The sequence below is a fragment of the Chlorocebus sabaeus genome, chromosome 5 (genome assembly GCF_047675955.1).
Source record: "Chlorocebus sabaeus isolate Y175 chromosome 5, mChlSab1.0.hap1, whole genome shotgun sequence".
NCBI classification, from domain to species: domain Eukaryota; kingdom Metazoa; phylum Chordata; class Mammalia; order Primates; family Cercopithecidae; genus Chlorocebus; species Chlorocebus sabaeus.
In genome coordinates, this window is record NC_132908.1 from 2,001,818 (window position 1) to 2,269,860 (window position 268,043).

Here is a 268,043-nt window from a genome sequence, read left to right on the forward strand (position 1 = left end):
CTGGCCACTGCACTCCAGCCTGGGTGACAGAGCAAGACTCCGTCTCAAAAAAAAAAAAAAAAAGACAGAAATGGGTTTGAAACCCCAATTTTGCCACTTGAAAAAAGCTGCCGGGCACAGTGGCTCAAGCCTGTAATCCCAGCACTTTGGGAGGCTGGGGTGGGTGGATCACCTAAGGTCAGGAGTTCGAGACCAGCCTGACCCACATGGAAAAACCCCATCTCTACTGAAAATACAAAAAATTGGCCGGGTGTGGTGGCGCATACCTGTAATCCCAGCTACTCTGGAGGCTGAGGCAGGAGAATTGCTTGAACCCAGGACGGGGAGGTTGTGGTAAGTTGAGATTGCGCCACTGCACTCCAGCCTGAGCAACAAGAGGGAAACTCTGTCTCAAAAACAAAACAAAACAAGAAAACAGAAAAAAACACAAAAATTAACCGGGCGTGGTGACGTGCATCTGTAGTTGCAGCCACTTGGGAGGTTGAGGCACGAGAAACGCTTGATCCCGGGAGGCAGAGATTGCAGTGAGCAGAGATTACGCCCCTGCACTCCAACCTGGGCAACAGAGTGAGACTCGATCTGAAAAAAAAAACAGAAAAAAAATACTGGGAAAAGTTATTGTAAGGATGTAAGAAGTTCGACATATCTTGGAACATTTAGGAAAAATAGCAAATGTATATAGAAAGACAAGCAAAGAAAATAAGACAGCTATCAATGAGAAAGGAAATGTAAATAATACACTATTTGGTTCAGTAGAAAATATTTACATAGTTTTTGCTAATTCTATATAAATATTAATCTTTCAGGTTTTTTCCGTCTTGCTCTGTCATCCAAGCTGGAGTTCAGTGCTATGATCATGGCTCACTGCAATCTTGAACTCCTGGGCTCAAGGGATCCTCCTGCCTTAGCCTCCCATGTAGCTAGAATTACAGGAGTGTGCCACTATGCCTCTAATTTTTAACATTTTTTGGTAGAGCTAGGGTTTTGCCATGTTGCCCAGGCTGGCCTCGAACTCCTGGCCTCAGGCAATCCTCCCACCTTGGCCTCCCAAAGTGCTGAGATTACAGGTACAAGCCACCCACGCCTGACTGATTAATGCTTTCACCAAACTTTGCGATGAAGTCATATTAGGAGGATGCAGAGAGGAGAAATAAGGGGATTGGGTTTCAAGAGAGCCAAAGCTTCATTTCATTTGATGGGAAGCTATTTGATGTTGCCTGAGATGGCTAAATCAAGAAACAGTTTATAATGTAAGTCAGCAATCTTCAATGGAGGGGAGGGCATTTTTTGTCTCCAGGAGGGGTTTGCAAGTGTCTGGAGCCATGTTTGGTTGTCACAGCAGGGCGTGTCTGGCATCTAATGGTGTATTAATTTCCCAAGACTGCCATAAAAAATGGCCACGGGAGGCCAGGCGCGGTGGCTCACACCTGTAATCCCAGCACTTTGGAGGCCGAGGCTGGTGGATCACCTAAGGTCGGAAGTTCGAGACCATCCTAACCAGCCTGACCAACATGGAGAAACCCCATCTCCACTAAAAATACAAAATGAGCCGGGCGTGGTGGTGCATGTCTGTAATCCCAGCTACTCGGGAGGCTGAGGCAGGAGAATCACTTGAACCCGGGAGGCGGAAGTTGCGATGAGCTGAGATCGCGTCATTGCACTCCAGCCTGGGCAACAAAGAGGGAAACTCTGTCTCAAAAAAAAAAAAAAAAAAGGCCATGGACCAGGTGCAGTGGCTCATGCCTGTAATCCCAGCATTTTGGGAGGCCAAGACAGGTGGATCACGAGGTCAGGAGATTCAGACCATCCTGGCTAACACAGTGAAACCCCGTCTCTACTAAAAATACAGAAATAAATTAGCCAGGAGTGGTGTCGGGCTCCTGTAATCCTAGCTAGTCGGGAAGCTGAGGCAGGAGAATGGCGTGAACCCGGGAAGTGGAGCTCGCAGTGAGCCAAGATTGAGCCACTGCACTCCAGCCTGGGCAACAGAGTGACACTCCGTCTCAAAAAAGAAAAAAAAGGGCCACAAATTTGGCTTAAAACACACAAATAATATTATCTTTAGTTCTGGAGTCCAGATTCTAACATGGGTCACACTGAGCTAAAATCAGGTGTCGGGATCACTGTATTCCTGTCTGAAGTTTCCAGAGGAGAATCTGCCTCCTTGCCTTTTCCAGCTGTTAGAGGCTTCCTGAACCCCTTGACTCATGGCCACTTTCTATCTTCCAGACTTGACTCTGGGATAGGCCAGTGGTCCAACACTCTGATCTCTACTTACATCTTTTCTTTTTCTTTTTTTTTTTTCTTTTTTTGAGATGGAGTCTCGCTGTGTCACCCAGGCTGGAGTGCAGTGGCCAGATCTCAGCTCACTGCAAGCTCCGCCTCCCGGGTTTACGCCATTCTCCTGCCTCAGCCTCCGAGTAGCTGGGACTACAGGCGCCCGCCACCACGCCCGGCTAGTTTTTTGTATTTTTTTTTTTAGTAGAGACGGGGTTTCACCATGTTAGCCAGGATGGTCTCGATCTCCTGACCTCGTGATCCACCCGCCTCGGCCTCCCAAAGTGCTGGGATTGCAGGCTTGAGCCACCGCGCCCGGCCTCTTTTTCTTTTCTTTTCTCTTTGTTTTTTTTTTGAGATGGAGTCTCTGTCACCCAGGCTGAAGTGCAGTGGCGCAATCTCGGCTCACTGCAACCTCCACTTCCCAGGTTCAAGCGATTCTCCTGCCCCAGCCTCCGGAGTAGCTGGGACTATGGGCACCTGCCACCATGCCCGGTCGGTTCTCCTGCCCCAGCCTCCGGAGTAGCTGGGACTGCCACCATGGCAGTAGCGGGCGCCTGCCACCATGCCCGGATAATTTTTGTATTTTATTTTATTTTATTTTATTTGTTTTTGAGACAGAGTCTTGCTCTGTCACCCAGGCTGAAGTGCAATGGGACAATCTCAGGTCACTGCAACCTCTGCCTCCTGGGTTCAAGCGATTCAACCTCAACCTCCGGAGTAGCTGGGATTACAGGCATGCACTACCACACTTGGCTAATTTTGCATTTTGGGACAGGGTTTCTCCATGTTGATCAGGCCGGTCTCAAATTCCCGACCTCGGGTGATCCACCCACCTCAGCGTCCCTAACTGCTGGGATTACAGGCGTGAGCCATTGTGTCTGACCCATTTTTGTATTTTTAGCAGCCATGGGGTTTCACCAGATTGGCTAGGCTGGTCTCAAACTCTTGATGTCAGGTGATCAGCCTGCCTCAGCCTCTGAAAGTGCTAGGATTACAAGCATGAGCCACTGTGCCCAACCAAATTTTTGGAATTTTTTAGCAGAGACAGGGTTTCACCATTTTGGCCAGGCTAATCTTGCACTCCTGAGCTCAGGGGATCCACCCGCCTCAGCTTCTCAAAGTTCCGGGACTACAGGTCTACTTCCATCTTCATCCCAATTCCCTCACTGACTTCACCTCCCTCTTCCACCCTTGAGAGCCCTTGCAATTACAGTGGGCCTATCTGGATAAGCCAGGCTAATCTGCTTCTATTTTTTTGTTTTGTTTTGCTTGTTTGTTTTTGAGACGGAGTCTCACTCTTTCGCCCAGGCTGGAATGCAGTGGCGCGATCTCGGCTCAGTGCAAGCTCCGCCTCCCGGGTTCATGCCATTCTCCTGCCTCAGCCTCCCGAGTAGCTGGGACTACAGGCACCTGCCATACGCCCGGCTAATTTTTTGTGTGTTTTTAGTAGAGATGGGGTTTCACTGTGTTAGCCAGGATAGTCTTGATCTCCTAATCTTGTGATCTGCCCACCTCAGCCTCCCAAAGTGCTGGGATTACAGGCGTGAGCCACCGCGCCCTTTTTCTTTTTTTAGATGGAGTTTCACTCTTGTTGTCCAGGCTGGAGGGCAATGGCCCAGTCTCAGCTCACCGCAACCTCCGCCTCCCGGGTTCAGGCAATTCTCCTGCCTCAGCCTCCCGAGTGGCTGGGATTACAGGCATGTGCCACCGTGCCCAGCTAATTTTGTAATTTTAGTAGAGACAGGGTTTCTCCATGTTGGTCAGGGTGAACTTCCGACCTCAGGTGATCCACCTGTCTCGGCCTCCCAAAGTGCTGGGATTACAGGTGTGAGCCACTGCGCCTGGCTGCTAATCTGCTTCTATTAAAGCCAGCTGGCCTGGCGCGGTGGCTCACGCCTGAAATCTCAGCACTTTGGGAGGCCAAGGCGGGAAGATCACCTGAGGTCAGGAGTTCGCGACCAGCCTGACCAACATGATAAAACCTCGTCTGTATTACAGATACAAAAATTAGGTCGGGCACTGTGGGTCAGACCCATAATCCCAGCACTTTGGGAGGCTGAGGCAGGCAGATCACTTGAGGTCAGGAGTTTGAGACCAGTCTGGCCAACATGGTGAAACCTCATCTCTACTAATCGTACAAAAATTAGCCGGGCATGGTGGTGGGTGCCTATCATTACAGCTACTTGGGAGCCTGAGGCAGGAGAATCGCTTGAACCTAGAAGGCAAAGGTTGTAGTAAGTCGAGATTGCGCCACTGCACTCCAGCCTGTGTGATAGAGCAAGACTCTGTTTCTAAAAAAAAAAAAAAAGCCAACTAATTAGCAGCCTTAATTTTATATTCCCAGGTGCGGTGGTGCGCACATGTAGTCTCAGCTACTCGGGAGGCCAAGGCAGGAGGATTGAGTCCAGGAGTTCTGAGGATATAGCGGCCTATGTCAACCAGGTGTCTGCACTGTTTGGCCTCGATACGGTGACCTCCTGGGAGCAGGGGACCACCAGGTTGCCTTAGGAGGGGGGAACTGGGCCAGTTTGGAAAGAGAGTAGGTCAAAACTCCTGTGCTGATTAGTAGTGGGATCATGCCTGCGAATAGCCAGTACACATCAGCCTGGGCAACATAGTGAGACACTGCCTCTAAGAAAACATTTTATCTACAGCCTAATTCCCTCCTACTATGTGGCATAAATATTCACAGGTTGCAGGGATTGGGGGTGAACATCTTTGGGGGGCTATTATTCTGCGTACATAAAGTGGTGAAGGCCACAGATGTTGCTAAACATTGTCAGTGCACAGGATTCCAAAGGTCAGTAGTGCTACAGCTAAGAGTTTTTCTGTTTCTGGCCGGGCGCGGTGGTTCTTGTCTGTAATCCCAGCACTGTGGGAGGCCGAGGTGGGCAGATCACCTGAGGTCAGGAGTTCGGGACCCACCTGGCTGACATGGTGAAACCCTGTCTCTACTACAAATACAAAAATTAGCCAAGCGTGTTGGCAGGCACCTGTAATCCCAGCTATCTGGGAGGCTGAGCCAGGAGAATCGCTTGAGCCCAGGAGGCGGAGGTTTCAGTGAGCAGAGACCGCACCATTGTACTCCAGCCTGGGTGACAGAGCGAGACTCTGTCTCAAAAACAAAACAAACAGGCCGGGCGCGGTGGCTCAAGCCTGTAATCCCAGCACTTTGGGGGGCGGAGATGGGTGGATCACGAGGTCATGAGATCGAGACCATCCTGGCTAACATGGTGAAACCCCGTCTCTACTAAATATTACAAAAAAAACTAGCCAGGCGAGGTGGCGGTTGCCTGTAGTCCCAGCTACTCGGGAGGCTGAGGCAGGAGAATGGCGTGAACCCGGGAGGCGGAGCTTGCAGTGAGCCGAGATCTGGCCACTGCACTCCAGCCTGGGCGACAGAGCAAGACTCCGTCTCAAAAAAAAAAAAAAAAACAAAAAAAACAAAACAAAACAAAAATGGCAGTTACGCTTATGATTCAAACATCTGGAGATAATTACTAGAAGAAACAGCTAAAAGAGTTGGAAGCAGCTGTCTCTGGAGAGCAGGACCAGTGTGTGAAGGGTGGGCAGGGATAGCTTTGTTCTCTTATAGCAAGCAGCCTTTGATTTATAACGTATGTTGCCTTGACAACATTAATTATTTTATTTTATTTATTATTTATTTTTGTTTTTGAGAGGGAGTCTTACTCTGTCGCCCAGGCTGGAGTGTAATGGCGCAATGTTGGCTCACTGCAAGCTCCGCCTCCCGGGATCACGCCATTCTCCTGGGTCAGCCTCCTGAGTAGTTGGGACTACAGGCATCCACCACCACACCCAGCTAATTTTTTTGTATTTTTAGTAGAGACGGGGTTTCACCGTGTTGGCCAGGATGGTCTCGATCTCCCGACCTCGTGATCCGCCCACCTCAGCCTCCCAAAGTGCTGGGATTACAGGCGTGAGCCACTGTGTCTGGCCTTATTTTATTTATTTATTTTTTATTGTTTATTGTTTTGAGACGGAGTCTTGCTCTGTGGCCCAGGCTAGAGTGTAGTGGCACCATCTCGGCTCACTGCAGCCTCTGCCTCCCAGGTTCAAGTGATTCTTCTGCCTCAGCCTCCCAAGTAGTTGGCATTACAGGCACGCACCACCATGGCTAGGTAATTTTCATATTTTTAGTAGAGATGGGGTTTCACCATGTTGGCCAGGCTGGTCTTGAATTCTTAACCTTGTGATCCGCCTGGCTCAGCCTCCCAAAGTGCTGGGATTATAGGCACGAGCCACCGGGCCCAGCCCTAATTATTATTATAATTATTTTCTTTTTCTTTTTTTTTGAGACGGAGTCTCACTCTGTCGCCCAGGCTGGAGTGCAGTGGCATGATCTCGGCTCACTGCAAGCTCCGCCTCCCAGGTTCACGCCATTCTCCTGCCTCAGCCTCCCAAGTAGCTGGGACTACAGGCGCCTGCCACTACGCCCGGGCTAATTTTTTTTTGCATTTTTAGCAGAAATGGGTTTCACCGTGCCAGCCAGGATGGTCTCGATCTCCTGACCTCGTGATCCGCCCACCTCGGCCTCCCAAAGTGCTGGGATTACAGGAGTGAGCCACTGGGCCTGGCCAATTATTTAATGTATTTATTTATTTTTTTTTTTCTGAGATGGAGTCTCGCTCTGCCGCTGGAATGCAGTGGCGCGATCTCGGCTCACTGAAACCTACGCCTTCTACGTTCAAGCAATTCTTGTGCCTCAGCCTCACGAGTAGCTGGGATTACAGGCGTGCGCCACAACAGCCAGCTAATTTTTCTGTATTTTTAGTAAAGATGGAGTTTCACCATATTGACCAGGCTGGTCTTGAACTCCTGACTTTAAGTGATCCGCCCACCTCAGCCTCACAAACTGTTGGGATTATAGGCATGAGCCACTGAGCCTGAGCTATGTATTTACTTTTTGAGACAGGGTCTGTCGCCCAGGCTGGAGTGCAGTGGTGCTATCACGACTCACTGCAGTCTTTTTTTTTTTTTTTTTGAGATGGAGTCTCGCTGTGTCGCCCAGGCTGGAGTGCAGTGGCTGGATCTCAGCTCACTGCAAGCTCTGCCTCTTGGGTTTATGCCATTCTCCTGCCTCAGCCTCCCGAGTAGCTGGGACTACAGGCGCCCGCCACCTCGCCTGGCTAGTTTTTTATATTTTTTTAGTAGAGACGGGGTTTCACTGTGTTAGCCAGGATGGTCTCGATCTCCTGACCTCGTGATCCGCCCGTCTCGGCCTCCCAAAGTGCTGGGATTACAGGCTTGAGCCACCGCGCCCGGCCAACTCACTGCAGTCTTACAAACTCCAGGCCTCAAGGGATCTTTCTGCCTCGGACTTCAGGCGTGCACCACCACACCCAGCTAATATATCTATCTTGTCGTCGTTTGTTCTGGTAGAGATGGGGTTTCACCATATTGCCCAGACCGGTCTCTTAACTCCGCCTTGACCTCCCAAAGTGTTGGGATTGCAGGCGTGAGCCACCATGCCACGCCCTGGCCAATAATTTTAAAGATAACAAAACAGATTTGCTCATTAATCTCCTCCTTACCAGGGCTTTCCTGTTCGGGGCCAGGCTTTGTGCCTGCGGCAGGCATGGTCCGGGCCTTAAGCGTCTTATGGATTTCCAGGCAGGACACTGGTATCAAGGAACTGAGAGGTGAGTCTCAGGAAGCAGGGCCGGCTCTCATCACCTCCTCCCCAAGGAGAGCTGTGGCTTTAGATCTCTGGAGGCGGAGAGAAGGAAGCCTTCGTCACCAGGCCCCCTCCCCTGGGCACCAGGATGGGCAGGACGCAGAGGACCTCCTCCTGCCGCCTGGAAAGGGAGCCCACAGGCACCTTTAAGGTTCTATGTTTTGCTCCTCTAACCCAGCCCTGGGCTCCCCCGCCGTGTGTTCTGCATACCCCACCCAACAGACACCTCCCCGTGCCTCTGTTCCCAGTGGCCTTTCCCTGCGTCCGGCGACTCTCACTCCCGTGGGCCACAGCAATAAACAAGGCAGAGGAGCCACTACTTACTTTTGTTTGTTTTGTTTTTGTTTTGTTTTTTGAGACAGTCTAGCTCTGTCGCCCAGGTTGGAGTGCAGTGGTGCAATTTTGGCTCGCTGCAACTTCTGCCTCCTGGGTTCACGTGATTCTCCCGCCTCAGCCTCCTAAGTAGCTGGGACTATGGCGCCTGCCACCACACCTGGCTAATTTTTCTATTTTTAGTAAAACAGGGTTTCACTGTGTTAGCCAGGCTGGTCTCAAACTCCTGACCTCAGGATCCACCTGCCTTGGCCTCCCAAAGTGCTGGGATTACAAGTGTGAGCCACCACGCCCAGCCGGTTTGGTTTTTTTTGTTTTGTTCATTTTTGAGAAGGAGCCTTCCTCTGTTGCCCAGGCTGAGGTGCAATGGCTCCATCTCTGCTCACTGCGGCCTCTGCCTCCTGGGTTCAAGCGATTCTCCTATCTCAGCCTCTAGAGTAGCTGAGACTACAGGCGCCGGCCACCATGCCCAGCTAATTTTTGTATTTTTAGTAGAGATGGGGTTTCATCATGTTGGCCAGGCTGGTCTTGAACTCCTGACCTCAGGTGATCTGCCCGCCTTGGCCTCCCAAAGTGCTGCGATTATAGGTGTGAGGCACTGCAGCTCCCACTCCTGGCATTGAAGCTCAGAAAATGGCAGCACGTGGAACCTACTGTGCTGCAAGGAGTTTTTTTCATTGTACACCATTGCAGTTTTGAGATTTACTATGCTGTTACAGCTCTACTTCTACTTCTGTTTTCTTTTTCTTTACTTTTCTTTTTTTCTTGAGAAGGAGTTTCACTCTTGTTGCCCAGGCTGGAGTGCAGTGGTGCGATCTCGGCTCACAGCAACCCCTGCCTCCCAGGTTCAAGCAATTCTCCTGCCTCAGCCTCCCTAGTAGCTGGGATTACAGGCATGTGCCACTATGCCCGACTAATTTTGTTTTTAATAGAGACGGGGTTTCTCCATGTTGGTCAGGCTGGTCTCGAACTCCTGATCTCAGGTGATCCACCCGCCTCAGCCTCTCAAAGTGCTGGGATTACAGACGTGAGCCACCGTGCCCAGCCTCTACTTCTATTTTCTGTCACAGGGACTTCCATCCCAGCACAGACCTTCATTGATCAATTTCTGCAGTTTCCCCCTGCAGAAGCTCCCTGGGCCACCTCCAGGGGGCATCCTGGACCCTCCCCAGACTGGCTGAAGTCCCCCCAGGGGTCCAGAGACGCCCACGTCCTCTTAGCCAGGAGTGGGTGGCAGCGCCAAGGGACCCTGATGGGGCCTGGCTCTGGCCCATGTCGTGCTGCACTACCCGCCCACCACACACTCCAGGCAGCTCTCAAGGACAAGGGGCCCCAGGGGAGTGCGGCGGGGACAGCTTTTTGCAGAGCCTCTGGTCCCGGGGGTCCTCCAGTCGGCACAGACAGCTCCATCTGCATCCCCCATTCTGTCCCTGTCACGGTGTTTTCCTGACAGGCTGGGGGTGGTCAGCCTCTGGCGCAGCAAGGATAGATCCTAGCCACAGCGCTTATTGAGTGCCTACTGGGTACCAGGCACGGTTCAGCTCCCAGACCCACCACTGGATTACCAATGCCGAGGAGATGATGAAGTGGCCACTGTTTTCACCCCCAGTTTACAGATGAGGAAACTGAGGCAGGAGAGGCCGAGGCCCCTATCCTCTTCCCCTCAGCTGCGACTGTGAAGCAGGGCTGGTGTCTCACCACTTCAGTGTGGCCTTTGTGGGGAGGGCTGCTGCTTTCAAACCTCCTCGGACTCACCAGATCCACTGGGGACCCTCACGCCTCAGGAGCAGGAGTCGGGCTCTGTCCCAGACCTTCTGTTTTGTTTGTTTGTTTTTTGAGATGGAGTCTTGCTCTGTTGCCCAGGCTGGAGTATAGTGGTCCCATCTTGGCTCACTGCAACCTCTGCCTCCCGAGTTCAAGTGATTCTCCTCCCTCAGCCTCCCAAAGTGCTGGGATTACAGGCATGAGCCACTGCACCCGGCAAGTTTTGTATTTTTAATGGAGATGGGGTTTCTCCATCTCCATTAGACCAGCCATGTTGGACCGGCTGGCCTTGAACTCCTGGCCTCAAGCAATCCACCTGCCTTGGTCTCCCAAAGTGCTGGGATTACAAGCATGAGCTAACGTGCCCAGCCTGCCCCCAGCCCTTCTGTGCCTCTCTGGATGGGGGTACCCTGTTCCCCCAAGCTGAGGCTCTTGGGCTCAGGGGCTAGGATATATCTAACCTCCACCATTTACCCAACATGATCTGGGGCAGGTCAGTTCTCCCTGGGCCTCAGTTCGCTAGTTAGTGAGTGGAGTCAATAATAATTTCACTCATGGCATTATCTGGAGGTCAAGATGAGATAGTTTATCATGACCCAAAACGAGATCCCTGATGTCTGGGACCCGGGGCTGCCCCATGACTGGCATGATTGCTGGGGGAGGGCTGGATTCACCCTTCCTGGGAGGTCAGGAAAGAGTGTGTCAGGCTCTGCCCTCTGGGAGGGGGCTGTTAAGCCCAGGTGGGCACAGAAGTATATTCTGAGGGATTGTTTGGCCCTGTGCCTTTTTTTCTTTTTTTTTTTTTTGATAGAGTTTCGTCTGGTTTCCCAGACTGGAGTTCTATGGTGCAATCTCGGCTCACTGCAACCTCCGCCTCCTGGGTTCAAGCAATTCTCCTGCCTTAGCCTCTCAAGTAGCTGGGATTACAGGTGCCTGCCGCCACACCCAGCTAATTTTTTTAATTTTTCGTAGAGATGGGGTTTCACCATGTTGGCAAGGCTGGTCTTGAATTCCTGACCTCAGGTGATCCGCCCACCTCGGCTTCCCAAATTGCTGGGAATACAGGCGTGAGCTACCGCGCCCAGCCAAGGACCTGGGCCATTTAAGTGGAGTCCTGAAGGATGAGTAGGTGTTAGCCAGGCTGAGAAGGAGGGAATGATGCTGTAGGCACAGACGCACAGAGGCAGGCAAAGTCACAGGCTGTTGGTTTAGACAAAAATTGAGACTCGCTGGATAAAGTGATCTTAGGGGACCATCACCAGAGAGGAGACACTGGAGGTCTGCAAGGCCTTGTCCTGCCCCTCCAGGGCTACAGGTTCAAGGAGGGGCTGACTCTTTCTCCTGGAGGCCTCGCAGAACCACAGACCCCAAGGATGGCTTGGTGTGGCCAATGTGAGGCTTCTAAGCCTCTGTCTAGCTCTGCGGGGAGACAGGTTGGTGGGGAGAAGCTGGGGGTGGCAGTGGACAGGACAGAGTGTGGGGACAGCTTTGGGAGCCATGCTAGGCAAGGACAAGGGACAACTCTTGTGGGGAGTCACCCAGGGGGGTCTTCAATGGTGCTGAAAGCCCCTGACAGCCCTCCTGCGATAGCCACTGTAGCTCTGCCTGTACCTGGGCCTTCGCTCTGTTGTTGTCCCACCTGCAGGAGTCTGCCTAAAGGGGCATCCCTCAGCCCTACTCCCTCATCAGTGTTCCCAGTACCCTCTCCCTGGCACTTCCACTCCTGGGGGGAGGAGGCTGAGCAGGGAGAGAATGGAACGTGTTCCCCCAGAGGAGCACAGTTCCAGCCAGCGGCCCACTCAGTGAGATGCTCAGGTACCCACGTCCCCCGCCAGCTGCCAGGGTTCCCTCTCCTTCCTCCGTCCCTCCTCCCATCTGGGAAGCCCAGCAGTACTGCGGGGGCGGAACAAGGCGGGGCCACGAACGGTTATAGCTGGGCTCGCAAGGGGACCCACGGCTTGCCTCCAGCCTCCTGCGCTTTGGTACCTGGCGTCCCGACTCCACTGCGCGCCCAAACCCAGCTGAGCCGGTTCGTCGCCCGCCCCGCCGGGCGGCCGTCGACGCGAGCACCCTGGCGCGGGGCCCTGGGAAGCGGGGGGCTCCCGCGAGCCGGCCGCGGCTGGCACTGTCGCTGCTCCTGTTCCTGTTGCCGCTGCCCGCCGGAGCGTGGTACAAGCAAGTGGCGAGTCCCCGCTACCACACGGTGGGCCGCGCCGCTGGCCTGCTCATGGGGCTGCGCCGCTCACCCTATATGTGGCGCCGCGCGCTGCGCGCGGCCGCCGGCCCCCTGACCGGGGACAACCTCTCCCCCGGACCCGCCGCCCGCGAGGCTCCTCTCCTGCTGCCCTCGTGGGTTCAGGAGCTGTGGGAGACGCGACGCAGGAGCTCCGAGGCAGGGATCCCTGTCCGTGCGCCCCGGAGCCCGCGCGCCCCGGAGCCTGCGCTCAAACCGGTGTCCCTGGACTTCAGCGGAGCCGGCCAGGTACGTGAGAGGGGAGGAGGCCTGGACCGCCGCGGGCAAAGGGGTCTCAGGAGGTCTGAGCCGCAGCACGGAGCCGCGTGTTCAGGGGGCACCCTCGGGCCCTTCCATCCCCCGCTCCGCGCCCAGAAAAGTTTTCCCTGGGCAGGCTCGACCCTGGCACCCGGGGGTGGCGGTGGAGGGCCACAGCCTCCTCCCCACGGCCTTGCTCTGCTCTCGCTAGCGACTTCCGAGAGACGTCTCCCGCCCCGCCGTGGTCCCCGCAGCAAACCGCCTTGGCCGGCCCCGCCTGGTCCCCAGACCGTCCTGACAGCGTTCCCCCGCCTGCGGCGCCTCCGCGTCTGACCCAGGAGGAGTCGCCGCAGCTTCCAGGAGCCGCTCACTGCCCCGGCCTGCCGTCCGGTCAATAAAATCCGCCTGACTCCTGCGCCCCCGCGAGCGACCCCTTCGTCTGCCTGTGTACTTTGCCGTCTAGCTCAGGGCGCAGACAGGCGCGCCCACGCCCTGGCAAATGTCACGGGCCCCTCCCTCGCCGACCAGGGGAAGCGCCGGGCACTCAGCATTCATTTCAAACCTGGATCTCCTGGCACCCCCTTTCTCCCTTAGCCAAAGTCTTCCGCAGAGGATTAAGAACCCCTGGTCCCCTTCTTCTGGGTCATGCCCCTGGAGGAGGGGCCCCTCCACCTGAGCCCCACCTTGCTTCTTGCTTTTTTCTTTTCTTTTTTTTTTTTTTTGAGACGGAGTCTCCCTTTGTCGCCCAGGCTGGAGTGCAGTGGCGCGATTTTGGCTTACTGCAACCTCCACCTCCACGGGTTCAAGTGATTCTCCCGCCTCAGCCTCCTGAGTACCTGGGACTACAGGCACCCACCATGATGCCCAGCTAAGTTTTGTATTTTTGTAGAGACGGGGTTTCACCATGTTGGCTGGACTGGTCTTGAACTCCTGACCTCAGGTGATCCGCCCACCTTGGCCTCCCAAATTGCTGGGATTATGGGCATGAGCCACCGTGCCCAGCTGCTCCTCTACCTTTTATCCCTCTCTGCATGCCCTTCTGGTCACTGGCTCCAGCCCCCCCACATACATGTGCCCTGCCATCTTGAATACCGAGGACCTCCGTCCACCAGGCCCCCTCCAGTTCCCTTCCCAAGGGTCTGGGCCCCTCCTCCCTCACTCTCCCTTTTCAACCCTCTCTAATCTGCCCTGGGACTGCAACAACTGTCCTGGACCCCAAACCACCAAGGTCACATGCCCTGATGCAGCCCACCCTTGGAACCCTCCCGTAGCCATGTGGCAGGGTCCCCCCTTGGGGCCACCCAGGAAGGATTGGGGGAGGGGTGGTCCTGGGCCTGGCTTTAGGATGCCCCTGTGGAACCAGCCCCCCACCCCTGCTCCTGGAAGCCCCACCTCCCCTCGCTGGTAGGTCTTTTCCATCTCCAAGGTGTGTCCTTCTCCCAAATGTAGGTGCTCTTTTTATCTCCACTCCTTCAATTCTTTTTCTTTTTTTTTCCGAGACAGAGTCTCCAGCCCATGCTGAAGAGGCACTATCTCGGCTCACTGCAACCTCCACCTCTCTGCCTCCCCGGCTCAGATGATTCTCAGCCTCCCCAGTAGCTGGGATTGCAGGTGCCTACTACCAAGCCCAGCTAATTTTTGTATTTTTTTTTTTTTTTTTTTTTTTTGAGACGGAGTCTCGCTCTGTCGCCCAGGCTGGAGTGCGGTGGCGCAATCTCCACTCACTGCAAGCTCCGCCTCCCGGGTTCACGCCATTCTCCTGCCTCAGCCTCCCGTGTGGCTGGGACTACAGACGCCCGCCACCGCGCCTGGCTAATTTTTGTATTTTTAGTAGAGATGGGGTTTCACCGTGTTAGCCAGGATGGTCTCGATCTCCTGACCTCGTGATCCACCCATCTCGGCCTCCCAAAGTGCTGGGATTACAGGCGTGAGCCACCGCGCCCGGCCAAATTTTTGTATTTTTTAAAATAGAGATGGAATTTCGCCATGTTGGCCAGGCTGGTCTTGAACTCCTGACCTCAGGGAATCCGCCCACCTTGTCCTCCTAAAGTGCTGAGATGACAGGCATGAACCAGGGCACCTGGCCCACCAGCCAATTGTTTTGTTTTTTGTTTTTCGTAATTTTTGTGTTTTTTTTTGAGACAGAGTTTCCCTCTTGCTGCCCAGGCTGGAGTGCAATGGTGCGATCTTGGCTTGCTGCAACCTCTGCCTCCTGGGTTCAAGTCATTCTCCTGCCTCAGCCTGTAGCTGGGATTACAGGCATGCGCCTCCACGCCCGCCTAATTTTGTATTTTCAGTAGAGGCAGTATTTCTTCATGTTGGTCAAGTTGGCCTCGAACTCCCGATCTCAGGTGATCCTCCCGCCTCGGTCCCCCAAAGTGCTGGAATTACAGGCGTGAGCCTCACCAGCCAATTCTTTTTTTTTTTTTTTTGAGGCGAAGTCTTGCTCTGTCACCCAGGCTGGAGTGCAGTGGCACTATCTCGGCTCACTGCAAGCTCCGCCTCCTGGGTTCACGCCATTCTCCTGCCTCAGCCTCCCGAGTAGCTGGGACTACAGGCGCCTGCCACCACGCCCGGCTAATTTTTTTGTATTTTTAGTAGAGATGGGGTTTCACCGTGTTAGCCAGGATGGTCTCGATCTCCTGACCTCGTGATCCGCCCATCTCGGCCTCCCAAAGTGCTGGGATTACAGGCTTGAGCCACCGCGCCCGGCCTCACCAGCCAATTCTTACATGGAGCCCTTCGTTCCATCTAGCCCTCCCTCCGGCTCTGTGCTGGGTGAAGAGGTGGTCACACACCTCACAGGACAACTCATTCTCCCTGCGAACTCATTCCTTCCCAGTCCTGCCGCTGTTCCTCACTGAACCTGACCTCTAAGAACATGGATGTCCTGACCTTGTCACCCCCACACCACGCCTCAAGGGCTCCCCACTGCCTATGGGATGATACCCATGCCGTGTCTGCTCTCACTGCCCCTCCCACTGCCTCCTCCCTTTTCCCACCCGCCTGCTCCAGACTGCAGATTCCAGGACAGCCCGGGACCTCCCTCCCGGAAGGAGGACTCCAGGGCCCAAGGCTGGGTTAAATGTTCTTCCTGGAGCTGCTTCAGCTCTGGCCTCCCCTTGCAAATGCCAAGGTGCTCAAAGCCCAGTTTTTGCGGGGGCGGGGGGAGGTTTCAGTAATGTTCCCTGGTGCTTGCCTGGTCCAAGATGGGGAGGCAGAGCCGATGAGGGGCTTCTCTGCCTCCCCAGATCCACACCCTTATTCCCCTGCAGCGCAACCAGCCCTAGGGCGCCAGCCTCACCCCAGTCCCCACCCCACAGGACTGGATCGAGTGGACAGCTCCTCGGACGATGCAGTGCCACCAGTTCTGACCAGGTGGCGCTGCGCGGCTACCGTTCTGGGCGGTAGCCTCCGCCCCGCGCCTCCAGCAATGGGCGGGCCGCAGTGGGCGGGACCACAGCGGGTGGGCGGGGCCGCCCCGTCGGCGGCAGCGGTTTCCTGCCCCTCCCTCCCTCTTCGGTCGTCGCAGTCCCCACCTCCCCTCTCCTCCTCTCTGGGTCTCTTTTGGTCACCTCCTTCTGTCGCGCTGGCCCCGCCTGCTCCAGTTTCGGAATCTAAAGAGAGGCACGGTGCAGCCTGAGGGAAGAGGCCCTAGGCGCGGTCTGGTTATGCTTGCAGGACCATTAATGTCCATCAGAAAGCAGCGCCTGCCTGAGCAGCTCTGGACCATTACCGGGCGTCGGAATAGTGGTCCCACCCCCAGACAGCGCTCCAGGCCACGGCCACATCCCAGAGCCTCTGTCCAGGCCCAGGCTCGGGCTCCCTGAGATCGCTGGGACCTTGCTGGAGGGATGGGGGTTCAAGGCCTGGAGGAAAGGTCCTGCAGAAACAGGAGTGCAGGGGCGCCCCCACCCCGGTGGACCCCCCACGGACAGCCCAGGGGAACAGCTGAGACCTCTCTCTCTGCTGGATAGGACTCATGCCTGGGTAGCATGCTGGCAGGCGTGGGGAAAGGGGGTTGGGTGGAGAGTGGGGAATCCCCCAAGCCTCTGATTGCCCCTGACTTGACTTTCTTCCCTCCTGCTGCTACCCTGGGAACCCACATCACCCCATCTGCACTCCACAGAAGCAGCAAAATAAAGTCCACCCTCCTCTCCATGCCGACCCTACTGCCTCCTGCCCACCTCCCTAGCCCTTTCTTTGAGACACCAAGCACTTGGCGGCCCCTGAACACCTTTGCCCAGGCGCTTCCCTTCGCCTTCCTCTGCCTCCAGCACAGCACCCGTAGGGGCCAAGGTCAGCCTTGGACCAGGGCTGAGAGCTTCCGGGGGCTGGCTGGAGAAGAGGCGTGGGAGGGTTTGGCCCTGAGAGCTGCTGGGTCACCCTTCCTTGCCTGTTCCTCCAGGCCCCTGGACTCACTGTCCCCTCTGACTCTGCACCTCCTCTGAAATTGTGACCTCCGGTTCCTCTCTGGCTGCCTCATTCCTCCTGCTCCCCGCTTTGCCAGGCCCACTTCCTTTGTTGCCTGATCCTTTGCTACTCTGTTACCCTCCTCAGCCCTTTTTGGCTTTGGGGACTCCTTTGTTACTTTGTAGCGGTAGAGTGTCGTGTGATACTTCCTTGGTTCCTGGCCCCAGTTGTGACCTCATGTCCCTGGTGGCCCTTCCCTCCGCCATGCTGTTCTCCATCCCATCTTTTATTTATTTATTTTTAAATTTTTATTAATTTTTTTTTTTTTTTGAGATGGTGTCTTGCTCTGTCACCCAGGCTGGAGTGCAATGATGCAGTCTCAGCTCACTGCAACCTCCACCTCCTGGGTTCAAGCGATTCTCCTGCCTCACCCTCCCCAGTAGCTGGGATTACAGGTGTCTGCCACCATGCCTGGCTAATTTTTTTTTGGTATTTTTAGTAGAGATGGGGTTTTGCCACATTGGCCAGGCTGGTCTCAAACTCCTGACCTCAGGTGATCCACCCGCCTCGGCCTCCCAAAGTGTTGGGATTACAGGCGTGAGACACTGCTCCTGGCCCCCCATCCCATCTTCAGTCACTGGGAGGAGGAATTGGCTGAGTCCTGGGCCAGGGAAGGCTAGTGTATGCCCAAGGCTGATCAGGGATCTGCCCCACCCAGGGGGGTAAGCTCTGCAAGCCCCCTTACCCAGGGGACCTGGGGCTGCTGGTGCCTCCCATCCAGCCACCTCCCTCAACTCTAGTGTGGCCACGAAGCTACAGCCTGCCAGGTTGTGGGAGGCCCTGGTTGGTGTGGGATGACCTCCTGAGCCCAAACAGGTGTGGTGTGTGGGGTGCGTGGTGGTGGGTCACACTGTCCTTCACAGACTCCACGGGTGGCAGCACCAGGCTGTGTCCGGGGAGGCCAGCCACAGGTCAGACAGGCAGCCTCTGGACATGCAGACAGACAGATGGAGGTGGCCGGCCAGGCGGGAGCCTGAGGCAGCCTCAGCCAGGAATTGCAGGGGTGGGGGTGGCAAGCAGCCATGGCGCCTCAGCCTAAGTGGCTTTTAGGGGCAGCTGCCGGGATATGGGCACCCAGGGGGCCATGGCCCAGGAGACTGCCCAGAGGCGGGCCCTGTGCTTGGGTGGGGGCAGGGGAGCCCAGGCCAAGGCCCCAGAGAGAGGATAGGGAGAGGAGGACTGCGCCAAGCCTGCTTCTACTGCTCACATGGGGAATTGCCTGGGCTGGCTGTGCCTGACCCCTGGGAACCAGGTATGTGCAGGGGGCCTGGCTGGGCTGGGGAGGAGGGCAGACTGGGGCTGTGCCTGGACTCAGCTGTCTTCCTATATTGGAGACAGAGGAAGAGCTGGGTGGTGAATAGCATGGACTCCGAATCTCACATCCCTGGGCCCGAAGGGAGCTGAGGAAGCTTCGTGGGTCTCTTCCCTCTCCAGGCCTGTTTGCAGGTCTGTGAAGTGACCAGGACCCTAGGGTTGTTCCAAGTAAAATGCGCTCAGGCATAAATGATTTCACTGTGGTGGTGACTGTCCTGTTGGGGAAGGAGGGACACTCGTGCTTCAGGTAGAGGCTCAGGGACGTTGACGGCTGTCGGCAGGGGAGGGGAGGCCTGCTGCCTGCCTGTGGACACTGTGGAGCAGCGCCTGTGCAACACTGGCCACCACCCAGAGCTTAGAGCCCAAAGAAGTCAGTGGAGGCCCATGTCAGGAGGTGGACCGTCGAGACTCATCCTTTCCTTACCCTGCAGAGTCACAGTCCGGGCCTGGGATGGGCTGGGACACAAGTAGCGGGGCCGGCCCGGCCAAGGGAAGAATGGCGGGAATGGACGCGGTGCAGATAGCCCAAACACGGAGGGTAGGCCAGGGAGTCTCAAGCTACTGGCCCCCAGGATGCAGGGAGGGACTGCTGCGTGTCACTTTTAAACCTCTTTTTGCCTCCTGGGCCCTCCTGAGACTGCCCTGGGCCAGGGCAGTTCTGGCTGCGGGAGGGATCCAGATCAGGCACAGTGGAGAGGAGATAGGCAAGGGGGTCTGGGAGGGCTTCCCTGGGAGGGTGGGGAGGGCTGTGGCCCTTGTTGTTACCCTTTGGCCCCTTTGTGGGGGTTTCTTGGCCTGGAGACCCTTTGTCCAACCCGTCGCCCACCTCAAGACCTGCCTCGATGCTGCGCATACAGTAGGTATCCAATAAATGTTCCTGGGATAGAAGGCAAAGGCGCTGGCACCAAGGCGGCTGCCCAGAGCAGGAGCGAGACAGAGGGGTCCCGGTGGCTGGGGGCTCCCCTAGCCCTGCCGCCTTCCCCCATCCCCACTCGGGATGACCGGCCGCGGAGGCCGGGATGGCTGCGACCGGAGGTGGGGGCGGCCGGGCGGCGGGGGCGGGGGCGGGGAAGGGGCGGGCGCGGGGGCGGTGCCGCAGCCCGAGCTGGAGCCCGAGCCGGAGCCCGAGGCGACGGGAGCCGAACGGGAGCCGCCGAAGCCACCGCCGGGTGCCCAGCGCCGCCGCCGCCCCCGAGCTGCCCCGCGCCCCTGCCCGCGGGCGGCTGGTGGGCAGCGGGCGCCATGGCCGCTCCGGAGCCACTGCGGCCGCGCCTGTGCCGCCTGGTGCGCGGAGAGCAGGGCTACGGCTTCCACCTGCACGGCGAGAAGGGCCGCCGCGGGCAGTTCATCCGGCGCGTGGAACCCGGTTCCCCCGCCGAGGCCGCCGCGCTGCGCGCTGGGGACCGCCTGGTCGAGGTCAACGGCGTCAACGTGGAGGGCGAGACGCACCACCAGGTGGGGGCCCGCGCTCGCCCCCGGCCCGCCGCCCCCTCCCTGAGCGCGTCCCTCTGGGGCGGGCGGGGGTCGCACGGGGGCCTGAGGGGGCTTCCGCGGAGAGGACGCGGACATTGCCAGGAGGCAGCGGCCGGGCGCCTTCCGAGTCCCCGCGCAGGAAGCTCAGCCCTGCACAGGGGTGGGGGGGCATCCTGGCAGGGAGGGGCCCGCACTGCGGCTCCTGGCCGTTGGCCTCGCTCTTTGGTAGCGTTTTGGCCTCAGTGTGCCATGAAGGAGGGTGTTGGGCAGCCTGGGGCCCCTCCTGAAAGGTGGAGACCTGGGTGCTTTTGCGTAGGTGTGTACACGTGTGCGTGTGAACACAGCTGGGCGTGTGTGTGCAGGTCCCTCTGGGGTCAGCCAAGTGTGCATGCGCCTGCCTGTGTGTACCCGGGAGGGGTTGCAGTAAGGGCATCAGTGTGTCTGCAGTTGTGTGTGTGCTGGAGTGTGTGTGAGTATACAGGTCTGCGTGTGTGTGTGTGTGTGTGTGTGTGTACAGGTCTGGACTCCTGAGCATGTGAGAGCTGAGCTCTGTGTGTGCACACCTGGTTAGTGTACTCATCACTGTGTGTCTGCAGGCTGGTGAGTCTGTGTGTCTGTACTCTAGTGTGTCCCAGCCAGTATGTCTGGGACCGGGTTGAGTTGGCCATTGGTGGCAACCACGTTCCTTAGCTCCAGAGGCACTACCCCTCCTCAGAGGCTGCTTAGCCCGGCTGGGGTTACTTGCCGAAGCCTCCTGCCTCCTGCCTAAGGAGAACAGAGCCTTTTCTCTGTGGGTTCTGACCCCTGAGGTATGTCTGTCTCCCACAGGCCAGGGGCTTCCTCCATACCCTGGTGGGGGTCCAGTGTCCACACACCCCTTGTCCTCCAGGTCCCCTGTCTCTCACAGCACTGGTGAATCCATAACCTGTCTACATGGCTGGTCCTGGAACCTCAAGATTAGCAGTTGGTTCAGCTGGGCCTGGAGTTGGTCTCCTGTTCACCCGGTGCCTTGTCTGTCCCGCCGTGGGCCAGCCCCAAGCTTTCCACCCAGAGTGTCTGCTGTGTAAGGTTGTTTGCTGAAGAAGGTGGGGATCAGGCCAGTGACCTGGACCTGAGGGATTGAGGGTAGGGCTGGCAGGGCTGGGGCCTGGCTGCTGTTTGATAGTCGTTGCCGCCCTTGCCCAGGGAACACCTGCTTATCCAAGGCCCTGGGGTGCTGGTCTCTGAGGACTGGACACACAGACCATGGTGGACTCTCCCCTCTGCCGCAGGCGGGCAAGAGGTGCAGTTACTGCCCCATTTGACAGTTGAGGAAACTGATGCCAGAGATTTAGGGTGACTTTTTTGGGATACATAGTCAAGAGGCAGCTGGGCACTGGGTTCCTCTTGTCTCACTCTGGGTCATGGGGAGAGAGGAGGGCCAGGGGACAGACGGGCCTGGCTCAGTCCCTCCTATCTGTTCACCACCCCTGCTGAGCCCGGCGGCTGGTGGCGGCTGGTGGGGAGCCCAGGCCACAGGTGGGAGTAGGGCTGCCGTTTTCCTGCCCGCTTCCCAATGGGCACTGCTTTCTCTCTGCGGGTGCACGCTGGCCCCCTGCATGGTCCAGACACTTCACAGGCACCTGCACCCACACGCCAACGGCCACCATGCCATAGCTGTTCACTGCCCCTCCCCCTTGCTGGCTGTACCTGAATGTTGCTTCCCTGGCTGTGTGTGTGTACCCAAGCCAGGAGTCCAGCCATTCCCCTTCTCACAGGTCCAGCGGGAATGGGCCCATGGTCATGGCCTGGAGGTAGACATAAGGCGTGGGGTCAGGGGTTTAGTCTCCCATGGCAGAGAATGACAGGAATGGGCACGGACACACCCAAAGTGGGGCCCAGGGAGACACCCCTCTCCTTCAAACCTGGACGCAGACACAGACTTTGAAACAGAGGGATGTAGGCCGGGCGCGGTGGCTCAAGCCTGTAATCCCAGCACTTTGGGAGGCCGAGACGGGCGGATCACAAGGTCAGGAGATCAAGACCATCCTGGCTAACCCGGTGAAACCCCGTCTCTACTAAAAAATACAAAAATCTAGCCGGGCGAGGTGGCGGGCGCCTGTAGTCCCAGCTACTCGGGAGTCTCGAGGCAGGAGAAAGGCGTGAACCCGGGAGGCGGAGCTTGTAGTGAGCTGAGATCCGGCCACTGCACTCCAGCCTGGGCGAGAGAGCGAAACTCCGCCTCAAAAAAAAAAAAAAAAAAAAAGAAACAGAGGGATGCACATGCACACACTAACAGGCAGACTGAAAACCTGAAGCTCCACTGTGCACCATCTTTGTTACTTCCAGACAGGACTTACCCAGCTGCCCCACCCTGCAGCCCCTTCCCAACCCTGCTGGAGAGGACCCTGGGCTAAGGGCAAGGCTCTGGGAGGACCCTGAAGCCCTTGCAGCCTGGACCTCAGTGTCCGGAGCCTGGGTGCAGAGGGAGGGAGCCGCTGGAGTCTGGGGGTGGGGGGCGGGGCCGGCAGGCCTCTCAGTGCGGCCAGCCGCCCATGCAGACCAGCCGCCCGCCTGCACGCCCGGGCCAGCCCAGAGTGGTGCCATTGCCCATGTGCTGCCCGGAATGTGGGCCACTGATCCGCTCCTGTCACCCATTCGCCCCAGGTGGTGCAGAGGATCAAGGCTGTGGAGGGGCAGACCCGGCTGCTGGTAGTGGACCAGGAGACAGATGAGGAGCTCCGCCGGCGGCAGCTGACCTGCACCGAGGAGATGGCCCAGCGAGGGCTCCCGCCCGCCCATGACCCCTGGGAGCCGAAGCCAGACTGGGCACACATGGGTGGCTGCAGCTCCGACACTGGCAAGAAGGTATGGCAGGCTCGGCCCGCAGGGACCACCCTCGCCTCTCCCAGAGGCTCTCTCGGCTCTCGGCGACCGTCTTTGCCTCTGATCGCCTCCAGAAGTCTTGGTCTCTTCTGCCTTTTGGGTCCTCTTTTCTGCCCCAGGGATCATCCTGTTGGCTGCTGGGGGCCACTCTTTCTACCCTCACCCTGTGTTTTAAACTGGGTAGGGTCAGGGCAGCCTAGCCTGTTCCTCTGCTCCAGGACACTCCAGAGCCCCTTGCCCTATCGAGGGGTCACTCTCACAAGCTGCCGCCTCCCCAGCCCCCAGCCTCATGGCTGAGGAGCCCTGGGAATAGACATTCTAGGTCTGCGTGTGCCCAGCTCCGTGCCTGTGTTGGGTGGCTCTGTCCTCGTCTCTCTCCAAGGAGCCTGTGTGCTGGGAAGGCCTGGGAGAGGGCTGGCCGCCTCTGCAGGTTGGGGAAGCCTAGGAGGCCACTCTGCCAGGCCTGGCATGGGTGGGGCTGGGAGCATGGGAGTGGAGTTGGGGGGTCCAGGCGGCTCCAAGGTGAGCCCACTCCTCCCCTAGATACAAGGGAGGGCCCTGGGACCCTGTCTGCTGTTCCTTCTGGGCTACTGCTGGGTAGCACTTCCTCCTTCCCCTGCCCCTGCTCCCAGCCAGGAGACCCAGAAAAGTACAGGGGCCGCCTGCTCCACCTCCTGCTAGGTGGCCGCTGGGAGGGGCCACCTGGCAGGCCTTGGGGGCCAGGAGGAACAGCCTGAAACTGTCTGTCCTGTCTTCCTGGAGGCCCTGATGGCATTGTCTCCATGCTCTTCTACCTTTCTTTTTTTTTCATTTTCAAAGACATCCCTGGCCGGGCACGGTGACTCACACCTGTAATCCCAGCACTTTGGGAGGTCGAGGTGGGCGGATCACCTGAGGTCAGGAGTTTTGAGACCAGCTTGACTAATGTGGTGAAACCCGTCTCTACTAAAACTACAAAAATCAGCTGGGCTTGGTGGCGGGTGCCTGTAGTCCCAGCTACTTGGGAGGCTGAGGCAGGAGAATGGCTTGAACCCGGCAGGCAGCAGTTTCAGTGAGCCGAGATCCTGCCATTGCACTCCAGCCTAGGGGACACAGTGAGACTGTCTCAAAAAAAAAAAAAAAAAAGAAAAGAAATAAATCCCTTCAGGGGATTTGAGTCCAGGGGTTGGCCAGACCCCACTCTGAGAACCGTGCCTGAGGCAGGGGTGTGGGATCGGGAGTTTCTGAGGGTGCAGGGGATCTATACATTCACTTTCTCCCTTTTCCAAATATCACTCCTGGAGCTGGCTGCACCTGGGAGCTGAGCCCGGCAGGGGGATGTCTTGGCAGGGAGACGGCATTCCCTGTGGGGAGGGGGCACAGGCCTGGCCATCCTGTGGGACCCGTTTTCTTCCTGGGGCTTGAGGGCAGGCCATGGCCGTGGTCAGGGCCAAGGTGCCCAGCCCAGGGCTGGTTGGGGGGCTGGCCTTGCAGGGGAGCGGGCTGGTCCCAGGCCCCTATCTCCGAGTTGAGGGTTGGGGCCTCCCTCTTTCCCAGGCACCCTCCCTCCCCCAGGAGGAAGCTCCCCCTCTACCTCAGGCGTTTGTCCATTGATTTGAACACAAATGCATGGTTCACCTTCCTGTGGAAAAATCTGGCCCTCGGACTTTATCTGGAGGGTGTGGTGGCCGAGGCACCTTGCCTTGGGTGGGACCTTCCCCCGTCTGCTATTTCAGGCTCTGGGGGCTGCAGGAAGCCCTAGGAGGAGCTTCCTTTGGGTATATTTTTAGAGGAACAAAGGGTGGCCTGAGTGGCAGGTCCCTTTGTGCATGAGTCTGGCTGGGGACAGGGGCTCCAGGAGGTCAGGGGACACCCAAGGAACAGGGTCTCTCCTTCTCTCTTCTGGCATCGAGAACTGAGGTTTCTTTTTCTTTTTTTTCTCGGCTCACTACAACCTCTGCCGTCTGGGTTCAAGCGATTCTCTTGCCTCACCCTGCCCAGTAGCTGGGATTACAGGCACACGCCACCACATCCTACTAATTCTTGTGTTTTTAGTAGAGCTGGGGTTTCACCGTGTTGCTCAGGCTGGTCTCGAACTCCTGATTTCAGGTGATCTGCCCTCCTCTGCCTCCCAAAGTTCTGGGATTACAGGCGTGAGCCACTGTACCCGGCCCCTGAGATCTGAGGTTTCATTTCTTTCTTTCTTTCTTTTCTTTTTTCTTTTTTTTTTTTGAGATGGAGTTTCACTCTGTCACCCAGGCTGGAGTGCTGTGGTGTGGTCTTGGCTCACTGCAATCTCCTTCTCCTGGATTCAAGCAATTCTTGTGCCTCATCCTCCCGAGTAGCTGGTAGTACAGGCGTATACCACCATACCTGGCTAATTTTTGTGTTTTTAGTAGAGACAGGGTTTTGCCATGTTGGCCAGGCTGGTCTGGAACTCTTGGGCTCAAGTGATCTGCCTGCCTCAGCCTCCCAAAGTGCTGGGGTGACAGGCGTGAGCCACCGCACCCGGCTCGAGCCCTGAGGTTTGTTCACCTGAGCTCCCAGCATGGACAGGAAGAATTGGGGCTCACCTGACCTCGCAGAGCAGGTTCAGATCCTGCCCTGCTCAGCCTGGGTTCAGGGTATGCCTGAGATGCTCAGGGAGCCCAGGAGGGCAAAGCTTACTTTGTGGGGATGGCTCCAGTGGGGGCGGTGGTGGCAGAGAGGCAGAGCGCTGGGAGGGTATGTAGCTTGGCTATGGTGCAGGATGGAGAGGGCCCAACTCTGGGTGCCCCCTGGGAGCTAAGGGTGGTTCTCAGTGTCCCCTGTCCTGGCTGGGGATGGGGGAGGTGGGCAGGGGAGGACACTGATGTGGTTGGCCACTCCTTTTGGGGGTCATGAAGGCCTAGTTAGTGATGACTCAGCCCTGGGCCACACCAGGCTGGGGGTGGCCGCAGCTGCAGTGCAGCTGATCCTAGTAGTGACGACAGGGGACGGCCCCCAAACAGAGATGGGTGGCCAGCGGTGCCAGGCCCTAGAGGTGGTGGCAGACCCTGAGCCCTCTGCCCCCTGCCCCTAGCCCAGTCTCCACCTCCATCTGGAGGGCCTTGGGGGCTAAGAGCAGGTGAGGGGTGACAGATCTGCGGGAGGCGGCTGTGTGGTTAGGGCGCGGTGCCTGTGGGGGCTTCCGGGCTCCTATGGCTCTTGTTCCTCTGGAACCTCAGCAGGACTGTCCTGTGTTCTGGGGCCGGGACTCCTCCCTGTCCCCGCAGCCCTGGGTCCTGGGGCAGGGCAGGGCCTTCCAGCAGCTTCCTTCCTTCCTTTCTTGGGACGGAAACCTAGCTGGGTGGGGGGCGCCACACTGGAGCCTTCGCAGGGGAGTGGGCTCAGTCATCACCCTTCTCCCCAGAGTGACTCAGCCCCCGCGTCCCCACCCATCCCCGGGGAGCCGGGGCCGCAGAGGGAGGTAGATAAGTGGGGTGGCAGCCTGGGTCAGCCAGAGAGTTCAGGCCACCCCGGCCGGACGCCTGCCACTCACTGCCGCTGTACCGCTGCCATGGCGCGCTCCGGGAGTGCCACACCACCTGCCCGGGCTCCAGGAGCCCCTCCACGGAGCCCACCCCAGGGGCTGGTACAGGTCAGGTGGGGTGGGAGGAAGGGAGGGCTAGGAGGAACCAGCAGCCGCTCGGCCTCCCGGGGTGGGAGGAAGGGACTCCGGGAACTTGATGTAAGCAGGCTGGTCCCTGAGCAACAATGAAGGCCTTTCTCTGCCAGGGCTGGTGCGTCACCATCTGGGGGGGCGCCCAGTGTACCCCCATGCTAGCCTCTTTGTCCGGACACAGGCATGGCTGGGGGACCAGGGATGGTCCAGCTCTGTGCTGGCCACTGGCGGGGAGGGAGCCTGGAGCCCGTGGGAGCCAGAGGGCCTGGCAGGAGGCGGCAGGAAGTGTGTGCTGAGCCAGGGCAGGGAGGAGGAATGTGAGCTATGAACCCCGCCCGAACTCCTCAGCTCTCTGGGTCCCCGTGCTCCGCCCCATGTGCTGCCAGCAGCCCACCCTGGCCCCTCCATTGCAGCCCTTCCACCACCTGAGGGTTTAGTGCTGTGCCTGGCGCCTCCATGACCCTGCTGACAATGAGGGGTTTAGGCTTTGATGATAGGCAGAACTTCTTGCCGTGTAGAGTGAAAGACGGCTGCTTCTGGACAGAGGCAGAGGGGTGGCCAGAATGACCCTGAGAACACTGAGGGGCCCTTGGCCTGGCCTCAGGGCCCCAGACACCCAGCTGATCCTGCTTCCTGTCTGGTGCCCTGAGAAACCCTGCCCTGTAGGCCGCTGTGCAGGCGTGGGAAGGGCTGCCGGGCCAGCACTGTGGGGCTGGCCGCATGTATGGGTGGCTATGCATGTTTGCAGGTGTGTTTGGACGTCTTGTGTCTGTGACCGTGTGACGTGTCTGTACCGCCTGGGCCCATGTCACACTCCCACCTCCCCCCTGAACTGGGCTCCTGTCCCCACGCCTTCCCTCAGTCCCAGGCCAGCCTCAGCACTGTGCTCTGACTGCATCCCTGAGGGGCACCTCGGTGGGCAGGTGTCAGGGTCAGCCTCAGAGCCCCGTGCCTGTGCCACCAGGTGTGTCTGGGGGAGGGGTGGGTCTGTGTGGTGGGCCCTGGAGATTTTGGGGGTCTTGCACCCTCCAATTCAGCCCACGTGGCCCAGCTGAGCCCCTGCGGGGCCAAGGAGCCACAGCCTTGTCCCTGGAGTTTCTGGTGTGATAGGGCCTGGGTTGTGGCCATGCAGAGAGGGTTCAGAGGGTGGGCAGGAGGCTCCTGACGAGGCATCTGGCAGGCTGGACAGGAGAAGGGTGTTCCAGACCAAGGGCAGGTCCCGAGCCCAGGGGACAGGGCACTAGCCCTGTGGAGAAGGACCCCCTTTCTCCCTTGGCAGGGCGGCCCCCGCCACTGACATGGCTGTTTCCGGTCCATTGGGGTTTGGAGTGAGCTTGAAGGTGGGTGGCTGGAGGGGTCGGGGGTGTCTAAGGCCTGGAGACCTGCCCTCCTGAGGTCTGAGTACCCCTCTTGCCATGCTGCCCCAACCCTGGCCTGGCCTGTGGTCCCTGAGGGACACACAGGGAGGTAGGAGGTGAGGGAGGGGCCCTGGCAGCCCCTCACCCCGCTTGCATGCTCTCCCCGGCACACGCCCTCAAGCCTGGCACTCCCTGGAAACCTGAGCTGACCCCGCCTGCTCTGGCCACCGCCATGTTTAACTGAGCACGGGCAGCCACTGGCCACCGCCGCGGCACCCTGGCCAGGCCCCTGGCTGGGGGGTGGTCACTGGGCCTGGCCCTGCCTGCATGGTCCCCTGGGCCAGACCCCCACTGCAGAATGCCAGAGGTAACATGGGGCAGGGCCTGGGATGGTAGCGGGGGGGTCCTTCTGGGCCCCAGGAGGCCCTCTGTGCCCTGTCCACTCTAAGCTCCTGCCCCAGCCTCTGCTTGCTGGGCCCGCGGGGGTGGTGCGGCTCGTTTTCCCGGAATGTGAAAGCAAACAGAGCCGCCACCGCAGCCAGCCTCACGGAGGCCTCTGGAGAGAAAACAAAACTGCTGGCCTAGGAGCGCCTGCCCCACTCTCTGGAGGAGAACCCGGGGCAGGGGGACGCACGGGCAGGGCCCTCAGGGACAACTGCCCCAGGAGGCCGACAGTGACAGTTCTTCCCACCTGGTGCTCTCTCCCATCCCGCCTGTGTACCGCGCTGGCCTCCAGCCCAGGGAATTATCCCAGCAACCCAGGAAGGCGGCTGGGCCCATCTGGGAGGCTTCTGGGTTTGAAAACTGGCTTTGCCCAAGTTCCCACAACTAAATCTCTGTCACAGGCAGCCTGGGTTCCCGGAGTGTTTGCCACTGAGACCTGGGCCTGCCCGTGGGTGGCATGGTACCGAGTCTGGGCAGCGGCGGCATCACCAGGGAGTGGCCTCTGGGGGTGGGAGGCTGGAGCCAGGGACTGACCCTGTCCCTCGGACCTGCAGGATGTCAGTGGGCCCCTGAGGGAGCTGCGCCCTCGGCTCTGCCACCTGCGAAAGGGACCTCAGGGCTACGGGTTCAACCTGCATAGTGATAAGTCCCGGCCCGGCCAGTACATCCGCTCGGTGGACCTGGGCTCACCTGCCGCCCGCTCTGGCCTCCGCGCCCAGGACCGGCTTATTGAGGTACCAGGGCTGCAGGGTGCTGGGGGCCTCATGCCTGTCCACACTGGGGCCCTGGGTCCTTGCAGGGAGGAGGGAGACACTGGGAACCTGAGCTGGTGCGCCTCCTGCTGCCTCGGCGGGCGGTGGCTGTGATGAATATTTGATGCCACACCTGGCCACGCGGCATTGGGGGCTGTCTGGGCCCACGGCGGGGCTGATGCGTGCTGGTGGCGGCAGGTGAACGGGCAGAATGTGGAGGGGCTGCGCCACGCTGAGGTGGTGGCCAGCATCAAGGCACGGGAGGATGAGGCCCGGCTGCTGGTGGTGGACCCCGAGACAGATGAGCACTTCAAGCGGCTTCGGGTCACACCCACCGAGGAGCACGTGGAAGGTGGGCCACGGCCCGGGGCACAGGGTGGGTGCGGTGTGGTGGCCGAGCAGCCACTGACACGCTGTCCCCACAGGTCCTCTGCCATCACCCGTGACCAACGGAACCAGCCCTGTCCAGGTGAGAAGGTGGGGTGCCCACGAGACACAAGGTGCTTCTGGGGGTACCCAGGCCCGACAGAGGCCCCCTTCTCCCTGGAGATCCCTTTTCTCGAGGTGTGGTAGTGACACCCGATTCTGGCCGTCACCTCCCTTTAATGCGCCTGTGGTTTTCGTCCTGGGTCAGTGCCACACACAAGCCACATGGGGCGCCTGGGGTGGGGGCTGCTGCCTTCCGTCCCCTCCTGAGCACCACCTGGTAGGGAGTTGCCCTCCAGTCTCTGCCTCCTCAGGGAGCTGGTGGTAGCCTCACCCCAGGCGTTGCTCACGCCAGCCATTCCTGCACCCAAACCCCCTCTGCACCATGAGCCGGCCAGGCCACCTGCCTGTCACTGCCGGGCGCCCAGTGCCTGCCTCACCGCATCTGGAGTCCACCAGATGCCCGGGGCCCCCTGCCGAGTGGAGGAGCACACACTGGTGGGGCGTGTGCATCTGTGCACATGTGTGCTTGTGCGGGTGTTGTGTCTGTCTGTGAAGCCACAACCTGCCCTTGGTTTCCCAGCTCAATGGTGGCTCTGCGTGCTCGTCCCGAAGTGACCTTCCTGGTTCTGACAAGGACACTGAGGTATGGATGTCCTCCTCCACTCCTGAGCTCACACATGGGGCTGCCAGAGGCCTTGGGGTGGGCGTCTGTGGAGATGTCAGCCCTGGCAGTGGGGTCTCTGCTCAGGAAGCCCTCATGAGCCCCTACCCCAGCCCCAACCCCAGCAGGCAACCTCTGTTGGTTGTTCCCTGGGAGGGGCCCCCGTCTGGGGTGTGGGACTAGGGCTCACTCCAGACACCCCACGCACCGTGCTCACCCCAGGATGGCAGTGCCTGGAAGCGAGACCCCTTCCAGGAGAGCGGCCTCCACCTGAGCCCCACGGCGGCCGAGGCCAAGGAGAAGGCTCGAGCCACGCGAGTCAACAAGCGCGCGCCGCAGATGGACTGGAACAGGAAGCGCGAAATCTTCAGCAACTTCTGAGCCCCTTCCTGCCTGTCTCGGGGCCCTGGGACCCCTCCTGCACGGACCTTGGGCCTCAGCCTGCCCCGAGCTCCCCAAGCCTCAGTGGATTGGAGGGTGGTCCTGCCACTGCCCAGAAATCAGCCCCAGCCCCCGTGAGCCCCCATCCTGCCCCTGCCTGCCAGGTACTGGGGGCCTGTGGCAGCAAGATGGGGGGAGAGAGACCCCGAGATGTGAGAGAGAGGCAGAGACAGAGACACAGAGAGAGAGAGAGAGCGCGAGCGAGAGAGAGAGACAGAGCGGGGGCAGCACGGGGTGAGGGCCTTTGCTGCTCTGCCGGGGCCTGCTGACTGAAAGGAATTTGTGTTTTTGCTTTTTTCCAAAAAGATCTCCAGCTCCACACATGTTTCCACTTAATACCAGAGCCCCCCACCCCCCTGACTTCCCCTCTCCCTTGGGACGCGCTCTAAATAATTGCAATAAAACAAACCTTTCTCTGCAAACCATTTCCTCCCTGCCCCCTCCCCTCAGCAGCAGCTGTCCTGAGTGGGAGTCCCTGGGACTTCCCAGTGGCTGAGCTGGGGCCCCCAGCCTATTTGTGGGGACCTCAGGTAAAGCCAGGGAGGCCTGATGTGGCCGTAGGAGCTGCCCCTCCCCACCCGCCCTGGTGTGGGGGGTCCCTAGGCCAGGCCCTGCTCCCCACCCAGCTACCCTGTGCGCCTGTGCCCTGCTGGGCGTCTGAAGTGCAGGGCCTGGGTTCTCTGAGGGGCCTGAGGATGGAGGCCCCATGTCCCCGAGGAGGGTGGCCTCTGGACAGGCCCCTCCTTCCGCATGGCAGCTCCCAGGCCTGGGGAACACAGGTGTGTGAAAGCGGCACCCAGGAAGGACTCCTGGCCTCTGGCTCAGCCCTGCCTGGCGGGCTCCCCCGTGGACACCCTGTTGACTTTGCTCTTCCCTCCCAGGCCCCGCACCCCTGAGCCGACCCCTGATCAACCGGCACCGCTGTTGCCTCGTTAAGCCATAGTGCATGCGCGCGCTCAGAATAAACAGGCCCTGCCTGGGGCCCACACGCCTCTGTCTCTTCTGAGCCTCCTCCCCGCGGGGTGAGGGGAGTGGAGGGATGAGGCTGTTCCAGGGAGCCCCCTGCCCGAGTCTCAGCAGCTGGAAACTGGGTCTCATTCCTGAGCCCCTGCCCTGCGTCCATCTGCTCCCATCCCCGCTCCCTCTCCCCCACCAGACCCCATGGCACCCCCTGCTGTGTGGCACATTCTGGGCCCAGGACCATCTCTCTATTCGGCAGACTCAGCCTCCCACCTTCATCTTCCCTGTGAAGCCATCTGGCTCCACACAACACCCACACGGGCCACCCTTTGCCCAATTCACCCTGCGACCTCTAGCAGTCACAGGTCAAGCCTTGTAGGCTATGGCACCCTGCCTGGGTCCCCAATGTCCCTTTCAAGGCCAGGTAGCGCTGTAACGGGGGGTGGGACTGGGCAGAGGCTGGGCTTTGAGGTCACTGAAGTTCAGGAGCTGGTGGTGTCCAGGCTGCGAAGCTGGGGGCCGGCGATGGCTAGCATGAGGGGCCAGGGTCCTCAGCCAGCTGCCTAGGGCTGCTTCCCCAGTGGACTTCCAGCAGCCGGCTGCAGCTGGCTCTTCACTTCCTCCCTCCCAGGTTCACGCACACCCCCTCCTCCTCCCTGAGTACTGAGCAAAGACTGTCACGTCCCCAGCCGGCCTCCCAGGCAGCCCTGCTCCACACACGCGAGCATGGGTGTGCACGCACACACACTTGTATGTGATTCCCATGTGCCCTGCCCCCTCAGAGACAGACATCAGCCAGATCCCATCTGCAAACAGCCCAAAGCTTTATTCGACAGGCGTGGCTTCCTGAAGCGTAAAGCCACTTCACAGACCGTGGCCACAGCAGCACCGAGGCGGGAGCTGCTCAGCCATCAGAGACCCTGGGCGGCCGGGCACAGGGCTTGGTTGAGGCAGGCCTGGCAGCGAGGGCGCACAGGCAGACAGGTCTGCTGGCCGAAGCCCACCAGGAGTCCATTGATCTCGTGCCACAGCTCCCTGTGGGGGTGGGGTCTGGGTCAGTGCGGACGGAGGGCAGGGTGAGCTTTTCTCCGCCAGGAAGCCCCCCACACACTCATACCTGGGCAGCCACTCCTCCAGGGCGGCACGGGTCTCCTCTGGGGACTTGGTTGCTGTCTTGGTCCACCTCAGCCGGTTGGCGATTCTGTGCACGTGCGTGTCCACTGCTGCGGAGAGGCAAGTGGGGTGAATGGGCACACTCCACCCGCCCAGCCCGTGCACTCCCTGCCCAGAGGCAAGTCTGCCACCGCCCCCGTGGTCCTCCAGTTAGAGACTGGAACCGCAAAGCCCTGGCTGCAAGCCTACATCTGACCATCTTGGCTGCCCCTGAGGTGCTGGGGCAGGGGCTGAGCCCTCTGGTGGGGTGCAGGCCTCCCTCCCATCACCTGAGCCAGCCTGGGCAGGGAGGGAGGGCTGTGTTCTGGGCTGACCCATTCCCACCAACCCTGGTGCCAGATGGGTGTGTGGGTGGTGGGGTCTCTGCTCCGGGCAGGGCTTGGGGGTGGATGACTCAGCTCTGCTTCGAGCTCTATTTCCCACAATAACAGCGACAGCTCACTTGGACAAGCATTTGCTAGGGGCCAGACCCTACCGGAGAGACTGGCCAGTTCAGTAAATCCTCACAAGGTCCTACAGACACCCGAGGACCCTGTGAGGCCTGGCAGGATCCCGACTCCGAAGCACCTCTCAGCCCTCAGCCTCCCAAGGAACGAGGCCCTGGCCCAGGAGGGCTCATCCAGGCTTCCCTATCTGTCTCCTGTGGCCTGAGGCCCCTCCTGGCATAAGTACTGGCTCTGGGCACCAGGCTGAGTGGCAACAGCTCTGCCCAGCAGGCCGGCATGAGGTCACAGCACCTGCCACTGCAGCGGTCAGGAACAGAGCGGGAGCATGGCCCGGCTGGCCACAGCTGCTGTCCACCGGGGATCTGGCTCCTGCTCCCCTCAGCTGGTCACCCCAGGTGCCTGCTCATCGGGCTCCCTTCTCCCACCCGGTGGCCCCTGCCAGCTGCGGCCCCAGCCCCAGCCCTGCCTCCTCCTTCAGTGTTTGCCAAAGAGAAAGCCAAATCCTGCACCAGCTCCTTCGCTGCCGCCTGCAAAAAGGTGTCTGAGGGTGTAGGGAGACCACAAGGCCTGAGAGGCCACATCCTTGGGGCTCTGAGCCTCAGTTTCCTCCTCTGTAACACGGAAGTGGCCATGCTTCTTAGGATACCCAAGGCTGAGTCAGGACACGTCACAAGGTATGGGCCTCCTGCCCACCTGGACAGTGAATGAGGAGGACTGCTTCACCCACTTTGTGGCCAGAGCTTAGAGAAGCCAGGTGCCTGGCCCAGAGTCACTCAGTCGGGAGGCGCAGAGCTGGGACTGCAGCCAGCAATCTATGACTGTGACTTTTTTTTTTCTTTTCAGACGGAGTCTTGCTCTGTTGCCCAGACTGGATACAGACAGTGGTGCGATCTTGGCTCACCGCAACTTTCGTCTCTGGGTTTTAACCAATTCTCCTGTATTAGCCTCCCGAGGAGCTGGAATTACAGGCTCCTGCCACCACGCCCGGCTAATCTTTTTTTTTTTTTTTTTTTTTGAGATGGAGTCTCGCTCTGTCGCCCAGGCTGGAGTGCAGTGGCGTCATCTTGGTTTACTGCAAGCTCTGCCTCCCGGGTTCACGCCATTCTCCTGCTTCAGCCTCCCAAGCAGCTGGGACTACAGGTGCCCACCACCAAGCCTGGCTAATTTATTGTATTTTTAGTAAAGATGGGGTTTCGCCGTGGTCTCGATCTCCTGACCTCGTGATCTGCCTGCCTCAGCCTCCCAAAGCGCTGGGATTACAGGCTTCAGCCCTCGTACCCAGCCAGCTCTGACATTTTAACTGAGAAGTGTTTCTCTTTCTGGGAACCCCCAGGAGGCAGCCCTGGGGTGTCCTTGCAGGTGGTCAGGCCCACAGACACCTGGAGAGGGAGGTATTCCTGCATGCCTGTCTCTTGTGCCTGCTACTCCCAAAGCCCATTCCCTGCCTGGCTGCGGGCAGGGACCTTCCCCCACAGCCCTGTCCAACCATGATGCAGCACCCCAGGGACACGGGCAGCTGAGGACAGCTGCCCAGATAAGCTCAAGTGTCCGTTGAGAGGCTGGCAGGTGGTGGTGCTGGGAGCTTCCGTGGGGAGGAGGCCCTGCCCCGGCGCACCTGGCCTGGCTCTGGCTCTCTGGGGCTGCTGCAGCCCTTCAGCCTCACCGGGTGGCCCCCTGCTCAGAACCGAGGCCCTCAGCTCCTCATGGCCCTCTTGCCCACCAGAAAGTGCTGGAAGGCCCCCCCAGCACAGGCCCCTGCAAGAGTCCCACAGGGGCCTGGGATGGGGGCACACAGAGGGCAGGGCCAAGCCCTGGTTTCTGGACTGGCTGGGCCCAGCTGCGTGTGGCCTTAGGAGCCCCAAATCCTCTGGGCAAAGCCGAGGATGAGGCAACCCCACCCCAAACCCAAGGGTCTATCTTTACCCAACTGCCAAGAAGCCTCTGGTGCCAGGAAGAGACACCAGGACATGGGAAAAGGATTTAAGGAGGGCCCTCCCCACAGTGCCTCCCTCCCCACCCTCTCCTTTCTCTCTCTCAACTATCCTCACTTCTCCCTGCAGCGCCTCCCTCCCCACCCTCCCCCCATCCCCCCCAGCACCTCCCTCCCCACCCCACCTGCTGAGGGGACACTCTTCCCCCTCCCTCCTCAGCCCTCATCTCCCCGCTCTGCCCTCATCTCATTCCAGAACTTACTGCTCTTGGCCCTGTCTCTTGAATCATGGTTTTGCAGATGCTGTTCCTTCTGCTGGGAACACACTTCCTCCTCTTGGCCTGGCTCACCCCACCTTGCCCTGCAGCTCTCAACTGAAGGATGACCTTAGGGGCCTTCCCAGGGGCCCTGGGCCCAGGCCAGGCCCAGCAGGGTGTTTCCACCCCACGAATGGGGAATTCCCTGCTCCACATCTCTCCCAAATTCAGCACAGATGGAGTCTAGCTCCGGGGCCTCTCTCAGAGCTCTGCACAGAGCAGGCGCCCAGCCCATGCGAGCTCCTGCCCCAGCGCCTGTCTCTGAGTGAGGCTGGCCTGGCTCAGCCCTGGGAGCACCTTTCTGACCCTATGGGCTGGGTGGAGGATCAGGATGCTGGAAGTGGAGTCACAGGTCAAAAGGATGTGGGGAATCCCAGAGCAGCCAGTGGGCCGGAGCCAGCCCTGTCCTCCTGGGGGTGCGCACCACTCACCAATGCCTGACACAGTGCCCCAGGCCACAGCCATAGCCAGGTGTGCCATCTTGGGCCCAACGCCCGGCAGTGCCACCAGCTCAGCCACGGAGGCTGGGATGTCCCCGCCATAGCGCTGCTGCAGGATGGTGCTGGTCTGCTTGATGTATTTCACCTTGCTCTGAAAGACAGGGGTGGGTTCAGCCTTGGAGGCAGGGGCATAGCCCGACTGGGGAGGACACAGCCCCCAGGAGACCCACAGGTGGCCAGAGCTAACTGCACCTGCTGAGGACATGTGCAAGCTCAGCCCCTGCCCTCCAGGAGGCAGGACCAAGTGGAGGGCAGCAGGGAGGCCCAAGGCAGGCCTGACCCCCTCCTCCCACCCGTGTGGGCCAATGACACGTGTGTAGGGTCTGTCTTGGGTTCCCCTGCCTGTCATTCCCTGCCAGCACCCCGGCCAGTCCAAGCAGGCCAGCCGCTCCCAGGAGTGGGGCTTCGCTGCACCTGCGCCTTCAGGAAGGAGGGCTGGAGCTGGGGCTTCCCCACCAGCTGCTAGGCCTGCCGGGTGGTTCCCATCCTGTGCCTGAGTGGAGAGGGCTATTTAAAACCCATCTGAGAAACTGTGGCCCACACGGGTGCCAAGGGGAAGCGGCCCCACCCACTAAGCTGCTTTCAACAGATCCACCCACCACCATCCAGTGCTCGGCAGGGTTGGGGAGCAGGCCTCCTGGAGGGTGAGGGGCTCTGGACAGGAGGGGTGATACCCCAGGGGAGGCTAGCAGTAAACAAAGGGAAAGGCGGGTGGGCAGGCGGTCTTGGCGGTGAGGAAGGGTGGGCAGGTGGTGAGGTAGGGAGGCAGAGGAAGGAAAGGAGGATGCGAACAGGAAGGCCAAGGAGCTGCTGGGACTGGGCATCAGGCTCCAGGACCCCATGGCCTGGGATGGGGGCTCCAGGGGGACCCCCAAGCCTGAGATGGTTGACCCTCACCTCCTGCACCGCCGCCACCCCCCTCAGCCTTCCAAGGTCTCTCTCAGGCCACCCGGCCCCGGGTTACCACAGGCAGGGCTCACCCTCCAGAAACCGACGGGGTAGATGAGCTTGCCCAGCGTGGCATCATCTGTCTGCAGGATGCTGTCCACCGTCAGGCCCTGCGCCCGCAGTCGCTGCATGGCGCCCGCCGTCACCTGGTCTTTGGTCTGGCTGGAGAGCATCAGTGACAGCAGCACCTGGTACCTGCGCACCTGCTTGTGCCGTGACAGGGACCAGGGTGATGGCAGGTCCTGGGTGATTCCCTGGGGCAGGCTCCCCTCATGCCCTCTACGTACCCTCATTTGTTACCCTGGGCCACATATGGGGCATCGGCCTCCCCCTATGGGGTAGGGAGGTCTGGTTTGGGTGTGTTTGGTCATCTACACCCCCACGACAAAAATAGTACCTGACTCACTGGAGCAATGTGAAGCTTAAATGAATTGTCTCAGGGCTTAGAATCGTATGTGGCTGGGCGCGGTGGCTTGCGCCCGTCATCCCAGCACTTTGGGAGGCCAAGGCAGGTGGATCACCTGAGGTCAGGAATTTGAGACCAGCCTGACCAACATGGTGAAACCCTGTCTCTACTAAAAATACAAAAATTAGCTGGGTGTGGTGGTGGGCACTTGTAATCCCAGCTACTCGGGAGTCTGAGGCAGGAGAATCGCTTCAACCCAGGAGGCGGAGGTTGCGGTGAGCTGAGATTTCGCCACTGCACTCCAGCCTGGGCAACAAGAGCAAAACTTGGTCTCAAAAAACCCCCAAAACAATCATATCTGGCCCATCACTACTGAACAGCCATTGGCCACTACTATTGATTGCTTTGTGAATGATCACACTACCCATTAAAAACAATTTTTTTTTTTTTTGAGATGGAGTATTACTCTTTCACCCAAGCAGGAGTAAAGTGGTGTGATCTTGGCTCACTGCAACTTCCAACTCCTGGGTTCAAGTGATTCTCCTGCCTCAGCCTCCCAAGTAGCTGGGATTATAGGCACCTGCCACCATACCCGGCTAATTTTTGTATTTTTAGTAGAGACGGGGTTTTGCCATGTTGGCCAGGCTGGTCTCAAACTCCTGACCTCAGGTGATCCACCTGCCTCGGCCTCCCGAAGTGCTGGGATTCCAGGCATGAATCACTATGCTTGGCCCATACTACCCACTTTACAGACAAGCAAACTGAGGCTCAGAGAGGCCTGTATCCAAGTCACCTGGTAGTAGAACAGGGATTAGAACTCAGCTTGGTCTAAGGTTCCAGGCCCTGGGACCGTGAAGTAAAAGGAACTCTTCCTCCCTGATATCACGCAAAGCCCAGGTCACGCCTGCATTGGGCAGAAGTTCTAGCATGAGGCCCTAAGCCACCGGTGTCCTGACCTGCTGAGTGGCTACAGTGATGCAGGCAACACTGCCCAGTGCTCTGGGGCACCGGGTGTACATCCTCCCAAGGTGCTGTCTGCAGGGGAAGGTGCCAGCCAAGAGCCACCGGGTAGAGAGAAAACAAGTATCTTGCTAACAGCGGGGGTCACCTGGGCAGATGGGGCCCCTGCCTACCTTTGGGGGTGCACTGGAGTCATAGCAGTGCTCGACCCCCAGATGGTCCACAGGTGCATCCTTTTTGCTTCTCATGGCACGGATGTTGACCAGCTGTTGCTGCCAGTCCTGGGGCTCCCAGACTGGCACTTTGAGGGACTTAGCCTTCTCACCTTTCTCACTGTCCAAGCCCTCATAGGCCACACACAGTCTCTGTGCTTTCCGCCGATGCTTCACGGGGCTGTGGCTTTTCCTTGCTTCTGCAAAAAGCACCAGCCAGTCCCTCTGGTGGGGCCACAGGTGAAGGGAGGGTAGGGGTGCCGTCCCGCCTGCTAGCTTACCCCTCCCTCATTCATGCCCCAACTGTCCATTATCTAATACACTTGGGGTGCTCTGCCCTCTGCAGTCTGGGATATGTGGGCTCTCCTTATGCCAGCGACCCTGACAAGGTCCATGTTAGCTCATGAGGACTCTAGCAACAGCCTCTACCACAGGGCCCCCAATACATCCTCTATACTGCACCAGAGACAATCTGTTAACACCCACATCGGGTTGTGTCACTCCCTTTTAAAAATTCCTGGCCGGCCGGGCGCGGTGGACCAAGCTTGTAATCCCAGCACTTTGGGAGGCCGAGGTGGGTGGATCACTTGAGGTCAGGAGTTCGAGACCAGCCTGGCAAATATGGCGAAACCCCATCTCTACTAAAAATACAAAAGTTAGCCGGCTGCGGTGGCGGAGGCCTATAGTCTCAGCTACTTGGGAGGCTGAGGCAGGAGAACTGTTTGAACCTGGGAGGCGGAGGTTGTGGTGAGCTGAGATCACGCCACTGCACTCCAGCCTGGGTGACAAAGTGAGACTCTGTCTCCAAACAAACAAACAAAACCTCCTAATTGACTTCCGTTTGCTGTCATAATAAACTCTGAACTCTATCCTGGCATCAAAGCTCCTGCCACCCTGGCTGGCATCACCGCCTAACTGCTCCCAGCTGTACCAGTTCCTCCTGCCATCATCTGGACTATCCCTGGGGTCCCTGGGTGCCTATCGGAATCCCCCTCTGGCCAATTCTGCGGAAGTCCCCGTGGGACTAGCGCAGGGGCCCTGTCGTGTCCCTCACTGCTCACTGCAGTGCTTGGTCCTCAGCAGGTCCTCAACGGCTGCAGGATAAATATGACTGCCATGCCCTTTCCTGTTTTCCCTAAGAGGCACCCTCGAGCTGAGGGAGCAGGCTTCTGGCTGGGTGTGTTCTTGGCACCCAGCCTCTCTGAGGGAAGCAAGTTCATTGCAGGAGGGCAGGGATGGGACCCACAGAGCCTGGAGTGGAGAGTCCTGGGCAGGCTGGTGGGAAGGGAAAAGTTTTCTTTTTTTTTTTTTTTTATTTTGAGACGGAGTCTGGCTCTGTCGCCCAGGCTGGAGTGCAGTGGCGCAATCTCGGCTCACTGTAACCTCCGCCTCCCGGGTTCACGCCATCCTCCTGCCTCAGTCTCCCGTGTAGCTGGGACTACAGGCGCCTGCCACCACATCCGCCTAATTTTTTCTTTTTTCTTTTTTTTGAGTCGGAGTCTCGCTTTGTCACCCAGGCTCGAGTGCAGTGGCCGGATCTCAGCTCACTGCAAGCTCCGCCTCCCGGGTTCACGCCATTCTCCTGCCTCAGCCTCCCACGTAGCTGGGACTACAGGCGCCCGCCACCTCGCCCGGCTAGTTTTTTGTATTTTTAGTAGAGACGGCGTTTCACCATGTTAGCCAGGATGGTCTCGATCTCCTGACCTCGTGATCCGCCCGTCTCGGCCTCCCAAAGTGCTGGGATTACAGGCTTGAGCCACTGCGCCCGGCCCCGCCTAATTTTTTCTAGTTTTTTTTTTTTTTTTTTTTCTGTAGAGACGGGGTTTCACCATGTTAGCCAGGATGGTCTCGATTTCCTGACCTCGTGATCCGCCTGCCTCGGCCTCCCAAAGTGCTGGGATTACAGGCGTGAGCCACCGCGCCCGGCCGGGAAGCGTTTTCTTGCTCGGGGCGAAAGTGGGCAGCGGAGCAGAGCGTCCGAAACCCAGCCACTGCGGACCGCAACCTTTGGGAAAAGGGCGCAAGGTCGGAACGCAGGGCAGCACGTGGGAACCGTTCGCAGCCCTTGCAGCCCCTGCCCGCGCAGCTGCAGGAGGCGGCGGCCCGGGACTCCAGCCTGCAGCCCCTACCCCGCTTCCTCCCATGCTCCGGTCAGGGCGCGGCGCTACCTGCTGCAGCTTCTCCCTTCCGGGGAGGCGCGGGCTCCTCCCCACACCCCCGCGGCCCAGCCCCGGGTCCCAGGCTCCGGTTCCGCGTCAGCATCCTGGCGCTCAAGGCGTTCATGCCGGACTCCTGCGGACTACATATCCCGGCGGCCCAGGCGGCCCCGTCACGTGACGCAAGGATCTCCGGCCTTTCCGCTAGAGGGCTGCCCAGAACTACAACTCCCAGCAAGCCCCGCGGCGGCCCTCCGCGCGGCACCGCTGCGGGTCGCGCTTCCGGCAGCGTCCAGGGGCCGGGGGGTGCGCCTTTCTCCGCGTCGGGGCGGCCCGGCGCGCGGTGGCGCGGCGAGGGGTGAGTGGCCTGGGCCGCAGTGTGCCCCAGTCCCCACGGGGCAGCAGGGTAGCGGCTTAGAGAGGCGGACCCCGCAGTGTCCGGGTCCCGGGCCCTCACCCGCGCCCGCTGCAACCCGACTCCGGAGCTCCGAGCATCCCTTAGTTTTAAGTCATGGCGGGTGCGAGCGGGTCTCTGCTGCAGTCGGCTCCATGACAGCTGCTGCTCCACATGGGGAGAGGAGAGACGGCAAACATCCGGGCTCCCAGGACTTCGCGGCGGCCATCCTAACCTGTGCACTGAGTCGGGCGGGGCGGGCGGCAGCGTCTGAGCAGAGAGCTCCCTAGACCTGGCCTGGTGTCTCCCTGGCTTTCCTAGGTGCCTGTTTGCGACCTGGTCAGCTGGGCTGTAGTTGAGTTATCCCAGGGATTGTGGGAGGAAAGGTTATGCCCACCAGAGGCCCAGGGTCCTGACGGCTGGAGGTCCGCAGTGGGGAAGGTGGGCAGAGCTGTTGCTCAGATGTCCCCGTGCCTGTTTCGTTTGCACAGAGGGGTTTTCTGGTGCGTCCTGGCCCACCATGGCCAAACCAACAAGCAAAGATTCAGGCTTGAAGGAGAAGTTTAGGATTCTGTTTGGACTGGGAACACCGAGGCCAAATCCCAGGTCTGCAGAGGGCAAACAGACGGAATTTATCATCACCGCGGAAATCCTGAGAGTGAGTGAGCTGCCTGTGTCTGCTGGGCTAGAGGGAAGTGTAGGGAAGGTTGGGTTTTGTCTTGCACCAGGTTCTGTGGTGCTGCACCTGCACCAGGTTCTGAGATAGGTTGCTGGCGACTGTTTGCACAGGAAAGCTGTCTCCAGTACTTGGAGGCTGACATGTCCTTCCTCAAGAGACTTGGAAAGTCAGGATCTTGGTGACCTGGTTCAGGCACACGAGTGATTATTCAGATATTGACGAAAGAAAGCCCCATTTTATAGATGAGGTCTGAGAGTCATCATCTCCACCGGTAAGGATATGGCCAGGTGTTAAATGATAACATGTGAGTTCCTGGGAGAAGTGGGTTCTTTATTTTATTTTTTTTGAGACTGAGTCTCACTCTGTTGCCTAGGCTGGAATGCAGTGGCATGATCTCTGTTCGCTGCAGCCTCCGCCTCCAGGGTTCAAGCGATTCTCCTAATGCAGCCTCCTGAGTAGTTGGGACTACAGGCACCTGCCACCAGGCCTGGCTGAATTTTTTTTTCTTTTCTTTTTTTTTGAGATGAATTGTTGCTCTGTTGCCCCGGCTGGAGTGTAATGGCACAATCTCTGCTCGCTGGTACTCCGCCTCCCAGTTTCAAGTGATTCTCCTGCCTCAGCCTCCCGAATAGCTGGGACTACAGACACATGCCATCACACCCATCTAATTTTTGTATTTTTAGTAGAGACGGAGTTTCACCATCTTGACCAGGCTGGTCTCGAACTCCCAACCTCAGGTGATCTGCCCGCCTCGACCTCCCAAAGTGTTGGGATTACAGGCGTGAGCCGTTGCACCTGGGCTAGGTCTTTATCTTTTATGTGTGCTTGTGTCTTTGTCACATATGCTAGGCATTGTGTTTTGCCCATGAGTAAATGCTGAATTTTTGCACTTTAAAGTTTTCTACTTAGAAACAACTAAAACTTTCATCAACTAATGAATAAAATATAGTCCATCTGGGCCGGGCGCAGTGGCTCGTGCCTGCCATCCCAGCACTTTGGGAGGCTGAGGCAGGTGGATCAACTGAGGTCAGGAGTTTGAGACCAGCCTGGCCAACATGGTGAAACCCTGTCTCTACTAAAAATACCAAAAGTTAGCCTGACGTAGTGGCAGGCACCTGTAATTCCAGCTACTCAGGAGGCTGAGACAGGAGAATTGCTTGAACCTGGGAGTTGGAGATTGCAGTGAGCTGTGATTGCACCACTGCACTCCAGCCTGGGGAAGAAGAGCGAAACTCCGTCCGAAAAAAAAATTTTACAGTTTAAAATTGTATTTCATGTTATGTTTTATCTCAATACAACATTTGCAGTTGTGAAAAAATAATTACACATTCTTAGCTCCTCGGGATGGAGCAGTAAATCCCGTTGGTAAATCTTTTTTTTTTTTTTGAGACCGATTTTCGCTCTTGTCACCCAGGCTGGAGTGCAGTGGCGCGATCTCAGCTCACTGCAACCTCCGCCTCCCAGGTTCAAGGGATTCTCCTGCCTCAGCCTCCTGAGTAGCTGGGATTACAGGTGCCCACCACCACGCCTGGCTAATTTTTTTTTTTTTCTTTTTTTTGAAACGGAGTCTCGCTCTGTTGCCCAGGGTGGAGTGCAGTGGCCAGATCTCAGCTCACTGCAAGCTCCGCCTCCCGGGTTTACGCCGTTCTCCTGCCTCAGCCTCCCGAGTAGCTGGGACTACAGGCGCCTGCCACCTCGCCCGGCTAGTTTTTTGTATTTTTTGGTAGAGACGGGGTTTCACTGCGTTAGCCAGGATGGTCTTGATCTCCTGACCTCGTGATCTACCTGTCTCGGCCTCCCAAAGTGCTGGGATTACAGGCTTGAGCCACCGTGCCTGGCCAATTTTTTGTATTTTTACTAGAGACAGGATTTCATCATGTTGGCCAGGCTGGTCTCAAACTCCTGACCTCAGGTGATACACCCGCCTCGGCCTCCCAAACTTCAGGGATTACAGGCGTGAGGCAGCGCGCCTGGTCAGGTGAATCTTGATTTCAGAAAGATCTGTTTTAATCTCTAGTCTGGAAAATGCAGCGGGAGCCTTTAGGTGGTTTGTGACTTGCAGTTTAGGAAACCGTGGCCTGACCGCTGGCCCCTGTTTCTTCTTTCATTTCTCTCCAGGAGCTGAGTGTGGAATGCGGCCTCAGCAATCGCATCCGGATGATAGGGCAGATTTGTGAAGTCGCAAAAACCAAGAAATTTGAAGAGGTAGGTTTATCCAGTTCAACTACTAGAGAGAGGCACGTAGACTGTTCAGAGCCTGAGTTTGCTTTTTTTAGGAGTATGGTTGACAGCTAACTGCTGATGATCTGGTTTGGACTTTTTTTTTTTTTTTGAGATGGAGTCTCGCTCTTTCGCCCAGGCTGTCACAATCTCGGCTCATTGCAACCTCCGCCTCCTGGGTTCAAGCGATTCTCCTGCCTCAGCCTCCCAAGTAGCTGGGATTACAGGCATGCGCCACCACGCCCAGCTAAATTTTGTATTTTTAGTAGAGATGGGGTTTTACCATGTTGGCCAGGCTGGTCTCGAACACCTGACCTCATGAACCATCTGCCTCGTCCTCCCAGAGTGTTGGGATTACAGGCGTGAGCCACCGCGCCCGGCCGATTTGCACTGTTTTAGGGAAATTTAGCTTTCGTAATAGTGATGGGGAAGCTACTGGGAATGCCCTGAATACAACCTTGAGGGACCAATCAAGTGTGGAAGTGAGGAGCGAAGGGATTGGGCTTTTCTAGCAACACTAGAAAGAGGGTGTGGGGGCTCATACCTCTAATCCCAGCACTTTCGGAGGCCGAGGCGGTGGATCACGAGGTCAGGAGTTTGAGACCAGCCTGGCCAACCTGGTGAAACCCCGTCTGTACTAAAAAATAAGCCAGGCGTGGTGATGCATGCCTGTAATCCCAGCTACTTGGGAGGCTGAGGCAGGAGAATTGCTTGAACCCGGGAGGTGGAGGTTGCAGTGAACTGAGATCGCACCACTGCACTCCAGCCTGAGCAACAGAGCGAGACTCTGTCTCAAAAAAAAAAAAAAAAAAAAAAAAAAGGCTGGGCACGGTGGCTCACACCTGTAATCCCAGCACTCTGGGAGGCCGAGGCGGATGGTTCACGAGGTCAGGAGTTTGAGACCAGCCTGGCCCACGTGGCGAAACCCCATTTCTACTAGAAGTACAAAAATTAGTTGGGTGTGGTGGTGCATGCCTGTAATCCCAGCTACTCAGGAGGCTGAGGCAGGAGAATCACTTGAACCTGGAAGGTGGAGGTTACAGTGAGCCAAGATCGCCCCACTGCACTCCTCCATCCTGGGCAACAGAGCAAGACTCTGTCTCAAAAAAAAAAAAAAAAGAGTTTATAGTGGCTGATAGAAATGCATGCTCACTCGCCCTCTCTTGTTATAAGTTCAGGCCAAGAAAAATCAAGAAAGGGTTCGTTCCACAGAGAACAATCCTAGGCACGCTGGTCTTGGTGCCACTTTGGGAGGGTGACTGGTCGGTGGTATTGGTCGACGTCATGGACATAGAAGTTTGTATTTTGGGCGAACATTGCCGTACTTTCCTGATGACCTGTGGACGGGACGGGAAGTGGCCATTTTGGGAGTGCAGGTTGGTGGTGGAGCCCCTGAGGGCTCTGCCCTCGCCTTGCCCAGCATTTGTGTGTGGGAAAGTAGTGAGAAGACCTGGACCTCTCATGCTGAGATCTGCTAAGAGGGGAGTGATTGCTACCTCTGCAGCAGCTCATCTGAAACATGCTGGCCGCGCGTTAGCAAGGATAAGTGTAAAGAATAGATGTCCTTGGCCAGGCGCAGTAGCTCACACCTGTAATCCCAGCATTTTGGGAGGCCAAGGTGGATGGATCACCTGAGGTCAGGAGTTCGAGACCAGCCTGGTCAATATGGCAAAACCCCGTTTCTAGTAAAGATACAAAAATTAGCTGGGCATGGTATCGGGCACCTGTAATCGCAGCTACTCGGGAGGCTGAGGGAGGAGAATCGCTTAAACTCAGGAGGCAGAGGTTGTGGTGAGCTGAGATTGTGCCATTGCACTGCAGGCTGGGCAACAGAGCAAGACTTCATCTCAAAAAACAACAAAAAAGGAATAAGCGTCCTGCGTCCTGTTCTGAGAGTTGTTTGTGTGGGCCCAGGGCAGCCTGTGAGTAGATGAATAGGCCTCCGAGGCTGGGATGGTCCCGGGGCCTGTGTCCGCGCATCTTTGCAGCTGAGGTTGCAACTGCAGGAGTATTGTCAATAGACAAAGGAGGTGAGAGTGCCAGTTGTCTTGAATTGATTGGGATGTTGGTCAGATGATGTCTAAAAGAACCCGGCCATTTTGTTATTTGGTTAGAGACAAGGTCTCACTGTGTCACCCAGGCTGGGGTGCAGTGGCACAGTCATGGCTAACTGCAGCCTCAACCTGCCAGGCTCATGCGATCCTCCTACTTTAGCCGCTCAGGTAGCTGGGAGTACAGGCGTGCAGCACCACGCCTGGCAAAGTTTTATATTTTTTGTCATGACAGGGTCTCACTGTGTCGCGCAGGCTGGTCTGAAACTCCTGGCTGATGCGACCCTCTCCCCTCTACCCCCCGAAGTGCTGAGATTACAGGCGTGAGCCACTGCACTTGGCCAGAACATGGCCATTTTCGTTGCCCTCCTTAGAGGAGTAAGGCCAGGAGTGAGCCCGTGGTCTGAAAGCCGTGGCTGGTGGTGAATGTGGAGAAGGGAAGGTGGTGAGAGCCATGGCTGGTGGTTAATGTGGAGAAGGGAAGGTGGTGAGAGCCGTGGCTGGTGGTGAATGTGGAGAAGGGAAGGTCGTGAGAGCCGTGGCTGGTGGTTAATGTGGAGAAGGGAAGGTGGTGAGAGCCGTGGCTGGTGGTTAATGTGGAGAAGGGAAGGTGGTGAGAGCCGTCGCTGGTGGTGAATGTGGAGAAGGGAAGGTGGTGAGAGCCAGCCCAAACCCCTGCCGAGAGACTGATTCTGGCAGCTTTAGGGAGCAGGGGTGAGCACCCCACAGGCTGGGTGGCAGTTAGAGGAGGCAGATTTCAGCAGGCCACACAGCACTCTTTCTCAGCAGGTCAGGCAGGCAGCAGAGGCTGGGCGGGGCGTGGGGTCGAGGACCCCATGCTGGCGTGTTCGCTAGAGGAAAGCCACAAGCAGGGATTCTGGGTCAGCTGCAGGCCTCGGGCTCAGTGTGCGCCTGTGGTTCTGAGACTGTCCCATGACTTCCTGTCAGCGTTCCGGCAGCTCTAGTGGGACTCCCTGCTGGTCCAGGTGAGGCCAGGATCGCTGCCCTGGCCTGCTGCTCTCCTCTCAGCCCCAGTCTGTCACCTGGTGGGGGTTAAAGGGACCTGCTGGGGTTTGAGGCAGCTCTGAGCCATTCCTCATACCAAGCCTGTGGTCATCTCAGGCTGCAGGAGACACAGGAGATACGAGCTTTAGAGGTGGGGCTCTAAGTCACAAGCCCCCGTTGTTCCACCCTGTCCTTTGCTCACGGCACTGTTCCAGTTGCCGGGGCCAGGGTCTTGGAGAGCACATCCTCACCGCTGTCCCCTCTGCTGGTGACAGCACGCAGTGGAAGCACTCTGGAAGGCGGTCGCGGATCTGTTGCAGCCAGAACGGCCGCTGGAGGCCCGGCACGCGGTGCTGGCTCTGCTGAAGGCCATCATTCAGGGGCAGGTAAGGCCCGGGGTGACACTGGGTGACGTCCGGCCACCCACTGACTGTCCTGTCCCTGCTGGGCCGTGTTTGGACTCCTGCCTCAGTGAGTGGCTGGGCACAGGGTCTAGGGGCCGACGGGCTCTGGAGCTGGACGGCCTGTGGTGTCTCCTGTTGTCATGAGGTCTGTGTGACGGTGGACGCACTGCCTCCTCGCCTGTAAACAGATGGTCGTTGCACCTTCCTCTTATGGGATGTTCTGGGGATCATATGAGGCAGTTCTCGCAGAGTGCGGAGACCGTACCTGGCAGCTGGTGTGGGGCTGCATGTTGTTTTGCCCTTGCACCCTTTCGGGGCTGCTCCGCTGCTCACTGCATTCCAGCTGTCCTGGTCTTGGCTGACCCTGAACACCCAGGCCTCTTGGTGTTCCTGCCTCCCCTGGTTGGCCACTTCCACTCCTTGATGTCCCAGCTGCTCAGAAGGGCCGTCCACTCTCACAGGCTCTCTGGGGCTTCCCCCACTTAGGCTTTGTCCTCAGTCTGTGAGCACAAGGCTGTCTGCCCTGGACCGAGTGCAGGGGTTGGGCAGGAGCTATGTCATCTCCTGCTCTGTGCCACCTGCTGTGCCAGGTCCCAACACACAGCAGTTGCTTCCCATCCGCCAGTGCATCCAGCCCCCTGCACTGAGCACCACTGATGCTGCAGACCTGTCCCTTGCAGGGCGCTCCTGTGGGAAGGAGAGGGGACCAGGGCTGGAGTCCAGGCGCCCTGCACTTCAGGGACTTCTTGGCAGCTGTGTGGGAGACGCTGGCCGGCTCTGCTGATCCTGTGGCTTTTGTCTTTAGGGCGAGCGTTTGGGGGTCCTCAGAGCCCTCTTCTTTAAGGTCATCAAGGATTACCCTTCCAACGAAGACCTCCACGAAAGGCTGGACGTTTTCAAGGCCCTCACAGACAATGGGAGACACATCACCTACTTGGAGGAAGAGCTGGGTGGGTGCCACATTGGGTGTGAGGTTTCTGGGATGGGAAGGACCTGGGGCTGGGGAGGGGCTGCAGTTCTCAGGGATGGCCTGTAGCGGGTGTGCCCATGCTGCTCCGTGCACCCGGGCTCATCTGCGTGGCCCGAGTGGCCCCGAGGCACGTGTTAAGGTGGCCAGGTGCCCACCATCAGGTTTGCTGTCTGAGGTGACGTGGCTGGCTGCCAAGTGTGCGCACATCTCCTCCGAGCAGCGCTCTGGTCGGGGTGGGGAACACCCGGGAATCTGGTGATGTTGGCGTCTACCAGCCTTGGGTCAGGCCCTGAGTGTACGGCACGCACTCCTGCTGCCGCCTTGGTGCAGACCCTCTGTGCAGCCCCGGGGGTGGTAGATCCTACTGTCCGTGCATAGCCGGCCTGCCTGGGCTCCCCTGAGCCTCTTCGGGCCCAGTGCGTGGTCTGCCTGTTGCTGCCGGGGGACTGATGATGTGATTTCTGGCAGTGACGGGTTTGGACGCACTCTCCTGCGTGGGGAGGTGGAGGTGAGTGGGAGATGTAGATTCGGCGTCCTCGCAAACTGCCGCCATTTCTCCCGCAGCGGACTTTGTCCTGCAGTGGATGGATGTCGGCTTGTCCTCGGAATTCCTTCTGGTACTGGTGAACTTGGTCAAATTCAACAGCTGTTACCTCGATGAGTACATCGCAAGGATGGTTCAGTAAGAAAATAATTGAGATCCTGTTCTGATAATGGTCCTAAGTTCAGCTCCGCAGTGAATAAAGTTGTTGAAACCACCGAAAAAATAGAGGTTGGGCTGGGCACAGTGGTTCATGCCTGTAATATCAGCAGTTTGGGAAGCCGAGGCAGACAGATCATGAGGTCAGGAGTTCGAGACCAGCCTGGCCAACATGGTGAAACCCCGTCTTTACTAAAAATACAAAAATTAGCCGGGCGTGGTGGTGGGAGTGTGTAATCCCAGCTACTCGGAAGGCTGAGGCAGGAGAATCGTTTGAAACCGGAAGGCAGAGGTTACAGTGAGCGGAGATCGTGCCATTGCACTCCAGCCTGGGTGAAACTCCGTCTCAAAAAAAAAAAAAAAAAGGAAAAGTACGTAGTTGTCTTCTTTTTAGCTATCACCTGATGTCTTGGTTATCTTTTTGTTGTTCGTTCAGAATGTTGCATGAGATCTGTAAGGGCCGGGCCTCTGTCTCACGCTGAACACCCAGCACCGAGAACAGTGGCTGGCACACAGCAGGCACCTGAGTGCTTGGGTGGGTGGGACCCGCAGGGAAGATGAGCCGTGTGTGTTATTGGCATCATAGAGTCACTAAACCACAGCCCGTGGCAGCTCGGACCTCCAGGCCGCGCTGCCGAGACTGAGCTTGCTGCTCCCTGCAGGATGATCTGCCTGCTCTGCGTCCGGACTGCATCCTCTGTGGACATAGAGGTCAGTGCCTCCCCTCCCCAGGGCTGGCCCATTTCACCCTGGTTTCTGGGAGGCTGGGGCTTGGGGATTGAGCCCTGTGTGCCAGCTGCTGGCTGTGTGGCCCTGAGCAAGCTGCTGGATCTCTCTGAGCCTCAGGAGTCCTCCATATAGGTCAGGAGAGCCGGGCGCCTCCGTGTGGAGTTGTAGCTCAGGGTGGATGACAGCATCGATGACCCAAGTGACAGGGATGTCAGGTGCTTCCCGCATGCCCGCTCGGCCGGTGGCTTGGAGAGAGGCTGCTATGGCAGTGGGGAGAGATGGCAGCACAGGCTGGAGGAGGTGGGAGGGAGGCCTGGGTGTCCTCTCCTGTGGTGAGGAGCTGGGGTAGGACCGGTGTGAGCCATCTCCCTCTCTACCAGGTCTCCCTGCAGGTGCTGGACGCCGTGGTCTGCTACAACTGCCTGCCGGCTGAGAGCCTCCCGCTGTTCATCGTCACCCTGTGCCGCACCATCAACGTCAAGGAGCTCTGCGAACCTTGCTGGAAGGTGGGGTCTCTGAAACTGCTCTGGAAGGTTCCTGAGGGCACATGGACGGGACAAGGGCCATCTTGTCTCCCATGAATGGCTGTCTGATTCTTGGGGTGGCCAGACAATGGCCTGTTGAGGGACAGCCAGTGTCATTTTCCCAGGCAGTTGAGCTGAGGTCAGGGTTTTGGTGGCGTTTTGAGAACCCTGCTGCCTCTGTATTTGGGAGGACATGGTGGCGAGCTGGCTGGACCTTGGGTGGCTATAGGGCAGCAGCCAAGTGGGGCCAGGAGAGGGACTGGGGCTGGGGGCGGGGCTTGTGCCTGCCAGCCCCTGACATGCATCGTGTCTTGCAGCTGATGCGGAACCTCCTTGGCACCCACCTGGGCCACAGTGCCATCTACAACATGTGCCACCTCATGGAGGACAGGTGAGTGTGGTGGGCGGGGCGTAGGGCAGCGGAGGCCAGCACGGCCCTCAGGGCAGCCCCGGTGTCCTTGCTGGGCACATACTGGCTTAGAGAGGCCTTGTCCTTTCGGGCAGCTGTTCCAGAGGCTGCCACCAGAGCGAAGCCCATGACTTCTAGGAGCGAGCCCTGGTCCTCTCCTTCCTCTCTCAGTTCAACAGAATATCCACACCCAGCTCAGTGCCTGCCCCGCGCTCGGACATCCTCCAGCGCGCTCCTCCACAGCTTAGCCTGTTACAAGGCGAGGCTCGAGGTCTTGGCCTTGACGCTGCCCTTGCCCTCACCCCCACAGCCAGACTGTGGCCTCTTCTGCTGCTTTAGCCCTGAGAGATGACTCAGCTCTGCCCATACCCTGGCCTCCCACCCGTGCTGCCAGATCCCCTTCCTCCTGCTCTCCTGTATCCATCCGCGCCTCCTGAAGCCCACTCCACGCAGCACCCGAGTGGCCTTTTTCTGACACAGATATGTCTGTGTCACCCTTTGCTGGAAGCCACATGACTCCCAGTGCCCTCAGGGTGCAATGGAACCAGCCCTGGGGCCCAGCCCTGCCTCAGCCCTTGTATCTCTCCCAGCCCTGCCTCACTGCCTCAGCCTTGCAGCTTTCCTTCCCTCCATCCATGGAACCAGCCCTGGGCCCAGCCCTGCCCCAGCGCCTGCATCTCTCCTTTCCTCCGTCTTGCCTTCTCCCATCCACCAAGGGCTTGTGCATGCCCTGATTCCTCTTACTAGCAGGTTCTTCCGCCTTTGCCGAGTTCGTCTGTTTCCTGAGGTCTTAGCATGGTCACTAACTCCCCCACCTCCCTGAGTAGTTTTTGCCGTGGCTTTTCTTCTTGGCTGTGATTGGAGGAAGAGATTTTGCGTTTACCTGTGTGGCTGGTGCCCGTCTCCCCCAAACTGTGAGGCTGTGGGCCATCCCTCTCGCCGCGTTCCTGTCCCTGGCATGACCTGTAGCTCACAGCGTGGTCAGCAGTGATGGGCTGCTGCCTGTGCGTGAGGGTGAACGAGAGCGTTACTGCTGGCCTCTGTTCCCTGCCCTTCCCCAGCGGTGCTCCGGCCCCCCAAGCAGAGGGACCTCTGGGGCTGCTGCAGGAGCCTTGGCAGCCTCACACGTCCACGGCGGACCCTGGGCCAGAGCCCTGCTCACATTCTGTCTCTCTGGGGAACACTTTCAGAGCCTACATGGAGGACGCGCCCCTGCTGAGAGGAGCCGTGTTTTTTGTGGGCATGGCTCTCTGGGGAGCCCACCGGCTCTATTCTCTCAGGAACTCGCCGACATCGGTGCTGCCATCATTTTACCAGGTAAGGCGGTTTCCGTGTGCAATGAGCTGGCAGGAACGGGAGAGCTCCCCTCAGGCCTGCCCACCCACACCACCGGGTCCTGCTGCAGGGGCTGCAGTAGGCCTTTCCAGGCAGTTGCTTTGCAACTGGGGGTGAGGTTTGGGGCCCTGTGAAGGCTTTAGTCTGTTTTGTTTTTTTTTTGAGAAGGAGCTCTGCTCTTTTTGCCTGGCTGACTGCAATCTCCGCCTCCCGGTTCAAGTGATTCTGTTGCCTCAGCCTCCTTGAGTAGCTGGGATTACAGGTGCCTGCCAAAATTAGCCTGGCTAATTTTGTGTTTTTTAGTAGAGACTGGGTTTCGCCATGTTGGCCAGGCTGGTGTCGAATTCCTGACTTCAAGTGATCCGCCCACCTCAGACCCCCAAAGTGCTGGGATTACAGGTGTGAGCCCCCATGCCTGGCCAAAGACTTTATTCTGTCTCTTTTTTTTTTTTTGAGACAGAGTTTCACTCTCGTTGCCCAGGCTAGAGTACAATGGCGCGATCTCGGCTCGCTGCAGCCTCCGCCTCCCCAGTTCAAGCAATTCTGCCTCAGCCTCCTGAGGAGCTGGGATTATAGGTGCCTGCCACAATGCCTGGCTAATGTTTTTTTTTTTTTTGAGATGGAGTTTCGCTCTTGTTGCCCAGGCTGGAGTGTAATGGTGCGATCTTGGCTCAGTGCAACCTCCGCCTCCTGAGTAGCTGGGATTACAGGCATGCGCCACTATGCACAGCTCATTTTGTATTTTTAGTAGAGACGGGGTTTCTCTGTGTTGGTCTCGAACTCCCAACCTCAGGTGATCCGCCAGTCTCGGCCTCCCAAAGTGCTGGGATTACAGGTGTGAGCCACTGTGCCTGGCCAAGGCTAATGTTTTTGTATTTTTGGTAGAGATGGGGTTTCACCATGTTGGTCAGGCTGGTCTTGAACTCCTGAGCTCAGGTGATCCACCCGCCTTGGCCTCCCAAAGTGCCGAGATTATAGACGTGCGCCACTGCGCCCGGCCCAAAGGCTTTATTCTCAAGCAAACCTTACATCTTGCGAGTTGCACCTTCTAGAGTTGGCAGTGGAGGGGCGAGTGCTGCCTCTGGGGTGGCCGTTGTCTTGCTGTTGGCGGCACTGTTTTGTCGAGTGCTGATCTTGCCCTGTCTCTGCAGTGGCGCCTGGCACAGATGCCGGTGGTATAGCTTCAGTTTCCATGCTCTGTGATGACGGAGTGCTTTTCGTGTCCCTCCTTGGTCGGTGCTCACAGCTCCCTGGAGGGTGGGGCGAGCGCACTGTGCCGGTTTTATAGTGACGGGCTGCGGTGCGGGTCACAGGGCTCTCCTGATCCCCTGCTCTCCCTGCTGCACGCCTCCCGTAGAGGGGGCCGGGAGATGTTGTCTTTGTGCTCGGCTTGCAACAGAACTCAGGGCAGCTTTCAGGTGCTGCTGGGCTGGCCCACTGGGTGCCCAGGATTCAGTTGCTGATCTATCCGAGTCAGGGACTTTGCAGGCAGGTATGGGGTGGGGCCCCGTCTGGGTCCTGACCGTGCTGGAGCGTGTAGAAACTCCTCCTGGGTGCCCCACATGCTGTTCTGTGGCCCCGATGCATGTGCGGTGGGCACTGTGGCCTCAGGTGTGCTACTCCCGGTCCCAAGGGTGACTGGGAGGGCGTCCCACAGTGAGCAAGCAGCGCTGACCCTGTGTGCTGGCCGGGCTCATGTTCCAGGCCATGGCATGTCCGAATGAGGTGGTGTCCTATGAGATCGTCCTGTCCATCACCAGACTCATCAAGAAGTATAGGAAGGAACTCCAGGTGGTGACGTGGGACATTCTGCTGAACATCATCGAACGGCTCCTTCAGCAGCTCCAGGTGGGGTGGGGGCAGGAGCTCCAGGGAGCACTGGGACCCCAGACAGGCAGGCTTGGCCCACTTGGAAGATGGTACCTTGGGCCCCATCTCTGGTGGTCCCACAGAGACTGCCGGAACCGTGTTCTCTGGTGATTCACAGTGGTGCTCATCCACCTTCCACTGGAGACAGATCTGATTTTTCCAGACGTGCTGCATCATTTTGGCCCCAGACAGGAATATGCAGTAGGTGAGCCGGGGCTGGGCCACTGTTGCCCACAGTCCGCAGAGTGCCCTGCAGGCCATCTTCATGGCCTGAGTGGCCCCGGCACGGTTCCCAGAGGGCTGCAGTGCGGCTTTGGCGTGGCTTTGGGGGAGCGCATCAGTCAAGTCTGCTAACCGCAGCTCTAAGGAGGACTCCACAGCCACACAGGCTCATCGGCACAGGGGTCCTGGGGAGGCGAGGCTGGTAGCCAGCAGCCTCAGAACTGTGCCTTTTCCCAGAGCCTGGGGTGGGCGACGTACAGAAAGCCAGGCAGCGGAAGGGAGGCTGGGACTTAGCAGGGAGTGAAGTCCTCTCAGGGCCTGTCGCTGGGCCAGAGCATTGTCCCTGACCCCTGGCCAGGGGATGCTGCAGCACTGAGTGGCAATGGCAGAGGCCATAGCCTGGGGCTTCTAGAAGAGGCTGGACCAGGGAGAGGCAAGAAAGGCTTGTAGTTGTGGCTGCTCTTGGCCCTCCTGCCCGAGCTTCCTTCTTGGCCCAGCTGCGTGGGCACAGCCAGGATTCCCTGGGGGTGGGGTACGGGCAGGAACAGCAGCTGCCATCCCAGCTACTGTGGCCTCTGGAGAGGATCTGGGGGGTGTCTCAACCCGTGTAGCCCAGAGCGGCCTGAGAGGGCTGAGGGCGTCCCCCTGCGGCGGGTGCGTAGTGAGGCCTCTGGTGCCGAGTCCATGCGGGGAGTGGAAGTCGGCCTGTGTCATGGTTCCTGATACTGCAGACCTTGGACAGCCCGGAGCTCAGGACCATCGTCCATGACCTGCTGACCACGGTGGAGGAGCTGTGTGACCAGAATGAGTTCCACGGGTCTCAGGAGAGATACTTTGAACTGGTGGAGAGATGTGCAGACCAGAGGCCTGTGAGACCCCTTCCTGGGTGGGGCCTTTGGGCTTTGGCTGGTGAGGAGGGGCCGGCTGCTGGGTGAAGTGCAGCTTTCTGAGCCTCGGAAGCCAGGTGGGCGCCTGCTTTCCTGGTCTCTGCACTCGGGCAGGGGCGGCTGCTGGGTGCTGGCGGGCAGAGCGTGTGTTTGCTGACAAGCTCGGTGTCAGCCCACCCGTCAGTTTCCTCCCACCTGTGTGGAGGAAGCGTCCATCCGGCTCTGTGGAGTCCTGTGGCTCCCAGGCGGCTGCAGTCATTTTGCCAGGAACACTCAGCTTAGGACCCAGGCTTTTCCATGGGTTTGGACGCACGTCTTCCCCACTGCCAGGAGTGCCTTTGCATCTGTGGGCTGCAGGCTGTGAGGCAGCTGGGCTCTGACAGCAACCCGGCCTCTCAGTCAGCAGCCCGGTGTGGAGAAGGCGAGCGCCGGAGGGGCAGAGGGGCAACACCGGCTCTTCTTTTGACAGGAGTCTTCCCTCCTGAACCTGATCTCCTATAGAGCGCAGTCCATTCACCCAGCCAAGGATGGCTGGATTCAGAACCTGCAGGCGCTGATGGAGAGATTCTTCAGGTAGGGAGTCCTCTGCAGCCTTGCCTGGCACCTGGAGCCTGGCCCTGTCTCTGTCTGGGGCCCACCCGGGCCGGGTCTCAGGATGCCCGACGAGCAGGGTCCCCATCTCTGCCTCTGGAGAGCCCCGGCTCTGAGTGAGCAGGTGCTAGCTTGCCTTCCAGTCCAGCAGGACAAGGTCCTCTCGTGACGCCACTGGGCTGCCTCCTATGGGGGGTGGTCTGGAGGGACGCGTCCTGGGAGGCAGAGCTTTGTGCCCTGTGTGCCTGGATGCAGGAGGACCCAGAATCGGGCTGGCCTGTGCCAGGCAGACAGGCTGGTGCGGGGCTGTGGCCGGGCACTCCCCACCCGCCCCAGCAGGCTGCTGTCCCACAGGAGCGAGTCCCGAGGCGCCGTGCGCATCAAGGTGCTGGATGTGCTGTCCTTTGTGCTGCTCATCAATAGGCAGTTCTACGAGGTGCGTGTCCAGGGCGGCCGCGCTGGGGGCTCAAGGCTTTTTCTCCATGGGGTGGGCGGTCTCCGTTGTGTACATGCTAACACAGAGCCGGGCTCTGCCTGGGACTTCGGTCCTGCCGGGCCCCCTGCAGCCCCCAGCGTGGTCTGTTTACCCCTGTTCATTCGCTGGCTTGCTCGTCCTGGGCGCCTCTGCCAGGCCTTGACACGTGGCCAAGTAGCAAGGAAGGCACAGTGCCTGCCCTCAGGGAGCTCCGGCCGGGTTGTCACTGAATACAGGAGCCTCTTAAGAATTCTGTTCAAGTTCGTTTAGATCAGTCTCGCGTGGGGACGTTGTCTTCTGTTTCTGTCACGAGGTTCACTCTGTGCACCTGGCCTGGTCGCCAGCCCTGCCTGGTCTCTCTCCTCTGTGGGCTCTCCCTCTCCACTGCCTCCTCTGGGAGCTCTGTGGCCCCAGGCCCACCTTCCTTCAGAGACATTTGTGTGCCTGCCAGCCATACCCCTTTCCCAGGAGGCGCAGCTTAGCTCCAAGACTGTCCCTTCCCACCACACTCCTCCCTGCAGCCTCGCAGTCCGGCCCTCCTGAGAGCTGCCCGCTCTGCTCCTCTCCCCAGCCTCCACTTTCCTTGAATTGCCCTTTTCTGGGCATTGCAATCCTGCTTCCCATCTAATGGAGCTAAGGGCCGCCTCCCGGAAGTTCCTCTGGGTCCTCTGACTTCTCTCATTAGGGCTGGTCTTGTCCTGGTCTCTGTTACTATGGAACTTTTTACCTGCTTCTGTGAAAACTCACGCTGTCCCCAGCACAGCACGCACACACACACGCACACTCACACATGCATGCACAGGCACACACGCCCACGCCCACGCATGCATACACCACATGCACTCACCCTCACACACACACGCACAACACCATGTGGGAGGGGTTCTCAGCTGTGACGGTGAAGGGCAGGGCCTCACCTCGGCTGCTCGTTGTGGGTCGTGGGCCCCGTGCCTGTGCCGGGTCGCCCTGTGGTGCTCACCAGCCTTCTGAACAAGGAACTGGACAGGATCCCTGGGAAAGGGCCCTGGGGTCTCTGAGTCACGCTCAGCGGGGGCTTGTGCTCCCTGCCCAGCTGTCCTGAAGGCCTGAGGGACATGTCCGCTGGTTCCGGGTTGGTTCCTGAGGAATTGGAAGTGTCACGAGATGTGGCTCTTGCTGGGCTGGTGCTCACTGGCCTCCCTTGTGCCTGTGCAGGAGGAGCTGATTAACTCAGTGGTCATCTCTCAGCTCTCCCACATCCCCGAGGATAAAGACCATCAGGTCCGAAAGCTGGCCACTCAGTTGCTGGTGGACCTGGCAGAGGGCTGCCACACACACCACTTCAACAGCCTGCTGGACATCATTGAGAAGGTGAGAGCCGTTGCACCTGGGGATGGGTGCTAGGGTGCCAGAGCTCCATGGGCAGAAATGGCCTCTGGGCCCTCTGTCCCCTTCTTCGAGTGACCGGACAGCTGTCTCCGTAGGTGAGGCTCCCCTCCCTACAGGATGGGTGTCCCGAGGCCTTTGCAGGGCCTGCCACTGCTGGGTTTGTGTCCCGACTGAAAGTCCTGGACCTGGGTGTCCTGTCACACTCGGGGGCAGCTGGTCTGGGCCTCCTGGACCCACGCTGGAGCCCAGACCTGGGGCCGGGGCTTTGGCCTGCCGTCCTTCCTGCCCAGCCAATAGCTTGCTCTTTGATTTTCAGATGCGTTTTGGTTTCTGCACAGTCACTCGGGTATAAAGGGTATCTTTGCTTTTGAGAAATAAAGATGAAGGGTGAGCACAGTGGCTCACGCCTGTAATCCCAGCACTTTGGGAGGCCGAGGCCGGTGGATGGCTTGAGGTCAGGAGATCAAGACCAGCCTGGCGAACATAGTGTAATCCCGTCTCTACTAAAAATACAAAAATTAGTCATGCGTGGTGGCGGGCGCCTGTAATCCCAGCTGCTTGGGAGGCTGAGGCAGGAGAATCGCTTGAACCTGGGAGGTGAAGGTTGCAGTGAGCCCAGATTCTGCCACTATACTTCAACCTGGGCGACAGAGCAAGGCTCCGTCTCGGAAAAAAAAAAAAAAGAGAAGGTGTTCGTGGTAGAAAGTGTTCTGACGGCTGTTGCCGCAGAGATCTGTGAGCCTGCATGTAAGTCCTGGTCTTCTCTTTAAAGGTGATGGCTCGCTCCCTCTCCCCACCCCCGGAGTTGGAAGAAAGGGATGTGGCTGCGTACTCGGCCTCCTTGGAGGATGTGAAGACAGCTGTCCTGGGGCTTCTGGTCATCCTTCAGGTGGGTGTTCTGCAGGAGGCCTCTGCGCCCTGGGCGCACATGGCTAGCTGTTGTCCACCAGCTGCATCTGCGTTGTGTTGGAGTCTTCCCCAGCGGGAGCCGTGCCCTGCCTGGGTTTGCTGCGGGTGCAGTGGTCCCGGCAGGCAGCGGAAGCTTCCCGCTCTTGGGGAGGGATGGAAGGAGATTCTGTTGCTTGCCTCTCCTGGTCACAGCAGGGATGCGAGAGGCCCTGTTCTACGCACTGAGCAGAGCCTGTCTCTGTGCTCCTGAGTCAGGGCCGGGACCATGTGCCATCCTGGGCACCCAGCACAGCACCTGGGAAGTAAAGGTGGCCCTCCAGTCCCGCCCTGCAGTCTGTTTAGTATTTGCAGCTGTTTTGTTGAGATTTGATTCACATATCATGCAATTTACCCGTTCACAGTGAACAATTCAGTGGTTTTCAGTAAATTCACAGAACTCTGCAGCCATCCCCACAGTCAGCTTGAGCACCTCCTGAGCATGTCGGTAGTACACGCTCCCATCCCCCGTTGCTCCCTTACCCCCAGGTACCACCAAGCTGTTTCCTGTCTCAGTGGATTTGCCTACTCTGAACATTTCATGGAAGTGGAGTCACACACAATTCATCCACAAGACGTTGGATGGTAGAACAATTTCCTGTCTTGTGACTGGATTGTTCCACCCAGCGCCATGCGTCCAGGCCCATCTAGGTTGTGGCAGCTGTTGGTGCTTCCTTCCTTTTCATGGCTGAGTAGTAGTCCATCATCTGGAGGGAGCACATTTTGTCTATTTGCTTCTCCATTGGTGGACATTTGGCCTGTGTCCCCCTGGCAGCTGCGGTGTTGGTGCTGCTGTGAACCGTCTCCTGTGAGGGCTCCGCCTGCATTTTCACTTCGCCTGGGTCAGCACCTGGGAGCGGATTGTTGGGCCCTAGGTTTAGTCTGCATGTGATGTTTCTAGGTGATGCCAGGCTGTTTTCCACTGGTGCTATGCCATTTTCCATCCACTCGAGCAGCATGTAAGGGTTCTGATTTATCTTTTTTTTTTCGATGCAGTCTTACTCTGTCGCCCAGGCTGGAGTGCAGTGGCGTGATCTTGGCTCACTGCATCCTTCGCCTCCTGGGTTCAGGCAATTCTCCTGCCTCAGCCTCCCGAGTATCTGGGTCTACCGGCGCCCGCCAACACACTCAGCCAATTGTTTGTATTATTAGTAGAGACAGGGTTTCACCATGTTGACCAGGCTGGTCTCAAACTCCTGACCTCAGGTGATCCGCCTGCCTTGGCCTCCCATAGTGCTGGAATTACAGGCGTGAGCCCCCGCGCCCAGCCTGCCTCTAGTTTTCAAAGCCTCACAGCATCACTTAGGGGTAATTATCAGTGTCAGTATCGTGTAAAATACAACGTGTGAATCAGTTTGCTCGAAAGCTCATCCGTAAGATGTTGGATGGTAGAACCATTTCCTATCATGTTTATATGTCATGGTCTTTTATTTCTTGCCATGGAAGTTTAAAGTGGTGATTAATTTTTTATTATTAATATTTTGAGACAGGATCTCACTCTGTCACCCAGGCTGGGGTGCAGTGCTGTGATCATAGCTCACTGCAGCTTCGAACTCCCGTGCTGAAGTGATCATCCTGCCTCAGCCTCCCAAGTAGCTGCGACCATAGGCACACGTCACACACCTGGCTGATGTTTTCATTTTTGGTACAGATGGGGTCTTGCTGTGTTGCCCAGGCTGGCATCAACCTCCTGGCCTCAAGCAATTCTCCCACCATAGCCTCCCAAAGTGCTAGGATTTCAAGCGTGAGCCACCACGCCTGGCCATGGTGTTTGATTAAGAACCAGGCATCTGGCCGGGCGCGGTAGCTCACACGTGTAATCCCAGCACTTTGGGAGGCCAAGGCGGGCGGATCACGACGTCAGGAGATTGAGACCAACCTGGCTAACACGGTGAAACCCCGTCTGTACTAAAAATACAAAAAATTAGCTGGGCGTGGTGGCTGGCGCCCGTAGTCCCAGCTACTCCGGAGGCTGAGGCAGGAGAATGGCGTGAACCCAGGAGGCAGAGCTTGCAGTGAGCTGAGATCTGGCCACTATACTCCAGCCTGGGCGACAGAGCAAGACTCCGTCTCAAAAAAAACACAAAAAAACAAAAACCAGGCATCTGCCGGGTGCAGTGGCTCATGCCCGTAATCCCAGCACTTTGGGAGGCTGAGGTGGGTGGATCACCTGAGTTTGGGAGTTCAAAACCAGCCTGACCATCATGGAGAAACCCCATCTCTACTAAAAGTACAAAATTAGCCAGGCACGGTGGAGCATGCCTGTAATCCCAGCTACTCGGGCAGCTGAGACAGGAGAATCACTTGAACCCATGAGGCAGAGGTTGCGGTGAGCCCAGATCATGCCATTGCACTCCAGCCTGGACATCAAGAATGAAACAACATCTCAAAACAAAACAAAACAAAAACAGGCATCACCTCCTTGGTGTCTCATCCACACGAGCACCATGCTCTTTACTGACTGGTTGGGAAGGGGTGTGCTGGGCTGTGGGGGCCTATGGCCTGGAAGAGCTGAGAACCTTCCTGTTTCTGCAGAGGGAAGGAAAAAGGTTCTTTTGCCCTTACTTGGAACTCCAGCCCTGGAGGCCTGAGGGTCTGGGCCATAGAACTGAGATATTTCCTAGTTGAGGCAAAGTCCTGGTTTTGGCTGTTTTCATTTCTTTATTTTTTTGAGACAGTTTCACCACTATGTCACTGGAGTGCAGTGGCACGATCTCACCTCACTGCAACCTCTGCCTCCCGGATTTAAGCGATTCTCCTGCCTTGGCCTCCCAAGTAGCTGGGACTACAGGCACTTGCCACCACACCCGGCTAATTTTTGTATTTTTAGTAGAGACGGGGTTTCACCATGTTGGCCAGGCTGGTCTCGAACTCCTGACCTCAAGTGATCGACCCAACCCAGACTCCCAAAGTGTTGGGATTATAGGCGTGAGCCATCGTGCCTGGCCTGTTTTCATTTCTTTTGTTATTGAAAAGTAACACAGTTGACTGTTGAACAGTATGGAGCTGGGGGTGCTGGCCCCTGTGCAGGTGAAAATCCCCATCTAACTTTTGACTCCCCTGAAACTTTACCACCAGCCCCCGGTTGACTAGAAGCCTTGCCAGTAACAGTTGATTAACTTATAGTTTGTATGTTTAATGTGTTATATTCTGTGTTTCTACAGTGAAGTAAGCTAGAGAAAAGCAAATGCTATTAAGATGCTGGGCGTTGTGGCTCATACCTGTAATCCCAGCACTTTGGGAGGCCAAGGCAGGCAGATCACGAGGTCAGGAGTTCGAGACCAGCCTGACCAACATGGTGAAACCCTGTCTCTACTAAAAATACAAAAATTAGCTGAACGTGGTGGCGCACACCTGTAATCCCAGCTACTTGGGAGGCTGAGGCGGGGGAATCGCTTGAACCCAGGGGGTGGAGGTTGCAGTGAGCTGAGGTCACACCAGTGCACTCCAGCCTGGGCGACAGAGCAAGACTGCGTCTCAAAAAAAGAAAAAAATCATAAGGAAAATACATTTCCTATTCCTTACGTGGAAGTGGCTCATCACCACGGTCTTCATTCTTGTCATCCTCATGTTGAGGGGCTGAGGAGGAAGGGGAGGAGATGCATGGTCTTGCTCTCTAGGATGGGAGAGGTGGAAGAAAATTGGCATATAAGTGATCACTGAGGCCAGCCTCATGCTGTTCAAGGGTCAGAGTTTGCAGAATGGACACGGTGACGAGTTTGATTCCCCTTTTCCTGCCTGCCCAGTGGGCCCAGCAGGGCAGCACCTGCTGTTGGTCCCGTGTGGCCTTCCTGGAGTGGGGGGTGCCAGGCACTGTGTGAACCCCCACCTCCACCTCTTTTTTCTCCAAGGGATATTGCTTTTATGTTGTAATATTTTGAGATAAGGAGAAACTGTTAATCATTTAATCATCTTTTTTTTTTTTTTTTTTTTAAGATGGAGCCTCACTCTGTCGCCCAGGCTGGAGTGCAGTGGCACAATCTTGGTTCACTACAACCTCTGTCTCCCGGGTTCAAGCAGTTCTCCTGCCTCAGCCTCCCAAGTAGCTAGGATTACAGGCATGCACCACCATGCCTAGCTAATTTTTTTTTTTTTTTTTGAGACAGAGTCTTGCTCTGTCGTCTAGGCTGGAGTGCAGTGACGCGATCTCGGCTTACTGCAAGCTCCGCCTCCCGTGTTCAGGCCATTCTCCTGCCTCAGCCTCCCAAGTAGCTAGGATTACAGGCACCGGCCACCACACCTGGCTAATTTTTTTGTTTTTAGTAGTGACGGCATTTCAGCGTGTTAGCCAGGATGGTCTTGATCTCCTGACCTCGTGATCCGCCCACCTCAGCCTCCCAAAGTGCTGGGATTCCAGGCATGAGCCACTGTGTCTGGCCTAATTTTGTATTTTTAGTAGAGGTAGGGTTTCTCCATGTTGGTCAGGCTGGTCTTGAACTCCTGACCTCGTGGTCCGCCCACCTCAGCCTCCCAAAGTGCTGGGATTCCAGGCGTGAGCCATCACACCTGGCCTCAGTCATTTCTTTAAATGATTCTTTAATCATTTACAGGTGTTAATCATTTCTTTAAGAGAATAACAGCGTAAGTTTTGTAAATGCTGCCACTCGCCTCCCGAGTAGGCTGGATTTCCCCTGGTTCCTGCTGGCCCCGGCCCCAAGGTTGCTGGAGGCACCAGGTGCCCTTACACCTGTCAGGGAGGTTCCCTTGGCCTTTCGGGAGGGGCTGCCTACACCTGGAATCGCCCCTGCAGCGCACACTCCCCGCCCTATTCTGCCCCTTCTGACGTGCAGCTGGAGCTTCTCCATGGATTGACTCTTCCTCAGCTGTTGATCGTTGCCCTGATGAGATGGGCACGAGGTTGGGCTTTGCTTTTTGCAGCTGTGGAGAGCGAGCCCTGGTGGTCCTGGGTTTGGGGGTCATGTGTTTTCAAGTGTGCGCTCTAGACAGGCCGTCCTGGCCCCGCCCACAGATAAGGTGCTGTCTTAGGCTGCATTTTCAGCCCCTGCGCCGTGGTGAGCTGCATCCTCTCTCTGCAGACGAAGCTGTACACCCTGCCAGCGAGCCACGCCACGCGCGTTTATGAGATGCTGGTCAGCCACATTCAGCTTCACTACAAGCACAGCTACACCCTGCCAATCGCCAGCAGCATCCGGCTGCAGGTACGGGGGCCTGCGGTGGGCAGCCAGTTCCGGGGCCAGCCAGGTGTCCCCATCTTGGCAGTTGCAGTTCATGGAAGCTGCAGAGACAGTCCCAGGATGGGGCCTCAGCTGACCGTTCCTCCTCTGCACCCACTGTGGCCACAGCCTCCCCAGCCCTGGTGTCCTTCCCTCTGCCTGCAGTCCACGCATCTGTGGCTTGTCACTCTAAGCCGCACGGTGGCATAGGTTGGGGCAGAGAAAAGGAAGCACGGCGACTTCCGGGGCAGTGCATGGCCCTGGCACTCCTGATGCTGCAGAGTCTGTGAGGGACGTGCAGCAGAGGGCCGGGCAGGTGGGCAGCATGGGGCAGGGCTGAGGGGGCAGGGCTGGGCACAGCAGGGCTGGAGGAACTGCGCTGAGTTTGTCCTGTGGATGTTGGCACCAGGCTGAGCAGAGGTGAGTGGGATGGGAGCCCTCCCTCCTACAGCAGGTGCTCTCTGGGGCCACCCCTGTGACCTCAGAGTCCTGTTCAGCCTGTGAGTAGAAGAAGTGGCAGGGCTGGAAGCTGAGCTCCGCTTTCTGGCAGTTGAGGGCGTGTGGTGCTGCCAGAGGAGCAAGGCGCCCCTCCCCTGCATCCCAGGCGGGCCCAGCTGTGGTGGTGGGGACATCAGGCTCTGTGAGCTCTGAGGCAAGCAGGGAGGGAAGAGGCTGTGGGTGCTGGGCCTCCAGTGTCACCAGGACAGAGCCTGTGTCTGTGTTGGGATGTGGGTGTGTGCACATCAGCAGGTGGCCTTTTCTGAGTGCCGTGTGGTGCGGGACGTGGGTCCGAGCAGGTGGGGCGCCGCCTCTCCTGGGCCTGCATGAGCCTGGCTCTGGATTTCACTGTCCTCTCCCTGACAGGCCTTTGACTTCCTGTTGCTGCTGCGGGCCGACTCACTGCACCGCCTCGGCCTGCCCAACAAGGATGGGGTCGTGCGGTTCAGCCCCTACTGCGTCTGCGACTACATGTACGCGGGACCTCCCCCACGGCCCACGAGGCTCAAGGCGTCAGGCGCTGGGGCCGTGCTGGCAGCTGGTCGCATGTCTGAGGGACGTCCCAGGGTTGGGAGGAACCGAGTCTGCTCTGTTCCTTCTGTGGGGACTTGGCCTCAGCTGCTTCTCTTGCTTCTGCAGGGAGCCAGAGAGAGGCTCTGAGAAGAAGGCCAGTGGCCCCCTTTCTCCTCCCACAGGGCCACCTGGCCCGGCGCCTGCAGGCCCAGCCGTGCGGCTGGGCTCCCTGCCCTACTCCCTCCTCTTCCGTGTCCTGCTGCAGTGCTTGAAGCAGGTGAGTGGGGTGAGTGGGGCCAGGCAAGGACTATCCGTCCCACATTGGGCCAGGAGGACGGGGAGCCGCTACCTGCCTGCTGGGCCTCCCTCCCTGCGTGACCCGTGGAGGGCAACCGTCCCTCAGAGCTGAGCCTTCCCCCTTCGCTGAGCAGCTGCAGGGACACAGGCCTGTGCTGGGCAGGTTCCCCCTGGCTGAGAATGGGGCTCCAGGGCCCTTCCTGCTGTCCAGCCACAAGCAGAGCCTCAGATGCTAGGCTTCCACCTCTGTCTCCAGGGTCCAGAAGGCCCTGTCCTGACGCCTCCTCTGCTTGCAGGAGTCTGACTGGAAGGTGCTGAAGCTGGTTCTGGGCAGGCTGCCTGAGTCCCTGCGCTACAAAGTACTCATCTTTACCTCTCCTTGCAGTGTGGACCAGCTGTGCTCTGCTCTCTGCTCCATGGTAGTGTGGCCGGCCTGGGGTTGGGGTGGGGGACGCGGTGGGATTCTTCCCCAAAAGACTGCGAGCCTCTGGGCAGAGCAAGTGAGACCCTGCGGCCTGGGGCTCCATTTCCCTCAGACTCAGCTGCGCTCTGAAGCAGATTGCGCCTTCCCAGGGTGGAGGGACCCCTGCCCCCACTCGCAGCTTTTGGGAGCGACATCAGAGGTCCCTAGCCAAGGGCATGTCACTGAGTGTGGATGTCTCTTGTCCTTTTCCTAAGCGGGGCTCCCATGCTGTTCACATCGCATTCCTGGTGTGTTCCTTGGCAGACACTGCCACCACTCTGAAAGAGAGACTCTTCTTAGGAGGGAAGCAGGAAGGCTCCCCAACCCCTTGGCCCCCTTTCCTGGGCCTGCGTTCCCAGGGCCTCCCCGGCCCCTCTGGCTACCCCATGGCCTGGCCGCTGGGGAGGGGTTTCATGCCTGGATTTGATCATCAGCTTTCAGGCCCAAAGACACTGGAGCGGCTCCGAGGCGCCCCAGAAGGCTTCTCCAGAACTGACCTGCACCTGGCTGTGGTTCCAGTGCTGACAGCATTAATCTCTTACCATAACTACCTGGACAAAACCAAACAGGTAGGAGGTCAGAGCAGGACAGGCCAGCTTGGTGGCGCCTGGGATTCCAGGGCCTGGCCCAGGGAGGCCCCACGTTGTTCTCATAAATGGGTTTCTGCCAGGCCAGGGCTGAGTGAGCTGGCTCTGCTTCCCCAGGTGGCTGCCAGGTGCCCAGCGTGGGGGCATCCGATTCCCCCGGTGCTTCTAGCTCTCTCAGGCCTGGGAGCCCTCCGGTGTCCCCGTCCACCCCGGCAGTGTCTCTGCTCCCTGCGGAGTGCTGCCTGGCTTGTCCCTGCTGTCCCATGGACAGGTGGCCATGCTGGTTGGTAGAGCGGGGCTGGTTCTGAGACGCAGGGCGGGCAGGCCAGTGGCCCTGGCTTCTGCCTCCCTCCACACCCACCATGAGGTGCTGGAAATTCACAGAGGCACTGTGCCTTCACCCGCGATCTGCGTCGGGTCCCCTGTCCCAGTAGCATTCCTCCACACCTCTCTTTGACATGGCCCTCCAGGATGAGGAGCTGGTATCCTAGAGATTCTGGCTCCCACTCAGGGCCATGCCCACCAGGAGCTGAGACTCGGCCCATCTGTGCCCCAGGCCTCAGCTCCTGACGGAGGCCCTGTGGGGAGCTGATGTCGGGTTCCTACCCCTCAGGCTCAGCCCCACCATACTGGGCCACTTCAGCCCCTCTGAGAGGCTCCCCAGGTCCTCATAGGTCTTGCCCCAAAGCACAGCCAGCCTTGCTGGGCTGCAGGTTCTGAGGCCTTACTGGCCCACAGTGTATCCGAGGGCTGAGGCCGGCTTTGGGAAACGGAAGCTGTTCCCGGGACACTGCCTGGCTGGCTGTCTGGCCCCAGGCTCTGCCTGAGTGCTGCTCATCTTCTGCTGTCCTCATGGAAGACACTGCCCAGGGTTAGTGTGGGATCTGGTGGCCTCGCCACTTCAGGCAGCGCAGCCCCTTGCAACAGAGCCAGCCTGTTAGGGCCCCAGAAGTGGGGGATGAGATCCCAGTGTGTCTGGGTTCTCTTGACCTGTGGGATGGTGTCAGAATGCAACTGACCGGAGCAGTCTGCTGTGCAGAGTCTGCTCGAGTAGCTCAGCGCTGGTGGCTCTGCCCCATAGGCATTCAGGGACTTCCTAAGCCTTGGCCCTTCTCCCGGTGGAGCACTCGAGGTTGGTGAGAGGGAGGCGAGGCTGCCTCTGCTGCGGGCGGGTGGGGCTTGAGACGCCCTGTCTCCTGCAGCGCGAGATGGTCTACTGCCTGGAGCAGGGCCTCATCCACCGCTGTGCCAGCCAGTGCGTCGTAGCCTTGTCCATTTGCAGCGTGGAGATGCCTGACATCATGATCAAGGCGCTGCCCGTCCTGGTGGTGAAGCTCACACACATCTCAGCCACAGCCAGCATGGCCGTCCCGCTGCTGGAGTTCCTGTCCAGTGAGTCCCCGCCCCGCCTGCACATGCGCCCCTGAGGTTCGGGCTGTGCCCTGTCTGGAATACCCTGTGCGGGCTTCTCTGATGCCCTCTCAGGACTCCTTGGGGAACCTGAGTGTCTCACCTGCTGTTGCCTCAGGGCCTGGGTGTCTCTGCCTGGCTGCCGTGAGTGCTCTCCCTCCTGGCCTTGAGGGGCGGCTTCTCTCACCCCTCTAGTGTCCATGTGAACACCCCTCCTTGAAGAAGCCTCTTCCCCCTGAGCCTTGGCCCTGCCCTGGTTCTGGGCCTCCTCCCTGTCCATCAGAGCACACATTGCTTCAAGGGGTCTTTGTTCGCTTCCCCAGACTGACTTCAGGAGCTCAGGTGCCTGCCCCTTCCGCTCAACTGCCTAGTGTGCGTCTGGGCAGGCCCTCAATGTTTAGGTGGCAGAAGGGCACTGCTGGGCCAGCACTTGGTGTAGAGGCTGGAGAGAAGATTGTACTTTGTGGGCCACATATGGGTCCTGTCAGTCTTTCTGTTTTGTTTATAATCGTTTAGAAGCATAGAAGCCTGGCCAGGCGTGGTGGCTCGTGCCCATAATCCTAGCACTTTGGGAGGCTGAGGTGGGTGGATCACCTGAGGTCAGGAGATCGAGACCAGCCTGGCCAACCTGGCAAAACCCTGTCTGTAGTAAAAATACAAAAATTAGCTGGGCATGGTGGCGGGTGCCTTTAGTTCCAGCTACTCAGGAGGCTGAGTTAGGAGAATCTCACGGACCCGGGAGGCGGAGCTTGCAGTGAGCGGAGATCACGCCCCTGCACTCCAGCCTGGGCGACAGAGCAAGATTCCGTCTCAAAAAAAAAAAAAAAAAAGTGTGGAAGGCTTTCCTCACAGGTCACACAAATGGCAGGCCACAGCTGGAATTGGCCTGGGAGCCGTGGTTGGCTGGCCGTGGGACGGACAGCTGAGGCCGGGGTCGGGAAAGCCCTGTCCGTGTGACTGTGGCCTTCCCTCCTCTGCAGCACCCTGTTGCTGTCGTGGGCAGAGCAGCCTGTTGGCCTTTAGAGGCCCTGCATGGGACCCCGGCTCCCCTGACCACTGTCTTTGTTACTGCAGCTCTGGCCAGGCTGCCGCAGCTCTACAGGAACTTCGCCGCGGAGCAGTATGCCAGTGTGTTCGCCATCTCGCTGCCGTACACCAACCCCTCCAAGTGAGTGGCCGCCCCAGGTCCTGTGCCTCCAGCCGAGGCCCTGCCCAGGCATTGCAGCAGAAAACCCTGGCAGCCTTGGTGCCCAAGGCCTGAGCGCCTCTGCTTTTTGCACTTCATGCCCTGGGGACGTTTCCCTGGTGCCAGGATGGAGTGCCAGCCCCCTTCTCGTCTCAGGTTTAATCAGTACATCGTGTGTCTGGCCCATCATGTCATAGCCATGTGGTTTATCAGGTGTCGCCTGCCCTTCCGGAAGGATTTTGTCCCTTTCATCACTAAGGTAGGCCCAGGGCTGGCGAAGGCTGTGTCCCTTGACAGGCCAGGGCTTGCTTTGCCCTTGGCTGTCCATGGCTAGGGCAGAGTGATGACGGGCAGGCAGAGAGCAGTGGGAGGGTGTTTGGGGCTGTGCCTATGGCGCTGGGGGCGCTGCTGGGCAGCCTGAAGGGGTTTGATGCATGGTGGGCATGGAGGGGTGGGAGCTGGTGCTGCTGCCTTGCCCTTAGCGAGCAGCTTGTCCCTGGCCAGGGGGCACCCAGCAGGCCTGTTGAGGGCCGGGCCTCCACCCCCCATTGCCACCCCTCACTGTCCGGGCCTGCTCATCTGCCAGGGCCTGCGGTCCAATGTCCTCTTGTCTTTTGATGACACCCCCGAGAAGGACAGCTTCAGGGCCCGGAGTACTAGTCTCAACGAGAGGCCCAAGAGGTACGGCCTGCAGGAATGTGCCTGGCATCGGTGTGGGTGGGGAAGGACGTGGGGCTGTGGCCTGGCTGACGGTGCCTCCAGGTCAGTGAGTGGAAATGGGTCCTGCGGCTGGGGGCCAAGGTGCCCTGGAGTATGTGAGGCAGGGCAGGACCTGCAAGGGCCGCTAACACCCCTCAGCCCCTCACCAGGTTGGCCATGGTGGCCTGCAGCACGGTAGCACCATGGCCTGAGTCCTGGCCACTTGTACCACACGCACCTACTTGTGGAGTTGGGGAATAGGGTGCGAGCTGTAGGCGCCTGAGCCCCTTGAAGGAGCCCGGCCTTGTCTGGGGCTCCCCCCTTCTCTCCAGCCCCCAGCCTGCCGCCAGCCAGGGACTCTGCTTCACCATCACTGCCGCCTTGCCAGATCGCAAAGAGCTGAGCTGGCCTCTGTGTTCTTGTTTGCATTTCATTTGAACGGCTTTCTCCTCCCGTCCCCCACCTTCCTGCCCAAGCTATTTTGGCTTTCCCTAGATGGGAATACGGCATTTTCCAGCGTGACCTCAGCTCGGAAGGAAGCTGTTCTCTGGAGCCCCTGGGGCCTCAGGGTCAAGCTCGGCCATTTCAGCCAGAGACTCCTTTCTGGGGTCTTGGTTTCTTTTCCTAGTGACCTTCAGGGCCTGGCCACTGAGGCCTCCGTGCCTCCTCGGTCAGAGCTGGGCGGTGTCTGCCTTCCGCGGGTGGTGGGATCGCCTGGCCAGCACAGCCTGGAATCTGCCGTGGGGGTGGCCCACACACGTTTAATTTGCACTGATGTTTGTTTTGGTGTCATGCGTGAAGCCTTACTTTTTCTCAGTCATGTTTACCAGATGTATTATCATGCATTTTTGTTTTCTGTCTCTTCCCCGCTAACTGCCCTTTGGCATGGCTCTTTTGCTCATCTCACCCGCGGGATCTCTCCATCCTGACCCTGTGGCCTGGGACCTTTCCTCCTCACCCCTCCACTGGCTTGTTCTCCCCTCCCGGGAGCTGGGCTCTCTGGGGCGTTGGGGCTCCTTCCTCACCCGATAGTCTGAGGATAGCCAGACCCCCCAAACAAGGCTTGAATAACTCTCCACCCGTGAAAGAATTCAAGGAGAGCTCTGCAGCCGAGGCCTTCCGGTGCCGCAGCATCAGTGTGTCTGAACATGTGGTCCGCAGGTAGCGGGACTGTGTCGGGTGGGGGGCACGGACCCTGGAGCTTGGCCCCGTGAGCACCTGGGTGGCAGTGCATGGGGCTGCTTGCATGACCTCGTCGTCTGCCCGTGTCCTCCCTGGCCAGCCCAGGGGGAGCTGGTGACGAGGGGTGGAAGGGTTGCATTCTGTCCCCAGGCCCCGTATGAGCACGGGCTGGCTGCACGCATTCCCAGGCCCCTTCGGGGTGCCCCTCCGAGAGAGCCAGGCATGCCGGGCAGCGGCCTCCACAGGCTGTCCCCAAGGGCCGCAATGCTGGTTGGGGGAGACACCACTCCTGGTTTTGCCCTTTTCGTATTCTCTAGAACGGACGTTTTTCCTTGGGCTCTCTTCTCAACAGGGTTTATTTTTTGTTGTAGCTGAAAGGGAATAAGGGGCATTTGGGGAGGGTGCTGGGGTGGGGCCAGCCTGGGAGGGTCTGGGTGGGAGCCAGGATCCTCCAGGGCATGGGCCTGGGCCCCAGGCCACGGCTTCAGTCAGTTCTCCCTGCGGTGTCTGCGTGCAAATATGGGCTCTCGGGCTCTCGGCTGTCACCTGCCTGTGGGTCACCGCTGCTGGCACTGGCAGAGGGGATATCTGTCTCCTCCTGGAAGACCGTTGCAGCCCAAGGGGTCCCACAGCCCTGAGTCCATCCACCTCCTTGCCTCAGGCCGGCCTCTGCTGTGCGGGACTTGGCCAGGGGTTGGGGTGGTAGGGGTGCTCGGTGAAGCTTGAAGCCGTTTTCTAGCACATTTTGTATCATGAGCAAAATATTGCCTAGGGGCTATGAAATTTGTATCAGAATGAACCCCGAAGAAGCCTCTTCCCTGCCACTTACGTGTGACTGGTCACTGGGTGTGGAGCCCAGGCAGCCGCTTGCCTGCCTGGGAGTGAGGGTGAAAGGCCACGCGGGGATCCCAGACCTCTGTATGCTCGCCGGAGGCAGCCTGCGGGCAGAATGCAACGTGGGCCTATCTGTGTGGCCTCCGCCTCTCTGCATGACTACACTGTTTCACCATGAGGCCGTAACCTAGTGCTCCCGTGGGCTTTGGTGAGGGGGATGTCCGTCTCTCTAGCCTCCTGAGTCTGCTCCGACCAATGGGCCTGGTCTTCCCCACCCAGCGTCTCCCCGTTCTCTGGGATGATGTGGTCCACGTGATTCTCAAGCCGAGGCTCGCTGGGCCGCCCACACCCTGTTGGGTTCTTTCCGAGCGAGTTCCTCGGCCGTGCATGCATTGAGCTTTGATCCCTTGGTGATAGGTGGCTCGGCCCGCCCTGCCTGGCACCCTGACCCCGGTTGTGGCCTCTCCCTCCAGCAGGATACAGACGTCCCTCACCAGTGCCAGCCTGGGGTCTGCAGACGAGAACTCCATGGCCCAGGCTGACGATAGCCTGAAAAGCCTCCATCTGGAGCTCACGGAAACCTGTCTGGACATGATGGCCCGATACGTCTTCTCCAACTTCACAGCTGTCCCGAAGAGGTCCAGGCGGCACTCCAGGGCTGGGCGGGCCTTCAGGAGCCGAGGCACCCGGGAGCTCCACGGGCGAGCTGGGTTTCACGCTCCTTGTCTTCTAGGTCTCCTGTGGGCGAATTCCTCTTAGCGGGTGGCAGGACCAAAACCTGGCTGGTTGGGAACAAGCTTGTCACAGTGACGACGAGTGTGGGAACCGGGACCCGGTCATTACTAGGCCTGGACTCGGGGGAGCTGCAGTCCGGCCCGGAGTCGAGGTGACTGCACCTTCCTTCTCTCCATGCCTGCCAGCCTCGACACTGGCTGTCCCAAGCCCATGCCCACGAGGCACCCTCGTGCCAACCTGGGGACTGAGTCCACCCTGTGCATGGGATTCTCTTCTCAGCTCCAGCCCTGGCATGAATGTGAGACAGACGAAGGAGGCGCCGGCCAAGCTGGAGTCCCAGGCTGGGCAGCAGGTGTCCCGTGGGGCCCGGGACCGGGTCCGTTCTATGTCAGGTGAGCCTTGGCCCCAGCCACTCCCACACAGGCACCAGGGCTCCCTCAGTTGCTGCTGCTGGTCCCCGTGTTCAGGAAGGCCCCTGAGCCCAGAGGCCGGGGTGGCTGGCTTCAGGCCTGGCCCACATCCTGACTTGGGGGTGAGACCTCCACAGCTTACCCCACAGCCGTGGAGTGGTGGAGTGCGGCCCGCTTGCTGCAGAGGGGCCTGTTCTGGGACTGGTGTTTCCTGTGGGTCTTTAGCCCGGCTCAGTCCCGGAGCCCCCTCTGCTCCAGTGAGCCATGGTCTGACTGCAGGACAGGTTCTGGGTCCCTCCCTGTGGCCCTGGGTCCACTAAGGCCAGTGCTGTGGTGGGCTGTGCTTCGAGGGCAGAGCTGCCACCCTCTCTGGCTCCCTGTGGCACCAGCCTGCCAGGCCCAGGGGGAGCATTCAGCTTTAGGCTGGTGGTTTTGCATCAGGTAAGTGGTGGTCACCAGTCCTCCGCCCTCCTCTTCAGGGGGCCATGGTCTTCGAGTTGGCGCCCTGGATGTGCCGGCCTCCCAGTTCCCGGGCAGTGTCGCTTCTCCAGGACCACAGACGGCACCAGCCGCGAAGCCTGAGAAGGCCTCAGCCGGCACCCGGCTTCCTGTGCAGGAGAAGACGAACCTGGCCGCCTACGTGCCCCTGCTGACCCAGGGCTGGGCGGAGATCCTGGTCCGGAGGCCCACAGGTACTGGGCGGGGCTGGCCTGGGCCCCATCCCTCTGCCAGTCACCCACAGAGCTGTGGACACACGGGTGATTGCAGACTTGGCCCTCTTGGGGTATTTGGGGGTAACTTTTTTCCCCCGAGATGGAGTCTCGCTCTGTCATCCAGGCTGGAGTGCAGTGGCGCGATCTCGGCTCACTGCAAGCTCCGCCTCCCGGGTTCACGCCATTCTCCTGCCTCCACCGCCCTAGTAGCTGGGACTACAGGTGGCTGCACCACGCCTGGCCAATTTTTTTGTATTTCTAGTAGAGACGGGGTTTCACCGTGTTAGCCAGGATGGTCTTGATCCCCTGACCTCGTGATCGGCCTGCCTCGGCCTCCCACAGTGCTGGGATTACAGGCGTGAGCCACCGCGCTGGCCATTTGGGGGTACTTTTAAGTCTCCAGAGGTGAGCTGCGAGGGGCGATCCAGGTGGCCGAGGTGGGGCAGGGGCCTGTAGTGAACCAAGTGGCTTCCACGGCAGAGAGTTGCCCTCCCCGCCTGGAGGCTGGAAGTCTGAGATCCAGGTGCTGCTTGGCAGGAGCTGCTTCTCAGAGGCCTCAGTGCTGAGCATGCAGCGGCTTTTCCCTGTGTCCTCACAGGCTCTTCCCTGGATGTCTGCGTGTTAATCTTCTCTTAGGAGGAAACCAGCCGTGGCTTGGGGTCCACTCTGTGCCTTGTTAGCCTTAATTACCTTTCTGAAACCCAGTCTCCAGAGACAGTCCTGTTCTGAGTTCCTGGGGTTGGGATTAAAGCACACCAACATGGGGGGCACAGCTCAGCCTCTTCCCAGGGGCAGAGGGGAGGCCTGTGCAGAGGCCCAGAGCCCAGGGCTGCCTGGGTGTGGCTGAGGGGTTTGAGGAGTGGGGTTCCGGCCCTCGTGGAGGCCTTGGGTCCGGACTGTGAGGCTGTGGGCTGGAGGCTGCCGCTCATAGGTGCCTCCCCAGGCTTGGCCGAGCCTGGCCTCGGGACCGGAGCTGATGGGGGCGGCAGGGTGGTGGCCGCCAGCGCTGGCTCTGACACTGTGGTCCTGAGGATGGTGGGAGGGAGCATCAGGGCAAAACCAGGGCCCAGCCAGGAGGCCTCCTGGGGGCCGGGGATGGGCGTGGGGCGGCGCTGGCCTCAGGCCAAAGGTGCTGCCGCCTCTGCAGGGAACACCAGCTGGCTGATGAGCCTGGAGAACCCGCTCAGCCCTTTCTCCTCGGACATCAACAACATGCCCCTGCAGGAGCTGTCCAATGCCCTCATGGCAGCCGAGCGCTTCAAGGAGCACCGGGACACAGCCCTGTATAAGTCGCTGTCGGTGCCAGCGGCCAGCACGGCCAAACCCCCTCCTCTGCCTCGCTCCAACACAGGTGAGTGGCATGGCGGGCCTTAGCATGGGCTCTGCTCCCACTGGCCTGGTGCTCCTGGTGACGGCAACATGGCTCCTCTCCGCTGAGGGCACCTACACGGCTGGGAGTGGTCCCTGGCCTGCCTCAGCACAATCATCCTCTGGTGTCTGGGAGAAGGCTGGCCTATGGGAGGTGCCTGCCCTGCTCAGGAAACTGGAGCTGGCAGTGTCAAAAGCAGTAGGGGCCCTGTGGAGCCTTTGCCCAGCACCCTCCATGGGGAGTCCAGCACTGCCAGCTCCTGGAGGCTCCGCGGCAGCCTCCCTCCCTGCCTGGGCCCGGGTTCGGACACCTAGACCTGCCTGCACACTCTCGGCCCCCACCCACTCGGCACCGTGCTTCTCGCCAGACCCTCTGGCCCTTCTCTGTGGCTGCAGATGGCACTTAGCAGCCTAGGATGTCTACTCACGGGAGGAGGGAGGCCCAGCCCTCCTCAGGTCTGCCCGAGCAGCTTCCAGCTCTGGGCCCTGTGCGCGCCCCTGCCGGCCGCTGGCCCTGCCCTCTCTCCTCTGCAGGCACGGGGCCTGTGCTCTCTGCTCGACCTGTGTGTAGCCCCTCCTCCTGCTGACGTGGCCGCGCACGGGCTTCCCTTGCAGTGGCCTCTTTCTCCTCCCTGTACCAGTCCAGCTGCCAAGGACAGCTGCACAGGAGCGTTTCCTGGGCAGGTATTGGCGCGCCTCTCGAAGGGAAGCGGTTCGCTGCAGAGCGCCACTCTGCCTCATAGATGCTGTGCTCATCGCCTCATCCGCCCACCCCCATGCTCCGTCTGACCTCCATTGCCCTGGGGAGCAGGTCCTGACTCGCATGAGGACGTCTGTGCAAAACGCCTTGGCTTAGCCAGCGGGATCCCCTTGACTTGATCCCTTTGTGGCTGAGCCCCGTCTCTGCACTGTGAAAGCACGCCCAGCTTCAGGCCCAAGGGGTGGGGGTGGCCTAAGTCTCCATGGTGACATCAACTGAGCTGCAGACTCTGACAGGGGCCGGCTCTTTAGGGGGAAGCCCGCCCCGGGCCCCCGCCGAGCTGGCCTTGCCCTGGTCTGGTGGCTCCCCGGCCTCTGGTGGCTCCCCTGGCCTCTAGTGGCTCCCCTGGCCTCTGGAACCCACAGATGGGGCTGCGTGTGCCTCGCGTCCCAGGTTGACCAAGGGCCCTGCAGACTGACCTCTGCCTGTTACCCCCAGGCCCTGGCAGGGAGTGCTGTGACCTGCATGGTGCTCCCCTGCCAGGTCTCCACGTGCGGACAGGAGCAAGTTCGGAAGGGCTGCGTGGGACGGGCCTGGGGCGTGTGACTGTGTGTGTGCAGGGCTGTGTGGGCTCCCGGGGGCTGTGTTGGTCCCCTCTGTTGCTGCTTCTACTCCCTTTCCCCCTGCCCTGACGCTGGCGCAGGAAATACTGCTTTGGGACCTCACACCGTCTCTCCTTAGTGTCTCCAGCTGTTGGTCTGGCTTGGAGTTGGAGGGTGAGCCTCTGCTCTTGGGAGCGGGCTCCCAAGTCTGTTTGCAAATAGGGACTTCCCCACGCCACGGAGTCTCTGTCTTCTTCCTCGGTTATGGAGGGCTGGTTTCAGGTGCCCCCTCTTTTAGAGCTGAGGCCCGTCTTGGGCGGAGAGTGTCTTGCCCCTGCCTACCTGGAGGCACAGGGGTGGCTGCTGGTGGACTCTACGGTGGGCAGAGCCGGTTGCCTGCCCATCCCCCAGGAGCTCATGCAGGAGATGTCTGTGTCAGGGTTACGCCCAGGCCCTCCCAGTGTCTTCCCTGCCCGCTCGGTGGATGGCAGCAGTAAGCAGAGCCCTGGGGAGGCTCGCAGGGCTGCTGTTCCTCTGGTCAGAAGGCTGGTTCTCAGAGCCTTCTGTGAGCGCCAGGGCCTGGCCTAGCCCCACATCCAGCAGCCCCGTCTGTATCCTCCCAGACTCCGCCGTGGTCATGGAGGAGGGAAGTCCTGGCGAGGTTCCTGTGCCAGTGGAGCCCCCAGGATTGGAGGACTTTGAGGCAGCGCTAGGCGTGGACAGGCGCACAGACGCCTATAGCAGGGTGAGTGTGGCTCAGAGCCTAGACCCTCCTGAGCTGGGGGGTCTCCTTGTGGGTGGGCCTGCACCCGGGGAACTGGCTCTGTGAACTTGAGCGAGATGTTCTTCCACATCCTTTGTGCACAGACGGTCTGCACTTCCCAGCTGTCCACCGGCGCCGGCCCCTGGCTGCTGGGCAGCCTGTGGTCTCGGGATGCTGATACCTCGGCTCGCACAGTGTGGGGCACAGCTGGCGGTGGTACTGCTGCTTCATGGGTGGGGACCGTAGCCTGGTGCTTGGGCTGCTCTGTGGCCCTGGGACAGAGGACAGATAGGGCCTCTCACCACCTCCAGGGCAACCCCAGGTAGGCTCGAGGGTGCCTCCTGACGGGGTTCTCTTTGGGATGGTCCTTTCTAGTCGTCCTCAACCTCCAGCCAGGAGGAGAAGTCATTCCACGCAGAGGAGCTGGTTGCCGGGGGAATCCCCATTGAACGAGCCGTCTCCTCGGAGGGTGGCCGGCCCTCTGTGGACCTCTCCTTCCAGCCCTCACAGCCCCTGAGCAAGTCTAGCTCCTCTCCTGAGCTGCAGACCCTGCAGGACATCCTCGGGGACCCTGGGGACAAGGCCGACGTGGGCCGGCTGAGCCCCGAGGTTAAGGCCCGTTCGCAGTCAGGGATCCTGGACGGGGAAAGTGCTGCCTGGCCAGCCTCGGGCGAAGACAGTCGGGGCCAGCCCGAGGGTCCCTTGCCTTCCAGCTCCCCCCGCTCGCCCAGTGGCCTCCGGCCCCGCGGTTACACCATCTCCGACTCGGCCCCATCACGCAGGGGCAGGAGGGTAGAAAGGGATGCCTTTAAGAGCAGAGCCACAGCTTCCAATGCAGAGAAAGTGCCGGGCATCAACCCCAGGTGGGCCTCTTGCTTCCGGGCGGGGCTCCTGACACCCGTCCTGCAGGAACCTGGTGCCTCAGTTGCCCCAGGCCGAGCAGGCTGGGGAGGGTCCTCGCCTGTGCCCTAGGGCTGGCTGGAGCCCCTGGGAAGGCGGTGGAGTGGGAGATGGCCAGGTTCTGTGTTCCTCCCTGGGCTGTGGCTGCCCTGGCCAGGCCTTCACCTGGGTGCCCACTGTCTCCTCCCTGTGCAGTTTTGTGTTCCTGCAGCTCTACCATTCGCCTTTCTTTGGCGACGAGTCAAACAAGCCAATCCTGCTGCCCAATGAGGTAGGCGTGGCCTCCCTCTCCTGCAGTCTGCTGGAGCTGTGTGGCTCCGGGGAATGGTGGGGGGCCCAGCTCTGCTGCTCAGAGCTCAAGCTTACAGGGGGCTCTAGCCTCGGCTCCCTGTGGCAGCCTGCTGTGACCAGCCTGGGTGGGGTGGCTTCCCATGGACAGGCATCTGGGGCTCAGACAGGGCTCTGTGTGCCACAGTCACAGTCCTTTGAGCGGTCAGTGCAGCTCCTCGACCAGATCCCATCATACGACACCCACAAGATCGCCGTCCTGTATGTGGGAGAAGGCCAGGTGAGGCTGCAGGGCCAACCTAGGTGCCTGGACAGGGCCAGCTGGGCCTCGGCCTGCAGGGGGTGGGAGTCTGGGCCCCCTACGCCCCGCGGAGCTCGACACTGCTGGGTCCCCTAGAGCATGAAGTGCTCATTGAGCTCCATGCCGCATGCTGCTCTGAGTGCTGGGGACCCAGGCGCGAGTGACAGGTCAGCGTGTGAGCACCCGGCACGCCAAGGAGTCAGAAGGACTGGGCGGGTGGCACCGGTCGCGGGGCTGGGGAGGGTGCTATTGGCCAGTGAGCTGACAGCTGAGTGGTGAGGGAGAGGGCAGGGGGAGCCTGCATAAGGGGTAGGTGCATCCCGCACAGCAGCAGCAGGTGCAGAGGCCGGGGGCACCCTGCCCAGCCGGAGCATCTGTGCTGGGCGAGCAGGGTAGCCGACAGGGTAGGCAGCCTCAGTGCCTTGGAGGCTGCACCTTCATCCCAAGGGAAAGGGCAGGGCCTGGGCTGCTTCTGACTCAGCCGAGTCTCAATGAGTCCCTCCTGCTATGTGGCTCGTGGAGGTGGGTGGTGACGGTCTCTGTGGGAACACGGTAGGCCCCTGGGGGCAGGCTGCTGAGGAGCCAGGGCCCCGGCTGTGCTTTGAGGGTGGAGCTCCCTGATTTTGCTGGCCAGACATACACAGGGCTGAGGGAAGAGAGGGAGTCAAGGATGACACCTGGTGTCTGGCCTGGGTGGCTGCTGGAATGGATGGTCCTGTCTGCCTCAGGGATCAGAGTGGGGCTTCCGGCAGAGCCCACTGGGCACCCCCACCCTCTGCGGGGCGGGACCTGGCCTGGGAGTGATGCCACCTTGCTTCTCCTCTCTCCCCACAGAGCAACAGTGAGCTCGCCATCCTGTCCAACGAGCATGGCTCCTACAGGTACACGGAGTTCCTGACGGGCCTGGGCCGGCTCATCGAGCTCAAGGACTGCCAGCCAGACAAGGTGTACCTGGGAGGCCTGGACGTGTGTGGTGAGGACGGCCAGTTCACCTACTGCTGGCACGACGACATCATGCAAGGTGTGGCCTGGCCCCCACCCACTCCTGCTGCCCCACGCCTCAGGGCACGGCTCCCATCTGGTCCTGTTACCCCACGCCTCGGGGCACGGCTCCCATCTGGTCCTGTTGCCCCACACCTCGGGGCACGGCTCCCATCTGGTCCTGTTGCCCCACGCCTCGGGGCATGGCCCTGGCATCCCCACCCGCTCCAGCTCCCCACGCTTCAGGGTCCGAGCTCAGCAGCATGGGCATGGAGGCAGTGATGGGGCTGGTGGCTTTGCTTCCCAAAGCCCTGCCCCTGGGGAAGAGCCGAGGGCCACTGGCTAGGCACCAGAGGACGTGGCCCCCGCAGGCCCCCAGAACCCCTGGAGGAATCAGGAGGTGCCCTGGTGCAAGGCACAAAGGGCCTCAGCACTGGCCCCACAAACCCATCCGGCTCTGCTCCCCTGCAGCCGTCTTCCACATCGCCACCCTGATGCCCACCAAGGACGTGGACAAGCATCGCTGCGACAAGAAGCGCCACCTGGGCAACGATTTCGTGTCCATTGTCTACAATGATTCTGGCGAGGACTTCAAGCTCGGCACCATCAAGGTGAGTGAGGGGCTGTCAGTGGGGCTGGGTCCCAGGCAGGTGCGCACTACTGTGTCCTGGGTTGGTGGGGGATCCTCCCTGAGCTTTGGTCACAAGGAGCATGAGGAGAGGCCGCAGTGCTCAGGGCCCCATGGGCATGAGCTTCAAGCTCTGAGCCTGAGTTGCATCATCTGTGCCATGGAGCCTGTGGCCCCTGCTGCTGGGGTTTTGTCAGGAGTAACTGGCAAGTGCAGACTGGGTGTGCTGGGTGGGCACAGTATAGTTGGTGCTTCCTGTCTGCCCGGTGCGGCCCTTGGGCCCCCAGTCTCCCCAGTGGCAGCTGTCAGGCCACTCGCTTGGTTACCGCCACGCACCACTAGGCAGCAACCAGCATCAGCCTCTTCTGGAGGTGCGCTGGGTCGGCCAGTGTCACAGAGCACGTCCTGGATGCTCTGTCCGGTGAGCCCCAGCATGGCAGGGAGAGCTGGCATGGCCCAGGCAGGGCAGGTGGGGTGGAGGCCTCACTCCAAGGGCCTCCCTTGGGGCTGCTAGTCAGAGTCCAGGAGGGGCAGGAGCATAGCGAAGGCGGGCCCAGCCAGATGCCAAGACGATCAATGGGGGACATCCCAGAGGCTGAGGAGGGTGTGGTGGTGCTGAGATGGGGTACACGGCACACTTCATGGTTGGGCAGAAGGATTTGGACGTATGCAGACACCCTGGGGGCCCTAGCAAGTAGAGGTGCCCCGCTGTGGCTGCAGCAAATGTGGGTGCTGGGCCCAGGTGTGGAGGGGGCTTGGCCTGTGGGAGGCCAAACACAGCCCCCCTGCCAGAGGGGAAAGTTCAGGGGCAGATGCTGCCCATGGAGCCGACAAGCGTCTAGCAGTGCAGCCAGGCAGTGGCTGAGAGCAGCCCCCAGCACACGGTGTGTGCGGGGATGACCCCTTCTCTTGTCTGGCAGGGCCAGTTCAACTTTGTCCACGTGATCATCACCCCGCTGGACTATGAGTGCAACCTGGTGTCCCTGCAGTGCAGGAAAGGTGAGCCCGGGTGGGGCTGGGCAGTGCAGGAAAGGTGGGGCCACGGTGGGGCCAGTGTCCCTGCAGTGCAGGAAAGGTAGGGTTGGGGTGGGACTGGGCAGGGTGGCACCAAGGGCCCTGGGCCTGGCATGACCACCAAGTCTCCCCAGACATGGAGGGCCTTGTGGACACCAGCGTGGCCAAGATCGTGTCTGACCGAAACCTGCCTTTTGTGGCCCGTCAGATGGCCCTGCATGCAAACGTGAGTGGGGGCAGGTCCAGGCGTGAGCTGGTGGGACAGGCCCAAGTGCCACCTGAGAGTGAGCTCACCCCTGCCTATGTCCCCAGATGGCCTCACAGGTGCACCACAGCCGCTCAAACCCCACCGACATCTACCCTTCCAAGTGGATTGCCCGGCTCCGCCACATCAAGAGACTCCGCCAGCGGGTAGGGAAGATGGGGCTCCCTCAGCAGGGTGTGCTGGCTGCCCAGGCTGTGGGTTGGGCGGGTGGGTGGGCAGAGCGGGTGCCACGCCTCCTGGACTTGCTGCCCAAGCTGCCTCTGCCTTCAGATCTGCGAGGAAGCCGCCTACTCCAACCCCAGCCTGCCTCTGGTGCACCCCCCATCCCATGCCAAAGGGCCTGCACAGACTCCAGCCGAGCCCACGCCTGGCTACGAGATGGGCCAGCGGAAGCGCCTCATCTCCTCTGTGGAGGACTTCACCGAGTTCGTGTGAGGCTGGGGCCCTCCCTGCTGCGCCCGTCCTGGACAGTATTTAGTGTCAGTGAAATAAAGTCCTGGCGCTGGTGCAGAGACAGAGGCACAGGCTGCAGTCAGACAGCTCTTTATTGACTTTGTCTGCTTGGTGCGGGGGTTGGGTGGGGGGAGGTTGAGGCTCTAGCAGCAGCCGTGCCCGCAGAAGTGGTACACAAAAGCAGGCGCAGCCAACTCCGAGGGCCCTGGGGCTGCCCGGGCCACACAGCACACACGCGCACACACATGCTCACCTTCCTCCACCCTGGGAGCCAGCCACCAGGAGGAGTCTTTTTCTCTAACCACCCTGGGGTCCTCTGACATGCCTAGTCCTGCTTCTTGCCCAGACCCGATGCCAGCAGGCCTGGGTGCTGCTCTCTCGCTACCTGGCCTAGGGCAAGAAGGATGACAAAGCCTCTGGGGTGATGAGAGTGCCTGGGGGACAGCTGTGCCCCCAGCACTGGCCCAAGGCCATGGTCACATCCAAGCAGCAGCCGGGCTGCCATAGCCCTGCCACACCTACCCAGGTGTTGGGGAGGCCAGCTCTGGGTGCAGGGCCCAGTTTCAGCTGCCAGGCCCCTCAGCCCTAGTGAAAATAGTGACATACAAAAATATATACATTTTAACACCATATAAATTACTGACACGAGACACAGTGAGACAATGCGGGGAGTACGGTAGGAACAGGAGAGGTAATAACTTAGGGGCAGGGTGGCGGCGGCGCAGGCTAACCCTCCCTGAAGCCAGCAGCCTTAGCGATGGGGGACATCTGCCCAGGGGTGGGGCCGGGCACAGCCCGCTGTACCTGAGGACTCGGGCAAATAAATTAGCATCTCAGAGGCTAGAAAACATCCAATACTGCTGTGTCCTCCCCCAGGGAGCCGGGGAGGGGACCCTGGGTCCTGGTTGGACACACAGCCTCTTTAAAGTGCTGAAGCCCACAGGCAGACAGACACCCCTGCCTGCTCTCTGGGGAACCTGCGTGCAGCCATTCTGCCTGGCCCAAGGCCTTGAGGGTGGCAGAAGGTAATACTGAGCGGTGTCCACTCTGACTCCACAGCCCATCCCCACCAGGGAAGGGGCCTAAGTGCTGCTGGGGTGGACCTTGTTCTTGACCCACAGAGGTGTCCTGCTGGGTCCAGTGGCCAGGTCCACACCTCGACTGGCCCGGGCCAGGCGGCTGGGCAGTGCTGGCCGCAGGCCCGGGGACGGGCCACGGGAAGGTCCGGCGGGGGCCCGGCTGCTCCTGCGCCCTTGGAGGCTGTGCAGCTGCTGCTCCAGCTGGTAGACGTCCTCTGTGGCCTGGTTGAGTCGGTCAAACTGGGTGAGCAGGGCCTCAAACACGGCTTGGAGGCGGGAGGGCTCGGGCTCACTCCTCGTCCCCAGCCGGCCCAGGCTCACACTCAGCCCATCCAGCTGGCTGGAGGAGGTGGAGGGGTGCGACGCATCGGAGCCAGCGCTGGGTGGGGGCACATCCGGGGATACCTTGGAGCCCCTGGAGGAGCGAGAGGGCAGCGGTTCCATCCCTTCAAAGCGGACTTTGTGGCGGAACTGGGGGCGGCACAGGGGCTCAGTCAGTCCGGCTGCACCCTGGGCAGAGCCCAGGGCGTGTCCCTCTCCCCCCCACTGGGCCGTACCCACCTCCTTGACCTTGCTGAGGCCCATCCAGAGGCGCAGCCTGCGCAGGAACAGCTCCACCATCTCGTAGTCCTGGGGCTCCCAGGCCGGCCGATACAGCTCTCCACGCAGGGCGTGGTAGCGCCACCGGAGGATGACAGCCCCCAGCCGTAGGGCGCCCCACAGCCGCAGCGCCCAGAGCCCCACACACAGCAGTGGTGACAGGTGCCAGGATTCGGCAGGACACAGGGTAGAGAGGCCGGTCCCAGAGCACAGCACCAGCAGGGCCTGGGCCACACTCCAGAGGGAGTCCACGCAGGAGGACACGAGCTGCGGGGAAGACGGCATCAGTGAGGGCGTGCAGCTGAGCTGAGCTAAGGGGCTCTCCCCGGCCGCGCAGTCACCTACCAGAACGGCCAGCTGGGCGTAGGCTACCCCGAGCACCACCAGGCCCAAGGTGGCCCCCAGGAGCTCAGGCAGAGCCCGGAATAACGTCTTTCCAAAGACAGACCACTGGCGCACGAAGCGTAGCTGCTGAGCGGCCTGTGGACAAGAGGTCCGTCAGCTTGCAGCCCTGGGGTCTGCGCCCAGCCCCGCGCCCACCGGCCCCGGCCCTTACCTTGACCAAGAGCAGGAAAAGCAGCGAGGCCGCCAGGCCACGGGCTGCGGAGCTCAGCTGCGCCACCTGGTCGAAGCTGGTGAAGCGGCGTGGGCGGCCGCGCACGAAGCGGGTCCACTGGCGGTCGGCGGCGCCCAGCTGGGCAAGGCGTACCAGCGCCGTGGCCGCCGTCAGCACCACCAGTAGCCACCGTGCCCAGGCCCTGGGTCGCAACACACGCCAGCACCCTTCCCTGTGCCAAGTACGGGCCTCGGCCACAGCGAAGTGCAGCGCGAACAGCAACAGGCACACCTGTAGGGGGCGCGGTCAGGAGGGCGGGCGGGGCCCTGCGAGGGGTGGGACGCTGCCGGGGGCGGGGCCCTGCGAGGGGTGGGACGTTGCCGGGGGCGGGGCCCTGCGAGGGGTGGGACGCTGCCGGGGGCGGGGCCCTGCGAGGGGTGGGACGTTGCCGGGGGCGGGGCCCTGCGAGGGGTGGGACGCTGCCGGGGGCGGGACTCTGCGAGGGGTGGGACGCTGACGGGGGCGGGGCCCTGCGAGGGGTGGGACGCTGCCGGGGGCGGGGCCCTGCGAGGGGTGGGACGCTGCCGGGGGCGGGGCCCTGCGAGGGGTGGGACGCTGCCGGGGGCGGGGCCCTGCGAGGGGTGGGACGCTGCCGGGGGCGGGGCCCTGCGAGGGGTGGGACGCTGCCGGTGGGAGGACCGGGGTCTGGCGTACCGAGGTGAGCAGAGGCAGCGAGAGGCCCGCGCTAAGGCGGCGCAGCGCGAAGGGACGGACGCTGAGGGCGGCCAGGGCGCGGCCGGCCGCCGGAAACTCGAGGCGCAGCGTGACGGCGGCGTGCAGCCCCACGGCCGGGCTGTAACGCGTGAGCTCCACGAACACAGCGCGGCTCCTGCGCAGAGGGTGCGGGTCACTAGGAGAGGGTGGCAGGGCGGAAGCTTCGGGGACCACGCAGTGCAGGCGTGGCTGAGGGGCTGTGGAAGCCTCCTAGGCCAGCGGGTGCCTGAGGGGTGAGGGTGGGCTCTTGGCTGGTGACTGCAGCCACCCCGGAGAGGGCAGGGGAGGGAGCTCCCACCTGTTGTCCAGCCAGTTGTGCAGCTGCAGGAATCGCAGCCGGTCGCGGCTCTCCTCCAGGCTCAGGCCCAGCTCCTGCACGTAGCCCCCGCTGTCATACACTGCACAGGAGCCCCAGGACCATGCCCTGCCGGAGAGGGGTGGCGTTGGTGCCGCACCCCAGCCCTTCCGGCACCCCTGGGCCAGGCTGGTCAAGAGGCCGAGGCACTCCTGGAGAACTACTCTCTTGTCCTTGGCACAGACGCCTGGGGCCCTGGCTCTGCTCACCCCAGCAGATCCGGTGCAGAGTAAGCCCATGTCCCCGAGCCATTGTGAGGACTCTCCCAGCCAACGTCGTAGTCGCTGGTGCTGAAGCCTCCCGCAGCTGAGCAAGTGTGGACCCTGGGGCCAGGAGGGTCTGGGCAGAGTGCTGAAACACACAGAGTCCAGGGCCGGGACCAGGGCGTCAGCAAAACCCAATAGGCGTGCTTCCTGCTGGCCAGCTCGCCTGAGCTCTGGTTCCGCACCACCCCAGAGAACCCTCCCAGCAGCCATGAATTAGACAATGTTACCATCTCTAATATACAGAGAAGGAAACTGCGGTGTCAAGAGGGCAAAGGTCACACAGCTAGGGAGCGAGCTGATGCCAGAGTTCCGCTGAAGGCTGCTCTCTGGACAAGAGGAAGGATTTAAGTCTTGGGGCACCCCCTGCCAGCTCACCTTCCTGCAGCCGCACCTGCCGCAGCCGTGGGGGCCCCAGCTCTGGGCTGGACTGGTTCCCGTGGACATAGGGCAGCAGCACGTGCGCCATCCATGGCCAGAGCTCCTCAGACCTGCCACAGCACCAGACACAGTCACGTGCTCCAGCCCCCACTGCCCTATGCCCGCCTGGAGTGAGTGGCCGCTACAGACCCAGGGAACATGGCTCCCACTGCCCTGCTGGCCACGGCTAGACCTGGGCTCCTCAGCCTTATCCTGGGGACGTTCTGGGGCAGACAGTTCTCTGTCATGGGCCCATCCTGTGCACTGCAGGGCACGGAGCTGTTTCCCTTGCCTCTGCCCACTGATGCCAGCAGCACCAACCTCCAGTTCTGGCAACCAAAAAGGTATCTACATATTTCCACATGTCCCCTAGGATCTAGCTGGACTAAGGGCAAAACCAAAGCCCAGGAGACAGACCAGTGCACCAGGTGCCCGTACCGTGTGATGGCCAGGAAGGTCCGGCTGTGCAGTTCCTGCTTGATGGCGCTCTGCAGACGGTAGGCGTGCCCATGGCACGAGGCATCCCCATAGCTGGCCAGCAGCGTCACCAGCAGAAAAAGCATGTACACCAGGAGGCTCTGGTGGACAGGGGGCCCTGTGGTCAGCCTGGCCCCAGCCCAGTGACAGCAGGGCTTTGGCCACAGCTGGGGCCCCCACAGCTACAGCAGAAGGTGAGCTGGCAGGGGGCGCCCTAAGACTTTACCTGGCTAAGTAACAGCAGCACATACCCTGCCCGGGACCCCACCTGGGGGCAGACACACAGGCCACTGCAGCGGTGCTTAGGGGCCTTCAGGGTGAGACAGGAGTGGGCATTGGAGCTGGGCCCTGGCAGGGACTGCAGCAGCAAGTGGAGGGCATAGGGTAGGAGGGAATCCGGGCAGAGGCTGCAGAGCCTTGAACCCCCAAGGGCCTTCTGGGTGAGGAAAGGGGGACGAGAGTGTCCCACATACATAGGTGGGAGGTGGGAGAAAGGAGGTGGAGGTGGCACAGGCCGCACCCGGGCTCACCCGCAGCATGCCGTGTAGCCTCTTGACCTTTCGGGCTTCCTCCTTGGCCAGGAAGAGTGCAAAGCCGTGGGGGGGGCGTACACGGGGCACGCGTGCGCTCACGGGCGTCACAGCCGGGCTCTCCACCAGGGTGTCATCTTCATCAGGGTGCAGCCGCTTGGCCACCAGTGAGAAGTACAGTGCTTCCAGCAAGACCTGGGGAGGGGGTGGCTTCAGAGGGGTCCCCCGTGTTGAAGGCCTGCAGCCTACCCCTGACAGCCCCCTCACCTTCAGCGGCTCCCAGCCGAGGAATGAAGCCAGGAAGCTGGTGGTGCTGGACAAGAGCCACGCAACACTCACACCCGGGGGGAAGCCGACACCCACCCACCCTGAGACAGCCACAGCCACAGCCACCAGGAGCAGGCTGAGCCCGTGGGCCAGGGAGGTGCACCAGGCCGGCAGCAGGCGCTTCCGCAGACCCTCCACCAGTCCTGGGAAAGCAGAGACAGACCTGTGACAGGCAGCTAACAGGGAGGGGCTGGGGGCATCCCAGGCCTACGCAAGCGCACCTGTCCTGGAGAGCCTCGCTGCCTGGGGCCGTTCCCAGGTCAGGCCCGGGCTGGGCGGCCCCAGCTCGCCCAGTCTCTGCAGCTCCAGCGTCTCTGTCTTCTCCCCAGGAGTGCTGGACCTGGGGGACATGGTGGGCTGTGAATTCGTTCCAGCCTCCAGCAGGCAGTGGCATCCAAGCCCATGCTAATCTGGGCGGGCAGTTTCTTGGGCCTCTCGGGTCATGGGGTCCCCCCACAAAGAGACGGAAGACCCTACCCCAAATGAGAGTGGGAGTGGTGCTAGGAGCCAGTGAACCAAGAGCCACTCCAGGCGCCAAAGCCAGGTGTCCGCCTGTGTCCCTCTCCCACTCACTCTCTGCTGATAAACCCATCGCCCACAGCCTGACCAGCCGCCCCTACAGTCACACACGGCCTCTCAGGGCACGACGGGCCCCCCTCAACCCTGCAAACTATGACTGGGTCTCGACCATCCAACGAGCATCTCCACAATCTAGAGACCAGTGTGTCTCTCCCATGCAGTTTTATGGCCTAAAATTCATTTTTGGACAAGGAAACATATAAATGCCTTTCAAATCCCAAGTGTGCAGGGCTCCCTGGGGCCAGAGATCTGCTTGTGTTTCCAGGAGCCAATGACCACCGAGGCTGTGCCACTGCATCAGGGCACCATGCTGACATGCCCAGTCCCAGAGCTGCTAGAGAAGAGGTACGGAGGCAGCAAAGATGCGTGAGGGGGAGGACGAGACCAACTGCGACACGCTGAGTCCTGGGCTGCCTGGGCGCTCTCCTGCACCTGCGCCCTGGTCAGCCCATCACCGAAAGAACCGCCTGACCCGGGGGCCGCATTGCACTGACTGCTTCCTGTTTTGCTGTCTCTCAGAGGATAAAAGGCACTCTTGGCTGGGCGCGGTGGCTCAGGCCTGTAATCCCAGCACTTTAGGTGGCTGAGGAAGGAGGATCACTTAAGCTCAGGAGTTGGAGACAGTGAGACTCTGTCTCTACAAAAAATTTTATTTTTTTATTATTTATTTATTTATTTATTTATTTTTTGTTTTTTTTTTTTGAGACAGAGTCTGGCTCTGTCGCCCAGGCTGGAGTGCAGTGGCCGGATCTCAGCTCACTGCAAGCTCCGCCTCCCGGGTTTACGCCATTCTCCTGCCTCAGCCTCCGGAGTAGCTGGGACTACAGGCGCCCGCCACCTCGCCCGGCTAGTTTTTTGTATTTTTAGTAGAGACGGGGTTTCACCGTGTTAGCCAGGATGGTCTCGATCTCCTGACCTCGTGATCCGCCCGTCTCGGCCTCCCAAAGTGCTGGGATTACAGGCTTGAGCCACCGCGCCCGGCCCTCTACAAAAAATTTTAAAATGACCCAGCCTCAACTTAGCCAGGCGCAGTGGCTCACACCTGCAATCCCAGCGTTGTGGGAGGCCGAGGTGGGTGGATCACGAGGTCAGGAGTTCAAGACCAACACGGCCAAGATGATGAAACCCCATCTCTACTAAAAACACACACAAAAATTAGCCGGCTGTGGTGACGGGCGCCTGTAATCCTAGCTACTTGGGAGGTTGAGGCAGAGAACTGCTTGAACCTGGGAGGCAGAGTTTGCAGTGAGCCGAGATCGTGCCACTGCACTCCAGTCTGGGCGACAGAATGAGACTGTGTCTCAAAAAATAAAAAAATGACCCAGTTTCAACTATTCCTTTATAGCAACACAAATGACTCGGTCTGACTCGGGGAGCAGGCTCTTGCTGGCAGAGATGGAGAATGGCTGATAGGGAGGCATGGGGTGGCCAGGAATGCCAGAGCAGAGGTGCCGCCAGGACAGAGGGTGCAGGCCCAGGCACAGGGAAGGCCATGCTCTGCACTGGGAAAGGAGCCACGGGATGCGCTGGAGGCTGGAGTGAGGAAGGATGCAGAGGGGTCCAGGATGAACCCAAGCCTCTGACCTGGTCAGCCCGAAGCATTGTCTGAGCAAGGGACAGCCAAGGGTTGAAAAAGCCGGGAGGGTGAGGGCCACGTGCTGTGTGGCTGTGGAGTCTGAGCTGCCACCAGAAATTCCCGCAGAAGCGATGAATCTGGATTTCACAAAGAGCTTTGGGCTGGAGATACCTTGGGCTGGTCAGCTGGTAGTGAGTACCCCTGGATTTCCCCATACTCTGTATTTTTAAAACCGACTGGCAATTTATTCATAAAGATCCCCTCATGTCATGGTTATCCACCTTTTGTAAATCAGGAAGTTTTCCTTTTTGTCTGAGTCCAGGGGCAGTTCATACCTCTTTAGTTCCTAGTTGCTTGACAATGAGAAGCACTCAAAGGAATAACACAGAAATCAAAATAGACGTGGATGGAAAAGCCATGCACCACTTAGTGCCAGGGATATGTTCTGAGAAATGTGTCATTAGGTAATTCTGTCGCTGTGCAAATGTCTCAGGGTGTAGTTACCCAAACCCAGACACCGCAGCCCCTGCGCATGCATGCCCTGTGGTGTGGCCTGTGGCGCCGGGACTCCGCACCTGCACTGCGTGCCACCACACTGAATCCTGCAGGCAACTGCAGCGTGACGGCAGGGCCGTGTGCGCCTCAGCGCACCTGAGCACAGGAGGGCATGGCAGAGCCCGGGGTCACATGCATGTGTGGTGCACTCTGCCAAAGGCTGGATGCGCATGACTACATACAAGGTCTCCATATGACCCTTTGTTGATAGGTTGGAAAACAACAAAGAAATTAAGAAAATTTTTTTTTTTTTTTTTTTTTTGAGACGGAGTCTCGCTCTGTCGCCCAGTCTGGAGTGCAGTGGCCGGATCTCGGCTCACTGCAAGCTCCACCTCCCAGGTTCACGCCATTCTCCTGCCTCAGTCTCCCGAGTAGCTGGGACTACAGGCGCCCACCACCTCGCCCGGCTAATTTTTTGTATTTTTAGTAGAGACGGGGTTTCACCGTGTTAGCCAGGATGGTCTCGATCTCCTGACCTCGTGATCCGCCTGTCTTGGCCTCCCAAAGTGCAGGGATTACAGGCGTGAGCCACCGCGCCCGGCAAAAAATTTTTTTTTGAGATGGAGCTTCGCTCTTTTGTGGTCCAGGCTGGAGTGCAATGGCGCAATCTTGGCTCACCGCAGCCTCAGCCTCCCGGGTTCAATTGATTCTCCTGATTATAGGCGCCCGCCACCACGCTTGGCTAATATTTTATATTTTTAGCAGAGATGGGGTTTTGCCATGTTGGCTAGGCTGGTCTCGAACTCCTGACCTCAGGTGATCTGCCCACCTTGGCCTCCCAAAGTGCTGGGATTACAGGCGTGAGCCACTATGCCCGGCTAATTCTGTATTTTTAGTAAAGATGGGGTTTCTCCATGTTGGTCAGGCTGGTCTTGAACTCCCAAGCCCAGGTGCTCTGCCCGCCTCAGTCTCCCAAAGTGTTGGGATTACAAACGTGAGCCACCGTGCACAGTCCTTTTTTTTTTTTTTTTTTGAGACAGAGTCACACTCTGTCGCCCATGCTGAAGTACAGTGGCGCAATCTCAGCTCACTACAACCTCCACCTTCCAGGTTCAATCGATTATCCTGCCTCAGTCTCCTGAGTAGCTGGGACTACAGGCACCTGCCACCATGCCTGGCTAATTTTTTGTATTTTTAGTAAAGACGGGGTTTCACCATCTTGGCCAGGCTGGTCTCGAACTGCTGACCTCAGGTGATCCGCCCACCTCGGCCTCTCAAAGTGCTGGGATTACAGGCTTGAGTCACTGCGCCCAGCCAAGAAATTCTTTAAAATATAAATAATCAAAAATGGTCTCAAAAAGAAAAAAATGGGGTATTTAAAAACCCACCCATAATTTCTCACTGCTCTGAGACCAAAATAAAAACGTGGCTCCGGCCAGCCTCACACAGGAGCCTTTCTGCTCCTCCAAAGCCCCATGCACCTGCTCCCTCCCTAGAGGGAAGGTTCCCACGCCCTGGAGGATCCTATGAGACTCTTTCCACAGACAAGAAACCAAAGGCTCAGAGAAGTGAAGTGGTGCAACCACAGCCCCCAGCCCACCCCACCCACCCCAGGGACCACGGGTGCCTGGCCTGAGTCCCGGCCCCTCCTCCGGCATCACCCCTCCCCCGAGAGCCGGGCACTCACAGGCTGGTGAGCAGGTCCGTTTCCATGTGGGTGTCTTGGGTGGGGGCCGGGCTGCTGACCCCTTTGGCAAGGACCTGCTGAATCAGGTCTTCATCTAGAGACACAGGAGGCACTGCGTGGGCCCAGCTGTGCAGGTGAGCTTCAGAGCCCCCTCCTCTCACCCCAGCTCACCTGATGCTGAGGATTTCGCAGGTGAGTAGGGGCTGGCCAGGGACAAGCCGTCCTCCTCTGGGCCCAGCCCATGGCCCGCCTGGCCCCGTGCCAGTTGCCGCGGGTTGCTGCCCACAATGGACGGGTCGCTGAGCAGGTCCGGCCAACTGAGCGTTCCCTCGCTGGAGGGCCAGCACACCAGGCTGCAGGTGGCGTGGGTCAGCAAGGTGCCAGGGGATGTGTCACCCACGCACTGCACCCCTGTCCAGTCACGCATGGACATGCTGGGCTTCTGAGCAAACCCGCTCCCAGGCTGTGTGACCACATGGAACCACAGACACCCAGCAAGGACATGCAGCCCGCACACCCCCGGCACTCCAGACACAGTGACCTGCACCAGGGCTAAAGGTTGCTCTAGGGAACCCACCTCTTAGAATCATCCAGAAATAAGTCACTCTTCATCTGTCCAGCAAAGGCCTGCTAAGAGGTGCACAGTGTCTTGAGTCCAAGCTGCCCCAAGGTGGCAGGACCCCCAGCCCAGCCTGGGACCCAGTGGAGCCCTCACCTCAGCGTGGAGCCCCGAGAACGTGAGGAAGGAGCTGTCCAGCACGGATGAGTCCAGGCAACTGTCGATGTCCAGCACCTGCTGCCTGGCAGGCGTGGGGCTCAGGCCCCCAGCCACCTGCAGGACAAGGGCAGTGGTCAGCGGGCAGCAGCTCAGACCTGCTCAGGACAGGGACGAGAAGCCACCTCCTCAGCAGACAGGGCAGAGCCCAGTGCCATCTGACAGAATGTTCTAGAATGGTAGATATATGTGACATCTGCACTGTCCGTGATGGCAGCCCCTTGCAACGTGTGCCACTGAGCACTTGACAGGCGACTGGTGCAGCTAAGGAACAGAGTTTTAAATTTCATTTATTATTTTTAGACGGAGTCTTGCTCTGTCACCCAGGCTGCAGTGCAGTGGCGCAGTCTCAGCTCACTGCAACTTTCACCTCCCACATTCAGGCAATTGTCCTGCCTCAGCCTCCTGAGTAGCTGCGATTACAGGCGCCTGCTACGATACCCAGCTAATTTTTTGTATTTTTAGCAGAGATGGGGTTTCACCGTGTTGGCCAGGCTGGTCTTGAACTCCTGACCTCAAGTGATCTGCTGGCCTCGGCCTCCCAAAGTGCTGGGATTACAGGTGTGAGCCACCGTGCCCGGCCATCATTTCATTTTAATTAACTTAAATATGAGCAGCCACATGTGGCCTCCTGTTCCTGCCATGGACTCAGGAGCAACCCCTCCTGGTCGTGGCACACGCGCCTTCTCTGTATGCTGCTGAGGTTGGTCTGCATGTGACCTGTTAAAGACCCCCATGTGTATATTCCTAAGGGGTGCAGCCTACCATTTCTGTATGAATGGGAAGAGTTCCCACCTCCTGTATTTCTAGGAAAGAGTCTGTGAAGGATTGGTGTTAATTCTTTTTCAACTGTTTAGAAGAATTATAGACTGAAGGCTCTGAGCCTGGGCTTCTCTTTGTGGGAATTTCTTTTTTTTTTTTTATGTTTTATACAGATGGGGTCTTACTATGTTGCCCATGCTGGTCTTAAACTCCTGGACTCAGATCCGCCCACCTCAGCCTCCTGAAGTGCTGGGATTACAGGCGTGAGCCACCGCGCCCGGCCAGCGGGAGGTTTCTAAGGGACTAACTCGGCCTCTTCACTTGCTGTAGATATACTGAGATTTTCTTCTGAAGAGCGTTTCAGAAGCGTGTGCAGCTGTGAGCTCGCTTCTTCTGAGTTATCTGGTGTGCTGCTGTGCAGTTGTCCGTACCGTGTGCTTAGGTTCTCTTAACGTCTGCAGGGTTGGGCAGTGAAGTGCCCTCGTTCTTCATGATTCTGGCATCTGAGTCTTCTCTCTTTCTCCCTGGTCAGTCTAGCTAAGGCTGCTCAAGTGTGTTGACCCTTCCCGAGAGCCAGCCTTTGGTTGCAGTACTGGAGAGTGGCCCTGGGCGTGGTGCCGAGGCCCAGGCTCCATTCCCAGTACTCCCGGGTCCCCAGCCCCAGCCCACCTTGCTCCGGGACATCCGGAAGAGAAAAAGGACGGCCAGGTAGATGGGATAGACAATCACGCTGGACACCAGGCCAACAGCAACTGTGTCGACACTCAGCAGGCGCAGCCTGGACACACGCCCCGCACTGTGTGGAGGAGAGGAGACCACACAGGTGAGGCTGAGGGGCAGGAAGGGCTGGGCAGGAAGAGGCTGTCCCGACCCCTATGGCACCCACCTGTAGGTAGAGTCTCCAACAGCCCCGTACCACACGGCGTTGGCGCCCAGGAAGAGGCAGATGAGAAGGACGCAGCAGGTGGCCCTCTGGATGCGGGTGAAGCGGCTGCGAGGTGGCCGGTCCCATATGGAGAGCCAGATGTGCTTGTCAAAGAAGCCACGCTGCAGCTCAGCCACCAGCAGGCGCCGGAAGCGCAACAGGGCTGCGTCGCCTGGGGGCAGGGAGGGCCCAGCTGCAGGAGGCCGTGGGGCAGGACCACCCCGCCCAACCTCCCACACAGCAGGAACAGGGAACCAGGCCTTACTCGCCGCCAGCACCTCCTTCTCCACCAGGCCCCCGTTGGCCTCCGTCTCCACCGACAGCCAGTCATTCACCAGGAAGAAGGCGCTGCGGGCTGTCTGCAGGTCCCTGACGATGACGTGCTGCAGGAACCAGGCGGGGCTGAGCCCTGCAGAGGTGCGGGAGCGAGGTCAGGCTCGCAGGGCACCCCAATGTGGGGGCAGAGAGGCAGAGCTCCGCAGGGTCCGCACAGACCTTTGTTGTCGTGCCACACTCGGATCTTCCACACGCTGCCCAGGCTGTGCGGGGGTGGCGATCTGGAAGATGTCCAGGCTGTTGCGGTGGAAGGCTCTGTCACCGTCCAGGTGCCGGTGGCCGCTCCGGCTATCCACCCCATACAGCATGATACCCACGTGGGCTGTGGTACCTGGGGAGCAAGAGGGAGGGGTGGGAGGCTCAGTCCGCTGCCCAACACGTGTGGCATCCCAGGCAAGTTGTCCCAGCTTTGGCCTCTGTGCACTCAAGATGGCGCATGGGCAGTCCCGGCTTTACACGGCTCTGCCACACATGAGGGGCTGCAGTTACTGCAGGTTGTCCAATAAACAGCAAGGCCGCAAGAACATAATTACACGGAGAGTAATTAAACTTGTGACATGCAAACACGGCTGCACACATCTCAGTCCACACCACAACCAGTGACCCCCCCTGCACACCCGTCCACGCCTGTCACACCACAACCAGTGACCTGCACCACACACCCGTCCCTCAGTTCATGCACAGACTACAAAGCGTGAAGCTGTGTCCCCGCCTTCTCTCCCAGTGACAGACCCAGGTGACAGTTTTTTTCTTTTTTTTTTTTTTGAGACAGAGTCTTGCTCTGTCACCCAGGCTGGAATGCAGCGGTGTGATCTCAGCTCACTGCAAGCTCCGCCTCCCGGGTTCACACCATTCTCCTACCTCAGTCTCCTGAGGAGCTGGGACTAAAGGCACCCGCCACCACTCCAGATGATGTTTTGTATTTCTTAGTAGAAACAGGCTTTCACTGTGTTAGCCAGGATGGTCTCAATCTCCTGACCTTGTCATCTGCCTGCCTCGGCCTCCCAAAGTGCTGGGATTACAGGCGTGAGCCACCGTGCCCGGCTAACAGTTTTTAAAACTAGGTAATCTAGGTAGGTAATCAAAAAAAACTAGGTAGGTAATCAAAACAAAGAACTGGCCAACGAAGATGAAACCACAGCACTGAGATAAAAAATGGGAACACAGCTGGGTGTGGTGGCTCATGCCTGTCATCCCAGCACTTTGGCAGGCCGAGGCAGGCGGATCACCTGAGGTCAGGAGTTTGAGACCAGCCTGGCTGACATGGTGAAAAATTAGCTGAGTGTGGTGGCGGGCGCCTGTAGTCCCAGCTACTCAGGAGGCTGAGGCAGGGGAATCGCTTAAACCCGGGAGCTGGAAGTTGCAGTGAGCCAAGATCACGCCACTGCATTCCAGCCTGGACAACAGAGCAAGACTCCGTCTCCAAAAAAAACAAAAACAAACAAAAACAAAAAGGTTATTGAAGAAACAGCCACGGGGAGGCTCTCTGTCTGAGAGATGAGCTATGCAGTCCGGATCGTGGGTGGACGCAGTCTCCTGCAGTGGTAGCAATGCTCACCTCTGCACAGGCTGAGCTCATGTCACTTGTGGGGCCACGCTGCTATGCAAAACGTGGGCTGCCCACCCTGACTGACTGGCACCTACTTCCAGCTAGGAGCTGTCCTAGTTCTCAGGGACAGTGAGTGCCCATGAGGTCATTCCCAGGATTAACACATGAGCCCTTCACACAGCACTGCAAAAACTGCCTTGTTCTGACGCCTGCGACGAGACTCACTCCCAGAGGGTGCAACCCGCACAGCCAGTGAGAGCAGGGGAGGCCCTGCCACCCCGCTGCGCTCTCTCTCACCTGAGCCCCGGCCCCAGCCTGTCTTGACGAGGATCTCGTACTTGAAACGGCCCCGCTGCCCACAGAAGGGGATGGCGCGGCCTCGGCTGGCATCCAGCTGGTCCAGCTTGTGCAGGATGGCGGCCATGACCGCGTAGGTCACCAGGCACACAGCGCATGTCAGCATGACAATGTAGTTTACACCCGCTGTTGGCTCCTGTGAGGACACAGCCGCCAGGCCCAGGAGGTCACGTGCACGTGGCGCCTTCTCGAGACACAGCCGAGCCCACCCAGGCCCTCCTCAACCCTGCAAAGGCTCCCAGGAGCACGGGGCCACTCACAGGAAAGACGAAGTGGACATGGCTTGGGGGCACGAAGAGGCTGGCGCCGAAGGCGGTGAGGTGGCGGGTGAGGCAGACGGCCTGGTGGGGTGAGGTCTCCTCCAGGGGCAACAGCCCCTCTGTCCGCCACACCATGTCCTCCTCGCTGAAGTACTGGCACAGGGACGTGTACAGGCCCACGGACACCTTCAGCGCCGACCAGCGGAAGTGGCTGGTGAGGTTCAGATGGTAACTCCCTGCCTGGTCTCCAGTCCTGGGCGAGGAAGGGGTAGTGGAACTGAGCCCAGGCTCCGCCAGGTCAGATGTCAGGGGCCCAGAGTCCATGCCCGGTCCAGTCCCCTCGCTGCTTGCTGTTCCCATAGGGCCAGCAACCCGGGCAAAGCTGACCCATGACGCCCTGCCCTGCCAGGCCAGCCCAAAGAGCTCACCCCGGGGCAATGAAGAAGGTATAGGGCCGGTGGTCGGCACCCTCCAGTGCCTCTGGGCGGATCCTCCTGCTGGCTGAGCAGTTGTGCTCATTGGGCCGGGGCTCCGAGTGCAGGTAGACTGCCAGGTAGGGCTCAGGTTCCTCAGACAGGTAGCGGCCTGGGGGCAGCACATGCAGGTCAGACGCCCACCAGGAAGCTCAACCACCCGGGGGACACCCGCGACAGCCCTCCTGAGTCTGCCTGCTGCCATGGGCCTGAAAGGCCACAGGAGTCTCTGCGCCAGAGCTGGCACCTGCTTCTCCGTGGCCCCCAGCAGTCCATGAAGCAGACAGCAGATTTCACCAGAAACACCCAGGCAGGCACTATGAGAAATGCCTTCCCCTCAAGAACGAGGCCAGGGGGCCGCGTGCACCCCGCCCGCTGCACGCACCGTCCAGCAGCGTATAGTTGAGCTGCAGGTGCAGCCCGGCCGCAGGGTTGCTGCTGTCCAGGGTGACCACAGCACCGACGGAGGCCTGGGGCTGGACCACAACGGAGTCGGCGGAGCTGCGGTGGCCCCTGGCAGCCCAGTCTGAGTTGTTGGGCACCTTCAGAGTGATGGCGCGCTCTGAGGCCAGCCGCTCAATGGGGATCTGGGCCCCGGCCTGTGTCTGGAACGCCATTGAGGCCACCTTGGTGGAGACGGTGTAGTTGCTGATATAGCCGAAGGGAAAGGGATTGGAGTCCACCAGAAAGATGAGCTGCACCACGTCGCTGAGGTTGGCCAGGGCCCCGCTGAAGGCCTCGGGGATGGAGAAGTGGCAGCCAGGCCCTGGGGCACCGCCATAGCACAGGAGGCTCCGTGGGTCTGAGCGCTTGCCCTGGGCCACAATCTCCTCGCCCGCCAGCGTCAGGGGCTCCTCGTTGAGGACGCGGGAGCGCATGAGGATGCGCATGAGGGCGGAGGTCAGGTTGTAGGCCTGGGACGCCACCATCCGTGATGGTGACTCGGCCCCCAGCTCTGAGGGCTGTGGCCCCCACATGTCCGAGCTGGCCAGGTGGATGAGGTCGCCTGCAGACAGGTGTAAGGTCAGTGCAGGGAGAGGGAGGCAGAGGGTGGGGGCAGGCAGAAAGGGGAGCCGGAAAATGGGGGCTAGGAGAAAGGGCGAGTCAGAGGGTGGGGGCTGGGAAAAAGGGGGAACCTGACGGGGCAGAGAGGGAGGTGCAGGCAGAAGGAAGGGGGAAGCTGGAGAGAGGGTGGGGGATGGGGAGGGGGAAGGGGATAGGGATGAGGATGAGGGTGAGGGAGATGATAGGGAGAGGGAGGAAGAAGGAAGGAAAAGGATAGAGGGAGGAGAAAGGGGAGAGGGAGGAGCAGGGACAAAGGGAGGGAAAGGGGGATAAGGGGAATGGAATGGACAAGGGGAGGGGGAGGATGGGGGAATGGAGAAAGGGGAGAGAGATGGAGAAAAGGGAAGGGATAGGGAAGGGGGAGGGGGAGGAGAATGGGAGTGGGGGAGGGGGATGAGGATGGGAATCAGGGAAAGGGGAGGAGGACAAAGATGGGATGGGGTGAGGGCGAGGTGGTTGGGGGGAGGAGGGAGGCAGAGAAAAGGGTGGTATGGGGCGGAGAAATGGTGTGGGACAGCGTGGGGCACAGGCAGCAGCACCTGTGATGTTGAGGATGCTGTCTCCGATGGCGGTGGGCGTCACGGTGCCTGCAGTGGTCTCTGCCTGCAGGATGCGCATCATGGCCTCCAGCTTGTGCAGCGTCTGCTTCAGGCATGAGCGGCATACGAGCTCCCTGCTGGGACCCTGTGTGGAGCCGACAGTGTCCAGTCCCGCTCCTAGGCCCGCTCCTTGCACACACCTTCCTCTCTATGTGTGTCCTCACCTGGCTCCTACCCCCAGCCCTGCAGCTGGAGAGCCTGCCTGACTGGACCCCCACAGCCTCCCCGCTAAGCATCTTCTGGGGCTCCGCCTGACCCAGGGCCTCTACTCGGGGCCCACGTGATGCAGCCCACCGGCCACACAGAGCACCTCTTCACACGAGTCAGAGAGAAGGGGGAGAGGGGACGAGGGGACGGTACAGAGCAGCATCTTCCCGGCCCCTCCCCACAACTGGGCCCCACTTTACACCCTGGGCCCCCTGAAAGGCACCCTGGGTTCACGCAGGACAGGAGAACGGCTGAGGCTACTGAGGCAGGTCAGAGACCAAGGAAGGTCACGGCAGGAAGGAGCCCAGGCTGGGAGGCTCAGCTCCTCGGCCAAGCTGCCCGTCCACCCTGGTGGGCTGAACCCAGTGCCCTGGCAGGCATGTGGGGTGGGGTGGGCACGCGGGGCCGTCCTACCATGGACTGGGCCAGTGCAGCAGCAATCTGCTGGATGTCATCCACAGTGTGGACCCGCAGGGACACCAGGGTCTGCGTGACGTTCTTGCGTATCTGGGCTCGGCGCTGCCGCTCGTGCTCGGGCTCTGCCACCACATCCAGGGCCTGCTCATACTGGGGCAGGCAGGGGGCACAGCAAGCTGTCAGCAGGGCAGGAGGCCGGCAGGAGGCCAGCATGTGCCCACCACTCTCAGGGTGCAGTTATGCGCTGGATGCTGTGTGATGTGGGCACTGACCCATGACACTGAGCTGTTTCTTCGTGGGCAAAACAGGGTAAGCACAGGGGCCCTCCTGGGAGCAGGGGGCACGTTGTGGAAAGCAGGCACAGGGGAGGGTGGCTGCTGGGAGCAGAGGGTGCTGCTTCAGGGTCACTGGGATTTGTCTGTGGGGCCCGGGGTGAGCCCTCTGCAAGGCTCCAGGCAGGGGTACAGGTCTTGGTCCCCAGCACGCGTGCGGCAGATACGAGGTTCCCTCCCAGCCTGCACTCACCTCATTCAGCACAGTGACCAGGGCCAGGGAGTACTCGATGACATGTTGGGGGTCGGCCTGCCGCAGCAGCCCCGGGAGCACACTGGCTGTGAGCCCATGCAGCCAGACTGTAAGCCCCATTGTGCTGCCGTTGGGCTCTGGGAGGGCGATGGCCAGAGACCTGCGAGTGGAGGGGGGTAGTGAGCAGGTGGCAGTCTCAGGGGCACCCTCCCACGGCCTGGCTCACCTGTTGAGGGCGACCACAGCGGCTCCCAGCTGGTCCTGCACCACCACGGCCAGGCCCACCTCGAAGTGTGGCCTGAAACCCGGGGGCAGCACGGCTCCGTAGCTGGAGAGGCTGCCCTTGTAGACACAGAACTCCTCACAGTGGCCCTGGCGACAGCGCCGCAGCAGCAGGGCATACACCAGTGGGGCGTTAGCATCCTCCGCGTCATGCCAGCCTGAGGGACCCCACAGCATCACAGGAGGGCTCCACAGCGTCACAGAGCCGGGGGATCCCACTGTGCCCCCCACGCAGGCCTGCACTCACCTGTGCATTCGAAGTGCACCTTGGTGGTGAGGGCATGCACGTTGCCCAGCGGGAAGAGGCGGCACGAGCCCCCCAGCGGCGGGCGGTTGGGGGACAGGCGGATGGAGGCACAGCCCTCCTCTTCGCCAGAGTGGCCCAGCACCGTGAGAGTGAAGGTGTATCCCTCGCCGTCCCGCAGCACGCCCCGCCGCAGCACCAGGCGCATGCCTGAGCTGCCCGTGGAGGTGGTGGTCTCATCCAGCACCAGCGTCTTGTTGCTGAAGGTACGTGCCGCCCAGCGCTGCAGGCAGGAGGGGTGGTGAGGGGGCGGAACCCTCTGCCCCGTCAGCCCCGCTTCTGCCTGCAGGTCCTGCCCCCTCGGCCACGGGACCCACCCCCAACCCACACACGCCCTGGGCAACACTCACCCCTCGCTTGGAGCCACTGCTGCAGTTGAGGCAGCGGCCCTCCAGGTATACATAGGAGCTGCGGCTCACTTCGTACACAGCCTGTGCCTTGCAGGACACGCACTCCAGGGACACAATGGGTACCCGACCACTCCGGATCAGCACCTGGGGATGGAGTGGGGTTACCTCCGACACAGGTCTACTCGGCCTGCTGGAAGGTCTGGGGGACCCGTGGAAGATGCTGCTCCCAAACTCCAGGTTTCCCAGGGGCCTGGCCACCGCCTGTGAGCTCAGCCCCTTCCAGCATACTCATCTGGTTTTCCACCTCCCAACCCGAGTGGCGGAAGGGCGTACACAGGGCAGAGGACACCAGGGTGTGTGCTCTGGTGTCCTGGACCCAGCTGGAGCCTGGCAACAGGCAGGCAATGCTCACTGAGGGCCCCTGAGGGGTGCATGTGGGAAGAGACGTACATATGGGCGTGAGGGCCACAGTTCCCACGCAGGCCTGACTCACAGATTCCTGCAGCCCTGGGCCGGGGCCTGGGTCAGGAGGTTGAGCTGGGATGGAACCTGCTCCCATGCCCTCCCCTCAGATGACCCCTCTGGGCAGGCCCCCAATCAGGCCAGCTGAGGAAAGCAGGGCCTGGGGAACAGACACCTGCTCTGGAGCACCAGCAGGCCCCACCTGACAGCAGCAGGAGCAGCTGCCATGGGCTCAGGGTCACCAAGCCTTCCGGTTGGTCCAGAGAGAGGAGCATGAGGGTGAGAACCGGCCCACCGCATCCAGGAACAGGGACATGGGCTGGGGACAGTGGCTGCCTCCGGGGTGGGAAGGGGCTCCTTGGTTGGTGGTGCTGGGGGACTGTGTGGCTTTTACCAATTATTAGAGCGTGTGTAGTTTGAAGATTGTACATGGAGCTGTAACAAGTTTGGAAAGAAGCAAAGCAGAAATAGGCTCTTGTGTTAAATAGAATTTGTATCAAAAACAAAGTTAGGGGAGAGCGTACGGCCTCTGTGAGCACTAAAATACAGAAAACAGTGGATGAGCAGGGATGCTGGGCTGTGTGAGGCGTGTGACCGAGGCACGGGCGGCACCTACTGTCTGGTTGGTGGCCTCCTCCTTGCGACCGGCCTTCCAAACGGTGAGGCTGAAGGTGTACTCCACACCGGCTGCCAGCCGTTCCCGTGGAATGGTGACCATGCTGCTCCCGCGGGGCCCGAAGTTCAGGGCACACCCGCCAGCCTCCCTCTGCGGGCCAAGAACAAGGGGCAGCGCGGCATGAGAGCCCTACCCAGTCTCAAAGCAGAGCCCAGCCCAGGAGACGGCTCGGAAGATCCTCTCCCCATGCCGGGATGGGGCCCGCCAGGCACTGAAGACGGGCCAGCCCCGGTGGTGTGATGGGTGTTCTCTGGGCTTGTGGGCATGGGCGGGTGAAGGGCAGGGAGGACGGCCCTGCAACGCACTGACCTGTGTCGAAGCCACACAGGCCCAGTGGAAACTGAGTGGTGTCTGCTCGCCATCCTCCAGGTTGGGGTCGTAGGACTCGTTCCCATCCAGCACCAGGTCCTGTGTGTCTGACCACACGCGGTACGAGCCACCCTCAATGATGGGCACCAGGCGCTCGGGGGCCACCGTCACATTGGCCTGGATGCTCCGTGCCAGTGGCGTGTCCCCAAATGACACGACAAACACAAAGCAGTAGTGCCCCACAGGCAGCGCCAGCCGCGGCAGCACCAGCTGAGGCCGGCTCATGTCCACGCCAGGCAGAGCCACACGGGCTGGGCGCCCCGGCCGCTGGCAGCTGGCAGTACGGTACACCTCCCAGCGGTACTCGGTCTGGTAGGTGACGCAGTCACGCAGGTCAACGTGGGCCTCCAGGTAGTTGCGCTGTGAGCGCCGCATCAGCACCTGCAGGGGCAGGACCACGTCCACCTCTGGCTCCCGGCACGCCAGCACCTGGACAGTCACCGTGGCCTGTGCCACGAAGAAGCTCACGAGGTTGGAGGCGTTCACCTGCACGCGGTAGTCCCCGGGCCTCAGGTAGCAGTGCTCAGCCCGGGGCTCCTCTGTGTCCTGCCCCGGGGCCCCGTCCCCAAAGTCCCAGTGGTAGGCCACACGCCTGGGGCTGGGGCTGGTGGCAGCCTCAAACCACGCCGAGCGGTTGGTGAAGCAGGGGCCACTCCGCAGGGCCACATACTGGACGGCGTCCTGGACCTCCAGCACCAGCGTGCGGTTCTCGCTGCCCAGGGCGTTGAAGGCGCGCACCTGGATCTCCAGCAGCCCCGCGGCCACGGGCGTGTAGGTGACGTCGCGGCCCGACAAGATGACCAGCGAGTCGCCCTGGACCTTCTGCAGCGAGAAGTACCAGGCGTAGGCAACCCGAGAACCGCGCTGCACACGGGCTGTGAAGTTCCTCTCGGTGCCTGTGGCGATGCCAGGCTCGCAGCAGTTGGGCACCTGCAGCCCACTCACAGCCTCCAGCACCACAATGCGCACCTGTGCCTGGGCCCAACTCACGTGGTTTTCACCCTGCACGCTCACCACGTGGTCTCCGACACGGGGGAAGCTGTGGGAGAAACGGGGCCCGGGGAGTACTGCCGGGCTGGCCCCACCGACCTGCAGGCGGAAGGTGACGGCCGAGCCAGCAGCCAGCAGGATCTGAAAATGGACGAGCTGCCTGGGCGCCACCACCTTGCTGCTGGCCCACAGCACCAGGCCCACGATGGGCTCCTCCACCGTGAGGCTGTGTGTGGCTGAGACCCAGCTGACTGCGTTGGAGGCGTTGAGCTGGACAGAGAAAGTGCCAGCATCCGGGAAGACCATGGTGACATGAGGGCCACGCTTGCTGCTGCCGCCGGGTACAGCCCAACACCAGCTCACATTGGTGCCTGCGACCAGCTGCCCCCAGAAGGGCACAGAGGACCCAGCCGCCACAAAGCTGCCTCCCGACTCACCGGCCCTGATGCTGAGGCCACTCACAGGCACCTGCACGCCCACTTCCACGGTGGCGCTGGCTGAGCCCAGCGGGTTCCCTGCCGTGACAGTGACCAAGTGCAGGCCGGGCGTGGGGAAGCTGTGGGTGGTAAATGGCTCAGGGGTCTCCCAGCTCAACCCCTCCTCTAAGGACCAAGTGTACAGGACACCACTGCCACCAGCCAGCTCGGCACTGAGGGTGACGCTTGTGTTGACGGCAGCTGGGTTTGGGGAGGCGGCCACCATCAGCCACCCCACAGGCTCCACGAAGTCCACAGTGCAGTCGGCCCAGGCACTGCCCAGCATGTTGGTGGCCCGCAGCTGCACGTGGTAGGTGCCAGCCTCGAGCGCGGTGAGTGAGAAGCCTCTGCCGCTGCCGGCCAGGGCCGGGCCCCTATCCCACCAAGCGGTCCAGCTGTAGGAGATGTTGGTGCCATCCCTGACCACAGCCTGTAGCTGTACCGTGTGGTTGGTGGGAAAGTAGCTGCCACAGCCCACTACCTGCAGCCCCTCTATGAGCTGCAGGACGTAGACGAAGATGCTGTCCTGGGCAGAGCCCACCTCGTTCTCAGCCGTGACGATGATACTGAAGGTGCCCACGGAGCGGAAGGTATAAGAGATGGTAGGGCCCCCAGGGATGGGTGTGCAGCGGTCACAGAGCACCCAGGAATAGCGCACATCACTGCCAGCCTCCAGCGAGGTGCTGAAGCTCACGCTCCCATTCAGGGGCACCACTGTGCGGCTGGCGTTGACAACCAGCCCCCGCACACGCCGTTTCACTGTCACATTGAGCCAGGCCTCGCTGCGGCTCACATCATTCCAGCCGGCCACCCTGACGGTGAAGTAGCCTATGCTGTTGTAAGCGTGGGTGACCTCTGGACCCTCCAGCCGCCCACCGTCCCCCAGATCCCACAGGTAGCTGGCGGGGCGCCCACGGCCGACAGCAGAGAACAGGTACGGCTGCTGCAGCTCCAGCACAAGGGAGCTGTTGACCTTGATGTCCGTGACCACCACAGGCTCCTGCACCTCCACCAGGGCTGAGTCATTGGCAGCAGAGACGTTGTTGGACGCGGTGACTGTCACAAGATAGGAGCCTGGGTCTCGGTAGGTGAATGTCACCTCAGGGCCCCCAGCACGGGCGGGGGCGGCTTCCTCGGTGCCAAAGTCCCAGGCATAGTGGTAGGGGAATGGGGGCCAGACACAGGCCACGAGCCGGACCTCGTCCCCAAGCTGCACAAACTGCCTCTCTGGCTGCAGGGTGACGTTGCCCACCTCCGGCTCCACGCAGATGCTGGTGAAGTAATGTGCCTTGTTCACACGGCTCGACAGCACGAGCGCCAGGGGGAACGTGCCGCTCCGCGTGAAGTTGTGCGTCACTGTAGGGCGCCCCCGCACGGTTGTGTTGGAGGAGCCGTCCCCAAAGGTCCAGTCAAAGAGGTAGTGGGCCGGGTTCCCGGTGACGTAGGCCGTGAGCTGCGCGTCGGGCTGCGTGGGGATGCAGGCGGCGGGCTCGATGCGCAGCACCTCCAGGACGAAGACCAGCACGTGCAGGCTCTGGGCCAGGCGGCCGGCAGGGCTGGCCGCACCCACAGTCACTGTACAGTTCTGCGCCCGCAGGTACACATGCTCCACTGTGTCCTCGGGGCCTGATAGCACGGTGCCGTCCCCCATGTCGAAGGTCCACGTGATGTCATCGCCAGTCTGCACTGCAGCGCTGACCACCACGGGGGCTCCCTGCTCCACGGCCAGGCTCATGTTCACGCTGAGCCCGCGGAGCTCCTCGAAAACACGCACATCCGCCTGGGCCAGCGCGCTGCTCACTGTGTTGTTGACCTCCAAGTGCAAGTGGTAGGTGCCCCTCGAGGCGTAGGTGTGGTTGGCAGCCGGCTGGCTCTGGGTCAGGACAGGGGAGCTGTCTCCGAAGTCCCACGTGTACAGAACACCTCCAGGTGAGGGCAGCGGGTGCGGGTAGAAGGTGATGGGCCGGCCGGCCACCAGGACACTGTCGCTCACACCCACAGCCATGGAGGGCAGGGCGGCGCGCACGCTCACAGGCACCTGCTGCGTCAGGTTCTCGAAGGCATTGGACGTCAGCACCGTCAGGATGTACTCACCTGTGGGGATAGGCCCAAGTGGGGCGGCCGTGGCACCCCCACCCGCTCCCTACCCGCTTGGCAGAAGCTCCCGCCTGAGGAGCCCAGGGTGAATGGCTGCACCTGCAGCCCAGCCCTAAGGGTCCCAGGCTCCCAGGCCACGTGCGGGATGGAGCACAGGTGCGGCAGCACTGAGAGCTGCCAGGTGAGGACAGCGCCACCTCCAAGTGCAGCTGCTCTCAGGGCAGCAGAGCAACAAGAGTCAGGCCCAGGGGGCAGTTCAGGGGGCCCAGCTTCCCCGTCCACTCCCCCCCGATGCCTGGCCCCTCCCTCACCCCAGTAAAAGCCTAAGCCATCAGCCCAGGTGGAGTCACAGTGAGGGCTGCTGGGGAGGAAGGGAGTCAGCTTGACTGGGGGGTTGGGAGGTGCCCATGCTCAGGGCCCGAAAGACAGCAGCCCCCTCACCCCCTCATCCCTCACCTGGGGCAGTGTAGGTGTGCGTGACATTGTGCTCCACCAGCACCTGGGCCACTGAGGGGTCTGGAACCGGGAAGGACTCGTTGTACGGAGGGTGGAACTGGCGGAGGGCCTGCTCCCCATCCCCAAAGGTCCACCTGCCAGGGCGGTGGGAGGCAGTGAGTGGACCAGGACAGGGGTGCACGGTGGCGGGGCAGGGGTGCTTGGGACCCAGCCAAGGCTTCAGCCTGCAGTCATGCCCTGGGCCTCTCTTCAGGGCCCACCAGGCTGTGCTGAGGCCTCTCCCCGCTCCCGTGGAGCCTCAGGGCTCCTGTGCACCCAGTACCTCCCAACAGACGGAAACCGAGACTCAGAAAAGCAGCCCCTTGGCATGGGGTCCCTCAGCTGAGACTGGGGCTGGGACAAGAGCCTGGTGCCCACCCCCCAACCGGCCCCCGAGTCACTCACAGGAAGGCCACCTCCACAGCCGAGTCCACCAGCACACCTGCTGTCAGTGCCAGCGTGGCATTGGGGGGCAGCACAGCTGGCACTGTGGAGACCCACAGGCCCTGCATCCTGTTCATCCGCTCCACGGTGACGTTGTAGTTCACAGTGATGTTGCTCACATGGTTGGAGGCCGTCAGCTGCAGGGACAGGCGTCAGTGGGCACAGGCGGCAGGTGAGAGGCCCGGCCCTGCTTGGCGTCCCTCCCTCCACTCACCCACAGCCACGGCAGCGTCCTCAGGCAGCATAAAGCAGAGCAGAGAGCAGAGGTGAAGGTGGAGCCCGCCCCAACCCCGTCAGGCCCCGCCCCATCCCCTCCCCTCCCCACACCCCTGCCTATCCCCTCCCCACACCCCTGCCTATCCCCTCCCCACACCCCTGCCGCATCCCCTCCCCTCCCCATTCCCTCCCTTCCCCTCACACCCCCGCCCCATCCCTTCCCCTCCCCACCCCCCCGCCCACCTACTGAGAGCTTGAAGACCGCTGCACTCTGATAAATGACATTGAAGACTACGTTCTGGAAGGTCAGGGACTGCTTGTCGTTGATGGTCCACCGGAAGACCACGTCCGAGCCGGCCTCCACCACGGGGCTGTACCTCTGCGGGAGGACTAGTGTCAGCCTGGACTCTGTGGAGGACTGCTCTGCCCTTGGCCTGTCGCCTCCTGGACACACCTCCCATTGGGCTGGAGAGTCCCACGCAGGGCACAGAGTGGAGGAGGTGCCCGGGGCTCTGCATGCCATGGGAGCCAAGCCTGGGCGGGGGCACTGACTATCCGGCTCTCCAACCAGCCACATTGTACTACTGATGCCTCAACCTCTCTGTGCCTCAGTTTCCCCATCTGTAAAGCAGACTAGTACCAGCTACAAACACTCCCCCTCTCTCTGAGTCCTCTCAGACCCTCCTGGGGCTCCTGCCCCACCTCCTCAGCCACAGAGCTCGGAGCAGTGAGGGGAGGCACACGGGCCTCACAGGGACAGGACCCACATCAGCTGACAGAACCCAGGACAGGCTGCACAGGTCATGCCAGGGCCATCAGAAACGGCCCCTCCCAAGGCCCCTGGTGCAGCGGCAGGCACCCACAGGACGGAGACAGCCCTGTCCCGCATGTGCCCAGCATGGTAGCACCGCAGGCAGCCCGCAGTTTCCCATCAGAGGTTCAGTCTTTACCTCAAAAGCCACTCGCTTTAGCCAGGCGAGAACATAGCAGAGGGTGTGACAGACTCACGGAGGTTCGCGTGAGGTCAGGGGGCGGAGTTTTAAATTCATTTCATGAAACGAGACAGTGGAATGTGTTAGCGGAGCCGCTGTCCGAGCTGTGACTTTCCAGGAATTTAGAACCCACCAGGTGGCCTGAAGAGCAGCCAGCAGGACCTGCCCAGGACTGACGTCCCCAGTAACTGGGCTGCCGCTCTCACTAGGAAGCCAGGCCTCGAGCCCTGTGTGGGCACCGTCTGCGGGCACCTGCCTGGGGGCTGGCGGCAGAGCCTCAGCCGTACTCACCACTAGGACTCCCTGCAGCACACGAGCCTCAGGGCTGGGTGTGGCACGGAGGCCACAGATGGGCTCCTCCGCCGTCACCCGCAGGCTGAGGTTGGCCCGGCTGGCACTGTTTTCCGCCACAACCTCCACCACGTGCTCCCCCTCACTGAGCCACGGCAGTGCTACCACTGAGAACTGGGTATCATTGGTCTCCCAGGGGCAGCCAGGCAGGAGGGTGGCCACCAGGGCAGGGCAGGCAGCCTCAAAGCGGGTGCTGACATTGCCCCCAGGCCAGCGAGCCGTGGCCGTGGCGTTGGCACCAGAGTCCACCTGGAGCACCAAGGCCGAGCCATTGGTGGGCACGTAGAGGTGGCCATTGTGGGGGGCAGGGTAGATGACCCGCAGCCCAGCCACTGGGGAGACCACGTTGAAGCTGCAGGACAGGTTATGCCTGGACACGCCATTGCCCACCTCTGCCCGGACCTCATAGCGCCCAGGCAGCCGCAGCCCAGGGTTGGGCCGCAGGCCCAGCAGCACGGTGAGCTGTTCCGTGGCTGCAAGCAGCCGCAGGGCACAGGCAGGGCAGGCCCGAGTACCCTCCAACTGGGCTGGCAAGTGGGGCAGCCAGGCCGAGGCGTTGGCAGAGAGGTACGGGGCCTGGGGGCCAGGGTGGCCGGGAGCCGGCGAGCAGTGCAGGAGGGCGCCAGGGCCAGCGTCGTGCTGCAAGCCAACGAGGTCACCAGGGAGCATGAGGACATCCTGGCCATGGAGGGTGACCTGTGGCAAGGGAGGCAGGGCTGCATCACGTCCTCATGGTCATGGCCCGTGGACCCCTGCACAAGGGAGGAGGGGGACAAGCAGGGCTCCCCACTTCATCAGCCAGGCCTCAGGGAACTCCCCACGGAGCTCATGACAGGGACAAGCAGGACAGCTGCGGACAGGGGGACACACGGGGAGAGGACACAGGCCGAGATCTGGCAGGCAGGAAGGAGCAGCTGTGCCAGGAGAGGGAACGAGGAAGCACAGCACGTGCCAAGAGCCCAGGCGAGAGCTTCTCCCATTGGGAGAGGGGCAAGGGCACTGCAGAGGTCGGAGGTTGGAGGTCAGAGGTTGGAAGTGGCAGGGACATGGGAGTAGCCTGCAGGCTGGGTGTGTCTGGTGAGCAGACCCAGACCTTGGGCAGCAGACAGGAAGGTGGCCTGAGGAGATGCAGGGGACAGACTCAGGTCAGGGCCACACACCGAGTACTGCGCGGGGGGCCCCGCAGGAACGGAGAAGAGGAACTCTCTCCATAGCGCATAGAGGGCCCTGGGCAGCCCCGGCCCTGACGTGCAGCCATTGGCACCGGCCTGGGGGTGGCAGGAGGCGTCCAGCGGCACGCAGACATTGGCTGCAGGGCACCAGCGTCCCCCTGGCATGCACTCGGGGACCAGCTGGGTCCTGTTGTCCGGGGACCTGCTCTCAGGCTTGCTGCCGTTCTCCGGGGTCCCTGCGAGGAAGGGAGGGTTGTTGGGGCCCTGATTCGCCCACAGGCCACCGTCAGAGACGCCCACCTGCCTGCACCGGCAAGCCTGGCTTTGCTGTGAGAACAGGTCTCCCCGCCTGGGCAGCACTCCCAGCCCAGTGCTTCGTCCCTGCCTCCGGCCAGCCGACTGACCCAGGCCGGCCCCCAGGCAGGCCCGACCCGATCCATCCCTGGGACACCTGGAACGAGCTGGTGTCTCTGGAACCCCAGCTCTGTCCACCAGAGACAGGGGACCACTCTGGTGGCCACGGGACCAGCAGACGTGAGAGCTCAAAGAGGCCAGCCCAAGCCCTGCGGTGCCCACCACCCCAGAGTCCCACCTGCCGCGCTGAGGAGCCGGTACACCTGCAGTCGCAGCTGGGCAGGCCGCTGGAGCTCCTGGGTCCCAAATTCGGCTGTGGTGAGGAAGGCTTCGTGGCTCAGACTCAGGCCCGGGAATACCATGACCTGGAGGGTAGGGGGCCACCTCAGCTCCACAAACTCCACCTCAGCCTGAGACCCAGACTCCCCTGACCCAAACTTCCCCAGAAAGAGGGGAAGGAAGGGAAGTGAGCCATCAGACCCCCACATGCCATGTTCCTGTCGCTCACGAGGAAGACTCCGATGGAAACTGTCCATGGGCAGCAGGACCCCTGACCTTTCAGGAATAACTCGAAAACACTCAGAGAAAAGGCCTGGGGGTAACGTGAGTCAACACTTTCCTCTCTGCACCCTGGGTTTTCCCAACCATCTTCACTAGGCCCAAGCAGCATTAAGGCCCCCAAGATTTTTAGCGAGGCCCACAGTGGGCAGGGCAGGCAAGGCCTCCAGGGGCAAGCAGGAGAGTGGGTTCTAGAACGCAGAGGGCCAACTACCTCCACGGGCTCGTGCGGGGCTGAGAGGCCATCCTGCGGTGTCAGAGGCGTCAGGGGTCCCTGTAGGTCCCCACTGAGTGCTCCCACGAGGAGGTTCTCGGCATCCTGCACTGGGCCTGGGGTGGTGAGTGCGCAGTGAGGCGCCGGGCCAGGGCCCAGGACACCAGGGCCAACAGACTGGGGAACGAGCAGCCTGAGAGCTCCCACCAGCTCCTCCACCTCCACGGCGGGCCCTCGGCAGACCCCTAACCATAGCCAGTGTCTCAGGACCCCCGCCTGGCCCCTGCACACCTCCAGGCCGCAGTTCGCAGACGTAGCTGTGTGGCGCAGAGCACAGGTCGGTATTGCACCACCCGGTAGGCCCGAGCCGGACGCAGTGTTCAGCTGTGGCTGGGTGTGGCTCCCCGGGCAGCCAGTTCTGGCAGCTCTCCAGGCTGAAGGCCTCCCCCTGCGGCGCCAGGCCCGCCTCCGCCCCCTGCACAGTCGAGAAGCCGATCCACACGTCCAGGCTCCTGTGGGCGAGTGTGGGATGGCAGGGGGCTCAGGGCACTCCATCCTCCTACCCTCACAGTAGCCCGTCCAGAGCCCCATCACTGCCCCCCCTTCCAGATGGGGAAACTGAGGCTCAGAGCCCAGAGAGCAAGGCCCACCAGCCCAGACTCACAGCAGCACCCACCCACGGGGCCTGTTGGCACCGGCAGGGATCTCCGTGCAGGCCACCTCCCATGTGGCGTGCCCCAGGAGGGTCTAGAGGCTGTCCCCAGCTCACGTCAGCCTCTGTATCTGCAGAGCTGACGGAACGGCCCTGCCAGCCGGCGCCATCTCCTCACCAGGGCCGGCCCAGCTCCCGCCTGTCTCCGCCTAAGCCTCCCCAGTTGCGGGCTCTGCCCCGGTGTTTTGGATCCCCCAACCTCTGGCCCCTCAGGGGGTGGGGGCAGGCACCTGGTAACCCGGGAGACCAGGAAGCGCTGCACGGCGGGACTGTCCACCATGGCCAGGGCGGCCCCGGCCCAGGCCCGGCACTGCTCCTGTGCCTGCAGCCAGGCTGCCTTCTCCACCACCAGGCGGTAGCAGTGCCCGTTGCCAGGGAAGATCTCTGTGTCCGAGGGGCACAGCGGGTGCACCACTGGAGACCGGTGGGAATGAGGGTGTCAATGGTCAGTGTGGGCCTAAGATGGGGGTACCAGGCTCTGCCCCACCCAGAGAGCCCTGGGGAGGAAGGGGAGGTGTGCAGGAGGCACTCACCTCGGGCCAGCTCCTCGCCCAGGGCCACGATGCTGTAGGCAGCCTCCAGGCCTGAACCGCCACGGTTCTGGATGCTGAGTTTGAGGCTCTCGTCACTCTGCACCGAGGACGGGCACACGAGCTCCAGGGCAGCAGGTGCCGCTTCCACCTGCACGTTTGTCCCCAGCAGGGCTGAGCCGACCCCCAGGGCCACCACAGCCGTCACATGATAGCGCCCAGGCAGCACGTAGCGGTGCGAGGCAGCCGGGCCAGCGGCATCTACCTCGGGGGAGCCATCTCCAAAGTCCCAGCGTGTGGCAGTGACAGGGAGCGGGGCAGCGATGTAGAAGGCTGCTAGCTGGCCAGAGGCCAGGGGTCCATGGGGCCCCATCAGGGCAGCCCCTGGGGAGGCAGGGAAGACATGCTGGAGGAGGGTTGGACCCCCACAGTCAGGCGCAGGAGGCGGCGGGGGGCCAGAGCAGAAGGACAGGCAGGCGAAGGAGGCACTGGAGGGCTGGGCTGCCCCACACAGGCACCAGCCCTGCTCCGAGAGGGCCGCAAGGCCCTGGCCAGTGGAGAAGCAGAAAGCGCTGCAGGCCTCTGGCTGAAGTAGGCCTTCGTGGGCAGCTGAAAAGGCCACTGCTGCCACAGTGCCTGAGCTGTTGTCAGGGAGGCAGGCGATATACTCCTCACCTAGAAGAGGTAGCCGCTAGACCCTGGGTTCCCCTCCTCCTGGCTCCACCCCATGCCCCCCATCCACCCGCCACACTCACAGGCTCCCATGCTGCTCTATTGGCCCGGAGGCCCTCCCAGGTGTCTGCAGGGCCCAGGTCCCACCTGGCCGGGAGCGACAGAGCTGGCCCCACCCACTGGCACTCACCACAGCCACTGTCCAGCAGGGGGATGCCGAGCAGAGGCTGGCCAGCCAGGGAGCCAGGCCCAGCACACGTGGCCGCCTCGGGCTGCACCACCCGCACTTGCTGCTCCTCTGCCCATCGCGGCAGCCACGCCAGGCCGCAGTCACACTCAAACGGGTTCCCACTCAGGTTTCTGCAAGGCAGGGGCAGGAGTTGGGGACCAGGTCTGGTGGGAAGGGTCTACACCAGCCCCTCACCAGCAACCAGGCCCTGGAGCCACCCTGACAGCACCACCTCCCCTGCCCCAACCAAGCCGGCCCTGGGGGGCTCCAAGCAGGCAGTGAACTGCCCCCAGGATCTGGTCTCAAGCCTGGAATGGGACACAGACCAACTGGGAGGGCAGAAGGGATGCTGGGGGCCTGGGGTCCAGCCTCTGACACCCACCCAAAGAACCACAACTTACATTTCACTTAAATTAAATAAATTAGCAAATATTCCTTCTTCTAGCGTAGAAATCTTGTTGTTGCTTATATCCCTGGAAGAGAGGGGGAATTCGGCAAAGCTGAAGGAAGCCCCCACAGCCGAGCAGCAAGAGGCGGTGCCGCCGGCCCATCTGGGATGAGCCCTGCATGCTGGCGAGGCTGGGGGACACTCACAGCTCTGACAGTTGCGAGAGGTTCGCCAGGAGCCCGACGTCCAGCGCCCGGAGCAAGTTATGGGAGACGTCTCTGAGGAGTGAGTGGCAGTGGGTCAGGGCCAGAGCCCCTAGTAGGCCAGGCCATCCCTGGGCCCACCCCACACACTTTTAGCACCCCCAAGCTATGGCCTCCCACCCTTGAGCGCCCCACTCCCAGAGGTCAGGAGGGGTCTTTCTGATGGAAGACCCAAATGAACGCTCATCTGGGGAAACCAAGCCAGGAGAGGCCTGGGGGCCTCAGCCCTCTGTACCCATCTCAGCCCTATGCCGAGTGCCACACAGACCCGAGAGCCCCCCATCTCCTGCTCCTAACACAGCAGGGTGGTCCCACTGTGGGACCACAACCAGGTATGAATGTGTGAGAAGCAGGCTCACTACCAGGCTACCAGGGAGCACAGGAGCAGGCACCATCTTGAGGCATAAACCCAGGAGAAACAAGACATCCAAGATGGACGGGCACGGGGGCGCACGCCGGTAACCCAGCACCGTGGGAGCTGAGACGGGCGGATCGCTTGAGCCCAGGATTTAGAAACTACCCTGGGCAACACAGTGAGACCCCATATCTACAAAAAATACGTATCAGCCAGGCATGGTGGCATGTGCCTGGGGTCCCAAACACTCGGGAGGCGGAGGTGAGACAAATCACTTGAGCCCAGAGAGGTCAAGGCTGCACTGAGCTGAGATCGCATCACTGTACCACAGCTTGGGTGAAAGGGCGAGACTCTACCTCAAAAATAAATAAATAATAAATAAATAAAACATCAAAGACCAGCAGACCTAACTCCATCTAAAATACACAACTTCTACACAAAATATAAATAAAATCACAAAACAAACTACAAGTTGAGAAAAGCACTAGCAACTTAGATGACATATTGAAGGCCAAAAATACTCTCCCAACACAGCTAAGAACGAAAAAGTCAACTATTCAAGTTAAAAAGAAGAAAAGGAATTTGGGTGTGGTGGCTTATGCCTGTAATCCCAGGGCTTTGGGAGGCAGAGTAGGGAGGACTGCTTGAGGCCAGGAGTTTGAGGCCAGGAGTTTGAGACCAGGCTGGGCAGCATAGCAAGACCCCATCTCTACAACGACAAAAAAAGAATCAGCCAGGCATGGTGGTGTGTAGCTGTAGTTCCAACTACTCGGGGGGCTGAGGCGGGAGGATCGCTTGAGCCAGGGAGGTCGAGGCTGCAGCGAGCTCTGATTGTGCCACTGCAGTCCAGCCTGGGCGACAGAGCAAGACCCAGTCTTGAAAGAAAAAGAAAAGAAAGAGGTCGGGCACGGTGGCTCAAGCCTGTAATCCCAGCACTTTGGGAGGCTGAGGTGGGTGGATCACGAGATCGAGAGATCGAGACCATCCTGGCCAACAGGGTGAAACCCCATCTCTACTAAAAATACAAAAATTAGCCGGGCGTGGTGGCGGGGGCCTGTAGTCCCAGCCACTCAGGAGGCTGAGGCAGGAGAATCACATGAACCCCAGAGGCGGAGCTTGCAGTGAGCCAAGATCACACCACTGCACTCCAGCCTGAGCGACAGAGCGAGACTCCATCTCAAAAAAAAGAAAACAAAACAAGAAAAGAAAGGAAAGAAAGGGAGGACAGAGAGAAAGAAGAGAAGGGGAAGGGGAAGGGGAAGGGGAAGGGGCCAGGTGCAGTGGCTTCTGCCGGTAATCCCAACACTTTGGGAGGCTGAGGTGGGTGGATCACGAGATCAAGAGATCAAGACCATCCTGGCCAACAGGGTGAAACCCCGTCTCTACTAAAAATACAAAAATTAGATGGGCACAGTGGTTGGCGCCTGTAGTCCCAGCCACTCGGGAGGCTGAGGCAGGAGAATCACGTGAACCCGGGAGGCCAAGGTTGCAGTGAGCCGAGATCACACCACTGCACTCCAGCCTGGGCAAAAGAGAGAGACTCCGTCTCAAAAAAAAAAAGAAAAGAAAAGAAAACAAGAAAAGAAAGGAAAGAAACGGAGGACAGAGAGAGAGAAAAGGGGAAGGGGAAGGAGCCAGGTGCGGTGGCTTCCACCCGTAATCCCAGCACTTTGGGAGGCTAAGGCAGGCGGATCACCTGAGGTCAGGAGTTCAAGACCAGACTGACCAACATGGAGACACCCCATCTTTACTAAAAATACAGAATTAGCTGGGTGTGGTGGTGGGCACCTGTAATCCCAGCTACTCAGGAGGCTGAGGCAGGAGAATCACTTGAACCCAGGAGGCGGAGGTTGCAGTGAGCTGAGATTGCGCCACTGCACTCCAGCACTCCATCCTGAGCAACAAGAGTGAAGCTCCATCTCAAAAAAAAAAAAAAAGAAAGAAAAAGAAAAAGAAAAAAGGAGGGAGGGAGGGAGAAAAAAAGGAAAACTCAAAAAAAAAAAAAAAAAAAAAAACAGGCAATGAAAAGCAGCACAATTGGTCACAGCTGTGGGAAAGACAGTCCACGTCAGTAGTCAGTGGAGAAAAAGCAACAGAAACCACAGGGCGGCAGCATGTCTCTCTTTACAGAGCTGCCTGAGTTACAAACCAGGTCCTGGTGCTGGTGAGAAGCCAGAGAGCCAGGGCAAACCGAGAACTCCATGTTCCCTTGGCCTCAGGCACCTCCAGGGTCACCATGGTGCCCACCCTGGGTGCCCCTCCTGGTCCCACGCACTCCCAGTAGTGCTCCTGGCACAGGGACTGTGGCTCCCTCCCCAGCTCTGCACGCCACCCCCCCTGCTCCCCAGGCCCCCGAGGCCTAGCCGCCTGCCATGGGCCTCTACTTCCCCAGGTGTCACCCTCCCCACACGTGACCCAGCAGGTGCCTCCGCCCAGACCTGCTCTTCCCAGCAATGACCACCTGGCAGCCAGGCCTAAGGTAGGGCGGCCTCCATTCCTGAGTGCCCGCCCGGCCCCTGCCAGCCTCCAGCCCTGCTTATCGGAGCTCCACTCCCACAGCAGCCTACCTTGGCGCAGTAGAGACGCACACACAGGCTGCCCGGAGGGACCCGGGGCCAGGGCAGGGGTTTCAGAGGGGAACCAACAAAGGGGACCAGAGGCCACCCCAGCTGAGGGGGACAGAGCAGACGAGGTCTTCTCCATGCCAGGAAGCAGCACCAGCCACTGACGGTGGAGCTGGGCCCTGACCCGGGCTGGGTGCCCAGATAGATGAGGTGCTGGGCACCCGGCCCCCGGAGCTTCTCATTCCATCTGCAGATAGGGGGCATGCTTGGGGGTGCAGCTCCCTTCCCCCACAGGCTGTGGGACACTCAGAGAGCCTGTGTCAGTGCCCTGGGCTCCAGGAGAGGAGAGGATCTGGGGGCCAGGGACACAGGGAACGGCCCCTCTGGCAGGGCCACGACTTTCCCCCTAACTGAACTCAGCTTCTCTGCCGTCCCCTCCTCTACACCAAGGTGGGGACATGGGCTGAGGTGCTCCCCACGGCCCGTAAGGACGGGGCGGGGGGCCCACAGCTGCACTGCTGGGTGTCCACAGCATCCCACTGTGGGATGGGACAGGCCGGCGACTGGAAGACCAGCAAGAGGCCATTCTCGAGACAGGGTGAGGCAGCCAGACTCCCACTCGCTGCCCAAGCATCATGCCCAAGGGGGACACTGTGCCATGAGGAACGGCAGTTAGACCTGAGGAGGGACTTGCCAGCGGCCGCAGCGGCAGCAGAACCAACGCTTCAGGGAGAAATGAGGCAGCGGGACCTGAGGAGCAGCAGCTCTAGGGGGCGAGGGGCAATGCAGAGGCCACGGTGAACACAGGCAGGCCCCCTGGAAGGGACACAGCTGTGAAACAGCCCTGGGGAGGGGGAACAGGCTCTCACACCTGCCCCTAGGCATGGGGAGCAGCTCCCACAAAGGCCATAGGAGGAAGGAAAGAAGAAAAAGCCTGAAAATGTTTGGCCACATCCCATTTTCTGGAAAATCCATCAAGAATGGCTGCTGCTGGGAGCTGACAAGCCAGGGCAGGCATGGGGGCAGGTCAGCTGAGGATCCCAGAGCCCACCTGCTCCCCGCCCGCCCCACTGCGGACCAGGCCTGGGGTGCCATGGACACTTCTTCCACGCCAGCAGGCAGCCTCGCCTGTCACGGGTGCCGGCCACGCACTCCCTGCACGCCAGGCTCTGGGCTGGCTCCTTCTCCCGGCCCTCACCCCGGCCCATGGCCCAGAAACACAGCAAGGCCTTGGGGACTCCGCTCAGCCGAGATCCCAGGGCCCAGGGCAGCAGAATCAGGCTGCGGCCCAGACACGAGCCAGGTGCAGCCCCCCAGGGTGTGCAAGTATCTGCCCTGGGCAGGACTCAGGTGGGGGCTTCAGGAACAGGGATGGGCACAGGGGTCCCTGTAGAGTCCTCACCCCGCTTGCTCCCGTACTTTTCCACATCTCCATCTGCTTTTGCCATCGCCGTTCTGGGGGAACGCCAAGGCCTAGCCAGGCGGCCTCGCGCCAGCCCCCCACCCCGCCCCTCAGGCTTCCTCTGCACCCGCCAGGTGACATCATCACCACTGTCTGATGCCCTGCCCCCACATTCTGGTTCCCTGCAAGGATGGAGGACACAGCAGGGCCCAGGCATCTGGCAGCAGGACCACGGGGTGGCCCTAAGCCCAGGCAAGAACACAGAGTGGAGTGCAGGGTCCTCTGGAGCCCCAAGGCCTTGCTGCCCCACATACCCCTCGCCCCAGTTCCTGCTGTTAGCTGGAAGGGTGGGAGCCAGGTGCACAGGGACGGCCTGATGGGTGCCCGAGGGCCAGGATGTGCTCCCAGGTAAGCTGAGAGCAGGCTTGTTGAGAGGAGTGCACCCCCATGGGGGGCAGGATGGTGCCCCAGCCCCGGGACACGAGGGGCCCCCAGCGCTGAGTGTCTGATCTGGAAGGCAGGAGGAGTTAGGACCATCCTAGCGTAGGACCCAGCAAACTCCTTAGCGGCTGCTGGGGCACCATTAGGTGGAGAAGGAAGTCCCAGGTGTGTGGCCACAGTGGGGGCTTCACCCCTTCCCAGCACCATTCTGGAGCAGGAACAGGAACAGCAGAGGATGTGGCCAGGCCTGGAGGCTGCCCCTCCACACCCCTGTCGCAGGTGGGGCCACGTCCCAGGGCTGTCGGCAGCGGGGCCAGCCTGCCAGCCCAAGGTAGGTGACACGTGTCTCATGCTGCAGCGGGTCTGCCCGCCACCCAGGCGTGTGAACCCCAGGTCAGGCCCCCTGGCCCTAAGAGTGTGGGCCCCTCAGGGATGTTCCCAGCCGGGCGCTGGCTCTCCTGCCTTCCCCTGGGCTCTGCCCACAGTTGGCACGAGGGTGAGTGAAGCCTGAGGCTGGCAGGGCCGGGAAGTCTTGGGGCTGGGCCTTCCGCTCCGCAGGCGCTCCAGGGCAGGAGGAGCCGTGGTCCGGGCTCGAGACAGTGGGGCTGAGAACTTCCCTGGGTGTGGGGCAGCCCCCAGGGCCCTCCCAAACCACAGCAGAGGGAATGGCCGCGGACAAATCGGACCCGCCTCAGAGCCCCCACACTCAGAGCTGACTGCCCCAGGTGCCCAATCCCCAGACCAGATGCTGAGTGGGGTCTGGGGGCCAGACGGAGCCCCCAAAGAAACATCTGCACATTCCAGACGCATGTGGTCAGCAGCAAGCGTGCGCCAGGCCCGGCACCCCCGCCCGCGCTGGCTGCCTCACTGGAAACTGCGCTGGGGGGACCGGCTCGGAGGGGCCTGTGGAGCTTATGTAACCGCTCCTCCCTCGGCAGGGGCAGGACGGGACGCCAGACCCGGGGAGGCCCCATGCCCCCTGCCAGGCCCCATCCTCTCCTGGAGGAGACGGTTCCCCTCAGCCAAGCAAGGGGACCCCCAGGCCCATCCCTCCCTAGAGCAGGCCCAGGGTGAGGAAAGGGGCCGCAGTGTGGGCGCTGGAGAGGACAGGGGACAGGCGGCAGTGCCACCCCCACTGCGGCCCCTTCCTCGCTGGGCCAGGCGAGCCATGACCTCATCTGTTTCCCTCTGTGCTGTGCTCCTTTCTATTTAAGGAGAATGAGGCGGTTTCCAGGGCCGGAAATGATCCTGTTTAAATTAACGGGCTGCAGTTTGGGACGACGCTCATCTGAAGGAAAACAGTGCAGCCCCAGGCTGGGCAGACGGCTGCTGGCTCCGCCTACCACTTCCATGGGGAGGGTCAGGGAGGCCAGCCGCAACCCCGGCCCCACGAGGGATGGGGGTTGCAGCCTCTGGATAGAGGACGAGGCTGCCAGGGCCCAAACAACAGAGCCCTGCATAAGGGTCTCTGGGTCCTGGTCCTGGGGTGTGAGACTGGCCAGGGAGCCCCAGACCCAGTGGCATTCTGTCCTTACAGATCCCTCCCATGGCTGAACTCTTCCCGGGATGAGACGCTGGGGGTGACATGGGCAGCCTCAGGTCCTCCCGGGACCCACAGGCAGGCACACGGATGGAGACTCCGGCCTCGGAGCCTGAACGAGGGAGATGAGAAAGGGGAGTCTGTGATGTCCTTGCCTACACTGATGGAAAGACACAGTCAGCTCAGAAACAGCCGTTTGGAGGCGAGCCCACCTGTGGGATGTGGGAAGGAGGGTGCTTCATATATACGTCCACCTGCCGCTGGGGTCAGGGCCAGCTCCTGGTGCCCCTGCTTGCAGGGAGCGCCTGCAAGCTCCTTGCAACACGGAGCCAGGCGCTGCGACCCCCTCACGTCCCTCTCCACTCTGATCCGTCACAGCTGGTGTGGGCAGGTGCTGCTCTGGCCCTATGCTCCTGATGAGTACACTGAGGCTCCAGGGGCCCCCCTCCCCCCACACCACCCCCCAAACACCTCCCCAGGCAGCCAGCAGGGTCCAGTGTGTCAATGGAGGAAGCCAAGGCAGGAAGAGGGTGGGGGGGGCAAGTGAACTGGCCAATGAGCCCGGCTCTGCGGGTGCAGCAGTGCCCTGGAGATAGCAGCAGCACAGATCCGGCCGGGCAGCTGGAATTCCATCACCCACTCAGCTGTGGGCACAGCCAATGATGGCACGAGCCAGCCTGAGGCCAGGGCCACGATGCACAGTGGATGGGCTCAGGACCCGGAGCCCCTGTACTCCCACAGCTGTGACATTCCCTGGGCAAGGGCTTGCCCCAGCACTGGCCTCTTCCTGCCTCAACCAGAAGGAAGAGCTGGCTTCCGCCCCTGCCTGGACACAAAGCCCTTTCCGAGGTGGCCTCACAGGACCCAGCCTGTCTTCAGATCATGGAGCTGCTAAGGTCAGGAATGCCAGCTGGGCCAGGGCTGGGCCTTGGGAGCTGCAGGGAGAAAAGGACGCTGCCCACCTCAGCCCCAGATATAGCCCTTCTCCTGCCACTGGTGCCTGGGCACCCTGGCCCCTCGGCGAGAACAACTGCCAAGCCATGAAGGGCGAGGTGTTCTGGGAAAGGGCGTGAGCCGCATTTTCCAGCTGCACTCACTCTGCAGGGGAACTGTGGCGCCCCCGCCGCTGTGCCTGCCCGCAGACGTGCCCGGCCTCAGCCAGCTGGAGCGCAGGCAGCAGAGTGCGGGCCAGGCCCAGACAGCAGCGGGATGTTTTCATCCCAGGGCGCTTGGTGGGCTGGGCTCCACGGCCACTGCAGAGCTCCAAAAAAGAACACGCGTGTCTCCCTCCGAAGTGTCTTCCTCACTGGAGAGCAGATCCTAGGCAGGGTCTCCCCCGAGCTGGGGGAGAGGCACCCCAAGGTCGGGAAGCGAGGGCAGTGGCAGAGCCACCCCATACCCTAGGGGACCCAGGGAGGGGCTTGCAGATGCAGGACCCACATTTGGCAGCAGTGCCAAATGTCTTGTGACACTGTCTTGTGACAGTGGCCAGCGCATCACCCGCTCGTGGGCCAGGATGACAGAAGAGATCCACGGAGGCGGCTCCAGCAGGAGGCCCTTGCAGAGACACCCTGGCCTCACAAGAGCCCACAGAAAGCCAGGAAGGGGGATGTCGGGGCTCAGACTTGGCACAACCTCCCCAAAGCTCCCAAAGGCCCTCGGTGCCCACCAGTGATGGCACACACCGCCCACTGCCTAACAGCAAGGCTGCAGCAGGGTCCGCACGTCAGAGCAGGCACTCAACAGAACTCAGGCAGTGCTGCACGCCACTTTAGGACAAAAGAACAAAAGGAGCGAAGACACAGTTCTGCCAACACTTCCCAGCTCCGCACGTCTCACACACACTAGAACGCGTCAGAAGGCACCAATGCACGAACACTCAGGTGCAGACACAAGCAGGAGCGGGCCAGGTCTTGTGAGCCCCCACAGCCCTGCGCTGAAGGCACCGAGGCTGGATGCCGAGGGGTCCACAGAAGTCCACCCATCCAGGCTGCTCTGGCTCCCACTGCCCAGTATCCAGTCTGAGTACGGGCACAGTGCCTGGCTCTGGGTGCCCCTCACCCTCAGGCTGTTACACTCTGCTCTGTGGCAGGGCAGGTCTCACAGTGCATGCAGGACAGGGGAACAGGCCCCCAGAACCCCCGAGGGGACCAATGGAGCTACTTTAACAAGTTATGATTGTTAGGGCCATCAGTGGCTGAACCAGGTCGCTGCTCCACTGCTCCACAGGGCGCATCTAATCATGGAGCCCCCTTTACAGGTGAAGAAACTGAGGCTGAGAGACTGGACCAAGGTCACGCCGGAAATGGAGGCGCTGGGATGTGAACCCAGGTCTGACTCCAGGGCCCAAATTCCCTACACTTGGGTTCCCAGCCTCCCTCCTGAAACTGAACAGAAAACCAGAGGGAAGGGACACAGCAGGGATGAGCCTGGGACAGGTGGGAGGGGCTGGCAGCACCCAAACAGCTGGACCTGGGCGCAGGGCCCCTACCCCTCAGGGAGTCCAAGCACATCCCAGCCCCAATTGGAAGCGCCATTGCCACCTCTGTCTATAAACCAGGGCACTGGTATGGGCCCCACACCCCCTGTGTGGCTCCAGGGGTCTGCCCCAGAGCATGCTGATGAAATCATCTCCACCACGGCTTCTCAGAGCCTCAATTTCCTGGTCTGTAAAATGGGACCAGGAGTGGCTCCAACCCTGCAGCACCGTGATGAGGAATGGAGAGACAAGAAAACAGAGGGCTCAGCGTAGGGCCCGGCATGGCCACCGCGGGGGAGCGGGTGCAGGATTTTCCCGCACCTTTCCTTTTTGAGATGAAGTTTTGCTCTGTCTCCCAAGCTGGAGTGCATGGTGTGATCTTGCCTCACTGCAACCTCTGCCTCCCAGGTTCAAGTGATTCTCCTGCCTCAGCCCCCAAAGTAGCTGGGACTACAGGCATGCACCACCATGCCCGGCCTCTTTTTTTTTTTTTTTTTGAGATGGAGTCTCACTCTGTTGACCAAGCTACAGGGCAGTGGTATGATACTGCCTGACTGCAAGCTCCGCCTCCCAGGTTCAAGGGAGTCTCCTGCCTCAGCCTCCTCAGTAGCTGGAATTACAGGCATGTGCCACCACGCCCAGCCAAATTTTTGCATTTTTAGTAGATAAGGGGTTTCACCATGTTGGTCAGGCTGGTCTCGAACTCCTGACCTTGTGATCCACCCACCTTGGACTCCCAAAGTGCTGGGATTACAGGCGTGAGCCATCACGCCCAGTCTGGTTTTTTTTTTTTTTTTTTTTTTAAGACAGTGTTTCCTGTCACCCAGGCTGGAGTGCAGTGGCACAATCACGGCTAACTGCAGTTTCAACCTCACAGACTCAGGGAATTCTCCCTCAGCCTTCCAACTAGCTGGGACTACAGGTGCCACCACTAATATCTATTTGTTGGTCTTCCTATGTTGCCCAGGCTGGCCTCAAACTCCTGGCCTCAAGCCATCTGCCCTCCTGAAGTGCTGGATTACAGGCGTGAGCCCCCACGCCCAGCCAGCCAGTGGTTTTGATTTGTGTTTCCCTCATGACTAATGAGGTTGACCATCTTCTCACGCGGGGTTAGCCATCTGTGCATCTTCTCTGGAGAAATCTCTGTTCGGATCCTGTGTGTGTGTTTTTTTTTTTTTTTGGAAACAGGGTCTTGCTCTGTGACCCAGCCTGGAGTGCAGTGGTGTGATCACAGCTCACTGCAGCCTTGATCTCCTCAGCTCAAGTGATCCTTCCATCTCAGTCTCCTAAGTAGCTGGAACCACAGACGCACACTACCACGCCCGGCATGTTATTTTATTTTTTAGAGACCGGGGTCTTGCCCTGTTGCCCAGGCTGGTCTCAAACTCCCGGGCTCAAGCGATTCATCCACCCTGGCCTCACAAACTGCTGGGATTCCAGGTGCGAGTGGCCCCTTGCCAATGTTTAAATCCAGGTGTGAGTGGCCCCTTGCCAATGTTTAAATGGGGTCCCTGTCTGTTGCTGAGTCAGTGTTCCCTGGATGATCTGGATGCAAAGCTAATACTGGATGGATGACCTGCAGGTGCTCTCTGTCTCCACAGTTGCCTCTGCAGCGGGAGCTCGGGTGCTCCAGGTTCCTCTGCCCACATTCCCAACTGCTGCAGACACAACCAAAGCCTCCCCCACTCCTCCACGGCCCCTACCGGCAATCACATACAGCAGTGTGTGTGTGATTTCTTGTCCACATTTTTGTCCACAAGTTTGGCGAGTTTGCATTTGTGTCTAATAAACTACCATTTCCCACGCATGCACGTTCTGAATGCCTGAGTGCGGGAGCCATGTGGGACCCAGCTCAGGGACCACAGGACAGGCCAGCTGGGACATGCAGGATGCAAGTCCTCGCCACCACCTCCGCTTGGCTGCCAGGGCTCGGCTCTTCCTAGAAGACACGGGCCTCTCCTAGGCTCTCCCGACAGAGGCCCTGCCCCTGCCCCCCAGTCACCTTGCCCTTTGGGGACTCTCTCTGGGCCAGAGAGAGCTTTGAAACCTGGCTTCAGTGTCACCTGCACTGGGGGTCCTTCCAGGCCAGCCCTCTCCCCATCATCTATCTCTATCCTTGGAGAATCATTTGCGTGTTGCTTGAACGCGGGCTCCAGTGATAACAGAGCCCTCAAGGGCAGCCCTCCTTCTGGTAAGGGCTCATGGAGGCCTTGGTGACAATCCCTAGTCTTCGCTCCCAGGATCCAGGGACCAGAAATAGGAGCAGGAGGCCCTTCCGTGGCCTTGTCAGCCCCTAAGGCAGCCGTGCCTGTGGCAGCTGCACTCTAAGGCATCAGGCCTAGGGGTCACTCCAGAATGCCTATCTTCCCCGACGCCAATCCCAGGCAGGGACCCCGGGGGCTGTGCCTCCCACCCCTACACTCCCCGACACTCTCTTGTCATTCAGGGATGCAGGTGGGAAAGGGCAAGGCCCTGGGTGCCCCAATATTTTACATCAGTGAACCAAGCACCTACCAAGTCCCTCGTATGTGCCCAGTCCTGGACCCCAGCATTCGCTAGACGGCAGCAGACCCAGGTGACCCCCCAGCCAGGGTGAGTGGCACCCAGCACCAGGAAGTGGCCTTTAGAGCAGGCGGCCCTGAGTCAATGACATCTACACCTAGGGCAATGCCAGCCAGGACAACCTTTGGGACAATGGGATATCCACTCCAATAACCAATTTACAAGAAACACAAAGGACACACTCACAGTACCACGGAGGTGACACCGCGGAGGTGGCACCCCCAAGACACAGTGGGAAATCCAGGCTGCAGGAGTCAAGTTTCTTCAACAAATTGCACAAGGAGAAAGAGAGGAAGGGAAGCTCCTAGACATCATCGGACATTTAAAAGACAGGCAGTGGCTCACGCTTGTAATCCCAGCACTTTGGGAGGCTGAGGCGGGCGGATCATGAGGTCAGGAGATCAAGACCATCCTGGCTAACACGGTGAAACCCCGTCTCTACTAAAACTACAAAAAAATTAGCCAGGTGTGGTGGTGGGCACCTGTAGTCCCAGCTACTCGGGAGGCTGAGGCAGGAGAATGGCATGAACCTGGGAGGCAGAACTTGCAATGAGCCAAGATGGTGCTGCTGCACTCCAGCCTGGGCGACAGAGCAAGATTCCATCTCAAAAATAATAAATAAATAAATAAATAAATAAATAAATAAATAAATAAAAGACATTACTCACACCTGTAACCTCAGCACTTCGGGAGGCCAAGGCAAGTGGATCACCTGAGGCCAAGAGTTCGGGACCAGCCTGACCAACATGGTGAAACCCCGTCTCTACTAAAAATATTTTTAAAAATTAGCCGGGCGTGGTGGCACGCTTGTAATCCCAGCTACTCAGGAGGCTGAGGCAGGAGAATCGCTTGAACCCGGGAGGCGGAGGTTGCAGTGAGCTGAGATCACACCACTGCCCTCCAGCCTAGGTGACAGAGCCAGACTCCGTCTCAAACAAAACAAAACAAAAGACATCAGCTGGCTGGTCCAAGCACAGTGGTGTTTACAATGAATTGATCACAGCCAGGTAGAATTCTTTGTTCTTTCTCCAATCCCACTGCTTTGCTTGACCAGCCTTAAAGACACATATATGGGCCGGGCGCGGTGGCTCAAGCCTGTAATCCCAGCACTTTGGGAGGCCGAAACGGGCGGATCACGAGGTCAGGAGATCGAGACCATCCTGGCTAACACGGTGAAACCCCGTCTCTACTAAAAAATACAAAAAACTAGCCGGGCGAGGTGGCGGGCGCCTGTAGTCCCAGCTACTCAGGAGGCTGAGGCAGGAGAATCGCTTGAACCCGGGAGGCGGAAGTCGCAGTGAGCCGAGATCACGCCATTGCACTCCAGCCTGGGCAACAAGAGCGAAACTCCGTCTCAAAAAAAAAAGGAAAAAAAGTATGTATTTTTAAAATACATTGGCTAGGCATGGTGTCTCATGCTTGTAATCCCAGCACGTTGGGAGGCCGAGGTGGGCAGATCACGAGGTCAGGAGATTGAGACCATCCTGGCCAACACGGTAAAACCCTCTCTCTACTAAAAATACAAAAATTAGCCAGGCGTGGTGGTGCATGCCTGTAATCCCAGCTACCAGCTACATGGGAGGCTGAGGCAGGAGAATCACTTAAACCAGGGAGTCAGTGGTTGCAGTGAGCTGAGATCATGCACTCCGGCCTGGAGACAGAGCAAGGTTCTGTCTCAAAAAAAAAAAAAGAAGACATCAACTAACTGCACTGTGTGGACTTTATTTGGCTCCTGATTCCAACTATTAAACCAAAAATCTGAACACACCAGGCCTTTGGTGGCATTAAGGAATTGTTTGTTGTGTTAGGTGGGTCTGCAGTATTGCCATGCCCTCCAAAATGCTTGCAGATAAAGAAAAGGAATTTGGTTCAAAACATGGGTCAGGAAGGAGAAGGTAGGGGCAAGGAGGGCAGGGCAGGCTATGGGGTGGGTGGTCCATGAGTCAGTCACAGCTCTGCCCACGTCTCCCCACGAAGCTCCCAGCCACGCGGAGCAGCACATTTTGCAGTGCGCCATCTTTTCCAAAAGCTGCCACCTCTCAGCATCATCATTAACCCAAGGAAGGCTGTGGCCTCAGAAGCCCCGGCTGTCCTCCATCGGGGACTGGACACAGCTGTCCCTGTTGAGCTTCAGCAGACGGGGAGCCACAAGTAGAGAGGCACCTGCGTGAGCCCCCTAGGAAGGCTGCTGGGGCTACCCAGATAGCAATGCTCCTGGGCCCTTAAACACCCGCCAGCAGCTGTGATCTGTGTCCTCGACCTCCCCAGCTCGGCCCCTCTCCCCTGGGGAAAACCCAGCCATCTCCCTGAGGAGGAGATTGCAGGATAGACAGCAAAATGGCTGGGCAGCCTCCACAGCACAGAGGGTGGCCTCAGGGGCCAGCCAGGGCCTTAACATCCTTCCCAAGGCCCCAGTGTCCCATGGGTCCCCTCGCCCCACCTTCCAGAACTCTCCCAGCGGCAGCTCCAGGTGTGTACAGAACACATGAGGTCCACATGAGGTCACCCTGTACCCTGTTGCACAGTTGAGGGGCCTGGCAATTGGAATCTTGCCAGCTCAGGCTGGGACAGGCCACCAACTCCCAGGGTCCCCCTCCTCCAAAACCCAGGACCAGAGCTTAAGGGAACACCACAAGGCAGGGGCGAGGGTGGGGGCTCCACTGCTGTGCTGAGGGCCTGGAGACCCCGGCCTTGTTCTCCGGTCAGCCGCCACCAGCGCGCTACTCTCCTGGACAGCTCCTGAGGGGCTGCTCACATGGACACCACCAGGTGCTGGGAAGCAGGAACCCCAGGTGCAGGACCTCGACAGAGCCCCCAGTGACCAGACTGGCAGACAGAGGAGCCCTCGGCTACAGCATCAGAAACAACGGGTGGGTAGGTCTGATACAATTCTGTGGGCGCTGCTGCCAGGCAGGAGGAGGCCATCTCACAGAGACGGCCACAAGACACACGCTTCAGCAGTCAGTGAGCGCAGGAGCAGTGTGGCCCAGAGGCGTACGGGCTCCACGGGTCCAGGAGAATCCATTCTTCTCCCGCCCTCGAGACCAACCAGCAAAGTCCCAAGGACACACGGCTACCCTAAGGAAGGGTGGCCACAGGCAGGAGTGACCCAGAAACATTACAAAACCAAATGCCAGGACCCACCCAATGTTCAGCTAGTCTGGGGATGTGCCACATTCCCCAGGGATCCAGCACGCACCCAGGGAGACACAGCGTTCCAGGGAGCAGCCTGGAGCCTGGGAAATACAAGGCATCAGACTGGCCCTGAGACTCCCCAGTGCTGGTGACAACTGTCTGCTTATCTTAGACCCCTGTGCCCTTTTCAACCCAACTCTGGATCCTGAGCACCTCAGTTCCATACCCCTGCTATGCATGTCCCAGCTGTGATGCCTGGGACAGGTCCTGCCCTGACTGTAATGCCTGGGACAGGTCCTGTCCTGACTGTGATATCTGGGACAGGTCGTGTCACCTCTCTAAACCTGTTACCTCATCTGTGAAATGCAAATCTCCACAGTCACTATGCCTCAGAGAGTCAGGGTCAGGATTCCGTATGACGACCCCCAACAAGAGCCTGGCACAGACCTGGCTATGGGCAGCGACTCCACGAAGGCCACCTGTTGCTTTTATGTCCAGAAAGCGAACATGACAAGGCTTTAATCCCTCACAGCAATCCCCCCACGCCCCTATTCTCAGGATAGCCTTGGAACCCAACAGCAGAGCGCCTGAGGCCCTTCATGACCCCAGCCCACCCGCAAGCCCACCTCCCGTGGCCAGCCTCCAGCCTCACGGTCTTTGCTCACAACGTTTACGCCCCCTTCTTTTGGACCCACCTCATCGCCCCTTCCTAAGCATCAGGCCAATTCTTGCACATCCATCAAATCCTTGTCCAGACACCTCCTGAAAGTCTTCCCTACCGCCCCTGACAGCCATCCCCACCTCCCAGGGTATCCCGCAGCCCCAGGTCGCATCCCAATTCCCCTCCAATTAGCGACTGTTTGTCCTCTCAGCTGAGCGCGGCCTCCGCGCCCCGCCCCCGCTGGCGTCTGCAGAGCCCCCGGGTGGGACGTCTGTCTCCAGACCCGGGGTTTTTCGGCTCCCCGAGACCGTGCCAACCGCAGCTCCAGGCGTTCCTTATTTAGCAGGGCCGCCGTCCCGCGCCGGAGCCTCGCCCTGGGAGCGTCCTGGCTCGCGTCCTGCTTCCAGTACCGGGCCAGGGAACGCGCCCACGCCCGCCCGCCCCGCGGCCTCTCCCGGGTCCCGCTGGGCCCGCTACTCACAACGCCGTGGCGTCCGCGGGGATGCGCAGCGCGGGACCGAGCGTCCGCAGCCCGCGGCCCGAGCAGTTGACGCGGCAGGCGGCGCCGGGCGCAGGGCCGCAGAGGCAGGGGGGCGCGCAGGGCCCGCAGCCGCGCCCGGGGTCCCCCGCCAGCGCCCCGAGCCACAGGCCCAGGCCCAGGACCAGGACCAGCGCCAGGCGGGCGGGCGCCGCGGGCGGCATCGTCAGGGCAGCGTGCGCATGGCCCCGCCGTCCCCAGGCCCGCCCGCGCGCGGAGGCCGCGGCTCAGGCGGGGCCCGCGGACGGCATGGCAGGCGCGGAGCGGGATGGGGCTGCTGAGCGACCGGCTGCTGAGCGACGCCCGCTCGGGATTCGGGGACAGGCCGCTCCAGGAGCTTGGCCGCCCGCTCGGGCGCTGGCGCTGCAGTGCGGGCCCGGCTGCGGCTCCTCCTCCTCCTCCCCGCGCGGCGCGAGGCGGGCGGGGCGAAGGTTGGCGGGGCGGGTGCAGGCTCCGCCCCCTTCGCCTCAGCGCGACCGGGCCAGCGATGAGGGACGGGCATCCGAAGGCTTCACCCTCAGCTCCGCAGGGTCGGCAGCAGGGCGGGGCGTCCGGAAGTTCCGCCCCACGCGTCTCCGGGTCGCATACGACGTGGGGCGGAACAGGAGGCGGGGCGTCCTGAAGCTCCGCCCGTCGCACTGCAGAGTCGGCAGAGGCGCGAGGTGGACGAGGTATTTTCTCGCTCCGCCTCACTGCAGGCTAAAGTGCGTGGGCGGGAAGCGGTGGGCGGGGCGCCACCTGGCCCCGCCCTTCTGCGGCAGTGTGGGCCGGGCCGCGGGCTCCTCCTCCTCCTCCTGCAACAGCCACAGGCCCCACCCCGATCCTTCTCCCCGACTGTCTCCGTGAGCGTCCCCAATCAGTGTCCGCAACCTCCCGATGCTCCCGCTGACTCCACGCTTCCCTACCTCAGGTTTCCCGGCTAAGAGAGAGACAGAGGAAGAGAGGTGGAAGAGAGAGAGAACAGGCAACGGGAGGTTGATGGTGAGAGCAGCTTATTGAAAGACAAGAGGGAGGAAACCCACATCCTTCATTCCCCATCCATTCATTTATTGCCTTATTTATTCTATTGAATCTTCACAGCTCTAGGAAAAAGGTGCTACAATTATTCCCTTTACTAAAGGAAGTCACTGAGGCACAGACAATTTAAGAAATTTGCCAGCAGGGCGCAGTGGCTCACTTCTGTAATCCCAGAACTTTGGGAGGCCAAGGAAGGTGGATCCCTTGAGCCCAGGAATTCGAGACCAGCCTGGCCAACATAGTGAGACCCCGTTTCTACAACAATTAGCCAAAATTAGCCAAACTGGCTCACGCTTGTAGTCCCAGGTACTCGGGAGGCCGAGGCCAGAGGAGCATGTGAGCCCAGGAGGCAGTGGCTATAGTAAGCCGTGATTGTGCCACTGCACTCGAGCCTGGGCAACAGAGTGAGACCCTGTCTCGGAAAAAAAAAAGGAAAAAAGAAAAAAAGAACTGGCCAGGAGCGGTGGCTCATGCCTGTAATCCCAGCACTTTAGGAGGCCGAGGCGGGCGGATCACAAAGTCAGAAGTTCGAGACCAGCCTAGCCAACATGGTGAAACCTCCATCTCTACACAAAAATCAGATAGGCATGGTGGCAGGTGCCTGTAATCCCAGCTATTCGGGAGCCTGAGGCAGTAGAATTGCTTGAACCTGGGAGGCAGAGGTTGCAGTGAGCCGAGAGATCGTGCCACTGCACTCCAGCCTGGGCAACAAAGCAAAACTCCGTCTCAAAAAAAAAAAAAAAGAAAGACATTTACCAGGTCACACAGCAGGTGGGTGGTAGGGCTGCGATTGTATTCCAAACCCAGCTTTTAATTGCAGTCAGATGACAGACGTAAGATTCAAAGACTCCAGTGGAGGGAAGATACAGCCACAAGAAACTGCTGCCAAATGAGCAAAACACATTAACCAAGTCTCAATGATTCTTTGATGGTGGTTGTGGAGTAAAATGCAATTGTTTAGGAAGGATTTCTGAAATAGAAAAGACATTGGTTTAAAGAAGCAAATTCATGATCTGGAAATGAAATTCTAAACTATTTGAAAAACCATGTGGGCCAGGCACGGTGGCTCATGCCTGTAATCCCAGCACTTTGGGAGGCCAAGGCGGGCAGATCACAAGGTCAGGAGTTCGAGACCAGCCTGGCCAATATGGGGAAACCCCATCTCTACCAAAAGTACAAAAATTAGGCCAGGCACGGTGGCTCACACCTGTAATCCCAGCACTTTGGGAGGCTGAGGTGGGCAGATCACGAGGTCAGGAGTTCGAGACCAGCCTGACCAATATGGTGAAATCCCGTCTCCATTAAAAATACAAAAATTAGCTGGGCGTGGTGACACGCACCTGTAATCCCAGATAGGAGGCTGAGGCAGGAGAATCGCTTGAACTCGGGAGGCGGAGGTTACAGTGGGCTGAGATTGTGCCATGGCATTCCAGCCTGGGTAACAAGAGTGAAACTCTATCCCAAAATACAAAGAACAAAAAAACAAAAACCATGTGGTGAGACAGAGCAAATAAAATGTGCCAGAGATCTTGTTTGGTTCATGGAGGAAGACATTAGGGAAATGTTTCTTGATAAAATACAGACCTGAGGGTTTTTATTAACAGTTAATAATTGTTAGCCTAAAAGGGGAAAACTAGAAGAGGAGAAAAGAAACAAGAAAACCTGGCCAGGCGCAGTGGTTCACACCTGTAATCCCAGCACTTTGGGAGGCCAAGGCAGGCGGGTCACATGAGGCAAAGAATTGGAGACCAGCCTGCCCAACGTGGCGAAATCCCGTCTCTACTAAAAATACAAAAAGTAGCCAGGTGTGTTGGTGGGTGTCTATAATCCCAGCTACTCAGGAGGCTGAGGCAGGAGAATCGCTGGAACCTGGGAGACAGAGGTTGCAGTGACCCGAGGTCACCCCACTGCACTCCAGCCTGGGCGACAGAGTGAGACTCCATCTCAAAAAAAAAAAAAGAAAAAGAAAAAGAAAAAAAAATTGCCAGGCACAGTGGCTCACGCCTGTAATTCCAACACTTTGGGAAGTCGAGACGGGTGGATCACGAGGTCAAGAAATCGAGACCATCCTGGCCAGTATGGTGAAACCCCGTCTCTACTAAAAATACAAAAATTGGCTGGGCGTGGTGGCACACGCCTGTGGTCTCAGCTACTCGGGAATCTGAGGCAGGAGAATTGCTTGAACCCGGGAGGGGAGGTTGCAGTGAGCTGAGATCGTGCCACTTCACTCCAACCTGGGTAACAAAGTGAGACTCTGTCTCAAAAAAAAAAAAAAAAAAGACAGGAAACTGCAAACACAAAGTAAATGTGCCATTGTTGATACCAGAAAAATAAACCTAAGGCAAAAGGTGTTAAATGGGTAAAGAGTCTGTTTTTCTACACAATAACAGGTATAGCCTATGTAGAATATATTATGAACCGTTGTGCTCTCAAAAATAGAACATTGGCCGGGCGCGCTGACTCACGCCTGTCATCCAAGCACTTTGGGAGGCCGAGGCAGGCGGATCACCTGAGGTCGGGAGTTTGAGACTAGCCTGACCAACATGGAGAAACCCCATCTCTACTAAAAATACAAAATTAGCGGGGCATGGTGGCAGTGCCTGTAATCCTAGCTATTCGGGAGGCTGAGGCAGGAGAATCGCTTGAACCCAGAAGGTGGAAGTTGCGATGAGCTGAGATTGCACCATTGCACTCCAGCCTGGGCAACAAGAGCAACACTGTGTCTCAAAAAAAAAAAAAAAAAAAATAGAACATCAGCCTACGAAGCTAAACTGTGAAAAACGAAGATTTTGAAAAACAAAAACATTGCAGGAGGGTTTATCACACCTTCTCTTGAGGTTTACAGATCAAGTAGACAATTTTTGTCTGGGCACAGTGGTTCACGCCTGTAATCCCAGAACTTTGGGAGGCCGACGAAGGAGAATCACTGAGGCCAGACCGGACAACAGAGAGAGACCCCATCTCTACAAAAAATACAAACAAAAAATTAGCCAGGCATAGCGGAGCTCGTCTGTGGTCCCAGTTACTTGGGAGGATGAGGTGGGAGGCTCACTTGCGCCCAGAAAGTCAAGGCTGCAGTAAACCATGATTACACCACTGCACTGCAGCCTGCATGACAGAGTGAGATCCTGTCAAAAAAAAAAAAAAAGAAAAAAAGAGAGAGACAATATTTTTTCTTTGGAGCAGAGTCTCGCTCTGTTTCCCAGGCTGTTGGAGAGCAGTGGTGTTAGCTCACCACAACCTCTGCCTCCCAGGTTCAAGTGATTCTCGTGCCTCAGCCTCATGAGTAGCTGAGATTACAGGCATGTGCCACCACACCTGGCTAATTTTTGTAATTTTAGTAGAGACAAGGTTTCACCAGGCTGGCCAAGTTGGTCTCTAACTCCTGGCTTCAAGTGATCCACCTGCCTCGGCCTTCCAAAGTGCTGGGATTACGAGTGTGAACCCCCATGCCTGGCCAAAGAGACAATTTTTTTAAGTCAGTAAAGATATAGAGACTTTGAGTAGCACAGTTAATAAGCTGTACTGTACACAAAACAGGGCTTGTTAACTATGTTGGCATTACAGATATTAAGCAAGGTCAGAGGAAAAGCTTAGATAAGAATGTGGCCTTTGGCCGGACACTGGCTCATGCCTGTAATCCCAGCACTTTCGGAGGCTGAGACGGGCGGATCACAAGGTCAGGAGATCAAGACCATCCTGGCCAACGTGGTGAAACTCCGTCTCTACTAAAAATACATAAATTAGCTGGGTGTGGTGGTGTGTGCCTGTAATCCCAGCTACTCAGGAGGCTGAGGCAGGAAAATAACTTGAACCTGGGAGGCGGAGCTTGCAGTGAGCCAAGATCGCGCCACTGCACTCCAGCCTGGCGACAAAGCTAGACTACATCTCAAAAAAAAGAAAAGAAAAAAAGAACGTGGCCTTAACCACCACCGCCCCCTAGAGGCTCTCGTGGGTACTTTCGCTTGCTCACTGCATCAAATCTTGAACCCAGATCACAACTGAAGCTCCCACAAGCACACCCTAATTCAGAGATTCCCACCTGAGTAGAGAGGCCTGAAGAACCATCCGAAGAGGGTCACAGGACAGCTGGACACCCTGACAGCCCAGATCACTGAAAGGTAAAGATGGAAATAATGGACTGGGCGCAGTGGCTCATGCCTGTAATTCCAGCACTGTGGTAGTCCCAGGTGGGAAGATCATTTGAACCCAGGACTGGGAGACCATCCTGAGCAGCATAGTGAGACCACCGTCTGTACAACAAACAGAAAAATTAGCCAGACGTGGTGGCGCGCACCTGAAGTTGCAGCTACTTGGGAGGTTGAGGTGGGAGGACTGCTTGAGCCCAGGGGGTTGAGGCTGCAGTGAGCCATGATCACACCACTGCACTCCAGCCTGGGAAACAGGGTGAGATGTTGTCCCAAAAAATAAATAAATAAAAGAAAAAAGGGAAGTGATGGATGTGTACCTTTTCTTGATTGACGTGCACCCACAATGGTTTCATGGGTGTACAGATATGTCAATACTTATCCAATTCTATACTTAAAAAATGTGCAATTCACGAGAGATCCTGTCTACCCACCCCCCCAAAAAATAAACTAAATAAATGCCTGGGTACACAGTGGCTCATGCCTGTAATCTCAGTACTTCGGCAGGCAGAGATGGGTGGATCACTTGAGGTCAGGAGTTCAAGACCAGCCTGGCCAACATTGAAAAACCCCATTTCTACTAAAAATGCAAAAATTAGCTGGGTGTGGTGGTGCATGCCTGTAATCCCAGCTACTTAGGAGGCTGAGGCAGGAGAATCGCTTGAATCCGGGATGGGGAGGTCACAGTGGGCTGAGATCGTGCCACTGTACCCCAACCTGGGCAACACAGTGACACCCTGTCTCAAAAAATAAATAAATAAAAATTAGAGCATATATAAATGAATAGGCTGGGTGGAGTGGCTCATGCCTGTAATCCTAGCACTTTGGGAGGCCAAGCCAGGCAGATCACCAGAGGTCAGGAGTTCAAGACTCACCTGGCCAACGTGGTGAGGCCCTGTCTCTACTAAAAATACAAAAATTAGCAGGGCATGGGGGCACTTCCCTGTAGTCCCAGCTTCTAGGGAGGCCGAGGCAGGAGAATTACTTGAACCCTGGAGGTGGAGGTTGCAGTGAGCCGAGATCATGCCACTGCACTCCAGCCTGGGCGACAGAGCGAGACTCCATCTCAAAAAAAAAAAAAAAAGAAAAATGAATAGTAATGAACACACATCATAGAAAATCTATGGGGATGCAAAATTATACATGGAGAGAAACGAATAACATCACTTATTTTTATTAGTCAGCATGAAAAAGCAAGCCAATATATAAATTATTGATTTCAGCATTCTAGAAAAACTGTAAAATAAACCCCCCAAAAAAGATGGAAGGAAATTAGAAAGTAAAGAGCAGAAATTAGTTATTTTAAAAGAAAGAGTAGGGCTGGGTGCGGTGGCTCACACCTGTAATCCCAGTGCTTTGGGAGGCCGAGGCGGGTGGATCACAAGGTTAGGAATTCGAAACCAGTCTGGCTAATATGGTGAAACCCCGTCTCTACTAAACAAACGAACAAAAGAAACAAACAAACAAAAAAAACGAGTAGAATTGATGAATAAAATGGAGCTATTTAATAGATATAGTTGCTAAGATTTTTCTAGAAAAAAATTCTGGTAAGTGTGACTGAAAGAGAGAAAAGGAGAGAGAAAAAGAAAATATGGGACATTCAGATGAAGAATGAAGGTTTTATTCACAGAGATGAAAAAAGTTGAAAATTAAAAAAGAAAATTATGTGCGGCCGGGCGCGGTGGCTCACGCTTGTAATCCCAGCACTTTGGGAGGCCGAGGTGGGCGGATCACGAGGTCAGGAGATCGAGACCATCCTGGCTAACACGGTGAAACTCCATCTCTACTAAAAATACAAAAAATTAGCCAGGCGTGGTGGCAGACACCTGTAATCCTAGCTACTCGGGAGGCTGAGGCAGGAGAATGGCATGAACCCGGGAGGCAGAGCTTGCAGTGAGCTGAGATCGCACCACTGCACTCCAGCCTGGGCAACAGAGCGAGACTCCGCCTCAAAAAAAAAAAGAAAATTATGTGCAATTATTTGCCTACATTTATGAAATCTATATGGGATGATTATATGTTACAAACTGTAAAAACCAATTCTAGAGAAAAATAAAAACCCAAATAGACCAACAACAAAAGAACACATTGAAAACGTATCAAAAGCCATGTCAGGAAAAGACACTTAATCCAGATCTTTTTGTGGACAAGTTCTATCAAATGGGGAAGAATCAGGTAATTGTGATTTAATTTAGACCCTTAGAAAACAAGGCTGGGCAGGGTGGCTGACGCCAGTAATCCCAACATCTTGGGAGGCTAAGGCGGGAGGATCACTTGAGCCCAGGAGTTCAAGACCAGCCTGGACAATAGTGAGTCCCCCATCTCTACAAAAAACTAAAACATAGCTGGGAGACTGAAGTGGGAAGTTTGCTTGAACCCAAGAGTTCAAGGTTACAGTGAGTCAGAACCGCACCACTGCACTCCAGTCTGGATAACAGAGTAAGACTCTATTTCAAAAAAAAAAAAAAAAAGGCTGGAGCGGTGGCTCACACCTGTAATCCCAGCACTTTGGGAGGCCGAGGCAGGTGGATTACCTAAGGTTAGGAGTTCAAGACCAGCCTGGCCAACATGGTGAAACCCTGTCTCTAAAATACAAAAATTAGCCGGGCGTGGCCGGGCACGATGGCTCACGCCTATAATCCCAGCACTTTGGGAGGCTGAGGTGGGCAGTCACGAGGTCACGAGATTTAGACCATCCTGGTTAACACGGTGAAACCCTGTCTCTACTAAAATATACACACACACAAAATTAGCCAGGCGTGGTGGCAGGCACCTGTAGTCCCAGCTACTCGGGAGGCTGAGGCAGGAGAATGGCCTGAACCCAGGAGGCGAGGCTTGCAGTGAGCTGAGATCGCACCACTGCACTCAGCCTGGGTGAGAGTCAGACTCCGTCTCAAAAAAAAAAAAAAAAAAAAAAAAAAAAAAAAACTTAGCCAGGTGTGGTAGTGGGTGCCTATAATCCCAGCACTTTGGGAGGCCAAGGCCAGTGGATCACCTGAGATTAGCAGTTCAAGACCAGCCTGGCCAACATGGTGAAACCCTGTCTCTACTAAAATACAAAAATTAGCCGGGCATGGTGGCAGCCACCTGTAATCCCAGCTACTCAGGAGGCTGAGGCAGGAGAATTGCTTGAACCCGGGAGGCGGAGGTTGTAGTGAGCCGAGATCGAGATCACACCATTGCACTCCAGCCTAAGTGACAGAGCAAGACTCCGTCTCAAAAAAAAAAAAAAAAAAAAGACGGCCGGGCGCAGTGGCTCATGCCTGTAATCCCAGCACTTTGGGAGGCCAAGGCCAGTGGATCACCTGAGATTAGCAGTTCAAGACCAGCCTGGCGAACATGGTGAAACCCTGTCTCTACTAAAATACAAAAATTAGCTGGGCATGGTGGCAGCCACCTGTAATCTCAGCTACTCAGGAGGCTGAGGCAGGAGAATTGCTTGAACCCGGGAGGCGGAGGTTGTAGTGAGCCGAGATCGAGATCACACCATTGCACTCCAGCCTGAGTGACAGAGCAAGACTCCGTCTCAAAAAAAAAAAAAAGACAATAGAAACATTGCAAGGAAAGCACTTGGTGCAGTCCAGGGTAGTCAGTGATTGTTATGGTTATGCAGGGGTCTGTTTTGTTCATCGACAGGGATCCCCGCACCTGCCATGAGGCCATGTGTGTCACTCCGAGGCTGCCAGGAGAGCCTGCAGCCGGGAGCCCTGATGCTGACTCCTCCAATGGCTAAGCGGACGCCCTCAGCTCAGGGGCAGGAAGCCAGCACTGCTGAGAGCAGGTGACTGGCTCCGTAGGAGTGAGGATACCGCTCTGACAGCCACAGAGGCGCACATGACTCCCCGGTTAGCTCATCTTCTGTGTGGCAGATCACCTCTGCCGCCTTCCCGTCTGGGAGCACCTGAGTCACTGTGGTCACATCTGCAGGCAACAAAGGGTCCCCATTCGGGCAGGGATAGACACATGCTTTTCACGACCCGCCCGGCAGGGCCTCAGGGCCACCATGTGAGCAGGCTGAAGGGGGGGTGACTTCTTAGGAGGACACCAGGCTGCTCCATGCCTGGACACCAGGGAGAGCTTACCTGTGACGTCACCCACGTGCTGGGGTGACTCAGTGCTCCTCTCTCGGGTGGAAGTCGCGTTCAGTGCTGCCGCAGTTCCTCCGACGTCTCCATGGCAACGTTCACGCGAATTTGGTAGAACATAAGGTGTTTGAGCTGGAAGGGACCTCAGAGATCGGCTCCTCCTGCCCCCTCATATCATGGAGAGGGGAGCAGGCCCAGACAGGGAATGCCACATGCCCAGGGGCACATAGCAAGCTGTGGACCCCGCAGAGGGCACAGACTGCTGAGCTCCAGAGGATGGTCTTGGGAGGTGCCCTGGGGGCATAGGCCGTGGGGGCTTTGCCACTCCCTGGCTTGCTAAGAGCCCCTTGAAGTCCAGCCCAGCTCTCTGCTGCTCAGCCACAGAGCTCTCCCTCCAGTGTCCAGCGGGAACAGGAGTAGGCAGGACAGGGCCCTGTCCTCAGGAGGCTCACAGACTGGTACAGATGCCATGCAGCTGCTGGGGAAGGGCTGGTGAATATCCAGGGAGCCAGAAGTGGGGCAGGAGGAGCCAGGGCAGGCTCCCTGGAGGGTGGGGCTCCTGGCAGAGCCCGGAAGCCTGAGGAGATCTCACTTGTGCCTGCACCCCCTCTCCAGGCACAAAAGGGCCAGCCTGAGGGCCCCACTCTGGGGCAGAGTGTAGGGAACATGCTGGAAAATGGGAGCCAGAGACAGACTGTCCTGGTCCATGGGTCTCGGGTCGTTGTGGCTGGGGGCTCACAGCACACATCCCTCCAGACACCCAGAACAGTCAGAAGGAACTGGCAGGAGTTAGAGGGCACAGTGCGAGAGTGCCAGGGGGCCGAGCTGTCAGAGGGTAACAGGAGCGAAAGTCCCAGAGCAAGGCCCCAAGGAGAGCGAGGGTGCTCCCTCCCCTTGAGTACAGGAACCTGTGGAGATCTTCCTGTCCCTGGCAGAGTCAGCTCTGCACCAGAAGGGTCAAAGGCTGTAGCACCCTTCCCAGGGGAACACGGACCTCACTCTCCACCCCCAGCTCCCAAGGCCCATCTCAACCTCGGGCCCTGTCTCAGGGACCTGCCCTGGCCTACAGGACTCCTCTCTTCTCCAAGTCTGAAGATGCCAAGAAACTGGACATCCCAAGGCATCCCTGCTGACCTTTCCCACCATGCTGGTCCCCGCCTTGCCCTCGCTGGCCCCTGCCTTGCACTTGCTGGTCCCTGCCTTGCCCTCGCTGGCCACCTGTTCTAGTTTTTTTTTTTTAGATGGAGTCTCTTTCCGTCAGCCAGGCTCGAGTGCAATGGTGCAATTTCGGCTCACTGCAAGCTCCGCCTCTCGGGTTCACACCATTCTTCTGTCTCAGCCTCCCAAGTAGCTGGGACTATAGGCACCTGCCACCACGCCAGGCTAATTTTTTTTTTTTTTTTTTGTATTTTAGTAGAGACAGGGTTTCACTGTGTTAGCCAAGATGGTCTCGATCTCCTGACTTCGTGATCCGCCTGCCTTGGCCTCCCAAAGTGCTGGGATTACAGGAGTGAGCCACCACTCCTGGCCCCATTTAATCCATCTTTAATCCACCTCAGCATCCCACTGGTCTCCGCCCCATGGGCATGGACTCTGACCCTCCCTTCCCTTTCTCCAGGCCTACAGCTTCTTTCCTGAAGGTCCTTTCTGTTCCTATTACCCCTCCCCTGGGTGACTACAACCCCCATCAACTCATTCCCAGGCCCACAGGATCCACCATCCATTCCCTCCTGCCAGTCCCCAGTATTCCTGTAGCACAGTATCCTCTGTTGTTCTGCTCAAAAGCCATGCACAGCTCCCTACTTCCCACTGTACAATTTCCAAGCTCCTAGGAATAACACTCAGATTTCCCTTCCCAGCGGACCCCGTCCTACCTTACCAGCTTGATTACCTCCCATTTCCTCCAAGGAACTGGACCACACTTCGGCCACCTCGGCACAAAGTGCCCACCTGCTAGTCCTCTCAGCCTATACATATTCACTCCCTCCACCTCGCGACTTTCTTTGTCTCTTATGTCAGACTCTAGCTCAATCCTCAAAGCCCAGTGCAAACCCTCCCTCCTCCAAAAGCCTTGCCCTCACTACTGATCACATTGTCTTAAATCTTTGTTAGCAAGGCATATCCTCCTGAAGTGAGGCCTGTGTTTCTACATCACATTTCTTTTTCTTTTTCTTGTCTTTCTTTTTTTTTTTTTTTTTTTTCAGAGTCTCACTCTGTCGCCCAGGTTGGAATGCAACAGCACAATCTCAGCTGACTGCAACCTCCTCCTCCTGGGTTCAAGTGATTCTCCTACCTCAGCCTCCTAAGTAGCTGGGATTATAGGCATGTGCCACCATGCCCAGCTAATTTTTGTATTTTTAGTAGAGACAGGGTTTCACCATGTTGGCCAGGCTGGTCTCAAACTCCTGGCCTCAAGTGATCTGCCTGCTCAGCCTCCCAAAGTGCTGGGATTACAGGCGTGAGCCACCGCACCTGGCCTCTTTCACCAATTTAACAACTACTTACGGAGGCCCAGAGCTGGCTGCTGGGGACAGCAGTGACCAAGACAAGCTGCTTCCTGTGCCCAGAAACCTTACACTCCAGAGGGTGAAACAGATGGCAAACACAGCAACTAAGAGGCATAATGATCAAAGATTACGAGGCCTGCTGGAAGCCAAGAGAGGGGTCTGTGATGCAGGCACCCAGAGCTCCCCATTTTCAAGAGAAACCAGAGACTTGGATTTTTACGTAAACTCTCCTAATTTTAAAGGTTGCCAGCACAAGCCCGTTTCCTCTGCTTGCTCAAGGCTCCCCTCCCCGCCTGGCCTCCCACTTTCTCCGGCGCGCCTGCCTCCTTCTCTTCCTGGGGGCCCCATCCACACTCCTCCCCCTGCAGGATGCCCTACTTGCACCCAGCTCCTCCTGCTGCCTGTGCCCTGGGGATACCTGAGCAGCAGCTGGCAGGAGGGACTCCACTGGACTGGGAGTCCACTGCCCAGGACCCCGGGGCCAGTGCACAGCAGCTGCTGAGGCCCCCAGCTCAGACCCTGGGCCAGTCATCCTGAAGGAGGCCTTGTAGGGGGTGGACACCTGGAGTCCCCAGGGCTGCAGCGGCAGAAGCCAAATACCTCTGCCCAGGCCCAGTGCACACACACTGGGGGTTGGTCTGGAAGAGCTGGGGGGCCGGAGGAGTGAGACAAGGAAGGGAGGTCTGGCGGGTTCTGAGAGGGCTTCCCGATTTGACCCCCAGCTCTGCCAGGTCCCTGGGGATTGAGTATACAGGGATCTCTGCCATGGGATGGTTGATGTTCTCTGGAGCTGGAGTTCCCAGGAGCAAATCCTAGCTCTGCCCTTCCTAGCCTGCTGACCTTGGACAGCCCTCCTTGCCTTTCTGAGCCTCAGTTTCCCCATATGGACACTTGGGGCAGCACCCACCTTACAGGATAACTTTGAAGAGGTCATGTGCCTGGCACACAACAGCGCTCAGTGTAGCGGTGTTCCACGGCCTCTGCCAGGCCCTCTCGAGGAATCACTCCGCTGGGTACTGTCCCTCCATCTGTGTTTTCTCAGGCCTCTGACCTGAGAGGCAGTTGATTGTTTGGGCTCTAGGCACTGCCAGCTAGGAGGAAGTAGGCCTCTGAAAGGCCCAAGGTCCTGGTGACAGCTGTCACGTTTCCGGGGACAGCCGGGTCATCTCTCCAGCTCCCAGAGAAGCACCAAGAAGCCCCTGCATGCCAAGGACACCACCCCTCTGCACCACTGGGCCCCAGCTCTGACCACTGCAGTCCCATCTTCTCTGTGAGAGGGGCCGACAGAGCTCCAGTCAGCCCAGGTTGGGGAGATGGGCCTGCCCCGGACCAGCTTAGGGTTTGGAGAATCAGCCCTGGCTACCTGAAGGTCTGAACCTGGAGGGGAAGGGCAAGGGGCCAGCCACGCAGCCTGGACAGGGGACTCTGCCTTCCACCTTTCAGATCCTGAGGGTAGAGTTCCATGGGAGGGGACCCTCAGGGGGCCAGGGGCTGGCTGCGACAGCGACTTCCTCTTTCCCGCGGATCCCCAGGCGTGCGCAGCAGGCAGAAGCTGCGGGGGAGATCGCCACGCCCCCTGTGTCCTCCCGGTGACCAGCTGTCACCCGAGTCCAGGGTGCCTGCCCCAGTAGCCGGGCGTGTTTGCCAAGCGAGGGCTGGAGCTTCCCGGACCCGCCTGCCCTGGAGGGGACGGAGCAGTGAAGGGCAGCGGGCCAAGCACCAGGCATCTGGAGCTAAGGGAACAGAAGCCCGCGGTGCCCGTCCATGCGGGCCCTCTGCCCCAGCACCCACATCTCAGGACACCCCCTCCTCCCAGGTCTGGCAGTCCAGTTTGGGGGTCACCGAGCTGGGGTGGTGTGCAGCCAGCAGAAGGGATTCAGGATCCCGGGGTGACCCCTGGCCCAGGCCTGCCACCTCACAGCTGGCTCCAGACCCCGAGGCAGCCGCGGGCTTGGGTCGCGGTCGGGGGGCGGGGCGGGGCCCGGGCCTCCTGACCCGCCCCGAGCGGGGGTGTTATTTGCATGTCCCCGCCCTGCGCACGGCATTGGCGGCGGCGGCGGCAGGAGGCCGGGCTTGAGTGGCTGTGCGCCCGTGGAGCGGCGGGGGCGGGGCGCAAGCCGGGCGCCCGGGATGATGCCGCCGCTGCCGCCGCCGCCGGGGGAAGGGTTCGGGTCCGGGTCGGGCTCGGCGGGCGCAGGGAGCGGGACGGCCCGGGGCACGGTGGCTGCAGCGGGAGCACACTGAGCGCCCGCCCGCCATGTCCAGGAAGAAGACCCCCAAGAGCAAGGGGGCCAGCACCCCCGCTGCCTCCACGCTGCCCGCCACCAACGGGCCCCGACCGGCGCGCTCCGGGACTGCGCGTCCCGGCTCCGACGCGCCGCCCAACGGGCCCTTGCAGCCTGGCCGGCCCTCGCTTGGCGGCGGTGGCGACTTCTACGACGTCGCTTTCAAGGTGAGCCAGACACCCGCCTCCCAGGCCAGCGCAGCAGGTGGCACCCAGTCTGAGCCAAGGGTTGGGGGTCAGAGAGGGGATGCAGGGCCCGCGGCCCCAGGGCGCGGAGCCGACGCGGGAGGCACCCCTTGGGGCTTACATGATGCATCGTGCACATACACAGCTGTCCATCCCAGGTCTGGGGAATCCAACAGCTGGCGGGGCCTGTCCCCCACCCCCAGCCGGCATGGCGGCACAAGGGGTCCTGCGACCATCAGTGCCCCGCCCGGGGTCTCACCATTTCCCATATGCTGCCCTCCCTCAACCCAGGGGCTGTGGGCCTTTTTTTTTTTTTTCCCCACTGGGGGGAAGAGGTTTGCCAGATGGATAGGGAACCCTGGGACCCCAGACCAAGGCAGAGGCTGTGTGGACTTGGCAGGGGGCTGGGAGGACCATCTTTAGGTTTGGTAGCACAGGTTTCGGGGAGGCCTGACTGCTCCCCACCTGCACCCCCCCCCCCCCATCCTCAGACTTGGCCCAGGTCCCTCCTCAGGTCAAGATCTGACCCTAGCCGGGCGCGGTGGCTCAAGCCTGTAATCCCAGCACTTTGGGAGGCCGAGACGGGCGGATCACGAGGTCAGGAGTTCGAGACCATCCTGGCTAACACGGTGAAACCCCGTCTCTACTAAAAAATACAAAAAACTAGCCGGGCGAGGTGGTGGGCGCCTGTAGTCCCGGCTACTCGGGAGGCTGAGGCAGGAGAATGGCGTAAAAACCCGGGAGGCGGAGCTTGCAATGAGCTGAGATCCGGCCACTGCACTCCAGCCTGGGCGATACAGCGAGACTCCGTCTCAAAAAAAAAAAAATCTGACCCTAATGGGGCAAATTCCTCTTGAGCCTTGCTGGGGTCATGTCCCTACTGGGATGTGGAGAAGCCCCCGGCAGAGGCCTCCCCAAGTCTCTTAGGAGGTCCCTAGCTGCCACACCATCTGCTCCCCTCCCAGATGAAGCCTGCTGTCCACTGTTGAGGGGTATGGACGTTAGGGAGGGTCCAAGATGGAGGTGGCTGCCCTCGTTCCCTACTGAGATGGCCACTGTGCAGGAGGACAGAGCGACTTGAGTCTTTCAGAGGTAGAGGCTGGGTGTCCAGCCCATCGGGGTCCCTGGCTCCGCTGAGCCTGCAACCCCTCTGACCAGGTCAGCTCAGGGCAGACCGGACTCTCCCTGACCCTCCTGCTTGTCCTAGGTCATGCTGGTGGGGGACTCAGGCGTGGGGAAGACCTGTCTGCTAGTGCGATTCAAGGACGGCGCTTTCCTGGCGGGGACGTTCATCTCCACCGTAGGCATTGACTTCCGGGTGAGTGGAGGCCCTGGCCCGGCCCCACATCACCCCATGTCCTGCTGGTACCCCTGAGCAGCAAGTTCTCTGTGATCCCCGTGGTACTCCTGGACCCCAGGTGGAATGCCTTAGCCACCAAGCTGCCCGCCTCCACCTCCCAACACCTGGGCTGGTGGCTACACCCGACAAGCAGAGTTAGTTGCCCTGTGCCAGGGGCTGGCATTACCAGGGACCATATCCTATGCCTTGGGGGAGGTGGACACTGCTGCCCACAGGGTGGTGGGTCAGAGGAAGTCAAGGGGCATGTCCACTTGGGGCCAGCAGTGCTGCCTCAGTACAGAGGCCTTGCCGGGCCCTAGGAGCACGTGCTCCCTGCAGAGCCTGAGCGAGGGTGTTTCCAGGGTTTGCCTAGGGGAGAGGACCCTGCCCTTGGGTGAGGAGGCCACCCCCTCCACCACCAGCCCGAATTCCTTGTGCTGAGGTGCTGTCGTATTCTCAGCAAATCTTTGCATTTTTCTCACCCTTTAATTAGAGCCAGTTAGAGGGAGGATGGAGGGAGGGCTGTCCCAGGGACAGGAAAAGGGGCTCCCTCAGTCTGGGGAGCTGTTCTCTACCCTGTCTGGGGGTTCCAGTTCCCCTCAAGTCCTCTGGGATGGAGAGAGGACTGAAGTGCCCGAGGGGGGCAGGCCAGTCCTATCTGGTCCCCACTTCCCCACCTCCCTCTTGGCTCTCGGGTGGGTGGTAAGAGGTGAGGCCATTTGGTTCGCACTCTTGTTCAGGGTGCTAGGGAAGGCGGTGTCCTCCCCAGCCCAGCAGATGGCCCTGCCTGGTTCCCGGGAGACCCAGAAGCACTCTGACAGCAGGAGCTCAGGCTGAGGGAGGTGGCACGCGTTCCAGCTGGCCCGGACCTCAGGCTGCGGCTGAAGCCCCCCGCCCCCACCCCAGCAGATGGACTGGGGCTAGACCACTCCCTGCCTTACGTCTAGTCCTTAACTGGGAGGACCCAGCCTGGGACGCTGCCAGGCAGTTCTGGGATCTGTGGTTACTGCCTTGGGTCCGACAGCACCAGGCCCAGGCCCAGCCCTGACAATCCCAGCAAGAAGAGACTTGTAATTTTTTATTCTTTTGAGACAGGGTCTCACTCTGTCGCCCACGCTGGAGTGCAGCGGTGATCATGGTGGACTGCAGCCTCCAACTTCTGGGTTCAAGCCATCCTGAGAGTCTTTCAAATTAGCAAAAAGAGCTACTGGGGAGGCTGAGGCGTTGCAGCTCGTTAGTTACTGCAGCAGCCATGTGACTGGCACCCATTTGCACATGGGAAAACCGAGGCAGTGTCAGTAAGAGGACTGGTGGGATCATGAGTTCAAATAAGTCAGCACAAGAGCTGCGGGGAGAGGCCCGCACTTGCAGGTGTGGGTGAGGCCAAATTGGTTTAAGGGAACCCTGCAGGGGCTGGGCTGGACCTGGGAGCTGGGAGGTCTTAGGGGACGGGAAGCTGGGCGGGGAGGAGAGCCATGGGACTCTGAGGGGGTGGTAGTGAGGCTAGTGGGGATAGAGGCTGGGCCCGGCCCTTGCCAGAGCTGCCTGGTTCTGTCTGTTTCAGAACAAAGTTCTGGACGTGGATGGTGTGAAGGTGAAGCTGCAGGTAAGGTGATTGGCAGAGGGCAAGATGGGGGACAGGGGATGCCAGGGAGGGGCTGGACAGCCTGACCAGTGCCTGTTCGCTGCAGATGTGGGACACAGCTGGTCAGGAGCGGTTCCGCAGTGTTACCCATGCCTACTACCGTGACGCTCATGGTGAGCCCCTGGGTACCTGGGCTGGTTGGGGGGGCAGGGGCGGGTCTGAGCACCTGACAGTGCAGGTGATGGTGGATGTCCTCGCTGCCCTGTCCCCAGCTCTGCTGCTGCTCTACGATGTGACCAACAAGGCCTCCTTTGACAACATCCAGGTCAGTGGCCTTCCTGGTGGGGTGAAAGGGCCCTGATACGGCCTGACCCACCCCAACCTCCTTCTGGTAGATGGCATCAGGGTTCCAAAGGACCCCACTGACAGTAGGGGGAGGGAAATGACAGCTTTCTGGGCTGGAGGTGGCCCAAGTGGACCTGAGTGCCATTCCAGCTCCTTCAACAGGACCCTCTGCGTAAGAGACCTGTAAGGTGGGCTTCCCTATGTGGTAAATGTGGGGTTATCACTTCTAAAGACAGGTATCCTGGCCAAGCATGGTGGCTCACCCGAGGTCGGGCGTTTTGAGACCAGCCTGGTCAACATGGTGAAATCCCATCTCTACTAAAAATACAAAAATTAGCCGGGTGTGGTGACACACACCTGTAATCCCAGCTCCTCAGGAGGCTGAGGTTGCAGTAAGTCAAGACTGTGCCACGGCACTCCAGCCTGGACGACAGAGCCAAACTGTCTCAAAAAAATAAAATGGGCCAGGCATGGTGGCTCACACGTGTAATCCCACCACCTTGGGAGGCTGAGGTGGGCAGATCATGAGGTCAGGAGTTGGAGACTGGCCTGGCCAACATGGTAAAACCCCGTCCCTACCAAAGATACAAAAAAGTAGTTGGGTGTGGTGGTGCGTACCTGTAATCCCAGCTACTTGGGAGGCTGAACCCTCCCAAGGTTCTCTGAACTCGAGGAGAATAGCTTGAACCCAGGAGATGGAGATTGCATCATTGCACTCCAGCCTGGGCAACGGGAAGACTCTGTCTCAAAAAAAAAAAAAAAAAAAAAAAAGATGAAATAAAGACAGGTGCCCGGTACAGTGTGACCTGGAGGGCCAAAGTTCTGGGGCATGGGGAAAGCCATGGAGGGAGTCCCAGCCTGGTCTGCTGCCTCCCACAGGCCTGGCTGGCCGAGATCCATGAGTACGCCCAGCACGACGTGGCGCTCATGCTGCTGGGGAACAAGGTGGGAGGCCCGGTTGTCCTCACCTGGGTCACAGGGCAGGGCAGGTGAGGGGGCAGGGGCCAACCATGGGCCAGCTGTCACCAAGACCCTGTGCCTGGGCCAGGTGGACTCTGCCCATGAGCGTGTGGTGAAGAGGGAGGACGGGGAGAAGCTGGCCAAGGTGAGTCAAGGCAGGGGGGTGGTGAGGGGTTGCCCCTGGAGGCCACGAGCCTGGGCTGTCCCTGCCAGGCCACCACCTGGCTGGCAGCAGCTGTTTACAGGAGTATGGGCTGCCCTTCATGGAGACCAGCGCCAAGACGGGCCTCAACGTGGACTTGGCCTTCACAGCCATAGCAAAGTAAGTCCTGCCAGTCACCAGGGCTCCCCCAGCACAGGGCCTAAACCCTCTTATTGGAGTCCAGGCCATTGTGTCCCCTTGTCACCCCCACTCCACAGGGAGTTGAAGCAGCGCTCCATGAAGACTCCCAGCGAGCCACGCTTCCGGCTGCACGATTACGTTAAGAGGGAGGGTCGCGGGGCCTCCTGCTGCCGCCCTTGAACCTGGCTGAGCTCAGTCCTCTGGAGGAAGCCGCCCAGCCCCCAAAAGGCTGGACAGACGGTCTCCAGGCCCTTCTGACTTTGTTGCCCAGTGGCCAATAACAGTGTCTGTTTCCAGGAGCTCCAGGTCAAGCCTTGCCCCTTCCTCCTCCCAGCAGCAGTCCCAACAAGCAGGCTTCTGAGAGCCCGTGGCCCGCACACTGGCCACTGTGGAAAAGCAGTCTTCTGCACGGGAGGGGGCGCGGCATGTGGACAGACTTTGCCACGGTGCTCTGCTGCCCCCTCCTGGGCACACCCAGGTGAGGGAGGGCTGGGGCTTGCACCACGCACAGTGCCTAACCCTAGAAAAGCCATGTCTTCACCCACACACACTGCTCAGGCAGGTAAGGGAGGTCGCCTGCCCAAGCCTGCGACAGAGGGCTTCACTGCTAATCATATTGTGCATCTGTGTGTCCTGGGAGCTACCTGCTCCGGGTCCACCCTCTAGGAGGCTCTGGCTCAAACAGCAATAGGGTTTTCCTCAGTGACCTTGGAGGATGCCTGTGGCCTTGTGATAAAACGTGGGAAATCAGAGAAACACCAGAAAACGACAACTGCCAGCCCGGCCTGGCCACAGCTGAGGTCTGTGATTTCCCAGCACGCTCCACCTTGCACTCAACTTGGCCTGTTGATCGCAAGCCTTTGTTTTCAGTCCTAGTGAATAAAGTTGTGTTTTCTGAAGCGTCTGTCTCATATATTGAAAAAAATCCACTTCTAGAGCAGATGCTAGAGCTTGAGAGACTCAGCAGGGCCCAGAACCCTCAGCAGGTGTGTGGGTATCACTCCCCCATGGCTGCCTCCCTAGAGAGGAACATGGCAACCCTAGGTGGTGTCAACTTCTCTCCACAGATCTCAAAGGCCTTTTTGGACTCACCCTGGGGCAAAGGCATGAAAAACAGTATTTGGCTGGGTGTGGTGGCTCACACCTGCAATCCCAGCACTTTGGAAGGCTGAGGCGGGTGGATGACCTGAGGTCAGGGGTTTGAGACCAACCTAACACGGAGAAACCCCGTCTCTACTAAAAATACAAAATTAGTTAGGCATGGTGGTAGGCGCCTGTCATCCCAGTTACTTAGGAGGCTCAGGCAGAAAAATCGCTTGAGGCGGTGGTTGTGCCATCGCACTCCAGCCTGGGAAACAAGAGTGAAACTGTCTTAAAAAAAAAAAAAAAAATTACGGGCAGAAATGGCGAAGGCAATCCCAAGAGATGGAAAGTCACTGGTAACAAGTTTCCGTTCCGTTTTCATGTCTGTACACTTTCCCAAGATTGCCTGTGGATGAGCCAGACCTCCGGGGTGCCAGAAGAATACGAAAATAAAGACACTTGAGAGAAAACCTAATCAACACACTACCTTTGCTTTATTGCTAAGCACTTCAATCCCCACAACGCCCACCTTACCGCTCGGCCCTCCGGATTGAGGTTTACTTAGGTTCAAAATTTGTAGCCGGCTGGCGACGAAACCTGAAAGTTAGACAGCGCCAAAACGTAGACGTAAGTCCCCACTCCCTCGTTTCGGGCAACACTTGTTTCCATTCCTCAGCCCGTCTCCGTCAAGAGTGAGCACCCCCAAGCCTCAGTCTTGCAAAATAATCAGACTGCACGTGCAGTTTTCATACGAGGTGTCAGAAGTCAAAACAATTCATCACAGGCTTGGAGAATAGGGGAACCCAGACCCGGCCGTCTTACCTGCAGGTAGGTGAGGGTCTGAGATTCAGGAAGAAACGTTTAAACACTAAGGAACAAAGTTAAGCCTAGGCCAAGGCTGGACGCCCGGGGACCAGGCCGGCCTGCAGCTTTCAGGCCGCCCTCAAAGCCACGCTCGTGGCCCAGTTCTTCCCTGGATCTTAGCACATGGCGTACGCATTAATACAACTCTCCTGCTTCGCACTCGACCGCAAAAGAATGGAGGTATGCGAAGCTCAAGCTTTTATAGAAACTTTCCCATCTCTGTCATTGGTCTATCCTGGCGGAAGTGCCCGCCTTCCCCTGCCGCTGGTACGCCCCGCTCCCTACCTCGTTGTTTCCACCAATCGTACCGTGGCATTTCTTCTGGCAGCGGTCTCTCGGACCCAGAACCGAAGCTCCTCCCTTATGCAGAGTCTGTGAAGCCTAACAGTGAGTGACAGATGAGCAAAGCCAATCAGACATCAATCTGCAACATAGAGTGATTCTGAAGCCGCCAATCCCGCCCCGCGACGACGAGGCCGCCGGAAGTCGTAGTTTCGGAAATGCCGCGCGTGAGGCAGCCGACCGGGCCCCGAGAGGTGGGGAACTACAAGTCCCGGCGGGCGCAGCGGCCGAGCGCTTCCGGCTCGCGCGTCCCGTCCCTTTCCCGGCCGGCGGCCGAGGGGGCATCATGAAGCGAGCTGGCAGTGCTGCCGCTCCCGGGCGGCCGTGGGCGGGTGAGTGTCCCCGCGGCGCGCCCGACCCGGAGCTCGCGCCTCGGGGCCGCGCAGTGGGGCGGGATCGGGCGCGTCGAGGTCGAGGCGAGGCGAGGGGTCGGGCGGGGGGGGGGGCGGGGCTGAGACGGTCGGGGTCGGGGTCCGGGTCCGGGTCGGGGTCGGAGTCCGCGTCGCTGTCCGTCCGCCTGTCAGTTGTCCGTCCCTCGCTCCGTCGTGTTCTCGCGCGTTCTTTACTCATTCCTTTTTCCTGCATTCCCCGAGCCGCCCGGGTGCCAGGCACTGTTCTGGCCGCCGGGAGACTGCGGAGAACACGGTCCCAGTTCTCCTGTGATCGGCATCTGCTGCAGGGTTCCCCAACCTCCGCACCATCGACCACGCGGTCCGGGTCGCTCTTTGCTGCGGGGAGCTGCCCTGTACATTGTAGGATGTGGAGCAGCCTGCCTGGCTCCTGGCCGCTAGATACCAGTAAACACCCGCTCTTCCTCAATTGCGATAACAAATGTCTCCTGCGGGACAACTCCCCCTTATTCCCTGTCTAGACAGACAGGGTGGTGGGATGGACAAGAAATAGTCAAAATCATGGGGAGCGGCGGTATGTGCTGTGAAAGAAAGAAAGAGGGTGCTGAAAAAGTGAGTACTGGTCGGGGGTGGGGGCGGCGCTACCGTTAGCCAAAGGCCTGATGGAGAAGCAACCAGTCCCGGGACGTGCAGGAGGAGCGTTCCAAGAAGAGGGAGTCCGATGTACAAAGGCCTGGGGAGAGAAGGGGCCTGACGCACCCCAGCAAGCCCTGGCAAGTGGAGAGGCGAAGTCGATGAGGCCGGACCAGGTTCACAGAGTGCATGGCGGGGGTGGGGGCGGGGTTATTGTGCTTTCAAATGACTTGGGGTTGAGGAAGCGCAGGAGAGGCGGGTCCGATCTAGGTCCGGTAAAGAGCTTTCTAGCTGTGTGTGGACCACAGACTTCGGAGTTCACTGGGGAAGCAGGAGAGAGGGAGGCTAGGCCATCGTCTCCTAATCCCCACTGGGGTCCAGCTGTCAAGATATGGTTGTCTTGAGCCAGGCCAGAGTGGTCAGCTGGGGCTGAGTCTGGAGTCCAGGAGAGGGGCCTGTTGGATTCCACCCTGCTCTTGGGGGTGGAGGGCTGCTTGCTTGCTCAGGAATTTCACGCCGCCTAGCCTGTCTGCCCACCTTTCTCACCACCCCTCCGACCCCTTCCTGGGCACACACAGGCCCCCTAGCCCTCGCCAAATGAGGAGCCTCCCTTTTCCTCATTCCTTCTCTTTGGGCTTCTCCCTTCCTAGACCCCTTTCCTGTGCCTCTTTGTTGGGAATATCCTGACTTCGCTGCTCTGGGCATTCACAGTTCGCTGTGGAAGCCCCGGGCCCCGTGTCCTGATGGGGAGCAGTGGTATGGGTAGCCTGGTCGAGGGAGAGGAGGGGCCAGGAGTCGGCACCCCAACCTGATGCCCCAACCTGAGGGTCTCTAGTGAAGTGACTTCCACCGTAGCCCACTGGGGCCAAGTGTCACGCTATTTCTGGAAGTGAATGGAAAAGTTCAGGGTCTTTGGCACCCACCGAAAAGTGCCTTTGGCAGATTGAGTGGCGATTGGTGGGGCTCCTGCCCCTCTGTCTGCCTGTGTCCCCCACCAGGTTCCTAGCTCCTCCCAGGTCAGATTCGCGTTCAGCCATCACATGTCCCCACCCTCCCTCATAGGGCCTGGCACCCCATGGTTGGTGTGACTCTCGGCCAGCTGGTTGGACAAGGAATGAGCAGTTTGGGGAAAGGAGGAAGATGTGGTTGAAGGGCCTCCTGGCCAGGAAGCATGGGCAGCCTGGCTCTGGGATGCAGCCGCTCCCCGGCTTGGCATGGGACTGGCTCAGGCACTGCCGGGGCTCTGGATATGTGGTAGCTGTGGATGAAGCAGAAGGAATGGGACTCTGGTCACCACGGCACAGCCTGGGCTGGCCTCTCCGCCTTCCTCAGTCTCCATGGTCTGCTCAGCAGAGGAGCTACTGTCTGGGGCGCCTTCCCTCTTGACAGGTGCATCTTCTCTTGGCTCCTTCCAGACGAGGTTCCGGCTCTACTCCATTTTTCGAGAATCTGGAGGCCGGGAGGGCAGGTACACAGCTGTAAAGTGGCAGAAATGGAATTTGAACCGAGCTCTGTCTGAGCCCAGTGCCCGTTGCTTTGACCATGGTGTCACAGCATCTCCCGGACCGACGCCCTGCGGGATCAGGGAGGGCATGTGGGGAGGGCCAAGAACTGTTGGCTGCGTGTGTCTCGATCCGGCCTTCTCGGTGGGTGGGCACCGAGGACTTCACCAGGCCCTCTGTGTGGCTCATGCGGGAGGAACCTGTGGAGAGGGACCCACCAAGTCCTTAGTCTTCTACAGATCCCCCGCTGTCCCCAGCCTTGCTCTCTGGAGGAGGAGGCTGCAGCCAGGTGGGGCAGGTGAAAGGGAAAGTGAGCGCTGGAGGCTGGGGCTGGTCATGTGCATACCCGGACGCCCTCACCCAGCTGGAGGAGGCCAGCTGCCTGGAAACTCGGGGTGGAGGTGACCCAACCCCAGAAGCACCCAGGTGGGAAGTGGGGGGTAGCGACGCAGAGGGCCAGGACTGAGGGGTGTGGGACGGTTTGGGAAAGGAGGTGGCAGTGCGGTGGCACGCTGGCATGAGGGCGCTGGGTGGCTGAGTGGGTCAGACGGTCTCTGCCCTCACGTTCCTGTTGCCTCTTCGGGCCCATATCTGGCCAGTGTTTGTGTCAGCTCCCTGCTGCTGCAGGGCAGAAGGAAGGAGAGAGCCCGGGAGACTGAGCCACACAGGAAGCAAATGAGAACTCAGAGCAGGACTGGGAGACATGGGCTGGGGCAGGGGGGCGTGCACCGCTGCCCTTGGCTCTTGGGCAAAGCTCATGACCTGTTGCTGAGAGTCTGAGGCCCACTTGACTTGGGTGAGAGCCAGGAATGCACTCCCCAGCCCGGGGCCGTGAAGCTGGGGTCTCTTCCTGTGCCCCAGGATACTCTCCCCACTCTGGATCCCAGCAGCCTCATTCCTCCAGGAAGCCCTCTGGACTTCCCCTTGACTGGACCAAGTCCCCACACAATAGACAGCCATGAGATATGGGAAAAAAGGACTGAGAAATGTCGCCAGCCCTCAAGGGGCCAGAGGGGCAGCAAAAGGAATCTTTACTGTGAAGTTGGGGTAAAACCTTGGCCAAGCTGGGGGGACCCCCTCCCTGGAGCAGAGGGAGCTGTGGACACTGGAGAGGCTTGGCCACGGCAAGACAGGCTTGGAGGCTGAGTGGCTGCAGTAGGAGCAGAGCTGGGGAGTTCAGAGGCCTCTGCAGAGCTGGGGCTGTGGGTGTGGGGGGCAGGGACAGGCGAGGGGGGCGCGGTGCTAGGAGGGAAGGGGGGCCAAGCTGGCCTCGGACCAGGGCCTGCTGGGGTTCTGAGGGGATCCTGAGGACCAAGGCAGGCAGAGGCCTGGGACACCCCAGGGGCCTTCGACGTCACACCCTGCCTATTTGGGATGGAAAAAACGTTCTAAGGGACGTCAGGGAACAGCGGCGGAAGTGCGTGTGGCTTTGCTATGGCAACCAGGCCTGTTTCTATAGAATTTAGCGGCCTGGGCTTGGGCCGGGGGGGCTGAGGCAGGGGCTGGGCTGGGGCGGGCAGTCTGTGGGTGCCCTGGGCACGCTCTGTGATGCCAGAGGCCATGCTCGGAGCTCTGGCCGCAGTCCAGCCAGCCGGCCACACACAGCCCTGTGGCAGGCGGGGCGAAGGCTCCTGGAGCCATCCCAGGCTCCTCCCAGGGCAGTTGCAGGCCTCACAGGCACACCCACCCACGGCTCACTCCACACATATTCAGGGGACCCCCATACCCCACCTGCCCTGGGTTGCTAGAGGCGCTGCTTTCAGGCTGGGCCTGGCCTCAGCAGGGAGCTGCATCTGGAAGCCCCATCGCCCCCACTCAGCAGGGCTCCCCTGGGCTGCTGCCAAGTGGGCGGGGACCCCTGACCCAGACCCCCTCCAAGTGTGTCTGCAGGGAAAGGGGTGGGTGTCCGCATCCCACATGCCCCCAGGGCGCACAGCCCTCTAAGCCCAGCTTGTGGGGGCTGGGGAGGGGCTCCTGAGGGATATGCTGAAGAGGGGCTGGGGTGGAGGCAAAGAGGGGCTGAGGGAGACTTCCGCTTCCTTATTGTTCAGTGGCTGCCCCCAGGGCCCCGGGAATCCCTGCTATGTGGATGTGGGGTGGACAAAGACCCTGGGCCTGAATCCCATTTTCAGGTGATGTCAGGGAGGGGCTGCCCTGTGTTGGCCCCAGGAGGAGGGGACAGTGGGAGGCCAATCCTACCCTTCTGCTCTGCACAGTGCCGACCCATGCACCTCGTCCCTGAAGGTCAGCACTGGCATGCCCCAGGGTGGATGCTGCGCTTCCTCAAGGACTTTTCTCTTTCAAAGATGGAATCCCCCTGGAGCATCCAGCATGGGTGGTGCGGACAGGGCGGCGGTGCAGACTCCGGAAGGGCGGTGTGGTGGGGACATGGAAGGAGAGGCAGAGGGGCTGGTGGGGGAAAGCCCTTTCTCAGTCCCTAGCTGCTCTTGTAGCTTCTCCCAGTTTGGGAAGAGGCTCCAATGCTATAGAGCACCCCCCACTTCCCCAGCGCTGGGAACTGGGGGGTGGAGAGACCAGAGCACTAGAGGGAAGTTCTCAGTCTGGCTGACAGTTTCCTTTTCGGCCAGCCCCAGCCTTGATGAGTGTGGGGTGGGAAAGAGGCACCCTCCCTCTGGAGGACAGGGCATGCCCCCAGGACAGCCTCCCAGCCACAGGGGTGCCAAGCTATTGCACGTCCCAGCTGTGGCCTGAGGGGTCCTCTCCCTACTGGGGAAACTTATTGCAAAACCCAGCCCCTGGGACTGGGCTGAGGGGAGGCCTTGGGCATCTTGCTCAATTCCGAGGTGCAGGGGTTGGATCCTGCCTTAGGGCGGGACACAAACGTTCCCTGGCCTCCAGCCCTGGGGTCCCTCCCACCTCCGTGTCCCTGGCTGGAGCTGAACACTGAACCCAAGTGAACTGGGAAGCAGCGTCCTGTGCAGAGCATCCCCCTCCACCCCCTCCCTCCCCCTTCCACCCCTCCCTTCCCCTCCCTCCCCCTTCCACCCCCTCCCTCCCTCCGCCCCCTCCGCCCCTCCCTCCACCCCTCCCTCTGCTCTCTGCCCCTCCCTCCCTCCACCCCCTCCGCCCCTCCCCCCTCCACACCCTCCCTATGCCCCCTCCACCCCTCCCTCCCCCATTCCACCTCTCCCTCCCTCCGCCCCCTCCACCCTTCCCTCTGCCCTCTGCCCCTCCCTCCGCCCCCCCCGCCCCCTCTCTCCCTCTGCCCCCTCCCTCCCTCCGCCCCCCCTCCCTCCCTCTGTCCCACTCCGCTGGCTCTTGGTGGGGTCTTGTGCACCCCACAGATCCTGTGGTGTTGTCCCCATAGCCTGGCTGCTGTTGGCCAGCTGGGACTTTGTGGCTGATTTGCACGTTGCCCTGCGTGCCTTTCTGTGCACCTCACTTCAGAGTGAGGGGGAAGCCAGACACCTGCTCTTCCAGACTAAGCAACAGGCACCGAGGCCAGCCCGACCCATCCTGGGGGAGTGCCTGCTGGGGTCCCGGCCACCTGGGCCCTGGGCAGGCATCACTGGCAGGGCTCACAGCTGGCCCTGGGGTCCTGGAAGCTTGCAGTGCAGGGAGCCGATGGGTTTGTAAAATGCGTCAGTGTCTCCTAGCGGCTTCCCAGTGATCCCCTCCCTGCTCGCATGGGGCAGGAGCCAACCTGGGGCTCCCAAAAGGGCTGAACCTCCCGAGCCGAATCATGGAGCCCTGCGGTTCAGGCTATCGGGGCCTTACCCCAGTTGGGACATCTTCACCCCAAGCACGATGGCAAAAGGCAAGCCCTGGCCAGCTCTCCCCGACCTTCCTGCCAGGAGCTGCTGGAGATGGGGTAGGCATGTGCCAGGGCAGAACAGCATTCTAGACACACCACAAACACACCTCTGTCCCAGGGCTGACTCCTCTGAGCCTGGCTGCAGGTGTGTGGCACTGCCCACACTCAGGAGCCCCTGCCTCTTCCACAAGAGGAGTCCCCTGAGAGCCCAGTCTGGGACACACAGGGCCGAGCCCCTTGAGTCGCAGTGGGACCTGGGGGAGGCTGAGGGAGGCTTTGGCCAGGCCCCATCTCCCAACACCATGGGACGCACAGAGCAAGTGGGGCTAGCTGGCTCGAGGCACTGCCAACTGCAGGGGCTAAGATGTTGGGTTGACGCCCGAGTCCTGAAGGCTGAGTGGCTCCAGGGTGGGTGGCCTTACAGGTGGCATTGGAAGGGACAGGTGGGCCTGGACAGCCTAGAGAAGGGGAGAGGAGACAGCAGGGGTGGTAGACAGTCTGGGAGCCCAAGTGCAGGGAACCAAGTGCTTGAGAGCCAGCCACTCCCTGCAGACCTGTAGGCCGGGCTGGGGGGCCCCAGGCCGGACTGCGGCCACGGTGGTGGGTGAGATGAGTGGCAACTTGAAGGCGCATGCAGGGCAGGCATCACCAGAGGGGCCCAGTCAGGAGGGACTGATGGAGGAGGTGCTGGAGCCAGCTGGACTCAGTGATGCCCCCTAAGCCGTGCTCCCACTGGGTGGGGGCAGAGACCAGCTCTGCCACTTTCTTGGCCTGGAGCTGGGGCTCCCCTGCTCCTTTCAGGTCCCTGGGGCCTTGGTCTGCAGCCTGGCTTCCCCAGGGTGAGAGCAGGGCTGCGGGGTGGGCTCCCTGCTGCTGCGCCGCCTCCAGAGCAAGCTTGTTCTGAAGGCTCCTGCCTTGGGAGCCGAGCCGTGGTGTGTCCTCACAGGGTGCCGTGCATGGGCCTCGAGGTAGACAGTGTGGGTGGGCCCAGGACGGGAGTCCTGGGGGTGTGACTTTCCTCCTCACAGGGACCTCAGCTTCACGCCGGGATCCGCGGCGGCTCTATCCACAGGCAGCAGGAGACAGGGCTGTCTTAGCCGCGCTCTGCCGGGCTCCTGGCTTCCAGGCTGCCGGGGTCCTGAAAGTGGGACCTGCTCGGGAGGATGGGTGCCTGCTGACAGAGCCTGGTGCCCCACAGGGGGAGGGTGGGCATCATCCGGTACACACAGCTCCTTCCCCGGGCTCTGTCCTGGGTGTTACCTGTTGGCTGGGTCTCCTTTTCCCTCTGATCCAGGGACAGCTTCCCTTGCAGCTGTCCCTGGATCTGATCAGCACTCCCAGCACCCACGGAGCAGCCATGTCTCCCCCAAGCCCATCAGCCCCTGTCTTCTGGGGAGGGTGATTCCCGTGTGCCTTCTCCCTGCCCCCATTCCCCACCAGCCCCTGAGTCCCTGTGGCGCGGTTGGGAGCGTGTGTGACCTGCACAGGTTCCAGGGGCGGACTCGTCTCTCTCCTGCAGTTTTTTCCGTGCAGCGCGGTGTGTGCAGAGTTGGGTTCCGGTGACTTCCCCTGCAGGTTCTTTCTCTGGGGTATCGCTGGTGTCTCCCCCTCTGCAGCCTGCTGCTGGCTGGGTCCTGACCGCACCTGCCACGGCAGGAAACACATTCGTCGTGCCTTGGCTGGTCCCTATGTGACTGGATCCCGCCACATGGGCCACACCCTGGGCCTACCGACCAAGGCCCAGCCTTGGCCCCAGGGACATTCAGCCTGGAGGTGACTGGCTGTGACTCAGGACCCAGAGGAGTAGAGAGAGCCGGGCAGGGGTCCCTCCAACTTGGGGAAGAGCTGGGTGGGCTCTTCAGGAGCCCAGAAGGGCTAAGTCTTGAGGGACGGGGATGCAGAGCCGCCTGCCCGCCCCGGCCTCTGCATGCCTGGGATCGGTGTGAAGGGCCTTTGCCTCCTAGAGGCCTGCCTGAGCCGGTGCTGGTGGTGGAAGGCGGCTGCGGCGGCCCCATGGTGGTCCAGAGCAGGTCTGCATACTTGCAGCGGCCTGGCTGGCTCAAAGGGGCCTGGGCTCCATCTCTCAAGCCCCTCATTTGTGCTCCACCCACAGGAGATGCTGCCCAAGGACCCTAGATGCCTGTCTAGAGCATGAGCTCGGGCAAGAGTGCCCGCTACAACCGCTTCTCTGGAGGGCCCAGCAACCTTCCCACCCCAGACGTCACCACCGGGGTAAGGGCGTGCCCTAAGGGTAAGGGTCTGCCCCTCTGCATGCCCAACATCCCCAGGACCCCCCAGCATGCCCCAGGGACCTGGTGCTTCCTGCAGAGCTCCCAGCGCAGTCCCCTCCCAAGCTTGGGTCTTGGGGGAGCTCGTGTGTGCGTGCGTGTTAGGCGTGTGAGTGCTGCGTGGCCTGGCCCGGTCGCGTGTTAGGCGTGTGAGTGCTGCGTGGCCTGGCCCGGTGCGTGTTAGGCGTGTGAGTGGGCTCCACGTGTGCATGTCCTCCTTGTGTCCGGGAATGAGGCCAGGTCTCCTCCATCTTCCCTCTAGACCAGAATGGAAACGACCTTCGGACCCGCCTTTTCGGCCGTCACCACCATCACAAAAGGTGAGCCCTTAAGCCGAGGCCAGCCCAGGCTGGGAATAACTGGGGCACCCCCACACCCACCCTCCTTAGGACTGAAGGGCACTTCCTGGTGGGCCGGTGTTGCGTGCCAGTGCTGGGTATGGGCAGCCTCACATCCCAGCCTCTGTCCTCACAGCCTCTCAGCCTTGGGCCTCCCTGCTGGACAGGAGTCGGGTGTCCTGCTCCTTGCACCTTGGTGACTGTGCTGTGCCCTCTCTCCCTACCCTCTTCATCCCCTCTCGGGAGGCTGCCCTGACATCTCCAGCCCCACCACACAGCCCTGTCCCTTGTCACAGTGACCCCTAGCTTGTCCCCAGTCTCAGGCTTCTGGCCAGTCTCTGAAAGGTCCTGTGTGCCCGGAGGTCCTCTCTGGAGTTTGGGCCTAGGGCTTCAGTACCAGTGCTGCCGTTGTAAAATATTAATAGGAAAAGAGAGAGAGAGTGGAAGAGGTCCATAAGTCTGGTTTGTTTTTTTGAGACGAGTGTCACTCTGTCACCCAGGTTGGAGTACAGTGGCGCGATCTTGGCTCACTGCAACCTGCACCTCCTGGGATAAGTCCTCCTACCTCAGCCTCCCAGGAAGTTGGGACCACAGGCACCACCACACCTGGCTAATATTTTTTTTTATGTTTGGTAGAGATGAGGTGGCACCATGTTGCCCAGGATGGTCTCAAATTCCTTGGCTCAAGTGATCCTCCTGCCTCGGCCCCCCAAAGTGCTGGAATTACACGCGTGAGCCACCATGCCAAACCCAATAAATCTTCACCTGCACATGACCACTGGGCGGGGTACACGACGGAAACCTGAAGCTTCCTTGCTGCTTCTCAGCCCTAAACCCTAAGAACCAGAGTGCTGCGCGTTGAACGCGAGCACCGTGCTCAGGGAGACCGTGAGGAAGTGGCAGCACCTTCTTCCCGAGGTGCAGGGCCAGGGACCCTCGTTCGGGGCGGGGGCTCTGGGGCAACTTTGTTCTCTGTCCTTTCTGGCACTCTGCCCTTTGTAGAAGCACACCAGCTGCTAATTAGTTTTTTTAATTGCTCTGATAAACCTGGCCATGGGGTCACAGGGCCGCCAAGGACACCTGTTCACAGTAGCGCCTCTTTGCTGCCAGTGACCCCCTCAGGGGCTCTCCAGGGGCCCTCTTTTTTTTTTTTTCTTGGATGGTTCTTTTAGAGGAAAAAGTAAATAAATATCATCCCTAATCCCACCCCCACAAAAAATGGTGCCTTTTCATCTACCCTTAGAAGCCCCATGGCCCCATCATACGGCAGAAGGTGCCCAGGATGGGGCAGGGCACGGCTGCTGTGCCTGGCCCCTCGGCAGCAGGGATGGGCAGAGCCAGGCAGGGCGCCCCCAGGTGCCTCACCTGGCCCCTCATGACAGATGGGGAAACCGAGGCCCAGTCACACGGCAGCCTCTTGAGGCCTCGATTTTGAGCCCAGCACTGTTTGTGACATCTGAGCCTGGCTGGTCCTGAGTCTGGGAGGTGGCTCTCTCTGGCTCCCACGTGGACTGACCGGCCCTTCCCACGGCAGCCCTGCCCTCTGGCCCTGGCCAAGCTGGGGTGATGTGCGGGCAGGAGGAGGGAGGGCACTTCAGCTCCTGCCTCAGAGGAGGCCACCAAGGCTGGGGCCACTTCCTGGTCCTGGCTGTGCCAGGGACACCAGGATGAGGTCCTGGCCCTTCTGCATCCCCGCCCCACACCTCGGCCTCAGCTTCCCCCTCTGTGAGTGGAGGCTGTCAGGGAACTCACCTGGCAGAGGCGCCTCCAGAGGCAAATAAAACGGCATCCCCAGCTACTGCCAGGCGACCTTCAGAGTGACAGCTCCGTGTTGGCCATGGGCCTCAGTTGGCTCAGGCTGGGGTGCTGGGGAGCTTGTAGAGGCCCTGAAAGAAGACCCTGCCTGGGGTAGGCAGGGCTGGGGCTGGGGCTGCTGGACTCAGTGCTCGGACTGTCCAGATGTAGACTGAGCCCAGCGTCCACGCTCCTGGCACTGCTTTGACCTTGAGAGGGAACCCAAACTTCCCCGGCGCCATCCCTGCACGCTTTCTGCCTGCCTGGCCCTGGGGAGGGCTGTGAGCACGGGCCCCACCTCCCTCGCGTCTGCTGAGGGAGCCCCCACTCAGGCACCAGCCATCTTGCCTTGCAGCTGATGGGACCAGCACCTACAAGCAGCACTGCAGGACACCCTCCTCCTCCAGCACTCTTGCCTACTCCCCGCGGGACGAGGAGGACAGCATGGTAGGTCCCCACCCCGCAGGAGCCCGTGTGAGCCTCAGCCTCCCCCCACCCTCCCTCCTGGGGGACCCGGTCCCAGGAGGAGCTGACAGTGAGCTGGTGAGGCACAGGAGAGGAACAGCACCTGTGGATACCCTGAGGCCTCAGCACGCATGGCAAGTCTGTGAGAAAGGAGGCTCCTGTGGCTGGACTGTGGGTGGCAGGGGGCAGCCAGTGAGGGCAGCTGGGCCCGATGGCATGGCACCTGCAGGCCAGAATGAGGCATATTTGGCTCTATCTTAAGGGAGGTGGAAGCCACAGAAGGTTCGATCAGGATAACACAATAAAATATATGCTTTGAAAGGTTGCTTTGCTGCTGAGTAGGGAATGAGTGGGGTTGCTGGGTCCAGGCAGGGTTTGAGGAGGGGTCCTGATGAGAGGAGGGAGAGGAAAGGTATGTGGACCTAAGCTGTGGGGACACCAGAGGGAATGGGGTGGGGGCTGCAGAACCTGCACCAAGTGCTGGGGGAGCCAGATAATTCCCTGTTGCTGGCTGTATTGGGGGCAGAAAGGTTCAGGTCAGTCGGGGGCTGGCTGCTGGTACCTGAGCCCTGTTGCCAAGGTCTCAGTGGTCATTCCCTGCCATCCTGGTTAATGGCACTCATTGCTGGGCTCTGGGCTTACCCCGGGGACAGAGGCCAACTCTGCCCTGGTCATGAAGGACCAGCCTAGCGGGAGGTGGGGGCGTGTGGGGCCTCCCTGGCAGCTGCCTCTCTCCTGTGCCTTGGACACCAGGTGTGGTGGCCCTGCTGGCCCTCTTGGGACCGAGGCCTTTTCCTTTTTCCTTTCTTTTTATTTTTTTTGAGACGGACTTTCACTCTTATGGTCCAGGCGGGAGTGCAGTGGTGTGATCTTCGGCTCACCGCAACCTCAGCCTCCCGAGTAGCTGGGGTTACAGGCGTGCGCCACCACTGCCGGCTAATTTTGAATTTTTAGTAGAGACAGGGTTTCTCCATGTTGGTCAGGCTGGTCTTGAACTCCCGACCTCAGGTGATCCGCCCCCCTCGGCCTCCCAAAGTGCCGGGATTACAGGTGTGAGCCCCAGCACCCAGCCTTCTTTTTTCATTTCTAATAAAGGTTGGGTGCGTGGGCTCACGCCTGTAATCCCAGCACTTTGGGAGGCCAAGACGGGCGGATCACTAGGTCAGGAGATCGAGACCATCCTGGCTAACACAGTGAAACCCCGTCTCTATTAAAAAAAAAAATACAAAAAACTAGCCGGGCGAGGTGGCAGGTGCCTGTAGTCCTAGCTACTCGGGAGGCTGAGGCAGGAGAATGGCGGGAACCCAGGAGGGGGAGCTTGCAGTGAGCTGAGATCTGGCCATTGCACTCCAGCCTGGGCGACAGAGCCAGACTCTGCCTCAAACAAAAAAAAAAAAAAAAAAAAAAAAGAAGGAATGATTTTTTTTGTTTCGTTTGTTTGTATGTTTGTTTGTTGAGATGAAATCTCGTTTTGTCACCCATGCTGGAGTGCAGTGGTGCAATCTCAGCTCAACTGCAACCTCTCCCTCCTGGGTTCAAACCATTCTCCTGCCTCAGTCTCCCAAGTGGCTGGGATTACACATCCGTGCTACCATGCCCAGCTAATTTTTGTATTTTTAGTAGAGATGGGTTTTCACCACGTTGGCCAGGCTGGTCTCAAACTCCTGGCCTCAAGTGATCCGCCCACTTTGAACTCCCAAAGTGCTGGGATTACAGGCGTGAACCACCTTGCTCGGCCAGAAAAGAAGTTTTTAATTAATTAAAAGACACCCGTGTGCCAGGTGCTAGGCCGAGAGCGAGTTGGGTATGTCTGGGGCCTGTCCCTTGGGCCTCTGCCTGCTTTAGTCTCCACAACCCGAAGGCCACGCATGCTTGTGGTTCCCATAATCACCTGCTATCCCCATGGGTCACTATGGCTTTAAAGAGGGGCGGGCATCTTCTCTCTTTGCCCTTAGGCCCACACAGGGAGTCCCCTCCTGCCCTTTCCCCTGCCCCCCAGGCCTGGCCGCCGTTAGCCCCCATGCCCAGGAGGGTGGGAGACTCTGGGGTAGCAGTGGGCAGGCTGGGGAAAGTGGGTCCCGTGCCAGCTACTGCCCTGCTCTCACCTCTGGGGCTCTCCCTGCTGCCATGGGGCCTTATGACTCACTTCCTCTGACTCCCTTCTGCTCTCCACGTGCTGTTTCCATGCAGATGGGCCCTTGGGACCTGAAGGGAGGTGGGCACACGGGACACAATGCCCCCTCTGCCGGCCTTGGGACTGGCTCTGCCCCTGTGCTCTGTGGGTTTCATACCCAGGGCTGCCGGGAAAGGGGCCAGAGGCTCAGCAGCAGGGCCCCAGGTGGCCGTCCGCTGCGGCTGGGCCCCTCTGCAGTCACAGCGCCGCGAGAGGAACCTTGAGCAGCGTGGCTCTCGGAAACTTCTGGAGGTTTCCAGGCCAGAGGGGAGGAAGGGACAGTGTCTGCCCCTCCCCCAGAGTCCCTTGTCGGTAGCTGAGGCAGAGGCAGGCACCTATGTCCCTCACTCCTGCCCTCGGGAAGCTCAGCTGAGGTTCTGTGGGGGCCTGACCCTGCCTTCCCTCTGAGCCTCCCGGCCGGGCCTGGTGTACCCCACCAGCAAGGCCAGACAAGCAGCCAGGCCCGGGGGCACCTGGAACCCAGCCGCCGCTCCCTGCCAGCCTTCCTGGCCCTTCCATCCTGCGGTCACGGCCTCGGCTGTCCGGGATTGGCTGGTGGAGGTGCCCCCTCACGGCCCACATTCCCTCACGGGAAGCAGGAAGCCGCTCGGGTATGTGGAATTGAATAGCAGGAAGTCTCTCCATTTACACAAAGAGAGGTGGCAGGCGTGAGCGGGCAGCCCAGCACCCCGGCCCAGGCCGCCCAGGCGGGCAGGCAGGGACCTGGGCTGCATCAGCTCCCCACACCCACCCGCGGCCCCTGTGGACGAAGAGAGTGCCCGCAGTGACCGGGGTGGCCCCAGGGGTGCTGCTACCCTCTCGGGCTGGTTCCTGTTCTCCCCAAGGCTCTGACCCCGTGCGGAGCCCCCTGACAGGCGCCTCTCCCTCCGCGCAGCCCCCCATCAGCACTCCCCGCCGCTCCGACTCTGCCATCTCCGTCCGCTCCCTGCACTCAGAGTCCAGCATGTCCCTGCGCTCCACATTCTCACTGCCCGAGGAGGAGGAGGAGCCGGTAGGTGTGGGGGACTCAGCGCAGAGCGGCTTCCAGGGCTGTCACTGCAGCGGTAGCACGGAGGCACCGTCCCCTCCGCCATGCCAGCCCAGCTCACGGGGAGGGCAGCTGGAGCCTGACAGGAACCGCAGTGCTTGGTCCGTGGTGGGGACTCGAGGGGCCAGGCTGAGTCCCCTGGGTATGTGCCCCACTCCCCTTTCTCAGGGCTGCCCGGGAACTGGCAGTGGGAAGCACGGGGCTCCAGCGGGGCCCTTTCCAGTCTCACCCCAGGAAGGAGGCAGGCGAGGGCGGCCAATACTGGGTAGCTGGACTCATCCTCCTGGGCTGGGCCATGCCTCTGGGGTCACAGACCTCGCTCTCCCTCTTGGGCCCCGATCAAGCCCCCCAGCTCTAAGCAGGCCTCTCTCAGGACGTGCCCCCGTCCTCAGAGGACAGCCAGGCCTGGAGCGAGAGCACCTGGGTGCCTGGGTGGTGGTGGGGCTGAGGGTGGCCTCCCACCATTGCCTGCCTTTCACACTTGGTTCCAGGAGCCACTGGTGTTTGCAGAGCAGCCCTCGGTGAAGCTGTGCTGTCAGCTCTGCTGCAGTGTCTTCAAAGACCCTGTGATCACCACGTGTGGGGTGAGTCGGCCCCCCTTCCCAGCCCCCATGCTGCCAGAGGCCCCCACAGGACTGCAGGCCTCTCAGGGGCCAGGGCTGCTGGTCCCTGGCCTTGGTTGAGGCCTGGTCTGGCTGCACTGGGATTGGGGTGCAGTGAGGCCTGTGGCTGCCATGGCCGTGGACTTGGGGAAAAGAAGACCCTGTGGCTGCCCTCAAGTCCGCCCTTTGCCTCCACAGCACACGTTCTGTAGAAGATGTGCCTTGAAGTCAGGTAGGCTCGTGCCCCAGCCGAGGCCTGGCACTGACCGTGCCCCTGGCTGCCGAGCAGAGACGGGCAGCTTCTCCCTTGTCCCCCGCACAGTGACCGGGCCTGTTTGGCCTCTGCTGGGGGTGGGATGGGGCTGCAGCAGTCCTTGGGATGCTCAGGCTGAGGCTCAGGCCCTCCATGAACAGTGGGGACACCCCAAATTCTAGTGTGTCCAGACTCAGAGACCCCACAGCAGGTGTGGGCCAAGGCTCCCCAGGTCAGGGTGGGCACCCTCTGGGGAGGCCTTTCTCACTGGTGAGGCTGTCGTCCTCCCACATGGTGCCCGCTCCTGCCTGCCTGTCCACACTCTGCCCTCTGCCCTCTTGGCCCCACCCCACACTTTTCCAGGCACAGCTGAGAGTATCACAGGTGACACTTCCTCACCACCTGCTGCTCCTTCTTGGTGGCCCACCTGTGCCCCCGTTCCTATGTTGCATGCCTCAAGAGGGGCAGATGGACAGGAGATCTGACCCCCATTAAGAGGCTCATGCCCACCCTGGTGAGGGAGCATGTTCCAGGCAGGCCGTGGGGGTCAGCACGCCCTCCTCCCCCAGAAAAGTGTCCTGTGGACAATGTCAAACTGACCGTGGTGGTGAACAACATCGCGGTGGCCGAGCAGATCGGGGAGCTCTTCATCCACTGCCGGCACGGCTGCCGGGCGGCGGGCGGCGGGAAGCCCCCCATCTTTGAGGTGGACCCCCGAGGGTGCCCCTTCACCATCAAGCTCAGCGCCCGGAAGTAAGTGCCCCTCCCTGGGCACCTTTGCCTCCCTGGGGGCTGCCTCTCGGGGCTTTGGCTCAGGCTTCCCCGCATCCCACCCTGGCACAGGGACCACGAGAGCAGCTGTGACTACAGGCCTGTGCGGTGCCCCAACAACCCCAGCTGCCCCCCACTGCTCAAGATGAACCTGGAGGCCCACCTCAAGGAGTGTGAGCACATCAAATGTCCCCACTCCAAGTACGGGTGAGTGGGGGGCGGGCGGGGGTGGACGCAGTCCCTCCACAGGCTCCGCTAAGAACCGCCTGCTTGCTGGTCCCGGGGAGGTGGGTCGGAGCTGGGACCACACCAGGGTCTGTAATCCTCTCTGAGGCCCAGGAGCCCAGGAGAGGCCCAAGGCCCTGGAAACACAGAGGAGGAGCTGAGGGCGGCCAGGAAGGTGGGCATGGATGCTCCGGCAGCCCACCAGGCATGGGCGGAGTTGAACAAATGCTGGGGTTGAGAGCTCTGGAGAGGGAGGTGGGGGTGGGAGGAGAGGCAGGAGCCCAGTTCTTCAGAGCAGGGAGGCTGCCGAGGGGCGTGGGTTTTATCCTCAGGGAGTGAGGAACCCTTAAATAGCTCTGCAGGGGTGATGTGATGGGACCTCACTTGTGAAGCTGCCCAGGGGTAGCTGGGTGGGGAGGAGGGGCAGCTGGACCTGGGGTGCAGTGGCCACAGGGCTGGAGCACTCGAAGGGGATTCTTGGGGATAGGGAGGCACCAGCAGGGACCCACCAGGTAGGCAGGTGGGCAGCTGTCCTGTCCCCGCAGGTGCACGTTCATCGGGAACCAGGATACTTATGAGACCCACCTGGAGACTTGCCGCTTCGAGGGCCTGAAGGAGTTTCTGCAGCAGACGGACGACCGCTTCCACGAGATGCACGTGGCGCTGGCCCAGAAGGACCAGGAGATCGCCTTCCTGCGCTCCATGCTGGGCAAGCTCTCAGAGAAGATTGACCAGCTAGAGAAGAGCCTGGAGCTCAAGTTTGGTGAGGGTGGGCACTGGGGCAGGTGGGGGCCTGGCCACTGCTCCGGGCACCAGTGACACCCCCTCTCCTCCTGCTCCTCAGACGTCCTGGATGAAAACCAGAGCAAGCTTAGCGAGGACCTCATGGAGTTCCGGCGGGACGCATCCATGTTAAATGTGAGTGGGCGGGGCTGCAGGGGCTGGGTTGTGAGACCCAGGGAAGCTGGCAGGGAGGCCTCCCCTGGCCTTGGCTCCACTAGTCAAGATCAGGGGTCTGTGTGTGGCAGGGGCTCCTGTCGTCCCTGCTCACCCCTGGCCCAGGGCAGCAGGGGCAGAGAGGCTGCACTGGCCCCACAGCAGCCCTGCCCACCTGCCCTCTGCCCTGCCCTTGGCCCTGCAGGACGAGCTGTCCCACATCAACGCGCGGCTGAACATGGGCATCCTAGGCTGTGAGTATGGGCCCGCCGCGGCTCCCACCTGCCCTCCCCGTGGACCCCTACGGGGCCCTCACTCACTGCTCCCGTCTCTGCAGCCTATGACCCTCAGCAGATCTTCAAATGCAAAGGGACCTTTGTGGGCCACCAGGGCCCTGTGTGGTGTCTCTGCGTCTACTCCATGGGTGACCTGCTCTTCAGTGGCTCCTCTGACAAGACCATCAAGGTAGGTGGAGTCCTACCTCAGTCTCCGCAGCCTGGATGGGTTGGGCACTACTGCATGCCTGGCACTGCCAACCTGCCTATGGGTGGGACCTTCTCCTGGGCAGGGCTTTCTCCCATAGGCAGGGCTTTCTCCCATGGGCAGGGCTCCCTTACTCATTCCTGTCATGCTGCCCCTTGGCACTGGGCTGACCTTGCTGGGACCCACTGTGGCCCTGGTCTCTGCAGGTGTGGGATACATGTACCACCTACAAGTGCCAGAAGACACTGGAGGGCCATGATGGCATCGTGCTGGCTCTCTGCATCCAGGGGTGAGTCCAGGCATGTGTGTGACCAGTGATTCCCAGGTCAGGAGATGTGGTGCTGCTACTCCGTGGGCCGTGAGCCATGAGCTCAAGCCTTGTGTAGCTATGTGTGTGTCCCACCTGTAGGGCGCCCTCCACCCAGAGCAGCACTGGCTCCCTGGGTAGCAGTGTGTGGGCCCTTGTGTGGCCTGCACCATCTCTGAAGTTGTGTGTTCCCAGCAATTGGCATTGCCAGCCTCCCAGCAGAACCTTGTCCTGGCCCCGGTGCTCCTTGTGCAACCAGAAGATGGGGGGACCTTAGGGAGTGAAGGCAGGAGCTCAGCTCTCCTCAGCCTGCAGTCAGAGCCCAGGGCATAGGGACCACGGAGCAACTACCTTGGCCACCTTCTTGCTCCAGGTGGCCTACCTGCCTCGTGCCTCCTGTTGTGAGGCTTTGTGGGAGCAAGCGTGTAAGCATGTAAGTGTGTGCGTGAGAGATGCTCGCTTTCAGGAGGCGGCAGCTTGACTGCCAGCAGCCGGCCCTGGGATTGACTCAGTGCTAAGGGGCGGGTAATTACCTCCCAGCTCGCTGTCAAATGCTTTCCAGGCAGGCATCAGGCTGGCTCACCCCTTCCAAGGTTCCCGTGTGGAGACTGGAAAATAGGCTGGAGCTTAGGGACACAGCAGTGGCCTTGGCCCTGGGCCACGCTGCTAGTTCCTGATGGTTGGCATGGACCTCGGGCCCTGCCAGGGTGGTGTCAGCAGGGACACAGCTTCTCCCACCTTGACACAATGTCTCTGCTTCCCCAGGTGCAAACTCTACAGCGGCTCTGCAGACTGCACCATCATTGTGAGTGGGGCCTACAGGCGGGTGGGCAGGAGGCAGCCCAGGCCTGCCTCAGTATGTAGGTGCCCCAGGGACATGTTTCTCCCCATCTGGGCTCCGGACTCCAGACTTCAGGTGACAGGGCTTGGTGCCCTGAGGCTTCCGGTCCTTCCCCAATCAGGTGTGGGACATCCAGAACCTGCAGAAGGTGAACACCATCCGGGCCCACGACAACCCGGTGTGCACACTGGTCTCCTCACACAACATGCTCTTCAGCGGCTCCCTGAAGGCCATCAAGGTACAGGTGGAAGGTGTGCCCGTGCGTGTGAGTCACTGAGGTGTCCCTCGCCCGCCCAGCCCACAATTGTAGCCATCCCTGCAGGTCTGGGACATCGTGGGCACTGAGCTGAAGTTGAAGAAGGAGCTCACAGGCCTCAACCACTGGGTGCGGGCCCTGGTGGCTGCCCAGAGCTACCTATACAGCGGCTCCTACCAGACAATCAAGGTGCACCTGGGTACACCTGGTGGCCACAGGGCCTTGTCCCCTACCAGCACTTCCCAGACCAGCACCCAGGGCTCCATCTGCCCTGTTCCTACCTTCACACATGCCCTGGCTGGGTGGGTGGGCTGCCCAGTGGTGCTGAAGTCCTGGGGGTGCAGGGGCCCTGGGGGTGAAGCACCTGGCCTGGGACCAAGTTGCCCACGATTACTCATAGATCTGGGACATCCGAACCCTCGACTGCATCCACGTCCTGCAGACGTCTGGCGGCAGCGTCTACTCCATTGCTGTGACAAATCACCACATTGTCTGTGGCACCTACGAGAACCTCATCCACGTAAGGCTTGGGCGTCTTGGTGCAGGGCCAGACTGTGGCCCCATCTCCCCTGCCTCGCTCAGTGTCTTTGACCTGTCTGTGCCCACCCCTCCCAGGTGTGGGACATTGAGTCCAAGGAGCAGGTGCGGACCCTCACAGGCCATGTGGGCACTGTGTATGCCCTGGCGGTCATCTCGACACCAGACCAGACCAAAGTCTTCAGTGCATCCTACGACCGGTCCCTCAGGGTACGTGCGGGCCCAGCGGTGGCAGGAGGCTCAGAGGGCGGGCAGCTGAGCTCCAGCGGGCCCTCACGTCCCATGTGCCCCCAGGTCTGGAGTATGGACAACATGATCTGCACGCAGACCCTGCTGCGTCACCAGGGCAGCGTCACCGCGCTGGCCGTGTCCCGGGGCCGACTCTTCTCAGGGGCTGTGGATAGCACTGTGAAGGTCAGTGTCCATGGCTCGGGCCATTCAAAAGGGCTGCACGGGATGGAGCGGGGGTGGGAATGAGGAGCTGGCAGCCCCAGCACGAGGTGGTGGAGGGTAGGTATATGTGACAGGTGTGGCTGGGCCAGGGTGGCTGGCCACAGGACACCTTGGTGAAGCAGCCCTTTCTCTGCAGGTTTGGACTTGCTAACAGGATCCAGGCCAGGCCGTGGCTTCCCCTGGACCAGCCCTGGACCTGTCTGAGCCAGGCTGGCCACATGGGGTGGTCTCGGGGGTTCTGCCTGCCCTATGGGCACAGGTGGACAGGCTTTGGCAACCGGGCAGTGCCCTCCCTGCCCAATGCTCGGCGAGCCTCCCTCTGCTCGGCACTATCGTCGCTGCCCAGCCCCTCTCTCTGGGTGCCAGGTACGACGCTTGCCCCGGCCCACCCTCCATCCCCACCCTAGATGGAGCGAGGGCCTTTTTACTCACCTTTTCTACTGTTTTTAGACTGTGTGTAGATTTGGTTACTTCCTGGTGGAAATAAACACTCCACAGACTGTAGCTGTGAGTGGGGACAGCTCCTCGGGACAAGGGGGCTGTGTGGCCTTGAGGTTGGTGTGCATAGGCACTGGCTGCTGTGAGTGGGGGGGCATGGGGCGGTTCTCTCTGGTGGACCCCAGGACTTCAGCCCACTCTGGGGCCTCCCTGCTAGGAGGCAACTTGTCACACCCGAGCTGCTGACCTTCAGACCCATCTCCCCCAACACATGTGCCCCCAAAAAGTGAGCCAGGCACTTCTGTTTCCTGCTGTTTATTGACAGCCAACAGCAGCGCCTTGCCCAAACCTCCCCTCCCTGCCTGCTGGAGCCCAGCCTGGGCCGCCCACTGAGGAGAGGCCTGGGGGGACAGCTGGGCACGTCCACTTACAGGGAAGCACGGGGTGAGACAGCGGGAAGGGGCCCTGCACGCACGGACGCCACCTCCGCCAGCCGCCTCCGCCCGCCCCACACCACAATCGCTGGTTTTCGGCATTTTTAAAATTTTTTTTTTAAGAAACGTCAAAGTTGTGCCCAACACTGTGGATCAGCAAACACGATAGAGACCAGTCAGTACTTCTTGGAGGGAGCAGGGACAGAGAGAGGAAAAGGGAGGGTGAGAATGACCACACGACACAGCCTTGGACCATGAGCAGAAGCGTCCGTGGGAACTCCGGCGGGGTGGACAGGCTGCCTGCACAGGCCCCAGAGGAGGCCAGGCACGCCCTCAGAGGAGCTGCAAGTCCCTGGCCTGGCCTGCTACGTGCCCTGCTTCCACGTGGCCGCCACACTGACACACCCACATTCACCACACCCACCCGCACCCCGATACAGCCACGCCAGGAGGAGGACATGGCCGCCAAGAGCAAGGCACAACCTCGAGTTCTTGGGGCGCAGAGAACTTAGGAGAGAAGCGCGGAGGAGCCCCCGCCTGAGCACCCGCCCCGGGGCCCCAGCCTTCCACCTGTGCTAGCGGCCTGGGGCCTCCACTCTGGCCGGAGGGAGGAAGGACCGCAGGCAGACAGCCTGGTCCTCTTAACAGCTTTTGTCCGGAGCTAGACTCTTGTCCTTTCAGTTGGTAAATGGTTTTCTATAGAATCAATAATATTTCTTTCTTTAAATATATATTTGTTAAAGTTATACCTTTTTGTTTCTCTGGGGAAATCCGCCTCAGCTCATTCCCAATAAATTAATACTCTTGATAGCTTATATTCTGGGGGTGCGGTGGGGCAGGGGGGCCCTGACCCTGGTCCCCTGTCCCTTGTGCTGCGCCTGAGCGGCTGACCGGGCGTCCCGATGGGCAGTTCTGTGCTGGGCCCGGGCCTGTGCGCTGCCCCATCCCTGGTCCCGGGGCGCCCTCCCCTTCCGCACAGGCAGGAGGCCCAGCAGGTATTGCATGGGGAGCAGCAGATGGGGAGGACGCGCAGGCGCGGGGTCTGCCCAGAGCCCTTGGAGCCCCCGGCCAGGCGGTCCCCGGTGGGCGCCCCGGCCCGACCCCAGGGGCCGGAGTTGTGCTTGTGCGGGGCCCTGCCTGGCCGCTCGCGCCGCGCCCAGACGCGCCCATCCTGAGGTATAGGTCAGTGTGCGGGGAGGGCCCGGGCGGCGCAGGCGGGCCCGGCGAGGCGGCGCTCACTCCAGCATGGCGTCCAGCTGGTCGGCCAGGTCGTCGAACATGCTGCCGATGTCGTCCAGGATGCTGCCCGTGCTCTTTTCTGCCGCCGAGTCGCTGCGGGGCGCGGGGCGCGGGGCGTGAGCGGGCGGGGTGGGTTAGGGCCTGGCCACGCCCACCTCGGTCAGGACACGCCCACAGCCCTCATCTCCGTCGGGCTCCGCCTACCGCACGATGACCTCGACCGAGCCCGGCTGACGCCGCGCCTGTCCCTACTGAGACGCGCTCACGCCACGCCCATCTCTACCAAGCCCCGCCCTCCGCCCGCCAGGCCACGCCCCACACCTACCGCGGGCCCTGCGCGTCCTCCTGCCGGATTTTCTCCTCCACCGCCTGCAGCGCCGCGGCCAAGCATGCGCTCGTCTCCTCCAGCTTCTGCCGGGCGCTGTCCCCGGGCGAGGCGCCTTCGGTCGGGGCGGGGGTCGCGGCGGCGGCAGCGGCGGCGGCGCGCGGGGGCTTGGCGGGCACGTGCAGCGCGGGCGCGCCGGGGGACGGGGGCTTGACGGGGCTGGTGCCCAGCGAGGGAGGCGTACCGAGCGGCTTGGCGAGGGCGGCGGGCGGCTGGCGCGCGGGCGAGGGTGCGGGCGAAGGGCCAGCGCTGCCCGAAGGCAGCCCCGCGGCCGCCTTGGCGGGCTTGGGCGCCGTGGGCGGCGGCGGCGGCTTGGGAGACACGGGCGGCGGTGTGCCGTGGGCGCGCTTCACCTCTGCGGGAAGGACCACGCTGGCACCAAGCGGACACGAACCCCGCCGCCGGGCCCCCTGCCCCGGCCTCCCGCGGCCTACTCGCGCCACTGCCTCCCCAGCGGACCAGGAAGGACCCTGCTCACCTTGCCCTGGATGCATGAGAGGGTCTGGGGACACGTTCCCACCCCACCTGGACTTCCATCAAACCCAAGAAAAGGAAAACCCCGCAGACCACCGAGTAGAGAGGTGGAGCAGAGTCCTGCCGCCCCCTCACCCCACCCTGGCTGGCCCCATGCGCCTACCTGGGCTGCCAGGGCCTGGCAGCGGCACCTTCTTGGAGGTGGGTGTGGGCGAGCCCTGGATCTTGGGCATGGGCTGCGTCAGGACTGGCTTGGGAGAGACAGGCGGCTTGGCCAGCTTCCGGGCTTCGCCCTCAGGCGGGGGTAGTGGGGGTAGGTGTGCCAGGTCGGTGGGTGGGGGTTCGGCAGGCGGGGGCGGTGGGGGCAGCTCCGGAGGCCCAGCCTGCTCCGAGGCCGGTCGGCGGCGCACGGTGCCAGTGCCATTCTGGTACACGGACAGTGGTGGTGGTGGCTCAGGCCCGGCCTCCCGCTCCTTGGCCTTGGGCCGGCGCTTCACCGTGTCAGACTCGGTCAGGATGAACTTGACGTTCTCCTGCTGGTTCTGCTTGGCCCGGATGCGCCTCTTGAGTGTGGCGCTGGCCTCCACCCTGGCTAAGGGCGGGCCCTCAACACCTGCCTCGCCCTTGGAGGGACCCCGAGGCCGCTGCCGGCCAGTGCCATCCTCCACAAAGAGCCCTGGGTCTGCCGACTCCCCAGGCCCCCGGCGGGCAGTGGCCAGAAGTCCAGTGACTGGCCCGCTGAGTGTGCGGCGCCGGTTCACCACCTCCCCGCCAGGCCCGATGGCCTCTTTGTGTTTCACTGAGGCCAGCACGGTGGCCACCCGACCCGGCTCTGGGCTGGCAGGGCGGGGAGTGGGGTGGCCCTCGGGAGGCCTGCGGGCAGCCCGGCCCCCACCCCCAATGGAGGACAGCTCCAGCATGGCCGCAATGCTCTTCACACTGCCGGCACTGCCCGTGTCCACGCTGCCGACCAGGTCACTGGCCCGCCGGCACTGTGCGCGGACCCCCAGCAGGCCATCTTCAGGCTCAGCGTCCGGCACCGGTTCATCCGCCAGGTTGGCACTGGCCAGGGCCGAGCTGGAGCGCTTGGGCGGGGGTGGCGGGGGCCCCTTCTTTCGGGGCCGCACAGCGAAGGACTGGCTGCGGTTAACGTTCTTGTCGGCACCTGCAGGTGCCCTCACCGAGTGGCTGCGGCCCACGCGCCGCTGGACCGTGGCATAGGGGCCCGCAGCAGTAGGCACCAGCAGCTCATCCCGCTCTGGCTCGCTGTCGGATGCTGCGTAGCGATTCAGGCTGTGGGCTCGCTTCTTGGGCCGCCCCGGCTCTGCGTCAGCCTCGGGGGGCAGGCACAGTGTGGGCACAGCAGTCGGCACGGGTGGGGGCGCAGGCCCCGGGGCAGCTGGCCCCACCTCGCCCTCCACAGGCTGGGGCAGCACATAGGCAAAGCCACGGTGCGTGGGTGACTGAGGCAGGGAGCGGGGTGACATGGGGCGCTCTGTTGGCGGCAGCAGCTGCGGGGTAGGCTTCACCTTGGCCGTAGCTGGGGATGGACCATGAGGTCCCCCAAGGGCCTGGGGAGAGCCTGGTCGGGTTTTGGTGGGAGTCTGGGGGGGCGTGAAGTGGCTGGTGCCTGGTGGGAGGACCTGCCGTGGCTTGCCAGGCACAGGGGGCACACTGGCCCTCTTGACACTGTGACCGTGGCGGCCTGGCCTGGCCTCCTTGGGCGGGGTCCCGGGAGCCGGGCCTTCATCCAGCAGGTACTCCTGGCTTCGAGACATGGGGCTGCTGGGCCCAGGGGGCCCGTCACCCAGCAGCTCCTGTGAGCTGCTCATGTGCCGTGCCCGACCACTCAGGCTGGACTCCTGCCGTGTGGTGGCCCTCGGGGTGGGTGGCAGATGGCTGGAGGGCTTCTCAGCGGTGGTCCCCACCTCAGCTGGGCCAGTCATGGCAGCCTGCAGCTCATCACTGAGCTCGCTGTCCTGGAAGGTGGTCATTTTAGGGGACTGGCAGTCGGCCGGTGTGGGCTCAGGCGGGGGCGGAGACTCAATGGCCATCACTTCAAGTGACTGGGGCGCCTTCCGGCGCAGGGGGCCTCCCTCATACTTGGCATATTCAGCCTTCTGCAGCTCTGCCAGCTTCCTCACAGCCAGCATCAGCTTCTTCTGGTGTCCTGAGTGGGGCGCAGGGGGCAGGTCAGGTGGACCAGGAAGTGCAGGGCGGGGGCTGGGCTGGGGCAGGGCTGGGCTGGGGGCTGGGGGCTGGGGCTGGGGCTGGGGCTGAGCCTGGGGCTGGGGCTGGAAGCTGAGGGCAGGGGCTGGAAGCTGGGGCTGGGGCTGGGGCCTCACCCAGCTTGGTGATGCCGATCTCCTGCAGGTCTTCCCAGGTGATATCAGTGATGAAATCGATGTTCTCATAGCCATTGTCCACCAACACCTTGTAGTACTGGGCCAGGCCGATCATGGACAGCCACACGGCCAGGTTAGCCTACAGAGCAGAGACACAGAGGGGCCACCTGGGCTGGCTGCCCGCACCCTGCCCATCTACCTGGAGCTGGAGGAAGAGGGGGCACGGGGCCAGCAGGGCACAGACAGACAGAAGGACAAACGGATAGGCCAAGGTGTTGGCACCAGAAATGTAGGCAGAGCCTCGGCTCAGGCAGCGGACACCGCATGCCACACATCGAGCACATGTGAACGCACACGGCTGACCGCGTCCATAGGACGCCCTTGTCGGGGGGAGCAGAAGAAGGCACTTTCCCACCCGGCCAGGCAGCCACAAGTACAGCACCATGGGGAGACACAAACACACCCCAGAGTCGTGGACACAGACACACGGGGCCACACCTGGTACAGGAACATGCATAGGACTTGCACGCTGCGCTCCCAGCCAAGCACAGGCACCAGCACCCCATCCCGTGTCACACGCTGACCTCTCACCCACACCAGACACAGGGCCACACACATGCCACACAGCCACAACACACGTGCCAACAACCACATCGGTCTGCACCGAGAAACACCCGATCACTCCCCGAGCGGCATCCAGGCGTCCACACTCCCAGCTAGAATTCACTCATGCACCTGCTCTTGGCATACTCAGCCACCCCCAGGTGGGCGGCAAGGTCCGTGGGACCCGAACCTGACCCCCAGGAGGACCCCAGAGCCACCAATTGAGTGGGGCAAGGCAGGGTGAGTGCAGACCCACACGCCAGGTGGCTCTTGACAGCCACCAATCGCCTCTCCCACTGGGAGCCCAGAACTCAGTGTGAGACCCAAAGAGTCCACTTGGGTTGGGCTAGGCCTGGGCCCACCTTCTTCAGGCCCAGAACCGTCCCACGGCACAGGCACCTCCTTTTGTTTTGTTTTTTGAGACGGAGTCTCGCTCTGTTGCCCAGGCTGGAGTGCAGTGGCACGATCTTGGCTCACTGCAAGCTCCACCTCCCGGGTTTACGCCATTCTCCTGCCTCAGCCTCCCAAGGAGCTGGGACTACAGGCGCCCGCCACCACGCATGGCCAAATTTTGGTATTTTTAGTAGAGACGGGGTTTCACCATGTTAGCCAGGATGGTCGCGATCTCTTGACCTTGTGATCTACCCTCCTTGGCCTCCCAAAGTGCTGGGATTACAGGCTTGACCACCACACCCATCTGCACCTCCCTGTTAATGACCACTGGCCATGGCACGTGCAAGTATCGCCGAAAATGGGGTGTCAGCTATTGGTGAGGGCCACACGTGCGGTAGAGCGCGTGTGCACGCACGAAGTTGGTGGGTGCCTGCAGGGTATTCCATGCACGCCTGCTGTGCAGGGGCTGGCACGTGCCTGGGTGTGTGTGAGCATAGCCCCTGCAGTCTGCATGTGAGTGGCAGTGCTTGGAGGCCTGGTGGCTGGGGGTCTCTGTGGGGCAGCTTGCATGTGCAGAGTCCTGGTGAGAGCATGGACGTGGGGAGGGGACTCTCCTGGCTTCAGGCTCCCTCAGCTCCGATGGCCCCTGGACAGCATCACCTCGCCTCTGCCCCAGTGACAGAACAGGGGCTGACTGGGAGGCTCCCTGCTAGCAGGACATCCTTCACTCTCCTCTCCCTCAAGACCCTGAGGGTGGGTGGGGGCTGTGGCCAGGGAGGCAGGCTCTCTGTCTGTCTGTCTGCCCGTCCTGGGCCCAGCCCCTGGGGTGCAGGTGGCCTTACGGGTTTGTGCTCAGGCAGCCAGTCGGGGATGCTTAGGCCGCTGATCTCTGCCGCGATCTTCTTCCGGTGGCCCGGCTTGGTGACACCAATGGCCGTGAGGTCCTAGGCAGAGGGGAGGGTTGTCAGCTGGGGGCTGTGCCCGTCTGTGGGACGCAGCTGGCACCGGCGGCGTGTGGAAAGCTCACCTCAGGGGTCATGCGGCTGATGGTGGGCAGGTCGTAGCCAGCGCTGATGAAGTTGGGGGCATAGAGCTGTAGCTGGAACGCAGTGAGCCATTGGCTCACGGCCTCGGCGCTCTGGAAGACACAAGGCACCCACTGCAGGCTCGCCTGCCTGGCTGTGCCCTGCCACCACAGCACCTCCTTCTCTGCTTGGCCGGCCAGCCGTGCAGCTGCTGTGTCCGCTGTCCGCTGCTCCATCTGCAGCAGGCCCCGGTGAGCCTCGCCTGTGAATGATCCTCAGTCCACAGTCCCTGAGGCGCCTCCTGGAGCATCCTCCACCCTTCTGCCTTCTGGGATCTCCACTGGGGGGGCGGGGGGGCTGCTGCTGCCCGCCACATGCCTCCCTGACTGTCCCCTGCTCTTGCACCAGGGACGCCCCGCGCCATCTTGGGGAGGCAGGTGGTGTGGCCCCTTGGGAGGGGGCTCCAGGAAAGGGGCCTCCGTCTGGACCGGAAGGTAGGCTCTGTGCCCACAGGCAGGGGCACCTTGCCTACTCCACTGTGCAGGACTCAGCCAGCAGCTTACACCTCCCCAGCACGCAGGCGCACTCACACACCACACGCCGCGCCCACGCACACACTGCACCGTCTCATACCCAGCCCCTTCCACCTGTACACAGACACGCGTGTCCGGCTCGCAGTCACACCATCACACACACACCCTGCACACACACATGCACACATGGAGGCACAGGTTGGCCCACACGCACAGCCTGCACAACGACGACACCCATACACGCAGGCAGACACACACAACACACACAGACTGACAGACAGAGGAGAGGAGAGGGTCTGGCCTGGCAATGCCCCCGATCCCACCGCAGCCAGGCCAGGCAGGCTGTGTAGGCACCCGTCAGCCCATCGGCCTTACAGCCTCTCCCCGGAGCCCACACTGGGAGCACCCCCAAGCCCTGTACCTTGCCCTCTGATGCTGGCTCCAGCTTCTTGGGCGGCTGCTCCCCATAGATCTGCCCGGCATGGGCCACTGGAGGCTGGGACCGGGCTGCACCTGAGGACGAGAGTGGGTGGGGGACAAGAGCTGTCGGGCTGCTTTCCTCTGTCGGGCTGTGCGGCAGCATCCTTGCTCTTACCTGCAGAGCCTTCTGGAGGCTTGGCGGGGCTGTCCCCTGGGCTGGACTCGGAGACGGACTTCTGGGAAAGCACCGTTGCCAGGAGCTGCAACCCAGAAACACCGGCTTGTCGCCTGCTCCCAGCCCTGGCCAACCTAGCCCCGACCACCACCCCACCTACCTTGATACCCTCAGAGCCCGCGTGTAGGGTGTGGCCCCCACTGCCCCGGCTACCAGCCACGCCGCTAATGCTGCCGCTTCGGTCCCCACCTGCCAGCGTGAGAGAGCAAGATGAGGCCAGTGCTGGCCCCTGCCTGGCCCCACAGTGGTGCCTTGTGGAAGTCCTGCCACCTCTGCCCTTCAGGGACCCAGCTTACCTGCAAAAGGCTTCCTCAGCACCCAGATCTCCTCTGGGGGTGCAGAAGGTCCCAATGAGCTGCTTCCCTGCGGCAGGCTTGGCTCAGTGCCTGCTCGGGAACCTGTAGGTCGAGCACAGCCTCCTGAGACCTGGGCCAGCGAGGGCGGGTGCTGACACAGGGGAGGCGGGGCAGAGGCCGGGCAGCCACAGCAGGGGGGTCCTCTCTGCCTGCTGTTGTCTCCAGGGAGCTGAGAGCCCCGAGGAAGACCCCTCCCCCGCCAGACGTTTAGAGCAGGAGAGAGGCAGAGGCAGCCAAGCCTAGGCATCCTGCTGGTGGCCCTGGGGTCCTGGGGGCAGGGGGCCAGAGACTGCTGGATGGTGTGAACATCTCTGTACTGGGGAGTGGGGGGCAGGCAAGAAGACCCCCACAAGCTGGAGCCAAGGCTCCCACTCAGGAGCTAGATGGCCGTGACGGGGGGCTGGCCCTGCTTGTGCACCTCCATGTCCTCCATCAGGAGTAAACGGGCCCCTGGTCCCTCAGAGCCGCCACGTGGGGCTTCACAGCCTGGGTCCCTGGCCTAGTCCCTCTCCTCAGCCTCCTGTTCCTCAGGTGTGCCCAGCTCTTGCCTGCCTCAGCGCCTTTGGTTTTTCCCTTTTTTCTTCACCAAAAGCAGACACTTGAGTGCCTTTGTTGTTATCATTATTATTTTGAGACAGAGTCTCGCGCTGTCCCTCAGGCTGGTGCAATCTTGGCTCACTGTAGCCTCCACTTCCCAGGCTCAAGCAACCCTCCCACCTCAGCCTCCCAAGTCGCTGGGGCCATAGGTGCACACCACCATGCTTGGCTGATTTTATGTTTTGTAGAGATGGAATCTCACTATGTTGTCCAGGCTGATCTCGAACTCCCGGGCTCAAACAGTCCTCTCGCCTTGGCCTCCCAAAGTGCTGGGATGACAAGCGTGAGCCACCACGCCTGGCCCCGCCCCCTTTTAATGCACAGCTCCTGCCACCTGGAACCCACCAGCCTCTCAGGGCATTCTCTGGCCTCCTCTGACTGCCTCATCTCAAGCAGGCCCTCCCTGTGCTCCGGGTCACTGGTAAGTACATGTCCTTTCATGTTTACTTCACCGTCCCCTGCCCCCTCCTGCCCCAGGGCGAGCTCCTTGGGAGTTAGGTCCCATCTGTCCTGGTGGCCAGTTCAGAACCAGACGTGGCAGCACACAGTGCTTGGTGGAACGCACAAAGGAACAGGTTGGGAACGGATGAGGAGACGGCTGCTGGGGCACCCTGATGCTCCCCACTCAACCCCACGCTGGCACCCAGAAACCCAGCCCTGCTGGGCCCCCACACGCTTAGCATGCTCGCTGCTTCCAGCCCCCAAGCCCAAGGTGCGTGGCTCCTGCCTGCCCCCCACGGTGGGGTGGAACTTGCCTGCACGCTTGACGATGGCCTCGCCCAAGGAGGACGGGAAGTAACCCACCCGGTCATTACCCGTCCGGTTGTCATGGATACAGCCCTTCCACCGGCCATCCGGATGCTGCTCAAGGACCTGACCAGTAAGGTGGGGGGCGCTCAGGGAGATGCCCCATTTCGCAGTCTCCTGCCCAGTGCCCCCCAGTTGCGGCAGGACGGCGGTGTTCTGGGGTGCACACGCCCAGGTGCCGCCCTCTCCCTGCCGAGACAGCCCCTGAGGCCATGCTTACTGTGATGATGTCCCCCGCCTTCACATTGAGGCTGGTCAGGTCGTAATTGTTGCAATAATCCTTGGTCGCCCGGACCTGCAGGGCCGCCGAGGCCTCTGGGGATACAGGAGGGGGCCCCCCAAGTCCTGCGGGCTGATCTGGCCCAGCCCCAGCCCCAGCCACTGCCCCTCTGCCCTGCCTGGGCCCACCTCGCAACAGCTGCTTGATCTCTCTGCTGGCCTGGGACGTGGTGAACTGGTGCACGATGTCCAGGGCTGTCTGGCTGTAGGTGTTCCTCACGTGGGCATTGATCCCGCTCTGCACATGTGAGAGGTGAGGCCCTGTCAGGAGCCCCTACAGCCCACTGGGCCCAGCACCCCTGGCCCCCACACTCACATCCAGCAGCAGCCGCACCACCTCTGTCTTCCCGCAGAGCGCAGCCTCGTGCAGGGCCGTGCCGGACTTGGTCTGGCGGTTAATGTCGATGCCGGCTTGGAGGAGGAGCCTGGCGGGAAGGCAAGGTGGACAGGCGGGGCCTTCCAGCAGGAGGCCTCCCAGCACCCCCAAGCCAGGCCTCCATTTCCAGGTACCCCAGCAGTCTGGTTGGGGGCTGAGGACCGTCTAGCCCTGCCCCGTGTCTCTGACATTCACTGAGTGTTGAGCGCTTTTTCTTGTACGGTTTTTTTTTTTTTTGAGATGGAGTTTCACCCTTGTTGACCAGGCTGGAATGCCATGGTGCGATCTCGGTTCACTGCAACCTCCACCTCCTGGGTTCAAGCGATTCTCCTGCCTCAGCCTCTGGAGTAGCTGGGATTACAGGCACCTGCCACCACGCCCAGCTAATTTTGTATTTTTAGTAGAGATGGGGTTTCCACCATTTTGGCCAAGTTGGACACAAACTTCTGACCTCAGGTGATTCACCCGCCTCGGCCGCCCAAAGTGCTGGGATTACAGGCGTGAGCCATTGAGTCCGGTCTGCTTTTTCTAAGACAGGGTCTCACTCTGTCACCCAGGCTAGAGTACAGTGGTGCAGTCATGGCTTACTGCAGCCTCAAACTCCTGGCCTCAAGCAATCCTCCTGCCTCAGCCTCCAGAGTAGCTGGGATTACAGACATGCATGTTCATTTCCAGCTTTTTTGTTTGTTTGTTTTTGCCTTTATTTTTTGTAAAAACCAGGTCTTGCTATGTTGCCCAGGCTGGTCTCAAACTCCTGGGCTCCTGCGTCAGTCTCCCAAAATGCTGGGATTGCAGCATTTTGAACCACCACACTCAGTCACTTTTTAAAAAAAGTAGAGATGGGGTCTCTCTCTGTCACCCAGGCTGGAATGCAATGGCACCATCCTGGCTCACCGTAGCCTCGACCTCCCAGGCTCAGGCAATCCTCCCACCTCAGCCTCTCAAGCAGCTGGGACTACAGGTGTGCATCACCACACCCAGGCTGCAGTGCAATGCACTGCATTTTTTGAGACAGGGTCTTGCTCTGTCACCCAGGCTGGAGTGCAATGGCACAGTCACCACTCACTGCAGCCTCAGCCTCATGGGCTCAAGTGATTCTCCTGCCTCAGCTTCCCAGTAGCTGGGTCTACAAGTGTCTGCCAACACATGTGGCTAATTTTTTTTTTTTTTTTTTTGTGAACTCCCAACCTCAAGCAATCCTCCCTCCTTGGCCTCCCAAAGTGCTGGGATCACAGGTGTCAGCCGCCGCGCCCGGCCCACAGTGAGTGCTGCTGAAGGGCCCTCCCTGTGCTAAGACTTCCCAGCTGTTATCTTGTCTGATGCTAGCGTAGGCGCTGCTGTGAGCCCCACTTTTGGATGGGAAAGTGAGGCTCAGGGAAGTTCAGCACCTCCTCGAGCGCACCCAGGAGCAACGGGACCGGGACAGAGAAGTCACAGAAGCCCCTTTCCCAGCCCCTCCAGCTCATACTGTACATGGACCCTGGAGGCCATGCCAGAGGCCTGACCAGGGACCTGGGACCCTGCCTGCTCTTGCCCTATCCCCAAGCCAGAAGCTGGTGCCCTGAGCCCCAGGCTGCTGCTGAACCCTGGGGACCCTAAGGCTGAGGCCCTCCCTGCCACCGGCTCTACCTGATGATGTCGATGTGGCCATTCTTGGCTGCGAGGTGCAAAGGGCTGGTGCCGTTGGGGTCGGTGGCATCTCCCGGCCGGGGCTCCAGCAGCGCCGCACACATGTTGCTGCTGAGAAGCAGCTGGACCACCTTGAAGGAGGGGTTAGGGTAGGGGGGCCCTGATGTGGGGCTCCCCAGCCCCACCCCACGGAGCTCCATGGGAGACTCACCCCAACGCGGCCGAACTCGCAGGCCAGGTCCAGGGGCGTCTTCCCCGAGTTGTCCACCATGCACGGGTTAGACTGGTGCTGTAGCAGCATCTCAGACTGCGGGCCAAGGGCGCAGTCAGGCCCGCACATCCTCAGGCCACGCTGCCCTGCCCGGGCTGCCCCGCCTCTGCCCCCGCCCCTGCTCGGGCCTCACCACATCATAGTGACCGTGCTGGGCTGCCAGGTGCAGGGGGATGTGGCCCTCATCAGATGGGATGTTCACGGACGAGCCCGCCTTCAGCACCAGCTTCATGGGCTCCTTCCGGCCCTGCCAGGCCGCATAGTGCAGCGGCCGCATGCCTGGGGGGTGGGGGGATGCTGAAAGCTGACCTTTGACCCCAAACCCAACTCTGCAGGATAGGGGCTGCTGGGACCTGACCCCTGACCCCAAGCCCAACCCTAGGGCGTAGGGGATGCTGGGAGCTGACCACTGACCCCAAGCCCAACCTGGGGGATAGGGGAGTGCTGGGACCTGACCCCTGACCCCAAGGCCAACCTTAGGGGGTGGGAGAGTGCTAGGAGCCGACCCCTGACCCCAAGCCCAACTCTGGGAGGTGGGGGGAATGCTGGGAGCTGACCTTTGACCCCTGAGGCTAACCCTGTGGGTTTGGGGGTTGCTGGGAGCTGACCCCTGACTCCAAGCCCACCCCTGGCTTCCAGGACCCTGATCCCAGGAGGACCTGCCTGAAATCAGACTAAGACCCTGGGCTGAGACCTCAGCCAAGGACCCATGCAGGCCCCAGGGAGCCCCCCTCACTTCCCCTACCCCTGCCCCCACTGGAGGCCCCTGGGCCAGTCTTGCCTTTGTTGTCCTTGATGTCCACAGCAGCCTGGGCCTCCAGCAGCAGGCTGATCAATTCCGTGTTGCCATTCAGGGCCGCGTGGTGCAAAGCCGAGAAGCTAGCATGGGCAGAGGACACATAGAGCAGAGGCCCCGGCGCCTCGGGCACCCTGCCCTCCCTAGGAGCCATCCTCCCTTCCAGGCGGGAACCGCCTGGCTCAGAACTCACCCATCTGGGTCCTGGAAGTTAACATTGATCTTCTTGGTGGAGCCCAGGAGCTCTGGGGATGGAAGGAGACTTGGTGAGGGGAGGCTGTGCCAGCCCCTCCAGGTGGCCTGAGGGCAGGGAGAGGGTGCCAGCCATCTCCCCGGCAGGCACAAAGCTGCTGGGCTCTCAGTCTGCAGACACTCACTCGTCCACTCGTGCACTCATGCGTTCAGCTCTGCCCCACACCCCGCCCCAGGTGCCAGCTGCTCAGGACTTGGTGTCCCATTGCCAAGATGTGGGGGTTCACAGTACTGAGGACTCCGGCCTGGGGTCCTTGTCCCCACCTGGGGATAGGAGGCAAGGCTGTGCACCCACACCAGCACACACATGTGCATGCACACCCCTCCCTTGGGACACTGGCTGGGCACCTGCCAATGTGGGAGGGAGAGAGCCGGCCCAATCTGTCTCTCAGAAGGATCCAGATGGGGCCGGGGGTGGCCAGGGAGGCTGGAACACCCGGAAATGGGGGTATCTCTGGGGGAGGATCTGCGTCTCCACCGTGCAGCACCCCCACTGCCAGCCCTGGGCCACAGCCAGTGTGGATGAGCAGAAGTGGGAGGCGGGCGAGTGGGCTGGCACCTCTGAGCGACCTCACGCGAACGGCCGCCTCCTCCCCAGCGACTCGGAGCACCTGAGGCCAGAGGGGCCCATGCCCTGCCTTCAGGGCCCCAGTATCCTCCTGGGGCCCCCCGCATCCTGGCCTCCCCCAGCTGGCTGCCAGAGGAGGGAAGCCCACCGATGCCCTCCCAGTGGGCACTAGTCCAAGCAGACTTGGGCCAAACCCCCGCCTATCTGGGCCGTGGTTACATAACCCATTTGTGGGTCAGTCACTCTGAGAGGGGAGCTGGCAGGACAGAAGCCCCTTTGTCCAGGCCCAGGACGGGGTGGGGGCGGGAGCTGAGGGCAGGGGAGTTGAGGGAGTCGAGGCACAGGGCTGGCTGCAGGGCTTACACAGTGACCCACAGCAGCCCCCGCTGCCCCGGCCTCGGTCCCAGCCACTGGACGCAGGGCGCAGGTCCCCTGAGGACCCACGAGGCTGGCAGAGGGAGCCAGACAGCTGTGAATTCGAATCTCTGCTTTGCCACTCACCAGCCTGTGGCCTTGGCCGCCGGCGCCCTCCCTGAGCTGGAGCCGCGGGTGCTAACAGGGCCTCCCAGAGGTGTGAGAGCATTTCCAGACATAAAGCGTGCAGGGCCTGGCACAAGTCAGGACTTGGTGCGTGGCGATTACTAATATTAGCTGTACAGGAATCCCACCCCCACCTTTCTCCAGCCAGGGGTTTCTCCTGGCAAGCAAAGGCGTCTCCAGCGTCACCGGCCCCTCCCCCACTGCTCAGACACTGCTGGCACCAGTGTCCCTCTTGGTTAGTGGCAATGCCACCCTTCCTGACCATGGCCCAGGCCAAAACCTTGGAGCCAGCCCTGGAGCCTTTCCTGTACACCTATAGCTTGTCTGTCAGCTCTGCCTCTCAGACATCCCCAGAACACACTTGGAACCCTAGCCCTTCTCCCTGCGGCCACTGTCACCGACCTGGTCCAGGCCGGTATCTCTGGCAGGATTAGTGCCATCCCCTCCTCACTGGTGTTGCTAAGGTCCTCCCACATCCCTTGGTCCAACCTCCACACCCACCCTAGTTGGGAGTCCCTGGGAAAACATGAGTCAGGCTCTGTGCCATGGCTCATGCCTGTAACCCCAGCACTTTGGGAGGCTGAGGTGGGAGGATCACTTGTGGCCAGGAGTTCAAGGCCAGCCTGGCCATCATAGCAAGACCCCATCTCTACAAAAAATAAAGGAAAAAAAATTAGCCAGGCATGGAGGCGTGTGCCTGTGGTCCCTGCTACTAGGGAGGCTGAGGCGGGAGGATGGACTGAGCCCAGGAGGTTGAAGCTACACTGAGCCGGGATCGCACCACTGCATTCCAACCTCCTGGGTGACAGAGCAAGACCCTGTCTCAAAAAAAAAAAAACAGAGGAGAGAGAACATGAGTCAGATCCGGCCACTTCTCTCCTGAAGACCCCCTGGCAGCACTGGTCTCACTGGGAGGGGAGGCCGACAGTGGACAGCGGCCATGCTGGGAGGGGAGGCTGAGATTGGACAGCGGCCGTGCTGGGAGGGGAGGCCGACACTGGACAGCAGCCGTGCCGGGAGGGGAGGCTGAGATTGGACAGCGGCCGTGCGTGGGGCTCCTGTTTTGCTCTCAGTTCTCATTACTTCCACCATTACTGCTGTAGCTACACACAGGCCTCCAGACGTTCCTCTAGCACATAGTCTGCCCTGCCCAGGTCCTTTCCACATGCCCTGTGTGCATGTGTGGGCTCCTCTTCCCTAGTTAACCCCACAGCCTCTCTCACGTTTTTCAGGTCCTTACCCACAGGCTGCTCACTCAGCTTGCCCTCCCCATCTGAAGTGGTGACCCTGCCCACCCCGTAGCTGCTGTGCTTGGCTCTGCAGCCCTCATCACCACCTGCCACATCCACCTCCTTCTGCTCTTGCTCCTACCCATCTCCATCTTTCAACTACCAGCACCAAGGGGACAAGGGCCCTCATCTGTTCTGCTCACGGAAGAATCCTCAGTGGCTCAAACAGTGCCCCGCGCAGATGAGGTGCTCAGTCAGCAGCAGACTGGACCGATCTCTTCATCCCCCACACCCTGCCTGGCTGCCGAGGGGACTTCACGGGTGTGTGGCCTGTGCTTGGCTCAGAAGGACCCCATGCCTGCAGATGCTCTCCTGTCACCATCTTGAAATTCTTTTTTTTTTTTTTTTTCTGTCTGGAAACAAAGTTTCATTCTTGTTGCCCAGGCTGGAGTGCAATGGTGCGATCTCGGCTCACCACAACCTCCACCTCCTGGGTTCAAGCAATTCTCCTGTCTTAGCCTCCTGAGTAGCTGGGATTACAGGCATGAACCACCACGCCCAGCTAATTTTGTATTTTTAGTAGAGACGGGGTTTCTCCACGTTGGTCAGGCTGGTCTCGAACTCCTGACCTCAGGTGATCCGCCTGCCTCAGCCTCCCAAAGTGCTGGGATTACAGGCAAAGCCACCGTGCCCGACCTGAAATTCTTATTTTTGAGCAAGGGGCCCTGCATTTACATTTTGCGTGGGGACCTGGGAATTATGTCGTAGGGCCTGCCACCATCCCTTACCATTTAGCTGAAGGGAGCGCAGATGTCACTGAACCATGCATCCCTGCCAGGGTCACAATCAGGAGGTTCTCCCCCCAGAACACTGAGCCCCGCTCTTCCCAGCTCCAGGGTAGCCAGCCTTCAGCATGTCCCCAGGATTGCCCAAGCCAGGCCCTATCATCCCTCCCCCAGCTAAGGCAGCCAGAGTGGAAACCACCTTCTCACCCAGCCACACCTGCAGGGGCTGAAATCTCGGGGGGCTGGAGGTCAAAGCCCAGAAGGTGACAGCTGCTAGTGGGGGAGGATGTCTCCCTTAGGAAGGGGACCACCCCCATGTGAGAAGGAGTGCCTTAGTAAAGCCATCTCATCCCTCTCCCCACCCATGGTCTCCTCAAGGGGGAAAATGGCTGAAATTGGATGGAGGGAACTTGAGGTCTTGGGACATGCTAACCCCAATTCCTGTGGGAGACTGGTTACCCAGGAAGGTCCCAGAACTGAGAAGGGCCTGGGGCTGGGGGCTGTTTCACCTGGAAATGGGTTCTTTGGATGACGCAGGAGCAAGCATAGCTGGAGGGGACCAGGGCCAGAATGAAAGCCCAGGAGCCCCCCTCCCTCTCCATGAGGTCCCTAAGCCCTGTGACTCTATGACAGTAAAGCCCTTATCCCTGACCAGCCCTCTCACTGCTCTCCTGAGCCTGTCCCCAACTCTGGGATCCAGTTCATACCCCGGGCTAGAAGGGAGCTACTAGGGGGCTATTAGAAGGTGAGAGGGGGGCGGGGCGCTGGCCCTCGGTGCTCAGGGGCGTCCTCCAGGGCATTCTCAGACCTGCCTCCACGGACAGGGGGCCTTCCTGGATAGGGTCTGGGTCAGAGGGAAGAGTAGGTCCCTCCCGACCAGCAGGAGGCCAGCCCCTGCCCCGGCATCTCCCCCAGAACAGGCTCCTCTTCTGCTCAAGGACAGCGGCTAAGTGTGTGCATGCGGGCACGGGAGGCTCCCTTCAGGACGGGGTGAGTGGGGGGCTGGCTGAGCCTGGGGTGACTCTGGAGAAGGCGGTGGAGGGAAGGGGCCGGGCACCCAGAGGGGACCATGGAAGTAAAGCTCATGGGGACAGCCCTGGGCTCAGGGGACCCTGGAGGACACTGCTGGACACCCCCCACCTCGTGGCCCAAACTCAGCTGTACTTTACTGAATCAAAATACATCTTACTCCAAAGCAGGCCAGCGTTGCCATGACGACGGAGCTAATTCATGGAGGGATTTCTTCTCTGATTTATTACACCCGCCCCTGTGAGTCAGAGAGCAGGAGCCGGGGCCAGGGCAGGTGTCTCTCCTGCCCCAGAGGCCAGGCAAGACAGGCAGAGACCCAGGTGAGGATGGAAGCCCCCAGAATGGCCACAATAGAAGGGAGGAGGAACCTCCCCAGAGCTGAAGCCCCCACTTCCCCGGCCCCTGGACCTGGGCCGTCTAAGGCTGCGGTCATCGCTGGCATTTACTGAGCACTTACTGAATGCCTGGGCTCCAAGCGCCCAGGCTCACTGATCTTAGGACCCCTCCGTGAGGCTGACATCCCATCCTACAGACGAGGAGACTGAGGTCCACCGAGTTGGAGCTGTCTGTGTCCAAGGTCATGCGACCACTAGGTGGAAGCCTTTACCTTGCCTTCCCTCTCAATCCCTACACCTGGTCTCCAGGCTCAGCTGAGGCTACCTCTGCCCACAAGCTCTCCCTTTCTGAGCCCAGGGACCTGAAATCAGCTCGGGGCCAGCGTGCAAAGGCACCGGTGTCCCCTTTCTCTTACTGCACACAGTGGACAGGAGCTGGCCAGTCATGGGCCGCTGGTAAAGTGCAGGAGTGGGGGGTTCCCCTGGGACTCTAGGTTCCCCCCACCGACCTCCCAGAAGCCAGTCCCAGTTCTTGGCATCCCCCTGGAGGAACGGGAGGACTCCCTGTCTTACAGTCTGTGGGGGTGGAGGGAGGAGGGAGGACGCCCAGACCCCACATGCCGACCTGCAGAGCCCTATCCGTGCCTGCACAGGTGCCCTGACACACTGACACGGCTATACGTGCGCAGCCGCACACGCGGCTGGTCCACACGCCCATCCATCCATCTCCCGCGGCCCCCAGGGAGGCTACGCGCTGAGCCAGGATGAGTGCTGGGATCAGGGCTCCAAGCTCCCAGCCCTTTCCTGGGGCCCCCACAGGGCAAGCTGGGGATAGCCAATGGTGGTCCCCCACTCCCTCATGGCCTCCTTTCCCAGCAGGGAAGCTGGGGACCTGGGTCGGCTGGAGCCTGGCTGAGCAGGGCCCCAAGCCCTTGCCCCCAGGCCGGCCCTGCCTGGAGTCCAGCCTGCCCTGGGCTGGGCGACCTTGGGCCTCTGCTCTCCCATCAGTAAATGGCCCCCCACCGGCCATGCCAGGGCAGCCACACCCCCAGCGTGATCCTGCCCCCCACCTTCCCTGCAAAGCGTGTTATTAAACGTGGGGCGGGGAGGGGGTCTGCCAGGGACTGTCAGCTCCCGGGTCGCCCCTCCCCGCAGGGGCCCCCTCCCTGTCTGCCCGGTGCGTGTGGTTGGGGGGGGCATCCGCCTCGCCCTTTGAAGGCCCCAGCAGAGACCTCCAGCTGTCAGCCCGCAGCCTGGGAAGGGAGGGGGACAGAGTTAGGGAGGGAGGGATGCGAACGCCCGCGGCCCGGGAGGCGGGTGCCGCCAGGTGCCCGCTGGGGGGCTCAGGGTGACGGCCGGCTCTCCGGGCCGCCCCATCTCCAGTGCTGGGGACAGCGGGTGGGGGGCACGGACCGAGGGTCTGGGCGCTGCTGGCCCCGCCCCGCCCCCGGGGACCCGACAGCGTACCCTCCCCGCCCGGCGCCGGGAGGGGTGGGGGGCTCTGCGCCGGGGAGGGGCCCCCGGGGCTCCCGCCCACGCCCCGCGCCCCCGGCACTCACTGGCCTTCCCGGGCCGCGGCCTCTGCAGCAGCCTCTGCGCGGTCCCTACGTCCTCCGCCTTCACCGCCTGCACCAGCTCCTGCTCCTTCCCCATGGCGCGGCCGGGGCCGCAGCGACGCGGCTGCGCTCGTGCGCTCGGCGCGGCTCAGAGGCGGCGGCGGCCCCGCGGCACCAGCCGCCTCCCGCGCCGCCTCCTCGCCGCCCGCCGCCCCTTCGCCCTCCTCGGGCTCCGGCTTGGGCTCGGGCTCCCGGCGCGGAGGGGGCGGGGAGCGCGTCACGGGCGGGGGGCGGCCCGGGGGCGGGGGCGCGCGGCGGACGCGGGGCGGGGGCGCGGCACCTGGCGCCGCCTCCCGGACGCCGGGGTCCGCTCCCGGGCCGCCGACCTCCGTCAGCCCGCGCCGGCCGCGCGCCCGGGCCCGTGGCTCCGCCCTCCCCGCGCCCGCCCCGGGACGCCCCCTCCCCACGTGCGCGCCGCGCGCTCAGGCCAGGCCTTTGCGGACGCCTGCGGCCTGGGGCGGCTAGTCGGGCCGGGGACGCAGCTGCCGGGGGTGCACTCGGAGCCCCGACGCGGCGGCGGCGCGGGGCTGAGCCCAGAGAGGCTTCCAGAGGCTGCGGGACCCGCGGGGGAGGGTTCCGAGGCAGCGGGCGGGCGGGGACCGGGCTCCGAGAGACCCGGGCGCCAGTGGCCCTGGAGCCGGCCCGCCAGGCTGTCAGGCGTTCCTGGCCCGGGTTCCCGTGGGAGGTGTCGAGGGATTGTGAAGAGGAATCTCCCAATAATGAATTCGGTGTCAGGGAACCCGCACCCCCAACCCCCAAGCATCTTCCTGCTCCTCTCCGCAAATAATGCGGGCGCCACAGCTTCCCCCAGCCTCAGTCCGAAGCCCGACCCCAAGGTAGCCCCCACCGCCCCCACTGAGGGAGCTCAACTCCCCACTCCCAGCACCGACTGGGGGTCGCCTCTATCTCCACCCACACGGAACCAGAACCTCCCTCCGGCCCCAACGAGCCCCCCGGCCCAGGTCTGCCCACTCTCCAGCCTGCAGCCCAGGCAGATGGGTCCTGCTTCCTGGGTGCTGGAGGCCCTGACTTGTCACTCTCTGAGCTCCTGGTTGAAGGCTGGGGCCACCCTGTGCCTCAGACCCTCTCCCATCAGGCCTGCAGCATTCTAGAGGCAGATCAGTGGGGGTCTGAGTCCCGGCTCAGGCTCCGTTTCCCTCATCACCCAAGCGGGCAAGGCCGTTTGGAGAATTTGGAGAGGGTCGCACCCATTCTATGAGGCGTGGCCTGGCACCCCACTGCCTGTGGCCCCAGACCATTGAGCAGGTCCAGGGGGACGGAGGAGTTCAGAGAGCAGGGACAGGGAAGGTGACAGGCACCGGGGTCCCGGCATCCTTGTGGGCAGCTGGCCGTTTTCTGTGCCCTCCGTGGGGTCTCCTGTTAGGTTCAGGTAGCAGCCCTCGGTCTTCCAGCACTCCCGGGGGGGTCCACAAATGCTAGGGCCTTTCCTCTTGCCCTTTCCAACGACCAGTTGCATACCTGCTGGGTCAGGTACTGTGCTGGTCACCTCCTAGATGAGGTTGGACTCAGTGTCCCCATTTTACAGATGAAGGAACTGAGGCTTAGAGAAACCAAGGGACTCACCTGGGGTCCCAGAGTCTTGAGGTTGTGAGTCTGGGCTTTGCACCTGCACCTCTGGATGTGTCCTATTCCCCCTCTTAGTGGTTTGTGATCATGAGCTGGTCACTTTGTCATTCTTTTTTTTTCTTTGAGACAGAGTCTTGCTCTGTCATCCAGGCTGGGGCGCAGTGACACCATCATAGCTCACTGCAGCCTCAACATCCCAGGCTCAAGCGATCCTCCTGCCTCAGCCTCCTGAGTAGCACCCGGCTAATTTTTTTGATTTTTAGTAGAGATGAGGTCTCAGTATGTTACCTAGGCTGGTCTTGAACTCCTGGCCTAAGTAGTCCTCTCACCTCAACCTCCCAAAGTGCTGGGATTACAGACATAAGCTACCACACCCAGCCCACTGCCTGTCTGTTTCCCTCTGTAAAATGAGGATATGCATGCTACCTCCCCTTAGGTTACGGGAGGATAAACTGTGATACTATCCACAAAGTGCTTCACAGCAGGACTTAGTAAGGGCTCAAAAAAAATGGCTGCTGTAGATATTATGGTATTCTTGGGTCTCTCTGCCCGTGCAGCAAGTGTGTTTTGTGCATGTTTGTATCTACGGTATCTTGCAGTGTGAAGAGCACATAGGAAGAACTAAAAATAAAAATAAGATGGCTACTGGCGTTACTATTATTTTTCTGTTTTGGACATATTAAGACAAACCACACTGACCTGTGCTTAACACACAGAGGCCCACACGCCAAATGTTCAAATATTCAAACGCTACAAATCACGCCAGTAACCTGTTAAGTATGTTCTATCCTCCTACCTTGACAAATACACCTTCATCATGACCTGAAAGCCCAAGTTCGAACTGAAAATTCTCGGATTCGGCCAGGCGCGGTGGCTCACGCTTGTAATCCCAGCACTTTGGGAGGCCGAGGCGGGTGGATCATGAGGTCAGGAGATCGAGATCATCCTGGATAACACGGTGAAACCCCGTCTCTACTAAAAAATACAAAAAACTAGCCGGGCGTGGTGGCGGCGCCTGTAGTCCCAGCTACTCGGGAGGCTGAGGCAGGAGAATGGCGTAAACCCGGGAGGCGGAGCTTGCAGTGAGCTGAGATCCGGCCACTGCACTCCAGCCTGGGCGACAGAGCCAGACTCCGTCTCAAAAAAAAAATAAAATAAAATAAAAATAAAAATAAAAAATTAGCCGGGCGTGGTGGCAGGCACCTGTAGTCCCAGCTACTCGGGAGGCTGAGGCAGGAGAATGGCGTGAACCCGGGAGGCGGAAGTTGCAGTGAGCTGAGATCGCGCCACTGCACTCCAGCCTGGGCGACAGAGTGAGACTCCATCTCAAAAAAAAAAAAAAAAAAAAAAAAAAAAAGAAGAAGAAAAGAAAATTCTCAGATTCCTTGGGTGATTAACTGACCCCTGTTTGTAGCTACCCCACCTATTCACTGCCCAGCTCCAGCACTGTCCACACTACATAAACAGGCACCCCCTTAGTCGCTCCTCAGAGCTAGGGTGATCACCCTGCTGCGTGACCTACCTTCAGGAGGACAGACTGGGCAGAGGGCTGTGCGGATCCTGGAAGTGGGCTTGGGGCTGTTTGGGCAGGGAACTCCAGGGTCCTAGGTGCTCAGAGTGTGGTCTAGAAGGGACACCTAGGCTCCAGGTGGATTCCTGCTCAGGAACTCAGAGATTCCTCACCCCATAGGGTGCAATGTGGCAGGAGGGGACCAGAGCCTTCTGCTAGGTGAGGCTAAAGCCCAGGAGGGACCAGGAAGCCTCAGATCTGATACTGCAACCCGTGACCTTGGGTAAGTCCCCAATGCTCAGCTGCCTCATCTGTGAAATGGGCCAGAAGCTCCACCTGCAGTCTAGGGCCGACGGGAAGGTCCTCATGAAAACAGACGTGTGTCTGCCTGGGGTTCCTGCAGCCTGGGGATGGGGGCAGCAGGGCAGGTGGCCGCTCCGGCTGGGGGATGAGGATGCAGAGGTGTGGGACTCGGGCAGCCCTCCAGGAAGTCAGGCTTCCAAGGATGATCCTGGGAGGGGGCCGCTGAGCCAGCAGAATTGCCGAGGTTCAGCCCTGAGTGGAGCTGGCGGCGGCTTCACTGCAGCCTGGGCTGGCCTCCTTCCCAGATGTATGGCGTGTGCTGGCCAGCCCACAGCCCCTTCCTCTGCCCACTGGCTGTGTGTTTGCTTAGGGGCTCCCTGGTGGTCCTCCAAGCCCCCAAAGCCCTGGTATGGACATGAGGAATGTGCCCTCCCATGGGCTGGCTGCCGTGGCTCCTCTTATTCTTGTGATGCCACTTCCGACAGCACTGAGCTGGGACCCGGACCATCACGGAGGATCGACCCCCATACACCACTGTCCCTGCCTCCTGCCCACAGAAATGCAGGAGCTACTCAGGCTGGGCTGGGGCCATGCCTGGTTTGCCAGCTTCCCCTAGGCTTGGGACACATGCAGATTACCAGAGCTGGCCCCTGCTCTCAGCCCCTAGGTGCCACCCAGAGGCCCCACAGAAAAGGCAAACAGCGCAGGGCCATGAGACACGTGGGACCCCACACGCCTGGCTGAGCCTTCCTTGGCTCCACCCTGTCTCCTGCTCTCTCCTGCAGAGTCTATGCTGCTCCAGACATTGCTGGGATTCGAAGGCTCTTCCTCTCCCAGCCATCCAAGCCCAAATGCTCCCTCTACTCCCCAAAGCTGCCCCAAGCCTGGTATGGAGCCTGGTTAGTGAGCCCCTGTCTACTTCGAGAGGAAGATGAGGAGGACTGTGGAGTGCAGGGGCTGCCTGGGGAGTAGTCACACCAGAAAGGGCATGAGCAGCGGCAGGTGGAGCTCAACAAGACGGGCCCGGCCTAGAGCTGAACAAAACCTGGGCTCCCCCACCTTCTAGCCCTGTGCCTGCCACATGCAATTCTGCATCTGTTAGCCTCAGTTTTCTCGTCTCCAAAATGAGAGCGATTCCTCCCTACTGGACTCATTGGGAGGACTCCACGCATAAGGGAGGTAAAATGCTCCTACAGCCCAGCAATTCCACTCCAAATATTTACCCAAGAGATGCAAACCTGTTCTCAGACACTAGCACACAACCATTTATAGCAGCACCATTCACAACAGCCAAAAAGGAGGAGACACCCCAAATGTTCACCTATGGATGAGCAGATACATAAAGCGTGCTCTAGTCATACAGTGGAATATTACTTAGCCATAGACAAAGAATGTATTGGCTGGGCATGGTGACTCATGCCTGTAATCTCAGCACTTTGGGTGCTGAGAGCTGTAATCACTCACCTCTCAGCACAGAGGTGAGCGGATTGCTTCAGCCCAGGAGTTCAAGACCAGCCCAGGCAACAGAGTGAGACCCTGTCTCTACAAAACAAACAAAAAGTTTTCTTTTCTTTCCTTTCTTTTTTCTGAGATGGAGTCTTGCTCTGTCGCCCAGGCTAGAGTGCAGTGGAACGATCTTGGCTTACTGCAAGCTCCGCCTCTGAGGTTCAAGCAATTCTCCTGCCTCAGCCTCCTGAGTAGCTGGGATTACAGGTACCTGGCACCATGCCCGGCTAATTTTGTACTTTTAGTAGATACTGGGTTTCACCATCTTGGCCAGGCTGGTCTCAAACTCCTGACCTCGTGATCCAACCGCCTTGGCCTCCCAAAGTGCTGGAATTACAGGCATGAGCCACCACAACTGGCCAAAAAGTTTTCTTTTCCTTTTTTTTTTTTTTTTAGATGGAGTTTGACCCCGTTGCCAGGCTGGAGTACAGTGGTTTGATCTCGGCTCACTGCAACCTCTGACTCCCAGGTTCAAGCGATTCTCCTGCCTCAGCCTCCCAAGTAGCTGGGACTACAGGCGCCCGCCACCACGCCCAGCTAATGTTTATATTTTTAGTAGAGATGGGGTTTCACCGTATTGGCCAGGATGGTCTCGAACTCCTGACCTCATGATCTGCCCGCCTCAGCCTCGCAAAGTGCTGGGATTACAAGCATGAGCCACTGTGCCCAGGCTACACTTAGCTAATTTTTAAACGTTTTTTGCAGAGAAGAGGTCGTCTTGCCATCTTGCCCAGGTTGGCCTCGAACTCCTAGGATCAAGCGATCATCCCACCTCGGTCCCTCAAAGTGCTGGGATTGCAGATGTGAGTTACCATGCCCAGCCAAAAGAAAATGTTATTAGAGATGCTGAGAACCAGGAATTTGGCAGGTAAGGCATAGAGGGAAAAGCATCCCAGACACAGGCAAGGGCTCAAAGGGGAGAACATGGCTGGGCGCTGTGGCTCACGCCTGTAATCCCAGCACTTTGGGAGGCTGAGGCGGCAGATCATTAGGTCAGGAGTTCGAGACCAGCCTGGCCAATATGGTGAAACCCCGTCTCTCCTAAAAATAAAAAAAATTAGCCAGGCATGGTGGGGGGTGCCTATAATTCCAGCTACTCAGGAGGAGTCTGAGGCAGGAGAATCGCTTGAACCCAGGAGGCAGAGATTGCACCACTGCACTCCAGCCCCGTCAGCAGTGTGAGACTCCATCTGAAAAACAAAACAAAACAAAAAAAAGAGAACATGTCTCCTCTGGCCAGAGTACAGGATGCATGCAGTATTAGTTCATTTTCATACTGCAATAAAGAACATCTGAGACTGGATAATTTATAAAGGAAAGAGGTTTATTTGACTCACAGTTCAGCATGGCTGGGGAGGCCTCAGGAAACTTACAATCATGGCGGAAGGCGAAGGGGAAGCAAGGCACCCATTCTCCATAAGGCGGCAGGAAGAAGTGGGGCAAAGGAGGAGGAACCCCTTATAAAACCATCAGATCTCTTGAGCACTCACTCATTATCATGAGAACCACATGGGGCAGCCCGCCCTCCTGATTCAGTTACCTCCACCTGGTCTGTCCCTTGACACACGGGGATTATGTGGATTACAATTCAAGACGAGATTTGGGCGGGGACGCAAAGCCTAACTATATCACATGGAGAAGAGATGGAAGCCATAGGGTGGGCCAGGGCCAGGGCCAGGGCCAGGCCCAGGAGTCTGGAGAGGGACGGGGACCCCTGAGGGCTTCTAATGGGGTGATCACGTCATTCCTAGGTTTTGCTGTGGGTTTTTGTTTTGTTGTGTTTTGAGAAAAGGTCTTGCTCTGTCACCCAGGCTGGAGTGCAGCGGCACAACCACAGCTCACTGCAGCCTCCAGTTCCTGGTCTCAAGTGAACCTTCCACCTCAGCCTCCCAAGTAGCTGGGACCACAGGCATGCACCACCATTCCTGGCTAATTTTTTTTTTTTTTTTTTTTTTTTTTTTGAGACGGAGTCTCGCTCTGTCACCCAGGCTGGAGTGCAGTGGCTGGATCTCAGCTCACTGCAAGCTCTGCCTCCTGGGTTTACACCATTCTCCTGCCTCAGCCTCCCGAGTAGCAGGGACTACAGGCGCCCACCACCTTGCCTGGCTAGTTTTTTGTATATTTTAGTAGAGACGGGGTTTCACCGTGTTAGCCAGGATGGTCTTGATCTCCTGACCTCATGATTCACCTCACCTGTCTCGGCCTCCCAAAGTGCTGGGATTACAGGCTTGAGCCACCACGCCTGGCCCATTCCTGGCTAATTTTTAATTTTTTTGTAGAGATGTGGTCTCACTGTATTGTCCAGGATGGACTTGAACTCCTGGGCTCAAGTGATCCTCCTGCCTCAGCCTTCCAAAGTACTAGGATTACAGGCATGAATTACTGTGCTGGGCTCAGGCTGAGGGGTTTTTGTTTGTTTGTTTGTTTGTTCTGAGATGGAGTATGGCTCTGTTGCCCAGTCTGGAATGCAGTGGCGCCATCTCGGCTCACTGCAAGCTCCGCCTCCGGGGTTCACGCCATTCTCCTGCCTCAGCCTCCCAAGTAGCTGGGACTATAGGTGCCCGCCACCATGCCTGGCTAATTTTTTGTATTTTTAGTAGAGACGGGGTTTCACCATGTTAGCCAGGATGGTCTTGATCTCCTGACCTCGTGATCCGCCTGTCTTGGCCTCCCAAAGTGCTAGGATTACAGGTGTGAGCCAATGCACCTAGCCCAGACTGAGGTTTTTTTTTTTTTTTTTTTTTTTGAGATGGAGTCTTGCTCTGTAGCCCGGACTGGAGTGCAGTGGCCGGATCTCAGCTCACTGCAAGCTCCGCCTCCCGGGTTTACGCCATTCTCCTGCCTCAGCCTCCGGAGTAGCTGGGACTACAGGCGCCCGCCACCTCGCCCGGCTAGTTTTTTGTATTTTTAGTAGAGACGGGGTTTCACCGTGTTAGCCAGGATGGTCTCGATCTCCTGACCTCGTGATCCGCCCGTCTCGGCCTCCCAAAGTGCTGGGATTACAGGCTTGAGCCACCGCGCCCGGCCAGACTGAGGTTTTTAAAAGGCCATTCTGGCCGGGCGCGGTGGCTCACACCTGTAAACCCAGCACTTTGGGAGGCTGAGGCAGGCGGATCACTTGAGGTCGGGAGTTCAAGACCAGCCTGACCCACATGAAGAAATCTTGTCTCTACTAAAAATACAAAATTAGCCAGGGTGGTGGCGCATGCCTGTAATCCCAGCTACTTGGAAGACTGAGGAACCCGGGAGGTGGAGGTTGCGGTGAGACGAGATCACGCCACTGCACTCCAGCCTGGGCAACAAGAGCGAAACTCCGTCTCAAAAATAAAAAAATAAATAAATGGCCATTCTGCACTGTGGAGGACAGTCTGGAAGGGGGCCAGAGTGGTTAGGGCAAGGAAGGAGGCTGTTATGAGGGATGGCGGGTGAGCTAGAGCCAGGGCAGTGGAAAGGACAGGAAGATATGTCACAGGTAAAATCGGTGGCTGAAGGGAAGGGAAGGGAAGGGTGAGGGAGGGGAGGTGTCGGATCTTGCCCAGTGGCAATACACCCAGGTGAGCACTGGGTGTACACAAGGTGAGCACTGCCCACAGAAGGGGAACTACTCAGGGATGAGTTGTCTCTGCCATGGAATGTGGTGGACCCTGCGGGGCATTCAAAGGACAGTGTCTAATAGGGAGCTGAGGCCATTACAGCTGGAGACAGAGTGGAAGGGGCCCGGCACAGGGACAGCATTGGAAGCTCCAGAGCTAGTAGTCGCCAGCCCCCCGTATCTCGTGGGGTGCACAGAGTGAACTCTGGAGAGCCCCAGTCTTTGGAGGGAGGCAGGGAAAGAGACTAAATGCCGGGAAAGGAGCTAGGAGAAGGCAGCCTTTCAGGCATGGTGCCGTCAACCATGGCACAGATGCGTCAAGAAGTGGGAGGGGGCCGGGCACAGTGGCTCACGCCTGTAATCCCAGCACTTTGGGAGGCTGGGGGGGTGCAGATCACGAGGTCAGGAGATCAAGACCATCCACCATCCTGGCCAACATGGTGAAACCTTGTCTCTACTAAAAATACAAAAATTAACTGGGCGTGGTGGCACACACCTGTAATCCCAGCTACCTGGGAGGCTGAGGCAGGAGAATCGCTTGAACCCGGGAGGCGGAGACTGTGGAAAGTCGAGATGGCACCACTGCACTCCAGGCTGGCAACAAAGCAAGACTCTGTCTCAAAAAAAAAAAAAAAAAAAAAAAAGAAGTGGGAGGCTGGGCACAGTGGCTCATACCTGTAATCCCAGCACTTTGGGAGGCTGAGGTGGGCGGATCACTTGAGGTCAGGAGTTTGAGACCAGCCTTGCCAACATGGTGAAATCCCATCTCTGCTAAAAATACAAAAATCAGCCAGGTGTGGTGGCGCATGCCTATCATCCCAGGTACTCAGGAGGCTGACGCAGGAGAATCACTTGAACCTGGGAGGTAGAGGTTTTGCAGTGAGTCAAGATTGCACCACTGCACCCCAGCCTGGGTGAGAAAGGGAGACTGCGACTCAAAAAAAACCGAAAAACAAAAAAACGGGGGGTTAGGGTTAGGGTGGCCTTGAGGAATTTCCACTGGAGACCTAGAGAGCTGGGGTAAAAGGCAGATGACTGGGGTTGCAGAATGAGAGTGGGAGGTGAGGACGTGGTCTAATGGTGAGGACCGCTCTTTAACGAAGAGAGTCTGGGATTGTTTTATAGTGTTTAAAGGCTAAGGGGCAGGAAGGAGAGGAGGTGAAGGTATAGGAAGGAAGGCTCCTGGAACTATGGCCTGGTCAAGGGACAAGAGGCACCCCCTCTGCAGCCAGAGGAAGGGGTGCAGTCACGTCTGTAAGAGCAGTGGGAAAAAACCATGCAAGAGCCAGTCTCAAGGGTGAGGGCACCGGCGTGGAGCGCACAGAGCTAGAAAGAGGGCCTGTGGTTTTGAGGGGGACCCTGGGCTCAGTGGGATGTCCCAAGGGTCAGGCTGGGGCTGGGGTACCAGATCTAGTGAGTACAACTACAGGATGCCCAGCAAAATTTTTTTAGCATAAGTATTTCCCATGCAACGTCCGGGATACACTTACACTAAAAAAAAAAAAAAAAAAAAAATTATTCGTTACTTGTCTGAACTCAAGTCCTGTAATTTTCAGGCAATTCTAGCCCAGCGTGGCGCAGTAGTGGGTCACGGAGGGCACGGGAACGGCGCGACCCGACAGCCTGGGAAACGGACAGCCGTGTCAGAAGGGCAGGTGCCAGTGGGGAGGAGGCCGGAGAGAAAACTGCAGCTTCCTTCCACCTCGCGCCGGGCCCGCGGCCGCGCAAGGAACCTCTCCGGGTTCCCCCCGGCGGGAACCCCCTGCCCCAGAACTTTGGTCTCGTCCCATCCACCCCCGCCCGCGCCATGGTCTCGCCCTAGGGAGTTATCGATAACTCTACGCTCGACCTCGATCGACTCGCTCCGGCTCCCCGCGCCGTCCTGGACACAGCGGAGTGCGGAGTCGCCCGTAAGGTACGAGGCCGCGAGCCAGGGGCCGGGAACCGGCTGCTGGGTGGCTGGGAGAATACGGCCAGGGGAAGCCGGCCAGCAGGACGGAGAAAGGGCGGTCGGCGGAGGACAGGGGAGCTCGGGGGTCCAGCCAGACTGCGCCCCTTCCCATCACGGCCCGCCGCCGGCCCGCTACGCATGCGCAGCCGCAGGGCTCGGCTTTCCCCGGCCCATCCGCCGCCTTGCGCACGCGCAGCCCGCTCCTGCGGCAGAGTGGCGCCCGCGCGTGACTGCCCCCTGCCGGCTGCGGGGGGGACGGCGCCCCCGCCGGGTGCATGGGGCGGGGATGGAGCACGCGCCCTGGAGCCCCGGAGCCGCCCGGAGCCGGGTGTCACGCGTGTGACGCGTGTCCCTGAACCTACCTCCGCTTGTTGTCCCAACTCTAAATTGGGAATGGTAAGCGCCATTAGGCAGCGCCCCGTGGATCTGTAATCTATTTAGTACAGTGTGTCCTCTAAGTACTTTACATCCTTCTCTGCAGATTCCCTGATCTTTGACCCCTGCCATTCAGCTCTAGGGCCCGTGCAGGCCACACCATGAACACGTCCCCAGGCACGGTGGGCAGTGACCCGGTCATCCTGGCCACTGCAGGCTACGACCACACCGTGCGCTTCTGGCAGGCCCACAGCGGCATCTGCACCCGGACTGTGCAGCACCAGGACTCTGTATCCTCCACCTGGGGCGGGCAGGGCGGCGCTGGAGGGATGCCTCATGTGGGGACCACAGCCTGGGTGAAGGCCAGATGGTGAAGGCCTGGGGGCCCCTGTCCTCAGGGCTGCCTTCCCATCATCCTCCTTAACAGTCCCAGCAGGTGAATGCCTTGGAGATCACACCAGACCGCAGTATGATTGCTGCTGCAGGTATCTGTGACCCTTGATCTCTAACCCCTGACCTTTGGTGGGTCGACCTGAGCACAACCAAGCTTCATTTCAGCCTGTGTCCCTAGGTTACCAGCACATCCGCATGTATGATCTCAACTCCAATAACCCCAACCCCATCATCAGCTATGATGGCGTCAACAAGAACATCGCATCTGTGGGCTTCCACGAAGACGGCCGCTGGATGTACACGGGTGGCGAGGACTGCACAGCCAGGATCTGGGACCTCAGGTGCGGTGGGGAGGGGCCTGCTGCCTGGGGCTGGGCTGGGCTGCTCTGAGAGACCATTTTAGGTTGGGTTCTCTCCAAGCAGAGGCTGAAATAGGGAGCTTCCTGTGGGCGACTCAGTGAGAGAAGTGAGGACAGGAGGAGAGTGAATTGCATCAAAGCGCGAGTCCTGCCTTGAGCCCGGAGCCAGCGCATTATTCGCCTTCCACCAGCCACTGGCTTAGGCTCCCTGCTGGAGTGGAGGGCCCTGCGTCTCAGTATTTCCCAAGAGGCAGGTCCTTTAGCAGAGGGAGGGGAGGAGTGGCCAGGCCAAGGCCATCTGGGTAGGGCACCAACAAGCCCAGATGGACAGCATGTGCCCTGGCCCGGTCCACAGGTCCCGGAACCTGCAGTGCCAGCGGATCTTCCAAGTGAACGCACCCATTAACTGCGTGTGCCTGCACCCCAACCAGGTGAGGGGTGCTCATGGGGCCAGGCACTCTGGGACTTTGGAGGGCTGGGCTTGGGTCCTGCCTCACCACCCCTGCACCCCAGGCAGAGCTCATCGTGGGTGACCAGAGCGGGGCTATCCACATCTGGGACTTGAAAACAGACCACAACGAGCAGCTGATCCCCGAGCCTGAGGTCTCCATCACGTCTGCCCACATTGACCCCGACGCCAGCTACATGGCAGCCGTCAATAGCGCTGTGAGTCCTGGAGGCAGGTGCTGGGTGGGGCCAGCTTGGCACTCAGCCCTCAGCCTCTGCAGGTGGGCTTATTCCTGGATGTCCCTTAGTGCCCCCTTCCTGCTTCCCCTGTACTGGGCACTAACACCCACCCTGCCAGCAAAGCCAGAAGTGTGAATGTCGCTCCCAGTGCCTTGGCCCTGTCTGCAGGCCGGTCACTCCGCTTTCTGGAGTCTCTCCCAAGTCGGTCCACTTCCCTCTTTTCTCTCTGTTGCCTCCTGGTCCCAGTCACCCTCATTTCCCATGACAGCTGACACACTCTCTGAGGCCTCCTTTCCTCCTCCCTGACGTCCCCCGGCCCCTTACCCGTTCTCTCTTGGATGCTTCTAGTGGCGCCTCGTCAGTACCAGCCAGGTGGCATTCCCCTGGGGAGACCCAGGGCTACTGGCCTTGCCCTTAGGCTGCCGTGGTGTGGCCCCTGTTCTTCTCTCCAACCTCGTTTTTTTCCGTTAACTCCATTTAATCCCAGCGTGTCACTTGTCCCTCTTGCCCCCAGATTTCCCTTCTCCTGGCCTTTGTCATGTTGTCCCTCTAGCTGGTGCCCTCTCCAGTGTACTTCCATTGGCCGTCGGCATCCTCCAGGAAGGGGAATTTGAGTCTTTGGCCAGGTGTGGCCTCCTGTTCTTGGGTTGCCATGTGTGGCCCTTGGTTGGGGCCAGGCTTCCCAGGTGCCTCCTGCAGGCAGGACCAGAGGGGCCTGTCCGCCCCTGACCCAGGGTCCCCATGCACAGTTGAACCCCAGTGTTGGCCCCCAGGGCATCCTTCCCTGTGTCTCAGACCTGAGGCCTCGGGTCCCCTGTGACGGTCCTCCTGACCTCTAGGGAAACTGCTATGTCTGGAATCTGACGGGGGGCATTGGTGACGAGGTAACCCAGCTCATCCCCAAGACCAAGATCCCAGCCCACACGCGCTACGCCCTGCAGTGCCGCTTCAGCCCCGACTCCACGTGCGTGCAGGGCCTGCTAGCCTGGGAGGGGACCTGCCTGGGCTGTGGGCTGGAGACGGGAGGGGCTGCTGGGTGGAGTGGCTGCTGCTGGACACGCCCCCACGCCCATCCCCCAGGCTCCTCGCCACCTGCTCGGCTGATCAGACGTGCAAGATCTGGAGGACGTCCAACTTCTCCCTGATGACGGAGCTGAGCATCAAAAGTGGCAACCCCGGGGAGTCTTCCCGTGGTTGGATGTGGGGCTGCGCTTTCTCGGGGGACTCCCAGTATATCGTCACTGGTGAGCCCCGCCCCGGCCTCCCCATCCCTGGCCTCCCAGCACTGGCCTCCAGAGCCAGCCCACCTTGGCTGCGGCTCCCCCTCTGCTAGGGCCACCTGCCTGGCCTGCACCTCTGCTCTGAGCCCTGCCCTATCTCCCCCTCCAGCTTCCTCGGACAACCTGGCCCGGCTCTGGTGTGTGGAGACTGGAGAGATCAAGAGAGAGTATGGCGGCCACCAGAAGGCTGTCGTCTGCCTGGCGTTCAACGACAGTGTGCTGGGCTAGCCTGTGACCCCTCGGGACTGCCTGGTGTAGGTGGTGGCAGCTGGAGGGTCCCATGCAGCACCCAGGTCAGAACAGGCCCTACTGCCGGCCTACGCCAGCTGGACCTGATGGCCCCCTGTGGCACCTTGACCTGCTGGGCCAGGCCGCCCTGGGACTCTCAGCCCCCAGTTGCTTATCCAGATGTGACAGCTCAACCCAAGCCAGGCTGCACACTCCTGGACTGGGCTAGCCTGCACTGCCTGGGAAAGTCAGCCGAGGGCCCAAAGCTGCTGAGGGCCCAAAGCTGCTGAGGGGTCTGAGGCTGGTGCCCACCCCCAAGCTAGTGTGTTTCCTGTCCCCTCCCTGCCGCGTTTCAGGGCCTTAGTCCACAGAGAACACCACCGTGGCCAGGTGGAAGGGTTTATTAGTCCCTGCCGGCAGCTGTCCTCCCTGGTGTGGGTGACCTGGCTAGCCCGCTGGACTGGGGACAGGGACCGGGCTGGGCCAGGTCGGGGCTCAGTCTGGGAGGTAATAAAAGCAGACTGACACACAGATGTTGCTTGGGAAGCAGATGTCGATGCACAGATAAATCAGCCGCTGTCTCCGGGGCCCTGTGGCGAGGGTGCCGTGAATCCCCAAGGGCTCCGCCCCCAGCTCATCAAACCATCCCGAGGGCCTGGCCTCCCCCCACAGCGGCCCTGACTCACCCTCTGCTCGCCGGGCCCAGTAGATGGGGGTCCTTGTGCACAGGCGCTGCACCAAATCCCCCACCTGGGCAGGGTCCACCTCGTGGCTCCCCTGCACCGCCAGCAGCTCCTGGGTGTGTTGGGTGTCCTGGGAAGGGCCCCGAGGCTCTTGGACCTGTTGAGAAGGCTCTGGTGGGCTGTGGGACAAGGGTGCTCCCTACTCCTGGCTGGGCGGGGCTGGGTACCCCCCAACCCCCAGTGATGTCCCCACCCTCTGCTCTTGTCAGCAACCTGGGCTCAGGGTGGAGAGAGCTTCCTGTTCCCTGAAACCAGAGCTCCAGCCTATCCTGTGCCCAGCTGCACACAGGACCCTTTGTCTAGCCCCTGGTGGGGGGCTGTGCCCAGCAGGACGGCTCACCTTGGAGGTATCCATCAGCAGCCGCAGGGTCTCCCGATCACTGTCCTCCATCAGGCGGAGGAAGCAGGCCTGGTGCTCCTCAGGGCGGTAACAGATGCAGCCCTGGGGAGGCAGGGAGGTGAGGCAGGGCCACCCCGACCCACACCTTCGAGGGTGAGCCCTCCCTGCCCACTCACGCTCTGCCCGTCGAACAGCACCACCCAGCTGTGGTTGCTCTGAGGTGAGGTCACTGTGATGGTCGCCACGTTCTGGGCCACGTCCACCAGGATGGTTTGGTTGGGCCGGGGCATGTGGGGGCTTGGCAGGGTCATTCGCAGCGTCTGCAGCCTTGGCTGGCAGTGGGAGTTGGAGTTCAGCTGGGCAGCCGGACAACCCCAGCACAGCCCCCAGCTCTGGGCTGCAGGACTCCTGACATCCCCGAGTGGGCCCTTCCACCTCTGGCCGTCTGCTCCTAGGCGGTCACTGCCTGCTCTGCACCCTGGCTCTGCTGGAGGCTGGGATATGCCAGCTTCCCTTTCCCCTTTTCACTGTCCACATCCCTGGTGCTGAGGAGGGGCTCACCTTGGGAGGGCCCTGAGCGAAGCCAAGAAGCCCTCCAGCCACAGCCCCCGCAGTGGCCAGCGCCAGGAGCAGCAGCAACAGGGATAGGCCCGTGGCTCTCCAGCCCCCACAGGTGGGCTTGGTCTTCACCTGGGGGCGCATTAGGGTCAGAAGGGTCATGGGGTTTAGAGATCAGGGAGCCAGTGGGCTGGGGAAGGGAGGGGCTGGGTGGCCCGGGGCACCCCCTGGGTCTTTGCTGCAGGAGTGATGGGAGGCACTCACCCCTGTAGGCCCAGGTTTGGGGCGCTCAGCGCGGCAGTTCGCTGGCTTCATCCTGCAGCCCCTGCTCACAATGTGCCGATTGTCTGCGCCCCTTGTCTGCAGCCTTGGCCGGGGAAACTCAGAACGCCCCCCCTCCTGACCCCGCGCCTCTCCCTCAGCTCCGGATCTGATATCCAGGTCAGAGCCAGGACAGTCCCCTCCTCCCACCTGGGGGATGCCTGTCACCAGGCCCGGCTCCAGACACCTGGCCTGTGCAGACTGGAGATCAGGGTCTGGGAGGCATAGGGCTGGGCGGAATGGAAATCCAGTCCAGCTGACTGACTGGAGGGCAGTCCAGGCCCGGCCAGGGCGACTCACTAAGTGTGGTTGGGGTGGATTTCATTTTCCTAAAGTGGCCTGAGTCTCTCAGGTTACCCTTGACTCCCAGAGCTGGGCATAGGGCCTGACACACCACAAGCTGTCAATAAATGCCTGCTCAGTGAATGACAGGTGTGGGACTATGCACCCCCAGCCACTTCCCAGCCCCCACACACCCAAGTCCAGGGGGTTCCTGAAGGCTGGACCACAGACAGGCAGCCTGCTGTGCCTGTGCCCCCGGAATAGTCAGGCCAGCCTCGGGGGCCCGCCCAGCACTTTATTTTTTGAGATGGGAGTCTTGCTGTGTCCCCTAGGCTGGAGTGGAGTGGCGTGATCTCGGCTCACTGCAACCTCTGCCTCCTGGGTTCACACAATTCTCACGCCTCAGCCTCCTGAGTAGCTGGGATTACAGATATATGCCACCATGTCCTGCTAATTTTTGTATTTTTAGTAGAGATGGGTTTCCACCATTTTGGCCAGGCTGCTCTTGAACTCCTGACCGCAAGTGATCCGCCTGCCTCAGCCTCCTAAAAGTGTTGGGATTACAGGTGTGAGCCACCGCGCCCGGCCCAGCATTACTTCTGAGCTCTGCTCCCTGCCTGGGCTCTCTGCCATGGCAGCCCACCAGCTTCACTCTGAGGCCTTTTCCTTCCCTGGTTTCCCTTTGTGCCTGGCTTTCCCTCATTCTCAACAACATCTTCCTCTGACCCAGGCCAGGAGTGGGCAGTTGCCATTCCAGCTCCAGAGTTGGAACCCCAGCTACCCATCTACTTTGAATCCTCCCACCCGCGGCGAGACGGCATCGCCCGGGCCAATGCAAGGCGAGAGCAAGGACACCCGAGCCAGTGTGGGTTTGAGAGTTTAATCTGTGCTCTGGTGCAGACAGTGCTGCAGCCCCTCATGGGCTAGAGACAGGGTGCACAGGGACTCCTAGCCCCCACCCGGCAAGAGAGGCATCGCCGAGGCTGCACCTGCCATGCACTCCTGGATGTGCCATGCACTCCTGGTGTGACTGCACCCTGCCAGGCCAGACCCGGCTTGAGCCAACCTAGCCAAGCCAGTGTCAGTGCCACCAGCCTCATGGGCACAGCCGCCCTCATGCTGCTCCGCAGCACCCACTAAACCTGACATCCCAGGCCTGGGAGGTGCTGAAGGCTCAGGACGCCCCTTATTGCTCTAAAGTCTTTGTGACCAAGTGGAGTGTTGTGACTATGGGGCCAAAAGAGAAGCTGCCGGGCAAGGTGCTGGTAGGGAGCCAGCCAGAAGGTGAGTGTCCTGGGATGGCCTTGCTGAGTCTGCTGTCAGGCCTGTGAAAGGTCAGCAGAGCCAAGGAGCAGGCAGGAGAGACCAGAGCCCCGCCCAGAACCTTGGCGAGCTGGTGGCCCTGCCAAGTCCTCCTCCTGGCCACTGAAGAGGGAATCCAGGGCAAGGCAGGTGACCTCCTGGGCCACCAGCCTCTAACCCCTACCCCAACCTAGGGAATGGGAGGACTGGAAGAGACTGGATGCTTTGTAAAGGACTTGCTGTTCTCGGGGACACAACTCTCCTCCCCTCCCCTCCCAGAGCCCTGGATGACTGACAGGCATTCCTAGGCCAACACATGCTTCAGCCGCGCTGCCGGCTGCAGGGCACCTGGATGACAGGCATTCCTCGGCCAACACATGCTTCAGCCGTGCTACTGGCTGCAGGGCACAGAGGCTCCTTCAGTGGGATTTTCCCTACGACAAAGAGCACAGCTATTAACACACTTAAGATTCAACTCCATTGCCTGACACAGTAGTTCAAAGTTAAAAACTGTTTGGTAGCAGCACTGCTCTGAGCTCCCTGCACTGCAGCCCCGAGTTCAGCGAAGGCGTCCACGCCATCGCGGCTGCTCAGTCCAAATCACCTGGGTTTAAATGCACACTTGAGACAGCAAGAGGTTTAGCTGGGCTGCATTTACAGAACCGGGCAGCAGCCCTGGGTATCTGAAACGGAACAGACAGTTGTGACATCAGAGTGGTTTTCAAGGAAGTAGGGGAGGCGGGAGGGTGGTGAGGGCAGCACTTTGCACCCAGTGGCAGAGAGATGCCACCTGGGAGCAGCTGCCTCCTCCACCCTCTCCTTGCCGGGAGGCACGGGAACACAGAAGGCTCCGCTGGACTTCCAGTCACACTGATGGGACCCTGGTCCATGCAAGCCTCTCCCAATAGTCAGAACAATCAGTCCCTCCGCCCCCTGAGGGGCTGGATCCCTGAATGAGTTTTTCCATAAAATACAGGACACACACCCCTAGACCCGCCTCGGTTACCTGAATCCCGGACAGGTGCTGAGCCTGCCCCCGCCAACCCCACAATGCCTTCCAAGCCTAAAAGTGCATCTTCGATTACAAGCATCTGTAAACAAAATCGTCCCCCAAACGTGTACTTACAAGGTTAACAATGAATGCCTTTGCTTAACTCCAATTACACTCCTTGAAGCCACTTAGCCGAGCAGATGCCTAAGCCCCACCTATTAATTTGGGTAACTGGTTTTCAATTTTTTTTTTTTTTTATTCTGGAGATTAAAGACACCCAATCTTTAACCTTGAAGGGCAGGCAAAAGGTCGGCTATGCTGTCAACATAGAAGTCAGGGACCATTTTCTTCTTAGACACGCAGTCACTTTCCTGATTATTCTTCACATCTCCTAGAGTGGAGACTCCGGTGAGGGTCAGGATGGTCTTCAGGCCACAGGTGACGCCTAGGAGGATGTCTGTGTCCAGGCGGTCTCCCACCATGACAGTGCGCTCGGGGTTGATGCCGTATTCCTGGGACACGCAGTCGAAGATGAAGCGGCTGGGCTTCCCGATGATGTCGGCCTGGCGCTGGGCGGCCATCTCCACGGCTCGGACCAGACAGCCGGTACCTGCGGGGCACAGGGGACCGGGTCAAAGGGCGGGAAGGGGGCCCGCCGCCCGCCCCCCAGCCTCCCGCCCCAGGGCGCACGGACCCGCGATGAAGCGGCCGTTCTCCAGCGGAAGCCGGTTGTCCATGTTAGTGCCCACGAGCAGGCAGCCGGGCTGCTGCAGGTAGCGCAGGGCCTTGGTGAGCTTCATGTAACTGAAGTGCGGGTCAAAGCCCACCACCACTGCGCGCACGTCGGGCTCCAGCGGCGCGTGCAGCCAGTCACCGGGACCCTCGCCCTGCAGTGGCTCGGGCCCCACGCCCACGCTGGTGACACCCACGGCCTCCAGCTCGGCGGCCAGGGCCGGGCTGCCAAGCACATAGGCCTTGGGCGCGGGCGCGCCGGCTAGGCGCTGGCGCAGGTAGAGAGCGGTGCAGTAGGCCGTGCCGAAGACCTCCAGGCCGGCGCCGGGCCCCGCGGGGCCGCCGAAGCCCAGGCGCCGCAGCTTCTCGGCGTAGGCAGCGCGGGTCTTGCTGCTGTTGTTGGTGATGAAGCCCAGGCGCTTGCCGCGGGCCCGCAGCGCCCGCAGGGCCTCGGGAGCGCCAGGCACGGCCGTCTCCCCGCGCCACAGTACGCCGTCGCAGTCAAACAGCAACGTGTCCACGTCGGCCAGCAGCGCCTGTGCCCGCTCGGCGCTCAGCCGCACGCAGCGGGCGTCGTCGCCACCGGCCTCCGCCGCCGCCGCCATCGCCGCCCGCCGGCCGCTGCCGCCCGCCGGCCGCTCCTCGCAGCCGCCCGCCGCGGCGCCCTCCCCGCCCCCGGGGCGCTCATTGGCTCCGCGCCTCGCGCCCACCACCCATTGGTCTGCACCTTCGCCAATCCGCCCCCGCCTCCCGCGGGCTGCGGGAGGTCAGCGCCAATCGGCGAGGGCCGGTGCGGGGAGGCGGGCGATCATTGGCTACCGGGCTCGGGGCGCCCCGGTGATTGGCTGGCAGGGCGCCAACCGGCATTCGGAGTGAAGCGCTCGCTGCGGAAATGCTGCAGAGGGGAGAGTAGCGCAGGCGCAAGGCCGGTGCTCCCGGGCGGCCGCGGGGCCGCTCACCCATTGGAAGCGAGTGGTCAGCCTAGGTGACGAGGCCCTTCACGGAGTGACCCGGGCCAGGCCGGCTGCCCATTGGCCGGTCTCTCCCGCGGGCACGGGCGGGGCTCCAGCAGGAGCGTCGCGGGAGGGGGCTGGGGCCGCAGGGGCCGCAGGGGCCGAGGTACCTCCGCCGGCCGCGCCCGTGCCTCTGCAGTGAACGCGCTCGGGCCACCGGGCCACCACGTGGGTCGCTTACCTGCCAGTCCCGCGAGCCAGCCCGGGGCTCCTTCCCCGGCAGACCTGCGTATTCGCCTCAGTCCTTTGCGAAAACGCGTTCCCTGTGCGTTGGAGATCACAAGAACCAGACATTACCAGGCCGTGGGGTTAGGGTCTAATGACACTGCCTAGAACCTGGTACTCAGTGATTGCTCGCCGTCATCGTCAATTATTAGGTATTTAATTGAAGCAAAACATTACATTAAAGGGTATGAAAACCGTGCAACTCGATGGAAGTTTTACATTATTTATTTATTTATTTATTGAGACGGAGTCTCGCTCTGTCGCCCAGGCTGGAGTGCAGTGGCGCGATGTCAGCTCACTGCCAGCTCAGCCTCCCGGGTTCACGCCATTCTCCTGCCTCAGCCTCCCGAGTAGCTGGGACTACAGGCGCATGCCGCCACACCTGGCTAATTTTTTGTGTTTTTAGTAGAGACGGGGTTTCACCGTGTTAGCGAGGATGGTCTTGATTTCCTGACCTCGTGATCCACCCGCCTCAGCCTCCCAAAGTGCTGGGATTACAGGCGTGAGCCACCGCGCCCGTCCGGTTTACATTTTTACATGTATATATATATTTTGCGACAGGGTCTTGCTGTCTCCCAGGCCGGAGTGGAGTGGCTGGATCACAGCTCACTGTAGCCTTGACCTCCCAGGCTCATGTGATGCTCCTACCTAAGCATCCAAAGTAGCTGGGACCAGAGGTGTGTGCCACTACGGCTAATTTTTTTTTTTTTTTTTTTGAGACGGATTTTTGCTCTTGTTTCCCAAACTGGAGTGCAATGGCGCGATCTCGGCTCACTGCAACCTGTGCCTCCTGGGTTCAAGCAATTCTCCTGCCTCAGCCTCCCGAGCACCTGGGATTACAGGCACGCACCACCATGACAGGCTAATTTTTTGTATTTTTAGTAGAAATGGAGTTTCACCATGTTGACCAGGCTGGTCTCAAACTCCTGACCTCAGGTGATCCACCCCCCTTGGCCTCCCAGAGTCCTGGGATTACAGGCGGGAGCCACCATGCCCAACCTAATTTTTTTTTTTTTTTTTTGAGACGGTGTCTTGCACTCCCAGACTGGAGTGCAGTGGCACGATCTCGACTGCAAGCTCCACCTCCCAGGTTCACGCCATTCTCCTGCCTCAGCCTCCCGAGTAGCTGGGACTACAGGCGCCCGCCACCACGCCCGGCTAATTTTTTGTATTTTTAGTAGAGACAGAGTTTCACCGTGTTAGCCAGGATGGTCTTGATCTCCTGACCTCGTGATCCACCCGCCTCGGCCTCCCAAAGTGCTGGGATTACAGGCGTGAGCCACCACGCCCAGCCTTTTTTTTTTTTTTAATTTAAATTTTTTGTAGAGACGGAGTCTCACTATGTTGGCCAGGCTGGTCTCCAACTCCTGGCCTCCAGTGATCCTCCTGTCTTGGCCTCCCAAAGGGCTGGGATTACAGGCGTGAACTACCAAACCTAGCAAATTTTTTACATATGTATATGCTTGTGTAAACATAACCCAGACCAAAGTATAAAGTATTTCCAACACCCCAGGAAGTTCCCTCTTGATCCTATCCAGTCAACAGCAGATAGCACATTGTGGACTACTTTTCTGACTCCTATCACCACAGAGTCACGACCAAGCCTCTGGACTGCTTTATACCTGGGATTATACGGTATGTGCTTCTGGCTCTTGCTTCTATGGTTTAACATAATGTTTGTGAAATTCATCCTTCTGGCTGGGTGCTGTGGCTCACGCCTGTAATCCCAGCCCTTTCGGAGGCCGAGGCGGGCAGATCACCTGAGGTCAGGAGTTGGAGACCAGCCTGACCAATATGGTGAAACCCTGTCTCTACCAAAAGAACAAAAATTAGCCAAATGTGATGGCACATGACTGTAATCTTAGCTACTTGAGAGGCTGAGGCAGGAGAATCGCTTGCACCTGGGAGGCGGAGGCTGCAGTGAGCTGAGATTGCACCACTGCACTCCAGCCCGGGCAACAGAGCAAGAGTCCATATCAAAAAAAAAAAAGGGCCGGGCGTGGTGGCTCAAGTCTGTAATCCCAGCACTTTGGGAGGTCGAGACGGGCGGATCACGAGGTCAGGAGATCGAGACCAGCCTGGCTAACATGGTGAAACCCCGTCTCTACTAAAAAATACAAAAAAACTAGCCGGGCGAGGTGGCAGGCGCCTGTAGTCCCAGCTACTCGGGAGGCTGAGGCAGGAGAATGGCGTAAACCCGGGAGGCGGAGCTTGCAGTGAGCTGAGATCCGGCCACTGCACCCCAGCCTGGGCCACAGAGCCAGACTCAGACTCCCTCTCAAAAAAAAAAAAAAAAAAGGCCGGGCGCGGTGGCTCAAGCCTGTAATCCCAGCACTTTGGGAGGCTGAGACGGGCGGATCACGAGGTCAGGATATCGAGACCATCCTGGTTAACACGGTGAAACCCCATCTCTACTAAAAAATACAAAAAACTAGCCGGGCGAGGTGGCAGGCGCCTGCAGTCCCAGCTACTTGGGAGGCTGAGGCAGGAGAATGGCGTGAACCCGGGAGGCAGAGCTTGCAGTGAGCTGAGATCTGGTCACTGCACTCCAGCCTGGGCGACAGAGCGAGACTCCGTCTCAAAAAAAAAAAAAAAAGGCTGGACGCGGTGGCTCACACCTGTAACCCCAGCACTTTGGGAGGCCGAGGGGGGTGGATCATAAGGTCAGGAGATCGAGACCATCTTGGCTAACACGGTGAAATCCCGTCTCTACTAAAAATACAAAAAAATTAGCTGGGCATGGTGGTGGGGGCCTATAGTCCCAGCTACTCGGGAGGCTGAGGTAGCAGAATGGTGTGAACCTGGGAGGAGGAGATTGTAGTAAGCCGAGATTGGGCCATTGCACTCCAGCCTGGGCAACAGAGCGAGACTCCATCTCAAAAAACAAAAAGATGACCTTGACCTTGAGCAGAACTGAATTTGACAACAATCACACTCTGCATTTACTTTTCTTTTTTTTTTTTTTTTTGTTTTTTTTTGAGACGGAGTCTGGCTCAGTCGCCCAGGCTGGAGTGCAGTGGCGCGATCTCGGCTCACTGCAAGCTCCGCCTCCCGGGTTCACGCCATTCTCCTGCCTCAGCCTCCCGGGTAGCCGGGACTACAGGCGCCCGCCACCTCGCCCGGCTAATTTTTTGCATTTTTAGTAGAGACGGGGTTTCACCGTGTTAGCCAGGATGGTCTAGATCTCCTGACCTCGTGATCCGCCCGCCTCGGCCTCCCAAAGTGCTGGGATTACAGGCGTGAGCCACCGCGCCCGGCCACACTCTGCATTTACTACAGGGCAAGAGGTAGCTGATTTGAGACAATGGCTGGAATGGGGACTGTTGATGATGCCCAGCCACGGGCCGTCTTCTTCCACACTCGCCCGGCTGCCTTGGCTTACTGGGCACTCTGTGAGCATCTAGGCTGCGGCACCACTGCTCTTTACCTTCATTACCTCCTTAGAGTCACAGGACAGGCCTGAGAGGCAGGGATTATTCATATCTCCGTTTATAGATGGCCAAACTGAGCCACAGAGAGTCGCCGGCTGGACAAGGTTGAGTTGGGATTAAACTCAGTCGACCCCAAAGCTGAGCTCTGCCCCATCTGGTCGGCTTAATATCCTCAGAATGTGCTTGTATGTCTGCAGGTGGGAGGGGAGGCATGGTCACTTGTGGGGAAGGTCCTGGCGGAGGCTGGGAGGGAAAGTGCACTTGAGAGGAGAGGACTGACTTTGGGAACAAGGTGACGTGGCCCTGCATCTGGGGGTAGAGGACCCCTTTGGGTGCCCCCCACACAGGAGGCATTCAGTCTCTATCTGTGAGGGGATGACTCCACTGTCTCCCCAGGTAAGCATCGTGTACTGCAAGCTGACCTGGGGATGACTTTCAGTGGCACAAAAACAGACACTATTTCACGTTAACAGAGTTGAATCAATTTACATTGCAATAGAAAATATAAGTAGCTCACTGGGCGTGGTAGCTCACGCCTGTAATCCCAGCACTTTGGGAGGCTGAGGCAGGTGGATCACCTGAGGTCAGGAGTTTGAGACCAGCCTTACTAACATGGAGAAACCCCATCTCTACTAAAAATATAAAATTAGCTGGGTGTGGTGTTGCATGCCTGTAATCCCAGCTACTCGGGAGGCTGAGAGGCAGGAGAATCATTTGAACCTGGGAGGCGGAGGTTGTGGTGAGCCGAGATTGCACCATTGCACTCCAGCCTAGGCAACAAGAGTGAAACTCCCACTCGAAAAAAAAAAAAAAAATAGCTGGGTGTGGTAGCGTGCACCTGTAGTCCCAGCTACTCGGGAGGCTGAGGCAGGAGAATCACTTGAACCCGGGAGGCAGAGGTTGTGGTGAGCAGAGATTGCGCCACTGCCTGGGTAACAGCAGCGAAATTCTCTCCCCAAAAAAAAGAAAAAAAAAATATATATATATATGTGTGTATATATATATATAAAACAAATATATATATAAAACAAATATATATAAAACATATATATAAACAAATATATATAAAACAAATATATATATATATAAAATATGTATATGTAGCCATTGAATCAGTGTTTTCACAGATGTATTGCTTTTTTTTTTTTTTTTTTGAGACGGAATCTCACTCTGTCACCCAGGCTGGAGTGCAGTGACGTGATCTCGGCTCACTGCAACCTCCGCCTCCCGGGTTCACGCCATTCTCCTGCCTCGGCCTCCTGAGTAGCTGGGACTACAGGGGCCCGCCACCATGCCCAGCTAAGTTTTTGTATTTTTTTTTTTTTTTTTTAGTAGAGACGGGGTGTCACCGTGTTAGCCAGGATGGTCTCGATCTCCTGACCTCGTGATCCGCCCGTCTCGGCCTCCCAAAGTGCTGGGATTACAGGCTTGAGCCACCGCGCCCGGCCAGTTTTTGTATTTTTTAGTAGAGACGGGGTTTCACCATGTTAGTCAGGATGGTCTTGATCTCCTGACCTCGTGATTCGCCCGCCTCGGCCTCCCAGTGCTGGGGTTACAGGTGTGAGCCACCGCGCCCGGCCTCACAGATGTATTGCTTCTAATGAGTTAAGCTAAAAAGAGGGATGTTGAAAAAGGATGCAAGTGACCAAAAAAAAAAAAAGAGGTAATTTAAATATTCTTCAACATGGGATTGGCTAAATAAAGGATTTTGGAAGCCGGACGCAGTGGCTCACACCTGTAATCCCAGCACTTTGGGAAGCTGAGGTGGGCGGATCTTAAGGCCAGGAGTTAGAGACCAGCTGGGCCAATATGCTGAAACCCTGTCTCAATTAAAAATACAAAAATTAGCTGGGCGTGGTGGCACGTGCTTGGGAGGCTGAGGCAGACTTGCTTGAACCCAGGAGATGGAGGTTGCAGTGAGCCAAGGTTGCACCACTGCACTCTAGCCTGGGTGACAGAGCAAGACTCCATCTCAAAAAAAGAAAAAAGGATTTTGTGGTTCCTGTTTGGGTCTGGCCGTGGAATGTCCACAGGCATAATTCTGTTGAGCCAGGCTGAGGCCTGCATGGGAAAGGACGCCATCTGGAGAAAGGGAGGCTCTAGTCTTGCTGCCTGTGCCTGGCCTCTCTGCCTTCCAGGGGCCTGGGCTCCAGCCAAAGCAGGGCCTGAGGTCACCTGGTCAGGATGCCCTTTTCTTTTTGAGACAGGGTCTCACTTTGTTAGCCAGGCTGGCCGGCAGTGGTGCTATCTCAGCTCACTGCAATCTCCATCTCACCAGGTTCAAGCAATTCTCCTGCCTCAGCCTCCCTAGTAGCTGGGATTATAGGTGTGTGCTACCACAGCTGGCTAACTTTTCTATTTTTAATAGAGATGGGGATTTCTGCTGTGTGGGCCAGGCTGGTCTCAAACTTCTGACCTCAGATGATCTGTCTGCCTCGGCCTCCCAGAATACTGGGATTACAGGCGTGAGCCACTGCTCCCAGCCCCCTTTGCCTCTTAAAGGCCTCACCTCTTAATGCTGTTACACTTTGGGGATAAAGTTTCAGCACGGGTGTAGAGGGGACAAACATCCCATCCATACCCCTGATTCCCTTGGATACTGGCTTCTCAGTTACTCCTCAGCACACCATGAATGGAGGTGTTTTGGGGCTCTGCGCTCACCTCCTCCCTGGCTTCACCTCACCCACCTGTCTCCTGGTCCTCCTCCCCAGCAGCTCCCCAGAACCCTCAAGCTCCAAAAGCTCCAACCTGCTCTTCCTTCTGTTTGCCCTACTCAGAGACCACCCATCCTGGCTCTCAGTGGCTTTCTGAGCCCCCTCCTGCTTCTGCTTGGGCCCTAAAATACCTTTTTCTTTTCTTTTTTTTTTTTTTTTGAGACAGAGTCTCGCACTGTTGCCCAGGCTGGAGTGCAGTGGCGAGATCTCAGCTCACTGCAACCTCCGCTTTCTGGGTTCAAGCAATTCTCCTGTCTCACCCTCCCAAGTAGCTGGGACTACGGGCACCCGCCAGCACGCCCAGCTAATTTTTATATTTTTATAGATGGGGTTTCACCATGTTGGTCAGACTCATCTTGAACTCCTGACCTCAGGTGATCAGCCCGTCTTGGCCTCCCAAAGTGTTAGGATTACAGGTGTGAGCCACTGTGCCCAGCCTAAAGTCCCTTTTTCTTCGCAGCAGTTAGAGGGATGTTTCTGAAACACCCACTATCATTCCCTCTGCTCAAAACCTTGCAGTGATCCCTCTGCTCAAAACCTCTGCAAGCTGCTCGCAGAAAGCAGGCCCATTGTTACCCCAACCTCACTGCTGATAACCTTACCTGAGCCTGGAGGTGGAGGCTGCAGTGAGCTAGGGTCACACCAATGCACTCCAGCCTGGGTGGCAGAGTGAAACTCTGTCTCAAAACAAACAAACAGCGCCGAGCGCGGTGGCTCACGCCTGCAATCCCAGCACTTTGGGAGGCCGAGGTGGGTGGATCACGAGGTCAGGAGATCAAGACTATCCTGGCTAACACGGTGAAACCCTGTCTCTACTAAAAATGCAAAATTAGCCGGGCGTGGTGGCGGGCGCCTGTAGTCCCAGCTACTTGAGAGGCTGAGGCAGGAGAATGGCGTGAGCCCGGGAGGCGGAGCTTGCAGTGAGCTGAGATCGCACCACTGCACTCCAGCCTGGGCAACAGAGCGAGACTCCTTCTCAAAAAACAAACAAAAAAAGTCACATATTGTAGTCACATGTGTTCACAATAGGTCAATTGGTTGTGGAGGCAGACAGCAGACTGGTGTCTACCCAGGGCTGGCGGGGAGGGGCGGATGGGGAGTCACTGCTTAAAAGGTATAGGTTCCCTTTCAGGGTGCCAAAAAGGTTCTGGATCCACATAGCTGTGATGGTTGCACAACGCTGTGATTGTCGCTAATAGTACATTTTATGTGTATTTACCACAATTTTTTTTTTTTTTTGAGACAGAATCTTGTTCTGTTGCCCAGGCTGGAGTACAGTGGCACGATCACAGCTCACTGAAACCTCTGCCTCCTGGGTTCAAAGAATTCTCCTGCTTCAGCCTCCCGAGTAGCTGGGATTACACGCGTGCGTCACCACACCCAGATAATTTTTGTATTTTTAGTAGAGACGTAATTTTGCCATGTTGGCCTGGCTGGTCTTGAACTCCTGACCTCAGGTGATCCACCTCAGCCTCTCAAAGTGCTGGGATCACAGGAGTGAGCCACTGTGCCTGACCCACAATTTTAAAAAAGTATGTAAGGGGGCTGAGGCGGGCGGGTTGCCTGAGCTCAGGAGTTCTAGACCTGCCTAGGCAACATGGCAAAAACCCATCTCTACAAAATATACAAAAATTAGCTAGTGGTGGGCACCTGTAGTCCCACCTACTTGGGTGACTGAGGTGGAGGCTGCAGTGAGCTGAGATCACGGCCCTGCACTCCAGCCTGGGCGACAGAGCAAGGTGCTGTCTCAAAAAAAAAAAAAAAAAAATCTGGCCAGGCTCGGTGGCTCACGCCTGTAATCCCAGCACTTTGGGAGGCCAAGATGGACGGATCATCTGAGGTCAGGAGTTCAAGACCAGCCTGGCCAACATGGTGAAACTCTGTCTCTCCTAAAAATACAAAAAATTATCCGGGTGTGGTGGCAGGTGCCTGTAGTTCCAGCTACTCAGGAGGCTGAGGCAGGAGAATCACCTGACCCTGGGAGGCGGAGGTTGCAGTGAGCCAAGATTGCGCCACCGCACTCTAGCTTGCCTGACAGAGCAAGACTCCATCTCAAAAAACAAAAACAGGCTAGGTGCAGTGGCTCACGCCTATAATCTCAGCATTTTGGGAGGCCGAGGCGGGCGAATCATGAGGTCAACAGCTCCAGACCATCCGGGTCAACATGGCGAAACCCTGTCTCTACTAAAAATACAAAGATTAGCTGGGTGTAGTGGTGCGCGCCTGTAGTCCCAGCTACTCGGGAGGCTGAGGCAGGAGAATCACTTAAACCTGGGAGGCGGAGGTTGCAGTGAGATCGCGACACTGCACTCCAGCCTGGCGACAGAGTGAGACTCTGTCTCAAAAACAAACACCCAAAACAAACAAAAGCCAAAAACAACCCTCATCCCCAAAACCAAAAATTCAGTGTGGCTGGAAGTCGCGGCTCATGCCTGTCATACTAGCACTTTGGGAGGCCGAAATGGGAAAATGGTTTGAGGCTGGGAGTTTGAGAACAGCCTAGTCAACACAGCAAGACCCCGTCTGTATTTAAAATATATAATATAAATAAATTTAAAACAATTTAAAAAGTATATAAAAGAATAAAACAGCTTCGCAAAGCTACCCATGAGCCATCCCCGACCGGTGTTCTTCTCCCGTGACCCGGGTAATCATCCTGGGAGTCTCTAACACTAGAGGCGGTCAGTGGGCAGCGAGCACCGTACCCCTGGTTGGAGCTGTGGCGGTTTCCCAGCAGCAGCCGTGGGCGGGGCAACCTATCCTTAGGTCCGGAAGCTCTGGGGCGCGGCTGCCTCGCACCCGTCAGTACGCTCGCCCCTCGCGTTCTCTGGCTCTCAAATCCCAGTGCAGCCTCGAACACAGATTCTTCTGCTGCCCCGCCGCCTGCCTGTCAATCTGCTCCACCGTAACCACGCCCTCCTCACAGTCCCGCTCCATCTTCGCTCTCAGCGGGCCCGGCCCTGCCTCTGCCCTTTAGGGCCACACTGCTATCCAGGCCCCGCTCCCCGCATGTCCGTCAATCCGCTCCGGTTCCGCCCCGCCCGCCTCTCTCCGTTCCCTCACGCCGGCCTCGGCGCGGCCCGTTGTTATGACGACATGGTCGTAAATCCGCCATCTTCCTGCGGCGCGTTGCGACATGGAGGGCGCGATGGCAGTACGGGTGACGGCCGCTCATACGGCAGAAGCCCCGGCCGAAGCCGGGCGAGAAGCGGGCGAGGGTGCGGTTGCGGCGGTGGCGGCGGCCTTGGCCCCCAGCGGCTTCCTCGGCCTCCCGGCGCCCTTCAGCGAGGAAGGTAACCGGGCCGACCCGGAGGGTGCGGTCGGGGTGGGGGCCCGGATGGCCCGAGCTGCGGGCACGACCGACCCTCCCAGACCCAGACACCTCGCGGATCTCGCGGGGCCCTCACAGCCCTCCACGAGACCCCCAGGTTTGCTGCGACCCTCACGGGCCTCTCCTGCGGGGCGCCCGTCACCCCCCTCGCTGCGGTGTGCGCCCACAAGTGCTCGCGGGTTGCTGAGCCCCCGAGCGCCCTGTGTAGACATTCGCAGACGCCGCCACCGCCGACCCTGCCCCTCGGGCCGGCCTCCCGGCCCCTCTCTGCCTCCGATGCCTGAGTCTGGCCTTCTCCTCCTCTGGGCCCCTTCCCCCTTCACCTGATGGGCCTCTAGGGCCCTGTTGGTGGTTCCAAGAGAGCCTCGGTTTCTCCAGGATCTGGGCTTTGGGCCTGTCCGTAGGGAGGCAGCAGAGCCTAGTGCAAGAGGACTTGCACTGCAGCCAGCCTGTGGCACCGTCCCGTCCCACACTTGCCACTTTCTAGCTCTTTGATCCTGGGCAGGTGACCCCACCTCTGGGAACCTCTATTTCCACTACAGGATGGGGCGGCGGCTTCTGCCAGTAATGTAACAAGCCCTTATCCTGCGTTAGGATTTTTCATTCTCAAACCAATCCTGACAGGTGGACGTTATTGTTATTTTCTTTTTGGGGAAGAGGAAAATGGAAGGTTGGAGACGTGAAAGTGACCGGGTGGGCCGGGCGCGGTGGCTCATGCCCGTAATCCCAGCCCTTTGGGAGGCCGAGACGGGCGGATCACGAGGTCAGGAGATGGAGACCATCCTGGCTAAGACGGTGAAACCCGTCTCTACTAAAAATACAGAAAAAACAAAATTAGCCGCGCGTGGTGGTGGGCGCCTGTAGTCAGGAGGCTGAGGCGGGAGAATGGCGTGAACCCGGGAGCTGGAGCTTGCAGTGAGCTGCACTCCAGCCCGGGCGACAAAGTGAGATTCCGTCTCAAAAAAAAAAAAAAGAAAGTGACCGGAGTCTCCCAGGTAGTAAGTAGCAAGGGTTGGATTGGATCTCCGCACTGTGAAGGCCTTTAACTTCTGGGCTCTGCTGCCTCAGGAAAGCATCATGAAAATTAAAATAGAGATTGTGACCGGGCGGGGTGGCTCACACCTGTAATCCCAGCACTTTGAGAGGCCAAGATAGGTGGATCACCTGAGGTCAGGAGTTCGAGACCAGCTTGGCCAACATGATGAAACCCCATCTCTACTAAAAATATAAAAATTGGGCGTGGTGGCACGCATTTGTAATCCCAGCTACTTGGGAGGCTGAGGTAGGAGAACTGCTTGAGCCCAGGAGACGGAGGTTGCAGTGAGTCGAGATCGCGCCACTGCTCTCTAGCCTGGGTGACAGAGCAAGACTCTGTCTCAAAAAAAGAAAAAAGATTGTGTGTCATGTGCTGAGAGCAGTGTTGGGGATGCACTAGGTGCCCATTCCTGGGGGCACTGAGAGCTTTTGGAGGTGGAGCTTGGGTCTGTACCCTCTGAGCTTGTCCCATGAGGCTGCAGATGGCTGGGCACTGTGGCTCATACCTGTAACCCCAACACTTTGGGAGGCTGAGGTGGGAGGATCACCTGAGCCCGAGGAGTTCCAGACCAGCCTGGGCAACATAGTAAGACCTCGTTTCTATTTTCTTTTTTGTTTTTGAGACAGCGTTTCTCTCTTGTTGCCCAGGGTGGAGTGCAGTGCTGCGATCTCGGCTCACCGCAACCTCCGCCTCCTGGGTTCAAGCTATTCTCCTGCCTCAGCCTCCCGAGTAGCTGGGATTACAGGCATGTGCCATCACATCTGGCTAATTTTTTTTTTTTTTTTTTTTGAGACGGAGTCTCGCTCTGTTGCCCAGGCTGGAGTGCAGTGGCTGGATCTCAGCTCACTGCAAGCTCCGCTTCCTAGGTTCACGCCATTCTCCTGCCTCAGCCTCGGGAGTAGCTGGGACTACAGGCGCCCGCCACCTCGCCCGGCTAGTTTTTTGTATTTTTTTAGTAGAGACAGGGTTTCACCGTGTTAGCCAGGATGCTCTCGATTTCCTGACCTCGTGATCCGTCCGTCTCGGCCTCCCAAAGTGCTGGGATTACAGGCTTCAGCCACCGCGCCTGGCCTAATTTTGCATTTTTAGTAGAGATGGGGTTTCTCCATGGTGGCCAGGCTGGTCTCGAACTTCCGACCTCAGGTGATCTGTCTGCCTCAGCCTCCCAAAGTGCTGGGATTACAGGCGTGAACCACCACGCCCAACTCTTGATCTGTTTAGAAAAAAAAAAAAAGGTTGGCGCCATGGCTCATGCCTGTAATCCCAGCACTTTGGGAGGCTCAGGTGGGCGGATCCCGAGGTCAGGAGATCGAGACCATCCTGGCTAACATGGTGAAACCCCGTCTCTACTACAAATACAAAAAATTAGCTGCCGTGGTGGCGGGCGCCTGTAGTTCCAGCTACTAGGGAGGCTGAGGCAGGAGAATGGCGTGAACCTGGGAGGTGGAGCTTGCAGTGAGCCAAGCTCGCGTCACTGCACTCCAGCCTAGGCGACACAGTGAGATTCCGCCTCAAAAAAAAAAAAAAAAAAAAAAGGATGCAGATTGGGTCAGACAGGAAGGGAGGTGGTTAATGATTAGGTTGAGGGTGGTCTTGTCTTTGTCCCCATAGGATTCATAGTCTCTGCCTTTTTTCCTTGCCCCTTCTCGTTCAGCTTGGAGAAGGGCAGTGCCATCACGGCGAGGGGTCCCTTTAGAGGTTGCTGGGCCTTGCTGGGCCTGCTTGCGGCCTTGTTTAGTGTGCAATGGGCTGGGTGTGTCCCCTTCTAGGGTAGGGGGTTCTTCAGTGGCAATGCCCTGGAGCCAAGTGAGACACGGGAGTGGGGTGGGAAGGGGAGGTGGGTGGTGCACACCTCAAAGCTTGGTTTGTAACTGGGAGCCATCAGGAGGGGGACAATTCTCTGTTGAGTGGCCCTCTGCAGGGGAGTCATAGCTGTGGTTTGGCCCTTTCTCTGCCCTCGAATTCAACAGTAAACATTTGCCCAGCTCCTTCGGGCATCAGGCCTGGGTTTGATCTTGACGAGGGACTGAACGTGAGTGGTCAGAGCTGGCAAGCTATTATGGAAGCAGAAGGAACAGCTCCTATCCCTTTGTGTAAACAGGCACTGTCCCTGACACTCAGCGGTTGGGTGACCTTGAACTTCAGGTCATTTTCCTAGGATGGGAATAGTTCTCTCCATTTCCGCAGGGTGCTGGCAAGATTTGGTGACGTCCCCAGTGAGGTGCTTGGCACACAGTAAGGGGGTGGTCTCTTCTGCAGGACTGGGGTCCGGCACAACAATGGTGACGGGCTCAACCTTGGGAACAAGTAAAGTCCCAAACAGTGAGCAGAGTGGTCCCTGCGTTTGCCTCTCAGCCATAGCCAGTGGGCATCAGCCCATTTCGCAGATGAGGAGATGGCCACTCACATGCCCCAGGGCGCGCTCAGACTCCCACAGCTTTTGTTAGTTTGTTTTGTTTTTGTCTTTTTTAAGACAGGGTCTTACCCTGTTGCCCTGGCTGAAGTGCAGTGGTGCAATCATGGCTTACTGCAGCCTCAGCCCCTGAGCTCAAGCATTCCTCCTGAGTAGCTGGGACTACAGATGCATATGCCACCAGCCACCACACTTCCACACGTGGCTAACTGTTTGTATTTTGGTTTTGTTTTTTGAGACAGAGTCTCGCTGTGTCACCCCGGCTGGAGTGCAATGGGGCGGTCTTGGCTCACTGCAACCTTCGCCTGCCGGGTTGAAGTGATTCTCCTGCCTCAGCCTCCCAAGTAGCTGGGATTACAGGCATGCGCCACCAAGCCTGGCTAATTTTTTTTTTTTTTTAAATGGAGTCTCACTGTATCGTCCAGACTGGAGTGTAGTGCCGTGATCTCAGCTCACTGCAAACTCCGCCTCCTGGGTTCACGCCATTCTCCTCCCGCCTCAGCCTCCCCAGTAGCTGGGACTACAGGCGCCCGCCACCACACCTGGCTAATTTTTTTGTATTTTTAATAGAGATGGGGTTTCACTGTGTTTGCCAGGATGGTCTCGATCTCCTGACCTCATGATCCGCCCGCCTCGGCCTCCCAAAGTGCTGGGATTACTGGGGATTACTGGCGTGAGCCTAATTTTGTGTTTTTAGTAGAGATGGGGTTTCACCATGTTGGTCAGGCTGGTCTCGAACTCCTGACCTCAGGTGATCCAGCTGCCTCGGCCTCCCAAAGTGTTGGGATTATAGGTGTGAACCACCACGCCTGGCCTAAATGTTTTAACAATGCTTTAAAAACATTTTCCTTTTTTTTTTTTTTGTAGAGATGGGTCTTGCTATGTTGACCAGGCTGGTCTTGAACTCCTGGGCTCAAGCTGTCCTCCCACCTCGGCCCCTTAAGGTGCTGAGATTACAAGTGGGAGCCACCATGCCTGGCCCCAACAGTCTTAAATCCTGGTCCTTTACTGTCCCCAGCCAAGCATGGAGGAATCCCTCTGCCTCTAGCCCCTCTCTGGGCCTGTCACCACTGAGGTGAGGGTTTTGGGCATGGCAGCCTTAGCAGATCCCTGCAGCCTAAGCATGCTGTCAGGGCCACCCTCTGCTGGGTGCTGACCTCCTGAGGGTGGGTCTGGCCCCTGCAGACCTGCAGAGGATGAGAGCTGTACCCTGGGGTGACCTTGTTTTGGGCCTGAGTGTGTTCTCAGCAGCCTAGGGAAGTAGCTCTGCTTCTGACGGCCTCCTGGGGGAATCTGTTCTAGGGCTGGAGGAAAAGCCAGACGGGGCCCTGGCTGCCCAGCCTCCACCTTCCCAGGCCCTGCTGACAGCAGGCTCGTTGCAGATGAGGACGATGTGCACAGATGCGGCCGCTGCCAGGCGGAGTTCACCGCCTTGGAGGATTTTGTTCAGCACAAGATTCAGAAGGCCTGCCATCGGGCCCCTCAGGAGGCCCTGCCTGCCACTCCTGCCACCACAGCGTTGCTGGGCCAGGAGGTGAGCCGCCACCCACCTTCCCATTCCCTCCCGGGTTCACCTGACAGGCGGGGGAGGTGGCCGCACTCCAGGATAGACCTGTGCAGCTGGTTCCGGGGCCCACGTGGGCGGGCAGAGGGCAGGCATCTGGCTGCGGTGTGGGAGGGTCTGGGTGTGTGAGCCTGTGGTGCTCTGGGGTGTCCTGGAGGGCCTGCGGTGGCACAGCCTTCTTGGCAGCCTCTGGCTGAAGCCTGTGCTGTTGGGGACTGGGATCTCTTCTTTCTTGGACCCTGAGGGTCTCCTTTGGCTCTGGGTGCCATGGCAGCTTCTGTCTCTTTGGCTTATCTTCTGTCCTGTGCACACAGTCCCTAGGGACTTCACAAGTGCAGTGTGGCCCTGGAGGTCCCACCATCTCATCATCAAACGGCCACCTTTGCTGAGCCCCATGCCCGGCTTGGGCTGAGCGCACAGGCCTGTGAAGCCCGCACACGCCGCGGTGGGTACTTGTCTGCATTGCACAGTCAGGAGAGCAGGCTCAGAGGGTGGTCAGTGGTCTCCGACCACCAGCGGGGCATGGCCCAGACGACGCTGGACCCTGTTCACCCCACTCTGAGCCTGTGCTCTTTACCTGCCCCTCCCAGAGGTGCCCCCTCCTCCAAGAAGGCCTCTGGTTCACACCCCCAGGGCCCTCTCCTCAGACCGCTCTGCCGGAAATGATGGGCTGGGACCGCACTGTTGTTCCTGCAGGCTGGCTCAGCTTCCTGCCAGAGTTGCTGGTCCCTCCCTGCAGGTGCCCTGTGCTCCAGGTCCAGCCCCTGTGGCCAGAGGCGTGAGAGTGACGGCGCTGACCCTGGCCATGGGTGAAGGGGCTGGTCTGGGACCTGTGGTCCTGTTGGGGAAGAGGAGAGCCCCCACCCCAGCCGTCCCAAGGACATGGACCCAGGCCTGAGCATCACAGGCCACACCTTCACAGCTTTACACTGGCAGAGCCCAGGCCTCTTCTCTGAGAACTAACTGTAGAGCATACAGACGAGTCCCCTCTGTTTTCTGCCCCCTTTGGCAGGTGGTGCCGGCAGCCCCAGGCCCAGATGAGCCCATCACTGTGGCCCACATTGTAGTGGAGGCAGCCTCCCTGGCAGCAGACATCAGCCACGCACCTGACCTTGTTGGTAAGCCAACTGCCATGGATCACTGGCCTGACAGACCTTCGTGGTCGGGGCCAGAGGATGGGGCCTCTGCTGCCTGTATGCTCATCTCTCCTGAGACCAGGGCCTGGCTGGGAGGGGCCGCGGCCTCGTGGGAGCTTTCCGAGGGCATAGCCTGCAGGAGGAGGGAGCGTTGGGCACTGGGCCTTCCTCAGGTGTCCATAGTGGCCGGGGGCACACCCAGGCACCAGGGAGTCTTCGGGCTGTGCTCTCTCCCCCCAGCTTTCCTGGGTGGTCTCAGCCCTGTCCCTCCCAGAATTTTCCCCACTTCCTGCCACCCCCTGGTTCCTGCTCCCTGCCCCTAGGCAGCAGCATCCACCAGGCACCCACCAGGATGGCCCGTTCACCCGGCAGCAGCTCTAGAGGGTGGGTGCAGGGTGGACGGGGCTCTGCCGCCTCTCCAGCTGAGCTCGGACTTGCTGCTGTGATGGCCTGCCGTCCCCAGTGCTCACTCTGGTGTGGGGGTGGTGACTGCTGCTCTGGTCCTCATGGGGCTTTTATGAGCATGCAATGCCAGCTCTCTCTGATGGCTACTTTTTAAGTGAAGGCGTCTCCCTGATGTGCTGTGGGAGGGGCTGTTGTGAGGTCTGGATGGGCAAGCTCTCACTCATCGGGGACAGATGTGTGTGCAAGGGGGACATTCAGAGGCAGCCAGGGCCTGAGGAGGTTGAGGGAGCCAGGGGCTGCTGGGGTTGGGGGTGCGGCAGGGGCAACTGGCTGGGTGTGCAGACGTGAGGGAAGGAGCTGTCTGGGCCTAATGCTGTGGGAGGTTGGGGTGGAGCATGGCTGCTGCCTGGGGAGCCTGCTGGACCGGGGCCGAGGCAGGCAGGGAGTGGGCAGCTGGACAGGAAGTAGGTTTGGGCACCAGGCGGAACCTGGCCTTTGGCAGCCCTTGGTACCTGCTGCGGCAGGAAGAGGGGGTGGAGGAGCCGTGGCAGGGGCCAGCCCCCGGCCTGGGAAGGGCACTAGCGAGCAGGCCGCTCTCCAGGAGGCAGCCGGGGCACCTGTCTCACCTCCGTGCTGCCTTTCCCTGGCATTCCTGCGACCAAGACACTCATCAGTGCCACTCAGAGCTCGGAATGTTCATGTGGGAGGTGGGGCGGGCTCTGGCCTTGACCTGGCGTTTGGATGGTGGCGTCATCTGGGAGCACGAACTCCCTAGGTTCTGGCGGGGTCTCTGGGCTGGGTCTCTGGCCACCCAGGCCCCTTTCCACCCACCTAACCTCTAGCAGCCCCCAGTCTTGGGCTCAGCACCCCTCCCTGTGCTTCAGGGACCCCTCTCAGCACCCCTGCCCCTCTGGCACCCCTGGGATTTTCCCCCTTGCGGGCATCCTGGGCACCCTGAGTGTGCCCTTGGCCAGTCAGCAGGCCTGGTGGGCTGAGTCCAGGGCTGCTAGCTCTCCTATTGGCCTCCAGTGGAGATGGCACAGGGTCCTGCCTGCCGGTGGCCAAGGGCTGGGGCAGTGCCGGGTCCGGTCTTTGCGGGTGCAGGGGTGCGGTCAGCTGTATGCGCAGTTGGAGCCCACCTCCAGGCCCTCCTGCCTCTTCCGCGGAAAAAATTTGTGTCTCCTCTGTGGCCTGGCAGCAGCCATGTTCCCCCAGGTCCTCCCCATGAGGGGCCTCTGTCCTTTGGAAGATCACTCCTGGGGCGTCGAGCGTCTAAGCCAGGGCTTGGGCAGGAGAGGCTCTTAATTGTTTCTGAGTCACGGCGCTTTTGTTGTGTTTCAAGAGAACAGCTTGTCAAAACAAGACGCCAGCCGGACTGAGGTGGTTTCTAAGAAGGAGCTTCACAGCTGTTTCCCACTTGTCATCTTTATGAGCAGAAAACGTGAAGTGTGTTTACAACCTAGCTTTGCACATTGTCAGATTTTTCCCAGCACCCTCCAGAAGTGCAAAAGCCCGGCTTCCTCGCCTCAGGCTGTCCCGGGTGTCTGGAGAGCAATCACTCTCCCAGGCCAAGCCTGCCTTGTCTGTCCTGCTACAGCGGCCTGGCCCATCTCCTCTAATGGAGGAGTGGCCCCGGACGCATATCCTCCCTATGTTGGTGGGAGCAGTGGCAGGAGCCGTGGCAGCGAACAGGACAGGCGGCTGTCTCTTCACCCAGGGACCTTGTCACCAGGATTCGCATGTCCTGCTGGCTTTGGGGATGGGCCATGTTCCATGGTGGGTCTCCCTGTGGACACATTTGGGGGCCCTGGAGCATCTCTGGGCAGCCTGACAGAGTCCGGAGATGTCTCTCCACCGCTCACTCTGACCTGGAGAGTTGAATGGGGCCTTGGCTGCTGCTCGGGCCTGTGTGTTGAGGGCTCAGTGCAGGTTGGGTCCAGGATGTGGCTTGGAGCAGCAGTTCCCCTCCCCTGGAGCCAGCGGTCTCTGGGTAGGGGCAGGTCTTGGGGCTTAGGCCGAGATGCCTCTCCTAGGTGGTGGGCACATCAAAGAGGTCATCGTGGGTGCTGAGGCGGAGCCGGGGGACAGTGAGATGGCCGAGGCCCCGGGCAGCCCCCACCAGCAGGGACTGGGGCTCGCAGGGGAGGGCGAGCCGGCCCAGGTGAAGCTACTGGTGAACAAGGACGGCCGCTATGTGTGTGCACTGTGCCACAAGACCTTCAAGACGGTGAGCTGGTGTGTGGGGAGCCAGTGTGCGGGTGGCAGGCCCCCTCCTGTTCCCCTAGGACGGCCCTGAGCTGCCACGCCCTCCCCCACAGGGCAGCATCCTCAAGGCCCACATGGTCACTCACAGCAGCCGCAAGGACCACGAGTGCAAGCTCTGTGGGGCCTCCTTCCGCACCAAGGGCTCACTCATCCGGCACCACCGGCGGCATACGGGTGAGCTGGCTGCACCTTGGGCTGGAGCCCTGTAGCACCCCGATGGCTGGCCCTGGGGTGCCCCAGCCTCGCACTCCCCAGCTTTGGGGATGAGGCAGGGTCCCCTGCCTGTCTTCACCGTGTCACCTTGTCGCCAGCCTGCTGGGGCTGCCTGGGGCTGACTAGGTTCTCTCTGCAGATGAGCGCCCCTACAAGTGCTCCAAGTGTGGGAAGAGCTTCCGGGAGTCGGGCGCACTGACCCGGCACCTCAAGTCTCTCACCCCCTGCACGGAGAAAATCCGCTTCAGTGTGAGCAAGGATGTGGTTGTCAGCAAAGAGGATGCACCTGCAGGTCAGCATGATGCGGGCAGCTGCCTGATCCCGGGGACTGGCTGTGGACCCAGCCACCACTGGGGTATGTGAGGGAGCTTCACTCCTTCACTCTACTTTGAAGGGTCTGGAGCTGGAGCTGCCACCTTGGGGACAGTCACATCATCGGTGACAGGCGAGCCCATAGAGACTTCACCTGTGATTCACCTGGTGACAGATGCCAAGGGCACCGTCATCCACGAAGTCCACGTCCAGATGCAGGAGCTGCCCCTGGGCATGAAAACCCTGGCCCCGGAGGTGTGGGCGACGGGGGGCCCTGGAGGGCCGCTCTGTCTTCTGCCTGCTTGGTGCCAGTCTTTGTTCTGAGCACTGGCTCCAGGGGTCTGGGCCAGGCAGGCGAGGGCTGGAAGAGCAGGGCTGGTGGGAGCACCATGGGGGTCTGAGGGTTTGCACAAGGCTCCTGGCATGGGTCTGCCCCATGGGGTGGGTGCTGGATGCCAGGCTGCCTGGCCAGCCTCCTCTCTCTGCCTCCCCTGCAGCCCCCCATCTCCCAGGAGCTCCCCTGCTCCAGTGAAGGCAGCCGAGAGAACCTGCTGCACCAGGCCATGCAGAACTCCGGCATCGTCCTTGAGCGCACCGCTGGGGAGGAGGGTGCCCTGGAGCCAGCCCCTGCTGCTGGGTCTAGTCCCCAGCCCCTGGCAGAGGCAGCCCCGCAGCTGCCAGTACTGGAAGTGCAGCCGCTGGAGACAGTAGGTGCCGGCATCACCTGCAGGCTCCTCTCAGGGCTGGATCCCGGGGGCTGTCCCCATGCTGGCCTTTGCACTCCCTGAAGTGGTTTTCTGCAGTGACTTTGTCCATTGATCTGTTTACTGCCTTCCCTGGGGCCACGAGGGAGCCTGCCAGGGTGGGGCCCATGGTTGTGTTCCTGGCACTGCCAGGGCACAGCCTGCCGCAGGTGCTGGAGGCCTTCCTGTGGTTCCCCAGCAGGTGGCCAGCGAGGCCTCAGCGGTGCCCAGAACCCACCCATGTCCTCAGTGCAGTGAGACCTTCCCGACAGCAGCCACCCTGGAGGCCCACAAGAGGGGCCACACCGGTGGGTGATGGGTGGGTGTGTGGCCCACAGCAGTGGATGGGCTATAGGTGACCGGGGTGCCTCTGGGTGTCCAGGGTGGGTCCATAGACAGCAGGGAGCCAGGGGAGCTGTGGGCAGGTGGCAGGTGGCCTGGAGGGCCCGCCGGTGATGGGCCTGGCCTGATGTGTGTGGCTGCAGGGCCGAGGCCGTTCGCCTGTGTGCAGTGTGGCAAGGCTTTCCCCAAGGCCTACCTGCTCAAGAAGCACCAGGAGGTGCACGTGCGTGAGCGCCGCTTCCGCTGTGGCGACTGCGGGAAGCTCTACAAGACCATCGCCCATGTGCGTGGCCACCGGCGTGTCCACTCAGACGAGCGGCCATACCCTTGTCCCGAGTGTGGCAAGCGCTACAAGACTAAGGTAGGCCTCTGGCCTCAGGACCCTGGCACCTGACCCCCCATCCTGCTTCCTGGCCCTGGCCCCGGTGCACCCCCTTCCCTGCCTCCACCGTGCTCCGTCTTGGCCTAGCCCCTCCCTTGGGCCAGAAGTGGGAGGGGAGAGCTGTAGTCTGCTGTGGCCCAGGCCAGGCTGGCACTGACAGGTGTCTCCACAGAACGCACAGCAGGTGCACTTCCGGACACATCTGGAGGAGAAGCCGCATGTGTGCCAGTTCTGCAGCCGTGGCTTCCGAGAGAAGGGCTCGCTGGTGCGGCACGTGCGACACCACACAGGCGAGAAGCCATTCAAGTGCTACAAGTGCGGCCGTGGCTTTGCTGAGCACGGCACGCTGAACCGGCACCTGCGCACCAAAGGTCTGGGCCCGTGGAGTCGGGAGGAGGAGGGGAGGGGCCTGGGGCTCGCCAAGCCCTGACTGAGTCCCCACCCGCAGGGGGCTGCCTGCTGGAAGTGGAGGAGTTGCTGGTGTCCGAGGAGAGCCCCGCGGCAGCCACCACCGTCCTCGCTGAGGACCCGCACACGGTGTTGGTGGAGTTCTCGTCCGTGGTAGCCGACACCCAGGAGTATATCATTGAGGTGGGTGTGGGGCCCTGGGGCCAGGTTGGGACCCAGGGGCAACCAAAGCTGACCTCTATCCTTCTGCCCATCTGCCCAGGCCGCTGCGGATGATGCGGAAACCAGTGAGGCCACGGAGATCATCGAGGGCACCCAGACGGAGGTGAGGGGTGGGGCGGGCGGGGGCAGGGAGGCTCCCTGGCGCAGCCGCTTTCGCTGAGCCGTGGCCCTGCAGGTGGACAGCCACATCATGAAGGTGGTGCAGCAGATTGTGCACCAGGCCAGCGCCGGCCACCAGATCATTGTGCAGAATGTCACCATGGATGAGGAGACAGCGCTGGGCCCAGAGGCGGCTGCTGCTGACACCATCACCATCGCAACCCCCGAGAGCCTGACAGAACAGGTGGCCATGACACTGGCCTCAGCCATCAGCGAGGGCACTGTGCTTGCCACCCGGGCAGGGGCGAGTGGCACTGAACAGGCCACTGTGACCATGGTGTCATCAGAGGACATCGAGATCCTGGAGCATGCAGGCGAGCTGGTCATCTCCTCGCCAGAGGGCCAGCTGGAGGTGCAGACGGTCATCGTCTAGCATGAGGTCTGCGGGGTCCTGGCCGGGCAGGGACAGGGCAGAGGACCTGAGAGCCCCGCCCACGCCTGCCTGGCAGAGAAGATGGCACAGAATGGAGGCGCCCCAAGATGGGCAGTGTACATAAGAGTTTCTTGTTGCTTTACAATAAAACATGAGAACCTGCAGCGTGTGATGTTGCGGCAGTGGCAGCCTCCGTGGATGGTGCCACCACCTTTGCCCAGGTCCCGGCAGCAGCACCTGCCTCCCAGGCCACCCCTAGACTCACGTGCCTGGCCGCCCTGCCCAGGGGCTCCCGCCAGCCCTGGCGGCGCCTTGGTGGCGCGTGGGTGTCATTGGCATGTTGACCAACAGCCTCCTGCCCTGCCCAGCTGGAGCTGTGCCCCCAGCTGCACTGCCTGAGGCCTGTGGGTAGGTGGGAGGCCCAGGGACGGGGACAGGGAGATCTGGGAGCCTTGGCCTCCACCACAGGGTGAGCAGGTGGAGCAGCAGGAGATGCTGGGCAAGGAGTGTGGCTGGTCCTTCCTGTGCTGCCTTCCTTTCCCTGAAGGGATTCTGCTCAGGGAGAGAGTCTAGGCGACCTAGTTTCTAGGGGTGGGGACAAGAATAGCCACACTGGGATGTGGCTGACCGTCTACCTCCATCCTAGGGGGCTGGCAGGGGCTTCTGGGACGGTTTTGGGACAGGCCTGGGGCACCAGAAGGGGCTCAGGCAGGTCTCCCACCCCTTACCCTGGAGGTCTCCATGGGAATGAAAGCCAAGAGTTCATCAGGCACCCAGCTCGGTCGAGGGGGCGGGGCCCAGCGCAGCCAGGCCCCTCCCTGGACCAGGACCTCAAATACCGGCCCCTGTCCTGGTGCCAGAGCTGCTGCTGGAGGGAGTCAGTGCAGTCCTGCGTCGGACACGCCTGCAGCCTGGACCCGGGATCCCCATTCCCCTAGAACCCCTGAGCCTCGGGCCTCCGCACCCACATCCAAGGTGAGTCTCTCCGCTGGCTGTGCTGGGGCTGGATGGGTCGGACCCTGTATTCCAGCTGCAGCTTCCCGCGCAGTGAGAAGGCAGCGGTCCCTGAGAACCCAGCAGTGCCCTGGGAGCCTGCAGAGCGCAGGGGCGGATTCTGCGTCGCACTGGCCGTCACGGAGCGGCCGCGGAGGAGAGGGGTGGGTCGGTGGGTCTGACAACAGGTCTGCCTAGGCGGCCGCTTCTGTCCCTCCCAGCCCCTCGCTCCGGGCAATGAGCGGGCCCCGGGCCCTGCTGGCCGCGCTCTGGGCGCTGGAAGCCGCCAGGGCCACGGCGCTTCGCATCGGAGCCTTCAACATCCAGAGCTTCGGCGACAGCAAAGTGTCGGACCCGGCTTGCGGCAGCATCATCGCGAAGGTGGGGCCCCGGCCGGGGCGGGGTGGGGCGGCGTTTGGGGGTGCTGACCGCGCTGACCCCGCACCCGCGACTCCTCCCCAGATCCTGGCGGGTTATGACCTCGCGCTGGTGCAGGAGGTGCGAGACCCAGACCTCAGCGCCGTGTCCACGCTCATGGAGCAGATCAACAGGTGTGGTGGGCAGGGCCCCTGGTCTCGACCCCCGACCGGGATCTCGCCCCGGCGTGGCGCCCTGACCCTGAGCGGGCCCCTGTCTCTGCAGGGTGTCCGAGCACGAGTACAGCTTTGTGAGCAGCCAGCCCCTGGGCCGGGACCAGTATAAGGAGATGTACCTGTTCGTGTACAGGTGAGGGGCGGACCGCAGTGAGGGGCGCGCGGGGCCGCAGGTGGGAGGCTCAGCGCGTCCCCCCCCATCTCCTAGGAAGGACGCGGTGTCTGTCGTGGACACATACCAGTACCCGGACCCCGAGGACGTCTTCAGCCGCGAGCCCTTCGTGGTCAAGTTCTCGGCCCCCGGCTCAGGTGAGCGGGCCCCGCCCCTCCCCTGCCGCCGACCCGCCCCTCCCCTTCCGCCGGGACCTGACGCCCGACCCCTTCCCGCAGCAGCGCAGAAGCTGGTGCTGATCCCGCTGCACGCGGCGCCGCATCAAGCCGTGGCGGAGATCGACGCGCTCTACGACGTGTACCTGGACGTGATCGACAAGTGGGGCACCGACGTAAGCCCACCCCTCGGTCCCGGGGTCCCTGCAGGCGCACCCCGGAGGTCTGGGCCATGAGGGCGGGACCTCGACGGCTCCTGGGGCGGCTCAGACTCGGCTCCGCGGCGCCCGCAGGACATGCTGTTCCTGGGGGACTTCAACGCCGACTGCAGCTATGTGCGGGCGCAGGACTGGGCTGCCATCCGCCTGAGAAGCAGTGAGGTCTTCAAGTGGCTCATCCCTGACAACGCCGACACCACGGTGGGCAACTCAGACTGCGCCTACGACCGCATCGTGGCCTGCGGCGCCCGCCTGCGCCGAAGCCTGAAGCCCCAGTCGGCCACTGTGCACGACTTCCAGGAGGAATTCGGCCTGGACCAGACTCAGGCGAGTGGGCCGTGGGGCGGCGCTGGTCCTGGGTCCCCATTGCCCGGGCGCACGCAGGCAGCAGGGAGGGGCCAGCACCCAAGGAGGGGCCGCCTCAGCTCCCCTCCCTGCACCAGGGATCATTTCCAAGGACCCTGAGAGCCTGGCCCACCCCATGTGGAGCTCCGGGCAGGGAGGGTACCTTGCCTTTCCCTCAAAGGGCCAATGGTGACACCCTCTGCCCCGGCCCCTGCCCCACCACAGGCAGCAGCAGGCGTGGGCACCTAGGCCTCACCGCCCCTTCCTGCAGAGGCAGTGGCTTGTGGACACCCAGTGGGCCCATCCCGGTGGCTGGGGTCCACTTTTCCCCTGAGGCTCTTTCTCTTTCCCCAGGCTCTCGCCATCAGCGACCACTTTCCGGTGGAGGTGACCCTCAAGTCCCACAGATGACTCGAGGCCTGGCTGGGGCATGCCACCTGCAGACCCTGGCCCTGAGGAATGGCCCCACAGTGGCCCCTTCAGGGTAGCAGCCACCCTTCAGTGAGGCCCCAAGGCAGAGTCGGCTGGGCGTGGACCAGGGGCCATGGACACGTAATGGGCTGCCCTGCAACTCTGTTCCCCATCTGTGAGACGGGCTGCATCCAGCGACCTCAGGGGGTGTTGTGAGCCCCATGAGGGGCACATAGGGCACTGCCTGGCAAATGTCTGCTCAATAAATGAGCCGCTCCCAGCCGGGCCCCACAGCTTGGCTCCCAGGCCTCTGTCCTTCCTAGGGACCTAGCCTCAGCTCCTCAGGGCAGCCCCACTTCCCTGAGGAAATGCAGCTCAGGGAGGCAGGCTCTGGGCCATGTCCTGGGCTGCCCACCCCGTGTCCTGGTGGGACTTGGCCACCCCCAGAGCCTGTTTGCTCCAGAAGGCAGCTCAGGGACCCTCCTTGCTCATCCTCTGTGCAAACTACAAATGCTCTCAGGAGCCTGTACTGTGAGCACAGCTGGGACAGGGATGGCGCCGACACACCAGCCTCCTGGGCCCTTGGGGGGGTCTCAGAATAGCTCTCTCCAGGCCCACCCCGCAGCCCCCATTCCAGGGCCCTGCGGGGAGCCCCCAGGCACTTGTCTCAGGGGCCTGGTCTCACCCAGCACTGCAAGGGGAGACTGGCCCCAGTCGGTCGGCAGTCCTGGAGCTTTTGGGGAGCCTGAGAGCAGTAGGTGGGCTGGACTCCTCCCTGCAGAGGTAGGTGGCTTGGGACTAAGGTCCCGTGCAAAGAACTGCACAGCTCGCTATGACTCAGCCCTTCAAGTTTGCTGTCCTGTGCCCTGGGCAAGGCCACCACATTAGGATTGGGAACAGGCAGGCCCATGGGTCCACTGGGTCACTGATGGGGGCCCGATGAGGTTTCTGGTTTTTGAAACATCACATCTTAGCAAGGTGTGGGAACTTGGTCTGAATTGCATGGGAGGAAAAACCTTTGTTTCAAGGATTTGGATGAGTTTGGTTCTTGCAAAATCCTTCTTAAGGGACATTTGGAACCCTGGCAGCATAGCTGCCTCCAGAGTCCCACTCCTGCCGGCTCAGGATCCCCCAGTTGCTCTGATTCACTGTCCACTCCCTTCATCCTGATGAGTAAGGGCAGTGGCCAAAAGGCTTTTCTCTGGGGAGTCCTGTGTGGGTCATGGGGGCCAAGACCACCTGGCCTCACACCTAAGAGCAGGCAGTCCAAAGCCGGAATGGACGACCAGGGACTTGATTTACGATTCTGTCTTGGGAACGGAGACACTCAGTGGCGACCTCACCAGGTCCAGAATGGCGCCCCCTGCCAGTCACAATCCCAAGTCAAAAGGCTGCCCTCAACTCCCCTTGCCTGCTGGGCACAGGCACCCATGTGTTTGTGTGTGGTTGGGCCTTGGGTCACCGGGCTATGAGGAACAGGAACTTCTATGTAAAATCAGCCAAATGAAACGCTGGCAGTACTTTTAAGTTGAAAAATGCCTTGTTTAAGACCTCCCTGGGACCCAGAGGGGCACGCGTGGCTGTAAGTCTGTGGCAGCCCAGCTGTTAGCCTTTCTTTTCTTTGAGCCTCTCTAAGTACAGCTGCAGGGACTTCTGGATGGAGTCTTTGGAGATGAAGCTGACGAAGTTCTGCACGTCCGCATCACGCTGCGTGATCAGGCGGCTGGCTGTGGCCTTTCGCATCATGGCCTTCGTCAGCTGTCGAGCATGGTCTAAAGAAAATGGGACCTACCACTGAAATCCCGCTTTCAGGGGCAGTGGGGTGACTCCCAACTTACATTTATTTATTTTTTTTTGAGATGGAGTCTTGCTCTGTTGCCCAGGCTGCAGTGGTGGGATCTCGGCTCACTGCAACCTCCGCCTCCTGGGTTCAAGTGATTCTCCTGTCAGCCTCCCGAGTAGCTGGGATTACAAGTGTGCGCCACCACACCCAGCTAATTTTGTATTTTTAGTAGAGATAGGGTTTCCCCACGTTGGCCAGGCTGGTCCCGAACTCCCGAGCTCAGGTGATCTGCCCATCTTGGCCTCCCAAAGTGCTGGGATTACAGGCGTGAGCCACCGTGCCTGGCCACTTAACGTGTTATTTTCACTCAATTATATTATGAAGAATATTTCCATGGTGCAGGAGGCTGAGGCAGGAGAATGGCGTGAACCCAGGAGGTGGAGGTTGCAGTGAGCTGAGATCGTGCCACTGTACTCTAGCCTGAGCGATGAGTGAGACTCTGCCTCAAAAAAAAAAAAAAAGAAAAAAAATTTTTTCCATGGCAATGAATATTCTCTTATAGGACAGGAAATGGCAGAATAGCCTTCAGTTACTTGTATCAGGGTTGGTAAATCTGGCTTCCCAAGGCCCTGAAGCTATGAATGGTTTTTACTTTTTTTGAGACCATATCTAACTCTGTCGCCCAGGCTGGAGTGCAGTGGCATGATCTTGGCTCACTGCAACCTCAGCCTCCCAGGTTCAAGTGCTTCTCTGGCCTCAGCCCTCCTGAGTAGGTGGGATTACAGGCACCCGCCCCCACACCTGGCTAATTTTTGTATTTTTAGTAGAGACGGGGTTTCGCCATGTTGGCCAGGCTGGTCTCAAACTCCTGACCTCAGGTGATCCACCCACCTTGGCATCTCAAAGTGCTCGGATTACAGGCCTGAGCCACTGTGCTGGGCTGGTTTTTACATTTTTGAATAGTTGAAAATCAAAAGATTAGTATTTTGTGACAAGTGAAAATTATGTGAAACTCAAATTTCAATGTCCATAAATCTTTTTTTTTTTTTTGAGATGGAGTCTTGCTTTGTCACCCAGGCTGGAGTACAGTGGCGTGATCTTGGCTCACTGCAACCTCTGCCTCCTAAGTTCAAGCGATTCTCCTGCCTCAACCTCCCGAGTAGCTATAATTACAGGCACGTGCCACCATGCCCGGCTCATTTTTGTATATATTTTTTTTCTTTGAGACGGAGTCTTGCTCTGTTGCCCAGGCTGGAGTGCAGTGGTGTGATCTTGGCTCACTGCAAGCTCCGCCTCCCGGGTTCACGCCATTCTCCTGCCTCAGCCTCCCAAGTAGCTGGGACGACAGGCGCCTGCAACCACGCCCCGCTAATTTTTGTATTTTTAGTAGAGATGGAGTTTCACTGTGTTAGCCAGGACGGCCTCGATCTCCTGACCTTGTGATCCACCCGCCTCGGCCTCCCAAAGTGCTGGGATTACAGGCGTGAGCCACCATGCCCGGCCCATTTTTGTATTTTTAGTAGAGATGGGGTTTCACCATGTTGGCCAGGCTGGTCTCGAACTCCTGATCTCAAGTGATCTGCCTGCCTCAGCCTCCCAAAGTGCTGAGATTACAGGTGTGAGCCACCGCGCCTGGCACAGTGTCCATAAAGCTTTGCCAGAACACAGCTACACCTGTCAGTTTACGTCTCCTCTGTGGCTGCTTTCTGCTACAAAGGTCTTACCTACAGAGCCTACAAGTCACCTGGCCCTTTAGAGACAGCATTTGCTGGGCCTGGTGTATACCGTCGCTGACATGACCAGCTCTATTTCTTTTTTTTTTTTTTTTTTTTTTTGAGACGGAGTCTTGCTCTGTCACCCAGGCTGGAGTGCAGTGGCCAGATCTCAGCTCACTGCAAGCTCCGCCTCCCGGGTTCACGCCATTCTCCTGCCTCAGCCTCCCGAGTAGCTGGGACTACAGGCGCCCGCCACCGTGCCCGGCTAGTTTTTTGTATTTTTAGTAGAGACGGGGTTTCACCGTGTTAGCCAGGATGGTCTCGACCTCCTGACCTCGTGATCCGCCCATCTCGGCCTCCCAAAGTGCTGGGATTACAGGCTTGAGCCACCGCGCCCGGCCGACCAGCTCTATTTCTATGAAGTGGACAATTGTCTTTGTAGTAGGTTGAAAAGTGTGTCCCAAAAGATAGGTCCAATTCCTAACCACTGCTCTGAAACCTGGAAGTGTGACCTTATTTGGAAAGAGTCTCTGCAGATTGTAATTAAGTTGGGATCATCTTGGATTTAGGGTGGGTCCTAAATCACATGGCAGGCGTCCTGAGAAGGGAGAGAGAGACCTGAGACCCATAAAAACACAGGGGAGAAAGCCGTGTAAGGATGGAGGCAGAGATTAGAGCGAGGCGTCCACAAGCCCAGGGAGGCCTGGAGCCAGCAGAAGTGGGCAGGGGCAGGAAGGAGCCTCCCCTGGAGCCCAGGGAAGAAGGGCAACTCTGCCCACACCTTGATTTTGCACCTCTGGTCTCCAGCACCGTGAGATCAACTTCTGTGGTCTGGGCCACCCGGTCTGTGCTGCGTTGTTACAGCAGTCTCCTGACACCCACATGACTGTGATTCTGAACAGTCTCCTGCAGTCATGATGTCCACATAGAACCTTTGGGTGGAGAACCTTCTGGTCTCCCCAGCATCATCGGCACCTGCCATGCCCTGTGCCTCACCTGGAATGGTCATCCACTGGGCTATCGCTGACAGCGCAGTGCTCTGCACCTGCTCCTCTGGGACTACCTGGTCCACTATGCCCACCTGCAGGGCCTCTGCCGGCGGGAAGAGTAGCCCCAGCTGCAGCGCACGCTCGGCCGCCCGGTGCCCGATGACATTCTCCAGGGTGTCTTTGAACCTGGAACGCAGACACCCGCTCACCACGTGGCCCCAGGTGGGTCGGTTCCCTCCACAACAAGCATGGAGTGTGGCTGCAGCCCTGGGCCTTACCAGAAAGGGGCGACGATGCCCAGCTGGGTCTCGTTGAGTCCTATGCAGTATCTGGGGTTGTTTGCCAGGACGCGGTAGTCACAGGTCAGGGTTATCAGGCAGCCTCCTGCAGGGCAGGCTCCCTGCAGGGAGAGGCCGGACAAGGCTCTTAGACTCTTAGGTGCTGCTGGTCCCAACCACATTCCAGAGGGCCGGGTCCAAGGATGCCAAGGAGGGCTTGTGCCCTCGACGTGCCCGAACCCCCACAGGGCTCCATACCCACAATGGTCTGGGCTGGGCTGGGTGTGCACCAGGAAATGGATGGGGAAGGAACTGGTCCCTTAGTGCTCGGCAAGGAGGGTCTGAAGCTCGTCCTCAGCTGAGGGTCATTAGTTCTTAGGCAACAGAAAAATCACTTTTTAAAACCATTCAGTTAGGGGAGCAAGTTGGTTGTCCTCTCAGAGCTTTTACTCAATGCTAAAATGCCACATAAGCATTTAGTCAGAGCTGTCATGCCCCACGGGGGCCCCATTACCACCCCAGCAGCTAGCGCCACCAGAATGTCCTGGGACCCCACGCTCACCCTGTGGTCACTGCAGGCACCCACTGTCCTGCACAGGACCCATCCTGTCTGCATGGCCATGCACCCTTGAGGCTTCTCTCACACCAGCCCTCCCCTCCACCAGGCTCCGGCCCGCACCCAACTTGTCGTAGCCACCCCACAGGACACCTGGTTCCTGAGGTTGAGCCCCCAGGTTGTCCTCAGCTTCTCCGGCCTTCTTTGGGAAGGGATGGAGTGATGTTTCCAAAATGTGGGTCCAATCACCCACTCACCACACACAGCCTCCACCCAGGCTGGCATCAACCCCAGGCCCTGGTCCCTACCCACTGGCTCTTGTCTGACTGACCCCGGCCAGGCCCCTCACCTGAGGCCCACCTTTTCAACACGCCATGCGGTCTGCAATGGCACTCATGTGTGCACATCTCAGGGTCTCCCCAACCATTCCCTTCCCCTGTGAGAGATTCCAAGGGCAGGACAGTGTCTCCCCACCTCCCGGGGCTGGCCCAGAAGAGCCAGCGAGGCCACCTGGGAGTGGGGACACTCACATTGATGGCGGAGACCAGCACCAGGTTGGACTGGTATAACCGCAGCCACAGCTCCTGCACGGCCTTCCAGTACTCAGCATAGTGGGCGGGGTTCCTCCCACACATCTCTGTCAGGTCCAGGCCGGCTGAGAAAACACCCGGGCAGTCCTGCAGGGGGCGCCAGGGCCACGCACCAATCAGAGTCCACCTCCCAGCTGGCATCACAGCAGGAAGACTGAGGAGCCCAATTGCCCAAGGCACAGCAGGGCCAGGTCATACTCAAGGTGTGGATGCTGCCCCCATGGAGCCAGGACTAGGCGCTCCAGGGACTCAGCCTAGGCTTCTCCTGGACCCAGCTTCCCTGTACTTTCCAGAACATTCTTCCCTTTCCCGCTTCAAACTGGATAGGAGAGGACAGGCAGGGCCAGGCACCTCCCAGAGACATCAGAGCGCCGGCCCTCTGGCTCCGCATGCCCGGCTCGGGCAGAGGAACCCAGAGGTGCGGTGAAGACTCCTGAGAGTTCAGAGGAGGTGCATGTTCTGAATCATTCACCCGCAAAGGGCCAAGCAAGCCACAGACCGCCGTGTGGACCAGAAGTGCTAGGGTGGGAGAAGGATCTGGAAAGTGTGGGTTTCTCAGGAGCTACCAAGGGCAGGCGAGGGGTGAGCACAGGTGGAAGGGACCCTCCCATGGCTAGAGTAGTGGGTGCCAGCACGGGGGCCTCAGACGCCCAGTCAGGGCTGCTGGCCAGAAAGGCGGGCTTGGGGAGGAGTGGAAAACCCACCCTGGGGCCCCTGCACGGTCACAGCCCCCTGAGCAAACAACAAAGGTGCTTTCCCCTCTGCACGACACGGCACGTTTTCCTCCTGAGGGCCGGATCCCAAGGCTGTGGGTGAATTTGTTCCTGCAGCCAAACCCAGCTCACCCTGATTCACACAAGCAGAGCTGGGCAGATGTTTACCCCACACTGTCCACAGAAAGGACGACAACCACCTAATGTGGGTGAGGAGGAGGGGGCCGGGACAGATGGGATGGCCTCCACATCCTCAGGTCATGTCAAAAAGCCAGGAGCGGTGCGGGTGTGCAACGCAGCTCCACTGTTCCCAAACAGACGTGAGCTGCTGCTGCACAGAATGGGCAGGCCGGTCCTCTGTTTCTACAAAACGCGTTCTACTTCCATTACTCAAGACCCAGGCCTGGCGTGGTGGCTCATGCCTGTAATCCCAGAGCTTTGGGAGGCCAAGATGGGAGGATTGCTTGAGGCCAAGAGTTCAAGACCAGCCTGGGCAACACAGCAAGACCCCATCTGTACAAAAAAGTAAAAATTAAGCAAAAAAATTAGCCAGATGCAATGGCTCACACCTGTAATCCTAGCACATCAGGAAGTTGAGGTGGGAGGACTGCTTGAGCCCAGGAGTTCAAGACCAACATGGGCAACAAAGACACTGTATCTACCACAAATTTTTAAAATTTTCAAGATTCAAGAACCGCTTGAACCCAGGAGGCAAACGTTGCAGTAAGCCAAGATCACATCACTGTACTCCAGCTTGGGCAACAGAGAGAGATTCTATCTCAATAAATATATAAGGCTGGACATGGCCAGCACTTTGGGAGGCGGATGTCCCCGTGGGCGGATCGATTGAGGTCAGGAGTTCTAGGCCAGGCCCTGTAAAGCTGGGGACCCCAGCCTCCGAGGACCCCTCACCCCCGTCACCTCGGCCATGGCCCACCTCCCCTCAGGGGTCCCATCCTCCTGGGCCTGACACTACTTATTGCCCCTCTGCGACCCTGGTAATGACACCGTTCCCACAGATGCCACACCTAGCGTTCGCCAGCACTCAGGCAACACTTAGAGTCCCCTGCACAACAACTCAGACCAAAGAGGTTCACCCTCTGAGAACTTGCCCCGAAGACTGGCCCACAGAGGATTGGAGAGCACGGGCATTGTTCGCAGGACTGGCTCAGGACACCCAAGTGATCCTAGCAGGGAGCACCCCAGGAAGCCACCACCAGGTGTGCTTAGGGTCCCAGGTGACCCCATAGATGCATGGCTCTCCCTCACTCGCTGCCCACAGCTCTCCCCAGTGTCCGCCTGGACGACGGCCCACGCCAGGAAGGGTGTCTCCCAGGAATTGTGTCTACCAGGAAGGATGTATCCCAGGAAGGCTGTCTCTTGGGAAAGCCGTCTCCTGGGAAGGTTATCTCCCAGACTCGTCCACCTTCACCTTTGGGAATGATCTGCTTGAGGCCCGTGACAGTGTGGGTCCCTACTGGGGCATACCCAGACTGTGCTCCTGGAAGCCTCCCCTGGAGGCACCTGGAGTCCAGGGTGGTGGGGCTGCTGGCTGGCCTGCACCACCCATCGGCAGGCTCCGCCTCTTCCCATGGGCAACAGGCCTATGCTCCCATCAGAGAACTCGGGCTGGGGTAGGGAGCTGAACTGACACCTACGGAGGTCAGGACAACACCGCGGAAGCTCTTGTCATTCTCTAGCTTCTCCAGGCAGATAACCAGCTCCGTCAGAAACTCCAGGCTCAGGGTGTTCACTGGGGGGTTCTTCAATTTCATCACAGCCACCCCTAATTTAAAAAATGAGAAAAGAGAAAGCTCACACCTGGCACTGGAAAAGCACTCTGATGAGCTTGCATCCTCAACCAAGCCATGATAGCTGTGCATTTGGGGGGTTTTGTTTATTTATTTATTTATTTAGAGACGGAGTCTTGCTCTGTAGCCCAGGCTGGAGTGCAGTGGCGTGATCTCAGCTCACTGCAAGCTCTGCCTCCAGAGTTCATGCCATTCTCCTGCCTCAGCCTCCCGAGTAGCTGGGACTACAGGCGCCCGCCACCACGCCCTGCTAATTCTTTTGTATTTTTAGTAGAGACAGGGTTTCACCGTGTTAGCCAGGATGGTCTCGATCTCCTGACCTTGTGATCCGCCCACCTCGGCCTCCCAAAGTGTTGGGATTACAGGTGTAAGCTACCGTGCCCGGTCCTATTTTTTTTTTTTTTTTTTTGAGATGGAGTTTTGCTCTTGTTGCTCTGGTTGGAGTGCAATGGCGTGATCTTGGCTCACTGCAGCCTCTACCTCCTGGGTTCAAGCAATTTGACTGCCTCAGCCTCCCGAGTAGCTGGGATTACAGGTGCGTGCCACTACATCCAGCTAATTTTGTATTTTTAGTAGAAATGGGGTTTCTCCATGTTGGTCAGGCTGGTCTTGAACTCCCAACCGCAGGTGATCCACTCGCCTCGGCCTCCCAAAGTGCCAAGATTACAGGCGTGAGCCACAGTGCTCAGCCTGGGGGTTATTTTTTATTATTATTATTTTTGAGACAGAGTCTCACTCTATCACCCAGGCTGGAGTGCAGGGGTATGATCTCCGCTCACTGCAGCTTTGACCTCCTGCACTCCAGCGATCCTCCCAACTCAGCCTGCTGAGTAGCTAGGATTACAGACACGGGCCACCATGCCCAGTTAATTTTTTTGATTTTTTAGTACAGACAAGGTCTCATTTTGTTGTCCAGGCTGGTCTTGAACTCCTGAGTTCAAGTGGTCCTTCTGCCTCAGGCTCCCAAAGTGCTAGAGTACAGGAGTGAGCCTATGGTTTTTTTAAATTGAAGTAAGATTGATATAACATAAATTAACAATTTCATTTATTCTATATAAACTGTATGCTTTTTTTTTTTTTTTTTTTTTTTTTGAGATGGAGTCTCGCTCTATCGCCCAGGCTGGAGTGCAGTGGCCGGATCTCAGCTCACTGCAAGCTCCGCCTCCCAGGTTTACGCCATTCTCCGGCCTCAGCCTCCCGAGCAGCTGGGACTACAGGCGCCCGCCACCTCGCCCAGCTAGTTTTTTGTATTTTTTTTAAGTAGAGACGGGGTTTCACCATGTTAGCCAAGATGGTGTCAATCTCCTGACCTTGTGATCCGCCCATCTTGGCCTCCCAAAGTGCTGGGATTACAGGCTTGAGCCACCGCGCCCGGCCCTAAACTGCATGCTTTTAAAATTAACCATTTTCTCTCTCTTTCTTTCCTTCATTTTTTTTTTTTTTGAGACGGAGTCTCACTCTGTCGCCCAGACTGGAGTGCAGTGGCGTGATCTTGGCTCGCTGTAAGCTCCGCCTCCCGGGTTCACACCATTCTCCTGCCTCAGCCTCCCGAGTAGCTGGGACTACAATCGCCCGCCACCAAGCTCAGGTAAATTTTTTGTCTTTTTAGTAGAGACCGTGTTAGCCAGGATGGTCTCGCTCTCCTGACCTCGTGATCCGCCTGCCTCGGCCTCCCAAAGCGCTGGGATTACAGGCGTGGGCCTCTGTGCCCGGCCTCTTTATTATTTTTTTTTGAGACAGTCTCACTCTGTCGTCAAGGCTGGACTGCAGTGATGCAATCTCAGCTCACTGCAACCTCCACCTCCTGGGTTCAAGTGATTCTCCTGCCTCAGCCTCTGGAGTAGCTAGGACTACAGGCGTGCACCACTACACCCAGCTAATTTTTGTATTTTTAGTAGAGATGGGGTTTCACCATGTTGGTTGGCCAGGATGGTCTTGATCTCTTGACCTCGTGATTCACCCACCTCTGCCTCCCAAAGTGCTGGGATTACAGGCATGAGCCACTGTGCCCAAATTAATCATTTTCTATCTTTAATTTTTTTGAGACAGAGTCTCGCTCTGTCACTCAGGCTAGAGTGCAGCAGTGCGATCTCGGCTCACTGCAGCCTCTGCCTCCGGGGTTCAAGTCATTCTTCTGCCTTAGCCTCCCGAGAAGCTGGGATTACAGGCACACACCACCATGCCCGGCTAATTTTTGCATTTTTAGTAGAGAAGGGGTTTCACCAGGTTGGCCAGGCTGGTCATGAACTCCTGACTTCAGGTGATCCTCCTGCATCGGCCTCCCAAAGTGTTGGGATTATAGGCATGAGCCACTGTACCCAGCCTAAATTAGCCATTTTTAAGTGAACAAGTCAGGCACTTACACAATTCAGTACACTGACCGTGTTGTGCAACAATCGCCACTGCCTACTTCCAGAATCTTTTCATTGTCCCCAAAAGAATCCCTGTCCCCATTAGCAGTTGCTCCCCATCCCACCCCCAACCCCTGGCAGCCGCCAATCTGCGTTCTGTGTCTATGGTTCTGCCTGCTCCGGCCATTCCATATCACCAGGATACCACAGTATGTGGGCTTTGTGGCCGGCTTTTTCCACTGAGCATCATGTGTTCAAAACTCATCCATGTGGTCATTACTATTTATTTATGTTTTTTTTACATTTTTATTTATTTATTTATTTTTTCAGACAGAGTCTTGCTGTGTCACCCAGGCTGGAGTGCAGTGGTGCCATCTCAGCTCACTGCAAGCTCTGCCTCCTGGGTTCATACCATTCTTCTGCCTCAGCCTCCCAAGCAGCTGGGACTACAGGTGCTCACCACTACGCCCGGCTAATTTTTTTTTGTATTTTTAGTAGAGTTGGGGTTTCACTGACTCTATTAAAATGTTAGCCAGGATGGTCTCGATCTCCTGACCCCATGATCCACCTGCCTCGGCCTCCCAAAGTTCTGAGATTACAGGCTTGAGCCACCGCGCCTGGCCTATTTATGTATTTTTTATTTTTATTTTTATTTTTTGGAGATGGAGTCTCACTCTGTCGCCCAGGATGGAGTGCAGTGGAGTGCTATCAGCTCACTGCAACCTCTGCCTCCTGGGTTCAAGGGATTCTCCTGGCTCAACCTCCCAAGTAGCCGGTATTATAGGCACCTGCCACCATGCCAGGCTAGTTTTTGTATTTTTAGTAGAGATGGAGTTTCGTCATGTTGGCCAGGCTGATCTTGAACTCCTGACCTCAGGTGATCTGCCTGCCTTAGGCTCCCAAAATGTTGGGATTACAGGCATGAGCCACCACGCCCATCCTATTTTATTTTTTTGAGATGGAGTCTTGCTTTGTCACCCAGGCTGGAGTGCAGTGGAGCGATCTCCACTCACTGCAACCTCTGCCTCCCGGGTTCAAGCAATTCTCCTGCCTCAGCCTCCCGAAGAGCTGGGATTACAGGCGTGTGTTACCATGCCTGGCTATCTTTTGTATTTTTAGTAGATGGGGTTTCACTATATTGGCCAGGCTGGCCTCGAGCTTCTGACCTCAAATGATCCGCCCACCTAGGCCTCCCCAAAAGTGCTGGGATTACAAGCATGAGTCACTGCGCCTGGCCTCAATCATTGGCTATGTGTGTGGTGAGCAGCACGGATTTAGACCAAGCTGGTGTTCTGGTAACAAGCACACTGGTGGGAAAGGTAAAGAGACCAGAGATGAGCATAAGATAACCAAGGAGAGGCTGGGCACGGTGGCTCACACCTGTAATCCCAGCACTTTGGGACACCAAGGTGGGCGGATCACAAGGTCAGGAGATCGAGACCATCCTGGCTGACACGGTGAAACCCCATCTCCACTAAAAATACAAAAAAAAATTAGCCGGGTGTGGTGGTGGGCACCTGTGGTCCCAGCTACTTGGGAGGCTGAGGCAGGGGAATGGCGTGAACGCGGGAGGTGGAGCTTGCAGTGAGACGAGATTGGGCCACTGCACTCCAGCCTGGGGGACAGAGCGAGACTCTGCCTCAAACAAACAAACAAAAACAAAACAAAACAAGGAGACTTTGGAAGAGCTTAGACATCACGTGGGAAGTGGCTACATTCCTGGCATAGGGTGGGTACTAAATATTCCTTATTTATTTATTTATTTTGAGACAGAGTCTTGCTCTGTTGCCCAGGCTGGAGTCCAATGGTACAATCATAGCTCATTGCATCCCCGACCTCCTGGTCTCGAGTGATCTGCCTCAGCCTACCCAGTAGCATAGAGCTCCGCACATGGCTAATTTTAAAATTTTTTGTAGAGATGGAGTCTCGCTATGTTGTCCAGGATGGTCTCAAACTCCTGGGCTCAACTGATCCTCCTGTGTTGGCCTCCCAAAGTGCTGGGATTACAGGCATGAGCCATGGCGCCTGGTCAAACACACACACATATATATTTTTTTGAGACGGAGTCTCTCTCTGTCACCCAGGCTGGAGTGCAGTGGCCAGATCTCAGCTCACTGCAAGCTCCGCCTTCCGGGTTTATGCCATTCTCTTGCCTCAGCCTCCCGAGTAGCTGGGACTACAGGCGCCCGCCACCTCGCCCAGCTAGTTTTTTTCTATGTTTTAGTAGAGACGGGGTTTCACCGGGTTAGCCAGGATGGTCTCGATCTCCTGACCTCGTGATCCACCCGTCTCGGCCTCCCAAAGTGCTCGGATTACAGGCTTGAGCCACCGTGCCCAGCCAGGTATAAACATTTTTCTGTACACACACACACACACACACACACACTACCTCCAGTAAAAAAGGAAAAGTGTTGGTGCAATGACAATTTTTTACCCAAGTGCCTCCCCGCTTCACCATATAAAAAGACTAAGTAAGCTGGGCCCGGTAGCTCACGCCTGTAATCCCAGCACTTTGGGAGGCGAAGGCAGGCGGATCACGAGGTCAGGAGATTGAGACCATCCTGGCTAACATGGTGAAACCTCGTCTCTACTAAAAATACAAAAAAATGACCTGGGCGCCTGTAGTCCCAGCTACTTGGGAGGCTGAGGCAGGAGAATGGTGTGAACCCAGGAGGCGGAGCTTGCAGTGAGCAGATATTGTGCCACTGCACTCCAGCCTGGGTAACAAAGCTAGACTCCGTCTTTAAAAAAAAAAAAAGGTGGCCGGGCGCGGTGGCTCAAGCCTGTAATCCCAGCACTTTGGGAGGCCGAGACGGGCGGATCATGAGGTCAGGAGATCGAGACCATCCTGGCTAACACGGTGAAACTCCGTCTCTACTAAAAAATACAAAAAATTAGCCGGGTGTGGTGGCGGGCGCCTGTAGTCCCAGCTACTCGGGAGGCTGAGGCAGGAGAATGGCTCGAACCCGGGAGGCGGAGCTTGCAGTGAGCAGAGTCCGCGCCACTGCACTCCAGTCTGGGCGACAGAGCGAGACTCCGTCTCAAAAAAAAAAAAAAAAAAAAAAAAAAAAGGTAGACAAAAAGACAAAGTAGAGTTTGGGGTCAGAAAGCCAGGCCTGACTGAGATTGCAGTGAGCCAGGACCGCACCATTGCACTCCAGCCTGAGCGACAGAGACACTGTCTCAAAAAAAAAAATAGATAATTTTTTTTTTGCATTTTGTTGAGATACATTCAAATATGCTACAGAAATGATCCCTTCAGAAACTCAGTTTTTACAAAAATTAGTGGGTGTGGTGGTGGGCCCCTGTAATGGGAGCTACTTGGGAGGCTAACGAGGGAAAATCGCTCAAACCCAAGAGGCACAGGTTGCAGTGAGCCGAGATTGCGCCATTGCACTCCAGTCTGGCGACAGAGCAAGACTACATCTCCAAAAAAAAAAGAAACGAAACTCAGTTTGTAGTTGGTCTTAGTTTGTCCCTCTCAGTTTGTAGGAGCCCAGACAGACAGAACGGAACCAAAAAGAGGCACCTGGAGCCGGGTGTCCTGAAGCTGTGCAGTGTGGGCACAGCCCTGAGTCTGGGGGGTTGGGGAGGGTAGGGGCTGTGACCTACTTGCGGAGGGGCAGGGCCTCCTCTCAGGAGCCACAGCAGGGACTGAGGCCTGCACGGGGAGGTCCGGGTCAGCATGTCCTGGATGAGGAACTGCTGGCCCCTGGGCTGTGCCCTCTTGGTGCCCTCAGCTCGGCCTCCTCTCTGGAGGGAGCGCGTAGGCTTCTCTTCCAAAAGTACTTTTTCTATCCTTTCCAGTGGGTTTTGCCAAGGGTTCTGACGGGAGGGTGGGTACGAGATTCTGTGCCACATGGGAGTGTTAACAAACATAATTTTATTCCAAAATATTATTTTCCACTTCCAACTGAATAACTTAGATAACAGCTCATATCTCCGCCTATTTATTTATTTATTTTGAGACGGAGTCTTGCTCTGTGGCCCAAGCTGGTGTGCAGAGGCACAATCTCGGCTCACTGCAGCCTCCACCTCCCAGGTTCCAGCGATTCTTCTGCCTCAGCCTCCCAGGCAGCTGGGATTACAGGCAGGCACCACCATACCCAGCTAATTTTTTCTTTTGTATTTTTTAGTAGAGATGGGGTTTCATTATGTTGGCTAGGCTGATCTCGAACTCCTGACCTCAGGTGATCCGCCCGCCTCAGCCTCTCAAAGTGTTGGGATTACAGGCGTGAGCCACCGCTCCCGGCCCCCTACAACTTTAAAACTAGAAACTTTTGTCTCATGACGAACGAATCCAGGTAGAGAGGCAAGGTTCTGTTTCGAACCTTGGGTTCTAAACAGAAACTGAGTGTCGACAGACGTGGTTCTCCGGACAGCGCTCCGCAAGCGCGGACCCCCGCGGGTCCGGGCCCCACGCCCGCCCGCCCTCGGTGCCGTCCGCTCACCTGCGCCCGCGTCCGGCTCCACCAACACCCGCTGGCTCCCGAAGCGCCGCGCGCCGTCTCTCCCGCGGCCCGCCCGCTCCGTCCGTCCGAGGGCCGCGCCCGGGAGCCGGGCCCCTGCGAAGGCAGCGCGGAGAAGCCCGTTAGTTCCCGGCCCCGGCTCCGGCCCCGGCCCCGACCCCGACCCCTGCCCGCCCCGGGTCTCGCACCCGCGCGGAGCAAAACGCGCGCCGGGACTCTCACAGCAGCCGCCAGCGCCATCTTGACCAGAACGCGCCTGGTGAAGGTCGCGGGGTAATTTGTCTCCTGGGGAGGGGGCGGAGTCCTCCCCCAGGAGCAGGCCCCGCCCCGTTCCCAGAGGCCGGTCAACGCCTCCACCTACTGGCCGAAGCAGCCGCCCACCGCCCGCCGGGTTCATCACGGGCAGCCGCGCGCTTCAGGGGCAGGCACCTAGATCTGGGGCAGGGCTGGCCTACAAGGGAGACGCAAGGAGGTGCGGGCCCACTGCTGACGCAGCCACGACCAGTGCAGCGCCAGGGCAGGCTCTTCTACGGCGCGGGACAAGTAGGCAGGAGGCTGCCGTTGTTCGTGACTGCGAGCTCTAGGCCAGGCTCAGCTACTGCAGCATTGGCGCTGGAAAGGCGATCAAAGCAATGAGCCCCACACAGGGGGTCCGTGAGGGAGGCCAGGGGCTGCCTGGAGTGAGCCCAGCCTCCTGCCCCTTTGGGAACAGGATCAGAGCTGCAGGTTTAGTCACCAAAGTGGGGGTGGGGGCAGCAGAACCCAGCGGTAAGAACAGGCCACACACCTTGCTCAGCACAAGGCCAAGTGCACAAAGGCTGGACCGCAGTGGCACCTCTTAAATTTTTATTTGTAGAGAAATGCCAAAGGATAAGAATACAGTCTGTTCCCACTGGGCCATAAGCGGGAGCTGGGGAGTGGGCCTTTGTACTGTCTGGTGTGGGGTCTTGGTCTGACCACTGGGAGCACTGGGCAGTAAGGTCCCAGCAGTTTTGGGTGGTTTCAACTTTTGTTCTCATCTTAAGCATTTCCAATTCTTCCTTGTGTCCCAAACCAATTTTTGAGGTGGAAAAATGGCCACTTAATGAAGGAGGAAGCAAGCCTGGCATGGCAACACACACCTGTAAGCCGTGACTCAGGACCAGCTGGGCAACATAGCAACACCCTGTTGCTACAAAAAATTTTTTAAATATTAGCCGCTGCTGCCGGGTGCGGTGGCTCATGCCTGAAATCCCAGCACTTTGGGGGGGCCAAGGTGGGCAAATCATGAGATCAGGGGTTCAAGACCAGCCGGGCCAACGTGGTGAAACCCCGTCTCTACTAGAAATACAAAAAATTAGCTGGGCGCTGGGCTTGGTGGCTGGCGCCTGTAATTCCAGCTACTCAGGAGGCTGAGGCAGGAAAATCGCTTGAACCCAGGAGGCAGAGATTGTAGTGAGCCAAGAATGCACTACTGCACTCCAACCCAGGCAACAGAGACTCCGTCTCAAAAAAAAAAAAAAAAAAAAAAAAAAATTTGCCCCTGCTACTCTGGAGGCTAAAACAGGAGTTGGAGGCTGTAGTGAGCTATGATCGCACCATGGTACGCACTCCAGCCTGGGTGACAGAGCGAGAGTCTGTTTCAAAACACACACACATTCCGAGGGGGTGATAAAACCATCTCCACCATAGCAGCAACCTAATATCCACAGCACACAAACCCTAGATTCTCCTGACAAAAGCACTGGAGGTGCCACTGTGGATGTTGAGGAACAAAAAGTTACTAGGGGCGAGGGTACTGTGAGAAGGCAGTGAACCCAGTACTAGATCTGCATTCCAATCTTGGGTTTATTCAACACAATTCTTCCACTCTACACAACAAAGTACAAACACAATGTCATCTAAAATGCTACAAAGGTATAAAACTCAAAGAGAAATTTTATAGTACTGACTGTACAATAAAAGCAAAAAAGCAAAAAAGCAAAAAAAAAAAAAAAAAAAAAAAAGGCAATGTACATGTTGCCAAGATAACCTGAAAGACCACCACGAAGGGCAGACACAACCATGGCTGCATGATGATCCCGCAGAGCTGGCTCTCACTCGCCAATTTCAGAGTAGGGTGGTGGGGTGGGGTGTGTGCATGGGTGCATGGACAGACAGAACCATGCACAGCAACTACCATAGGTGAGAGGATCTTTGGGGATGTGTGACCCTTGAAGTTGGAAGAGGCCTCAAGAGGCCGAGGCTAACAGGGTTGGCAGCTGCACTAAAGCTCGGGACGGCTCCCTTTCCAAAAGGACACCGCCCAGCAACAGCAAGGGCAGAGTCTGGCCACCGTCTCAGGTCACCAGGGAAGGGAAAAGTGTGCTCCCAGGCAGGCAGGGTCACACCACCCCCTAGAGCCTCACTTGTCCCTGGTGGCCCTGCCACTGAACTGACTCTTAGAAACTGGAAACGGGCGAGCTTCCTAGCCAGAAACCGGAGGGAATCTTGACAGGCACACAACACCCAAACCAACAGCACTTCTGCAGCCAGAGCCCGGCCGGCAGAGGGGTGCTGCCTGCTGCCTGCAAATTCTGCCCGAGTAAAGGGTTTGCTTTCCTACTGATCTTCCTTTGGCTAGAAAAGTGACAAAACTGAGCTGGGTGGGGCATAAGTTACAGGGGTGAGAGCTTCAGTGGCCTGTTTATCGGGAGGAGTTGGAGCTGGAGCGGCTCCTGTGGCGGCGGCGTCCCGGGGAGCGTGATCTCCGGCGCACAGGGGACCTGCGCCTCGGGGAGCGGGACCTGCAGGAAGAGGAGAAACCACATCAGAGTAGCTCAGGTTGTAGGGGCAAGCTAGCTTCTTTCTGGGTAATTCCCCAGTTTTACTTTTCTGAGACAGAATCTCACTCTGTCGCCAGGTCAGAGTGCAGTGGCACGATCTCAGCTCACCACCACCTCTGCCTCCCGGCTTGAAGCGATTCTCCTGCCTCAGCCTATCAAACAAATGGGACTACAGGCGTGCGCCACCATGCCCAGCTAATATTTGTATTCTTTTTTTTGATATGGAGTCTCACTCTGTTGCCCAGGCTGAGTGCAGTGGTGCAATCTCAGCTCACTGCAAACTCCACCTTCTGGGTTCATGCCATTCTCCTGCCTCAAGCTCCCAAGTAGCTGGGACTACAGGCGCCCGCCACCACGCACAGCTAATTTTTTATATTTTTAGTAGAGATGGGGTTTCAGTGTGTTAGCCAGGATGGTCTCAATCTCCTGACCTCGTGATCCGCCCACCTCAGCGTCCCAAAGTGCTGGGATTACTGGCGTGAGCCACCACACCCAGCCGAAGGTTTACTTTTTAATACCAGAATTTGGGACAGGTCCCACCTGATGGGCCTGCCCTGAGCTCTTGGGAACGGGTGCTTGTGAGACCCAAGGCAGAAGCCCAGGCTTTCCTCCTCTTCCCCAAAGGCTGAAAGCACAGCTCACCACTGGCAAGGGAGGCCGAATTGTGGCGTCTGCCGAGGGATTACCACCCCCGCCCCACAACTCTTCTGACCCCCAACTTCTCCCTCTCCCAGCCCTTCTTGTTAGCTCAGAAAAAAAGTGGGCCTGCACCTGGGCTCACAGGTCTAGTGGTCTCCTAGGAAGGCCATACCACACCACTGCCCAGACTCATGAAGCTGTGTTGGTGCAACTCTAGGGCGTCTCCTGCTCTCTCCATGAGCTCTGAAGGGCTCCTCCTCTCTGCCCCCCTCCCCCTCCTGCCACCGCAGCAGAAGGCAGGCAGGCAGGGCTGGATAGAGGGTCCCAAAGCCACTGCAGTCACATGAGGTTTGTGGCCTGGTTAGTCCACTGAAACTACAGGTTGTTTACCTTCTCCTCATCCGTGGCGGAGACCTGCGCCACATGGGTGGTGGTGGCAACATTCTCCTGGGAGGGCTAAATCTCCTGGGGGGTGGCCTAGGCCAGGGGGCCAGCACGGCAGTTGCAGTGATCTCCTGGCCATCAATTTGTCCTGTTGAAAAAGAGAGCAAGTCATAAAACATCTAACAAGCATCTACCCTAGACAAGGCATGTCACAGTGAACAAGACAGGCCTGGGGGGACAATGACAATGTAAGATAATCACAGAAATAGCTGGGCGTGGTGGCGGGCACCTACAGTCCCACCTACTCGGGAGGCTGAAGCAGGAGAATGGCGTGAACCCGGGAACCAGAGGCTGCAGTGAGCGGAGATCGTGCCACTGCACTCCAGCCTGGGCAACAAGAGTAAAACTCTGTCTCCAAAAAAAAAAAAAAAAAAAAAAAAAAAAAAAAAAAAAAAAAAGATAATCACAGAAATAACATTATGACTAATGTTTCATGAGAAGAAAGCATGGACACCAATAGGAGACACCAATTTCCACGTGTCGAAGCAGCCTCGCAGGTCAAGAGTCATCCAAGTCAAGAGCTAAACAATGTGCTGGAGGCCAGGTGCAGAGGCTTACGCCTGTAATTCCAGCGCTTTGGGAGGCTGAGGCAGGTGGATCACGATGTCAGGAGTTCGAGACCAGCCTGGCTAACATGGTGAAACCCCATTTCTACTAAAAATACAAAAATTAGCTGGGCATGGTGGCATGTGCCTGTGATCACAGCTACTCAGGAGGCTGAGGCAAAAGAATCTCTTGAACCAGGGAGGTGGAGGTTGCAGTGAGCTGACATCAAGCTACGGCACTCCAGCCTGGGCAACAGACTGAGACTCTATCTCAAGGAAAAAAAAAAAAAAAGAAAAGAAAAGAAAAGAAAAGAAAAGAAAAGAAAAGAATGTGCTGGAATCCGCTAGGTGGAAGAGAAGGGCTCTGCGGGGCCCTGTGCTGGGAAGGAACCAAAGCACTGGTGAGAGAAGGCAACAGAAGGCCCCAGGGTCAGGATGGGGCTTCCTGGTAGGGCCATGCAGGTAGTATCAGTGTTTGCGCTTCCTTCTCCTCCAACCAAGGGAAGCCAGGTCTGGGGCTAAGAGAAGGGCGAGAACTTCTCTTAGGAGGGCTCTGCGGCACTGAGAGGAGCATGAAACAACATCAAATGATGTGGTAGGGAAATGGAAGGATTCAGGGAACAGCTGGGAGATAAAATTGCCAGAGCTTGGTGATGGATGGGATGGGGGTGGTAAGGGACCATCGGGATGAGCTTCCATTGACGGAGAGGTGGGGCTTCGGTGGGGAGCAGCACGAAGGAAGTTTCAGGAGATGCCAAGGACTTTGTGTTTGGAAACAAGCAGTCTCAGAGAGGTGGCTCTGCATGGGGACGGCATTGAAACACACGCCATGTGCATGAAGCGAGGAGAGGCAGTGTGGGATGTGGGCTCCAGGGAGAGAGGAAACGAAATGCAGGTACAAACCCAGGAAGGAGAGCATGTGCCCCAACCTCAAGAATTGTCTGGTAGCTGGGGATATCAGAAGCCCAAGCACAACCCCTTTTGTGCCCTAAGGGGTAAAGGGCTCTTTTGTTTTCTCAACTGTACCTTCAAGGTACATGGGGACTAACTTGGGCACGTGGCTATGTATTCAGAACATACTTAAAAGGTTTAACTTCAGTAAATTCAGCCTAAGTTAGCCCAAATTAGAGATTTCACAGCACTGACTCTACAATAATGAAAAAAAAATCCATCTTCTGTGTAGCTGCCAGTAAAGGCCAACCCCTTCTCATCTCCTCTGGAGACAGGGTGGACTCACTCCATTCAAACACAGTATGGAGGACACACAAAAAAAATCCTACCAGAATCTTACGAAAAGTTGGAATGTCTATATTCACACCCACCCAGAAGGTACCTGGGTCTCCTGGGTTTTTAGCTCAGCAAGTGCTCAGACTGTCAAACAGCAGATAATCAGCAGACTCCAAAGCAAAGGTGTGACTTACAAGGCCAGCAGCTGATGTGAGAGCAAAGAGCTCCTAACCCATTTCAGGACTTAAGGAACTTGAAAGAGAAGTTAGCCAAATATCAAGGAAACTTTCCTAATGCCTGAAGGGCAATTACTGAAAAAAACCAGTTAAGCTATTTATACAGTTTGTAACAGGGCCTCAGAGGATGGAAAGTTCTGGGGCATGCACACTCCACTCCCCACCAGGCCTGGCAGCCCAGACAGCACTGTTGGCTGTGTTCTCAGCGCCAGCTGCCTCAGTCAGAGCAGCAGGGAGTGGCGCAGAGACGACTCCACATTCCTCAAAATGCTGACTTGAGGACAAAATGCCACCCAAAACTATTCACAAGGGTCCATGCGCTTTTAAAACCATTCTGCTGGCCAGGCGCGGTGGCTCACACCTGTAATCCTAGCACTTTGGAAGGCCGAGACAGGCGGATCACGAGGTCAGAAGATTGAGACCATCCTGGCTAACAGAGTGAAACCCGTCTCTACTAAAAATACAAAAATTTAGATGGGCGTAATGGCGGGTGCCCATAGTCCCAGCTACTCGGGAGGTTGAGGGAGGAGAATGGCGTGAACCCAGGAGGCAAGGCTTGCAGTGAGCCGAGATCATGCCACTGCACCCCAACCTGGGCGACAGAGCGAGACTCCGTCTCAAAAAAAAAGAAAAAGAAGAAACCATTCTGTCCAGATACAAATAGCTATAAACGTCATGAGTGGTTATGATACAGGAGTTTAAGAAATAAACTGTATAAATTCAGTAAATCCAGTCACTCAGCAAAATAAAACTAAAAATGCTGAAACACTGAGAAACTTCTGGTTCTCAGAAATGATTAAAGAAAATATTCCCATATAAAAAGCCAAATGTATTCTATGTAAGAAACCTGAATTTGATACTTAAGCTTTTAACAGATTGGAAACTCCCTAAAATGTTAATCTATGTTAATCTACGCCTATTTCCTAATTTTCTTCCCCCAAGAATAATGTTCCTTTAAACTGGAGCTACAAAAAAAAGGTCTTCCTAAAACATCTTTTCGGTAATCACACACCCTCTAAGAACTGGAATCCATGCCAGGCGCGTTGGCTCGTGCCTGTAATCCCAGCACTTTGGGAGGTCGAAGCGGAAGATCACCTGAGGTCAGCAGTTTCAGACAGGCCTGGCCAACGTGGTGAAACCCCATCTCTACTAAAAACACAAAAATTAGCCAGGTTTGGCGGCAGGAGCCTGTAATCCCAGCTACTTGGGAGGCTGAGGCAGGAGGATCACTCGAACCCAGGAAATGGAGGTTGCAGTGAGCCGAGATCGCACCATTGCACTCCAGGCTGGGTGACAAGAGTGAAACTCTGTCCAAAAAAAAAAAAAAAAAAAAGGTTAAAGGATTGTTTTCAGTTGGATAAAATCAAAATAAAGGTTTAAGAAATTTGGGGGCCAGGTGTAGTGGCTCACGCCTGTAATCCCAGCACTTTGGGGGGCCAAGGTGGGTGATCAGTTGAGGTCAGGAGTTCGAGACCAGCCTGGCCAACATGGAGAAACCCAGTCTCTACTAAAAATACAAAAAAACTAGCTGGGTGTGGTGGTGCCTGCCTGTTGTCCCAGCTACTTGGGGAGGCTGAGGCAGGAGAATTGCTTGAATCCAGGAGGTGGAAGTTGCAGTGAGCCAAAATCATGCCACTGCACTCCAGCCTGGGCGACAGAGTAAGACTCTGTCTCAAAAAAAGTTGTAGGAGGCTGATTGTAAAGAAAATTCTGTATGTAAACATGTGGGCTAAAGTTAAAGGTGCATCATCCAGTTTTTCTGTAAATTAAGCACTAAAATTGCGTTTAGGCCAGGCGCAGGGCTCACGCCTGTTAATTCCAACTCTTTGGTAGGCCAAGGCGGATGGATCACCTGAGGTCAGGAGTTCAAGACCAGCCTGGCCAACATGGTGAAACTATGTCTCTACTAAAAATACAAAAATTAGCTGGCTGTAGTGAAGGGCGCCTGTAATCCCATTTACTGGGGAGGCTAAGGCAGGAGAATCGCTTGAACTCGGGAGGCGGAAGTTGCAGTGAGCCAAGATTGCACCATTGTACTCTAGCCTGGGCAACAAGAGCAGAAAAACTAGTCTCAAAAAAAAAAAAAAAAAAAAAAAAAAAAAAAAAAAAAAAAAAAAAAAAAAAAAAAAAAAAAAGAAAAGAAAAGAAAAGAATTGGGTTTAACATTAACAGCACACTAATGTGTAAAGGTGAAATTTGGCTTATTTGGTACCAAAAATCACACAGGAAGCATCGCCAAATATAAAATGGGGTTTGGCTTTGTTTGGACTATATTTTTATAAATGTTATAGATATGTGTTCCAAAATCACGTAAAACTCCTACAATTGCAATGTATCCTAGTGTACATTATCCGTAATAATTATAATCATGTTAAATTATTGTGTGCCACAGAGTTAACAAACTTCCTCGTCAACTGTGTCTTTAACTATGGCTACCCTAAAACCTTTGTCATCTATAAACAATTGTTGTCTTGTTTTAATCCTCTTTAGAAGGTGGTTTTATAATCAGCTATAGAGTTCTAACAGGTGCTCTTAAATACACATTTCTAATAACTTTGGAGATTGTGACATCAGAATAAAGGAAAACCGTTCAGGACTCTTAAAGAGCTATAATGAGGCCAGGCGTGGTGGCTCATGCCTGTAATCCCAGCACTTTGGGAGGCTGAGGCAGGCAGATCATGAGGTCAGGAGATGGAGACCATCCTGGCTAACATGGTGAAACCCCGTCTCTACTAAAAATACAAAAAATTAGCTGGGCATGCTGGCAGGAGCCTGTAGTCCCAGCTACTCCAGAGGCCGAGGCAGGAGAACGGCGTGAACCCGGCAGGCAGAGCTTGCAGTGAGCACAGATCACGCCACTGCACTCTAGCCTGGGGGACAGAGCGAGACTCTGTCTCGGAAGAAAAAAAAAAAAAAAAAAAAAAAAGAGGTAAAGCGTTCATTAATATCAAGCAGGGCAGAAATTAACTGGATAAACTGAACTAATAGGACACTGAAGTAATCTTTTTAACTTTTTGCTTAAAACATTCCCAATCCTTTATTTTGCTTTTCAAAGTCAAACGAAAGTTGCAAGTTATTAACAACTTTTAACAATTAAGTATACTCCTATGAACAAAACTTGGAACTTGCTTCTCTCCACCTAATTTCTTCAGAATTTGGCAACTATTTGTGTGTGTGTATTCTTTTTTTTGAGACCTAGTCTCACTTTCTTGCCCAGGCTGGAGGTGCAGTGGCGTGATCTTGGCTCGCAGCAATCCCTGCCTCCCAGGTTCAAGCAATACTTCTGCCTCAGACTCCCGAGGAGCTGCGACCACAGGTGTGCATCACCATGCCCAGCTAATTTTTGTATTTTTATTACAGATGGGGTTTCACCATGTTGACCAGGCTGGTCTCAATCTCCTGACCTCAGGTGATCCATCTCGCCCAGTCTATTTGTATGTATTCTTAATTTATGGTATTTGCATAAGTGCAATAGAAATGTTTTCTTTTGTAACAGAAGACAAATAAAAAACTGGCCTCCTATTTTGTGTACACAGTCCCTGTACAGGGTTTCTAATCTGTGGGAAGTAAAACATGTCACTTTCTAACAGGACAAAAACCCCAAGTTATCTTGGAACCTCAAGAGGAGAGGATTTCACCCAACTCATAGGTATTTAATGGTACATATCCATGGCTGGGCTTGGGTTTAAAAAGGTATTATCTCAGATTCCTTCTATGGACATGAAGTTCCATCCAAGCCCATTTAAAAGGCCTATAGAAAAAATTATGATTCTTGCTCCACTGTACACAAATAATCAAGCCAAGTATAATAAAGCAAACCGATCCTACCATAATTTGTCTTTTAATAAAAATGGGAAGCTAAAAAAAAACTGTTTCAAAAACTATAGTACACTCAAATAATGTTTCCAATGTTTTCCTTTTTCCTAATTGGAAATCACTGAAACCTAAGCTGTGCTTTCCTCAAGCCCTATAAACTGAAGACTAAACTTCAGAAGAAAATAGCAGGCCGGGCGCGGTGGCTCAAGCCTGTAATCCCAGCACTTTGGGAGGCCGAGACGGGTGGATCACAAGGTCAGGAGATCGAGACCATCCTGGCTAACACAGTGAAACATTGTCTCCACTAAAAAATACAAAAAAAAAAAAAACTAGCCGGGCAAGGCCGCAGGCGCCTGTAGTCCCAGCTACTCGGGAGGCTGAGGTAGGAGAATGGCGTAAACCCGGGAGGCAGAGCTTGCAGTGAGTCGAGATCCGGCCACTGCACTCCAACCTGGGTGACAGAGTGAGGCTCTGTCTCAAAAAAAAAAAAAAAAAGAGAAAACAGCAGCAACCTATTTATATGTGTTGCTGTTGCATACTATTAGGTTTCAGCAGGTGCTGCCTCTAAGCCCCCAAAACAGAAAGTGCTATCAGGAACAAATCGACCTCTTCCGCTCCAGCACTGTGTTCCATGCCCGATGATGACAACCCTTTCTCAGCAAGCAGCAGCCAGAAAGATTACAATGCTCTATCTCCCTATGATTCTCGTGATTAATAAATAAATATACAAGCATGAAAAAAACATGAGCAAATTGACAGTGGGGATTGTGGCAGGCCAGGTCTCACTAACGCAGGCCTCTGTAACAAGTGTTTTAGTACTGTCTAAGCAGTTAAATATTAAAAGCCAAGGCCCCTATACAAAGGCTGGGATATAAGAAAAGCCCAAAGAGTTTAGCTTAGGCCTTTCCTGGGTCTTAAAACATAACAAAATAATGAAGGTATTCCTAACAAGACTCACTTAGGGTTAAGCCAGTTTTATTGGGAAGAAAACTCCTCAAACCTCTGTGATTTAGCAGAAGGCAAAGTAAGGGTAATTACCCCAGCACTTACACCCATTTAAATTAAGTAAATTTACTGAGGCTCCAGACAAAGGTCTTCAAGACTCAATCCTTAGTTATAGATTAAAAGTTAATCACTTACGTCTTTAGATAAATGTAAACTTACATATAAACATATAGCTTAGAAAGTATATAAGCTCTGAAAAACTTTGTAATTTTAAGTTGGTCTGGCAATAATTTCCAGGTCTTTTCCCTGCAATCGGTTGCAGAAATAAAAACTCTCTACCTAGTCAGTTAATGTGCATCTTGTTATTGGGCAATGAGAAATAGCAGCCCAAACCTCAGTTTGGTCTGGGAACTGCACCCCAGCCTGGGCAACAAGCGTGAAACTCCATCTCAAACAAACAAACAGAAGTGCAGCACAGTCAGAAATCAGTTTGAAAGTTCCTAGTAGCGACGGGACTCTGAAAGGTCAGGGGTGTGTGGCAGGGTCACCCACCTCCATCCATGTGCTTCAGCGCCTTCTCAGCTTCATCTGGATTCTCAAACTCTACGTATGCATAGCCTTTGGACAGATGGGGATGCATCCTTTCCACGGGCATGTCAATCATTTTAATTTTCCCATAGGTGGAAAATATCTCCATGATGTGATCCTAGAGGGAAAGAAGGATCACTCGAACGCCCACCTACCAGTCAGTCATGTCAGACGCAGAGAGTTCACCACATCATGACTAAAACCTCAGCAGGGTAAAACATTCCATCTGACAAGTACCAGTGTTGTTCTGGGATTAATCTCCTAGACACATGTATTAATGGTCCACTAAGAGGAACGAATCAGTGCTCTACTCAAACCACGTGCCCGTCCCTGAAAGGCTACGTTCTAAGTTCACCTGCAGGCACAGGCTTGCTTGTCTACACCCCACTGCTCACTGGAGACATCCGTGATCCTCACCTTTGTCACATTCCTGGTGAGTCTCCCAATATGCACTTTGGTGGGCTTAGGAGATGGGCTCCGCCTTTTCCTCTCCTTTTCATCTCTTTTAGGTGGTTTGGATCTGATTGAGAAAACAAAACACCAGAAACAGTTTCTGTCAAGTCAAAATGTACTAGATTCCTTTCGAGTGAGCTCTTATCTGCTTGTGTGACAGTTTTCCCAAGGAAGACTTTCCTACTAGTTGCATTACTCCTGTCTCAGAAATCCTATTAACACAGAAAGGACTCCTTCTGGGTCCCTTTTATAACCTCAATGGTAAATCTGTAGCCCCCAGCTTGTAAACTTTAGATCCCAGACACAGGGCACTCACTTGGAGCGGGAGCGCCTCCTGTTGTCGTGTCTGCGCCGAGAAGGACTTGGAGAGCCGGAAGAGCTGCTGGAGCTGGAGCTGCGGGAGGTGCTGGAGCTTCCTGAGCGGCTGGATGCTGAGGAAGAGCTGGAGCCACTGCTTGAGCCAGTGCTGGTGCTGGAGCCTGAGCTGGAAGTCGAGCTGGACCGAGATCTGAGGGCAAGATGAGGGGTCACAACCACCACATGCCAAGTCTCAGAGTACAGACGCCTCCTCCAAGTCTGTTGCGTTCCCTCCAGGAGAAGGCTGCTGTTTGGGTGTCTCCAGGCCTCACTGCTTTCCCCAGTGGGGATAACATTACCCCCCAATCCCCCAGCAAGCCAGAGCCCTAGGTGTCACATTGTGTGTGGGACAGGACGGAGGTGACGGGCGGCCTTTTACCCATACAGAAGCCTTTCCTGCTGAGAGGCAAAGGACTCTGGCAAAAGTCAGAACTGTCAACTCAGGCTGGGAAGGCAGCTGCTGGCTGAGGCTGACCCAGGCTTGATTGATTTTTTCTTTTGAGACAGGGTCTGTCACCCAGGCTGGAGTGCAGTGGCATGATCTCCGCACACTGCGGCTTCAATCCCCTGGAATCAAGCCATCCTCCTGACTCAGCCTTCCGAGTAGCAGGGAGTACAGGCATGTACCACCACACCCGACTAATTTTATTTTCCTCAAACTCCTGGGCTCAAGCCATTCTCCTGCCTCAGCCCTCCCAAGTGGCTGGGATTACAGATGCATGCCACCACTCTCAGCTAATTTTAAAAATTACTTTTTGTAGAGATGAGCTCTTGTTTTGTTGCCCAGGCTGGTCTTGAACTCCAGGCCTCAAGCAATCCTCCTGCCTCGGCTTCCCAAAGTGCCAGGACTACAGGCACGAGCCACTGCACCTGGCCAGTCTGCCATAAATTAGGGTCTCTACTAACAATCAGAAAATGTGTTTTCTTTGTAAATAATCAAGAAAACCGAGCCATCTGTGGGGAGTAGGGGTGTGGCTGTGGCACAGGTCCCCTCCAGACTCCAGGCCAGCCCGCCCCACCTGGTACTGCTGCTACCACTGGAAGCACTGCGCCTCTTTCGGGTTTTGTCCCTGCCGCGATCCTTCTCACTTGACTCCTTGGTGGCCCCTTTATCTTTTGAGCGATCCTTGGACTTCTCATCTGAGCGGTCCTTGCGTTTGGTGGGTGAAGGAGCCCTGGATGGTGAGGAAGAGTGTGAGACTGCGTGCTCCTCTGACCAAACCCAAACAGCACAACCCAAAAGAGGGGATCAGCAGGGCCACAGAGACCCCAGGTGATCAGAGTAAAGTGGCCTGTGGCTCAGAACACTGACTGCAGAATGCAGAACACTCTCCACTTCCCCCTTTCTGCGGGTCCCTAGCAGTAAGCACCCCCAAGTGGCACTAGAAAAATCTTACAGAAGGATTACCTAGTGCTGGACTTTTTATTATTTTCTTTGACTCCTAGCAAGCTCTTCTTTTTCACTCCTGATAAATCCATTCTCCCCTTCTGAGGTGTTCAAAGCAGCAATGGCGGCCTCACTTATCTGAACTCTCACTTCTAACTTGATTTTGAGAAACGATCCCTAATCGATTGCAATTTACGCCAAAGAGCAGCCTAATAACAAGATAAAAGGGTTTAAAGAGTGAACGAATTGGCAAGGCAACAAATCTACTTTGCAGTCAAAAGCTGAGCACACAAAAAGACAGCAAGGGAGCACAGTAAGCAGTGAGTGTCCACAGAGTCAGGAACACACAGGGACAATCCCCATGTGCTCGTGGAGGCATCTCTACCCTGCACAGAAGGCACAGGCACAACTGTCGCCCCCACTTATATTTTTCTTAAAAAAATGGAAGAGATGGTGGGGCCCATCACTGTTATTTTACAGGCTGAACAATTCAGTTTTCACCCACAAGTTTGATGAGCCCCTGCAGTCCTTTCAAAATGCCACAGCACCACATTCACATGCAGAACAGAGAAAAACCTAACTCAAGGGTGGTCTCCAGATAGGATTAGATCTCCTGTTTTATTGTGGCAATTTGCCTTTAGGATACACAGATGTGACTGGAAGCAAAAATCATTTCAAAAGTGACTGGTACCAGCATTAAAACACTTAATACCCAAAAGCAAACAGATGAAACGTACCATATGAACATTTAAAAAGCAGAAGAATCATTTTAAAAAGCAGTAATTGCACTGTACTTTAATAATATGCATATTGAGTGTAGGAGAAAATACATGCAAGTCTGCAATTTACTTTGAAAGAAAAACTAAGATTGATGGGTGGCTGGATACACCATCTAGCAAATATAGCAGAAATATAACTTACAGACTCTTAACCTCTGAGTTTTGTTTTGTTTTTTTTTGAGATGGAGCCTTGCTCTGTCACCCAGGCTGGAGTGCAGTGGCACGATCTTGGCTCACTGCAACCTCCGCCTCCTGGGTTCAAGCGTTTCTTCTGCGTCAGCCTCCTGAGTAGCTGGGACTATAGGTGCGTGCCATCAAGCCTGGCTAATTTTTGTATTTTTAGTAGAGACAGGGTTTCACCATATTGACCAGGCTGGTCTCCAACTCCTGACCTTGTCATCCGCCAACCTTGGCCTCCCAAAGTGCTGGGATTACAGGCGTGAGCCACCAGACCTGGCCCTTAGGTAGTCTTTATGTGGGTATTAATTGTATAATTTAACCTTCCTGTACTTTAAAAATTTTTCAAAAATAAGATGAAAAAAAGTAGGCACTGAAATTGCATGAGAGACTGCCTGCCATGTAAGAGTTTAGCAAAATGCCTGGACTGCAGAATGTGCTCAAATAGCGGTTACTCATTACTCAAAAGCAAATTACTAATTAGTTATGGGACCTATTTTCCAGGGACGCCTTCAGTAATTCCAGTAAAGTTCTGCACAAGCTGCAGGAGTTGTTAAGTGCAGCTCTCAGGATGTAAGTCTCAGCTACTTCTGTCTCACCTTCTCCAAGAGCCAGTTGGTAAGGAGGACACAGCACACAGTTTCCCTGTGCAGTACCTGCCAGGGGTGCTTCAAAATGCTGCTAAAAACGTGTTCTGACCCAAGAAAGAAAAGCACCTGGCTTTAAACAGTCAAATGAGCCAAGGAGGGCCAAACACCACCTCTGCTGCTCTTGTCTGGGGGTATCATGTTTTGCTATAGAATAGTAAGGTTCTGCAGACACCCAGCAGATAGTGTCTCAACACTGTTGGTGTCCTCGGACAGTCAGTGAGTATCAATCAGAGTATAATCCAGAGTCTGGAACCAGAGGGCCTGGGTTTGATGTGAGGTTTTACTGTATAATTTTAGACAAGTCACTTATCCTTTCTCAAGTTTCTTATCAATATGGTGACAATTACAATTCCAACTTTATAGTTACCCAGGGCATTAATGAAAAGCTCAATAATGTTAGGAGCAAGATTTGTAAAGGCTCCTCCCTCCCCCAGACATTTGTCTCCAAAGTCACACGTAATTTCTGAACTCTCAGCAGGGTTCCTGCACCCATCTGCCTTAGGATCACCTGCAGCAGAACTGTCCAATAGAAACAGTGTGAGGAGCCACAAGCATCACCTGAAATTCCTTAGTAGCCACATCACAAAAATGGGTGAAATTAATTTTTAACACTTGACACATCCAAAATATTATCTTTCCAACATATAATCAACATAAAAATATACTAATAAAAGTTTAATTTTTTTTCATAGTCTTCTAAAACTGGTATGTGTTTTAACATTTCAGTTTTGATGAGCTGTATTTCACATGCTTAGTAGCCACATGTGGCCAATGGCTACTTTACTGGACAGCACAGACCTAGAGTGGAGGTCACACCCGCAGATTTCAGCCCCACCCCCCAGACCTAAAGATCTGCCCAAATGTACTTTGTGAAATCAAACACCACCAGTTATTCTTAAGCACTCCAAACACTAAGAACCACTGAGTAAGCGGACGGCTCCCTGGGTGCGGTCGAGTGCTAGAAAGCAAAAGTTGAGGTTCTCTGTTCACCCAAGTTCAGGTACCGGCTCAGGACCTCGGTTACCTCCCCCATCCTCCGGAAAGGTGCGCGTCCAACAGCCAGAGAGAGGAGAGAACAATTAGTTAAATCTCGAGGAGAGGGCGTTTCGGCATAAATCTTCAGAGCACCTTCCCCATTTAAGAGTACATTTCACGCACAGTTCATGAGAAATCAAGACAAAAAGCCTACTCCACGTTTCTCCTCCAACAACTTTAACCTTCCCGTATCCACCCCTCTGGGATAACCCATCAAACTGAGCTCGGCCACCGTGTTCGGTCCATAGTGGGCCGTATCCCCACGGCCTAGCGCCGAGAACTGCACACGGGAGTCCGGGAAACGTTCGCGGAGTACACGTTTGAATTAATGACTCCGAAGGATGGATCGGCCGACCTTCCACCGCATCCCACAAAGAAACTCCGCGCCCGCCGGCACCTGCCCGACACGCCGACCTCGCCGCTCCCCGTCCGCGTTCACTCACAACTCCCCCGTCCAGGCGCCGGGCCGCCAGCGCTTCCAGGGCAGCGCCTGGCGTTGGGGACTTGGGTCTCCGGCCCGGCGGGAGGGCCCCAAGAACGGAGGCCGCGCTCCCCGCTGCTCCGAGTCCCGCGGGCCTGGCTGGGCCACCGCCGAGCGGACGAAGCAGAGGCGCCCTTCCGTCTGCGGCGGCCCCGATCACTTCCGGGCCACAGCCTCGACACCTCCCACTCCGCCCGCCCCGGGCCACACTCTTTCTTCTCGGAGCCCGCACCGCGCTGCTAGGCCACCGCCGCACTGCGGGGCTGAGAAGTGGACCGGCTTCACGATGCGTCCTGCCGGACCTGACGGGCAGCCCCCGAAACACGGATGCGGTCGGATTCCGCCCCAACTTACATCTTCCCGCCGCCACCACCTCCTCCTGCTTTCCTCAGCCTCCGAGGCCGGCGCCGCTCTGACGTCAGAGTCAAGGAGCGGGAAGACGCCGCCGTCCGGCACGCAGCGATGACGTAAACGCCTGGCCCAATGGGCGCCAGCGGGGAAGCGTTAGACAGTCAAGGCAGTTTGTGGTAGCCGCGTTGGGGACGTTCAAGGTGTCTCCTCGCCGGTAAAGTCCCTGGGACTGACCGGACTGGCTGCACGCTTGCTGGAGCGTGCACATGGGTAGCCTGCTGAGCCTGGGAGGGCCGCGCGATAACCGAGGCTCGTCGTCCGGAGCGGAGGGTGTTATCGCGGGCGTGCCCCGCCCCTTTCCTTGCGCGGGCTCTCTGGGCCCGCCCGAGCCGACTCTAGCCCCTGTCGCGGGCGGTGGAGGCGGGGCTCCAGGCCCGGCTGTGCTGAGGGCGGCAGGGTGGTCAGGAGGGGTGCGCAGCCTTTGCAGCCTTGCGTGGCGGGGCGTAGGGGCCTGCAGGGCGGAAGTAGCTCGGAGAGAGGGGCTGGGGCAGGACTTGGCGTTCGTGCGGTCAAAACTCACTGGTGGCGTTTGGGATGCGCTCGTGGACGCGGCCTCCGCGCAGGCGGACCTCCACAGGGTGGGCGCTGCAGGCGGGCTGTGCGGGCAGGAAGAGCAACGAGCTTGAGGGTGGGAGATGGGGTGCAACGGGGGGCGTCTCCGGGGAGGTGACACTGCCGCTGAGACTAGAGTGGAAGGGCGCGCCCGGCGGGGGAACAGCAGGCACCGAGGTTCGCTGGAAGCAGGGAAGGGAGGCCGGGGCACAGGCTCGCAGGCCCGCGCCAAATTCTCAGCGGCGGCAGCACGGAGCGTGTGAACGGCGCAGCGCCGAGGCTTCATCTAACGGCCGGTGCAGGGTCCGAGCAGGGAACACTGTCGACCAGGGTCCGACTCTGGAAGAGTCCAGAGGTGGCGCTTCTGGCAGGCACAGAGGAGGAGGTGACGCTGTAGGGGCCCAGGCAGGAGGCTCCGCGTCAACGCTCCACACTGACGCGGCGGATTCTTTTTTTTTTTTTTTTTTTTTTTTGACAGAGTCGCGCACTGTTGCCCAGGCTGGAGTGCGGCGGTGCGATCTCGGCTCACTGCAACCTCCACCTCCCGGATTCAAGCGGTTCTCCTGCCTCGGCCTCCCGAGTAGCTGGGATTACAGGCGCACACTACTACACTCGGCTAATTTTTTGTATTTTTATTAGAGACTGGGTTTCACTATGTTGGCCAGACTGGTCGCGAACTTCTGACCTCGTGGTCCGCTCCTAGGCTTTCAGGCTCGCTCCCAAAGTGCTCGCTCCTAGGTTCGCCTTGGCCTCCCAAAGTGCTGGGATTACTTTACAGGCGTGAACCACCGCCCTCGGCCGAGGGCGGGTTTTGTTCACTGCTGTGCCTGTCAGGCAGTCGTTGCCCTTTGATTATTTGTGGAGGGATTGACTGTGTGCTCAGCTTCAGACTTTGAACAGCTTCGTGGCAGCAAGGAAGGGAGAAGGAAACAGATCCAAGCGGATCTTTGGGAGGAGACAACCAGCATGACTTGGAGACTTCAGATGTCAGAGCAAAGGACAGGGTGCAGCTCGGTGACCCGGAGTGGGTGGGCGGGTGAATGGATGTATAGTGGGAATGTGGTCTGCTGTCACTGCCCTCTTCTCTGTGTGGGAAGCCAGCTCTTGGTGACTTCCTGCCCGGGCCCACTCCCTCTGGCCCTGTCCGAGGGTGTCA

At 58.9% G+C, this 268,043-nt stretch overlaps 15 protein-coding genes, 3 long non-coding RNA genes and 1 other non-coding gene across 53 annotated transcripts in view; 10 read left to right on the forward strand and 9 right to left on the reverse strand.

Annotated features, from left to right (window-relative positions):
* The first annotated feature begins 7,408 nt into the window (after positions 1-7,408).
* NPW (neuropeptide W) lies at positions 7,409-12,993 on the forward strand. The gene is given in 3 exon segments (XM_007982097.3): positions 7,409-12,061; positions 12,064-12,554; positions 12,775-12,993. Coding segments are annotated over 3 exon segments (1,194 nt in total). The 5' UTR covers positions 7,409-11,445; the 3' UTR covers positions 12,862-12,993.
* A 6,493-nt stretch (positions 12,994-19,486) lies between these two features.
* NHERF2 (NHERF family PDZ scaffold protein 2) lies at positions 19,487-31,383 on the forward strand. Of its 2 annotated transcripts, XM_007982115.3 has the most exons (7): positions 19,487-19,805; positions 22,470-22,670; positions 28,667-28,846; positions 29,063-29,216; positions 29,290-29,333; positions 29,874-29,936; positions 30,177-31,383. In XM_007982115.3, exons 1-7 carry the CDS (start codon positions 19,593-19,595, stop codon positions 30,333-30,335), a joined length of 1,014 nt encoding a protein of 337 aa, XP_007980306.2. In that variant the 5' UTR covers positions 19,487-19,592; the 3' UTR covers positions 30,336-31,383. The 2 variants fall into 2 exon arrangements, with proteins under 2 accessions (XP_007980306.2, XP_007980313.3); XM_007982122.3 differs by lacking the exons at positions 19,487-19,805; positions 22,470-22,670 and adding an exon at positions 25,977-26,286.
* A 774-nt stretch (positions 31,384-32,157) lies between these two features.
* Positions 32,158-40,616, reverse strand: NTHL1 (nth like DNA glycosylase 1). Of its 4 annotated transcripts, none has more exons than XM_037990011.2 (6): positions 40,416-40,616; positions 38,209-38,447; positions 36,702-36,875; positions 35,653-35,812; positions 32,473-32,578; positions 32,158-32,390 (listed from the first exon to the last, which is right to left on the reverse strand). In XM_037990011.2, exons 1-6 carry the CDS (start codon positions 40,528-40,530, stop codon positions 32,267-32,269), a joined length of 918 nt encoding a protein of 305 aa, XP_037845939.1. In that variant the 5' UTR covers positions 40,531-40,616; the 3' UTR covers positions 32,158-32,266. The 4 variants fall into 4 exon arrangements, with proteins under 4 accessions (XP_037845939.1, XP_007980525.2, XP_007980530.2 ...); XM_007982334.3 differs by having other exon boundaries at positions 36,702-36,872; positions 40,416-40,593; XM_007982339.3 differs by having other exon boundaries at positions 32,473-32,575; positions 40,416-40,577.
* A 42-nt stretch (positions 40,617-40,658) lies between these two features.
* Positions 40,659-81,228, forward strand: TSC2 (TSC complex subunit 2). 10 transcript variants are annotated; one of them, XM_007982251.3, is made up of 42 exons: positions 40,659-40,761; positions 41,289-41,455; positions 43,595-43,681; positions 47,028-47,138; positions 47,962-48,106; positions 48,691-48,808; positions 49,489-49,537; positions 49,936-50,061; positions 50,397-50,470; positions 51,679-51,805; positions 53,528-53,671; positions 54,646-54,783; positions 55,271-55,374; positions 55,747-55,828; positions 57,062-57,217; positions 58,008-58,124; positions 63,217-63,339; positions 64,219-64,325; positions 64,492-64,642; positions 64,959-65,081; positions 65,560-65,694; positions 66,915-67,104; positions 68,197-68,290; positions 68,465-68,567; positions 68,895-68,989; positions 70,040-70,168; positions 71,497-71,661; positions 71,757-71,909; positions 72,038-72,150; positions 72,648-72,860; positions 74,029-74,232; positions 74,865-74,933; positions 76,175-76,296; positions 76,690-77,177; positions 77,410-77,485; positions 77,690-77,782; positions 78,638-78,824; positions 79,256-79,395; positions 80,333-80,411; positions 80,561-80,652; positions 80,739-80,837; positions 80,962-81,228. In XM_007982251.3, exons 2-42 carry the CDS (start codon positions 41,318-41,320, stop codon positions 81,124-81,126), a joined length of 5,424 nt encoding a protein of 1,807 aa, XP_007980442.2. In that variant the 5' UTR covers positions 40,659-40,761; positions 41,289-41,317; the 3' UTR covers positions 81,127-81,228. The 10 variants fall into 10 exon arrangements, with proteins under 10 accessions (XP_007980442.2, XP_037845935.1, XP_007980463.2 ...); XM_037990007.2 differs by having other exon boundaries at positions 71,500-71,661; XM_037990006.2 differs by lacking the exon at positions 40,659-40,761 and adding an exon at positions 40,776-41,118.
* On the reverse strand, positions 81,219-128,981 carry PKD1 (polycystin 1, transient receptor potential channel interacting). The gene is given in 47 exon segments (XM_007982143.3): positions 81,219-82,694; positions 82,785-83,090; positions 83,169-83,303; positions 83,380-83,670; positions 84,094-84,268; positions 84,452-84,577; positions 84,718-84,859; positions 85,150-85,262; positions 85,630-85,769; positions 86,199-86,393; positions 86,466-86,668; positions 86,747-86,865; positions 90,863-90,956; positions 91,034-91,215; positions 91,440-91,489; positions 91,578-91,694; positions 93,069-93,195; positions 93,286-93,496; positions 93,590-93,733; positions 93,820-93,871; positions 93,873-93,991; positions 95,507-95,702; positions 95,827-96,079; positions 96,255-96,411; positions 96,685-97,305; positions 97,904-98,048; positions 98,585-98,737; positions 99,113-99,272; positions 99,339-99,552; positions 99,642-99,921; positions 100,049-100,192; positions 101,127-101,276; positions 101,496-105,115; positions 105,575-105,708; positions 106,019-106,194; positions 106,521-106,652; positions 107,557-108,312; positions 108,777-109,024; positions 109,381-109,507; positions 109,915-110,030; positions 110,206-110,426; positions 110,857-111,040; positions 111,160-111,831; positions 112,019-112,188; positions 112,459-112,530; positions 112,652-112,723; positions 128,329-128,981. Coding segments are annotated over 47 exon segments (12,903 nt in total). The 5' UTR covers positions 128,550-128,981; the 3' UTR covers positions 81,219-82,226.
* An 11,060-nt stretch (positions 128,982-140,041) lies between these two features.
* Positions 140,042-148,076, forward strand: RAB26 (RAB26, member RAS oncogene family). 5 transcript variants are annotated; one of them, XM_007982362.3, is made up of 10 exons: positions 140,042-141,958; positions 142,408-142,594; positions 143,820-143,930; positions 145,516-145,557; positions 145,643-145,709; positions 145,809-145,861; positions 146,761-146,826; positions 146,930-146,986; positions 147,087-147,163; positions 147,262-148,076. In XM_007982362.3, the coding sequence occupies exons 3-10, from the start codon at positions 143,823-143,825 to the stop codon at positions 147,362-147,364; spliced, it is 573 nt and encodes a 190-aa protein (XP_007980553.1). In that variant the 5' UTR covers positions 140,042-141,958; positions 142,408-142,594; positions 143,820-143,822; the 3' UTR covers positions 147,365-148,076. The 5 variants fall into 5 exon arrangements, with proteins under 5 accessions (XP_007980553.1, XP_037845920.1, XP_007980550.1 ...); XM_037989992.2 differs by having other exon boundaries at positions 141,783-141,958; positions 146,930-147,163; XM_007982359.3 differs by lacking the exon at positions 140,042-141,958 and having other exon boundaries at positions 141,970-142,594; positions 147,055-147,163; positions 147,262-147,371.
* Positions 148,077-148,739: 663 nt separating this feature from the next.
* LOC103226649 (uncharacterized) lies at positions 148,740-149,569 on the reverse strand. Its single transcript, XR_494940.3, has 2 exons — positions 149,090-149,569; positions 148,740-148,864 (listed from the first exon to the last, which is right to left on the reverse strand). It is a non-coding gene; the product is annotated as an uncharacterized lncRNA (long non-coding RNA).
* Positions 148,972-149,054, reverse strand: LOC119621240 (small nucleolar RNA SNORD60). Its single transcript, XR_005237807.1, has one exon. It is a non-coding gene; the product is annotated as a small nucleolar RNA SNORD60 (small nucleolar RNA).
* Positions 149,570-149,688: 119 nt separating the features above from the next.
* Positions 149,689-170,007, forward strand: TRAF7 (TNF receptor associated factor 7). 2 transcript variants are annotated; one of them, XM_007982416.3, is made up of 21 exons: positions 149,689-149,805; positions 157,847-157,965; positions 158,284-158,341; positions 160,509-160,600; positions 163,687-163,803; positions 164,331-164,423; positions 164,640-164,673; positions 165,264-165,447; positions 165,538-165,666; positions 166,236-166,453; positions 166,535-166,608; positions 166,832-166,880; positions 166,964-167,091; positions 167,316-167,398; positions 168,182-168,221; positions 168,379-168,495; positions 168,580-168,702; positions 168,914-169,033; positions 169,129-169,260; positions 169,345-169,464; positions 169,640-170,007. In XM_007982416.3, exons 2-21 carry the CDS (start codon positions 157,885-157,887, stop codon positions 169,652-169,654), a joined length of 2,007 nt encoding a protein of 668 aa, XP_007980607.1. In that variant the 5' UTR covers positions 149,689-149,805; positions 157,847-157,884; the 3' UTR covers positions 169,655-170,007. The 2 variants fall into 2 exon arrangements, with proteins under 2 accessions (XP_007980607.1, XP_007980596.1); XM_007982405.3 differs by having other exon boundaries at positions 149,690-149,805; positions 165,538-165,672.
* Positions 170,008-170,466: 459 nt separating this feature from the next.
* On the reverse strand, positions 170,467-189,690 carry CASKIN1 (CASK interacting protein 1). 5 transcript variants are annotated; one of them, XM_007982387.3, is made up of 20 exons: positions 189,436-189,690; positions 183,332-183,383; positions 183,124-183,221; positions 182,476-182,621; positions 182,283-182,378; positions 182,072-182,202; positions 180,383-180,491; positions 180,196-180,304; positions 180,008-180,102; positions 179,736-179,853; positions 178,324-178,425; positions 178,128-178,216; positions 177,968-178,052; positions 177,794-177,885; positions 176,842-176,952; positions 176,657-176,758; positions 174,819-174,957; positions 172,637-174,643; positions 171,940-172,354; positions 170,467-171,707 (listed from the first exon to the last, which is right to left on the reverse strand). In XM_007982387.3, exons 1-20 carry the CDS (start codon positions 189,527-189,529, stop codon positions 171,611-171,613), a joined length of 4,287 nt encoding a protein of 1,428 aa, XP_007980578.2. In that variant the 5' UTR covers positions 189,530-189,690; the 3' UTR covers positions 170,467-171,610. The 5 variants fall into 5 exon arrangements, with proteins under 5 accessions (XP_007980578.2, XP_072871131.1, XP_037845915.2 ...); XM_073015030.1 differs by having other exon boundaries at positions 171,505-171,707; positions 177,968-178,216; positions 189,436-189,607; XM_037989987.2 differs by having other exon boundaries at positions 171,505-171,707; positions 180,008-180,304; positions 189,436-189,607.
* On the forward strand, positions 180,219-181,096 carry LOC140711644 (uncharacterized). The gene is made up of 3 exons (XR_012092891.1): positions 180,219-180,319; positions 180,420-180,898; positions 181,000-181,096. It is a non-coding gene; the product is annotated as an uncharacterized lncRNA (long non-coding RNA).
* Positions 189,691-199,815: 10,125 nt separating the features above from the next.
* On the forward strand, positions 199,816-203,794 carry MLST8 (MTOR associated protein, LST8 homolog). Of its 4 annotated transcripts, none has more exons than XM_007982446.3 (9): positions 199,816-199,905; positions 200,423-200,606; positions 200,750-200,801; positions 200,888-201,050; positions 201,424-201,499; positions 201,582-201,734; positions 202,595-202,719; positions 202,836-202,999; positions 203,145-203,794. In XM_007982446.3, the coding sequence occupies exons 2-9, from the start codon at positions 200,478-200,480 to the stop codon at positions 203,261-203,263; spliced, it is 981 nt and encodes a 326-aa protein (XP_007980637.1). In that variant the 5' UTR covers positions 199,816-199,905; positions 200,423-200,477; the 3' UTR covers positions 203,264-203,794. The 4 variants fall into 4 exon arrangements, with proteins under 4 accessions (XP_007980637.1, XP_007980655.1, XP_007980663.1 ...); XM_007982464.3 differs by having other exon boundaries at positions 199,828-199,905; positions 200,453-200,606; XM_007982472.3 differs by lacking the exon at positions 199,816-199,905 and adding an exon at positions 199,982-200,337 and having other exon boundaries at positions 200,453-200,606.
* BRICD5 (BRICHOS domain containing 5) lies at positions 203,753-207,895 on the reverse strand. Of its 2 annotated transcripts, XM_073015034.1 has the most exons (6): positions 205,169-207,895; positions 204,908-205,036; positions 204,523-204,678; positions 204,347-204,448; positions 203,950-204,103; positions 203,753-203,853 (listed from the first exon to the last, which is right to left on the reverse strand). In XM_073015034.1, exons 1-6 carry the CDS (start codon positions 205,217-205,219, stop codon positions 203,759-203,761), a joined length of 687 nt encoding a protein of 228 aa, XP_072871135.1. In that variant the 5' UTR covers positions 205,220-207,895; the 3' UTR covers positions 203,753-203,758. The 2 variants fall into 2 exon arrangements, with proteins under 2 accessions (XP_072871135.1, XP_072871134.1); XM_073015033.1 differs by having other exon boundaries at positions 203,759-204,103.
* Positions 207,896-208,010: 115 nt separating this feature from the next.
* On the reverse strand, positions 208,011-209,201 carry PGP (phosphoglycolate phosphatase). The gene is made up of 2 exons (XM_007982485.3): positions 208,495-209,201; positions 208,011-208,410 (listed from the first exon to the last, which is right to left on the reverse strand). The coding sequence occupies exons 1-2, from the start codon at positions 209,135-209,137 to the stop codon at positions 208,085-208,087; spliced, it is 969 nt and encodes a 322-aa protein (XP_007980676.1). The 5' UTR covers positions 209,138-209,201; the 3' UTR covers positions 208,011-208,084.
* A 9,554-nt stretch (positions 209,202-218,755) lies between these two features.
* Positions 218,756-231,383, forward strand: E4F1 (E4F transcription factor 1). 4 transcript variants are annotated; one of them, XM_007982505.3, is made up of 14 exons: positions 218,756-219,208; positions 223,998-224,229; positions 225,272-225,377; positions 227,834-228,027; positions 228,119-228,239; positions 228,418-228,570; positions 228,673-228,845; positions 229,088-229,297; positions 229,536-229,641; positions 229,819-230,036; positions 230,230-230,428; positions 230,506-230,648; positions 230,728-230,790; positions 230,863-231,383. In XM_007982505.3, the coding sequence occupies exons 1-14, from the start codon at positions 218,925-218,927 to the stop codon at positions 231,217-231,219; spliced, it is 2,559 nt and encodes an 852-aa protein (XP_007980696.1). In that variant the 5' UTR covers positions 218,756-218,924; the 3' UTR covers positions 231,220-231,383. The 4 variants fall into 4 exon arrangements, with proteins under 4 accessions (XP_007980696.1, XP_007980689.1, XP_007980709.1 ...); XM_007982498.3 differs by having other exon boundaries at positions 218,758-219,208; positions 229,533-229,641; XM_007982518.3 differs by having other exon boundaries at positions 218,942-219,208; positions 224,078-224,229; positions 229,533-229,641; positions 230,506-230,596; positions 230,863-230,984.
* Positions 231,384-231,500: 117 nt separating this feature from the next.
* On the forward strand, positions 231,501-234,399 carry DNASE1L2 (deoxyribonuclease 1 like 2). 4 transcript variants are annotated; one of them, XM_037989984.2, is made up of 7 exons: positions 231,501-232,593; positions 232,675-232,763; positions 232,855-232,938; positions 233,014-233,114; positions 233,196-233,308; positions 233,426-233,677; positions 234,050-234,399. In XM_037989984.2, the coding sequence occupies exons 1-7, from the start codon at positions 232,450-232,452 to the stop codon at positions 234,104-234,106; spliced, it is 840 nt and encodes a 279-aa protein (XP_037845912.1). In that variant the 5' UTR covers positions 231,501-232,449; the 3' UTR covers positions 234,107-234,399. The 4 variants fall into 4 exon arrangements, with proteins under 4 accessions (XP_037845912.1, XP_072871144.1, XP_007980768.1 ...); XM_073015043.1 differs by having other exon boundaries at positions 233,480-233,677; XM_007982577.3 differs by having other exon boundaries at positions 233,199-233,308.
* Positions 234,400-235,627: 1,228 nt separating this feature from the next.
* On the reverse strand, positions 235,628-249,685 carry ECI1 (enoyl-CoA delta isomerase 1). The gene is made up of 7 exons (XM_007982593.3): positions 249,550-249,685; positions 249,344-249,457; positions 242,389-242,516; positions 239,958-240,104; positions 238,872-238,993; positions 238,601-238,779; positions 235,628-235,878 (listed from the first exon to the last, which is right to left on the reverse strand). The coding sequence occupies exons 1-7, from the start codon at positions 249,599-249,601 to the stop codon at positions 235,712-235,714; spliced, it is 909 nt and encodes a 302-aa protein (XP_007980784.1). The 5' UTR covers positions 249,602-249,685; the 3' UTR covers positions 235,628-235,711.
* A 508-nt stretch (positions 249,686-250,193) lies between these two features.
* On the reverse strand, positions 250,194-266,376 carry RNPS1 (RNA binding protein with serine rich domain 1). 2 transcript variants are annotated; one of them, XM_037989980.2, is made up of 8 exons: positions 266,279-266,376; positions 262,824-263,011; positions 262,435-262,590; positions 261,375-261,566; positions 261,023-261,125; positions 260,570-260,723; positions 253,195-253,336; positions 250,194-252,126 (listed from the first exon to the last, which is right to left on the reverse strand). In XM_037989980.2, exons 2-8 carry the CDS (start codon positions 262,892-262,894, stop codon positions 252,027-252,029), a joined length of 918 nt encoding a protein of 305 aa, XP_037845908.1. In that variant the 5' UTR covers positions 262,895-263,011; positions 266,279-266,376; the 3' UTR covers positions 250,194-252,026. The 2 variants fall into 2 exon arrangements, with proteins under 2 accessions (XP_037845908.1, XP_007980823.1); XM_007982632.3 differs by lacking the exon at positions 262,824-263,011 and having other exon boundaries at positions 266,279-266,367.
* A 14-nt stretch (positions 266,377-266,390) lies between these two features.
* LOC119621195 (uncharacterized) overlaps positions 266,391-268,043 on the forward strand; it is a 5,244-nt gene continuing 3,591 nt past the window's right edge. The window contains exons 1-2 of one of the 2 annotated variants that reach the window (XR_012092892.1): positions 266,391-266,489; positions 267,366-268,043. The exon at positions 267,366-268,043 is cut by the window's right edge and continues 3,591 nt beyond it. This is a non-coding gene — a long non-coding RNA (uncharacterized lncRNA). Of the gene's footprint in view, positions 266,490-266,817; positions 266,914-267,365 lie in introns of those variants that run through there. The other variant, XR_005237763.2, reaches the window with a different exon arrangement.

Bases quoted from the DNA above. Each gene is read 5' to 3' on its own strand.
- BRICD5 (XM_073015033.1), bottom strand. From the start codon at position 205,219: ATGAAGCCAGCGAACTGCCGCGCTGAGCGCCCCAAACCTGGGCCTACA. The intron at 205,037-205,168 runs GTGAGTGCCTCC...ATGCGCCCCCAG, and splicing joins CCAAACCTGGGCCTACAGGG to GTGAAGACCAAGCCCACCTG. The intron at 204,449-204,522 runs GTGAGTGGGCAG...CTGCCTCCCCAG, and splicing joins TGCTGTTCGACGGGCAGAGC to GGCTGCATCTGTTACCGCCC.
- RAB26 (XM_037989991.2), top strand. From the start codon at position 142,400: ATGTCCAGGAAGAAGACCCCCAAGAGCAAGGGGGCCAGCACCCCCGCT. The intron at 142,595-143,819 runs GTGAGCCAGACA...TGCTTGTCCTAG, and splicing joins TCTACGACGTCGCTTTCAAG to GTCATGCTGGTGGGGGACTC. The intron at 145,710-145,808 runs GTGAGCCCCTGG...CCCTGTCCCCAG, and splicing joins CTACTACCGTGACGCTCATG to CTCTGCTGCTGCTCTACGAT.
- MLST8 (XM_007982446.3), top strand. From the start codon at position 200,478: ATGAACACGTCCCCAGGCACGGTGGGCAGTGACCCGGTCATCCTGGCC. The intron at 200,607-200,749 runs GTATCCTCCACC...TAACAGTCCCAG, and splicing joins CTGTGCAGCACCAGGACTCT to CAGGTGAATGCCTTGGAGAT. The intron at 202,720-202,835 runs GTGCGTGCAGGG...CCCATCCCCCAG, and splicing joins CGCTTCAGCCCCGACTCCAC to GCTCCTCGCCACCTGCTCGG.
- CASKIN1 (XM_073015029.1), bottom strand. From the start codon at position 189,529: ATGGGGAAGGAGCAGGAGCTGGTGCAGGCGGTGAAGGCGGAGGACGTA. The intron at 172,355-172,636 runs GTAGGCGCATGG...TCCTTCCCGCAG, and splicing joins GCCAGGCCCTGGCAGCCCAG to AGGTGAAGCGCGCCCACGGC. The intron at 171,708-171,939 runs GTAGGTGTGGGG...CGCGCCCCGCAG, and splicing joins GAGGACGCGCAGGGCCCGCG to CGACTCGGCGGCAGAAAAGA.
- E4F1 (XM_007982498.3), top strand. From the start codon at position 218,925: ATGTCCGTCAATCCGCTCCGGTTCCGCCCCGCCCGCCTCTCTCCGTTC. The intron at 219,209-223,997 runs GTAACCGGGCCG...AATCTGTTCTAG, and splicing joins GGCGCCCTTCAGCGAGGAAG to GGCTGGAGGAAAAGCCAGAC. The intron at 230,429-230,505 runs GTCTGGGCCCGT...CCCCACCCGCAG, and splicing joins CCGGCACCTGCGCACCAAAG to GGGGCTGCCTGCTGGAAGTG.
- TRAF7 (XM_007982405.3), top strand. From the start codon at position 157,885: ATGAGCTCGGGCAAGAGTGCCCGCTACAACCGCTTCTCTGGAGGGCCC. The intron at 163,804-164,330 runs GTAGGTGTGGGG...ACTTGGTTCCAG, and splicing joins CCGAGGAGGAGGAGGAGCCG to GAGCCACTGGTGTTTGCAGA. The intron at 168,496-168,579 runs GTACAGGTGGAA...CCATCCCTGCAG, and splicing joins GCTCCCTGAAGGCCATCAAG to GTCTGGGACATCGTGGGCAC.
- ECI1 (XM_007982593.3), bottom strand. From the start codon at position 249,601: ATGGCGCTGGCGGCTGCTGTGAGAGTCCCGGCGCGCGTTTTGCTCCGC. The intron at 249,458-249,549 runs GTGCGAGACCCG...CTGCCTTCGCAG, and splicing joins GCGCGTTTTGCTCCGCGCGG to GGGCCCGGCTCCCGGGCGCG. The intron at 242,517-249,343 runs GTGAGCGGACGG...TTTTTAAATTAG, and splicing joins GGAGCCGGACGCGGGCGCAG to GGGTGGCTGTGATGAAATTG.
- RNPS1 (XM_037989980.2), bottom strand. From the start codon at position 262,894: ATGGATTTATCAGGAGTGAAAAAGAAGAGCTTGCTAGGAGTCAAAGAA. The intron at 261,567-262,434 runs GTGGGGCGGGCT...TCTTGCCCTCAG, and splicing joins AGTGGTAGCAGCAGTACCAG to ATCTCGGTCCAGCTCGACTT. The intron at 253,337-260,569 runs GTGGGTGACCCT...CTTTTTCAACAG, and splicing joins GCTGAAGCACATGGATGGAG to GACAAATTGATGGCCAGGAG.
- TSC2 (XM_007982251.3), top strand. From the start codon at position 41,318: ATGGCCAAACCAACAAGCAAAGATTCAGGCTTGAAGGAGAAGTTTAGG. The intron at 54,784-55,270 runs GTGAGACCCCTT...TTCTTTTGACAG, and splicing joins GATGTGCAGACCAGAGGCCT to GAGTCTTCCCTCCTGAACCT. The intron at 55,829-57,061 runs GTGCGTGTCCAG...GTGCCTGTGCAG, and splicing joins TCAATAGGCAGTTCTACGAG to GAGGAGCTGATTAACTCAGT.
- NHERF2 (XM_007982115.3), top strand. From the start codon at position 19,593: ATGGCCGCTCCGGAGCCACTGCGGCCGCGCCTGTGCCGCCTGGTGCGC. The intron at 19,806-22,469 runs GTGGGGGCCCGC...CATTCGCCCCAG, and splicing joins AGGGCGAGACGCACCACCAG to GTGGTGCAGAGGATCAAGGC. The intron at 29,334-29,873 runs GTGAGAAGGTGG...TTGGTTTCCCAG, and splicing joins ACGGAACCAGCCCTGTCCAG to CTCAATGGTGGCTCTGCGTG.
- PGP (XM_007982485.3), bottom strand. From the start codon at position 209,137: ATGGCGGCGGCGGCGGAGGCCGGTGGCGACGACGCCCGCTGCGTGCGG. The intron at 208,411-208,494 runs GTCCGTGCGCCC...TGTGCCCCGCAG, and splicing joins GAACGGCCGCTTCATCGCGG to GTACCGGCTGTCTGGTCCGA.
- DNASE1L2 (XM_037989982.2), top strand. From the start codon at position 232,450: ATGAGCGGGCCCCGGGCCCTGCTGGCCGCGCTCTGGGCGCTGGAAGCC. The intron at 232,594-232,674 runs GTGGGGCCCCGG...ACTCCTCCCCAG, and splicing joins GCGGCAGCATCATCGCGAAG to ATCCTGGCGGGTTATGACCT. The intron at 232,939-233,013 runs GTGAGGGGCGGA...CCCATCTCCTAG, and splicing joins ATGTACCTGTTCGTGTACAG to GAAGGACGCGGTGTCTGTCG.
- NTHL1 (XM_037990011.2), bottom strand. From the start codon at position 40,530: ATGAACGCCTTGAGCGCCAGGATGCTGACGCGGAACCGGAGCCTGGGA. The intron at 38,448-40,415 runs GTAGCGCCGCGC...TGCTTTTTGCAG, and splicing joins GAAGGGAGAAGCTGCAGCAG to AAGCAAGGAAAAGCCACAGC. The intron at 32,391-32,472 runs GTATGAGTGTGT...CCACCCCCACAG, and splicing joins CTGGAGGAGTGGCTGCCCAG to GGAGCTGTGGCACGAGATCA.